The sequence below is a fragment of the Lemur catta genome, chromosome 16 (assembly GCF_020740605.2).
Source record: "Lemur catta isolate mLemCat1 chromosome 16, mLemCat1.pri, whole genome shotgun sequence".
NCBI classification, from domain to species: domain Eukaryota; kingdom Metazoa; phylum Chordata; class Mammalia; order Primates; family Lemuridae; genus Lemur; species Lemur catta.
This window is the reverse complement of record NC_059143.1, coordinates 45,435,668-45,679,460: the sequence shown is the minus strand read 5'-3', so window position 1 is coordinate 45,679,460 and position 243,793 is coordinate 45,435,668. Positions and strand designations below refer to the sequence as shown.

General features: G+C 38.6%; 1 protein-coding gene across 1 annotated transcript; it reads right to left on the bottom strand.

The window, feature by feature from the left end:
• Positions 1–993: 993 nt before the first annotated feature.
• Positions 994–182,424, bottom strand: PHLPP1 (PH domain and leucine rich repeat protein phosphatase 1). Its single transcript, XM_045527369.1, has 17 exons — positions 180,597–182,424; positions 96,741–96,937; positions 90,548–90,673; positions 73,595–73,761; positions 56,048–56,194; positions 54,857–55,087; positions 49,090–49,292; positions 47,205–47,265; positions 44,737–44,832; positions 40,308–40,463; positions 25,942–26,142; positions 23,049–23,211; positions 17,202–17,332; positions 14,316–14,420; positions 8,434–8,628; positions 5,629–5,857; positions 994–3,145 (listed from the first exon to the last, which is right to left on the bottom strand). Exons 1-17 carry the CDS (start codon positions 182,182–182,184, stop codon positions 1,976–1,978), a joined length of 5,166 nt encoding a protein of 1,721 aa, XP_045383325.1. The 5' UTR covers positions 182,185–182,424; the 3' UTR covers positions 994–1,975.
• Between the last annotated feature and the right edge of the window lie 61,369 nt (positions 182,425–243,793).

Here is a 243,793-nt window from a genome sequence, read left to right as displayed (position 1 = left end):
AAAGCCCAGAGCCGTCCAGCCTGCTCTGACCCATGTGGAGTGGGGCAGACAGAGGAAGGCGAGGGGGGCTGGTGAGTGCAGCCGGGGCAGGGGGTCCCAAAACAGTTTGGGTTCCAGTAAAAGAGCACTCTGCTTGCACTTGGGAAGTTCAACTCCCTTGGTCACTGGGTGCCTCACTGGGCTGAGATGAGCAGATTCGTCTTCCTTAGTGATCTCCAAAGAGCACCATGTGCAAGTAGCCCCAGAGGGAAATGAAGTATGGTCATTACCACAGCAAAGCCAGTCCACTGGCTGCCCTGTGAGGGGCTGAGAGCCCACCACCAATTCTACAAGGTAAGAACTATGAACTGCCAGTCACTGAACTAGCCAGGTACCACGCAAGGGCAGGACTGAAAAAGGAGTACAGGTCTACATAGAAAGTTGGTCCAAGTGAGATGAAAACCAATGGTATCATCCACACGCACAGGGAGGGAGTGAGGTGCGGGCGGGAGGACCAGTCTGGAGATGGTTGGGTCAGTTAGGAAAACTGGCTATCTTACGTGCACCCCGCTGTGCCCACATGATTTCCGCTAGTGTTGCAGAGTGAGCCAACCAGCTCTTTATTTTTTCACTGTTCAAATAAAAGGAATATTAACCTGTTTATGTAATCCATGGGCCCCTGGGAAAATTGAAAATGAACTTGGCTTTGTGGGAGTAGTTTTCCAGGGATCTCCTCTATGCAACCTCTATCTATTCCCCTTTTAACATCTACCCTACATCATCATCATAATCACAAAGGCTGTGAGATCAGCTATTTATACTGCTAGCCATAAAGTTAATTTCACTACCTCATTCAGTGTAGGTTAACTTGTTGGGTGTTTTTCCCTTCTAAAAAAAATAGCCAAGTCAGAAGTACCTGATAACCCCAACATTCCATCCATTCAGTCCGAGCCCAAGCTAGTGTGATTGCTGCAAGACACATCTGGCTGCTGAGACAAAAGCAGATGGGTCCAATACTTGTAAATTTTGTATTTATTATAACAAAAATTATGACATGTCCATTTGTGCATTCTGCTTTAATATAACTCTGGGTATGTAAATGGTCTAATGGAACTCTATACAATCATGCTGATTGTGGCAGCAGTAAGGAACACAATTAAAAAGTGTCTGCAGAGTCAGGAGGCTGGGGACAGGAGGGGAGGAAAACAGCTCCAGGGCCCTGTGTGTGCAGGTTCTTGTCTCCCGGCCTACGATCCGCCTCCCTTGGACAGAACTGCCCCAGCTGGCCAGCCTCTTCATTCAATGAAGGAAGGTAGGTTGTGAGGTGGGGGGTGGGGGCAGGGGGCTCCTCAAAGGAGAGGAAGAGAAAAGTCAGTTATTTAGGCTGTGTCCTTGTGCCAAGACTACAAAACATTTTAAGCATCACTATACAACACTGAGCTATTTACAATAGAAATTTCTCAATCAACTGTTCTCTCAGAGAAAATTAGTGAATCCCAGTGACTTAAGTCACCTGACAGAGTAAAGCAACTCCTAGGAGTTAGTCTCCATATTCTACAAATGTCTATCATTTTCAAGACAAAAAAAAGGCCTCCCCCCCCCAAGAAATACAGAATTACAATATTAATAAATCATTTAGCAATGGCAACCTGCCCTGCCTTCCAAACAAAAAGCCATTTTAAAAAATATTACATTATCATTAACTGTTTCTCTGTAATATATTAAACCTTTTCTTCTTTGTCTTTACATATCTGATATGTTAGGGGAAGAAGTTAACAAATTTAAATCATATTGGTAAAGCATCACTAGAAGAAAAGCAGTATTTAAAAAAATAAACAACAGAAAGAGAACGTACAGATTAGCTGCAAAGACAGGTTGGGGACAGTGTCTGGGATAAGGACGTGGAGTAAAACCCCTGGTTTAATGTGAGCCTGGGAGACTCTCACAACTCAAGTCTTTCTCGGTTAGTTTATTTTGTAAATAGGCCCGGACCGGGTCATAGTGGTGTGTCGTAATAGTCTGGCAGCTGCTCCGCCTGGTAGTGCCGCTGGGGCTGCTGCAGCTGGGGCTGGGGCTGTGGCGGCTGCTGCTGCTGCTGCTGCTCCTGGTGATGCTTCATGATTTCTTTGACTTCCTCTTCCAGCTCCGGGGGGATGATGAACTGATCATCAGGATCTGGCTGGGCTGGGGCAGCAAAATAGCCTCCCGGCTTTCGGAGAGGTGCATCTGTAGCCACCTCTATCACGTTGTGGCTCCTTTCCTGGGGTGCGACAGAGCCATTAGCCCTCCGGCGCCCGATGGTCCCCACGGCAGAAAAGTCTGCCTTCCTGGGCAGGCCCAGCTCATCCTCGTTGGCGCTGATGACGATGCCCTCATCGCTGGCCTCGGCGGGCACCTGAAGCAGGTGCTGCTGTTTCTCCTTCTCCTTGGCCCGGCCACAGTGGATGTCCACTTCCACCTCCACCCGGCTGCCGTTGATGAAGACGCCCTCAATGGGTTCTTCATCGTCACTGTCAAGGCCATTGTCGGAGAAGGCGCTGGAGAACGTGGCGCTGGACAGCTGGCGCTGGAAGGAGTTGGACAGACAGACGGGGTGGAGCATGCAGCGCTGCTCGCTGGGGCAGGCGGGGCTGCTCTCATTCAGGGCCCCCGGCGGGGGCTCGTCGGAGGCTGTGGACCCTACCTCGCTGCTCATCTCGGAAGTGGAGAGCTCGCTGCTGATCTCCGAAGCCATGCCGCTGCTGGAGGACGGCACGCCCAGCCCGTCCGAGGGCCGGTCCTTGATCACCATGTTGACCGAGGGCGGGAAGATGCCGGGGCTGGGTGGCGGCACGCTCCCGCCGGCGCCGAGCTCGCAGCAGCAGAAGCTGTCCTCAGTGACACTGAGCTGCACCACCACAGCGCTGATGCTGTCGTGGCAGCCGTAGCTCTGGGCCAGGGTGCACAGCTTCTTGGCAGCAGCCAGGGCATCGGGCACGTTGCGCACGGCCTCCACAGCCTCCTCGATGGACAGGCTGTCCCACAGCCCCTTACTGCCCAGGATGAAGAACTCGTCCTGCGGGGTCAGGAGCACGGACTGCACGTGGGGGCGAGGCACCACACTGGGGTGGAGGAAGGTGTAGCCCAGGATGCGCGTGGACTCAGTCACACCGTTCACCTTGCCGTCCTGGAAGAAGAAGGGTTTCCAGACAGTTAACACAGAGCATCTGGAGCAACTGTGAAGCTTTCCTCTGGGCCACCCAACTGGGGACCACAGGGAAGTGCTGTGTGGCCCCCCCGGGGAAGACATGAGCAGTCACTGTGTACCCTTCATGAGAAGCCCCAGGGCTAGTGGGCCTGCATAGGTAAGCAGCAGTTGGGACAAAAGGAAAAGATTTGGCTATTTGCTTTGGTGGCACCATGTTCACACTAGGTAGCAAGTTCTGTCACTTCTCTAAAGCAAGCCATTTAGAGCATGGTTGAGTAGCTCCTCCTGTAAACCCAGGAAGAGCCTTTCTGAAATAAGCCAGTCCTGAGCAAAGACACACCAGGCAGGTATGTTTCAAGATAACGCCCCCAAATCTTATGTTCCTCTCCGACAGTACACAGATGAGTGGCAGTTGTGTCTGAAGGTCCAGAAGGGACCTGAAGGGGACAGACACTGAAAGTACTCAAATGGTGGAGAAAATCCTGGTGTGACTAGCTGGGTAAGAATGTCCATGTGTGGAGAGGCAGATGCTACAGGAGAAGTGCCAATTCTTATTCTTACAATTTCCTTGAACTTCATTTCCTGGTGGCAAATGCAGAAGGCAAAGTCGACTGGCTTTAATTCAGCTGGGCTCGAGCCATTTAAATCAGCAGCCAAAGTTCCAGACCATTTGCCAGTGACGAGACCTGAGTTTTTATTTTTTCCTCTGTGTTCCTGCTCGGTTCTTTCTTCGTCAAGCCTGGGGTTCTCAGGTCCATCGCGTGCCTTTGTGTGTACCTGGCTTAACACTTCCTTCCAGAGAAGGCTCCACTAGGACAAATGCAACTTTCTGTGTGTCTAGGATGAGCAAGCACTTCTTCCAGAGAATACCTACTTCCTTTCTAATCCTTCCACCTTCCTTTCTTTGGGATTTTGTAAGGTGCTTGCTTGTTCTAGGGGGGGCCTATCCCAACTCCTCACATAACCTTGCCTTGCCACTCACAAGCAGGCCACTCTCCCAGAAGTAAAATTGTTAAGATGGGGTTTCCAGCACAATTTTAACCTCCCTTGACTGTAGGAGTGCAATCTGTCCCCCAGGAGCGAACTTTGGCAAAAACTACTCTTGCTGTGCTGCTCTCTCCTTAGATGTCTGTCCGTTAGAACCAATGGTTCTGTGTATTTGTATGTGTGTTTCCAGAGTGTGCCTCAAGAAACAAAACAAAACCTCATTGTTGAGTATTCAGCGATGCAGACAAAAGTGAAGAGGAGAGACACAGAAAACAAGAGAAGTCTGACGTACAAACTGTGATTCACTTACATAGCAGAAATCACTAAGCTTCCAATCATGTTGGCATAACTCTGGGCATTTAATTCAATACATTCTGCACAATATGAGACTGCCTGCTCCCTGACATAGTGTCCACTGTAACCCCCTCCGCTCCTAGATACGCAGAGAGCTAAAGTTTACACACAGACTCATTTCCACAGAATCCCATGGTGTATCTTGAGCCTTTCTGTATCTTTCTTTCTTATGACTCTTACCAAAGCCATCCAGAATCAGTCTTTTTCTCTACTGAACTAGAAACTTTCACCAGAGTCTACCGTGAACTACACATGGCTCTGTGGGTTTTATCAATACTACAAGACTGGAAACTTCTTGAAGGCAGGTGTGCATCTGTGGGGATCACTGATGAATCCCACATCATTTTTTCAGGACACTGCAGGAGATGGATTAGTGAATGGAGGAGAACTCGTGGAAGCCATTATGGAAGTTTTGCTGGTGATGGATCTTGTCACAATGTAGACTCACTGCAGGGTTTCTCAACAGCAGCACTACTGACATTTTGGGCCAGTAAGTCTTTTGTGGGAACTGTCCTGTGCATTGTAGGATGTTCAGCAGCTTCCCTGGCCTCTACCCACTACGTGCCAGTAGCACTCTCCACCCCAGCTGTGATAACCAAAAATGTCTCCATACGTTGCCAAATGGCCCATGGGGGCAACCACTGCCCCCACGTTACCCAAATGGAATATGTGGTGTGAACATTTATACAGACACTTCTAGTTTACAGTTGCACCAGCCTTCTAAGATAAGGCAGATACACTGCCATTCCCACTTCACAGGTGAGAAAACTGAGGCTTGGAGAGGTTTTAAAGGTCACAGCCTGTAAGTGGCGGAGCTAAGGCACGGACACCAGCAGTGTGAGCCTGGGGCGGAGCCCTCAGCCACTACACCCGCGCCTGCGCGCCTGTGCGGCATCCGGCCCGGCGCCCACCACCGGCAGCTGAGCCTGCTCTCCTGCTCTACACAGCGCAGTGTCCGCAGACAGCCCATGCCACGGGTGCGCTTTGTGACATTATGGATTTGGAATTCTCATTTTAAACCAACTTCAAAACTATTCCTTGAAGGCACACGCTCCCTAGCTGGTTTCTGCCGCGCCCTGGTCCTCCCCTCCCCCCACCCTGAGGAAGACCCCTTTCCTTACCTCAGTGATGATGGCCTTGTGCTGTTTAATTCTCTTCAGCTCTTCTTCACAGCTCATGACGTAAGACCTGGACAGAAGCAGCGGCTTTCCATTTCGACAGAGAACTGTTTGGCACTTGCCCACATTAGCAGAGGTCAAGGTGAAGGATCCTCCCAGGTCCACAGGGTCATGCTTGATATGACAGAGGACAGCAGCACCTCCAAGTTTCTGCCCAGCAGTTCCAAGTTTCCTGGAACCAGAAGAAAGGGGGTGAAAACTCGAATACAACCCGTCACACGATGGTTTGTCAACTCCACGGGAAGACTGCAGCACGGGACAGGGCCGGGGACAGGCAGAACCTGGGGCTCGGCCCGGCCTCTTTCATCAGAGCACACCCTGCTAGCTTCCCAGAGGAAAGGAGCCCCCGGAATCGGACATCACAAACACCCACACTGAGCGGCAGCTGCTCACAACCAGGAGACAGTGTCACTTTACCATTAAAAGCCACAGGAGCCCCTCGCCTGCTGTGTCCAGCCTGCTACCCCTTGTCACCCACTCCAGCCCTATCAGCACACTCCAAAGGCAACATGTAAATGACCACTGCTTTCTCCATCCCCCTCTCAGCTCCCTCGGCTCCCAGGACAGGAACACTGAAGGGACACAAGAGCAGGCATGAACACACTGCCCCCGCTGACAGACACACTCAGGATAACCTGACCACCCTCTCCCCTTTTAGAAGAACGTTTGCTGGTATGAGCCTTTAAGTATTGGACTGTTCCTGTTCTTGCCCCTCTACAATGAAGACTTTCAGCACCAGAACTATCTATTCCAGAAAATTCACACAAAGAACATTCTAGTAATCGAACACCAAAGGCTTGTGATTTACCCTTTCATTCATGACATTAATCCATAGACTTACTGAATACATGAAGCACCTGCAAGATGTGAAAATCAAAAGGAGCAAAGAGCTCCCATGACAAGCCCCACAAAATGGTGATACCTCCCAGGCCCTGGCTGTGCCTGAGTGATACGTTAAGAAAAACAGCCTCCCTGGCTTTACAAGCTGAGCCTCAGGTACTGTCAGCTCCGGTCAGGTGTCCAAGGTAAGCAAGTGGCCAGAGCAGCCGTGGAGACCAGGCTGCCTGCGTGGACACATTAGAAGGTCACTCACAGAGAGCACACGGGTCCGCTAAGGACCGTGAGCTCATCGCACAGCATCCACCCTACTGACACACAGGGAAGCGGAGAGGCTTACCGAAGCCCCTGGAGATGGGCCTACAGTCTGGGTCTCTGAACTCCAGCTTCCAGTGTTCAGGACCAGATTTGGCTCTAGGCCCTTTTGAGGTAGCTCTATGTTCTTCCTTTCATAGGCACAATGATTTGTAAAAAGTACAGCTAATAACCAGAGTTTGGGGTTCTCAGTTTTTAATTTTTATCCAGTGCTTGAGGGTCCATAAAAAATAGACCTCTTAGAGGTTGCGAAGGGTATATGTGTGTGTGGTGTGGTGTGTGTGCACGTATCTGCATCTCGGTGTGTGACACATGTTTGCTTTATTCTAGGACAAGAAGGTGATAAAAACAGAAAGCTGATGTGCTCGGTAGTTAGAACATCCTCTGGAGTCTTACTGCCCAAGGTCAAATCCTGGCTGCATCACCTACTGGCTCTTAGGGCACTTTGCTTCACCTCTCTGCACCTCAGTTCCTCATCAGTAAAATAAGAATAGGCATTACCTAACTGGTAAACATTTATGACATGTAAGGTATGTAGAACAATGACTGGTACATATTAAGGGCTCATTCGATATTAGCTACTATCATTGTTCAATTGCTAATCGTACGTGCTCACTGAGAATCTGAAAGACAGAGGGAGTCTAGCAGCGAGGACCCACACTGGGCCTGCCCCCACTGAGCTCTCTGAGAGGAGCCATCCATGACTAGGTGCTGCTCTGAACAGCATTCCTCAGCAGACACTATTCCACCCTGATACAAAGCTACTCCCTTTGGCAGATTATCCAGGGAGGGAGAGAAGAACATCGCTGCTCCCATGACTTTTGGAGCACTAGTACACTTGTCACTTCCGGGGCCCACATGAGCGAGAGTCTGTAGTACAATATTTATAAATAGGCATTTCTTTTACAACCTATAAAGCCATTAAGGTGTCACGAATGAACAGTTCTTTGAATGAGGGAATCCTTCTAATATTCAGCTCTAACAGTTACTACAAACAACATTCCACAATTTTCACAATGACCTCTAAGGCTCTGTTGCAAGTGGAAGCTCCAGGCAATGGCCCAGGACTCTGTCAGGAACACTGCTGTGAACACTTAATAAGGGGGGAAGATGTCACATAAATAATGATTTAACTCCTGGCCTAAAATCTGACCACCTCAATTTCACACAGGTTTGCACTATCTCAAACCAGTGACAGTATTTCAGAAGGGTCAACAAATAGAAATAGTACATTTCAAGAAGCAGTCCACCTACTGGAAGGTCTAAAAAGCCTCGGGGGCTCACGTGATTTAGGAAGAAGGAGGGTATTGCAAACAATCTGGTGAAAATCTGGAATCAGTACACACCTGTGCGGTCCAGTTCTCGGAGAAACTAAATCCCTGTCATTGACTCAGGCTTCTCCAAAGTCTTCTGAACACCAGTATGTCTCGACTGAGGCCCAGCCCAGCCCCAGGGCTTAGGTAACACCAAACTCGCCTGAACGCACCGTGATACCCACATTCAAAACCAGGCATGGACATCGCCGGCACCTACTTTTCTAACCAGAGTGCAAACACCCAAAGAACAAGAAAACACAGCAGGGGCTCTGAGCTTTACCTTTGCATAACAATGAACGTATTCACCATGTATTCCTCTTCATTTTTTGTTTTTTGCAGCTCTTCAGCCAGAATGTCACTCATGGTGCACTGGAGGAGGTAGGGCACCTCCACGTTGCGGTCCCCATCGAACACGCCGTACAGGGCTTCCCGGTTGTCACAGAAGTTATTCACCGACAGGGCTGCAACACACAACCTGCAAGGCAAGAACGTTTCTGTGCTGAGTCTGCTTGGCTTGCCTGCTCCCCCCAGCCCGACTCTGTTCTGCCTGTTCCAGTGCTGTCTCTTTCTTCATGGCTGCAGACAGACTGAGAATAGGTAAACTGAGCCAGCTAATTTGTACCAGCCAATCTCTAAGAGCAGAGAATGAGGCATACGCTGTGCTTTGCACATGCTTTCCTCCACCCTTCTCTTCTAATGAGTTTATTTTTAAATGGCAGTGAAGGAGGGGAATAAAAGACATGGGAAAGAACAGATTTCCATACAAAATTATGAATCCATACCTACATATTAATTCAATAAAGAGTTATTAAGGAGAACCTCCACATCCGGCCAAAACAGACTGACAACTATAACATTGGGAAAAATACATGACACATATATGAGAAGTATGTAAAAATATATGGAAAGCCTCAAACAACTTTTTTAAAAGGCAGAAAAAAAAAACAACAGAAAAAAAAACAAAAACAAAAACCAAGCGTTCAGACACTGGACAGTAAGAAGCACAGGCTGACGGTCCCTGGGAGAGCCTGATGCCTGCCCCGCTTACTCCTGAGGAACAGCTCCAGGCTGCGGCACTGGCAGGAAGAACCGAGGCAGAGGCCTGGTCTGTCTGCCTGCGGGAGGAGATGCAGCAGGGAGCTCACAGGCAGAGCACTGGCGCGGGAGAGCTGTGCCGGCAAGTGCTGGAGTTGCAGAGACTCTCCCTGCCCCAGCTCCAAAGAATCAAACTATTTCCACATAACTTAACTGTGTCCCAGAAACTATCCAAAAATGAAACAAAGAGAGAAAAAAAGACTGGAAAAAAAGCTAACCCTAACTCCAAGCAGCCGGATATACAGGGAATCGGACTCTTTAAAGAGGAGAGAGGGATGGAAAACACTTGTTCAACTAACTGCTAGAGAAACATGAAAAAAAACCTAACTGAGGCACATCAAAATCAAATTGCCAAAAACCAGGAGCAAAGGTAGGAGGGCGGGGGCACAAGGACATGAATGACAGCAGACCAATGTTGGCTGCTTAATTGCAAGCATCCTCATCATTTCATCCAATTGGTTGCAGTAGACATCCGCTGTAATGGACTGACCAGGTTTCATGAAGCTTAGTGGGTGATATCAGCACTGGATCACCAAACAGACACCGTTAGCTTTTTTTGATGAATATTTGGTTTTGGACTGTGTTTCAGCACTTCATCTTTATCTAACCATTGTGCCAAATGCTTGTGATTATCAAAAGGAATCCATTTTCATCACACATAACAATATGGTGTAGAAATGGTTCACCTTTATGTTGTGATAGTAAGGAAAGGCAAGCTTCGAGACCATTTCTCTTCTGATGCTTGTTTAATTCATGTGGAACCCATCTATCTAGCTTCTTTACCCTGCCGACTTGTTTCAAATGGTCCAGTATTATTGGAATAGTAATGTCAAATCTTGCTGCTAATTCATGTGTACATTGAGATGGATTCGCTTCCACTACAGCTTTCAGCTCATCATTATCGACCTTGGTCTTGGGTTGGCCACATGACTCATTTTCAGTATTAAAATCACCTGAATGGAACTTCTCAAAACATCAATGTACTGTGTGTTCATTAGCCACATCCTTCCCAAACACTTCGTTGCTATTTTGAGCTGTCTGCGCTGCATTATTTCCATGACAGAACTCATATTAAAAAATAACATGAATTTTTGACTTATCCACGGTTTCACAAAAATTGCTCTAAAAAATGTGAAAGATAATCACAAGCCAAAATTTGCATTTTAAAGACTGAGCATGTACCTTTCACAATAAAAATAAAACCAAAAGTGTTAAAGTGAAATGTCACAGATATCAACTGTCAAACCTAGTACTTAAGGGAATCAGACATTTCATACTTAATAACCTAGTACACACATGGAAAGACGATGCTCAGCATCATTAGTCATTAGGGAAATGTAAATTAAAACTGCAATAAGATGTTGCTATTAAAATAGCCAAAACAACAACAAACTGACAATAACAAGTGCTGGTAAGGATGTGGGGTTACTGGAACTCTTATACATTGCTGCTGGGAATGCAAAATAGTACGGACACTTTGGAAAAGTTTAACAGTTTCTTATAAAAGTAAACACACACTTACCATATGACCCAGCAATGCCACCCCTAGGCATTTACCAAGAAATGAAAACATACATTTATACAAAAACCTGTACGTAACTGTCTGCACTCTGTAGCATTTTTATTCTTAATAGCTAAAAACTTGAAACAATCTAAATATCCTTCAAATGATGAGTGCATAAAATAAACCATAATACATCCATGCAATGGAATCCTATTCAGCAATAAAGATCAATAAAAAGTAACAACTACTGATACATGCAACAATACAAAGGAATCTCAAATGCATTATGCTAAGCCAAAGAAGTCAGACTGCAAAGGTTATATACTGTATAATTCCATTTGTATGACATTCTGGAAAAGGCAAATTTAATGGGATAAAAAATAGATCAGGAACTGCCAGGAACTGGGGGTGGGGAGAATTGACAAGAAAAGGGCATGAGTGAATTCTGGGGGATGAGGGAACTGCTTTATAACTTGATTGTGTGGTGGTTACACGATGATACTCTTTCATCAAAACTTGCAGATCTACCTACCTATCTATCCATCCATCCATCCCTCCCTCCCTCCCCACCCACTTTCCTGCCATATGAGGATACTTCCCTACCTCCAAAACTGTAAGAAATAAATGTCTGCTGTCCTAACATATTAATAGCCATGAGAACTATATTTAACTCACTCTAGTTTTGACCCTGGGGCTGCGTGAAGCATATACAAAATCTTACTTATTGATGTTCTTATTGTTACGATTAATATTGACAATTCAATTCTAAAAACGTGGATTAAAGGAATAGAAGTCAATACGCTTTGCTTTTCTATTTACGTTTGCCTCTAAATTACACTCGAAGTTTTTATTCTATTTTTGTAATAAAACACTGTGGCCCCAAGGAAAAGTTTCCAATTTGTTTGTGTGGCAGTCAATGTGTTAAAAAACAAAACAAAACAGAACAACCTGTAGAATGATACACTAAAAAGGGTAAATTTTACTGAATACAGATAACTTCTTACTGCATATAAATTAATAAAAAGAAAAAAACTATTAAGCATCTGCTATGTATCATGGCTAGATACCAGAGATATAAACTTGAAAATATAATCCCTGCCCTTAAGGAGTTCAGGGATAAATAATAATAGCAATAACCATTATCATTAATAATAATAGTAGCTAGCACTTAAATAGGGTTTATGGCACACATTGTTCTACCTATGTCATATGAGGACAGGTAGTATTTTTTTTCTCATTTTACAGAGGAGGAAAGAAATTAAGCTAAATAGACTTTGGGAAACTGCCCCTGGCACATAGCAGTAAGTATAGAGCCCAGAATCAAAGCCAGGCAGTCTAGCTCTTATCTCAGTACTTTGAAATTCTTGCCTCCATTTATTAAGAAAAACAAGTCCTCCAGAATTATAGGGCAACGTGTAGCAAAGTTAAATTTTATAATCATCTTATAATTGTCTTTCTTCTGTATTCCCTTGCTAGTCAGAATGAGGGAGTGTGAAGGAGAGAAAAACAGTAATATGTGTGTGATTTAAAAAAAAAAAAAAGTATAGTAGTGATCACGTTTAGGGTTTCTTTCTGCTGAAGTTTCCTGTTTGTTTGTTTTTTTTAGTCTAAGGAAGAGCACAGACTATCAAATTGCAGCTCCCTCCTTGGGTTTCCCCAAAGGATCTGAAATGACCTGACAGGGAGGCAACATTGCACCCCAGGGAAAAGGACGGAGGGAGAGACGAGAATAGACATCTATTGAGATTCGGAGGCAGGGACAACTGCAGTTCTCCCCTTCCTTCAAGATGGCAAGCAGCACGCTCTCTGTTTAAATGACCACTTTTTCTACAATGCAAACAACAAGAGCAAATACCAAAAAATAAACACTTGTGAAACTTTTACTGGCAAAATCAAAGGGTATAAAAGCAGAGGGAAATAGAAAGTGAGGGCCAGGGGTGGCCTGGGAAGACCGGGGTGCTGTTCATCGTCTATTTGTGGATCCAGGTGGTGGTCTGCAGGGGTGTTCACCTTAGGACAGTTCACAGAAGTTGTACACTGATTTATGCACTTTTCTGTACCCATGTTATACTTTAATAATATAACAAGAGTTTTTTAGAAAGTAATTGTAGAAGAGGAAATTATACAAAAAAAAAAAAACCCAGATTTAATTGGCTACTTACTTTATTTAATCTATATGAGTAGATAATAAATTCTAATATCTAGAGATACTTAAAAACCAATCTTGGATTTCACATCAGTGTTCTGGAATTAGAAAGCAGTTTCACATACTGGTGTTTGTAAACAAGACACAAGGTCCTTTGACCCAAAAAGTGATTATCTCCAGAAAGAACTCTGAGTGCTCTGCAGGAGATGTTAACTCCCCCTGCCCCAATATAATGACATACAGTGCAAAGCATACAGAAGTAGAGACCAGGCAGAATTGAGGCAGGCCCCCTCTGGTTATTCTGCCTTTGCTGAGCAAATAGAACAGAGGTGTTGAAATACGGGCTACCCTTTCTCTAGCTAGCACAAGGCCAAATCACACTTTAGGGGAAGAGGAAAAGATCCATGTGTCAGATCCAGAACTTGATCTAATGCTGTGTTTTGTCCCAAAGAAAAGCAGTCAGCATGGCAGAAACAATGCCACCTTTATTTTCCATGAAGGGTTTCAGCAAGTTAGTAGTTCTCAGTCCTAGAAATGTATTAGAGTTACCTGGGGAGATTTTAAAACATTCTGATTCAATGGGTCTAGGCTGGGGGATTTTTTTTTTCAAAAATTTCCTTACCTGACTAATTCTGATGTGCACCCAGGGTTGAATACTAATGTTAGCTATTATTAGATCTTCCTCCACTTTCTGTTCTTCCCCTACCTCAATACTGTGTTCTTATACCTTAGCTAATTAAATTATGACTTCTAATTTACAGGATTCTTTACCTTTCTAGTACTAATTATGAGCACCTCTTCACACAATGCAAGCAAGCCTGAAATGCTTGATTACATTTCTCAGGAAAATCAACATTTGTATCTAAGAGAAGGACGCCTGGTGAAAACAGGGAAGAAAAAGAAATTAAAATGGATAAGTCCCGGTGGCAAGACAAGCAGATGACATTAAAAGGAATGGACATCAAACTCCTACCAAGCTAATTTAGATTGTAAAATTAGCTCCACAGTCAATAACATGAGTGATCTTGAATACAGACAAAGCTACTTCTCCTTTAATACTATCCCTGTTTTGCTTGGTAAACAGGCTTCAGAGAAAGAGAAAGGGGCTTTTCAAAGGAGCAGGGATGCATTTCAATACTTAGGCCTTCTCCAAACACTGGAGTCTTACATAGATATAATGTGTCAGTTACACTGTATCCTAGCAACGTCTCTCACAAAGGGAGTTTATATGATGCCAAACAGGGCCTTAGCTGAATGTTCAAACATAAGTCATAAGGGATCCTCATTTTGAGGAAACATACTCAAAGAAATTTTACATGAGAAAAATGTGTGCTATAGCACTGGGTTTCTTTCTATCCCATTAAAGAAGTGAGGCAGGCAGGAGGCAGTTCTTGCTCCAAAGTTTCATCCGACTTACTTGTTTTTCACCCCTGAAGCTTCAGTGTAACCATGACTCCATACAGCCGGAGCTCCGGATGTGTCTCCTGCCGAAGGCTGATCAATCTTGAAACAGCGGATATTACTAACAAGAGAAACAGGGAGGGAACAGGAATCATTAAAACTAAACATGTGCAAATTGCTACCTTTACCTGAGAAATGAAAAACACCTGCTAAACATGCTGTACTTATCATTTCTTACTGTGTTTAATGTGAGTGAAATATTTATCAGCAACAAGAACCAGCTACTCATTGTAATGAAAACCAAGGGGCATATACACAGAGCATGAAAATTAGTTTTTATGAGCACCTAGTAGAGGCTTTCACACACTCCACACTAGATGGCTGCTCTCTTCCGGGAATGAAAACGACAGCTCTCAGCCTTGGCATGAGAAAACAAAATTTAAGTATTGCATTGGGTGTATTCTTACACCATTAACATCCAGACTTGAAAAGGGCAAAGCCTAAGCCACAATTATATCGTGTTTAGGTGATGTGAGAAAATTCTACAATATTCATCTCCAAATCCAATTTCTGCCCAAATAACCCCTTCAAATAGTTAACTAATATTATCAAGGACTTGCCATTCTCTGGAACTCTCCATTCTTTCCCCATGTGGATAGCCACTCATGCTGAGACTAATATCATAAAATAAAATGTACATGTAAAATTACAAAGTTAATGAGGGGTATTTTAATAAATCACGAGCTAGCTACATGTATTTAAACTGGGAGATTTAAGTTCTTATCTCACCTCAGCTCTCATATGCCATAACTGGTCCAACAGGACCCAAAACAGAAATATTAAACGGATAAACTCTCAAATGGGGTTTCCTAAAAATCAGCCTACCAGAAACCATTTAATGCCCCCAAAACAGGAATTCATAACAGATGTGAAGGAGTCTGTTAAAAAGCTGGCTACCACACGGTGAAATAAATTCTGCTTACTTGTAAATTGCTAATAAGTCCCCCCCATTATTTAAACAATAAAAAATATATATATGTATCATCTCTTGACAACTCAACACCTAAATACTTTTGTCTCGACCACAAGAACTTAAGAAATACTATTAATATATATACTTCCTAGAAACCAGTTAAAACTCAAAGAAGTAAATCAGTATCTAACTAGTATTCAATTTGATTCTAGAAATAACTTGTAGCAATTTCTCTGAAATTTAAAAATATTTGGTTAAAGAAGTATTTCTATTCTCAATTACTAGCAAACATTCACTTTCCTTCATATCCTAAAAAAGCTGAAAAACATATAAATCATAGATAGTGTCAATAAAAAATCCCCAAATCAAGTTAATACCTCATTTTACAGTAAGGCCATAGCTATAAATCCTCCCTTTAACGTTTTCAATCCTATCTATAAAAGAGAGGCATTAAAAACAAAACAAAACAGCCCTCCAGTATTTGCTCTCCATATGATCTGGTGCTCAATTTTATTCATCTGAAATGGTAAACACTGCAATGGGCTTCTTAAGTTATACCTTAAGGTTCTTAATACATCTTTGCTACCTTTCTGAATCCTAGGGAAAAGTGAGGGCTCATTTCTAAAGACACTTATAATATTTACAGAACACAGAATCTTAAAAGAAATAATTCCATTTGCTAGCCTGATTATTAAAGGAAAAAATAATCCTTACTCTCCCCTCTTCCCCAATAATCCTTTCTCGTGAAGCAGCAATTTCTCTTCTCTGCCTAGCTGAATACGGTGTGGCTGTGCAGCTCTCTGAAGTGCTCTGAACGGTCACTCTTGTTCATCTCTAACTGAGTCTGAGAGAGTCCGGGAGCTGGCACTCAATCCCACATGTACTTACCCCGACTCCTGCAGATCAAATAAGCTAACCCTCTAAAAGTGCAAATAATAGATAGGAAACTCTTCCAAGTTATTAAAAACCCACAACTTTCTAGATGCTAAACAGAAGGTAACATTTTTATATGAATGTTATGATTTCATTGTCTGACACTAATTCTTTTTAAATCCGAGAGCACAATGCACATGAGCTCAGTTTAGATTGCTGCCGATCTGTCACAAAACATTCTGAAAATTTAGAAAAGTTTAAAGGAAAGAAAGAGCACCCATAATCCTAGTATCCAGAGAATAACACCACTTTAACATTTTGTTACACATCCTTTCAGGCATTTTCTAGGTGTATGCATGTACACGCATGCACATATACCCAATGCACACTAATTTAGTTTGCAAAAAATGTCATTGTACTACACAGATTCCTTTGTAAATTTTCTTTTCACATAATATTATATTGCAGAGCTCTTTCAAGTTAGTAATATAGTTCTGCACCATCATTTTTAATGGATACATAATATTTAATTGTGGAGCATAATTTATTTAATTCTACTAATAGACATTTAGAGTTCTGTGATGAACATTCTTATAAAGACATTTTTTCTACTGAGGTAACCTTTAATGTTTTACATAGCAAACTTCAACCTGTAATTCTTTATCAATACCAAGAAAATGGTATCAATGAACTATTCCCAAAACACAAAGAGAACATTAGCAGGATCTAACTACTCCACATTGCTAACTCTGTTTAAATAATCTGTATTTGGATTTCAGTACCAAACTGTTAATTCTTCTTACATCATCCATCTCTTTCAAAATCCTTTCTTAACATTTGTATCAAGTGTCACAACCATGTTGTCAGTAACTACTAGAATCAAGTTTGCATCTTGGCTGTTCCCTGCTCTCCGTGTGTCTTCTATATCCTGTATGTGCGCAGATGCAGACAGTAAGTCAACAATGCTCCATATTTTCTGTTTCTTTTTTTTACTAAGTTATAAATCCCACTGTCAGTGAACAATGACGGGGCTACAAAGCTTTACAAAATACTTACTTCAGTAGTTCCAGGGTTTTGTGATCGAGAACGAGGCGAGGGTTTCCAGTGAGGTCTAGTTCTTGCAGTTTGGGAGGCAGGTTTTCTGGTAAAGTGACTTCACTTAGCTCATTACAGCTCAGGTCCACACACTGAAAGAACAAGAGCAAACAAGAAAGAGATGGTCTAGGGAAGTTCCTCAGGTAGTTCTGTACTCCTACACTTTCCAGGCAAATCAGTCTGACCATTCACTGTAATATACTGGTCAAATGCAGAAAAAACAAAAAAGATTGCTGCTTTGCCATAAACCTTTAAAACAGATTTCACTAAATGCAGTAAAATTTTTTAATTTCGTGAATAATAGAGAAAATCCATGTTCTTTATCCTCCCGACTTTTCCCATTAAGTTTATCTCTATATTTAACATGAAGCAGTTTAACTGAAAAATCCTAAGGATGGGAGTTTTTCTTATTGCTCACAAAATCTCTGTGGCTGTTGTGGCTGTAATGCTGAGCTATAGCTCAAACATTAAAATGAACAGGGAGGGACTTTCTTAAAATGAAAAACAAACAAAAAAAGCACATGCAAAATGAGGAAAAGGCAGGGAACACACACCCAAAATGAGAAGATACTTCAAAAGGAGCTAAATAAGTTGGTAAAAGATAGCTAGCAGGTGGGCCTGCCTACTATAGGCAAGGAAAAAAAAAAAAAGAAAAAAAAAAGGCTGAGGCAGGCGTGGATCCTGCCCTCAAGGCATCAACACCTGGACTCTCCAACAGGGCCTGCCTAATTTAGCTTGAGAAACAACCACAGAACCCGTCGTCATGTTGATTACAACAAAAATTATAAGTTAATTCTAAATGGGAGTAATACATCCTCTCTCACAAAATTGATTAAGGCTTAAATGAGGCCACTCTAAAAAGAGGTTGCTGCCCTTGTGGCTGGGGAGCAGGGAACTGGGTAGAGAAAGCTCAGTAGGCACAAGAGAAAACGGGGGACTGGCCAGTGCTGTGGACTTCACGATCAGACAGAATGGGGGGGAAGCTTTCAATTATATGGCTTGAGTTAGCACCTTATTATAATAATTTTTTTAAATGCTTAAAAAGCCTATTAAAAGGGGAATTTTACTCAAGAATGTCAGGATCTTAAAAGTGGACAAAATCTTCCTTTTAGTTGGAAAAATTCTTAAAGAATTTATTAGATTGGGTAAAATGAAAATCTGTACTTTTAATTGGAGAAATATATTTTCAACAGACTTCAAACAATACAATGCTTCCACATAAAATGTTTCGTACCATTGCTTCCAAATAGTAGAAATGATATACAATTACATTGCCATTTTAAATAATTACAGTTTATTATGACAGCATCATAACCACACTGCCCAAAAAATGTTGGGCAAACATAAAGGCTCAGAAAACTTACCCTTAAGTCTACCACCCTAATACAACCAGTGTTATTTAGCATTCTGAGGTTTTTTTTCCCTGTTACCTTATTTTTGCTATGAAAAAAAAAAAAACTTTAAAAAAGTAGACTTAGATTGGAGAGGGGACTTGGTCTCCTAGATTGCTGGGTGCCTGAGCACATTTCCCTTTACTCTCAGGGATCTGAACAGCACAATAGTGACCACCTCACAGCCCACTGCTTTTGAGGACTCACAGTCATAATGCTCCCTTCTCTAGGTGCATCTCTAGAGAGAGAGCTTTTAACATGCACAAGCCCACAGAGGACCAGTCATTTATCTGTACATATTACATAACCTGCTCCATAAGATGTATGCAATATTTTGTCAGAAAGGGCATGGCTTTGAATTTAGAAAGATCTGTTGAAACTAGAGTTCAAAAATAAACACAATAACAAAGCTAGTCTGAGTTAACTCGTTACACCAATTTTGAAAGACAGACAATATGCAGTCCTAGCTTTCTGTGAGTCTATTCCTCATGAGGCAGGGAGCAAAGGGGCTTCAATGGTACTTCCAAGTATATACTGCTTGCTTCCTCCTTCCTTAGCCCTTGTATGGAGCCCTGTCCCAAACAGGAATTGACACCAGACTTCTGAGTGTTAGAAAATTTCCTAACTATTGCTCAACCCGATTCCAGGACCAGGATGATGACCGCTCGTGGTTACTGGTTTGGGGAATATGCATTATGCCTAGCTGACCTTTTAAGTCTACTAGGTCAACTGTGCCACCCAACTGACACCTAACTTGGTTCCCACCCTGGGTCTTCATTGCCATTATCCTACTTGACAAAGAACTAATCCACTTTCTTTCATCCATTCTGACCCAGCCATTTCCCCATTGTATCTTTATGGTTGCTGATTCTCTCTCTTTCATCTCACTTTAGAGACAAGAACGACAAACAGGACTTGCGAGGATCCAGCCATGCCAAGTTTGGCTGCATGGTCACTCTGGGGTTGTGTTTTCCTCGCTAGCTGACTGAGAACTGATCTGTGTCCAGGAGGAGGTCTGCCCATTTTTGAAACTTCCTGTAGCCATTGTCCTCAAGAGTATGGCATATTAAAAATAATTCATACATACTCCATTTCCCAGTTAAAGTAACAAAGATTCTAGGTATGAGCTCACCCAACTTTTATCTAGTTTATTACATAGCACAAACATGAAAATAATCTTCTGAAGAGAATTAAAACATTTTAAAAGATGCTGTTCTTAGAATCAAGAAGCCATAGGAACATGAAAATTTGCCAAAGAAGTTGCTGATATGGTGTTTAAATCCCAAATTACAAATTTCATTTACCATATGTATCATGCATTTATTTCATCTGCTTAAAATACACTTCAAAAAAGGTTAGAGTAAGTCCCTAATTAGGAATTACTCAACCAAAAGCTTGGGTTTTGTTGTACAACTACTACATCACCAGTGTGACTGCTATGTAGTTCAGGAGAAGCACAACCAAGTGCCACATCCACAGCCACCTCTGCTTCTGGGGTTCATCAGCCATGAGAGGTCTAAGCATGGACGTAGGCCCAGGTCCAGCCAAACCAAGTTTTAGGTGTACATGAATAATGGCTTAATTTTTTCAGTGTTTTACAAACACATTTTAGCACACATAGTTTAGTATGTAGACTTATTTACCCTTTCAAATAATAATTGCTTTTAAAGCTCTGGTAACAAAGCTGTAAATAAGCACTTTCCTTTAGCGTCTGAAAAGATCAGACTGCTTGGAGAGAGCTACCTACTTACACACACCATGATCTTATATTTTTAAAATATTTTCTGCTAAGTTTTTATAATTACAATGATCTTAATACCTTTGTGAGATACTCTACAACTAACACCTATTGCACTTTATTTTCAAGAAGCAATATGAATGTAATCTAGGGTTATTAACTCAATAAAATTTTAATATAGGTTACATTATTTTATCCTAGGAATGAAATTCTTTCTTTTACATTAAAAACATGCTTTAGGGCTCAATTTGCAGTGAAGACTTTCACAGGTATATTTATCATTTAAGATACAGTAACCATTTTTATCACGAACTTTCTTTTAGACAGTTCAATGTGCATAAATACTTGCCCTGCAACTTAAAATATTCTCACAAGAAAGTACATTAAAATATCAAGTCAAAGTTCTAACATAATATACCTACTATTTTTTCAATAACACCATCTGTCCATGGCTGGAAGATTTTTATTTGTATACATAAATATTACTTGACATTGCTCAACACCCCCCACAAAAATAAAAAAAAAAATCCCAACAACAAAACCTCTATTGGTAATGGAAGAGCTGCATCTCAAAGACTGGACATTGTTAACATAAGGAAAATGCTAAGGTGTAATAGCTGGGGAGAAATCAATCAAAGAAAAAGAATGGAAACCATTTAAAAAGCAATTCCAGAGTAAAATTTAAAAGGAGTTTTAAAGCACGGTACAGAGGGAAGACAACAGGGGAAGAAATTCAACAGAAATAGAAGACACTGATTCTGGACTCCAGAAATCCAAGCAAGAGTCTAGGAGAGGATTAGCTTTCATATAGCAAGATTCACAGTTTGCAAAGTCTAGTCAAAACCTAAAAGCATTTAAGTGTCTATTCGTATTTTAAACCAGAAAGTAAAAAAAGAAAAACAAAAAACTAAAATGAACTAATCTACACTTCAGAGTTATATAACATTAAAAGACAGGTATAGGCACTAAGACCAGCAAAGAGGAGGTTAATCTTGAGACTCTTACTTTGTTTTGTGCTAGTGTATCACCTTGCACCTCACACTGAGACCAGTTTAACAACCCTCTGTAAAAGATAACACAGCACAGCCCCTATGTCAAACGGGCAGCTTAGGAACTCCTGGAAGGCTCAGCTGGCATCTTTCCTGTGCTAGAGGCAAAGAACCATTTGCTTGAGTAGTAAATTTCCTGGATTTTGCTGAGCTTCAGCCAAAACAGTTACTCCATATAATCAACAACACAGCTGAACCCTATGGAGGACTTGTATTAATATCAGCTAACATTTAGGGAGCGCTTCTTATGCACCACTCCTATTTCAAATGCTTTATATATATTATTTCATTTCATCTTCACAATCCTGTAAGGGAAGTATCATTCTTTTCCTCACTTTACATATGAGGAAACAGAGCAGTGAAGTAGTAATTTTCAGCTGGGATCCAACTCTGAGCTCTGCCCCCCTTCAGAGTCCTGGCACTCCCCACTGTGAAAGGTACTACACAGGAAGTGAAAGGAAAATATTTCTGGAAATTTATAAACATTCTAAAATGCCACTGTGATGTATGAGATAATAGTGCTCTTAAAGCCCAAAGTAAAACATTTCATGGCTTAAAGCACACACACGTGCACACACTTAGAAAATGGCTTGTACACACCTTAATCACATAAACGTGTAAAAACTGTTGAGATAAAAAAACTATGCATGCTATTTAAAGTGTTTTCAAATGTCTATATAATTTCTTAATCTTATACACAAGGTTTATATTAGAAAGTGCCTGAAAAGTGAAGAATGGCTAAGGGCTACTTGTTCCTTGTTAGATTAGAATATGCTCCGAGTCTGAAACCGCCGAATTATTTTTTATTAAGCATAAAATTATGATAATTAGAAATGCTAAGAAACAAATGAAAAACTACATTATATATAAAGAACTTCTCACTTTTGCATCCCCTATAACTCCAAAAAGGAGATAAAGCAGGAATACAAAGTTGTTAGATGGCTTTCATTCTAGTGAACTGGTTTCATCCCATGAGTCTACATCGAGTCAGGAGTCAGGAATTGCAGACTGTCTCTGCCACCTATTTGCTGTCTTAATTTACACAAATCTCTTCACTTTTCAGCTCCTTAGTGTTCTGACCTATCAAATGAGAATAATATCTGTTCTGCCAATGTCATTCAATTGAAATCAATGTATGGCGACAGCAATGATGCCAGTCTATACAGAGAGGCATTACTGATTGGCTGCTGTGGGGGATATGCTATTTGATGAGTTGAGTTAGGAAGGGCAGGGTGTGCAGTGCCACTTTTCACTTTTTCAAACTGCTACTGCGCCAGAATCATCCTTTGAGCCTTATAACCACCTTGGAAATAAGTAGGACAAGTATTAATAGACAGAGAAAGAAGTATGGGACAGTTGTGTGGCTAGTCTCATGTCACACAGCTTGTTAGAGCCCAGGAATATAATTTTCCCAACACCCAGTCCAGTGTTTTGTTGTTGTTTTTTTTTTTTTTAAACTCTGCTGGCTCAGTGGTAGAGCCCATTGGTTAGGAAGGATAGAGCAAGGACTACTGAGGTCTCCACTCTGAATAAATCCAACAAAGGTGCACACATCTTGAACTGATGAATTGTGGGAATCAACTCTCTTCGCTGACTTGAAGCTTAGAGTTTACGGAATCAAGCCACCAACCTTGATTTCTGGAAGCTGCATAACTTCAGGAAAGACTTCGATGCAATTTGAGTGAGCAATCACTGTGTGCATGCGCCTGCAATTCATGATAGTCGTTGGGATGGCTTTCAGTTTATTCCCACTTACATCAATTTCTTCAAGTTCCTCCAGTTTTGCCATTTTACTAAAAAAGAGAAAATCCATGGGGGAAGGAGTTATAAAATAATTATAAGGCAATTTAAAAAAATAATGTATAATGAGAATCAAAAGATGAATTTACTATGCCTTTAAAGATTCACTTGTAATAGACTTTCACAATCCAGATAATTTTTCACTATTGTTTTGGAGTATGCAAAGTATTTTAAGACCTCCTTTCCTACCACAGAACAAAAACTTAACTTTAACTCTTCAAATTGGCAACAAGAAGGAAAATGGATGCCCCTTTCCTCCTAAAAAATCTACGTATAAATTAAGTTACCCCGGTAACAATCACTTTGCTATGTAGCTTAGTCTTAACATTAATGAAAATCCTACTTAAATGGATCAAAAGCCAGCATTAATCCAATATACCTGCCTTAAAAAAGCTTAGTTTGAGAGTATGATTTCTTTGTAGTGGCACTGAAATATCAAGGGGACATAGAGAACATGGCTATAGCTCAAATTAAGATACATTTTTCCTTCAAAGCCTCTCCCCAAATTCCTCAGGCACCAATGACGAACACCGGCTGGTGACGGGAGCAGGTGCAGCTGAAAGGCCGTCTGGATCACCTCTTGGCTTCTGGCAGATCCCGTATTCAAACCAGGTCCCAGTGAAATTTCTCTCAACTCTTGTTAAACGTCTTCAAAGAAGATCTCTCCAACCTTGCCTAAATAACGTCTTCTAATGCAGTTTAATACTTCTGAATGTCTTTTACTGTTCAATCTTAGTCTACAATCTTAATAAGTACACAAACCAACTAAAGAAAAATTTTAGAATCAGAGTTTCTTGCATTTTCTATAAATCTGGAGGAAAAAACAACTCCTCCACCTCTGCAATCCTCTAACCCTCTCCCTACCACTGGTGATGCTGGACTCCAAGAAGTACAGGATTCCCAGATAGCGTAACTCAAACTTGTAATTCAAATCATTTAGTTTACAGTTATTGGTATCCTTTCAGCTTGTTATGGTTTCATTTGTTACAATACACGTTTAAACAACTTAACAAGAAACTCTTCATAATTTTTCTTTGTCATCTTTCAAATATAAGGGTTATCTTATTTGCTTATCTTAAAAATAAATATGTGCCTAAGATACAACAAGAACTAAGTTTTGATCTCACAAAACCAGATCTTTTAATATCATCCAATGTGGTATCAGGATATAGTACAAACAACATTACATACACAGACTGTGAAGTAATCCATCTATGATTGCCTGAATTTGTAAGAATATTATTTAAATATGTTATCATCATATTTTGAAAAGAAATATGGAGAAACTAATGGGTAATACTGCAGGAAAAATGAAGCACAGAAAACAGGCCCAAGAAAGAAAAAGTTAAGGAAGCTTCCATTTCTCAACATAGAAAGAAAGTAGCAAAAGACTTGAAGACAAAATGACTTGATCACTGGGGCACATTCTTTAATTCAGCAACCATTTGTTGAGCGCTGACTGTAGGCCAGGCCTTGTGTGAGACACGAGGCTGAAGGAGACAAGAAAGCCACAGATCCAGCTCTGAGGTGCTGAGGTCTTGTAGCGGAGCTACTGAGCCTCATCACAGCCCCCAGGGAGAGAGGATTATTGCTAGGTGGATTTTTACAAGGTACATAAAAAACTTCTCTGCACTTAGGGTGGGTGATTACACCCGGCATGAGGGACATCCTCAGAATTAGAGTTGAGGACCATTTCTCCTGCAGGGCTTATCCATTCGCCATCTGAGAGAGGATGGTGAGCACTTTCAGATGCTTTACTGTTATGTGATTACCATGTTTTTTTTCCCCCAAAATATCATATTCCCATTCCATAATAAAGTATGTGGAGGTAAACATAAAATAGTTTAGTCATTAATATCAAATGGGGGGAAATTTTTTTTAATATTTTATTATGCCAAAAACAGAGTAATAGTTTAAGTCAACACAATTTGGGCCACCTTCCTGTTAGCAAGGGCTTACACAGACTGGTGGCCCTGCTGGCAGCACAGGGAGGCTGTGTGAGGATTTTGATTTGGTCCCAACACTGAGTTCGAGTTACGAGCAGAATACCAGAGGGGTTAGTGCTTGCTTCTTTGATGTGTGGGTGTCGGTTCCAAGTCCTAACTTGTTAGATGGATAAATGCCAGTGAAGTGGAAGTGGAGTAAATCCTCATGGCAGACTCTGTAAATTCACTTAAGGCCTAGATGTAATGCCACCACTACCCCAAAATTAGAGATTAAAATGGAAACAGATTAAAAATGGAATCTTCCAAGAGCCATAATGCGCAGCATCACAGTTTCTATGGTTGTACAGGCCACCACTGCTTTGTACAACATGAACACAGATGCAAAAGTTAGTAGATAACAAAACACCTTCAGGTTCTCGGTTTACATTTTAATTCCTACCATATTAGGTTAACTTTAAAAAAAAATTAATTGGGTTAAAAAGAAGCAAAAAAAAATTTACCTGTTAAACAACACACCCTTAAAATCTTAAGAACATGCTTATGAGTGAATCTTTGGATACATTCATATTGAGAATGTATCCTCTAACCCTTATTTCTCTTTTGGGAAATACCAATCATACCTTGCATAAAAGACAACTGTGAAGGAACAGGGAACAAGCAAACAAGCTTTACATTACCTGGAAAATAAACATTTCAGCTTTTGCCTTTCCCCTTTCTATCTATGCATACGTTTTTTAGAAATGCAATTAAGAACATCACTTTATGACCCTCCTTTACCTTGCTGGAAAACTTTGAAGTCGGTTATAGGCCATGTGAAGAATCTTCAGATGGGGGTGTCCTGTTAACAAGGGCACACATTTATCCGTGAGGCTGTTATTTGTCAAATACAACTCTTGTAAGATACTGCTTGTCTCTTCACAAAGTGTGGCTGGAGGAAGCGTTTCCAGTTTGTTTGCAGATGCATTCAGGAATCTCAGGCTACAATGACAAAATGCAACAAAACGCTGTTGATAAGCCAGAGCTCTGTTCAGAACCCTCAACAAACCTAAAGGGTTTCTGATCAATGCCAGGCATATTAGAAGCTGGCTTTGGAAACATGAATGAAAAGACAAGCCCTGGCTTCCAGGAGTTCAATTTCGTAGGCATATGGATCTCTGACCCACTATCTATGATGAATACAATGGCTATCTACATGCATCCAATACAAATAGATAAAAATCAATTTTTATGGAAGCACAGAGGTAAGAAGAGATTATTTTTATAGCTGGTGGGCAGTGAAAAAAAAAGTGGTACAGTAAAGTTAATATTCTGACTTAAGGAAGAGAAAAACAATTCCTTATTTTTTAATAAGAGGGTTCTTATAGTAACAATACAATTAAATCATATAGTGACTATAGTCTATATGATTCTATATGGTTCTTTTCACTATGATATCCAAGTCACATTTTATAGGCATACATTCACAACTGCAGGAGATAATTTACCCTGTATTAAAATATCAAGACACAATAAAGCAATGAGAACAAAGAACTACAACTACATGTGTCAACAAGATGAACTTCACAAATATAATTCTGAGCAGATGAAGCTGGACACAAGAGGATACACCGCATGATTCCATAACTATAAAGCTCAAAGTCAGGCAGAACTAATCTACGGTAATAGAATGGTGTAACTCTTACGTGGGGAGGGCGACAGTAAGTATCCAAGAGATGGTGGGCAACATTTCTAACATTGTAATGTTCTGTTTCTCTGGGTGCTGGTTGCACAAATGTGTTCACTTTGAGAAAATTCACCAAGTGTTGCACTTATGATTTGGCCACTTTTCTGTATTTATATTATACTTCAATAAAATTTACATTAAAACAAATAAGCCAGTTAACATATATGCTGTCACAGTTTCCAGAAGATAGAATGAACAATGGATAAAACACAAAGAACAGTTTCACACCTAACTAAACCCGTCAAAAACTATATAATCCTCCACAGTTATGGGGAAACGCAGATAAGGCACAATGCAAAGCTAGGGAACTGCAACAAAATCCTTGCTGTGATCAGGTTCCAAATCACTCTGAAGGAACGGGAAGGGCAGAGCTGGGATGGACTGTGTCATGACTCGGGTCAGAGAGGGCCCTCTCCAATGCTGGTGGCTGTCCACCTGTGCAGCTGCAGCAACTAGGAACAGAGTGCTCAGTGCACAGGACTCACGAGTTAGCAGGGTCAAATCTGCCTTATCTTTCCACCCAGATATACTCTGTTAACAAGCCTCTCTGTTCTCTCATTTCAAAATCACCTTGGTTTGAAATTTTCAGGATTCAATTCAGGACTATTCTGCCATAGGTTAGAAATAAAAATAAAATCATCCTTAAAAAGGGAGAATATGGAATACCAGGTACAGTGATGTTTCATCTTGGATTTTAAAAAAGGCTTTATATTAGGAGTCTTTACCAGGACTCCTAATATATTCCAAGCTCTCGATCTACTAATTTAGCACTACTCAATCTTGCACAACCCACACAACTTACACACACGTGCACACACACCAACTCCATTACTTATCTCAGGAAAAGCAGCTTCCCCAAAATAGAAAATTTTCCATTAAAGAAACACGTATTCCGTTGACATTTAAAAAAAAAAGGAAGTTAGAGAAGGGCTGTACAGACCATAAATAGTCATGGGAAATAATAGTCGTGTGTGCTACAGAGAAGAAAATAAGGTCACTCATGCAGTTTCTGAAATGGTTTTGAACTAGGAAGGAAACCAGTTTCAGCACCATAGGTATTTTCACAAGTCTGTTTCTTCAGGTCCCATTTATTCCTTCTAACTTAAATTTCCTGTTAAGAATTTCATCACTGTAGAATTAGAATATATTAAAATGAAAGAAATACATTTTATTGCCCTAAAATATCATGGACTAGGGTTGGCTGGGAAACCATCTAACAATCTCATTAAAATAGAATTCTCTAGGAAGTACGTAGTTACGGACACATGAAAAGAAAAGAGAATGAATTCATGACTGTTTGCATATTTTTAGGCCAGAAAAAAGAGAGAATGCTGTTTTAAAAATATATACAAATGAATGCTCATCTAGAAAGCTGCCAAGGGACTTAAAAACCCCTCACAGCATCTGAATAAAGGGAACAAAGTGATTTCCAAAAAAACTTATCCTCTCATCTTTTTGAAAGTTGCCTGTACTTAAGGAAGTATATATACCCTTTATGCAAAATTAAGGGGAAAAAAAGTCCTACATCGTCCCCCTCCAAGGAATTGAAACTAAGTTAGCTGGAACTACATGGGCTAGTTCCAAAAGACATCATTTGAACTGCATGAAGTCTGACTGAATCACCTTGTTGGTTAACAAAGAGCAAACAATTGTACTAAAAAGATTTTTATCACAATGGTCTCAGGAAAATTAAATTTAATATCCACCCTCTTAAAACACTCTCCACAACTTCATAATGTTTCACAGCAGGAGACAAATTAAACTGATTTAATGATCTAGGCGTCATCTTTCCACCAGAATGAATGACCACTTTAGTTTTACAAAGTTTCTCCAGTATGGATAACAGTTTTACTCAATAAATAAACTTTAGAACCACACTCCCTCCTTTTAACCCCGTAAAAAAGCAAAATTCCTAAAGTACTGAGTTTGGTCTCAACTCAATATGATGCAATTAACTATCCTCAAGCTTCTCCCTTACAAAATTTTGTAACTGTATGCAAAGAGATGGTTTAATGTGCCAAGAGATGTTTCATCCATATAACCTTTCTCCCTATGCAACTCTCTTCTAATTACAGAACAGGCAGTAACATGGTATCACTGCTGTCTTTTCATTTATAAGGTGCTTGTAGATTCTCCAGATCTTCCCTATTTTCTATCTCATTGAATTCTCCCATCATCCTAAATATACCCCCCCTCACATTTCACAAAAGACAGAAACTAAAGCTGAGAAAGTCAAATTGCTTGGAAATGGTTCAACAGTAACTAGTGGCAGAGCCAGAAATAAAACCCAGTTCTCAACAATCTGAAGAGTCCACAATTCTCAAAAATACCTCTCCAAAATTCAAACATTAAAATAACAATAACAAAAACCTTTTCCTGGGGACATTTTCATAGGTCCCTTTTCTCCAAAAAGGCAAGAGGTCAAGCAGGGCACCTGCTAGGTCACAAGAAGATCATGTGTACACAGCACTTCAAACTCAATTCTTCAACCACGTTAGTAAACAGCATAGTACTTAGAAACTTTTTTTGGCATAAAGTGCAAAAGTCACAAAGAAAAGACACACAGATATGGCTCCTGCCCTAAAGCATTTGGAAAGTCGCCCACAACAGCAGTGAGACAAATCCATTTCCTGCTTCTTGAGCAATTGCTCTGTTCCTCTGCCTTGGCACATTCTGTCCATCTGGCTCATCTATCGGTTTTTTTTGGTGGTGGTGGTGGTGTTTTGTTTGCTTTTTAGTAATTTCTAGCACACCCTTACATTTTACAGCCGAATTCTGTCCTTGAAACACAGCACAGGATTTTGTACCATGACAGATTTACCTATTTACAAATAGGCACACCAGGCATTCGGCATTTAAATGATTTTTCTGGAGATCAGTATTAGGACTTGTATTCCATTAAAAATCCAAATGGTTAAAACTGCCTAAGCCAAGCAAAACTCTCCTACTTTTAGACAATCCCCTGGGTTCTGTCTCCAAAATGTCCTAGAAATGTCAGACAAAATGCTTTGAATTTCTTATTGCTTGTCTTCACAACACAACACTTTTGACAATTTCATCTACCTTCACAACGCTGATTAGCTCTTAAAGGAGAGACTTTCAAACTTTTTATGATGGGAACCAAGAGTACAAAGTACATTTTATGTGACCAGACAGTACACATGCAACATATACACGTGTAACTGAAACAAAAGTTTCATGACACTTTGGGAGATTGAGGCAGGGGGATCATTTGAGGTCAGGAGGTCAAGACCAGCCTGGGCAAGATAGTGAGACCCTGTCTCTACAAAAACATTTAAAAGTTAGCCAACCATGGTGGTGCGCACCTGTAGGCCTAGCTACTCATGAGGCTGAGGCAGGAGGATCACTTGAGCCCAGGAGTTTCAGGTTACAGTGATCTATGACTGTACCACTGCACTGCAGCCTGGGTGAAAGAGTGAGACCCTCTTTAGAAAAAAAAAAAAGAAAAAAGATTCATGAAACAATACTCAATCTTACTCTGTGATATACACTGGTATTTTCTATCCTATTTAATTTTTTTAAGTGCTGGTTGCAACCTACTACATTGATGTTACATGTCACTAATCAGTCTGAAAAAAGGACCACAATTATTTGTCTAGCAATGCCATCTAACAGTGGAGATTGCAAATGAAGAAAAAGTGCACACAATCTAACACAATCGCCATTATTTTTGAAGGTCTGAGAATCTGTCTGGCTTGGACAATAAAGACTATATGCCTACAGAAAAAATGGCAAAAATTATACAGATTTAAGAATTGTTGAACAGGAACTCAAAAATCAATTTTAAAGATCAGTTAAAATCAACACTGATACAATACTATAAATTAATCTACAGACTTTATCCTAATTGTACCAATTATCCCCCTAACATCCTTTGTCTGGTCTACGATCCAATTCAGGGTCTCACATTGCATGTCTTAGTCTCCTCCAATCAGTCTTATTATCTTAAATGACCTTAACACTTTTGAAGAGTACTATTTACTTATTCTGTAAAATGTCCCTCAATTTAGGTTTGTTTCATGTTTTATCATCATTAGAATAAGGTCATGCATTTTCAGAAAAAATATCACAGAAGTTGTGCCCTTCCTGGTGCATCATATCAGGAGGTACACAATACCAATGTCTTATTATTGGCAATATTAATTTTGATCATTTGGTTAAGGTGGTGCCTTCCAAGTATATTCACTGTAAATTTTTTCTTTTGTAATTAATAAACTTGTAGGTAGATCACTGGAGACTACAAAAATCTCCTGTTTCTCATCACACTTTTTGCCCATTAATTTAGGATTCTTGCTTGTAACAGTCATTTCTGTGGTATTTGGCAAATGGTGATTTTTCTATTTCCATGATTTCTTCTACTTTCAGTTTATTAATTGGAATTATTCTGTAAGACCTGTCCCTGTTTATTAAATTACTTATTTTATATCAATATGGTCTTACAGATATTTACTTTATTCTACTGGATATAATTCATTACTATCATTGTGTATTTGTTGCTCAGATTGTCTCAGATGTGGCTTTTGGGAGCTCCTCCAAGTTGGCTCATGTATCCTTTGACATGTTCCCATCATTTTTTGAGGCCTTCTTTACTTTTGGGCTCATTTATGTTAACCCTATTCTAGCCCTAAAATCAGTTCTGTTTCCAAGGGTACCTGATTCCTGTCCTGTCCTTAGAAACTGAGGTCTAGGTGTTCGATATACTCACAGGAGCTGCGTGTCACTGCTTCTAGGCTTTGTCAGCAGAAGAACCAAAGCACACATGTTCTGGTATCTGGTAAGGTTTGTCTCTCCTCTGTAGTTTTACTTTTTCAGTGTTTTCCTGGCTATTCTTGTATATTTCTTTTTTTCCATATGAACTATAGCATCAATTTGTCTAACTTCATTACAAAAGCTTTTTTGTATTTATATGAAAATTATATTAAACTTACAAAGTAACTTACAGAAACTTGGTATCTTAATAATATTAAGTCGTTCTATCCAAGAACAGGGGATATCTTTCCATTTGTTCAAATTTGCTTTTGTGAATTTCGAAAGAGTTTTAACATTTTATTCATATAGCTTTTGCACATTTCTTAAGTTTATTCCTCAGTATTTAATCTCCTTGATGCTATTTTAAATGGGATTTTCGCTACTAATATATCTTTTAATGGCTATGTTTGTGTACATGAAGACTTTCATTTTACATATTAATTTTATATTCTGCTACCTTACTAAAATGTTTTATTGTCTGAGTTCATTCATAAGTGATTCTCTAGGGTTTTCAAGTATACTATCATGTTAATGCAAATAGAGATAGGTTATCTTTTCTTTACCAATTCTCACGCCTCTAATTGATTTTTTCTTGTCTAATTGCATAGCTAATACATCTAGTATAGAATTGAATCACAGTAGAAATAGTGGGCATCCTTGTACTGTTACTACTGATCTTAGTAGACAGAAATGCAACTGGGGTTTCCTCTTTAAGAAAGTGGCTTTAGGATTAAGTGTACGTATGTATAATGTTAAGGAAGTATTCCTCAATACTTGGGGACTATGTTTTTTATTAGCAGCTTTATTGAGATATAATTCATAATTCACATATGAATATGCTACATTTTTTCCATCCATTCATTAGCTGATGGATATTGGGTTGTTTCCATTTTGGGCATAAGTTCAAGCATATGTATTGATATATCTGAGGTTTGGTCTCAACTCTATCATATATTTCATATTCATATGTATTTGCTATGTATCTCTCTATATAGGATATATATTATTTCTTCAACACATTTACTTTTTTGTATTTAGGTAATTTTGTATTTTTGTCCTAGTGGTTACCTTTCTACTTATGCCTTATTGAATGACCTTAGTCCCTTGGCTTTTTATTTAATCATTTACTATCCAGCTTATCAATTTTTCATAGTGTTCTTTAAGTCACATCTATTGCCTATACATCAATCAATAACCTCCTTCTACTTTACCTTCTCCTTTTCCCCTTTTCCTATTTTTAAGCAGCATTATTTATAGTTTGCCACCACTTAAAACTTTTGTATATTAATTTTCCACCCTCTTCTTTACCTTTGTTTTAGTCTCAGAGCTACATCTATATATACCCCGAGGCTCACTGTCATTCCTTTTAGAAATTTACTAGTTACTTCTTGGTTGGATAACATTCATCCTCTGATGTATCATTGTCCATAGAGTCTACTGTGTGTAGATAAATGTTCTTTTTGAGAAGACAGATGACAGTCTAAATATTTGCCTTTTACAATTATCTGATCTTCTTCCTGGTAGCCATGAAGATTTGTATCTTCAAAATCTAATGAATACATCTCAAAAGTGAACATTCTGGGTTAATTTTTTTCTAGGTACTCAATTGTAGTCTCTTTCAGATGTATGTTAAGATCTTTTGTTTGTCGCTGGAAAAATTTCTTGGATTACAGTTCTAAATATTAGTTCTGTTCCATGGTTTTGTCTTTGTTCTTCAGGGACTCATATATAAGTGTTATTCCTTTTTGGTCTGTCCATTGCCACTACTTTAACCTTTTAAATTTTTCTTTATCTCATTTTCATTCTTTTCATTTTCCTGCCTTTAATGCCCCTTGTTAACTTTTTATTTGACTCTATTCTCCCCTGGGCACCCTGTAATACACTCCTCATTTCTGAGATCACTGCCATTCTCTTCCACTTCAGAATTATCTAGGAAGCTTTTATTAGTGCAGATTCTCAACTTCAACCCTCAGATATTCTTGCTAAGTAGGTCAGAGTGAGGCCCCAAAATCTACATAAAAAAATTCTGATGACTGAGAATCATCGCAGTGCAAAAACCCCTGTCCTAATGCATTGTAGTAGTTTTTGGTTATACCCACACCCCTCTCCCGCTGGCGAGGTAGACTCGTCCATCTCATCTGTTTTAGGAGCATCAGAGAAGCGGTGCAAGGATTACAAATGCAGCTTCTCAGAGTGTTGGCAGGACTCTTGATAATCCATTAATGGCTTCTCCTCAGGCTCAGAGCACTGTTCACAGACAAGAGTGCTTTGAAACTTCTGGTTAAACTCCTCTAGTTTGTTCTGGTTAACAACAAATTGAGTTTGCCACCAGAACTCTACCCCTGTCAAGATCACATAATCGGCCACTTTCCAGTGGCCCACGCCTCCCTTCTCCAGGACTGAGGTAAATCCTGGGGGGCCTGAGGGGTTGGCAGGGAGAAAAGGATGGAAACTCTCCTCCTCTTCATAGTGTTCTAAAGTCCATTGACTGATTCTCCAGTTTTGAAAACCTTGTCAGTTAATTTTGATTTAATAACCCCGGCTAAGAAACACCTACCTTAAAATATTTGAGAAACACAACACTTAAAAAGCAGAGAGGGAATGTGTGTGATATCCAGAAATATCACTAGACTCACATTCAATTTTTGTATTAAAATTCTTTCATAGAAATCTATTTATTACAGCAGTAGCACCTGAGGTCAACTTTAGCTTCCAGTGCATTTGGCAGACCCTCTGCACTGAACTCACTGGGGGAGCACTGTTAAACATGCACATTCCCAGGCCATCCCTCTAAAGTCTAAGTGACAAGAACTGAGGTAAGAGCTGGAATCTGCATGTTTGAGAACAACTCTAGGGGATTCTGAAGACACACTTTGAGAAAAACTATCTGGAGTCCACTATGACTCTCAAATCATCAAAACATCACCAGACAGCTCTCTTCGCTAAAAAAAAAAAAAAAAAAAAAGTGTAGGCAACTTAGCTCTTCAAAATGCCAGAAATATCTGTCTTTGCCAAAAGGTACCAGTTGTCATGGTCAATCGATCACGCTCTTCTAAATTTTCTGTTCCCATTTAGTCTCTTTGATATTTACAAGTATTCTGTCTGAGTCATTAAAACTTATGGTTTGTAATGTGACTAATGCTCTGGGGATATTTAATAAAAACAATCGAACAGTTACCATGAACTTCATTTGCACACATACTCCCCCCATTTCTGCCCCTGAAAATACCATGTACTGGTCCAACTAGGGAAAAAACAGACCTAGATGCCCACACACAACAGGGATCTATAACTTTCCCTTAAAGGGTCTGTTTTGGCTTTGCTAATTAGACTGACTTCCCCAGGAGAAGCTGTCTGGCCATCAAATGTGCATGCAGATGCTAGGTGGACAGGGAGTCAGTCATCGCCAAGATTTCAGGAAGGAACAGAAGGATGGCAGTACCTCTGGCAATGTCTCATCCACTCTCGTGACCCATGGGGAATCTACCTCCTCTCCTGCCCATCTGTTGATGACAACCAATTATCTGAAACTCTTCTGGGGTTTCCATCAAGAAAATCCTCAACTCAAAGCTAAAAGAGGTAAGATGAGAAATTCAGGCCAGTAAGATCCAGGTGAGAATAGGTGCCAGGTTACCCAACAGAACCAAACCCTGTCCTGATTGTAAGATACAAAATCACAGTCAACTTTTGGGCGATAATATGGTCCATCATATTTCATGTATGTCTATAATTTGTGAGCTGCCAGTGAAAAGCAAGTCAAAATAAACAAAACTCAAAAGATGAATATAGGTAAGGTAGTTGGTGCTGCCATAATTACTTGAACATAAGATTTATAACTACCTGTATAATTAAGGCATACAGAAGGAGAAGATTCTAAAGGGATACTCAGTATATGTTTTTAGTTGACTGGTAAGAAAAAAAAGATGAATCTGGAGAGTAAACTCAAACTGCAATTGCTGATTCAAATCATAAGAATTTTAATAAAATTGATCTCAAGTTTTCAGAGGAAGATGAAGATATTACTAAAAATCATCTAATTTAAAGTGGATTCCCCTCTCTCTTATTTGGTTACCAACTATCTTCCTGCTACCAGGTATAGCAGATTAAAATACACTAGTCTAAAGCTGTAAAACTTAACAGACAATGTCATGTACTTACAACTATGAGACTGGGTTAAGCAGGCAAGATTCACAGCAAAGGAAAACTCCCAAGAAAGAGAGTCAAAATTTGGTCTTCTGCTCTGTGTCCAATGATGCATGTTTTTCTGGTAGTCCTCTTTACACATTCAAGCACAAGTTCTACTTAAAGCATGAACTAATTCATTTTAAGTTATAAATGCTTGTATTTGGGTCTTTCCTCAGTTATAAAACCAAATGTAGAACTGGTAACAATTTATTATCACAAAAATATGAAAAAAGGAACTTACATATTTTTAAGATTTATATCATGGAACTGAATGGAAAAAGAATTGAAGCAAAGTGTCATTAATGCCTGCAGCTATTTGCCAAACACACAGCTTTGTATTGTACAACAAAGTGTTGTTCTTAATTACCATGAGCCTAAATTATGCCAGACCAACCCTATCATTTTCCATCTCTTCTACCTCCTTAAACCTACCTTTTTACTGCAGTTTATTGTGTAGTTATTTTAAATTCTCCATTAGATTGTAAGCTCCTTGAGGGTAATTCCTACATTTGGTCATTTTTCAATGCCCTACACCATGCAGCACAGTGACATACAACTTACTAGGCCAGTAAGATGTTTGCTGTACTGAACCATGTAAACTAAAACAAATCACAACTGAAACCACCTGTAAGAGGCCTGTCACGAAGATTCTTTCCTAAAAAACCTTCCTTAATATTTTAAACTGCACGTTTTCTGGGTTGGTATGCTTTAACAACCATCAGTACTAGTTTGTTCCTCTTTCCCAAACTTAACAAATACATAGTATCTGTAAATTTTCCTGAATGTAAATTATGCCTCAATAAAAAATACATAATAATTTTTTTTTAACTAGGCAAGTAAAACTTCCATTATTTAGGCTGTACAAACAGGATAAGTAGAAGTATTAACCCATTAAGAAGCACAGTTTGGTGGAAATTATTAGAAAGCATTTTTTAACCCTCTAACAAGTAAAATAATACAAAAATGTGCTTTAAAAAAAACTAACCAATATTACCCCCACCATAATCCTATCTGCCTGAGATAACCAACTCTCTTAACTTTTCTTTCTGACTCTACTAGATCAGTTGCTGTACCATGCTGGTGATATAGCTATTACATTGGTTGGAAAATAAAGACACTGGAATATAACTTCTTCAAAAAGTTTCTAATTTTCTGCCTTTTTTTGGTCATGTGCATTTCTCTCATAAAAGAAAACCAGGATACTTGCTCCTTCTAATTCATCCAACCCCTTACTCCAGAACTCCCCTGTGTCTGAAATGCATTTAGCATGCCCTGCCCTCCTCTCAAGGCCTACAGAGACTGGTTAATTTCCCCTACAACATTTTCCAAAATGCAGTTGGCTAGAAAAGTCAGTCTATTTGGACTATGGTGATTTCTGCCTAAATGCCTTTAGCTGACACGGCCAGCTTAGCTTATGTTGTTCATTACAGCAATGTCCTCTTTCAGTGGCTCAGTTCACACCCTAATTTGTTCATGTTGCATTACTAGAAACATTCTAGTTCACACAATCCTTCCTTTTTAAATTAACAAAATGTACAAAATAAGCAAAATGAGAAAACTGAGTTTAGAATGATCTGCCTGGGGTCACAAAGTCAACAGTGAAAGCAGTGGTCCCTCCATCCTGGGAGTCATCAGAGTCCCCGGAAGCAACCTGAAGTTACAGCTGCCCTTGCTCAAATCCTTGACCAAACCCATCTTCACGTGAAAATACAGTCACCTCTCCTAAACAAGGAGCTCCTCCAGGGATCTGTTTTCACATCTTCCCTGGCATCAAGGATACTCAATGACTGCTTAGCGACTGCCTCCAGACTGTGAACACTAGAACCGTCCTTTAAAACCAAGCCCTCACAGATGAATAAAGAATGATTATTATCAAGTGGAAATTCCAGCACTATTCACCTACTAGTTGTGACTTATCAGAGTTGGCAAGATCCTGAAATAGTTTTATCTCACTCAAAGACTCCTGAAACCTGAATCAATCTATTTATTTGGTTCCATAGATTTAGTGTAGAACTCTAGGGGAATAAGTGGATTCTCATTACAAAATTGCACCCAAATTTTGCCTACTTAGCTTTATAAAAGCAATGCAAGATTATAACATAATCCTCTACAGGGGAAGAAATCAAATTCTATAGTATTCACAACAAAAACCACATGTCTAAAGTTACCCATGTGCTGCACACTGTACTTTGATATGAATGTAAAAACAAGAAAAATTCTTTACATGATCTTGAGACATTTCACTTTTTGTCAGGAGAATGACATGGCACTGCTCAATTATAGTATGGCAATCCCATTTTCTCACAATTCCACTATTTCTTTATAATTTCTCTAGTAGGAAGTCATTATAATTTACCTAAGTGCACTGAAGATAATTTTTTTTTAAATGAGGAAAACAAAACACATGGAAAAGGGAGTTAGAAATGTTCTATATCTTGATATGGATGGTGGTTGCAGGTGTATCTATGTATCAATCTATGTATGTACAAATTCATTGAGCAGTACGCTTAAGAGTTGTACACTTTACTGAATATAAGTTACATCCTGGAATAAGATTTTTTAAAAAAGGAAAAGGAGAAGAAGAAAAAAAATATGAAGCCAGGAGTGAAGGTAGTATTTAAAATTCCTTAAATTTTCTATGGTTTATTGAACAAATATTTGTTGAGTACTTTCCTTTATTCCACACACAGTATAAAATGTTGAGGATAAAACTATGATTAAGGCTCGGCATGGTGGCTCATGCCTGTAATCCCAGCACTTTGGGAGGCCGAGGTAGGAGGAGCCAGGAGTTCATGACGAGCCTGGGCAACACAGTGAGACCATGTCTCTACAAAAAATAAAAAAATTAGCCAGGCATGGTGGCTCATGCCTGTAGTCCTAGCTACTACGGAAGCTGAGGCAGGAAGACTGTTTGAGCCCAGGAGTTCAAGGCTGCCATGAGCTATGATGATGCCACTGCACTCTTGCCCAGGCAACAGAGCAAGATACTATCTCTCAAAAAAAAAAAAAAAAAAAAAAGAAAACTATAATTTTTTTTTTTTTTTTTTGAGACAGAGTCTTGGTCTGTTGCCCCAGGTAGACAGAAATCAGAAACTTTTCCTTGGGGCCACAGTGTTTTATTATGAAAATAAAATAAAAAGTTTGTAATTTGCAGGTAAATATAAATAGAAAAATGAACTTTATTGACTTCTATTCATTTAATACATGTTTTTAGAATTAAATTGTCAATATTAATTGTAACAATAAGAACATCAAAAAGTAAGATTTTATATATGCTTCAGGCAGCCCCAGGGTCAAACTAGAGTTAAATACAACTCTCATGGCAGTTAATGTGTTAAAACACAGTCACTGGCTTCACAGAGTTAATAACAATGGAGAGAGACAAGAAATAATAACACAGTGTGTGATGAGTACTGTGACAGGAGCAAGCACAGGGCTGTGGGGACACATGGTGGGGAATGTAATTCAGCTTCAGAAAGCCAGAGTTCTCAGACTGCTTTTTTACCCACATAACATCACACCTGGTGAAACACATCTAACTTTTGTTTTTTTAAGGTAAAAAGATCCCTCATCATGTCCTTCCCTTCTCTGTACTTGCAGAAGCAAAATTAAATTTAACTTTTTGGTCTTCATCATGAGACACACTAAACGTCAGATCCCTCATACTGTCTCTAAAGCAATGGTCACTCGCTAAAAATAAACATGAACAGAAGCTGAGATGGTTTGTGCCAACTGTCTAGGAAACATGTTAATATGAGGCACAGGGCTCTGGTGCACACAAGAGGCCCCACAGTAAGTGAACCGCCACTGTTACTTCAATCTCTCTTTAAAGAAAGTTCTGCATGTGGCAACTCATAGAAAACAGAACCTCACTTAGTGTTTAAATTTACCTCTCCCCCATTCAAAACAGAATTCTTCAAATGCTTAGTGTATGATATAAATTATTTAGAAAAATTTTGTTTGTTCAAAAGAAAATAAATTAAATATGAAGGGAAAACTGGTAAAGATAAGGAGGACTGATAAAAAAAAAAAGAACTAAGCAAACTCTAGGAAAATCTATCCCTATCACCAAAAGTCTCAATTGTGAAAGCAGAAACAGAGAATTGTAAGATAATTATGCTAAGCATGCAGCAGCGTGCACAAGTTTTTACCAGGTAGCAATACAGGAGTATATCTCTCATCCTTGTTTTACACTGACATCCCCATAACACATTTCTACACACAACATAACCTACTTCTCTCCAGAGAGAAGCAAAATTAATAAAGAGTCTATAGGATGTCCCTGACTCCATCCCCTCCAAAATGGTTAGAGAAGTGGCTGGTAAAACTATTTCCTTCATAAATCTATGACAGACATATAATCAGAAAGTTTACACAAACAGTCTCAGATCACAGAAGACAAAAATGCAAATGAGGGAGTATTTACAGACTCAGATGAATAAACCAGACAAACAAACTGCTTTACCTGTCAGCCTTCATCAGCAGGTTAGGCGGAAGCTCAAGGAGCTGGTTGTGTTGCACGTCCAAGACCTCCACTGAGGTTCTTTCTAGCCTTTCAGGTAGCCTTGCCAACCGGTTGTGTCCTGCCAGTAGTTTCCGGAGACTGCTATTACAAAATAAGCTGTACCAAAAAGAAAAGACAGAAGGCAACTTACTTAGAGCTAATTTGGGGTAAAGTTTGAAAAATGAGTAAGAGTAGGAGAATACTTAAAATTAACTCTCCAAAAATCATAAATTCATTCAGAGCAACTGCAAATTCATTTTAAGATAAGTTCAAACCTGCAGCTACTTATGTTTCAATACTTCCTATACTTTACGAAAAAGAGGGGAAGGAAAAACTATGAAAAGGAATATTGAACAAAGAAGCTCTACATAGCAAAAAAAGGTTTCATAAAAGTAGCCACTGAAGAGATAGGTTTAATCTCGTTCGATTCACAAGGCAAGCTTTAAAAGGTTCTGTGTTTCTTCAAGGTAGGGTTTGTGTCTTGTATTGCACTAGAATGCTGAGTGTTTACCCACAACAGATTCTGGATAAACATAGCTGAGCAATCTTTACTCAGAGGATCCACATTAAATAAAGGATTCTTCTATTCAACTAAACTTTTACAAATGTCAACTGAGAAAATGTTGTGTTTTCCTTCAGCTGCATTTCACAATCAAAACTGTTTCTCCCTTGCCTCACTTCCCTGGCTGGTATTTTTGTTTTCTCTTTAGTTTAATGCTAGACCAAGGTAGAGATTCTCTCCTAAAGAAAGTAGAATGCACTTAATCCACTACCTTCTTATGAGTCTGATATAGCCATTTGGAAGCTTGGCTGTGTTTCTTCTAAGGGTTATCAGAACTTTCACAAACGATGAATACTTGTTAATCTAATGTAAATTTGCATTATGACCACCTCAGATGTCTTCAAGAGTTGTAGAGAATAAGACAGACCCTAGGTTTAAACAGACATTGGGAGCAGTGGGAAAGCAAGGTTATAATTGCATCATGATCACTTTAGATTAAGAATTCATGGCTGGGCACAGTGGCTCACGCCTGTAGCCCTAGCACTTTGGGAGGCCAAGGGGAGGATCCCTTAAGGCCAGGAGTTTGAGACCAGCCTGAGCAAGAGTAAGATCCTGCCTCTAGAAAAAATTAGCCTGGTGCAGTGGTATGTGGCTGAGGGCAGGATTATTGCTTAAGCCCAGGAGCTTGAGGTTGTGATGAGCTATAATGATGCCATTGCACTCTAGCTGCGGTGACAGAGCAAGACTCTTTCTCAAAATAAATAAATAAATAAATAAAGAATTCCTGTTATACTGTCATCATTTCCTGCTTTCCACCATTCTGACCTCATTTACTGATGCTCACAATTATGTTTTAGTTAACTAATTTAATTTTTAACTAACAAAAAATTTACATATATTTCTGGTGTACACCATGATGTTTTGACATATGTATGTACTGCAGAATGGCTAAATCAAGCCAATTAATATATGTATTCTCTCACATACCTACCTTTTTAATGGTGAGAACATTTAAAATCTACTCTCTTAGCAATTTTCCAGAATTCAACACATTGTTATTAACTATAATCACAATGTTGTAGACCTCTTGAATTATTCTTCCTCTCTAACTGAAACTTTGTATCCTTTGACTCATAATCGTTAAAAATCACCATACCTTATGGCATAAATTTACTTTAAATATCAGATCTAGATTCATTGCTCACAAAGACGCTAGCAACCTGTCTCAACCCTGTGACACCACAGACCACAATTAAGGGTATCTGACTTTGTAGGCTTAGGTATCAGCGTGACAAGACAGATGATCCAGGCCAGTCAGATTATCCTCACATTCACAGTTATCACAGGCAGTCTCTGAAACGGTCACTCCAAACCAGTAATTCAGTATTTGGTTCATTTTATATATACACACACACACATATGTATAATGTATCATATATATTATTTACCCTTTAATACATGAAAAGTAAAAGACAGTTGACAAATTCTTTTTCTTGACTTTTATAAATTAAAAAGTAGATTTGATCAACTACACGATGAGTATTAAATGCTAATTATTGGATTTAAATTCTTTTGAATATTGTCTAAGCATGAAAATACTTTCTTTCTCTTTTAATACATTTCCACTTCTAAATAATAATTTGTTTTGCCAAACTCCTCATAAACCTTACTTAGGTAAACACAGTCTGAATATTAAATCAATTCTAATGAATCACTGTCTTGCCTGAATGTTATTAATACATTAACAATAGGGCTCATACAAAATTTGCAACTGAATAGCACCATAAACAAGAAAACAATACACATTCTTTTTGTCCCATGAGTTAAAATACACACACACACACACACACACACACACACACACACACACACACACAAACGCACACACGCGCACACACACGGTTTAAATTCTTTGACAATAGAGCATTTGGGATTTGTTTTGAATAAGCATTTGTCTAGATCCCCAAAAAGCCTGTAATGATATAAAGCAAACCTAAGAGTAACGAATTTGGGGAAAAACTGGATAAAATATCATATCTTGTATTTACTGCTTGTTTACATATATACATAAATATATTAAAAATGTCTTTGTTTTAGCCTACAGCAAGAGAGGACGTAGGCACCAATGTGATTGATATCTGTTGGGTTGAAGGGCTGGACAGGGAAAGAGAAGAGAGAAAATAGGAGGAAAGATATGGTAAGAAATTTTTTCAACAAATTATTTTTTCCCTACCAGTAGTACCTGTTTTCATCTTTGCTGTTCCTCTTTTAACAGGCTCAGGCACAGACACAGACATATACACTCTTGACCCTCAGCACTGGGCCGCCTAAATGCTCAGTCAACATAATACTCGAGGGCAGAGAGCATTTTCAAACGAATCAAATTTACAGGGATAATGTACGGCTGAGGAACAAAGCAAAATTAGCTGAGCTTTTCAGGGACTGAAAATATAACTCAGATTTCTTTTATGAGAGCTATATTCTAACACAGTGTTATCCAACAGAAATCTAATGCAAGCCACATATGTAGTTTTAAATTTTCTGAAGAGCTACACATTAAAAAAGTAAAAAGAAACAAGTAAATTAATGCTTAGGGTGTATTTTACTAGGCCCCAAATATATGCAAAATATTAACATGTAATTAATATACACTATTATTATTTTGCATCCAGTGTATACTTTACACTTGTAGCACTTCTCAATTAAGACTAGTCACATTTCAGGTGCTCACTAGTCACGTGGCTAACGGGTAGGAACTACCAAATTGGACAGCCCAACTCCAACATATGTACTAGGTTTATCAATCACGTATATTTCACCATCCTTGTTCTTTACAAGAAAACAGAGGAATATTGATCACATACCTTTAAAGACTGTGTGCCTAAAGTAAAAGTTTACTCCATGACGGTGACATACTTTTACAATATTTTCATTGCTATTTTTGACCATACACAGTTTAAAACAACTAACTTCCTCTGTTTGGTGATTGGCTGAGAACAGTGGCAATTAACTAGACCTGATTTGTGGTAACCATTGGTCACAAGTGGCTACTTAAATTTAATTACAATTAAATCAATAATTCAGTTCCTCAGTAACACTAGCCACATTTCAAGTGCTTAACAGCCACATGTGCCTCATGGATACTCTATTGGGCAGCACAGATATCACAGAAAGTTCTATAGGATAGCACTGACTAGACTACTCTTTTGGTTATTAATTGCATGGCTAGTCACTAATAGTTCAATAATATCTGGACCACAATTAGTCAACTTGAAAATATTTCTCTGTATTTATGGGCACTAGTTGTCATCACATGGCTGTCTTGCAAATCTTGCCACTAAAGTGAAAATTATGAAATAGAAATAACATATTTAAAAGAGAGAAGGAAAGAGAAGTTCTTGAACTTTTTACTACAAATTTCACACCAAGAAAAAGATAATCTAGTTTGCTCTTTCTAGGTTTAATGACCTAATAATCTTTTTTTCTGCTCAAAGTTATATTCTAAGGAAAACAAAAGTTATTTCTTGGTAAGGCAAACATATTAAGTCAACACATATAAGTGGAAGATTCTGAAAGAATTAAGGTCCCAGAGGCAGGCTAACTGTATTGTTTGCTGAATCTCTGAACACTTCTCTTAGCTTCTTTAAAAATTTCTACCAAGCATCACTTTCTGCGTGGCTTTGAAAAGTTGGACTGAGAGTCAAAACCTGACTCTACTCACTGCATGAAGTATGTAACTTGAAGACATTGCGTGGGGTAAAAATGCCAAATAAGGTTTTAAAACAAACTCTTAAGGGTTTATAATAACAAGTTAAACACTGAATCAGCAATTTTTTTTCTTATGGCTCATCTGTTTTGAGATTCTTTCATTGGATCTGTAATACTTACCGGGCAGGAAGTTCGCATATTTCATTATGGCCAATATCCAAAACTTCTAACTTTCGGCTCTCACATACCCACTCAGGCACATTTTCTAAGCGGTTCCTAAATACAAGAACATAAAATTGATTTTCTGATTGAATTTGGCCTCAAATGTAGTTCTAAACTCAAAATGATTAACAAAAAAATAAATAAAACTTTAAATGAAATACCAAAGTACCGTGGGTATGAAGCAAAATCCTATGTGCATTCACTTTACTCTAGAATCAAGATGAATTGTGATAGGGAGAAGTAGTAAAGAAAAAGTAAGAAAGGACATGGTTACATCATCTGTATCATTTCAAGTCTAAAAATAAGTCTAGGGCAGGCACAGTGGCTCACACCTATAATCCTAGCACTTTGACAGGCTGAGGCAGGAGGATCGTTTGAGGCCAGGAGTTTAAGACCAGACTGAACAACATAGTGAGACCCTGTCTCTACAAAAAAATTTTTTTTAATTAGCCAGGTATGGTGGCATATGCCTACAGTTCTCAGCTACTCAGGAAGTTGAAGTAGGAGGATCACTTAAGGCCAGGAGTTTGATCATGCCACGTAATCATGCCATGGTGCTCCAGCCTGGGCAACAGACCGAGACCCTGTCTCAAAAAAAATAAATAAATAAATAAAAATATTAAAAAAGGTCAAGTTCCCAAACTTACTTTCCTATAAAGTCTATAGATCCATGTCAAGTTTAGGGAGAGGATGTCATATTGCTAATAAAAACACATACACTTCCGTTAAGTCAATGAGTCAAATGGCGTAAGAGTTTTATTTTCAAATGTACATTTTAACCCTTAACATTAAAATACTTCCTAGCTGCAGTTGGCATCATGAAAACATAGCCATGGATAAATGGGAAGAGTGAGAGGCGGTTTTAAAATAGTAGCAGTGAAAACATGCACTGACGGTTAAGATTCAGATTTAATTACTTCAAAACATTTACTTGGGCATTAGACAGTAATAATAATTACTAGAAACAAGTGAACTAAACTAATGTTGACTTTATTAAATGAACTGACAATTACTTAAACACATCTACTCTATTTGGATGTGTCCCTAGTCAGACATGGTTAGCCTTTTACCTTCTTTTTTAAATATATTAAGTGACCAGGCACAAGGAATCTAAAATGGTATGTATATTATGACTATAATTCTTTATAGACAGATGAAAATTCTATGAAAATATGATGCTTGGGACAAGTGCTATAAGATATTAAAGAAAAAAGGAAAATAGTTGTAATGTGTATACTTGAAATATGTCTGTTCAAGACACTTATACGCACGCATGGATGCAAACCCCATTCCTATACTGTTTTTATTTAAAAGGTATAAATAACAACATCCAGGGCTAATAGGAAAAAACAGTAAACTAATCAAGCAAAGTGTGACTTCAAGTTCATTAAACTGTCTGATATATGTAGATAGTAGAAAATGCATGAAGCACTACTCAAAGAATTTTATAATTATAAACTTATAATAAAATTTTAATTGTAAGAATTCTCCTAATAGCTGACACATTCTTACATAATTATATTATTAAAAAAGCCAAGTCTGTGTACTTTCATAACAAAAGGTAAATTTTTGTATATGATAAATCACATAGCTGTTGTGATTACAAAGTATGGTGACTGTTAACAAATTATCAGAATTTATACACTGACACAAGGTAATAGTTGTCACCTGGAGTGGGCCACAGACTCCCATGTACTGAGAAAATTTTATGTATTTCTTTTGGAATTCTCTTAAGTTTCAATTTTAAAATTCAACATTAAAATTTTTAAAGTTTAATTTATATAAATATATGCTGTATTTATATATGTATAGTCACATTTTTGTGCCCTCAGGAAAAAGTCTATCATAGTATTTGTATGAACTGGAATAAGTATGATACACCTCAGAAGCAAATTTGCATAAAGGGTAAGATGGTCAGCCTATTCAAAAAGGAGCTAAGAAAACTGAACAGGTTGTACAGAATTCCTATTTTGTAGTTGTTATTTTCTAAGAATTTTTACCAAGAGGATATAGGTACAAAATAATAAATGGGAGGAGGAATTAAAAGAAATACAGCACTTAAAAAAATAAAATTAATATCATTTCAGGGAAAGACACAAAGACATGGTTAATATAATTAAAGAGATTGAGGAACTATTGGACCTTCAAGTCATATAACCCTCAACTCACTAATCCTTCAAGCCCAAACTTGGTGTTCAAATTGGTACACACACTGACACCTTGATGCTCTGGTGTAAACTACAGAATACAAAATGCATTTTAAGTGAAAGATACTTACGTACATTTTTAGAGGATAAGTAAAAACCATTAAATTTAATTATTATTTAACTTCAAAATATAAAAAAGTGATTATACATAAGCTCAGAGAGACTTATCTAAATAATTTTCAAGTAGACTCTAGAGTGCTCTAAGACTTGACTTCTTACCTTGAAACATCCATGTAGGACAAATAATTTGGAACTGGGTAAACATCAAGTTGAACAAGTTCTAGGAGGGAAAAAAACCCACAAAAACATCACTATCCCAATGATACAAAGACTCTTTTTGTATGTCAAATATCATTACTGTGCTTTATTCTCCATTGTTTATTTAGTTTAAGAAGTACAATACATCCATTTGTTCAACTTTGAAACCACAGGAAAGTAAAAAACTTCCAATTTAATCACAAGATCTTATTCAGAGATTCAAATAAATCACTCATTCTACCTTCCTACCTCTTTCCTATCCATTTCCTGTGGTTCTTCTCTTATGTTATGCATGCTAACTTATATCCAGAAGATTAACTGAATAAATGCTCTAACACTCAGGGTTTCTTCCATAAAACCAAATGCATCGTCTTTTATCTTCATCACTCTACTGAAGCAGCACTCTGGAGGGTCACAAATGGCTCCTACTCAAATCTGAAACTCCTTCTCAAAACTTTTGGATATATGACACCATTGCCCAGCTAGGGCTTTGTTTCTTGGACAGAGTAGATTCTAAATGTCCCTCTCCTTCTCTAAACACTTAGCAAGTAATTCACATTTTTAGTTCCTATCTAGTTGTCCACTCTGGCCCCAGTTAACCGTGAGGGTTTATAAGTTGACTTTTGGTACCAGGTCTCTCTGCCCTTTCAGTTGCCTTACTTCCCTGGTTTCAGGTATCATGTCTGAGCAGATGAGTCTTAAATCAACATCTATAACCCTGATTATAAGTTCCCATTCGCTCACATGAAGCCCATCACAATAACTTAGGTTAGTAGAGTGGTGGATTAACTCACTTTTCTACCATTAATGCATTCTGTGCAACACTTTTAAATCAGCAGTCTTACAGCATCATTACCATCATGTCTCCTCCACTTAACAATCTCTACTGGTTCTCTATAGCTTACTGTACTAAGTTCAATGCTTCACTTCACCATCAGACCCCAAGATACGCATCCCACAATTACTTCTATGAGTTCAGAATTTCCTGTCTTCTCCCAAATGCTGAACAAGCCACATTCAGATCATTTTCTCCCATTTTGTTCCCACTGGCTATCCAAATCCTATAACCCTTTGGTGCTCAGCGAAACTGATTACATTAGAATCTATGCTTATTTGAGGTTTGGCTTGTTTTTCTAATCAGGTGACAGTAAACACATTAAAAAAATCCCTTATCTTTCAGAACTCATGAGCTACACTATGCATACTATGCATATGCTTTAGACAAGTGCTTGATAAACATTTGTTCAACATGTAGTAGTAACTACTTGTTCTCATTCAGTTTGCTGATCGTAGGGGATTAAAATCTTCACCTTAGCAAACATATGCCCATATGATCTTTTCTTTTTTGAAACTACCATGATTTTCAAATTCTAAGAGATCTTACTGAATGATTAAGACTCCTGCTTTACGATGTGGATATATAATTCAGGTTTATTCTCAGGTGAGGTCTTTGTGAGTGGAACATGAAACTGGAGATAAAGAATGAGTCCAAAATGGGATTTCCTTCCATTCTCCAGTATTAAGTCAAGGTTCAAGACTTATTATCTTACTGTAACAAGGTAGCCCACTTTCCCCACTTCCCTTTAAGCAAACGAACCAAAGCAAAAGTGGGAATAACTTAACTAAGTATCACAATATGAGAAATAAATTAGGAACAATAAAATTTTCCTTTTGATTCCTTTAAATACCAAATCGGCATTTTTCTTTTATAACTTTTATCTTAGCAAAACTTGACACTTACTTTGCTAACTAAATGGGGAAAGAAAAGCCAGGGAGGCAGACATGATGCTGCTGGGTGAATTCCTGGAATCAAAAGAGAAGCTTCGATGTGGTCTATGTTACATACCATTAGAAGAGGCATAGAGTGCTTTTAGGAAATAGCCACAGATGTTCAATGTCACCAGTTGATTCCTTTCACAGTGTAAAACTTCAATGTTGTTGAAAATCATAGCATCTAGATCACCAAGTTTATTGTCTCTCAGGTCAAGCTGAGTGACATGCTGCAGAAAGTCCACTTCATCTGCTATTAGCTTCCTAATTACGTTCAATCTTGAGGGGAAGAAACACAAATAGAGGCTACAGTTAAGTCCAATGCTGTAAGTAAATGGCCATGCCCTAATACGGTGAGCTAACAAGAAGGAATTCGATTTTCTCTGTATTGTATTTCCCCATGATTTCTTGAATCTCAGCATCTGGCCTCGCTTAACTAACCAGATTCTCTGGTTATTTTTAGCTACAATTCACAATATATTCTGAAACACAAGTTAGACCATGAAGGCTGGGAAAGGAGCAAGCCCCACTGACTTTACCTTAATTCATTTCAAGAGAGAAAAAATCCACGTAAATATTTATTTCCAAAGAATTAAGCTGTAAAACTACTTACAGCATACTGAAAAGAACATAAGAAACAAAACTCAGAATAACCCATTAAGCACATCACAGCTAAAATGAATATTTAAGGAAGGAAAGAGGATGAGTGAGCAGGTAGATGGGCAGCATGAAGGAGGACAGAACTAAAGGGTGAGAAGGAAAAATAATGAATGGGAGTCGCATAATGAACAATGAACGACAGCAGCATAATGCACAGAGCCCCAGAGAACGGGAATCCGAGTACTGGGATTCCCAGCTGCTCAGGCCTGGAATGACTACCAAAGTGATCTCCACATATAAAACACTACTTCAAAGAGTAAAGTACAGAAAAAACTGACAACGTGGCATCTAGGATTCACCAAGAAATCACAGACTGGAGGACAAAAATGGGAATCAATAGCTCCAAACCCCTGCCATGGGACCTGGTTAGCTCACGGGCTCAAGCTGCTGTGGATGATCTAGCACAAGATAACTAAGCAGCAACGGGGCCTAGGAACCAATATAACAGAGATACGTTTAGCTTCCAAGAAGAGAAAAACAGCTGAAAATCTCAGATTTCCAGTTTGCTAGGCCATGCCTAATTCCTTTAAAAACAAACAACAACAAAACTCCTCCACTTTTCATTACAAAGCCAACAAAGTGCCGAGATCATGCACTTGGTTAGAAGAGAATTAATACCAGGATGGAGTATAGGAAAAACCCAAATTTCTCTGTAGTGAATTTCTGACCTTTAAAAAAAGAAAATAAAACTATGGTAAATGAATTATTAAGAGCAATATTATAAAGCCACTGAAACACAAGGATAAGTGGCAGCAAAGAGCCAGGCCTTGTCACATGCAAGCACAGCATATGGCCTCTTCAAATGTCCCTAAGACGATGTGTTTTTGGCTCCTTCTCTTTTTTTATTCCAGGTTGTAGGATTAAAAAACTGGCCCCAACCCAGCAATTTGTCTATTCCCAAATGCTCACTAGATTACTAGAATGTGTACACAGAATAAAAAAGAAAAAACAAATCTCATCTTGAATACAATAGACTGCAGGAATTTAAAAAATGTCCCATCTTCTTCCCAATCTACACTTTAAATAAACTTCATGAGGCATCATCTTCATTTGAAATAACCACACACACACACATAATTTCATTATATTAATATTAAAATAATGAAAGTGTTGGTTTAATGAAGAGACAAAAGAAAATCTATAATGAAAGAAAAATTAACATTTGCCTTAAATTGCCAACCCTTACCATAATTCATATATCAAGCTTTTAGCCTCACACAGTAATTTACCTACTTAAGATGAACTGTATTATTATTATTGTTATTTATAAAATTGATAAAATTATATGCATTTACAGTATACCACATGATGTTCTGAAGTACATATATATTGTGGAATGATTAAATCTAGCTAATTAATATGTGCATTATCTTACAGAATTATCATTTTTGTGGCAAGAACACTTTACCTCCACTCTCTTAGCGTTTTCAAGAATACGATCTATTGTTAACTATACTCACCACATTGTACTAGGATGAACTTTTTAAGAAGCAAAATGTGGTTAAAATTCCCTTCCAATAATCCCCTCAGGTAACAGCTATTTTGTTCACTTTATAAACATTCACTGAGTAGCTCAGATGTGTGAGGAAGCACCATGTCCCAGCCCCAGCTGGCAGCCCAACCTTTGCATATAAGATTGTGAGCAAGTCACCTAACACCTGAGTCTAATTCTAATCTGTGAAATGAGGACAACACCTTCCTCGTCCTGCGAAGCAGTTGGGAAGATCAAATGAGAAATATGTGATGGTACTTTGTAAACTGTGAAGGGTTATGGTGATGATGGTGATGACGACAACCTGCGGCCTTTGGCAGTAAGAGATGAATAAAACAAGGTGTTTGGCAACAGATTTCATCATTTAGTGAGGAGAGTCAGACATGTTTTAAACAATATAAGGACTGCAAGTATATGATAAGTGTCATAAATGATGTATAAAATACAGTGAATGGTCAAAAAAGATCCTAAGAAAAAGGAAGCATCTCATCTGAATCCCAAGAGTACTGGGCATCTAACAGTTAGTTGTAAATGGGAGAAGAAAAGCAGCCCAGGAGGAAGTGACAGAATGGCCTCTGCACTGAAGAGCAGAGCACAAGGTGACCTCATGCCTGCACGCACGGGTTCCTCAGGAGCACAGGGGATATGAGAGCAGAGAGAATGAGGCTAGGAAGATGGGGCAGTCAATATTTATCAAGGACTATGCCTACTACCTGCCAACACTGGGGCTCAAGGATAAATAAGAGCAGTGCCTAAACTATCTCTGGTGAAGGACCTGTTTTCTAAGCTTGTCGTTCATCACAGGCTGATGTACAGCCCCACGGCACACAACCAGTACCCAGCTCACATCCTCACACCACATGCAACTCACTGTGCAAGTCTGACGACACCTGAACTAGTGAATTCCCTGTACAATGAGATGAGTCTACTCATAAATCACTTGGATGTTGTGGCAATGTCAAATCAGTATACGTTTCTAAAATATTAGTCTCAAGTTCTATACACATTGTCATCGTGGAAAAGTAGCAAATAGTTGGTTTGCCAGCATGGGCTGGAGGACCGCACTTGGGCAGCTCTGAGATAGAGCCTCATCCTCAAGGGACTCAAAGGCTAGTGGGCTGAAGCCAAACATGAGTGTTGAATACCTCGAACTAGAGAATGGGAGGCTCTGAGGAAGGCTGTGCTTGCTTGAGAGGCTGTACGATGGAGGCAACAGTCACAGTGAGAAGAAAAAGGAAGGGACGTGAGTGAAACGAGTGTAAAAGAAGAACAGATAGACTCTGATGGTAGACTAGAAACAGAGCCAAAAGGTGTGTTTGAGAAACCAATGAGGTGGTGCTGCTTACAGGAATCCAGGGGAAAGAACTGGTTGAGTAAAGAAAGACAGTGAACTCTGTCACATGTACTTGGCCAAATGTGTCAATAAGGCAAACTAAGGAGAAATTATCCAGCTGGCAGCTGAAGTGAAACTGGTCCCAAGAAGAGAAGGGTTAGGGAAAGATCAAAGGATGTTTAACATCGAGACGAAAAGTGCAAGATGAAGCCCGAGAATACATGCAGCTACCAAGGGGGAAGACATGGATGGAAAGAGAAGTGACCAAGCGGAGAGATGAGGGTAACAGCCACATTTTGGGCTGAGAGGAGGAAGAGGGGGAGGAGGAGGAAGAGGAATTATGAGTGATGCCATAAAAGAAATAATATCAGCCTCAAAGAACTTATATAAATAAGGAAAAGAATAAGATTAAAAGAAAAATGATCACTTAATCTGATGCAACATTTCTATTTAAAGGAATAAAACACTCAATAAAATTAGCCTTTTGCTTAGAGAAACTAAGTGAAACTCCCCTTAAATCCCTCCACTAGCTTCAATTTAAGCTATTAAGGCAGAATCAGAGCAAAATCTGATCTGGTTCTCCTTCCTCGCCTCAGGAAGGAAGAAGTTATCTACTCACAGTCATTCAACAGTTACAGTGTCCAGTGTCTCTTCTGATATTTAAATATCTTGTAGGTGATGTGATTAAAGAGACTCAAGCTAGAACTAGAAATCTGAAGAACTTACAAAGCTCTTACTAAGAATTGTTACTTTTGGACATATTAGATTGATCTTATTTGGAAGCCAATTCAGATCAAGAAAAATATCTTCTTACAGAAGATATTTTAACTCAGAAATCATCTCATGCTTGTTACCTAAGGTCAATGCAACCCATTGTCCTTGGCTCTAACAAAGTTGTACCACTGGATGGCTGAATAAAAAGGGCCTAAATTCTCAACTATAAGGGTTTGCTAAATCTTAGTGACTCATAGGCAAATAAGGTTAATAATTTGGAAAAAAAATTAATATGACAAAATGTTTAGTTCCCTATCTTGTCACATCCAAAAAGTTCTCAAAGTTAGATAAATTATAACCATTTGTACCTCCAAATTAAGAATTCTAGAACTGCAAATTGCTAACATTTTCCCAAGTGGGACAGGCCTGATTCCTTTAGTCTGAGGAATGGTGAAGCCAAACAATTCTTTGAGGGACTGAACTGTACAGGCTTCTAGGCCAAACCATATGAATGGAGAACAGGAAGCAAAAGATGATGCTACTTTATGCTGATGAAACTGAGCAAGCCTGCGTAAGGGTGTGGGGTTATCAGAAGAGGAAAGTGGATGCAACACAAGGAAAGAACCACCTTTTGACAAAGAGAAAGTAGTAAAGATGCCAGGAATGACAGCTGAGCAGGTTCCACAAACAAAGAAGAGTCCTCAACCAGGTAAGAATAACAAAATATATCACTTGCTGGGAGTGCTAGGGAATTTAATTCTCTCAACAACTCTGTGAATTAAGTTCTATTATTAACCACAATTGATAGATGCAAACACAGAGACATGGAAACATTAAATATATTGCCCAAAATTTAACTTGGCTAGTATGTGGTCATCAATCCCTGCCAATTGGGGGAATTATTAATAGTTTGGCTGAAAAAGTATCATACAGGGCAAGTCAGTATTAAGGCCAGCCCTATATGTTGCTTTGCAGGAACTCAAGCCCATGAAAAGCTCTTGTTTTTCCTTAAAACAGAGAAACTTAGAACAGCTTCCTCCTGTGCACTGGTTCTCTATGTATTAGAAACTCAAGCTGGACCTTACTTGCGAAGGGCAGACTCCTGATCACGTAGCAAGGACTGTGCTACTGGTTTCCAGTTAAGGTTTAGTGTGATCAGGATTTGGAATGCAGGTTCCTTGTTTTTGCAAGGGTCAGAGAGGAGGTTTTCTAGCCAAACTTTGGTTTTACGGGAGATCATAAGTTTCATATTTTTGCAAAGAATGGTAAACTAAGGCAGAATTACTGGATAAAGAGAGGAAATTAAGTAAAATAAATTTAACTTAATAGATACATTATCTTAAGAAAGCTAAGAAAGAAAAAAAAATTAAGGGGAGATGATAACTGAAGTCAGATGCCTCAGGTAAGCCACAGAAAAGGACTAAGAGAAAAATATCCACTTTGCTCTCTATGATATGATTTTCATCTACCATAAATAGCTCTCTCCCTCAATGGCCATATCTATTATCATATAAAACTGGGTTCAAATTTGCAAAACAAAGTAGGACCCTAGGACACCAAAATCTCATCAAAAGTGATATAACACCAACCCCCCGAAATATAAACCAACCACTCAAATGAGATATATTTCTCAAAAATGGTTACCTTAGATCCACATGTTTAATGTGAGGCATTTTTCTTAAAGCCTGTAGCCTAAGGGTCTCCATACAGTTTCCAGACATACAAAGTTTATCCACAGCAGTCAATTTCTCCAATACCTCTGGAATGTTAGTAAATTCATTGAAAGAAAGACCAAGATAACTAAGCTGGTGCATGTTCTCCAACTCAGCAGGAAGGGACTGGAGAAAGTTTCCATCCAACAAAAATGTCTGTAAGCTATTAAAGAAAACATAAGAATCACAAAGAATGTATAAATTTCACATCTTTATTATTAACATACAAGTTCCATAAGTATAGATCATATTACTAGAAAATGTACTACTCTTTGCAAAATGCGTAAGGGCAGAGCCCGAGGCAATAATGGACCAGAGAGAAATTATCAGAGATAGGCATCTTAATCATTTATTGAAAATGAGAGGTATGACAAATTTTCCCAACTTGGATAGGCACAAATGGGAACAACGTGAACTAACTGTGGTGTGAATCAGCCCAAATACCCACCTTTCCTTGTTATTTCTTAAAATTAATTTCTAAGTCTTAGAATTCAACATAACTCAGAAAATGAGAAAGTAACAACCTCCCACATGTTTAGACATAGTCATCCATAGGAATCTTCAGTTCTAAACAAGAATATTTTAATTTTTTACAAAATTCTAAAGAATATAAACCTAAGGCCGGGTGGGGTGACTCGTGCCTGTAATCCTAGCACTCTGGGAGGCCGAGGCGGGTGGATTGTTTGAGCTCAAGAGTTCGAGACCAGCCTGAGCAAGAGCGAGACCCCGTCTCTACTAAAGAAATTAGCTGGACAACTAAAAATACATAGAAAAAAATTAGCCAGGCATGGGGGCGCATGCCTGTAAATCCCAGCTACTTGGGAGGCTGAGGCAGAAGGATTGCTTGAGCCCAGGAATTTGAGGTTGCTGTGAGCTAGGCTGATGCCACAGCGTTCTAGCTTGGGCAACAGAGTGAGACTCTGTCTTAAAAAAAAAAAAAAAAAAAAAGAATATAAACCTAATAAATGAACTCTCCACACAGTGCCTAATTGCCTAATTTCTTGATTTGGGGCCAAGCCTTACATGACCAACAGAACAGGTTAACTAATCTCATGTGCTAGGACCCCGATGCAGTTTCCCTGGGCTTTCTGGACACGCCCCCCATGGGGTGTAAAGTACGCACTTGTGCATAGCTCCAACAGCAGCTGGGACTGCTCGCAGGGCATTGCAGGACACATTCAGCTCCGCCAGGGTTGGAATACTGCAGACTGCTAATGGGAAGTCCCCTAAATGATTATTGGAAAGGTTAAGACTCTTCAACTTGGTGAACCTATTACAATAAAACAAAAGGAAAAAAGACAAATGTCACAGATGCAAATATCATATAATTTTAGCATAGCCTTATAATCTAGCCTGACTCCCAAAATCAACTGTGGAGGACATGGAGCCCTCAGAGGTTAAGGACGACAGAGCAGAGCCAGAATGCACATCTTCTGACCCTTAAGGCCAGTGTTTTTTACCTAAAATGTAAACACTGTATTTAAAAACAAACTCGTGACTCTTAAATAAGGTTGAATATTTGAAGAAGTGAGTTCTGTTGGAGTAAGTTTTCTAGCTGTATCTCAGCTTAATTAACACACATGTACATGGTCCCAGTGACGGAGGGCTGGAGCTAGCCCTTCTGGATTCTGTGTTGTTACAGACAAGTCAAAAACCCAAAACCGAAATAATAAAAGCTTGACAATTTATCAAAATGACACTCTAAGGGAATCAGGACTTTGTTCCGAATTTAAAAACCAATTATCATTCTCAATCTCAATACAACACTTGATACTGCTGGCCATGCACCCCTCCTTGAAAAGCTTTTCTCATTTCAGTTTAACAGCATTTTCCTCACGTGGTTTCTTCCCAGCTCTCTTAAACCCTCTTCTCCTGTATTACCTTCTTTTTTCTCTTCTTCATCTCCTCTTCCTCACTCCTAATTGAAGTACTCCTCACAGATACGTTGCCAGTTTCAGTCTCTCTCTACATTGTCTTCCTTGGAAATCTTTTCACTGAGATGTGAACAACTCTCAATCCCATCACACGCCAGCTCCTCTCCGGATCTGCCCTACAACATTTCTAGCCCAAAATTGAATTTACCATCTTTATTCCAAACCAGAACTTCCTCCTGTTCTATTTTTGTTGATGGCTCTTTCATTTCATTTTCTCAGTTGCCCAAGCAACTAAGGCATGAAAGAAGCTAGCTTTGCTTTTTTTTTTTTACTTTTTATTTCTCTGTGCACCCTTACATTGGATCCACTGCTGACCTCTACACCATTTCTAGGTAAGAATCAGATCAGTGGCTGCATTATGCTAATTATTTTAAAAACTGTCCAGGTCTAATACTAGGCAGTATGTACTCGCCTAGAACAGATGCACACATCCTAAAAACAAATCCAATTCACCCCAATCCAATGCAACATGATAGTTTTAAAGAAATTATCATGTGACCTACTTGTCAGATTCCATAACAAAAAAAGTTAAGCTTTATTCTAAATAGATAAATAATAAAAATTTATTCTAAACAGAGAGCTGACAATGTACCTATTTGATAGGTTGAATACCTGTTTTCTTGGATGGCTGCTTAGGGTCCACAATTTTTGAGAGGGTAAATGAGTCCTGAAATAGGATTGCCTGATAAAACACAGGACATCCAGTTAAATTTGAGTTTCAAATAAACAATAAATATTTTTTATATGAGTATGTCCCAAATATTGCATGGGACATACTTATACTAAAAAATTAATTATTTATATGAAATTCAAATTGAACTGGTGCTCATTTTTACCTCTACTAAATCTGTCAACTCTGAGATAAAATGTTTGTTCTAGTCGTCACAGATAAAACTGCTGTTCCAGTCCAAACAAAAGCAGCATCCTACTTTTCTAGATACTTTTACTCATTTGATAGAACTGGCCACAGTTTTTAACTTTACATGCAATTAAATTGAATTTTAAAAGAAAGTTCCTCTAGGAGGGAAAATGATCCAGTAGACATTATCCAACACAATACAGTACACAGACTTTTCAGAAAGTGGGGAAATGGACAGATTTCAGAGCCCGTAATTACTCAAGATGGGAAACAGAAGTATCGGCTTTTGGGAAAGTATAAGTCAGTAACAGAGGGTGGGGGAGGTATAATTCATCTATGCAAACAAATTTACTAGGACCATGTCATTCCTGAGGACAAAGGAAAGCAGAAGCAAGTTGAATGAGTAAAACGCAGTTGACAAACTTGAATGGAAGAGGGGGAAAAAAACCTCTTAACTATTTCCCGTTTGTTTTATGTATATACAAACATTTGGTATTTTAAAGTGTCCACCAGTTCTAAATATAAAGGGAAAGAGGTTATTTTCTACATCAACTCAATGATAAAACACTACCAGAGAGACATAAAGAGACCTGCCCTAAGTCCTGGGGCCAAGTGCCCCCACAGAACACGGGGTCGGCACACTGTTCCTGGGGCAGCAAGGCCTGGTAGGAAACCACTAGCCCCAGGTGCCTACTGAGCACCTGAAACTGGACTAGTCCAGATCCTCTCTAAATATAAAATACAGACTAGATTTCACAGACTTAATACAAAAAAAGAATATAAACTATCTCATACATTTTTTAGAACTAGTAATAATTTTGATATACTAGATTAAATAAAATACACTATTAAAATTAATTCTGTGGCTTGCATTATACTGCTACTGGAGAAGCACTCTCTCCCCCTCCTATGAGTAATCAGGACCCTGGAATTCCCTACCCAAGTGACCACAATACTGTTTTGCAGAGCTTATACGGGCCCCTTCCCTGGGTTCCTCCTCCCACTGACGTGCACCCACAGGCCCTAGAGTGGGCAGAGACTGGACCTGTGGGCTGCAGTGTCCATACCCTTGCAAGGTGAGGGATGGAGCTGGAGATGGGAAGAGAAGAGCCGGGACTGCTGGCCTAGCTCTGCCCTCGCTGCCATATTCAGTGCGGAATCCCAAGGTGTCTGAGGATTCTAAATTTGAATCTATGCTTCCAGGACATTATATGGTATGTGGGTCTCCATTTATACTCTTACCCTAGACCTGTAAATTTTAAGAGCTGTTGTGATTTACAAGTATCCTCAATGTCTCTCTCCTTCTCACCACATTCTTCACTCCCCTCACATTCCTCCCCATGCAGCCAATCCCCCCAAACTCCTCCCAGAGAAGAACATAGTGTTCAGCAGAGACTTGTTTACCAAATAAAGCATGGACTGCTTCTGAGAACCTGAGTTCTGGATCAGAACAAATCAATCAATATTAAAATTCATCTGTGTTGGTAACTCTAAGCCTTAGTGTTCTTAGAGTTCCACTTTTTCTTTACAGATGTGGAAAACAGTCACATTATAGGCATCTGCAGATGAAAAAAACCCTTTCAGAGAAAAGACAAAGGGAAGGCCCACAAAGAATTCACCTCCCTTTGGTACTTAAAATAGGTGAAACAGATACCTGCAGACAATGTTTAAGTTATGAGAGATATGAGAGAAAAATGGTGAGTGGATGGATGACCTTTCCACACTTTGCCTTCATTTTAAAAGAAGGAAGAGGAGAGAGCAAGGTGACAGGACACTATTACAGAAGAAAAGACTAGAAATGTGTCTCTATGACAAAACATAAGACTTTTAGCTCTGCCATGGTAATAGGTAAGCCAGATAAATTATGAAATGTGCACAGGCCCAGATTATAAAACAAAATGGGCTATTTTGGGGGAAAATACATTTGGTAAAATAGTTTAAATTATTTTAAAATAATATTTCAGTTCACTGAGGCTACAGATACTTCCTCATAGCTGCCCAAAAGAGGTAAGCAGAAGAGCATCAGAGCATCACAGAATTTAAGATTAGCAAAACATATTTTAATGATGACTGTTCTAACTGTAGTGGTCAGATTAGTGATAACAAGGCAATTGTTATTCTAATTAATGCTTCAGAAGCTAAAAGGACAAGAAACCTACTTTTTTTTAAGCATTTCTTGTTATACATGCATATTCACACATAGTATCAAGACTAAAGAAAATTAGTTAAAGTAGATGCTGTGGTATGAATGTTTGCCTCCCCAAAATTTCTCTCCCCACTTAATACCTAAGATGATAGTATTAAGAGGTGGGGCCCTGAGCAGGTGAGATTATGTTGAGGAATGAGATTAGTGCCCTTATAAAAGAGGTTGCAGGGAACTGCCTTGCCCCTTCTGCCACCTGAGGGCGCAGGGGGAAAGCAGCATCTTTGAAGCAGAGGTTGAGCCCTCACTTGATATCAAAACTGCTGGTGCTCTGAACTTGGAATTCCCAGCCTTTAGGACTGTAAGCAATAAATTTCTACAGTGTACACATTACCCAGTTTAAGGTATATATAACATGCAACATGTTATATATGTAACATGACACATGTTACAGTTTTGCATTTAGCAAATGGCAATGACATTGTGGGAGTTTAGACTCAGATCTGACTTACTCCAAAGCTCCAAGGCATACTTTTGTTTTTTAATACCAAGCGTCACAGAAAAGCACAATCAGCTAAATATACTTGATAACCTACAGAGACAAAAAACTATAATTGTAATGTGTTTGCAAACAAACCTTGAAGTCTCTTTCAAACTAGGCATCCTAAGTTCCATATAACAGAATACATGACTGTTTGCCCAGGGTGGGGTCTTGAGGTGGTAGAAAGTCAAAAGCAGGGACAGGGAAAAGATGGTAGAATGGAGCAGATAATATCACCACTCTACCAAAGTAATGGTATTTCTTTAATTTGTATCTCCTACTGTATTTACACCATAAAACAAAAGTATAGTAACAATGACACTGGATCTAGACAAAATGTGCCAAACTATCTAGGGGTGTGATCTATTAACATCTTTACCTTTTCCTTCCTTTCTCCAACTTCACAGTCACAACTAATTAACAGCAAACTGGGAATAGCTCACACCTTAAAACTGCTATTGAGGGAACAGAGCCATCATTCGTTTTGTCCCTGTATTTGTCTAGCTTCCCTTTCAATCTAGACAACACGTATTACTGTCTACACTTAGCTGTAAATGGATTTTTTCCTCAGTTACTAAATTTTGAGGCATAGTCTTCCAATCTTTCAAGAATAATTTGCTTATTACCGCCTTAAATAAATTACACAACTCTATAAAAGAGATAAGTGCTTAGTTTCTTAATCAGAAAAGTTAAAATGCACCAAATTCATGAGTTCAACTTCCCTACATTTATGAGGTATATGTAAAAGTTTTAAAATAGGTCAACCACAGTTCAACAGCTTCTTTCATTCTGGCTTCCAAAAAACTATTTGTGAGTGAGTGCTCCTTAGAAAATGAAGTGGGGCCATTTTTATCCAAGGGTAGAGAATTAAAAAAAGCTAATGTTCTACAATATCAAAGTTGAAAGAAACAAACAAATATACACAAATGCAGCCAATCCTTATATACTTCCTCCTGGGATTGTTCTGTCATGATAAGACATGCTTAATCCTTTTTTCTTTCTTAGTATTTCTTCACTCAGTCTATCCACACTCAAAAATTTATGTACGAAGTTTTTATTTTGCACTTGAGTTACAGGAATAGCTATATATACTTGTAGGTATTTAGGAAATAAAAACAAATATATAGCATGATGACTATTTGGAGATATGATATTAATTCATTTTAGATACATCTAAATCCGTAGTAACTTCCTTCCAGGAACTTAGGATATACATGACACACTTGGAAAGCTTGATTATAAAATAACAGTATGATGGAACTAGTTCTATTTTTAAATGTATTCCAAATGTACTTAAAATGAGTTTCACAGATGACCCTACTTGTTTTTCCTCAATGAATCTAACAGAGAAAAATCAATATTTTCTTAAAAAATTAATACTCACCACAGTGGGTCAATTAAAAGGGATTCCCTAGATGAATGGATTTCTATTTCACAGTAACAGCCCATGTTTATTTTGTTTTTTTCCTTGTGGAGGAACATGCTAACACACTTTAGAAATTATTGGGCTTCAGTATTAAGTAATAAAGGAGGTGCTCAAAGGCTGGAATTGTAAGCCTAGCTTTGGGCTTAGACCCCTGCGCTTTGCATTAATTATGAAAAGCAGGATCCCTGATGACTTAGAATGACTCTACCTCAGTGGGGAGTTACCAGGCTGTCAGTGCTCTAATAAGATTCACTGTATTTGTTTCTAAGAGAATAGACTGATTTTGTTTGATTACCAAAACAATAATGCTTATTTTAACAAAATGAGTCAAACTACAGCAGCATATAAGGAAAAAGTAAACAGTCTCTCCTACTTCCTTTCGAATCCCATCCTTCTGAGATAGCCAGTGTCAACGGTTTGGCATATGTCCTTTCAAAGCTTTCCTCCTTGTAAAACATATACTTGCATAAATAGGATAGCCCCCTCCTTATTTTTTTGAATGGGATTATACCACCCATTTTTTTCTACAACTTGTTTTTCTTGTCTAATACAAACAAATCATCTTTCTGAATCAGTACATAAAAATCTAACTCAATCTTTTTCAAAGCTGCATAATACACAGGGTACAGTTGTAACAAAATTTATTCCATTCCTCCACTGATTGCCTTTAGGAGTACCTCCAGTTTTTCTGCTGTTAAAATTCTGCAAGAAACATCCCAGTCATGTATCCACTTGTGCATCAATGATTTTATTTTGCAGCATGTATACCTAATGCCTCATCCCTAATTCTGAAATCCAAAAGACTCTGGAAATTGACACATTTTTCATTGACTTACGTGGTAGCAAAAGCTGACCTGAACTGATGTGAATATGCATTTGTGCTCTCTAGAAACATGAATGTGTTTGCTAATGGCTGCTGTCCTAAACTCTGTTAGAGGTGTTATATAATATACAGTATATGCACCATGTTATCTTTATATAATCTGAAAACCTCTGAAATCTGAAACACAAATGGCCTTAAGACTTTTGGATAAAGGACTGACTCTCTACTTCTAAAAGTATAACTAATGGGCCCAAGAGTATATACAATTTAAATTTTAATATGTACTGCAAAACTACAAAAAAGGTCACAGAAATTCATACTCCCAATCAGCCATGTGAGAGAGGATCTCTTTCCTCATGCTACTTTTTCACTAGCATTTAATGTCAAGATCCTTTCGTTTTTTGCTAATCGAATGGGCAAAAATGATGCCACGTTATTTCAGTTTTTATTTTTCAGTGAAGTTGAGCTCCTCTTTGTGAAGAAAGGAGTGGTATTTGCAAATCTTCTTTGAGATACACATTCACATCCTCTGCCCATTTTTCTATTGGGCTATTCATCTTCCATTTATCAGTTTGTAGGTAACTATGTTAATATAATTTATTAAATAAATCATCCTTTCTGATATCCATTCAATTTAAATAAATTTCATATACTAGGGGAAGGGAGAACAAAAAGAGAAAGCTTAGTGCTGTTCTAATCAAATAGACAATGAGAAAAGGTTAGATAAAAACTAGTTACATTTACTTTTTGTTTCTCTTTTCTTCAAGAGATTTTATAAAACCAAGTACATGCTGCTGTTCTTCCTAAGAGCACACCTTGTGGTTTTCAGCAGGTAAAGTGCTCCAATAAGACCATTAGCTTGACAGAGTAATTTTTCTAGCTTTATAAGGAACAATCTTGAAAAAGATATCAAAGTACTTTATAAAATGTGTACTGAATACACTTGCTCTTAAACAATAGTTAAGAAATGAATGAGAGACAGATCACCAGTCAGCAATTTCCTTGATTTATCTCCCACACACTCCTCAAATTCTGATTCCCTTAGTGTGGTGCTTTAATAGCTTAGGAACTCAGTCCTACGGCTATGTTGTAATATTTTTGCCCCTATCTAGGTATGATACAGGACAACCTGCATGTGCTATAACAGTTATGTAAGGAAGCAAAATAATTTGCAAAAGACATAAAAGGCTGTCTTTCCTGGGTGCAGAAGAAAAGAAAGTGTACCTTTTGCCCCCTGTTCCTCCTGGACTTGTCTGTGGTTGCACTGGCATGAGAAACATTTGACTGGTTGTGCCTGCTTCAGAACTGCTGGGAACACCTTCCCTGTAGAAGGCATGACTCAACTCCCTTTGGCTCTCACACTGCTGTCCACACCCCTAAACTCTGCTGGCCTGTAACTGAACTTTCATCTCTTCTCAGTTTCTTGCTGCAGTGCTTTGCCTGTCCATCCCTATGTGACTTTTGAAATGAATGCACATGAACTTATACATGCCCTTCTGTTCCAAGGGCCAAGCAGTCCACCCAGTGGGCACCTGCCATTGTCTTCTGGGAGGCTCAGCGGTGCATGAGTGCTAATGTGGCACGCGACCAGCTTCTTAAGACTTGAGCCAAAATAAACAGAAACCATCCTATCTGAATCCTAATCACCATAAATGACTCTCAGGATAAGCAAAAGAAGCATATCACTTTTTCAAATGACTAGAAAACAAAAATAAACACATGTGTATTTTACTTGATAAAAATTAAAATTTACAGTCACAGAAGGATTTCATCATAACGTTCTAAAGAACTGCTTCATGGCTGCTGGGCTCATGCCTATAATGAGGCGAAAGTGGGAGGATCACTTGAGGCCAGGAGTTCGAGACTGGCCTGGGCAACACAGCAAGACCCTGTCTCTACAAAAAAATTAGCTGGGTATGGTGGCACATGCCTATAGCTACTAGGGAGACTGAGGCAGGAGAATGGCTTCAGCCCAGGAGTTTGAGGCTGCAGTGAGCTATGATCACACCTCTGCATTCTAGCCTAGGTGATAAAGGGGCAAGATCCTTGTCTCAAAAAAAAAAAAAAAAAAAAAAAAAGAAAGAATTGCCGCAGATGCTAAAAATCAGAAAATCAAAGCTAAAACTCACAGACATAATTTTTTCAAAGTAATAATCAAAGAAATAGAGAGTGTTGGCAGTAAATACAATGGACATATTGCTACAATGGCAAATTAAAGCACTCCCTGAAGAGAGAAATTCTTATTTTAATCCCTATTTTAAAATAATTCAAACAAGAGGCACTTACTTGTTACCTACTATGTGCCAGGTGCTAGGCTAGGTTAACTCTATGGATGCAGCAGTGAACGAGACAGAGCCCCTGCCGACAGGATGGGGGAGGTGGATGTGCAGGGGCAGCCTCTGTGAATCCAGTAAGTACATTACATGGAAAACTACTCAAAATCATAAGACAGTGATTATGTGAAAATGCCAGTCACTAGATCTACAATAACCCCACAGCAACTAAATTCATTAAAACAATGAGTCATAAGCATAAATTTGTCATTTTCTGATTCTTTTATAAATTAGCAATATAAGAATCAAAAGACAAGCAGTATGTTACACTTAAACATCTTTCAAGACAGTTTCTTTACTCAATTTATTCATGACTGCATTTTTTCACTTTCTCACCAACAGATCTGCCCACGGTGAGCCAATTTAATCACCGATACTATTCAAGAGATGCTTAATATGAACCAACACACTAGTAGGACAAATTTTAAAAAAGTAAAAAGAACATTTCTATAAAAGGCAGAAAATGTATCACTATTTCTGTTCCTATTCTCAAAGCAAAGGTGAGAAGATCCACAAGTATATATACTTGGATAAAATTCCTCAATTTGAGTCATACAAAGATATATAAAAATAAAAACCAGACCAGATCTATATCAAGGATACTAGATTACTAAAGGAATGAGAAAGTGAGAATAAACAAGAGCCAGAGAGAATTGTGTCATGAAAACGTGCTTAGACACGAGTAGTTTAAACTCCACATCACGAATAGGCCAAGGATATATGTCGGATAGCTAAATAGAAAAAAAAAAAACCAACACCCAGAAGTTTACTAGGTATAATAAAACTCAGATGCTAGGATTGAACCATTCGTTCACTAAACATTTACTGAGTTCTTACTATGTGCAAAGGTGTTTGAAGCATGCAAATGTGAAGTGGACATAGTTTTCACCCTCCAGGAACTTGAAATAATTTGAGAACAAAGCTGCTATAATATAAAGCAGAAGATGAAAAATTACTGGAAAAAAAATATCATGAGTGCTCACAGAAGAGAAAACTCACTTTTACCTAAGGGACATGAACAAGAGTTCAATAGGCAAACGGGTACTGGAGGAGATAGCATTTAAAAAGAATAGTGTGGTATGACTGTTTCCCAAACTTTAGCAAGCATTGTTAAAAATATAGATTCCTGGGCCCTATCACCAGAGGTTCTGATTTGGGTCTGTGATGAAAAATAAGTATCTGTGCTTCTAGTTGTCTTCGTCCATTTTGTGTTGGCGTAACAGAATACCACAGACTGGGTAATTTATAAGGAAAAAATTTATTTCTCACACTTCTGAAGGCTGGGAAGTCCAATATCGAGGTGCCAGCATCTGGTAAGGGCCTTCCTGCTGTGTCATCCCATGGGGGATCTGGTAAGGGCCTTCCTGCTGTGTCATCCCATGGGGGAAGAACAGAGAGTTAATCCATTGCTGAGGGCAGAGCCCTCATGGCCCAGTCACCTCGTACAAGTTCCACCTCTCAGTACTGCTACCTTGGGGATTAAGTGAACTTTGGTGGACACATTCAAACCACAGCACCAATAAACACCCCAGGTGATTGTCATGCAGGCATTTCATGAATCATTTTGAGAAACACCTATTTGGAGGGCAAAAACTATAGGGTGTCCTTGGGAAACATTAAGTAGGCCAAATTATTAAGGAGAAAGAACTCCTATGGTTGTAAAGGATGCCTAACGCCTAATCACAGAGCACCTCGAGATGAAAACACTGGTACTGAAGTAGTGAAATAATCCATTCTAGAATGCTTGGATTGGTATATCACATAAATCAGATAATATCTCCCCTTCCTTTGTTGCACTTCCCCTGTATACACACACACACACAGTATGGGATGAAAGTATGGATTCTAACAAAAAATTTAAAACTGGAGGAAAGAAAAACTATTTGGAAAGTCAGACTTTCCCTAAGACTTTCTTGTTAATTATAAGTCTAAAAGACATCATCAGGGAGGGGTGGGTGTGTCCTGGATTCACAGAGGTCACTGTCAAATATCCTGCCAGCTCTAGTGTCATCATCTAACCCACCCTGGAGAAATGACAACAGGCATGTGACTCCTCCCATTCAAAGCTCCATGACTTTGGAGAATAGTGAGTGACATCAAAATTTATAGTTTCAAGAAAAACAGAAACTCACGGGGCTTTAGTGTTCAAAACTGACATGTGTGTTGTCAGTATGAGCTACAGAGTTAGATGTGTTTGTTTGAATATGAGGTACAGGAGAGAGGGAGGAAGAGGAGCAACACTAGTCTCCATCAGCGTTCTCACACTGGCAACCACAGAATTATTTCAGAAATCATCAGTAAAGATGTTAATCACATTCCCAAGTTACAACGGTACTTCACTACCACCAACCACAAAATAATCATCTGTTGGCCCCCTTACTCTAGACTTATTACTCCCCTCTCTAAGAGTTGTACAGAGTGAAAAGTTGATTATCATTCAGAATAGGAAATATCTACAAATACAATGTCTAGCATTAAACCCTTGCTGTTAAGATGGAACTCAGAGAATAAAACAAAGTACTCAACTAAACCACAGAAGAATGCAATTGGGCAGAATACAATGGCAGAATCAGAATCAAGCTAAGGCTTTTGAACCTACCGTTTTGTATTTAAGTGGGGAAAAAAGTTAAAGAACATCTTAAATGATCCCAAGAAGTCAATAGGGCGAACTGTAATTTAATGCAGCCTGGCTGATAAATAAATCTTTTGTTTCTGAGCTCCCTCTTCAGAATGTGCTATATGAGGGAAGAAGAAAACAGACCATTATTGCCAGAAATGAGGCTGGCAGCATTTGCCAAGGAGAGGACCAAAGGCTACACAATCTCAGAGCCCCAAGCACCATGGAAAGGCCCTCCTTTGATCAAAGGCTCCAGGAAGGAAAGTGGGAATCTTGTCAAATGGAAGGCTTCCCAAGAGGATCAAAATTCCATCTGAAAAGCAAAGCTGTGTAAGAAAGGAACTTCCAGTGTTAGGAACAGTTAACTGAAAAAAGGACATTCCATACATTCCATGAAATTCCTTGAACACTTGGCAAGCCTCACCAAACCTCAGTAGTGGAAACTGCTTCCCAAGGTTATCTCTATGCCTAAGCTGCACTTGTGCTAAGTGTTTTTTCTTTACATTGGGCTTTATCCTTTCTTTAGCAATTAGCAGCTGGTTTGCTTATAACATTTTTTATATAACAGAGCATCTTCAAAGAAGCTGAAATTGTTTTAAGTACTGCTGTCTAATCTGGCAAATGAGCTACAAAAATATTTCAGCATGCCACTCCTTATTCCATTATGCTAATGAATTATCACTATTTCCATTAAAAGGAGTTTTCAGGAATTACTAACAAAAACTAAAATATCTCTTTCAATAAAAACCTGGAAATGTGGGCTTTTGCTAAGGATGAGTAATTAACAGTAACAACTTTGTACCTCTGGAATGCCAAGATCCCCAAAAGAATAGAATAGGAAATAAGGTCATTTGTTTTCCACTCCATGGGGATTAAAAATGTAGAAATTTGAGCTTTTAAAGAAGAAAGGTACTTGATAAATGCCATGCATAATTATGAGTTTCTCACTGCTCATTTCTCCATAACTTTCATTCTCTTACACCCACATCTTTGCACACCCAACTCAACTTTATTCCATCTTTCCCATTGTTCTCCTATTCCAGAAAGCCAGCCCCTCTTCCATTCGTTTTGGCTAAAACAAATTTCATATCTAATCAGAGCTCTAATCACTTTTTTCCTCTAAGCCTTTAATTCGCTCCCCGCTCATTTCAGGTGACAATATACTCATCTATACCACAGCCTCTAAAACACAATCATACACTACTAGGTTCCTTGACATTGACCTCTAGGTACCATATAAGGTAATGTGATTGATCAGAAATCATTCTGAATGACTGCTGTCTCCTTACAGTAGTTACCTTGAATGCTAAATACATGAAACGGCTCCACTGCTGAAAGCATTTGAATGCTCTCTTCTGGTAGTTTTATGATCACATCCTTTTGATTATCCTTGGTGGTGGGAATCAAAAATTCAACAAATATTTATTAAGGACTTTATAACTAGATGGTGATTTTAGAAGTCTTCAGATGTTTGTTAAAAGGTATAATTGATAAGTGCAATAAGTATAAAGAAAGCTAACAATGCAGAAGAGGAAAAGGTCACATGGAATTGAGAAATAACCATAAGCTTCAAGAAACGAAAGTCAGTATCAGTACACTCTGAAGGGAGGGGTAGGATTCTAGGGGTGCCCATTCTTGCAAGGTCAGTGGCAAGAAGATGTGAGGTGTGTTTAGAGAATGGTGAACAGAACCATAGATTTTTTTTTTTTTTAGAAAGTCCAATTTCATACTGTCCATTTTAAAATTAATGTCTCCTTTTCCAACTTCAAATTCTTACAAATCTTTTTCTATGTAAGGTTTTCTGAATCATCTCACTATGAACATTGCCTTCTCATCAGACCTTCAACCAAAGAGAAATACAATGATAAAATTACTGGTCTCACTTCCTTCTGAAAGTTGCTATAAATACTTTTTGCAAAGAAGTGGGGTATACTTACACATAACTGCATGAATAAAGACAATTCCCACCATTACTCATGCGTTCATACAGTTAGGAAGTATGTTTTTAATGGTTCACCTAGCAACAGTAATGACCTCTAAGGAAGACCTGATTCCTGCCCTCTAGGGATTCAAAGCCAAGGAGAGCAAATAAGATAAATACAGAAAACAGTGAAGTAAAGAAGGTGATAGACTGAAGTCACTGAGGCAAAAATTAAATGTGACATCAAGTATCTAAAAGTCAAAGCAGTGCTGCTATTCCTATGCACTATAATATCATTACAAAAACAGGCATTAAATCTTGTGAATCTATTGCATAAAATCTTGGGAAACTGTGAGAAGATAATAGAAACAACATAATAAAATTCAGTATTCATAGGAGAATGTTAAAAAACAGTAAGAAAAGCTGATGGTACACTTCAGTATCACATGTGGTAAAAATCACATTAAAATTCTACAGATATACACCGGGTCCTCAAATAATGTCATTTCATTCAACACCATTTTCTTATAACATTGATGAGAAAAAAACATCTACCCTCGATGGGGCCCCTGTGTTTGTGGAGCTTGCACATTCCCCCCATGTCTATGTGGGTTTTTTTCAGGGTACTACAGTTTCCTCCCACATCTCAATACTACGCACCTTAGGTTCAGTGGCGTGTCTACACGGTCCCAGTCGAGAGAGAGAGAGAGAGAGAGAGAGAGAGAGAGAGGAGAGAGAGAGAGAGAGAGAGAGAGGAGAGAGAGAGAGAGAGAGAGAGAGAGAGAGGGAGAGAGAGAGAGAGAGAGAGAGAGAGAGGGGGAGGGAGAGAGAGAGAGAGAGAGAGAGAGGGAGAGAGGGAGAGAGGGAGAGAGAGAGGTGGGTGGGTGTGGGTGTGTGTGGGTGTGTGTGTGTGTGTGTGTGTGTGTGTGTGTGTGTGTATGTGTGTGTGTGTGTGTGTGTGTGTCCTGCAAGGGAATGACGTCCTGTCCAGGGTGGGTTCCCACCTTGTGCCCAGAACTGCTGGGAGAGGCTCTGTGACCCAAGACTCTGAACTAGAAGAATTGGGTAAATAATTATCTTGTTTTTATTAATCTTTCTTAAATGTATGAATAGCTTACATTTATTTCAACACTTAATACTAAGTGTTTTGGGTTTTATTTAATAGTTTGGTAATTTTTTTGTGGCCATAAATATGACATACGAACTTAACTCTTATTTATAACATCAATTAGCCTATGGTAAAACTGGTTTCATATTCACTGTCTTGCTTAAAGTTGCAGTTTCCAAGAACCTATTGACGACGACGATGTTAAATGAAGAGTTACTGTACATGACTTATTGCGTCATCGAAAATACCAAATTCTACTGAAATTAAAGTTAGTGCTCTCCCTCTAAAAGTAATTCTATTCCTAGAACCAGCTAGCTATGCTAGCTTTGTTTCTCTGTACCAAATTACCTACAAATAGCAAGATAGAAAGCAGATTCACTTTCCTTATTAATGGATGGAAGTGATCACCACCAACCATTAAAAAACAACTGAAACACTAGAACAAATTTCTATTTATGAAGTAGTTACCTTATAATTTGTCTAATTCCCACACATAGAATTAAGCAATTTAAGTGTATTTTCATCATCATCAATTTGTAAAGTACTCACTAAAAAATACAGGCTTCTCTCTTAAAGTGGTAGGTAGAAATGATTAGTAAAGTAAAATAGCCTAAGATAAAGATGTTTAAGTTTCAACGTAAGTGACAAACTTTTCAAGTGCCATGAACAAAGCTACCAAAACCACGTACACATGCGCAATTTATTACTATCTGATTTTGCTTCTGAGTCCATTCTCTATACTGCTCTTTCTAAACATGCCACAATATCACCATAAAAGAATTATCTGATCTATTATGCCTTATGAACGATGACAGAATATGCCACCCCAAATTATGCCACTTTGGCATAAGAATTACTTTGGCCAAAAAGCACTTAAAAAACAGCAGGTATAAGAAGAGTGCTCTGACCTCCCGCTTTCTTCCTGAAATCAAGACAGAGAACTCCTAAGTGAAAGATGCCCTCCCTATACCAGGAGGAAAGTAACATTCTTACTAGCAGAGACGGGAAATCAAGGCTGAGAATTCCATACAAATAGATCTTGTAAAAATAATTCTCATCTTCATTTGGTCTCCCCATATACTAGTTACTTTTCCATGATTTCCTCTCTTTATTCAACCCAATACATGAACACTTAGGTTTTGCCATCACTTTAGGTCTTTTATTCCTATGGGGAATTATCAATACACAGGGCACATAAAAACCTAAATTTAAGAAGCCCACTGTGGTTTACTTTCATAGTACCCATCAGCTACAGGGAACAATGAGTTGCTTGAGTACAACATTCTTATTGGAGTTTCTACTGTCTATGTAACTAATTCACTGTAGCACCAAACTGTCCCAGTGGTCATTATATTCTTCTGTGTTCTTCTCTGCCAGGCAACTGCAGTAGAAATATTCTTTTAAAAAGTCTGTAATGCCAGTTTTACTTAAGAATGTCCTTGATGATACAGGTAAGTTATTTTTATTATATCTCAACCCCTGAGTGCGTGTCTTTTTAATTTTCTGGGTGATAAAATAAGAAGTAAACATAAAGCACTTCTGGTGCATACTAAAGTATGATGGTTATCTCAAGGAAAACACTTGTATGATGATTTCAATTGTTAGCCAAACCAATCACTATTTACATGGAATACCATTTTTACTTGCAAGAACAACTGATGGCAGCCATTTTCTTAAAAATGAAGTGAGAAGGTTGCTTCAGAAAAAAACTGATGGTGTTTGTTGCCAATGATAACCTTTAAGCTTTTGATAGAAATTTAAAATTTTGGAAAATCTGTTTCCACAGTGAGCTTGAAACTTCCTAATACGTAAAGACTTGTCTAATAAGACCAGTGGTGATATTAACATACGGGAATTCTTGAAATTGTACAATGAATGTGTTAACATTTGGAATATCTGTATTACACAATGAACCAGTACTTTCCAAATGACCAACACTTCATGCAGTAAAATGCGGCATGGGTATTCAATGGATCTTAATGTTAAAGAATTAAAAAGGTTTTAGATATCATATTAGAACTAACATTTAAGAAATGACCACTTGTCAAGTTTTGGTACAGTATCAAAGAAGAATATTCACAATTATCTGAAAAGGCAATTAAAATACTCTTCCATTTCCAATTACATCCACAAGCTTTATAATAAGGAATTATTGGATTATTCTTTCTGGATGTTAAAAACCATAAACACAGAATCACAATGGTTAATTACCATAGCTTAATCTCTGATCATACCAGTCATTTAAAAACAAATGAACTGGCCATTATTTATTTAAACATAGTCTTTTACAAGTTATAGTCTTATATATTTGCAATAAATATATAAATATCAGAGGATTAATTTACTACAGAATCAAAATTGATTACTGCTCCAAAAGGAAAGGAAATGAATATGGCAAACTCTTACATCTGTTCTGGAGACATGCAAGTCAAGTTCCTTCTCTCTGGTTATAAAGGAGCAAATTCTATTTATTTAACATGTGACTCTTCAAACATACACACTAATCACGCACATGACATGGTGTTAATGAATTTAAAACTTGGCTCTTCAATTTCTAAGGAAATGTCTTTTCATGGAAAAAACAGATCTTCTGCAAATTTCAAAAGAAATAATTTAATCTGAACAAACCTCTGAAATTCAGAAGTAACACACTCAGTGTTATTAACTTTTTGCAGATGCATTTTTAGATAGGTTAAGGAATAAAAGTGGTTGAAAGAGGACTGTTCTTATACAAATCTATCCAGTTAATAAGTATCATAAAGCATTAATTTGAAAGGCAGAAACTTTGAAAAAAATTCAAAATGAGAATTGATAATGTCCTAATAAGCAAAGTTCTATTACTCTGCTCTCTAAAAGAGAAAGTTTACACACCATTGCTTTTCCAGTCAGCACATTCAGGAGATAACAACCAGAAGCTGCTTCTGCCCCCCAGCCTCCCTAAGGAGCCACCTTTCTGCAGGCTCACCTTTGCAGATCATTGAGCCCCCTGGCAGCTGGAAGGTTAGGGTTTTGCCTTAGGAAGTTTTGTTTTAAATTGAGATGAGTGAGGTCTTGGCTGTAGAAGAGGTTGGCAGGCAGATGTTCCAGGCTACAACACGAGAGGTCCACTGAGCTAATGCGCTGCGATGCAACCTAGAGTGGGGATAAAAGTACAATTTAATTTTAATACCATCCACTTATCCTATAATTACTTCCTATGAATAGAAATTAGATAACCACATTTGGGAACAGACACACTATGCAAGTAGCACTATTAGTCCAAACATAACCAATAGAGTATTTACAGTCATGCACCACATAACAACACTGCAGTCAATGACAGACCGCTCATGCAGTGGTGGTCCCATAAATTAAAATGAAGCTGAAAAATTTCTATAGCCTAGGGATTTGGTAGCCATCATAATGCTGTAGTGCTATGTATTACCCTTTCTATGTTTAGATATGTTTAGGTACACAAATACTTACTACTGTATTACAATTGCCTACAGCATTCAGTACAATAACTGTTGTATAGGTTTATAGCCTAGGAGCAACAGGCTATACTGTATGGCCTCGGTGTGTGGTAGGCTATACAATCTAGGTTTGTGTAAGTGCACTCTATGATGTTAACACAACAAGGAAATCACCTAATGACACATATCTCAGACTATATCCCCATCATTAAGTGATGAGTAATTGTACTTAGTACAGAACTGAGCCAAGTACTATAAAAGCAGAAAACAGTGCCCCTGCCTGGAGGGTGCTTACAGTAACCTAGCATAGGAGACTAGTTTGAAATAATATAGATTATCCCATCAGGTTTAGTGATATCAGTAATTTCCTCTGATGCAGGAGTTTTATTCCTGAAAATATAAAGAATAATTCTATCTCACGGTAAGAGAATTCAGAGCTAAATAATACAAGACTTTAGGGTAAATAGAGGGTTGGGAGATGGACACAAAGATGTAAACTGAATGTATGAAAGCCCTTGTATACACTTATTTAAAATAGCACAAACAAAAAAAAAGCAGTTTATCAGTGGTCTTGTACACATCTTCAATAATAATGGTATCGTATAATCAGGTTCCATTACCTACCTCCTATAAACTTCTCAGGTTGCCTCTCCCACAAACTTACAGTGAGATGCTTATAGATTCATTGTGCTTTGCTTCATGTAAGTATTCTATGTAAAACTTTGCGATTGGAAAGAAATGACTGTGCACACATGAAATATAAAGGGACACTGGGGTGAAAAGGGCTGGGCAGGGCTCATTCCAAAAGATCTTACAGAGGAAGCCTTGAGTTTGCATTTCTGCAGTTTTATCTTTCCTTGAATTTTTACCACTAAATAAGGAAAAGAAAATTCCAAACAGGGCCAAACCACTCATATAAACCAAGAGATGTGAAAAGAGACAGAATTTTAATGGGCCTAAAAAACAGGTGCAAAAGCACCACAGCCACACAGAACTCCTATGGAGTTGACAGGAACCTGTTTATAGAAAGTTAGGTTGAAAGTTCTGTTAGTCAGTGGAATCACTCATTCAAAACTATGTGTTGAACATCTATCTAACGGTGTGTGCCAGACCTTATATTACCCAAGGTACAACCGTAAAACAGGACAGATGCACACTGTGTCCTGAATGAGTACACATCAAGAGGAGATGGCAATTAATACATGATAGTTGTTACAATAATAGAAAGTGAGAGAGCACAGAACACTATCCCAAGGGATCCGGAAAGGCTTCCCAGAGGATGTAACATCCAAGCCCAAACTTGAAGCATGAGTAGAAATCTGAGTTTTGTGTCTGCCCCAAATCTTTTCTCTAGTTTTCCCTGGTACAGTCCTTCAAACACATGTGATCCTAAGGGGAGCTGCAAACGAAGTACCCTGATGTTCCATGTATAGGGTAGGCATGTACTCCCACATGAGCAATCCTAGTGCTCCATTTACTGAAGCCACAGATCCAACAGGTGCCAGCAGGGGACCCAAGCTAGGATAATCAGAGGACTTCTCTAGGATAACATATTCTGAAGCCAGGAGAGAGAGAGAGAACCAGCTGCTTAGTGCTGCAGTTAAAATGATGAACTAGATCAGGTATCAACCCAACCTGATAAAAAAGTAAATTGCAGTATGTTACACACAGTGTAATACCATTTAGGAAAAACATTTTTTTTTTTTTTTTGAGACAGAGTCTCACTTTGTTGCCCGGGCTAGAGTGAGTGCCGTGGCATCAGCCTAGCTCACAGCAACCTCAGACTCCTGGGCTTAAGTGATCCTACTGCCTCAGCCTCCCGAGTAGCTGGGACTACAGGCATGAGCCACCATGCCCGGCTAATTTTTTTGTATATATATTTTTAGTTGGCCAGATAATTTCTTTCTATTTTTAGTAGAGACGGGGTCTCACTCTTGCTCAGGCTGGTCTCGAACTCCTGACCTCGAGCGATCCACCCGCCTCTGCCTCCCAGAGCTAGGATTACAGGCGTGAGCCACCGCGCCCGGCCAGGAAAAACATTTTTAACACGAACATACACAACTCCGTATTATGTATAAATAGTTATATGTGCAATAAGGCTATAAAACCACAGATTGGTTCTATACTAAATTAATGACAGTGACTGTTTCTAGATAGGAAGGGAGGGAAATGGAAATAGGAAAGGGAAGATAGGGGATTTTATCCGTAATGTTTATTTCCTTATAAGAGGAACAACAGAAGATAGGAAGCAACTGTATCAGTATGTTAACAACTTGGGAGGCTGGTACATGGAAATTATCTTATCTTTTATATTCTTCTGCATGCATGTGCGGGTGTGTGTGTATGTGTTTTTAATTTGAAAAAAATAATGCGATCACAACAAAAATTTCAGTAAAGATAGGAAAAAAAGATGAAAGCAGTCTTCTGGTTTTCCTCCCAATTCAGTGTTTTACTGAGTGGTGCACCAGGGATAATTCTTCCTCCTGTAATCAAAGGATCCCCTTAATCCTTTGTAGTGGGTGAATGGTAGCCCCCAGAAATACACATCATGTCCCAATCCCCAGAATCTATGAATATTATCTTAAATGGCAAAAGGGTGAACATTATCTAATATGATGAAAGATGTGATTAAGTTAAGGCTGACAAGGAAATGCTTACCCTGGATGATCCAGGTGGGCCCTAAATACAACTGCATGGATCCTTATTAGAGACAGGCAGATGGTGTTGTAAGACAGAAGAGGAAGAAGAGATGTGACCATGGAGACAGAGACTGGAGTGATGTGGCCATAAGTCAAAGAACACCCGTAGCTACCAGAAGCCAGGAAAGGCAAGGAGTGAATTCTGTCCTCAAAACTTACCTGCTGGAAGAATGGCCACTAGATTGCTTTACAACTCTTCCCTCTCACCAGTTTGGCTCTGCACTTAATGTATTCGTTCATGTGGAGACAGACCACTTTAAAGAAGGCAAATTCTATTTCAACTGAAACATCACACTAAACACTCCCTTTGGACAACTAAGAGAAAATGATTAAATGTCAAGCTGTATTTGCTTCCTTTCCCCATTCTGGACCACAAGCTGTTTCTGCTGGAAACAAGGGGGAGGAAACCACAGTAACAAGGCTACAACAAGCGAGAGCAGTCTTACGGAGCTGCGGCAGAACCAGGAACATCTAGAGTGACAACATAAATTCAACATGTCATGATGGCCATGGGGCAGTGAGCTGCCAAAGTGACCACAAAAGCTACCACTGGCTGTATGTCTGCCCAGTCCCCTGCCCTGGCCATAGAATGGGAGATTTAAGTGCTTCCAGCCAGGCCCACCTGGGTACACCAGGACTCCACCACAGAGAGGAAAGCACTCTAGTTAGTTAGAAGGGTTTGCTTGAATCCCAAATGAAAAACCTTCCAATTGGGTGACCCAAAGAAACTCTGACCCACCTACACAGCAGCTGGTAAGATCCTTCTTAAAATGAAAAAGACCTACATAAATAATAAATATTAATCAGAAAACTACTGATACATATCTCAGAGCAAGCAGCCTTTATTGTTCTTTTTTTTTTTCCAAGTAGTAGTAGCCACAATAATAATAGCTAACGTTTAGGTAGTATTTCCTTTGTGACAGGCACTGTTCCAAGAACTTAAGACATAATACTTAATCTTCACAACAACTTCGTGTAGCAAGGACTTACTCCCATTTCAGAGATGAAGGTGAAACTGAGTCACAGAGTATGCCCAAGGTCACATGGTTAAAGCAGCAGGATCAGGGTTTGAACAAAAGCCTGTACGTACGTGTAACTCAATGCCAGCAGGCCAGGACTTGGAAGGGAAGTTTAGATCTGACCAGCATGGAGGCACCTCTAACCTCAATAATAAATAACAACATACTAGAGCAAAGACAATTAGATGTAGTCTCTAGGATAAGCTTAAGCCTTAGAAATGAAGACAAGGTGGTGACAGACAGTGAGTCCTCCTCGAGAGAAACAGAAGAGACCATCTGTTGACCAAATACAGATTTCAGAGAAGAGGGAAGCCCTATTGGGCATCATTCCCTGACATCATGGGTTCTGCCCGCTCCAATCTCACACAGCCTGTCCAACTGGGCAATAGCAATGCCACCTGGTGAGCATCTAATCAAATTTTTAAAGGTTCCAGGAAAAGTGTAAGAGGTTATAGACATTTGGAAAGAAAGTGAAAGAAACAAGCACATACAGAATTGCCTCAAATCTTTGTTATAAAAAAGGACTTCTAAAGGATCTCATAATTAGACTATCAATTCCTTTTGGCAAAAGCTACTACACTTGTATTGTACTCACAAATTTCAAGACAGTAAAAGACACAAAGCTGAGGCCCAAGCAACTTGACAGATAGAAGGAAGAAAGGGCGTAGGCTTGACAGTCCGCAGGGTGTGTGTGAATGGTTGAATGGTTCCACTTACAAGTTTTGTGGCTTTGGGTAAGCATTTCACCTACCTGTCCTTCAGTTTCCTCATCTCTAAGGCAGAATAAATAATATCTTCCCTGATCAATTTGATAAGTTGCTACAGTAAATACTTTTCTCATTTTAAAAAATCAGGAGAGGCTCTGAAGACCAAGTAAACCATTGCTCTTGTCAACCTGAGCAGTTACACAAATAAAGTGCAATCAAAGACAAACCATCAATAAACTACAAGTGAATGAATTCAAGTTTTAGATCAGTTGAAGGTTACTGGCTTAGGAAATCAGTTCTAGTCTGTATTAACAACAAGAAAATGTTTAAAGCTGATCATTTAGAGTTAGTAAATTAAATGTGACTTTTCCCGCAGGAACCTACATACTCTGGGAGATGTATGAAAATGAACATGAATCCCAACTACCTGCCCAGATTGTTTTCTTTTCCAAATGACTTGTAAACAAATACGGGGGGAGAAGTTCATTTGGCTCTCAAACTATTTCCCCCAAAGAACACTGTGGGGTAAAAATAAAAATAATAACATGAACAACAAAATTTTCAGATTACTTAAATGGGAATCCACAAATTTTCTAACATGTTCCTCAGCTTGAGACTTTCCTGAGTCGTTTCTTTGCCTATCCTTAGGACCCTTATGTCAAAAAATGTCTCTACTCTTATGTCAAAAAATGTCTCTACTCTAAGTCTAACTGGGTTGCATTTCCAAAGCAATGTATCTGTCTTATCTTCAACCTATCCCCACCAAGCCGTCAAAATTATTAAATATCATCTTCCTTGGCAATAGGACTGTATTCTGCATCACTCACATTACTCTTTATGGTTCACTTAGTGGATGATCATCTTTTATAGACAAGGGAAAGTTTGTAGTAATGTTCATTTAATTTTTCTGTCCCCTCTATACTTTAGTAAAGTTGTATTTATCCTTATTATGTGCATAGCATGCTCGAAATTAAGCAAAATGACTCTGAAAGATTTGGTCAAAGCAGCTGAAATAGCACAAATAATTCTGCTTGTGTAAAGTAAAAGATTGCTGTGAACTGGCATTATGAGTCATTAATTGCTCCGGCCTAGCCTTTAGTGGCTTGGGAAATTACGCCCCTGGCTACAGGGATAGTCTCTGGGGAGTTCACCAGACTTTTGTAAATAATTCTTAACCTCGATTGACCTAGTTTTAATTCTCATCCCTCCCAAAAATGCTTTGGGAAGGCATGAGGGTGGGAGAGTATAGATTTAGAATACAGTTTATTCATCTTTATCAGTTAAGCATTCTAACTTCACTTGTTTCAATTTCATCCTTATCAATACAATTTTACAATGTTTTATATCAAACAAAAGATTTCAATTTTAATAAAAATTTTAATCCCTATTGTTCCAAAACACACAATTATTTCTTTTAAAAACTTCTATAAAAATGCCTTTAGCTTGACCCCAGAGCTTTTCACAATGACATCTCATGTCTTGATTCTGTACTAATTATCATTCTATAAACTCTGTTTAACAACAGATACAGAAAATCTTCCTATAAAATTAATTATAATATATGCCTTAATAATGTCCTAATAGGAGCATATCAAGCTACCAATTTTGGACTTAGTAAATTCTACCTAGAATTTCAGTATCTTACTATTTCTTTTCCTTAAAAAGGTTAAACGATATGGAACAAATATAAGAAATAAAATATGTAAATTACATACCATTTTAAATTATTAGAGGTAATGAAGTGGCAAATCAATGAAGATAACAGGAAAATCCAGAGAGGCTGTCATTAATAGGTAAAAATGAGAGATGGGATTCTATGAGAGTAAGAGTGGTTAGGGGTGCAGGAGGGTACCTATGATTTTAAGATGATAGGCTATAAGGTACCTGTGAAAATACAGTTAACAAACCCCAAAATAAAAGAGTATGGAAAGAGCTACAGGCTAGAGAAGAAACAATACACTTTACTCATTGTTCAAGCACCAAGCGATAACAATATAGAAAAACCAATGTAGAGAAATCTAGACTAACAGATCCTCCTAGGCATCCCTCACTCTTTGCCAGGGAGGAGGGGCACAGGGATAGAGATGAGGAGTCGCCATGCTTACGGCCATCATGTTAACCCGAGTGAATCGTTCTACATACATTCTTTATTGGCCTCTTATGAACCAGGCACTGTACTTGGGACTGGAGAGATACAGTCTTTGTCTTCACAAGCTTAGCCTCTTGAGGACAGAGACACCTAAACAATTATAATGCAACAATGTACATGCAACGGTGCCAAGAGGGCAAGCACAGAGCCAAGAGCATGATCCTTAGAGCTGCACGTCAACAGTAACAGATCCCAGCACAGTCCCCTCCCTTGACAAAATGAGCTCTGGATTCACAGGCACTTCTGCTGTATTTGTCCAGTGAGCTCAGTGTGTAGCCAAAGGTGAAAATGTGGACCTGGCATCTCATTGTCCATGAGTCAGAAGCAACTGTAAAGGGACAGAGGAGATGGCACCAACAGCTTTCCAAAATCACAAACCACCAGTGGTGTCACTCTAACAGTTATCTTCTCTCCACACACATAAACCCCATTGTGTTTCTCAGTAACAATAAGAAAATAGAGCTCAGCTTGGGTGGAGATCAAATCTGAACTCAAGAGTTCCTTTTTCATTTCCTTATTGGCAAAATATGTGTAAACAATCTCTTTAGAATGTTTTTACCTGCGAATGTTTCAGAAAATCATGGCCACATTCTCCCAAATATGGTATCTCCTTAACAAAGGAGAAGCAAACCACAAAAATCTTACATTCTAGCTCTCTAGTAAAAGAAATTATATAAATACATATTCGATCGGTTATACTACTAAAAATAAGCTACTTATTTTGTATTTAAATTTTTAAACATCAGTGTTTAAGTTCTAATTCTAACATATAAGGTCCAGTATGTTTATTATAGACTTTGCAGATTTTTTTTCCAATTATTCCATAATTCTCTGCTTTATAAAATTATAAATGAGACCAGTGGGTAGAAGAATTTAACCCTTCTGAATAGGTGGAGAAAATTCAATACTCTGGGTTTAAAAATACTGGGGACTCCCAGGATAAGTAAGTATTACTATATAATGGGAACACTAAACTTTTAAGAATATATATATTTAAATTGGTCTAACCCTGAGATTAAAAAGATTTAACTTCAAAATAGAACATGACCAGATACAGAGATCTGATTAATTATATATGCTAAGTTCTTGACATATCAATATTTGACCAGTTTGCAAAGAATCAGACAACAGTAGTCCCCTCAATATTGAAAACAATTTAGTTTGCCTTGGATGACTCAGAAGGCATCTCAGATTCCTTAAATACTTCATAATTATCATTTAAGAAGATCTGTGATCAATGTAAAGTGGCTGTGCTCAAGTGTCCTTTAGTAACTGCTTGATAAACCACCTTTTATCATACAACTAGAGCTGCCTGGATTCTGCTGACAACTCTGTACATAAAACACTTTATTCTGACAGTGTCAGTAAATCTTACTTGTTATTTGAATCTTAGTTTGGTTTTAGACCCTTCTGATCACTGTAAAACATTTAAAGTACAATTAAATAAAAGGAGCAAGGCAGTAGAACCTATTGCATAAAGCAGTAATTGAATACTTTATACTTCAATTCCCTCAGCTGCAAACTGAAGATGATAATATCCAAGAGATTATCTGTTGTTATGAGCACCTACCTCACAGGGCTACTGTCAATATAAAGAAAGTATCTATAACCATGCTCGCCAAATAACAAAAACTTACAAAAATCTTAGTTACTATTATTGTCACTACACCATCAATTTGGTATGGTAAACAATTTTGTTATTAATAAAATATAACTATCAACAAGTTGGGGGAGGAAAAAAAGCAAAACAAAAGTGTTTTTATTTTCGAGTTGACCTCACAAATACATAACATACTTACTTTGGACATAATGTCTAAAGTAACAAAAATAATGGTCACATTCTCTGTGATGGTCAGATGATATCTGCAAGTATGTGCGCAAATCAGAGAGCACCCAGAAAGGAAGCTGCTAGATAAAGGATCTGAGAACCAAGTGACAGAGGGAATTGTTGGAATTACCAGAGATGGTTCTCCTGAAAATAGACTGCTAAAGAGGGAGTGGGGCCAAGGAAGGACACAGATCAGGGTAAGGCAACAATATTTAGAAGTTATGAAACAGGAGAGGAAGTAGAATCATCTTGTGTTGTACCAGAGAGCAAATCTAGGATCAATGCGTCAAAGCTACAGGAATAAAGACTTCGTCTTATCAGACACTACAGATGTCTGAAACACTCTTGACATTGGAGGGAGGGGGAAGTCTGGGAATATACGAGGGCCTTTTCAAATCTTAAATTCTATTCTAAGTCTCTGAACTGAGAGCCATTTAATGACAACTACAATTCAAGGTTAAACTAAAGAACACTTTCAAACAAAATGCCAAATAACACAATTATTTCAGAAAACGACAACAATTAATATTATCTTCTTGGCAACTACCTTACAAGGGCCCTTCAGAATTTTAAAATAACATGTTGCAACTTTTAAATGTAGCTGTAAGTTCCTCCCAGAACCCAGAATGTATTTTGTTAAAGATAACAACACACAGACAAAATGCACATGTATTTGGAAATAGTAATAATACTAGTACAGACCCCAACCAAGCTTCCTTCATGATTTCTAGAAAAATGTTTCCAGAGTTCCAGCGGGAACATGAGGAATACATTTCCACTTGCTGGGCACCTGACAATCCACATGGAGCCCAGAATAGGGCCTGCCACAAAGAAAGGTCAGAGTAAGAAAGAGTCCTCTCCTCCCTCCCTTTTCCTGCTGGGCAGGGGGAACAACAGCTCTGCTAATGCCAACACAGCCGGAGAAAGCAAGTGGAAGGGATGAGAAAACAGGAAGAAGGGAGATGGAGGTGCACAGGATGAGTTTAAAATGATAATAGTCTAAATATACAAATACGCACTGCTTCACAAAAGCATGCTTCTTTCATTATGAGATGCTAAGCAATCTAGGCAGCTTTGTTATTAGTATAAAACATGATTATAAAACTTTGGAAAAAATAAAATTAAATAGTTTTAAACTGAAATAGCTTTAGAACCAAAGTAAAAACTTCTTCTCCAGGAAAATATTAACTAATATTAACATTGTCACTACAGAATTGATACCAGGTCACACTTTATAAGCTAAAATTCATGTCATTCAGACCCTCAGTTCCACTTCAGATTCTATCATAGGTTAGATCAAAGGGCCCTTGATATTTTATCTAAAAAATGGGCATAAAATGTGAAGTGTTTCAAGAAAAGCCCTGGACTTCTCAGCAGAACAGTATTGAGAGCAAAGATTCTTACCATTATAACCCCAATGCAACCAACTACAGCACAATCCTTAAAGGACAAGGGACAGATCATGCTGACAAAAAGCAGCAGACTCCCTAAACTATGCTGCAAGAAGCAAAACATGCATAAAAGATAACCAAGTCATATTAAAGTGTTCTTTGCAACTACAGCTAATGACATGAATCTGTAATGTTGGAAACCTCAATCCTATTACACCAGAATGATTTGACTCAAGTGGTTGGTTAAGTATTCTTTGACTAAAATCTGAACAGTAAAACACTATTTCTAAGCAAATGAAACCAAAAGTTCAACTGTGATTCACCATATGTCTCACTCTTACTTAAAGGGTGATGCTTACCCATCATTTCATGGGATCTTTCAGCATAGCACGTGGCCCCAACGTCCCTACACTGTGCACACATTAAGGGTGAACCCAATACATCACAGCAACCAAAAGTTCACTGTGGTGACTTTTTTCCAAGTCAATGGCCTAGAATTAAAATACTCTGGTTAATACTGAGAGCTACACAGGAGAGATAAGGACCATGATGGTCACCGTCACCTGCAACTTTCATTACATCAGCCACTGATCAGCAGAGAAAGAGACACAGAGAAATAAATGGCCCTTGTGAGGCCTGAATTAATAACACTGGGCTCACTGTCACCATGTTATAACCAACTGAACTGGCCAGGTTTGAGGTCCTGGGGAGAGATTATGCTGTGCCTTTTTCATTTCTCCTACAGAACCGAATTAGGACAATTCTCTCAAAACTGTGTATTATTAAATACAGTATTCCTACCTACAGGTCTCCAATCTCTTTCAATTCAGTCATTTTACTAATTCAAATTCAAAATACTAAACTTTGAAATGTGCCAAGTAGTAAATTGTGTTCATCGTCATTTAGTTAATCAATGCTTGCACACATTCAATCTGTCTGATAAAAAGTTTAAAAAGCGACTCACAATACGCCCTTTTCTACAACTGCTGTATATTCTCTTGGTATTGCAGGCTACATCATTATTTCAGGAATAAGACATCTGAGTCAACTCTAAGTTTTGTAATTTGAACAGAAGATTTGTAAAAATTACCATAAGTGCCTGATTGTCCATTCTTTAAAAAAACCACCCATAGATAACAGTATTGTGATTATATTTGTAAGAATTCTCATCTTCTAGAGTAACACACACACAAATAGTTGTGAGTGAAATAACAGATGTCTGGGATTTGCTTTATAATAATCCATAAGAGACAGAGAGTGTACAGATAAAACACCACTTGGCATGAGCTGGCAATTGTGGAAGCGGGTCATAGGTATGCGGGTGTTACTATCATCTCTACTTCTGAATATCTGACATTTTCCATAATAAAGAGTTAAAAACACATAAGCATACAATACTAAGTCAGTGATCTGAATCCACTTTTAATCTTCCATGAAATAAAGAAACAGACTTTAACGCGGGATAACATAGTGTCACAAAGCTACTAAAACTTCTAAATTAAAGCTAAGGCTGAGGCTATAGATTCACATGAAAGACTAACTTTGAAAAGAATTCATAGGATCAAACAACATGTCTAAAATTAATGCGCTCTAAAAAGTGGGCCACAAAGATGGACAGACAGGTCAGCGTTCTATGAAGTTACTCGTGTATTTGAAAGGAGCTCTTCTGCAATTCCTGTTCTTCCCTCAGCTACCACCCACTGCCTTTGTACATCACTGCCTGACCAACCACTTTGAAACCATGCTGGACACATGTACCTATATTGAGCAAACAAAGCCCTTTTTTTACATTGCATACAATAGGATGTTTACTGGATTTTTAAAGCATGTCATGCATTAATATTTTAGGGATTAATTTACAACCAATTTTGTAATCCTCCCAAAGGAGCTCTTCCACAATATCTACCACTAACGCACGCCCAAAATAAAAACTCTAAATGGACTGTGTTGGGTATTATTTTGGCAAGAAATATTAAGTGCTAAGATTAAGCTTAAAAGTATATAAGAGCCTATCTTGGTGGAAATACATTTGATTAATCAACTGTTATAAGTTTTCCCCAAATGAAATGAAACAAATTAGAACAAAGATTAACACTTCACTTGTATCTAAAATCTAGAAAAAGGAACTGAAAATACAGAACCTTCCTTTTAAATTACTTACCTCATTTTAATTTAAAAATAACTGGAATTCTTTTTGGTCCTCCTACCCTGACTAGGGTGGGGATGGTGAGTGAAAATCAGAAACTCAGATACTCCTTTCTGTTGTTGGTTTGTTTTTCTTTCAGATCTTTATCAAATGGATCTTCATTTTAACATCAGGATGTAAAGACAATTTACTCTCCGTATGTTTTGTTTCTCAATATGAAAGAAAAAGAAACCAAATGTTTCCATAGTAACCCTGAGTGTGAATTAAATTGTCTAACTTCCTAATACTTACTTAGGAGGAAGCCCAGATGACAACTGAAGGGGAAGCTGGAAGCAGAAAGGGCTTTTAACAGTCAGCCTTATCCACACCAAACTCCCTCCCTATAAGCCCATATTCCCAAATGGACTGAGATTCTCACCCTCTTTTCAGCAGCCCCAACCTACCCTACCCATACGCTGGATTACAGGAAAAAATACGATCACAGTGTCACAAAGCTACTAAAACTTATCCGCAACATAAGAAATTTAAACAAAGTTGTGGTCATATTTTACATGCTATTCAAATCCAAATAGGGAGTTCCTTCACTCATTTCTTATATAATATCTCACCTCTTTAATCAGCCCCTTAAAACTCATTTGCCCTTTAATTCACTAACTATAACAACTTCTAAACATTTTTGAAACACATATTTAGTTTTTAAGATTAAAGAAGGGAAAGACACCATATCTAAAATCTGAATTTACTAAAATGTTTTGCCTTCTGTTCCCCCCCCCCTAACTTTTAGGAGGAAATCTTCATTCTCTCCAATGTCTGCTGTCCTTAATCACTTTCCCCCGACAAGGATGCTATAGTTGTTAAGAGCAGCAAAAGGTAATTTGTTCAGACAAAATAAGACAGGAGTGTCCTTATCTGCTGAAAATAAACGTACAAATAGATAATACTTCCAAAAATTGACCAATCGATAATAGCAGGAATAAATCATAAAATTTGTATTTAGTTAAAATTTAGTCATTCACATACACATGGACATACATCTACTTACTATGTGTCAGTATAAGTCCATTACATGTATATCTCATATAAGCCCTAAAAGGTAAGTGCTGTTATTATTATTCCTTTTATCAGATGAAAAAGCTTGAAATTGAGAAACTTGGATATAGCCACACAGCCTGTAAACAGTGGAATTCCTATCTGCCTTACTTTGAAACTCAAATGCTACCCCCACACTCTGTATCTTCTCCAAACAATCAAAGTCTTTCTGAAGGGAAAGGAGGTTAAAGTTCTTGTTCTAATTAGTTCTAGCTGATACTAATAACCTAAGGTAATTATATTAAAGTCCCTCCTCCCTCCTGGAAACACTCACCCACTCTTGTTTTAAGTATAAAATGTATTTTGTGTAAGTATATGTGCGTGAATTATCCTCTATGTATAACTGCACTACATTTCAGCAGTTAACGTATCAAACGCTTTCTAATGGTGACACAATAATCAGCGGACAGGGAAACTAGCACCAACACTCCTTTCTCTCATCCTGCCACCATCACGTTCTCCTGTGTCACAATTCTCCCCTCACCTTCTACTGTCTCCTGTTGCAGAGGTCTGATGGCTTGGATAATCAGAGTGAGAGCCTCATCATAGATATACTACACTACCAGACCATAGAGATGGCATGTGAAGCCAACCAGGAAGAGAAGAGTACTAACCAAGCTAACCTGACCTTTACAAATCAACAGAAACAAGTTAGAAGTCAGTATTTTCCACACCCTACTTAAGAGATATTTCATAATCTACCTCTTGAGCTTTGCCTCCCTGCCCTCTCTTGCAATAGAAGCTCTCTGAAGTCAAGAACTGTATTTTGCCAAAGTTTTAAAGGTGTAAAATAAAAAGTCTAATTTGTGCTATGGTTTGACTGAAGCTATAATCTACCTAGTAATTCAAAGGTAGGACCTAGAAGCCATTCTTTATTTCTGCCTTTTTCTCATGCCCCATGCATATGATTTATCAGTAATCCTGTCATTCAATCTCCAAAACACATCCCCAAACACAGCTTTCCCTGCAAAGCCACCTTCACCTCCTGCCCAGACTAACCACAAGAGCCTCCTGAGGGTCAGGCCTCCCTACTTGTCTTTTATAATCTATTCGTTACACAACAGCCATGAACAGATTATGTAACTTTCTCCAAGCAAACTCTTTAATGGCTTCCCATCATATTAATAACAAAATCCAAACTCTTTACCCTATTCTATAAGCCCCTGCCTATTCTAACTTCACATGCTAGACCACTCCCTTGTTGCTGTCTCGGGGCCTTCATTTTCTTTACCCTCTGCCTGGAAAGCTCCTCCCACCAGACTGTCAAATAATTATACTACTTTCATTGAAGTTCCAGTTTACTCCTCAAAAACAGCTGTCCCTCCCCCATCATTCTCTGTCACACATCACCTTGTGTTACACTACTCTGATACCTGCTACCTTCTTTCTTGTCTGCTTACTTATCATCTGTCTCCCCATTGTAAGCCCTACCAAGACAGGGGGATTGGAATTGTTCTTTGCTGTATTTCCAGTGCTTCAAACACCGTTAAACTCAATGCTTATTAATCTTTTCGTTATTACTGTTTCAATCAAAACAATATGCCATGGTAAACTTGATAATTTATGTTTACTCCTATTTACATCTTTAGCCGTGTTTGAAAATTTATACCTTTGACTTGTTTCAAGAAGAACGTAAAGCAGCTGACATTTGGTCTAAAATGCATCACACTGCATTTGGTCTAAAAGATCAAAACATCTCCATATGGGACATTCTATAAAATACCCCACTGGTATTCCTCAAAACTGTCGAGGTCATGAAAAACACAGAAAAACTGAAAACCTGTCACAGACCAGAGAAGGAAAAGGAGACATGACAACAAATGCAATGTGGTACCTTGGATTACATCCTGGAACAGAAAAAAGACTATAAAAAAACTAGTGAAATCCAAATAAAGTCTGGAGGCAGAGTAATGTACCAATATTGGTTTCTTAGATTTGACAAATGTGGTGATATGTTTGGGAAACTGCATGAGGGGTCTATAGGAACTCTCTGTACTATCTTTGCAACTTGTCTGTAAATATAAACGTATGCCAAAATAAAGAAAAGTTAATAATTAAATAAAAAGTTTATTTAAAAAATCAACATCTCTATATAGAGAGAAATTTGCTGCACTTTGATCACAGTTTGGCATTTTATTTTGAATAAAGCAGCGTGAAGGCAATTGGCTGATTGCTTTGAACCCTTACAACCACTTAAATATAAATACATATAAAAGTACAATTTAAAAGAATGCACAGCCACTTAAATATAAAGGCCCAATATTATTTAATACTTGTCTCCTCACATTTGCAATCACAGGAGTAATTTTAAAACAGCTAGACAGATGTAATTATCCCCTCTAATATCACATTAATTCTACATGCAAGTTGGAAGGAAAAGTGCCATCTTTCGCATTTTCTCCCAAAAGGGTGCTGCACTATACATTATAGGACTTCCATTTACCTGTCAGGTTAAAATCTTCTAAGTCCTATCAACTGAAACGCTGTTGCTTTCTCTCTAGAAAGAAAAGAAACTAGTGCTCTTAAGTAGTAGCACGTTATCAGAGAATGGGTTTTTACCTGATAATTCAAATGTGGCCAGTATTTCAAAACAACTTTCTACACATTATTCTCTAATTTTCTGTTAACTGTTTTACAAAGCTATTCCCTTACTCATTCACTTGACAAATAATTGCAACACACAGCAATATGAATCACACTGAACTTGAACAACAAGTTGGATTATAAATTAAAAAATACGAAAACAAATTCCGTTGTAATGTTCCCACACCCTAGAGGTTTCATCATTTCAAAAACACACCCAAAACCAACACACTAAGTACTACAATCTACCCCATCATTTTACACATAATTCTATAAATGAGATGCAAAAATATCAGCATTTATTTATTTATCAAGTTATTGTTTTCCATTCCACACATATACAAAGGTACTACATATTATTTCATGAGACATGGTGATCTTACTTAATCAGGGGAATAAAATGGTCAAAATAAAACAAAAAAAAGTAATCATTCAAAAGGTAAAATAAAGGTGAAAGAGATATGGCACAAGATTAGACTGTTTATATGAAAAAACAGTCAAAGGAAGAAGGGAAATTTGTAACAATTCTCTGGGTATTTTGTGGTTTGTAGTTGTCCTACCTTGGGCCAGTCCCTTAAATATTCTCAACCTCATGTTTTTTATCTACAACATTAAGACAGTAATGCCATTCTACTGAATGAATAAGTATAAACAAAACCTGGCAAATTGAAAACAATTTTTACAAAGCTACTTTTCAGACAAAATTAGCTTTTAAAAAACTAAAAGTTGCTAACCCCTGGCAGTATGGGGGGGGGTGGATTGTGTGTATAACTATATTCTGGACCTGGGTAAAGCAGAAAGCAACTTTTGAGCCAGCTCGAAGCTGAACAGATTCCTGGGTAAGTGCTTGCTTACCTTGGAGACTTGTCGCAGCCACCTTAAGTACTCTGTGAAAGTATCAAAGCAAATGTAGTAAGTCTGGCTTTGGGGTCCAGAGGAGCTAAATGCTAAACAATGCTGGTGTTTTTTCACTTCTTCTACCTATAAAAATAAACAGAGAGAAGCAAAAACAAGTAAGACAGCAGAAGCATTGATGTATTTCACTAACTATGCCTTGGATCAGTCAGCCTGCACAGATTTGCATCTTTCCCTACATATGTTCCTCTTATCACTTAAAACAACTAAGTTCCTGTGTCTGACCAACCAATCTGAATTACAAGGAAACCAAAAAAGGGGAATTTTATCTTTATTAGATTTCCCCACAAGACTGAAATTCTCTTCTTCCTGTTTAAAACTGTTCCAGACTCCCTTTCTCTTTCTCTAACCTCACAATAGGGTGTTGGGGTTCTTACTTCCTCTTAGGATTTTTACTTAAGATTTTACTTAGAATTTTTAGTTAGGGGACTTTTGTATTACTCTGAATCACAGCCTTTTTAAAAAAGAGGTCTTCAACCAGGTTAAATAAGTTTTTAAAAATTAATTGTGAAACTGAAATTAACCTGAAATAAAACATTACTACCAGAACTTTCAAGTCCTAATAATGCAGTATTAGAGTCAAATCAAATTTCCACTCCCAGTAAATTCTTCACAAGGGGAGAAAAATTTAAACAATAAAGTAACATGATATTACACAAACTCCTATGTTTCACTTACAAAAATGACCATAAGCCAAGTCACAAAGAAAGTATTAAAAAATTTCAAAAAGGTCAGTATCACACAGACTGTGTTCTTGGACCAAAATGGAATTAATTTATAAGTCAATAATCAAAAATAAAAAAATCAATTTAAAATCCATGTGTGTTTAGAAAATAACACACTTATAAATGACATACTTTTAAATTATACACTTCTAAACAACTCACAAGAGAAAGGAAAAATCATAACCAAAATTTTAAAATTCTTAGAACTAAACAATTATAAAAAATACTATACATCAAAATTTGTGTAATGCAATAAAAGGAGATAGATAAGGAGAAATTTATACTCTTAAATACTCATATTGGAAAAGAAGGTAGAAAATTAATTTGATCAACATGTATCTTAAGAATCTGGGGGCGGGGGGATCAAAACCCAAACCTGAATAAACCCAAAGTAGAATGAAGGCAATGATAAAAAGCAGAAATTGGTGAAATGAAAACCAAACATTTAACAGAAATTGGTGAAATGAAATCTTCTGGCAAGTTCTATGAAAAAAAAGAGAGAAGATGTTTACAAATAATATTAACAATGAAAAGGGGAACACAGCTACAGATTCACCAGAAATTAAAAAGAAAATATTATAAATAATTTTGTGGCAAATTCTTAGAAAAAATATATTTTTCCAACACTACTAAATCAAGATAAAACAGAAGGGCTAAATAAGCCCTATAACCATTTAAGAATATATTTTTTTAATTTCTCAAAAAAAAATCAGGCTCATACAGTTTCACAGGTAAGTTTTACCAAAGTTGTAAGAAACTCATGCAAACTCATTCAGCAAACAAAAATGAAGGAAAATACCCCAACCCATTCTATGAGACCAGTATAACTAGAACCATACCAGAATAGTAACAGAAAGGAAAATTACAGGCAACCTCAGTCATGGAGACTTATCTTGAACAAAACGTTTCCTCAGAATCCAGTGATACAGAAAAAATGTATCAAGAACAAGGTGAATTTACCTCAGGTAAGGAAAAATGGTTTAACATTATTAGACCTATAAAATCATTAACCACATTAACAGATTAAAGAAGTAAACCATATATGATCATCCCTCCAATTGCAGAAAAAGCAGTTAGTAACATTCACCACTCATTCACCATTTAGGATCAAAACTTTTAGCAACTCAAAACATGAATAATTCACTTAAGCTAACCAAGGGTGTTTAATAAATGTCTAAAACAAACTTCAGTGTAAATGATATCACTCTCTTTTAGATCACATTGATAAGACTCAAATATCTACTTTTTCTTTTGAACACTGTAATTGTCCTGGCCATTATAATAAGGTAAAGAAAAGGAAGAAAGAAAATTGTCACTATGAGTATGATATGATTAGCTACACAGTAAACTCAAAATAATCTGTAGGCACCATGCTAGAATAAAACAGAAAATTTAGCAAGGTGGTTGGATATCAGATCAAAACTCAAAAATCAACTGTATTTCTATATACCAAACAAAAAACATAATTTTTTTAAAATGTCATTTAAACTAATCTATATTCACAGAGATCAGGCTGAAGGTTTCCTAGGGATGGTGAGGAGTGAGTGGGACGGGATGGGAGAGAAGGAACACAAAAGAGCACAGGGACACTCTGGGGAGTGAGGCATATACTCTCTATCTTGATTGTGGCAATGGTTTAGGGAGGGTGTACAGCTAGCAAATTAGATTTATAGGGGTATGCAGTTATTAAACTGTTATCAAAATGTGGTTTATCGTTATCAATTATACTTCAATAAAGTGTCAGTGGCCATGTAGAGAAATAAGAACACTTGAACACCGATGTGGATGTAAAATGGTACAACAACTTTGTAAAACAACTTGATATAGTCTTGTAAAAGTAAATGAATATATGCTCCAGAGCCCAGTAACTGCACTCCTAAGTATGTATCCCAGAGCAGTATTTATCAAAGAGGTCATTACAGGAATTCTGAATAGTTCTTCATTGTGCATTGCGTAGGACCATCTAATACTTTGTATATTTTACTCTCTATGCCCCTGTCCTTAAATGCCAAGAGTGTCCCAGTGCAGCAAAGACAGTGGTATTCACCAAGCACTTTATCTACTTGTCTACATTTCTTAGACCCTTTGCAATTAAGACACAGTCATGTGACTGGCTCTGGCTAATGAGCAGTGGGCAGAAGTGGCATGTGTCACCTCTGCATCTAAACATAGACTAGCCAGTAAATTATCCTCCAGTTACCTATTCTCCTGTCAAAGCAACAAAGGAAGGCTACATGTCCCAAATATAAGTACAAAAGAGCAGAGTCTCCATCGGGCTGGGTCCCTGCACAACTGCGTGAAAATAAAAATTCCTGCCCCCCAACCCTACTGACCCACAGTGGACATATAATATGAGTGAGGAATACCTGTTATAAGTCACTGAGATGGGGGTTGAGGGGTTCCATGGCATAATTTAAGCCTATATTAACTGATAGGTTGACTGTTCAATCATTTGACCATCAAAAGACTCCTACATATTACCAACTATCCCTTGGACACAGTAACTCTAGTTGCAAACTACTGCCCTAGAAAAAGTACTTACAGGAGGCCTATCAACATAAGACTATGTCAGCAGCACTGTTTATAACAACAAAAAACTGGAAGTAACCCAAATGTCCATCAGCAGGAAAATTACTTAGGACATTACGGAATTTTACAGAGTGAAACATTATAGAGAAATAAAGCCCATATAAGCAACATGGAATCTTATTATAAAATATTACATTGAGTGAAAAAACTGAATTACAGAATATGCAGTACAATAACATTTTTATACAGATCAAGCAAAATATAGTTACATGATAAAATTTATGTAAAAAAAAGAAAACAAATACACATTCTAGGACAGTGGATGCCTCTGGGATCAGGGGAGGCAATGGGACAAATATAAAGAGAACACAAGTAGAAGAAACATTGGGATTGATACTGCTATAGTTCCTAAATTGGGGAGTAGGTTAACAATTATTCAATTTATTATGCTTCATAATTTAACAGACATTAAGTATTTATTAAAGTTTGTTATCTAAAAATCTATGTCAAATCCTAAAGGACAAATTAAACATGACATAAAAACTATACGATGAATAAAAATATATTAAATATTTTTTCAATAAAGTAAAATATTAAGAGAGCTTTATTTAACAGCAAAATATTTATTATTTGAAAATGTAAACTAATGACCATGCTAAACTGGTGTACCAATTAGATACCACAGCAATTATAGCTAGGCTTTGACCAGTTTATCTCACATCTTATTTCTAGTTCTTCCACATATAAATTAAAAATAAAAAATACAATCCCTTCCATTTACTCTCAGTTTTTCGCTTAACAACAGAACAGGATGAAAAAAAGTAATAGATAAACATTAATGAAAGCTCAGATTGCAAAAGGTGAATTATTTTTCCCTAACTTGGTCGACAGGTTTTAAAGACTCAATTTTTCAATGTACTCAATTACTTTTAAAGGCATAGTGAAGAACAGGTTTTACAAGGTTTGCTTGTGAAAAGAGGAAGCTATTAACTTTCAATTCACTCAATGGTAGAAGTCCATCCAATAATAGGCCTGGGAAACAGGACAAGTCTCCTGTTCTGAATGAAAATGCTAATTATAACTGAATCCGCTGACCTTATCTGAACATTCCCCATGCTTTCCTGCCTCTGCCTCTCTGAGCATAATAATCTTTCTGACCATCTCCTTCATATGTCAAAAGATTTTTCATCCTTCAAGTTCTATCATAATTGCTACTTCCTTTACTACAAAATTTCCCCTTACCCCACACAAAATATAAACTCTCCTTCCACTAACCTCCCATGGTACTTTTCTGCACCTCTCTTATGGCAAATATTGTTGTGTACATCCTTCATGTCCTTACAAAAAATTATAAGCTATTCAAGGGCAGGGATGAGGACTTACCCATCTTAGTATTTCTGCAGTGCCAAGCACAGAACCTTACTCACTGAGGACATTGAATAGTTATATGACATTTACCTATGCAAACACCCAGCATCACAGAAAAGAAAGAGATAGACTATCGACTTAACAAACCACGAAACATTAAATATGGACTTCTATGATGACCTATGGTGATAATACTGATGACTAATTTTTCAGTAATCCATCCAAAGGACAAAATCTTAAGTACTAAGTATCAGTCACTAACTCTTCAATGTTCATACAAAAGTTAAGGAGCAATGGTTTCAAAATGGATGACTAAAATAGATTTAAATTTGTACCTTGCAGCCTGACCAAAATCTATTCTTGAAAATGATCAAGCCTTCTTAGAACTAGAATATAAAAATAGTAGAGAGGAAAAAAACTGACCTGGAATATTTATTTGCAAGGAAAAAACTGTGAAGAATGTACATGCTACACAGCAGGTGAACAACAAAACTATTTAATACTACACACATCAGTCTCACCTTCTTCATTTATAACCCCTGGAACAGATCAGATATTTGTAATTAAAAAAAGTTTACTTTAACAAAAGTTGGTTTCCTATTTTTCCTCTCTTTAGATTCTCCCTCTCCTGCCTCCTTTCCTGTGCTTATTCAAAGGGGAAAAAAATGGTAAAGAAAATATTTGTTTAACATGCCCTCAATTTCCAACAACCCATTTTCTCATCCAAATCTTCCTTCCCAATTATTAACATCACTTAAAAATCAAGAAATACTGACACGTAATTATGGTGATACTACCCCTACCAATGCTTAGGAGTTTATAAATAAATCTGACAAAGAAAAGAATATAACATTTCCCCAAGCAATCTGGTTCTTTCTATTTTATAAATGATAGGAATAAAATAGTTAACATGTGCAAAGAAAAGCAGTCAGTAGTATCAGAAATAGGCCAGTTGTATCACGTTTTCTCCAAAATGAAAAACATTTAAGATTCACACTTTATGACTAGTCATAGTAATAAACTAAAAATGCTAACCCCACTCATCACTAAACACATAAAGGTATGGAAAGTGTGACCAAAGACTTAAGCACTAGAGAATCCAACCCTTGGTAAACATGTGTGAATGTTCCTGAGGTCACCAACTTAAGGATCAGTATACTCTATTACAAAATATATGTTCAAGATATCAAAAGATATCTACTCATAAATAATGAATTTATCATCTACACTCTAAAATATAACAATGAAATTCTATTTGATCTATTTTCAGTCCAGTAGGTAAAGTTCATATATTAATGAAGCAACCATCACCCAGGCCTCACGTGAGCCAATGTCATGGTTATTTTCCACAACTCCACCAACCAACAATGCCCACTGGGGGAGCACAAGAGGAACTGAATAAAACCTCAGATGAGTCAAAAATCATCTACCTCTTATAGCAGAAATGGCTCAAAGAAAGGTCCTTACTGATGCTGGGAAACCTGTCAGTATTTTGATTGTTTTAAACTTACTTTTCCACCAATTAGTGGAAGAACATGCATCTTTCCGGTCAAACTGTCTTTCACAGATGATACTATCAGGCAGGTCCCACAAAGGATGACTTGGCGTCTTGTCCATCGGTTCACTGGCAACTGCATTTTGCCCTTACGGACATTATACATTCCTGAGAGCTGAATCCGTTCAGAGCTACCGGTACTGTGAGGTTTCCCTAAAATAAACACAAACAAAGATGTTATTCTCCAAAAATGAGCTTTTTCCCCTACTCATCTACGTACCAAACACATTAAGTCAACAAGAGAATAATTATAGACAAACAATCTAATTTATAATTAAGAGATCTGACAGCTGTGGTAATGGAATTATCCCACGTGTACTTGTTAATACTGGATGAAGAAGGACCTTTTCCTTAAAACCCTAAGAAAAGACCATTTTAACTCCTCTGTTTTAACCCATTATATTTTCTTATCTTTCACGATTTAATTTTAAATTTGGAAAGAGATGCCTTCAAGATTTTTATGGATAGCAGAGTTAATTTAAGTATACTAAGAAGAAAATATTAGACTGAGGTAGGAAAATAACACCCAATATCTTGCATTTAAAATTAATTGGTGGCGAGGCACGGTGGTTCATGCCTTAATCCTAGCACTCTGGGAAGCCAAGGCAGGAGGATTGCTTGAGCTCAGGAGTTCAAAGACCAGCCTGAGCAAGAGTGATACCCCGTCTTACTAAAAATAGAAACTCACCTATAGTCCCAGCTACTCAGGAGGCTGAGGCAGGATCACTTGAGCCCAGGAGTTGGAGGTTGCAGTGAGCTATGATGATCCCACTGCACTCGACCCTGAGTGACAGAGCAAGGCTCTGTCTCCAAAAAAAAACAAGAGTGATACCCCGTCTTACTAAAAATAGAAACTCGCCTATAGTCCCAGCTACTCAGGAGGCTGAGACAGGATCACTTGAGCCCAGGAGTTTGAGGTTGCAGTGAGCTATGATGATCCCACTGCACTCGACCCTGAGTGACAGAGCAAGGCTCTGTCTCCAAAAAAAAACAAAAAAACAAAACAAAAAAACTAATTGGTATAATAAATTAACTGCTGATCTTTTCCTTCTACAGATATTCAATATTCAATCAATGCATATTTACTATAAAGGAGACATAAAAAATTAAAGATTTTTCTAATAGGAAAATACCATTACTTCCTATTAGAAATAATAGGAATAGTATATATCCTATTTTAATATCCATAACCATAGGATAAATCCTCAAAGATAAATCTAACAGCAATCCATGAAGGATGGGTACTGTGACGCTTGTGATTCAAGGAGAGAAGCACGGAGACAGACACGTAGACAGATCTGACAAAGATCTAAAGAGCCTTCATTTCCCAAATGGAAATGAATTTGGTAGAATTACATTCAGGCAAGTCCTATTAATTTAATGGGAGAACTATAGCGATTAACATGACATGTGATGGGGTTGTATAAACAACCAGAAAAGTATCTCCCCAGTTCTAGATACTGAATATATCATAACAAAGAATACTGAAGCCCATGCTCAGAATAAATTAATGGGAGATATATGTACTACAGTACAGATACAGAAGTGATATATTTATTTAGAAATTTGACTAGCTGCCAAGAGCTAGCAGAAGAAATAGGTTCAAGAAAAATTATATTCTTATTAATATTAAAAATCAACATAAATACCAAGTAGTTTTGATAGATGTTTAGTACCTATTAGAGAGGGACCAGGAAGAGCAACAGCACCAAAAAGAGATCTCAAGAAGATCCAGAGTGTCTGAACTCTCCCAATACACACTTTGGGTAGAGATCATAAGAAATAACAAAATCAGCAGGTTTGAATTTTACTTCCTTTTTCCTAATATATCAAAATGTTTTACAAATTAAATTCTTCACACTACATCATTTTGCTGGTGCTAAGCCAGAATAAAGTATAACAGTGATTCAGCTATTTCAGCCAGGTGGCCAGCAAACAAGTGTTAAAACTCTCAGTGGAAAGTACTGAGTTGTTTGTTTACCAGATGTTAATTTTCCCACAAATGAGTAGGAAGCCCAGGAGACTATTCAAAACAGACATGACTTGCCAAGAGCTACCAATGACAGATCAGACAAGAGTCATTTACATGTCCCATTCTACACAAGTGCATTTATACCTAGAGAGGAAGATGTCTAAGTTTCCAGTCTAAGAGCTCCTTTCTAAATGACAGACTCTTCCTGAAGGAGACAAGACTCAAGAAAAAGGAAAGGTAAGTAATCAACTAAAAACAATGGACAACAGGCAACTGCGTTTCAAAAATCCAATTTCCTTGACTATAATAAATTAACATTCTCTAACAAGGTATCTGATCTGATCTACATACACACACACACACACACACACACACACACGTACTGATAGATGCAAAAAAAGAGATGTTTTATTCATCCACATAAGAGAGTGGGTTCAAGGACACTTGTTAACCCATCATATTTATGCAGATCTATGAATAACTAGAGAAAAGACAACTGGGTAAATAAGGAACAGCCCTTCCATTCTCCAATTCCATATACATTCTAGAGCAAACCACCAGACAGACTGGACTAAGACCGGAAGGAATCTTTAAGAGTATGGACACATCAACAGAGACTGGCTTTTTATGCCCTAGTCAGAAAAATTCCCAAGAGTTCTGAATAGTCCTGGAGCCCAATGGTAAGATCAGTCTGTCCTTGGAAAGCCCTAAACATCCCAGTCTAAATCAAATCCCTCTGGTCTTGCTCTGAGTGAATTTCAATACTTTTATTTTCTACCCGCTCCCTGGGTGTTCCAGATCAGACACACCCTCAAGGCTGTGTACCAACTGGGCTCTGGGGAATATGGAGATAAATGAGGTAATATATACCTGGGCAATCACCCAGGAGCACCCTCCTTTGTATCAATTTTCTTATTCTATGACATAAGAAATTATTTTTGTTTTCCCTGCCAATTCTCAATACTTTCAATTCAGAGGAATTCCAATTGCCCTATGCTCTAATAAACACTGACAACACCAGAGTAACCAATGTCTCCCAGTTTAAAGCTGGGTCAGTTGTCCTAACTTTTGCTTTAGAAATGTTACGCTCACTCCCTGCAGGTTTAAGGCATTTTTACATGATCCAGGACGAAAAACACACAGCAAAAGCAAACATTTCAAGCTGAGACAGAAACACGACCACAACAGAATGATTTAAAAACATACTCATATACTTTCTCTTTTACTTACTCACTGGACACATAGTGGATAAGGTGAACTATATTAGTCTATTTACAAAACAGACACTTGTAGAAAATTATAGCATGATGCTAATCACGCTAGGACCTCTGGGTCCTAATTACTTACTCAAGACTCCTCTCCCACACCAAATTGACAGTTCTTACTTATTTCACGCAGTAAAACTGTTGTTTAAAAAAGGGCAGAAAGAATATGAAATGTCTACTACAAGCCACTATGTTAGATACTGGGGATATCAAGAATATGTTCTCTGCACCAAATTGCTTGAAGCAGAATTTCTCAAAATGTCTAAGAACCACATTTATCAGAATCATTTGGACTCTGTCCACGACAACAACCCTACAGACTTGGAACCTTGGTAGCTGAGGCCTGAGACCCGCATTTTGGCAACCACCATCTCGTGTATGTTTTGTGGCCATAAATCTAAAAACAAAATAATCAACTCATTCCCCAAAGTCAGCTTATTTCCTAACAAATGTATTAATATTCCTCACATTCATGAATTCAGGATTTCAATTTTTGTCCTTCCCTAAGTCAGCTACTTTAATGATTTTGTGTCATGTAAAGACACCTGAAAAATATGATGAAAGCTATGGACCTCTAGAAGACAAAAACATATAAACATGCACAGACATCAAATTTGGCAGATAATGGCAGTAGATTCATTTAACCATCCCCAATAGAATAAAAAGATGGTGAAATCACTCAATGGTAAGGGCCTATTCCCATTTGCACAAATCACATTCCAAAAACGGGAAAGTAATGGTTTAAAATTAATTTCTCCTATAGCTGAATTTACTCTTATCATATTTCCTTTCTCGCTGGCTTATTTCTGTCTCTTTGACCTCCCCCCACCCCTCTCTCTCTTTCTGGCTAGTCAAGTGAAGCAGTGGGAGTGGAGAAGGAACAAAGAATCTTTGACTTTTCTTATCTCTTCCTTGACATATTCTACCTATCTTAGGAGGCCCAACCTACCTAACAAATTATCTAGATAGATAATATGTATACAGATATTTATTTTTTCCAACAAAAAATGCTCATGGAGTATCATAGTGACAAGTCTATTACAATCCCTATCATTGAAAATGTCTGTTTTTTAATGTATTTACAATTTTAAATGAGAATGCCAAAGCTAATACCTTAACCAAAAAATAAAACATTATTTGAGAAAGTACATCATCATATTGGTTCATTTAACTACTGTTTTAAAAAATGAGTCCGTTATAAGTAAAACTAAGAAAACTAAAGCAACATACTGGCTTTTTTTGGTTGTTATTTTATGTCATGAAAGGATGAAACATTTATTTTCAGAGTAAAAGCCAAAAAGTCAATTTTTTTGTGAACTGAAGTACTTTTTGAGTACCATGAATGGTTTCTGCAAAATGCTTGCCATGACAGAAATGTTTGACTTTTTTAAATCGACTAATTCTATCATTTGCATCATTTCTGTGTCTGTTTAGTTTCATTGAGTTTTCTCCCCATATTTTGCACATTTGGAGGACAGTCATTATGAATTTTACCTTGTTGAGTGCTGCATATATTTGTATTTCTAGAAATATTGCAGAGCTTTGTTCTAGGACACAGTTAAGTTGTTTGGAAACAGTTTGGTTCTTATAAGGCTTGGTTCTAAGATTTGTTATACAGGACCAGAGCAGTCTTAAGTCTAGAGCTGATAACAACAGCTAGCAACACCCTGCTGAGTACTCTACCGGATGCCCTGTAAATTATAAGGTTTTCTCCTCTGGCTCCTAGGAACATGAAGTATCCCTGGTCCTGTATGACTTCAAGGTTTGTTCCCTCTACTCCTTTTTGGTGTTTCCCTAGCCCTGCACAGTTTCCTCACACACATGCATGGATCAGGACTCGGTTTAGGCTCAGTGGTAACCCCTTGCACGTGTCCAGAACTCTATCTCTGACAGCAGCTCTTTCTTCTCCAGCACGCTGGCCTATAAACTCAAGCAGCCTAGACTCAACAGACTCCCAGCTCTGTCTCCTGAACTCACGGTGAGTACCAGGTTCTATCTGGGTTCTTTCTCCTGTACTGAGGCCTAGAACCCTCTTCCATCAGCATATTGGTGCATGTACAGGGCTTATCTAATTTGTTCCCCTCTCTTAAGGACTGGATTTGCTGTGGGCTTTTGTGCCCTGTGCTGACAGATGCCCAGTGTCTGAAAGCTGTTGTTTCATATATTTCCTCCCATTTTTAGTTGTTGCGGGTGAAAGAATAAATGCAGTTCCTATTACTGCATCTTGGCTGGAACAAAGTGTTATATTTTTAATTTAACTTTAATACCTGCTATTTATTTTTCTAATTTCTAAGAGTATAGTTAACAAAATTAAAGATTTTCTTCAAAATGCTGATTATAAATATACTACTGTAATCAGGAATTCAGAGAAGCCTGTGGGACCAGCAGACTGGAACAGCTATCTGTCCTCGTCCAAAAAATGGTTCTAAACATCAGTATTAACATAGTTCTTCTGCTCTTCTTTCCCATTACCGACAGTGATGAGTATACAAACAACTTCTAATTTGCTGCTTTACTTCATATTCAACCCTACAATGATAGGCCTAAAGTTACCCTTCTAGCCTTATTCAAAGTAAAAACTTGTGGTAGCTCTTTCTGCACTCAGGGGCCTTTCTTGATTTTCCTATTTGCAGGTATTAATCTAAGTAGTGGGGTCTACTGACCAATTCGCTTATGGTTAAATTGGGTGTCATTATACTACCTACCTTTCAAAAACGAATGTAAATAGAACAATAATGAATAGTTCATTAATCTCTCTACACCACCACAAATATTAGGACTCTGACCTGAACAGACATACCTAATACTGGATAGAGCTATTTTGGTAGAAAAATCCTGACTGAGAATTCTAAAGTAGACTTTGAATTGCTTCAGCCACAGTGGTTTTCAAAGTGTAGTCCCAGGAGTGGTATCAGAATCACTTGGACTCTTATTGGAAGTGCAATTCTCAGGCTCTCCCCCAAAACTGCTGAATCAGCATCTCTGGGGGTGCAGCCCAGCAATCTGTTTTCATAAAGCCTATATAAATACCAGTCAGAAATAGAGAAATCACCTTGATGCTTTAAAAACACCTCCATCTCCTAAAAGAAGAGTCTAGGTTTCTCTCTTTTTTCTCTTTCTTTTTTAGAATAAAAATATACCATTCTACAGAGAAAGAAATTATCCTCAAAAATATGTTTTTATATAGGAAGATTTTTAGCATCTGTAAAGTTCCATTAATTCAATGAGACACTAACTGGTCACATTGCTGATTTCACCAATTAAAATTTTTGTGAACTTGTTAAATTTTTTTCTTAGATTACATTTTTACAAGTTGAAAAAGGGTTATAAAAATTAAGGCTTTTGATACTTATTTCCAAATTGCCATTCAGAAAGGTTGTCATAATGTACATGCACATCAGCAGTGTAATCCATGTAATGTTATTTACAGCGATAAAACATTAAAAATTCTCCTAAACATCTCACAGAAGGGAACCGATTAAAGTAGGATACATCCAAGCCGGGCGCGGTGGCTCACGCCTGTAATCCTAGCACTCTGGGAGGCTGAGGCCTGAGCGAGACCCCGTCTCTACTAAAAATAGAAAGAAATTATCTGGCCAACTAAAATATATATATAGAAAAAATTTGCCGGGCATGGTGGCACATGCCTGTAGTCCCAGCTACTGGGGAGGCTGAGACAGTAGGATTGCTTAAGCCCAGGAGTTTGAGGTTGCTGTGAGCTACGCTGACGCCACGGCACTCACTCTAGCCCAGGCAACACAGCGAGACTCAGTCTCAAAAAAAAAAAAAAAGTAGGATACATCCATAAATAGAAACCTAAGGCGTCACTTGAAGTGATACTGCAGATAGACAATTACTGACCTGAAAAGATGGTTATAATAGAGTATTAACACGAAAATGTCTGTTTTAGACTACAGGTATGATGTAATTCCAGCATTATAAATATATGTATGCATTCAAATTTATATGTATGCATTCAAATATCATGAAAATATAGCACATATTTAAAGTTTAAAAACAGAAGTCTAAAATATTTGTGAACATATTGTCCAAAAATTCTTTGAAATCCTTCCCTTCAAAAGGTAGAGCCTAATTTCTATTCCCTTTGTATATGGACCACACTCAGTGACATGCTTCCAACAAAGACAATGTGATAGAAGCCACAGCTGCAGCTTCTGACTTCTGAAACTAGGTCATAAAAGGCATATAGCTTCCTCCTTGTTCTCTCTCTAGGATCACTCCCGCTGGGGAAGCCAGCTGCCATGTCATGAGGATACTCACACAACCCTATGAAAAGGGCAACACGGGTGAGGAACCAAAACTTCGTGCCAAAAGCCAGCAAGGAACTAAGTCCTCTTACCAACAGCCATGACAGCAAGCCACACTGGAAACTGATACTCCAGCCACTGTCAAGCCTAGAAAACTCCAGCCCCTAGGACCCTGACTGCAAACTTCAGGATAGACCCTGAGCCAGAACTACCCAGCTAAGCCACTTCTGAGGTCTTAAGAGAGAAATGTTTGGTGTTTGAACACAGTAAGCTTTGGGGCAATAACTCATGCAACTTTACTATGTTGGTTTCACTTAGTTCTACGTACTGTGTTTATTTAGTTCTATTTACTAAAACTTTAATAACCTATACTTCCCTTAAAGGACTTTGTATAAACTAATGAGGGTCTACTATAAGCGAAAATGGTCGAAAACAAGAATAAGAAAGGCATATTTAAGCAATCACAACAACTTCCAAAAGTTATAGAGTGAAAGTGCTCATGATAATACAGCACCAAAAACTAGGAAAAGTTTGATCACTAAAGTTACTGGAAGAACTTACCATGTCCCTGGAGCTGAAAATTGTCAGGAATGAGTGAGAACACTCAAGTCTCACCTCACCCTCTTTACCTTTAGAGCTTAGACTGATAAAACTCTAAAGCATGTTTCTTATTGCATATAAATCCTTAAATCCTTCTTGACTACCACCAGTGACAGAAACAATGAATTAAACTACTTGCCTACAGTCATTTCAAGAGCCAGCAGAAGGACTGAAATGACTCCATAAGAGGTCTAGAGACCTGAGCACTGAACTGCATCTGGGAATTTTGTCTGGAAGCTGAAAGGCTAAAGAAGCTCAGCAAGGAGTGCTGGCAGGAGATTTGAAACAGATTTAAGAATAGCTGCTTTTTAGCTAATGGAAATGACAACCAGCTGCTAAATAGATTTGGGAGAATTAATGTATGCATCAGATCAAAATATATAAAGTCAACTGCCCAGTAAATCTTACTGGTTACTGACAAGTATTCAATTTGATTAGGTTTGTTTATATCTCCCAAATTACTGTAGACCCTTATCCTGGGCAAATGCCATGCCCTGAGCCTTTCTTTAATCTTTAAATTCTTTAATGTTCCTAGAGCTTATAATTTCATTTATAATACTGATTAAATAGCACCTGAAAAATGTGAACTGCCCCTTTATACACTTAAAGATTCTGTAAACACAGGGCTAAAGTAATTAAAAAGCGGAAAAAAACACCAAACTCTCACATAATCCATAGTAACATTAGCCTTGAGCTATTAAAATATGCAAAATCAAAGTTATAAAGATGATTACTGACTGTACATTCATGTAATGTATAGCAGAAGATAATAAAATGCTGAAAGGAAATGCTGAATGAAGATAAGTTAGAATAGAAGGCCTCAAACTTTAGCATGTACCAAAACCACCTGGAAGGCTTCCTAAAACACAGATTGCAGGGCCCCACAACCAGAAGTTTCTCATTCAACAGTTCTGGGTGGGGGTCTAGATTGTGCTGATGCTGAAGATCTGGAGACCACAATTTGAGACCCAATGGGTCTAACACTGTAGTACCAGTATACTTTCTGAACTGGTGGGTCATCGGCATTTGGTTGATCAACTTGGACCAAAGCAGCAAGTGAACCAGGCTGGGGAGAAAATGAGAGGCCAATGCAGGGCAGAAGTGACTGCCTTTCCCACTCCCCTCTTCCCTCCCTTCCTTCCCCATCTCCTGTCTTCACAAGGAGCTAGATTCAGTTCTCAGACATCTTTAAAGTTCCCTCCATCTCAAGATTCCATTGACAGATCAAAATTACTCTTTAGTTGTCCTCAATACCCGATGCTCCTGTCTCTTCCTTGGGCTGTGTGTTTAGAGAAGGTGAGAAGGCATCTTGCTCAACTGTGTGCTTCATTATAATTCTGTGTACATACAGACCATAAACCTTCCCCCCTTTAACAAGCAGCTTCAGCTCAGTTCCAGGAATTAGGGGCAGCCTCCTACTATTTAACTTCATATCTGGCAAAGAAAACACATTTGAAATTTTTCAAATCAACCTTCACTTGTCAGTTGAATATCTTCACTATCTGTTACTTCCCTGAAATGGTGGTCTCACATTTCCTTTGTATAACTTCATACAATACCTTCAGAGTCTTTTCAGCATTCTTTTAAGCTTTCTTTCTTATTTGATGAGCAACATTTTCATTGGCTGGAACAATCACTGAAATACTTTCACTAACTTTTTATTGCTGTCATTGTCATTTAAATGAGTGGTAGACTTTGTTCAGGTCCATGGGTTTGTTAAGCTTCCGCCACATTCAACCTTCTTAAGTTGCCTACAACTTACCTATCATGAGGTTTTAGAGGCCTCGGGGATGACTAAATCTTAAATCTAAGACTGCCCAAGGTCCAGTATACCCCTATTTACTCTTAACTGTTCGAACAGAATGAACAACATATTCAGCTACCTCCTTTAGGTAGAAACTGTGACTGTGTCAGAGGTGATGCACACTGCTGTGGGTGTGGAAATCAGGATGATGAAGCTAGACAGCTCCACAGCTCCAGCTGAGTCAAGTCTTCACGGTGACATGCTTTTATTAGAAGTGTTGTAGCGTTCCATCCAAGCAAACACACACTTCTAAGTAAATACAAAAACAAAAATTCTAAAGCCAGGCATGAATGATTTTTGGATAATCCACACCACCATTGCTCTCTCCAAAGACAGTGAAAAAACTGACTACATTTCAACTTCCTTTCCTGCGAAGGTCAGACATCAGCCAAGATGACTCCAGAAGATCACAAAGAACAACATCTACACAATCACATAAGTTGCAATAAGATTCAAAATTCTTTTCCACAGTGCTTCTCTCTGGAATGTTGGGTTATAGAGTTTACTTTCCACCTTATAATACATACTAATATTGTTTAAATTTGACTTTTATAAACAAATACAAAAATTTCAAGAGCAAAGCAATTCCTTAAAACCTTTATCTTCCACTCCTCTTTACTGCATTAGGTAATATTCAGTAACTACTCTTTTCCCTACAAAGCTGATTACAATAAAGATGTTGAGTCTAGATTCAAAAGTTCCAAAACTGACCTTAAGAAGCTATCTCAGACTTCACCTCAGAAATGTCTAAAACTTACACAGTCCAAATAAATGACTATTTCTCAACTTACTAGGAATCTTTTTTAAAAAACTACAAAACTTTCCATAATTGGCCCATTCCTATGATGTACCTATAGGAAATTTCAGAAGTTTTATTTTAAAACTTCTTAGAACCACACACAAAATCTAGAGTTCCTGCTTAAATTTTTCCAATTATTATCATAAATACAGCCCCATCAAAAGTTTAAAAGGAAATTTTAAAAAAACATAATCCCACTTTCTTTATTGTATTGTTAACATTTTGAATTTTTGTCAATGTTTAAAATTTACATACTTGTAATCATAACAGGAGAAGAAAATGAACCACATTCACACAACTTATTAGAGTATACTGTTATAATTGTTCTATTTTATTCTTAGTAATTATTGTTAATCTCTTACTATGTCTAATTTATAAATTAAACTTTATCATAATTGAGTAAGTATAGGAAAAATTTAGTATTAATATATACAGAGTTCGGTATTATCCATGGTTTCCAGACATCCACTGAGGGCCTTAGAATGTATCCCCCTGAAGATAAGGGAGGAATACTCTATTAAGTTTACAATAAAATTTACTTAATCACCCAGTATCACATAAGATCAAGCAATTCTTGTCATCATAGCTCCAAATGAATTGCTAGGCACAATATGGCATCTTGACTTTTAAATGTTAAAAGCAAATGCCCTAGAAGACAAAAGTATTATGCCCCTAGGCACTGTATCTGGACACTAAAACTACTAAAGACACACGAAACATACAGTGAGTTTTGCTGAGTGTAAGGCAATTGGTTGGCTAAAGTCCAATAATTAGTATATTAAACTGTGCCAGAGTTAACACTTCAGTTCTAAGTTAAACCTTATTGTTTACTTAACTATCTTCAAGAGAAGCTCTTAACACCTGGAAAGGACTTAAAACCCATGAAGATCAACTCTGCAGACTATCATAGTCTTACATATTCAACAATTTTATATATTTTTGTTACTAGTAACACCAAATAGAATTAGATCCACTAATTAAATAAACCACTGGAAGGTGAACTAAAATGTCAACACTAAAATGTACAAAAGACCTGCATATTAGTTGTAAAACACGGAACAGAACATAATTATTTAGGATACACATTCATTTAACCAATATCCAGGGTAAAGAATATGTAAAAAATAAAATAAAATAGTGTAACATTCAATTAGTTGTAAGACATGCTCAGAAATGCCAATAAAATTTTTAATCACTTAAATGTATTCAAGGTTATCACTATAAATCTATCATTCTCACTTCCTTGGATTAGCAGCTCTTTATACATATAAATAGAAAAGTCACTGGCAATCTTCCCCTCTCCCTCATAATCTTCAGCAAATCATCTCAGCTCTATCCCCCAAATATATCCTGAATCTAACAGCCATCATCTCTCGCCCACAGAGCAACAACCTCCCAATTATTAATAGTTCCCTTGCTTCCACTCTCAGTCACTGTGTCAGCCATCCACACCCCCTGTCGTGGGTTGAACTATGGTATGCTCAAGTCCTAATCCTGAGTATCTGTGAACGTGGCTTTATAAGGAAATAGGGTCTCTGTAGATGTAATCCAGTTAAGATGAGGTCATATTGGACTAGGATGGGCCCTAATACAATGACTGGTGTCCTTGGAAGAGAGAAATTTGGACATAAACACACAGAGGGGAAAAAGGATAGGTGACAATGGAGGTCGAGGTTAGAGTGATGCAGCTGCAAGGAACACTAAGGGAACTGCCGACAACAACCAGAAGCTAAGAAAGACAGGGAAGGATCCTCCCCTAGAACCTTCAGAGGGAGATCTTCTAGGAAAATAAATTTCTGTTGTTTTAAGTCACCCAGTTTGTTGCAATTTGTTATAGCAGCCCTCAAAGATGATTGGGAAACAGCCTGCAGAATCATGAGCCAAAAAATCTCTTTTCTTTATAAGTTATTCAGCCTCAGGTTTCTTTACAGCAATGCAAGACAGACTAAGATGGTATTAAAAAGTATGATTCATATAATGTTCAAAGATTAATTAAACTTCCTATCTTCTGTTAGCTTCAGGAGCAAGAATCATGCCCATTCACCTTTGTGTTCTCAGAGGACCTAGACCAATGACAAATACACAGTAGGTGTTCAATAAAAGTCTACTTAACGTGAAGATTAAAAAATAAACTACTTCTAAAGATGAGAAAAATTCAATGTATGTATATTTTCTAACGATAAACTAGATATAAAAGAAACTGCCTCAATTACCTAAGATATAAAGGTATAAAAGCTGAATAAGATAGTTCAGCTAATAAACTATTTAGAAAGAAGTGTATATTTTCATCCAATCAAGCCTATTACATAACTTTTCCCTCAAATATATAAAACATGCAATTTAAAACTTTTATATTTTTAGGAGCAAAGAAAAACTATTATACTAGTTATGCATACAAAATTATATATTACAGTGATCAAAGATAAGCATAAAACTTTCTAAGACTCTACGATAAAACCCATCCATTTCTGATGCTAAATCCAAAAAAAAAAAAAAAAATACTTTCATTTTCCATATTTACCACTGTTAACTGTGACAAAACTCCTTTAGGGCAGCATTATTAAGTTTTTAATCATGTGACTAGTTTTTTTCCACCCCAAGTTTAGGAGAATGAATGCTGCTCATTCATTCAGCTCTTGTTTATCAGTCACCACTTATCTGCATCTTCGGTTTGGCTTGAGCCATTCAGCTTACAGGTTAAGCTGGAGGAAATCTCTCCAATCCCATTGTGAGCACAAAATGTAGCTTACCTCTGAAAGTGAATGCAGGCTGGAGCCATCCTAGTGTGTCATCTTACACAACTGCACGCTGTCTTCACCACATTTGACTCACCCGCCCCCTCCTCCCACACAGCAGAAGTAGAATTCTGGGACATGCCACTGAATCATCTATTTCTAAATGCTCACCTCAGAATAATTCACATATACAGTTATGTTTCAGTCAACAATGGACCACATATACAAAAGTGGTCCCATAAAATTATAATACCCTATTTTTACTGAACATTTTCTATGTTTATATAAACAAATACTTCTCATTGTGTTACAACTGCCTACAGTATTCAGGACAGCAATATACTATACAGGTTTGTAGCCTACAAGCAATGGCTACACTATGGAGCCTACAGGGTAGAGGATACACTATCTAGGTTTGTGTAAGTACACTCCATGATGTTTACACAAGGACACAATCACCTACCAACTCGTTTCTCAAAACATTAAGCAACACTGTCTGTAAAAATGTCTTAGTCCTATGTTAGTTTATGAGCTATGTGAGTATCACAACGGTATTCTTATTTATACTTCTTCCCCAGAAATCATAAGTGCTAGAGCAAATGCTCACTACATACAATTGAGTAGTCCCTTAATTTTACATCCTTGAGTTTTAGAATAAATACAATTAATGGAAAATAAAACTTGCTGAACAAACCAAGACTGATTACAATTAAGAACTCTCCTTCACTATCACTATCTCTTATATTTTGCCAATAACTATGTAACAAAGAAAATGTGTGAGTTTCCTTTTCATACAACAAAGAAGAAAATTATCTTACAGTCGCATACTGCCAGAATCCTTAAAGATTAACTTGGAAAAACTGCAATTAATATATTTATCTTACACTAAACCAGAAGATTTCATTGTGAAAGATAGTAAGGGCAACTTTATTCATAAAAAAGATACTAAACTAAAAGCTGACTACTTTTATGTAAATAACATACTGATTTAAACTAAATCCTGATGAATTGAGCCTTCACCTCAAGGTTCTTATTTCTTGGAGTTTCCTCAGATAGTTGTGACTCTCTTTATCTTATCTCCTATAGACAAAACTTGAGCTCATATAATCCCAAACAAATTTTTAGGGAAAACAAAACTGTATTTAAGAGCTCTAGAGCTGAAGAATATAATCTCATACTAAGATCTGAGGACAAAGTTCTGTTTAGATAAATAGAAAATTATGGATTTCAGAACAGATGTTAAGCTAATCCTCAAAGATCTAATTTCAACATGACAAACAACACTTACTTTGATAGTCCAGCTATGGAAAGCAGTGTACACGCAGTACACCACAAAATCCTTACCTTTTTTATTTTCCTATATAATGTTTGCCTTGAAAGTACAGTACCATCTATCTTTCAGAAGAAAAGGGTTTTCTCTAAATCTTAGGACCAATAAAACAGCAAAGTAAGTATCAACTAACCAAATAATAAGCTGCCCTGAAAGTATAATGCTTGTTCATCCGTTCCACTGCTATAACCATTTTAATGCTTTATGCCTGTGAAGAAAAATAGAGAAAGGAGGAGAAAATAAAAAGTATAAATAATAAATGCTAGAAGGAAGTAACACAGAAGGTTTCCTGGAGGAGAAAATAAAAAGTATAAATAATAAATACTAGAAAGAAATAACACATAAGGTTTCCTTTCCTTCTAATAAATCCTTTTTGGAATCACTATAGGAAATCAATCTAAAAGGAAGAAGTAAAAAGGAGTCAAATAATAAAAATTACTAGTTTTCCTGATAGACTTACACATTTTATCTACCAATTTTCTGTTCTTTTATGTATGCATAAATATGCTCAATGGGCATATTGGGTGTGTTTATGCATACATACATACATGTAGAGGATTTTCTTGTATTCAACATAAAGATATGACTTCTCAGAGCAAAGACACTATAAAAAATTCTTAAAGTGTTTTGTTTCGATTTCTCTACAGTAGATGAAGAGAAGTCCATGCAAAAGCAGAAAAACCAGTTTGTTTACAATTTAGAGTACTGTTACAGAAATAAAACCACCACTACTTCTATTAAAAGAGAACATTTTAAGTGACTTAAAATTATTAATATTTGCAGAAGAGACTTAATTAGATAAAACATTTTGAAATCTTTTATGTTGTATGATTTGACACTTAAAAAAAGCAATGCTGGGAATCCACATGGATGGGGGAAAAAAGAATCTTGACCTCTACCTCACATCATACCTAGACATTAACATAGGAGAATATCTTCATGACCTTAACATAGGTGAAGATTTCTTAAATAGGACACAAAAAAGAACAATCATAAGAAAAAGACACATTAGAACACATTAATACTACGAATGTCTGCCATCAAAAGATATCATAAGAGAGTAGAAAAAAAAGCAAGGCAAAAATAAAAAAAGGTATCTGCAACACACGTAACTAGCAAAGGGCTAGAATCTAGAATAAATAAAACAAACCCCTAATAATTATTTTTTTAAAAAGGACCCAAATAAAAAACAAACAAAAAAACTAGACACACACCCCCATACACACCACTTATATCTACAGAGCCAACAGAAAGTGCTTAATCTTAGTTATGGGAAGATGCAAATTAAAATCACAATGAGCTCAAACTATACACCAACCAGAATAGTTGAACTTCAAAGACCAAAAATACCAAGTGTTGGCAAGGATATGGAGCAACAAGAACTCTCATACATAGCTGGTTGAAATATAATATAAAGTGGTACAACCTCTTTAGAACTGTTTGCAGGATCTACTAAAGTTAAAACATGAATACCACAGTACTTATCCATTCCATTCCTAGAGATTTACCCAGCAAAAAATACATGTAAAGTGCACTAAAAGATGCACAAGAATGTTCATGGCAACACTATTTGTAATTAGGAAGGAAGGAAAAACAAAATCCAGAAACAACACAGCTGGCCATAAACAGCAGTATAATCTGTAGTATAATTAGACAATGTAATAACACACAGCAATGAACTTCTACAGGAAAAAATATGGATGACTCTCACATACAACCTTAAGAAAAAAAAGTTAACACAAAAGAATACATATGATACAGTTCTATTTATATAAAGCTCAAAACAGGTAGAACTAATCTACAGTGTTAGAAATCAGGATAGTGGTTATTTTGGAGGAGGGTGGAAGTAGTAACCAGGAGGGTTTGAGCTCAGTAGTAGCTGCTTGGTGAATGAATGTTATATTCTAATGAAAGACTTGATTTAAAAAAAAAAAAAAAAAAAGTGCTCTGGGAGGCCGAGGCAGGTGGATCGCTTGAGGTCAGGAGTTTAAGACCAGCCTGAGCAAGAGCGAGACCCTGTCTCTACTAAAAACAGAAAGAAATTATCTGGACAACTAAAAATATATATAGAAAAAATTAGCCAGGCATGGTGGCACACGCCTGTAGTCCCAGCTACTCGGGAGGCTGAGGCAGTAGGATCACTTAAGCCCAGGAGTTTGAGGTTGCTGTGAGCTAGGCTGACGCCACGGCACTCACTCTAGCCCAGGTAACAGAGCGAGTCTCTGTCTCAAAAAAAAAAAAAAAAAAAAAAAAGTGACCTGATTTAGAAAACTAATGATAAGTGCACAAATTTTTAAATTAACATTTCTAGTATGCAAAGTATTAAGACCAATATGAATTTCTCTCTGTGTGTATATCTTCTACCAGCAGTGACAAGAGATCCCTACTCCTAAGGATTGATTGAGATAGTGTTTACAAAAACTCACTGCTAAGTCACGCAAAGAATGCAGGTAGCTAGAGAAACCAGTTCAGTACTCAATTCTTTCAAGGCACTCCAGAAAATAAGACCCAACCTCAACAAGTTATTATTAGGATCATAAACAGAAACTCTCTAAAAATCAAAAAAAAGTAATTGAAACCAAGGTAAATATCAAAATTAAGAGGGTCTTTTACAAAAGAGACCCTTCTTTTTATAGGCTCCCCTGAGGAAAATATCCCATTCTTCATCCACTTTCACTTCACCTTGCCCATGACAATAATTTCAACTGTATATAATGGAAGATGTTACAGCTGAGTTTGTATGCATTACACACAACTAATCTAGAAGCAAAAAAAAAAAAAAGTTAAGACCACCCCTATACACTGGTACCTAAAATTAACAACTATAGAGCCAGTTTTAAAACATAACTAAAGCCTGAACTTGCTAAAACTCATCAAACCATAAAATCTATACAGTTGACCCAAATAAACTATTACATTTTATGCAACACAAATTCTAAAGCCTTAATTTACTTGGATATCCCTTGTTGTCTCCACCCTTCCCCACTCTACTCTGTGCCCCCAGAAGCTGGCCAGCGCGCAAGGGACTTCCTATGTGCTCTGGCTTCCCAGTGGATTCAGTTCCCCTGATGCCTTCCTGTAAGATGGCCTCCAGAAGGCTATGTCCCTGCTCTGAAGTTCTCTGAAGGTGCCATCAACTCTAAATAAAGGCTCTATCTCCTGCCAGGTCCTGTAAACCTCGCCTTCCACTCATCCACTTGGGGTTTGGAATGGTAACAGCTCCACGTTGCTACCCTCAGGCACTGAACACGATTCTAAACCTTGCAGTTCCCCTACACCATGCCCACATCCTCCTCAAATTCTCCTAATTTAAGTGTGCTATTTCCTGATGGGACCCTGACTGTTATACTTGTCAATAAAAGGAAAAATGTTTTAAGGAATGTTTAAGAGCCATGTTCTGTTCATAAGCAGACAGACACAAACAAAAATAAAACCCACCTCAGCTATATTTTCAATATAAATACAGGTGAGGTAAAGTCAAAGAATTATGGTTCCTCTGTCGATGCAGAAGACACATTGCATGAAATAAATGGTTTAGGATGGATGAATGGGGAGACAGATCTGGGAGGGGGGAAATGTATAGCAGGACAATTGGGGACTGATAGACCCTGAGACTATCATTCTATCTATCCCACACTTTGCCATTAATTAGCTGTGCACCTGAACACACCCTTCGAGCTCAGTTTCCTAATGTAAGGCATAGATTCTCCTAGATGAACTCTGAGGTCCTGTCTAGCTTGAAAATTTTCTAAATGGCTCCTGGGATGAAAGGATAGAGGTTCTGAACAGTGAACACCACGGCATCTCCGTGGCCTTTATAACCATCTCTAGAGGTTTCCCAGCCAGCAGACTGTAAGTCCTCAAAGTCTCCCTAAAAATAGTAGTTGCTTGTTAGCAAATGAAAGCTCAATGATATAAACCAAATGACATACAGTACATGAAATAAAATATTATTTTTAGTATCTCTTCATTGCCCATTTCATATAATAGACTATTTACCACTCCTCTGGTTCTTTCCTTTCTCCTTATGGGGGATCATACAAGATCACTGCTGCTTCTCTTTCTTTCCTTAAAAACTCCCTCACCATCTGCAAACTCCATTCAGCAGAGAGTATTTCAAGGCCAAAGGAAGGATGAGAAATTCCAATAAGTCAATTCTGCTACTTAATAATTTGACTAAAACACTTGGGCTTTGGAAGGGAATTGACCTTAAATCTAATTGCTTAACTAACATTTGTCAATTTTATGAGCTCAATTTCTTAAATATCCACATGCCTTTAACAGGTATCAAGTAGACACACAAAGAGATCCAGGAACATCTGTTTTCTGACCGCTGGATCTCACTGGGGACCTTTCTGGCTCTTATCAGGGCTGACTTGATCAGTGAATCAATTATACACAGTGACCACCCAGATAGTTCAGCCACAGAGATCAAAAAAGAATGTGAAGCAAACTCTAAGGAACAAATGAGTAATAAAAAACAAGTAAAGATTCCTTGTTGCATATGATTTTTGCTACAGTTGTCAAAGCAAGCCTATAAACTTTCATAATGTAAACGCTGAAACAACATCCCTCTAAAATGTTTCTGAAGACTTTTAAAACGGCCTTTCCTTTCTTAGTTACTAGTTTAATATGATCTACTTTAACAAAAGTAGGACGAGTCCTATGGAAACTTCTGTCAGTCAAACAACTATAAATGATCTCAGAGTTAAAATTTTGCTTCATAAAATATATCACTTTTAGACTAAGGAATACCAAGAAGTACTAGATGATGTATTTTGCTCATTTCCAAAGAAAAAATTAAGAAAGATGCAAGATAAGAGAAAAACGATGAGTGAAGTTATGTAGACCTGGATTCAAAGCCTTGGTAAGCTGATTCCTTTTTGAAATAATTTGAAAAATATAATTTCAATTTCTGAGGCATGTGGTGAAGTGGTAGTCCTGGGTCCAAGAGCATCAGGACCTCCAAACTACTGAGAAGCAGCTCTGGGGCTGAGGCCCAGCCACCTGTGTTTTACTAAGTCCTCCAGGTAAGTGTGATGCATGCTCAAGTTTGAGAAGCATTATTGTAAAGAAGGAATGAAGTCATGCTTGCAAAATCTCTTAACTCAGAAAAGGACATCAAGTTCTTTTCAACAATATTTAAGATTCTAATTCTTTCCTTTTCAAGACATGTACTGATAGTTACTATGTAACAGGAGACATTTAAACGTAAGTGGCCCTACATGCCTTCCCATTGGTCAGGCTAAGGCCTCACAATGAATTAGTGGTCAGGATAAACCAGAACCTTAAATCATGGTCAGTCTAATGGTCTTCTTGGTTTTATGAATTGCATTCCACTGAGCCATAATCAAGCTCCATCCCAGGTAATGCTTATCTTCAGATTCCTCATAATTTCACCCCACCAAGAGACTGAAAATTGCTATCATTTAATGTAGGGAAGGCTGAGATACTTAAAGGCATATAAATGTCTTATAAGCAGGGACTCAAATTAATCAAAGTCTATCTACAACAAGCTGAACAGCAGTAATAAAATAAGAGGAGATGACAAGCTTTACAGCTAATTAGCTATTTGGATTATTTCATTTCCTTCAGGTCTCTGCTCAAATCACTAGCAGGCCTGCCTTGGCCACCCATCTACAACTCTGCAATCTGCCTCTCCCCATTCCCTGGCACCTTCTTAGCCTGCACCTGTACAGTGCTTTTCCATAGCACCTAACACATAATATATAATTTACTTATGTATTATGCTTATTATTTATCTTCCCTCCCACACACAGAATGTAAGCTTTATGGGGACACACAGCTTTGTTTTATTCATAGATATATCCTGAGTACTTACAACAGTGCCTGGGGCAGATAAGTCATTCAGTACCTGACACATAATGGCTTCAGTAAAAAGTTGAGAAATGAATGGCTGGGTAATATTTAAGATCTGTTTTATTGTGATAAAGAGTGTTTTAGTTACTGAAGAATAATCTCGTCTTACCCAACAGGTTGGGAAGTATGAATTTTATGTATCAGCTTTCTTTACCTTAAATATCTGAGGATTTAACTGAAATGAGAGTCACAAACCAACGTTAACTATTGTTCAATAAGATCAGATATTTATATCTCATTCAATCAACATTCATAGATCACCTGCTTATATACAGAATTCTAAGAAATGTCAATTTGGGCTTGGACTGCAAAAGAAACAGAAAATAGAATTTCTCTTCCCAAGCAATTAATCCAGATGACAATATGCAATCCACAAACAAAACACTAATCAACAGTTTTCTGAAACAACTGCAAATTCATAACAAGTTCATTTCTATATTCCAGCAGATGGCTGACCAAAACAGTACTTTGTTGATGTTTTTAACACATTTTCCACAATGAATAATCATGCTCAAAGGCCTTCTCTTGTCTTTGCTTATGGATAGGATTCCTGGCACATTCTACGTAAAAGGAACCTACCTGATTGTGCTCCAGGAAAAGAGCCGAATTTTTTCTATTCTGATAACCTTCAACTCTTCCCTATTTCAAATGTTCAAATACTTCCATCTGTAAAGTTTGGCCAAGTTCACAAACTATCTGGCAAAACAACAAAATACAAAAAGATCTGGGACCTTGGCAGGGAAAGGGATGAAAGGTTAAAGCTATGTTTGAACGATTCCTTCCTCTCCTCTACTAGGTTCAAAGTCTTTCTTTTAGCTATTAATTCATTATGGAAGCACTATAGTGCAGTGGTTCAAAAACACAGATTCTGAAGCCAGACAGCTTGGATTTGAATCCTAACTCTGCCACTTCCTCTACTGACCTCTCTGTCTTAGTTTCTTCCCTGTAAAATAGTAAAAACAACAATATCTTCTCCTCATTAGTTTGTTGTGAGTTCAAAACAAGCTAATGCATCTGCAAAGCACAATGATACTTTATATTTACCATTATTAGCAGAACCTCTGAATATTACCTCTAAGCTTTACAAACTTGGAATTTACTTTTAACAATGTACTTCAACAAAATCCATTATCACTAACAAATTTCAGATTTGTCAAGAAATTAATCACAAGCTATAACCTCCTTTATAAACTGTAGACTCATGTAGGAAACTAAAAAGAAAAACGGTCAGTGTATGGAAAGCTCAATAACCTTTGAAAGGTAGGCATCACAAGTGTCAATGTCACACAACAAGAAATTAGGAAGCCATTAATGTACCTTCAGTAGAAGGATGACACAGTGAGACTGTATCTCCAGAATATCACTTTAACAGCTGTGTATACGACAGTTTATACAAGTGACTAGAAGCAGGAAACTGGCAAGAAACTTGGACAGCAGGTAATCCTGCAATAATCCAGGCAATAGGTCAATAAGAGTTTAGCTTAGAGGGTGAAATTGAAAAAGAAGGGGTAGGACAGACATGGTGGATCATGTCTGTAATTCCAGCACTTTGGAAGGTCGAGGATTACTTAAGGCCAGGAGTTCAAGACCAGTTGGGCAACATAGCGAGACCCCCATCTCTACAAAAACTAATAAATTAAAAAAAAAAAAGAGGAAGAGATAGGCAGGTCATACTAAAAGTCTGAGAGTGATGAGGAACAACAGGACACAAGAGGTGGAAAGGGACTTCTGTGCTTTCTGCAGGATGGGACAGAATACGAGCTCACATTTCTAATGCAGGTGTCTGTGGGGCTCAATTGAAAAGATTCCTGTTAGAGTAGAGATCAGCAAACTACCACCTAGGGGCCAAGTCTACCCATGGCTTGTTTCTGAATAGCCAGTGAGTTAAGAATGGTTTCTACATTTTTAAAGTAAAAATTTTTAAAGAGTTGCAAAAAACAAAACTAATAAGAATATACAACAGAGACCTATGTGGCCAGCAGAGCATAAAATATTTACTATCAACACTTTACAGAAAAAGTTTGCTGACTCTTGTTTTAGAGCAATATCAGTGATTTCAAAATAAGCTGGAATTGATTGACAGTAAAGAAGTTGAGAGCTGCAGTGTAAAGTCCATGACCCAAACTACTTTGTTTCCTTAAGAGCAGAGTTTTCTTCCCTATCCCCATCTACTTAATTCTGAATGTGGTTATGTTAGTAAAAGTATTGACATTCATTAAAAACTAATCCTCCCCAGCACTGCAAACACCAGGCCTACTGAGTCTACTTTAAGCATTTAAATAACAAGGTCCAATTCCTATGTATCCTTCATCATCTTCTGTCAACAATAAATCTACAGATACAATCTGAGTGATTTGTGTAAAAGACATGTTCTTTAAATTGTTAACTGTAGATTAAAGCAGTATTAATTAAACTCTCCACAAAAAATATACTCATGGAATGAAAAGTCATTCTTTCCCATCTCCAAAATCACAGACTAATAAATACATTGATTTATAAAATGTTCTAGGAAAAGACTTTGTTTGTTTTTTTCCAGGAGAAGCTCAGAAAAAAACAAGCAAAAAAGCACTTCAAATATATCAGTGTGTGTAGGTATGTATACGTGTATGTATACATGTATGTATAGCAAAACTTACCTCGCAGAAAAACAAGTTATTATAGTGGATAACAACAACACAGGAGACCCAGAAGTATCAGGAAACCAAACTTGTTCAACTTAGGTTTGATGTAGGATTGAACATAAAAGAAAATAAGGCCCAGCTGGGTGGCTCAGCCTGTAATTCTAGCACTCTGAGGGGGGAGGGGGGGGCGGGGATGGGATTGTTTAAGCTCAGTAGTTTGAGACCAACCTGAGCAAGAGCAAGACTGTCTCTACAAAACATAGAAAAATTAGCCGAGCACAGTGGCATGCGCCTGTAGTTCCAGCTACTCGGGAGCCTCAGGCAGGAGGACAGCTTGAGCCCAGGAGTTTGAGGTTGCTGTGAGCTATTAATATGATGACACCACTGCACTTTACCTGGGGCAACAGAGCAAGACTCTGTCTCAAAAAAAAAAAAAAAAAGAAGAAGAAGAAGAAGAAGAAGAAGGAAGAAATTAAGAACCAAATGGCAGGCCAATGGACCCCAGTTTGAGAAACATTCAACTAGTCCAAACCATAGCGAGTAGAGCAGGGAATTACCAACATGGTATGAGAGTCGATTATAGACCTTAGAGTCAAACAGACCTGTGTGTGAGTCCTGGCTCCACCTCTCCCTGTATGAACTTGGGCAAGTTACTAACCAAGCCTCAGTTTATTCACCTGTAAAAATAGATAAAACTACCATCTAAACCTGAGCTCCCCAATCCCCAGTACTGGTCCATGCCCTGTTAGGAACCAGCCACACATCACCGGCTGAACTCTGGCCTCCCCGAGTCCTGCCCTACTCCCGTGGAAAACTGTCTTACCGTCTTCCATGAAACTTAGGAACCACAGCCTCAAGCCAGCAAAACTTCAACTGTATTTATAGCCCTCCCCAGCTGGCATTACCACCTGAGCTCCATCTCCCTCCCTCAGCTCTGCCCCCACAGCACCCCCACCCCTACTCCACGGTAAAATTGTCTTCCATGAAGCTGGTGGCCCCTGATGCCAAAGAGGTTGGGGACCACTGATCTAAATTAGGTATCTGTAGTATCTGGCATAGTGCCTGACATATAGCAAGAGCTTGGTAACTGTTAATTAATATTACAGTGCATATAAAGCTCTATGTTCAACAAATACAAGGTATGTTTGTCTGAGACAGAATCTCGCTCTGTTGCAGTAGGTAGTGCAGTGGAGTCATCATAGCTCACTGCAACCTCAAACTCCTGGGTTCAAACAAACCTCCTGCCTCGGCCTCCCAAGCAGCTGGGACTACAGGTGTGTGTAGTCATTTTTCTATTTTTAGTACAAGAATGTACTGATTTTTCTATTTTTAGTATAAGGCCCACTCATTTTTCTATTTTTAGTACAGATGGGGTCTTACTGTTGCTCAAGCTGGTCTCAAAACCCTGAGTTCAAATGATCCTCCCACCCCAGCCTCCCAGAGTGCCAAGATTATAGGCGCGAGCTACCTGGCCTGGCCTGGCCCGGCACAGGGTATGTTTGTTATTATGGAAGAGCTGAAGAGCAGGCTATAGGAGACTGGACAAAGGAACAGTGTTAAGAATGACCAATGCTAAATAATCAAGCAGATCAAGTTTCTTCACCAGGTAAGTCTGGCAGTTAGAATGAGATGGTTTAAACAGCCAGGCACGCTGACATGAAGGTCAATCAACAGCAGGTGGTAAAGACCCAGCTCTGAAGACACATTCACTAAGGTTAGAAAGAATCAGAACTGTTACTAAATTTTTCAGAACTGATTTTCTATCCAAATATCTAGATGACTTGCAGGTCATGACAAGCATCCCCTTACAATTTACATTCACTCAGATAAGCCTTATACAGATTTTCTAATGGAACTATGCTATCATCACTATTCCACAACATAAATTGTATTCTTAATTGTCAGGGAATTTCTGTGTGTGCCACCTATAAAGCAACAAATAAAGGGGAAAATCCACTTCTCTTTCAAAAGAGAAGTGAGAAAAGGGGGAAATGAATTAATTTAAAAATTCTTTATTGGAGTTGTTCAATTTTTTTAACAAATTCAAACTCAGAGCTTGATAGTAGAAGGAAAGAAAATTTTTAAACATGTTTATCAATGGGTACTCCTTTGTTTAGGGAAGTAAATATATTAAGAAGTCATCAGAATACATTGATTAGAAGGCAAGAGGTAGGTAAAACGGAAGTGAGAAAAGAGCAAAAGTGGTAATTTAGTACAAGAAAAAGTAGCAGAATCAGAATGTTTTCCCCAGAAAAAAGTGATGCCATCCAAAAAATATAAAAAATCATTTACACTAAAAGGACCTCAGCAATAAAATCAACTGTTTCACATCAGTGTCCACAGAGCACAAGCAACATAGCAAATTACAGTTTTACTCTGGCACTAAAAATTAATTGTTAGAGATTCAATAAGTCATGCCTGAAAAAATACTTTTCTAAACTGCCTTTAGGTTCCAGCATTTTGAAAGATGGGAAACCCTCCAACTCTAGAAGTAAGGCTTAGTCAGTATTATACATTCCCCTGGACTTTATTTTTCTATCTCTATAGCAGTCACTGGAAATGATAGTTTGCAGCATGAAAAGAGGGGTTTGATTTAATCATTATGATTAGAAAAACATGTGTTTAAACTTATAACAAAAGCTGCTTGGTTATAGGATTCCAAATATATCCAGACTGAAAAAAAAATGTTATCTTTATAATTTCTTTACTCCGAAAGAGAGAAAATGTCTCACTCCAGGAAAAAGTAGTGTGCTCCTCAATTAGCAGGGTAATAATTAGAATTATAAAACAGAAAAATAGGTACTAATTCAAGTTACCTAAGGTTGCCTTCCCTCAAGCCTACCTATTAACCACATGGATTCTTCTTGACCCTTCAATGACAGTATCTGCAATTATTAATTGGCCACTTCAATAAAGAGCACTATTTTCTATGAAGACAAAAGTCTTCTGTCACTTCAGAAGTTCCCTATTGTTCTGTTATAAATACAGCCACAAGAAAAGTTTCAATGTATGAAGCTGTACTATCTTGCTTTTCTAACAGCATTTCATAATGCTCAGCTGATAAATTTATAATATTTGCCTAAAGATTATGGAATAACATAAAGAACATTTAATGATGTAGCAAAAGAGCTGTCATATTGCTGGGGGGAACTGCATTTCCCTTTGTAGTTGGAATAAAGTCAGGACCAAAGCATCCATACCTATATAGAAGCAAAAGAGCCAGGCAAAACCGTGACAGAAACATGGCAGGAAACTTTTCATTTGGGGTTAATGGCAACTCTCAATACTTTTATAGTTTTTAAATTATATTCAAATAAGCATTACGGAGTAGAATGGAGATTTGACACAACATTTCAAGAAAAAACATGTGGGTTCATTCACAGTGATATCACAGGCCAGCATGCCTGCTTCTGCTTCCACTCCCACCCTCCAAGAACATGAGCGAGTCTCATTACTGACTTTTTATTTGTAAGTATTATAAAAACTATGTATCTGAACAAAGTTTGTTTTCAGGCAAATCCAACCATCCCACAAAATTAAAAAAAAAAAAAACCCTACAAACCAACCAATAATTACTAAAGCAATTACCAGGGCAACAATGAAAGCATGCCTGTCTCTGCTTGTCTTGGGAACTGCTGAAAAGAGCCTCTTTTCGGGCTCCAGGCCCTTAAGTACAAGCTCCTCAACTCCACACCTTGAAAACAAAGCCAGTCTTCCTCCCTGCAAAATCAGCTGCTGTCCCACTTCTGCAGTAGTAAACAATATTCTCCCAGGCTCAGAGCTGCAAAACCTGGGGTCACCTTTAACTCCCTCTCTCTTTGCCATCTATACCAAGTTAGTCACAGCATCTCTTGCATCCACCCATCCCATCCTCTCTTCCCAGGCTCAGCTTCTTGACCTTAACTCCCCACTCAACTACAGTAACAGCCACCTAACTGCTTCTGTCCCCAGTTTCTCCCAGCATACATGCAACCACCAGGAATTACTGTGGGTGCCTTCTTTTGTCCCACTTAAAGTCTGTGAGTTTTTCTGGAACATTTTAAGTCCCTGTGGATGTTAACAATAATATTTTGGCTTTCCTAAACTTGGGAATCATGTGGTGTTCTAGATTACCAAGCTTTATAGATGCCCAAGAATTTATTCTTTTGGCAATAAATTTTATTTCAATACTTTTGAATATACCATAACTTGTCCTGCCCTGTCAAAAATCAAATAAATAGCAAATACCTTTTCTTGATGGCCTTGAGTCATGATCATTACAGGGATATGTAGAAGTATAAATTCTATTCACAAAAACATCCACAGACACTACTCAGGTTGCAGGCTGGCGGGCTGCCACACTTTGTGAGTGCTACTTCTGATATATCCCACATGTTTACACTTAAACTCTGTATCGTCCATTCAGGCTGCATAGAGGCCTTTTCTGCTAGCCTCCTGGCCTAAGGGTATGCTTGCAATTGATAATAGTGAATGACAACCAAACATCAAACAGGTGAGGTGTACCTATATTTAACCTTATAAGTCTTGGCTTTCCAAATTCTTTAAAAATTCATGGAAGGCACTGACTTCCTTTTATGCAATTTCCTGTTACTCCTAGCCACTGTTTTCATCATCATATAGCTCATGAAATCACTAGCCTCACACAGAATTGATTTTTTAAAATCAGCTAAAAAATAAATATACTTACATACATAGGACTTGAGCTCTTTAAAGAAAAAGCCAAAGAGAATTTAAGTTGTTGCTATGAAGTGCATTGAAGATTTATATGTTTAGTTTTCTTTTATTTATGTGTGTGTATATATGCATATATATGTGTATATAAAATTGACCTCAAGTGCAGCCTTGATCTATTTGCCTTCATCAGTCAGAAATTCCCCAGCCACAGAACTAAAAAGCTGCATTCCAAACAGGCTTCAGGGATTTGTAGCATAATGAAATGTAAGCCAGACAGAGCAGGAACTTGGAGATAAAAAGTGCGGTACCTGGAGACTAGACATGGTGCGGAAGGTTTTGTGGTGTGTAAGAAGATGCTGGTGAGGAGTGGAGGGAGTCAGGCCCACCCCTGCTGCCTGGCTTCCTACTGCACCTACACCATCCGGCAGAGAATAAGATTAGCATTTCACCTCTGCAAAAAAGCTTTTTAAAATACAGCCTAGAAAATTTTGGTAAAAATTCAGGTATTTTACCCAAATTTGCGATGTATTTGTCTGATTCTTCAAAAACAAATGCATTGTTTTACTTTCACTCAGAAACAGCTGAGACTATCATTTGATGGCTATAGCTACACACACACAGCCATCTGAGATTTTTCAAGCAATAATTCAGGACAAAAATGCAACCTACTCACATGAAAATGTTCTCTGCTATTGTTTGTTTCTGTAGAAACAACAACAAAGTCTTACATATGTTCACTAATGCTTAAGGAAAGAAATTACACAGCGCAGTTCAGATTCTGAAGTATTTTCAGTTCATCTTGCTCTTCCCCCACATCCTCACATGTGTTCATCTGACTGGCATCAGTGTGGCTCTCCCTGCCTGGTTTACTGCCTTGACACAAAGCCTTGATGTGGCTTTGTTTAATTTAGTTTTATGGGCTTCCCTGCCACAACATTAACATCCCCAGTGATGGGAAATAAACCAAGCCACCTCAATAGCTGGTTAAAGCTGTTTTTTCTTTTTCTTTTTTCTTTTTTTTTTTAACTCTCCCCTTATTTGCCAACACCAAGATGCAAGGGCCTGGTAGAACTGGTTCCCTTGGCACAAAAGAGAAACAGACATAAGAATACAAATAGGTAAAAGAATATAAGGTATAAGACATTTATGTATATAATTAAACATACTAAGAGGACAAAACAATATGTAAAATTTCAGATACTCAAAAAAAAAAAATCACTTTTTAATGCACTGTGATTTTCTGAAGCTTGGGCCAAAAAGACAGCAGGGAAACGGTGGGAAGCAATGGCCAAGATATCCTGGAAGTTCCTACTTGCCTATATTCCACGTACAGATAATCGGGGTTAACCGCATTTCAAAATTTGGGAGCAATCTGTTATGCCAAAAAGAAAAAAGGAAAAAGAAAAAAAAGCCATCCTTGAGTAAACCACCTTTTCTTTGGAATTCAGAATACTCTGTTTTTGGTTTATCTATCCAGCATCAAAAACAGAAGCTGTGCCTTTTCAAGAGCTTGTTATGGTTATTTAAAACTCAAGACTACTGAGTTTTAAATATTTTTATATTTTTTAAAATGTTTTTTATATTTTTAAAAACATAAAATGTAATAAGTTTTAATTACAATTTATGGTGACACACCTCACTAGACTGAATGAGAACAGCCCTTGGTTTTGGAAAAAAAACAAAAACCAACTCTCACTACCCATCTATTTTTGAAGGCACACTAGAATCACATAAAATAAATAGATACAAAAGGAAAAAGCTTTCACTTTTTGCCAGAAGACACAATCCCAACAAAAAGGGGGAAGAGAGGGACTGATTTCATGACAGCCTTGTCTCTGTTACTTACGGAAGGATCACACAGGCTCTGCAAGTCCTGGCTGTCTCTGACAACAGTCGTCCCTCCCTATTCCCACCATCCCAGCTCCTGCCTTACCACTTTGGCTTCCTGCACTCCCTGTATCCAGCTCATACAGAAAAATACAAGTGTGCCAAACTACACAACACGTTGGCAGTATAAGCGCTCCACCTCCCAGAGATACAGCCTAGGGGTCCTCTGTTAACAACCAATTCAAAGGAAGGAATTTAAAGAAAACTAACATAAAAGGCCTCTCTGCTGCTCAGCCTCAGGAGACCACAGCTTCAAACAGAAAATGCTATTGGTATAACTTCTTTATTAACATATTATTGGGGAAAAAATCAAATAACATAAAGTAGACATGAAATGTTTATGACAGGAGAATACTGAATGAATACTATGCTGTTTACATCTGATAAAACTAGCAATATTCTCCCAAAGGCAGGAGACTCAATAAAGACTGAACAGAGCAAATGCTCTCTTAACTAGGTTCCACTTAACCAACTCACCAGATTAACCACACATCTCTATTCCTTCAGCAAAATATACCAGTGAAATCCACAGCACTGTGGGCCCCCCACTATATGCACAGCGTATTTCTAATCCCCTACACCTCACTGCAACAGGGGGTCAAACCAAACCTGTAATGCTACTTGTACTTTCTGTAATTATATTAATTTTTGTGTGGACCAGTGAAATATGAAGGCAAAAGTAAAGTTATTTCTATGAAAATTAAATTGAATGCATTGGAGAAACTCAATATAAGTGAATCAATTAATAAAATTTTAAAACAAGTTTGGGAAGAAATTATAAATGCGGAGGGCTGTTAAAAATCTATGCCCTGATTCTGAGGCAAGAACTAAAATAACAATTCCATTCCTGATTGTGTTGGCTTCAGAATATTACTCCAGAAATTGTCACTCTCTGTTCCCCTCAGTTCCTTTCTTCAAAATGATGCTTTACAAGTATCCTCCTTGCCTCCATACAAAGTCAAGGATAAGTATACAAAATTACCTTAAATATTTTTTGCTGTGCTTTAACCAGCTTTTGCAATTTACTGACCAAATATTAGTTCTGATCATGTTAGGTAAGAGGTTTTACACTAAATAAACTTAGCATAAACCATTTCAAGGCACAAAGACAAATATCATTACATGTTTGACACAATCAGCAGCTTTCAGAAGAGGCTGTTCAGTAGGGAAAAGTCAGACTAGACTATAAATGGAAGGGCCACCAGGGCCCTCTTTCAAAACTAATTCTACCAAGTGTAGGTACTATAAGGGCAGGAGCTCAGAAGAGCCTTTAAGTGTGGATACAAAAAAGTCAACGACTTTTTATTTATCTGCTTTGTAAATAGCATTCTTAAATTACAGGTGGCTTTTTCTCTTTAATATTGATCAAGAAGAATTGGGTATCTAAATGAAAAGTTGGTTGCTAAAAGAGAACATCACAGTAAACCTCACGCAAACAGTAACTCTGAAAATAAGGCATGGAGAGATTAATAACTTACCCAAGGTCACAGAGCTATCAAATAATACAGCCAAGACAGTCAGATTCCATGGACTCAACTCTCAACCAAAAGTAACAGCGATAGTAAGAGCCATGATAAAGAAAAGAAATGGAGGTGGTGATGATGATAATAAATAATAAACCTGATAGTTCAATTCAGAAAGTTCAAGAAATGAAAAGCATTAGATTCATCAGCCCACTTGAGAGAGCTTGGAGAAACAGAATAAAAATAATGTTTATCTTTTTAAATATCAGTCACTCCTTAAGGCAGCAAGGAACATTTTAAAAACTCACTTTCACCTGTGAGCGTTAGCCACAGATGCCTATATTAAGCAATGGAATGCCTCTCAGAGTGCAGAAGGGACTAGAAACTGGTGGAGCGTGCTGGAGGTCATTGCTGTCTGGTTTACCATCAAACAAGAAATTAATGATGGCCTGAGCTAAGGCAGGGACAAAAAGTCAAAGAGGGTGATAAAAGATATATTCAGGAAGCAGTCATCTCCCTGTAAGTATTTAACTATTATTATTACCTATAAATTACTATAGTTACTGATTAAGCAGTCAAGCATTGAGGGTCAAGCATTGAGCTACAGACTGAAAATACTGAAATCCAATTCAGTTCAAGGTCTAATTTATCTGCCTAGTCCTCCCTGCATGGCCCACTCTTCTATACCAAACGGTGGCATGGATTGCTCATCTCTTAACTAGAACTGCCATGTAGTATATTCCCTTCTCAATTAGGTCCCATATCCAGCATGACAAGTAATGATCTAGGGGAAAAAAAAAACACAAGACAAAATCTTGGCAAAACAGCATAGGCATCTGATGGAGAAGGCCTTTGGCATCTGGAATAATCAGTTTTAAGTTAGGCTCTTCTAGCCTAGAAAGAAGCTTTATTTTTTTTTCACCATTTTTTTTTCCACACATAATTTAAAATTTTTTTTTCCACACATAATTTAAGTCTATATGCCATTTGCCTCTCCCCAAAGGGATGTTACTAATCTATAAACAGTATTAGAATTTGCAATCTAGGTAGATCTCTCCCAACACCATCTCTAATAGCTACAGCACAAAGCTGGAAACCAGCATTATTTTCTCTATTTCAATCCCAAGGTACTGCTTTGAGATTCTGTTTCTACTCTAACAAAGTGACTAATTCTCCTCTGGTACGCAGTACTCTCTCTTTTCCTAGATGATGTTAAATATAATTTGTAAATTATAAGTAATTAAATGTTGAAAACATTATCATTTAAAGCAACAGAGGAACACAGTAGGAATCTTAACATTGCTTCAGATGTTACACAAATTCTCCCTGTCTAATGATGATTATAAAGAGTCTTAAATGGCTCTTTATCTACTGACTGTGACATCACCATTGGCAGTCACTACACTATAATTGTTTTTTGGGGAGAAGCACTGCATATCTCTGAGCTGCTATCACATGCATTCTCTATTCCCTCCCTATCACCCAAACACTGTATTTAGTGAACAATATAAACAATACATCAATTAGACTCCTTTAAAATTGAGAGTCAAACAGAAAAACATACCAATTATCTGGTTTTCTATGTTTTATAACAACATAATTTTGGAACTATGATTTATTTGCCTTACGTTATAAATAATGAGTTTTTCAAATCACTCTTCCCCTCCTCTAGCATTCATTATATTAATCTTTTTTCCACAAACATCTATATATTTTCTGACTTCATGACTTATTTTGCCCTGAACAGACCATGCTTCAATTTCTCAACTATGACAACTATGTAAAAAAAGAAACCACAATTACAAAATTCTAAAAAGGATCCCTATAATCTTCTGTTATTAATAATTTAAGTGTCAGTGAAAGTAGATTCCTGCTCTATTCAAATTCACTCTCAAAAAGTCCAAGTAGGACTGAATGAAAGGACATGAAAGTATAGATCCAACTGAAGCAGGCTGTATACCATTTTGCAAACCAAATGAGGTTTTACTGGTGTGATTCTCCTATTCTTCAGCACACAGATAAATTTGTGGCTTCATAAGTTTCTGAATTTATACCACTCACTTAAATGCAAGTTGGCCTGCACTGAAACTAAGCCCTTAAATTTCTCTTCCTCTTAAAGATGACTTGTGGATAAGGCCCTAAAACCTGTCATGAGTTATCATAGTATACCAACTTCTATTACCCTCATTCTAAGGCCTAAAATAAGAATTCTAACCCTGCTTTCCTTCCTAGAGCTACCTTTCATGGTAAGAACATTATACTAGAAACTTTTCATCCCTCTGCGCCTCTCTTCCAGATGATGCTTTGACGATGATGATGTTTTTCACCTGTTTCTCTTCCTTGACATTTTGGGTCACATAATTCTTTCTTGAGGGGCTATCCTGTGCATTGTAGGATGACAACAGATGCCAGGAGCAACCCCACTAGTTGTGACAACCAAAAATGTCTCTAGATGTTGCCAAATGTCTCCTGGGAGGCAAAATCTCCCCAGAGGAGAATCACTGCTTTACAGATATCCCACTGTCTGTCTGCCTCTATATGAAGTCTAAGATGAGAAAAGTGTGTAATCAGAGAATGAGAATAACTTCAAAATTGTTCCCATTGTCTTGAATCTTAAAGATGAACAACCTTGAAGCCCACAAGCCCGGATCTGGAGTTATGAGTCCTCCCAGCTCTAGCCCAGCTGCTCAGACAACAGGCCCCTCCAAGCTTTCTTCTCATTCTTTCTTCTCATTCTCAGTCCCTTAAATGAGAGATCACACCAAAACTGTGAGAAGTATGAGTTTTCTAAAAGATAATTATAATACAGTATTTCTTTTTATTTCCATTATGAGGACTATTGTGCCTATAGTTTTTCATTTCACCTTGTAAGAAAGATGATTGAATTAGTTCAGATACAAGTTATTAGGCTATCTTCCAAACATAAACTGGTAGATGCTCTGAGAGAGAAAAAAAAGTGCATCAAGAAGAAAGGGCAAAAGAAAAGCGTTTCTTCAAGGCTTCAAGTGTCCCTTTGATAATGGTGCTATTCATGGATCAGAAAAGACACTCATTTCATGAGTACCACACAATAGCTTCTTGTTGCAATAACCATTACAATATAGCATTTATTTAAAGGCTTGTGGGGAGCAGAATCAAAACCCAATAATTGTAGGTGACTCACCTTTAAAAAAAAAGTCTGAAACCAAATGCTCTTAACTCATCAAGTTTTAGCATAAGTACCACTAATGGGTACCAGTTCCATCTTCTGGCAAGAATAATGTTTTATTGGTCCCTAACCTATTTAGAGATTCTCATAAACTCTCATCAGAGCCATTTCCTTATGAGAGCTGGAATCACCCCAAACTATGGCTAAGTGTTAAAAACATTATAAAAGTAAATAAATTCATTTTACTCCAGCAAAACAGATGTCAAAAAACAGACCACTGGAAGTCAAAAACCAAACAACACTTTTCTCTGAAAACATCTGATCTTAATCCGTCAAAAGTTACACTACATTGCTCTTTGCTATGTCATCTTTAACAACACTAAACATCATTACTTTGTGTTTCTTCTACCCTCAAAGAATTTTTAGGGAAGTTCCATCTTACTCAGGGATAGATATTAAAGTCAGTGAAGAATAGGATAAAATCACACATTATTAAAATTATCCCTGTAAATTCCTTCATTTGTAAATTCACATATACAACATTTATAGTTAATACAAAAGATGGAGTGTACATAGCTGAATTCATGTAAATTAAATTTGTATATGTCTGCACTGTACTAAGATACTTTTAAGCAAGAATATGGAAATGGTAGGGAGATCTCCTTTATTTATTATTTAATCCTTCATAGTAAGTCACATATTTTTAGGCAATAATATTGTGTGCCAACCCTGAATTATTCTACCAGATTTAAATATCCAGATTCAATCAAGTAAAACTATTACATTTTGTTCCTTACATAATTCCATATATAACTGTTAGTCTATATCTGTGCCTCTGTTCTCTCTCCATGAGTTTCACTTGGTCCAGTACCAGAGGCTTGCCACATGCTCACAAATGCAAGCAAAAATCATGATTAGGGGATAACTGCTCGGTCAGACTTGATAAGCCTTCCCTGAAACCCTCCAGTTGAATCAGATGAGCGTCAGTAAAGTGAAAAGGAAATAGGAAGCAAATTGTTTAAATATGTAGCAAAGACAAACTCCTTTGGTGTCTGTAAAGCATTAAATCATTAAGTATGGCTGAAAATATATCATTACAATAGGACTTAGGACAATGGAGAATCATGACCCTAACCAAAAAAAGAATGTGAAACAACGACTAGTCACTGAACCTCCAACACTGCCACCAAGTGTAATCTGTGATGGAAGCAACAGGCACTTTCTCACAAAACATTTGTTAGTTGCTAAAACAGTTTCTTAGGGGATCTCCATCCCAATCAACAGAATTCACAGTTTGAAAATTTCCCAGTGTATTCCATGCTAACTAAAATCTGGTGAATACAGGTCCTTTTTAAGAAAACACAATAAATCAAAGGTCTCTCCATGGGGCTATGCTTCTAATGAACATTCAGTATTAAAAATAGAGCTTAAAATGCAGAAGAAAATTAATAAATCTAATAAAATTAAAATCATCCATATTTTGGAAGACATATTTAAAGATAAAAATGGTTAATTTTGTGACCACAAGAAAAATCGCCCCATCCCAGGTGGGTAGAGCTATATAACTCTAACCCACTGGTTTTCATGTGGAGCTAGAAAGAGGAGCACAAAATCACACCAGCACACAGTGAAGGTCAGAGTCAGAGAAACAGGCTCCAACAGGTCACCAGGGCAGGAAGGGCCTGATATGGAACCAGGAGCCAAAGCTAAGTGCCCAGGGATGCAGAGCCGGGTTAGACAGGAACAAGACACGGCATTTCCAAACAAGTAAGGTGAAGTGGGATCTGTGCAAACACAGGAGACGTCTGTCTACCATGGCTAGGCCCCAGGAAGCAGTTTAGGTGAGCAGCACACATTAAGGAAGACATAAATAGTACTCTGAAATTAACATGGTCCAAAACTACACTGAAGTTATAACCACTCAGACTGACATATAAACTTTTCTATAACCACCAATTATTCAGTACCTGTGAAGTATTTTATATACCTTATCTAATTTACTCATTGCAAAAATCTTATGAGGCAAATATTACCAACTTCATTTTAAAAATAAGAAAACAAAGATTTAGAAAAGTTACATAGTTTTCCCAAACTCAAATAGCCAATAAATGGTAGAACTAACCTTTGAGCCAAGGCCTTTTTGATTCCAAAGCCAGTGTTCTCAAGAATAAACTGCTTATCACCTCTAAATGTATGCTCTTCCCATTTAAACACACAATTGAAAAAGTTAAAGTTACTGGCAGCATTCTGTTAAGAGTTCCACTGGCATATAAAAGTGTGTTATGTATCACACCAGGAAGCTGGAAAGGATTTGAGGTTATCACATAATATGAGGGAACCTAATGATCACAAGGTAAACAGAGGAATGGGCTTAGATGTTATTGAGATGCATCGGTATACAATATGGAGGAACCTAGACTCCCGTGCATAGAAATGCTGCCAGCACATGCAAATAAAGAACTTGACAAAGTATAGCTGAGGTCCTTCAGGTGTGGCTGTCAGACCAGCAGCATTGATATAAACTAGGAACCTGTTAGAAATGTAAATTCTCAGGCCTCACTCTGGACCTTTTGAATCAGAAACTGAGGGTGGGGACCAGCAACAGGTGGGTGTTTTAACAAATCCTACAGGGATTCTGATGACTACACTAGAGTCTGAGGACCACTAACCTACAGAATATAGAATGCAACATACAGTATTCTACAATGTTTCTTAAAACTGATACATATCTAGTAATAATGAACAATGATATGAACTTTAAGTAAAACTGATCTGCGGAAGTAGTACACATAAAGGCCAAGTCAATTATAAAACTCATAAATTATTTCCAAAGAAGGAAATGGTTGGGATCCTTGAAACAGTGATAAGGCCAACATTAGTATCCTAAAGACAAACCTTCATTATCCACTTAACTGATACTATCAATTTTAAAATCAATACTTTCAATAAATCAGGTATAATATTTCTTACTGTGGCCTCTACCAAAAACAAAAACAAAACAAAGGGAAATAAATGAGAACACTTCTGAATCCTTCAGATGTTTTAATGTTCAGCTAACTGAAACGAATTTGACTTTTCATCCTTGAAAAGGTTAGTATCTGGATAACTATCATATATACCACATATTCATACTACCCATAAAAATTCCTCAAAGTGCAAAAATGACTGGTGCATGCCCAGAATTATATAATTATACACTGTAAAAAGAATACAGACATTTGAGATCATTTCATTCAACCCTATTATTTTATAAATTAGGGAACTGAGGGCAAAAATACTCATACAGAGAGTTGGCTACTGGCAGAACTAAAACTAAAGGCTGGGCTTTCTGACCTCTAGCCTGGACTGCTCTCAACCCACAATCCTGCCTCAGCCATGATTTAACTTAATAAAACAGAACACATGACGTGGTGATGCTTCAGCAAGTTCCAAAAAGCCTCTGGAATTAATAGAAACTTAAAAAAAAAAAAAAGACTATTATTCAGCTGTCTTAAAGAATTGATAGAGAAACCATGACCTGACAAACTGAATACGAGACAGTACCCTGTATCTGCATACCAGCTCCAGCCACAAGAGACAGTATCCATTTCTACCATAATTGAATTCTGTACTATGTAATGAAATGATGAATCAATTATTGAGTAATTTAAACAGACAATTGTATAAATTAGTACCTGTTTAGTCACAGTTGTTTTTGACTCATCATTTTATTTCAAGGAGGATAATTACGAAGATGACATTTATCCCTCTGAACACTTACAAAGCACCCACTACGTGTCTCCATGCACAGAGGATGCCACAGCAGGTGAACCAAACAGCAAGGCAAAGACTTTCCTGAGGATCACTGACCAATGAGAGGGAGGGTGACGAGTACTATGGAGACAATAAAAATAGTGTAATGGAATAGGTGACTAGAGAGGTGGGGAGACTGGTGAAGACCTTTCTGAGGAGGTGACATTTGATCTGAGACCTGAAAAAGACATTTGAAGGTCTGGAGGAAGAGGATTACACAGACCGAGGTGACCGAAAGTACAAAGGAGGGAGGGACTTGGGTGCTCAAAGGCAGAGCAGCTGAAGCAAGGCTACTGAAGGAGGAGGGGCAGGAGATAAGGCTGAGAGGCCCAGGAGCAGGTAGGCCACGGAGGGTGTTTGGATTTCATTCTAAGTGCAATGGGAAACCCCTGGAAGGCTTAAATAGGAGCACAACAGGATCTAATTACATACAAATACAACAAAATCATTACAGACTCTAAACAACCTTTGAGTTTATTATTGCAGCCAGCATCATTCCCTGAATTAAAAATGTGCAAGCCCACAGCTAAACTCCTGGGACCACAGGAGTCAAAAGGTTTAACTGAAAATATTTCCAAAGCATAGTACAAGCAAACACACTAAAGAATGGCTCAAAATCTACACCGTATCATCAAGCTATAAACATTAAATCAAGAAACTAACACCCAGTTACTCCATAGGCTAAACTATTCTATCTCCTGGATACTTAGCCCATGTACTATCTAGAACAGCAGTAATAAAAGTTTTATAAGGTGACTTTTGGAACTCTGAAACCCCCCAAAGAACAAACTTAATTTGAACACATGCTTCTATATTTCTAAAAATATGTAATCTTACTGCTTAGAAATCTATGTCTCAAGGCAAAACAACAGCAAGGTCCTGATGGAATAGCCATGGTATACAATATGTCAGAGAAAGTTCAGAATAATGAATCAACAACACTCTTACCATTCTCCTCAACACATCTTCCACTGCTAGTTTAACAAAAGCTACTTCCTATTAAAGGCTATATTTAGTCTTCCAGGTTAGTCTCTTTAAATTAGGCACTCTAAGTATAAAATTACATGATTTAAATATATATATATATATATAGCATCCAAAAATTATTGGCTTCCTAGTCTGCTCTTCCAGTCATTTCCAACACTGTTTTTTTAATTGCTAAAGGTTCTCCAATTATTCCCTCAAAAAAACAGATACTAAAGCCTGTTCCTATGTCACCTTGGTCTGCTGGATGCTAGGAAGACTATCAAAGACTAAAAAGAGTTCAGGCTAATAAAGGAAATAATGAAAATAGAATGTAGTACATACAGTAAAAGAAGTTATGCCTAAATCCTCCAAATTTGGGATTATTCCTTTACATAGAAAACTGGCTGATTCATGCTCTTTTTTATGTCCTATAATATGGAAATCACATCAAATAACATCACCTAGACTTAGACAACTCTTGGGAAATGGATAGTTACTGAGAACTTTTCAGCAGGGTAGTGACATAAACAGATTTGAGTTGTAGAATAATAACTTGTGCATATGGAAATAGACTGGAGAAGGAAGATACCACATGCTGGACACCAATGAGAAGGATATTTTAATATGAAAGCCAAAGACAATGAACGCTTGAACAAAAATGAGAGTCTAAAAAGAGTCCTTACTTTGAGGAGTTGGGGAGTCCTTTCTCAAAAAGGTATCAACACATGATATCCAATTCTGGGGAGTGAGGGAAAAGGTAAAGTCAAAAATGGATCACAGACTTAAACGTAGAAGCTAAAACTACAGGGCTTCTAGAAGAAAACTCAGGAGAAAAATCTTTGTGACTATGGGATAGGCAAGAGAATACCAAATTAGCATAAAAATTTTAACTTTTGCTCTTCAAAAGGCACAATTAAGAAAATATATAAGAAACCATAGAATAGGATAAAATATCTCACACACACACACACACACCCTTAACAAGGACCTATATACAGCTTTTATAAAGAACTCTTAACTCAATAACCCAATAGGCAAAATAGGCAAAAGGTCCAAACACACATATCACAGATGAAGATAACTGAAGGGCAAATAAACACATGGAAAGATGCTCAAACTTATCATAAAGGAAATGCAAATTTAAAACACAGTAAGATACCCCAAAACACCCATTGGAATGACTAAAACTTAATATTTACACCAAATACTGCAGAAAATGTAGAGCAACTGGAACTTTCATTCATTGCTAATGAGAATACAAAATGGTACAAACCCTTTGGAAAACTGTTTGGAAGTTTCTTATAAAGTTAAACACTATCTACCATTGTGCTGCTAAGTACTCAAGAGAAAATAAAAACATATGTTCACAGAAAGTCTTGTACACCCATGTTCATAGTCTATTCATATTTGCCAAAAACTGGAAACAGCCCAAGTGTCCATCAATAGGAGAACGACTAACCAGTATCATACAATAAAATGTATGTATGTATATATACAATAGAAAGGAATGAACTGCTGAATACAACATGGATAAACCTCAAAATCATTATGCTGAATAAAAGTGACCAGAAACAAAAAGAACACATAGTCTATGTGATGGTTCAATTTTTTATGTGAACTTAGCTAAGTTATGGTACTCAACTGTTTGGTACCCAAACACTAGTCTACATGTTGCTTTGAAAATATTTTATAGATATGATTAACAACTACAATCAGCTGACTTTAAGTAGACTTCCCTGGATAATGTGGGTGGGCATCACCCAATCAGTTGAAAATCATAAGAACAAAAACTGAGGTTTCCTGGGGGAAAAGGATTCTGCCTCAAGACTCTAACATAGAAATCCTGCCTACATTTCTAGCCTGCCTTACAGATTTTGTACTCAAGACTACAATATCAACTCCTGTCTGAGTTAGACTCAAGACCGCATCACAGACTCCTGCATGAGTAAAGCCTGTCAGCTTGCAATTTGGGGCTTGCAAGTTCCCACAAGTGGGCCAATTCCTTAAAATAAATTTATTTATATATTTACATATATTTTTTAAAAATATGTATCTCTTTATAGATACATAAACACAGATAGGATATCATATTGGTTCTCTTTTACTGGAGAACCCTAATACAACATACATTTATATGAAATTTACACAAATTATACAACTTATATAAAGTTATATAACAGAAAGTATAAACTAATCTCTAGTGACTAAATGCAGATAACGATCTTCATTCCCTGGGGCCAAGAGTAGAGAAAGGATAAACTGACTGCAAAGTAGCATGGAAAAACTTCTGGGGATGACAGAAATATTTCGTATCCTGACTATAGTGGTTGTTTCGCAGGTATATATATGTCAAAACTGATCTAATTATATACATAGTTTAAATAGGTACAGTTTACTGTACATAAATTATACCTCAATAAGTAATACCTACACTGGGCAACTGGGTGAATGACAGTGCTATTAGCTAAGATCAAAAATACAGGAATACATGCTGAAGTGGATTTAGCTTTAATCACATTAAACCACGGTTCTGTTGGGACACCCTATGGTAATGCCAAGAAAGCCAATGAGTGTGAGTCTAGGCCTCAAAAGACAAATCTGAGCTGAATGCAGCTTTGGGAGCTGTCCGCACAAAAAGTGATAAGAATGGCTAGGGATAGATTCAATAAGAACAAGATGGCAAGTGAAGGAAAAAAAATGCCTCATAGTGTGTCTCATAGACTCTACTATTGGGTTTTTTATGACCTGAGAGAGTACAGTTTCAATACAGCAGGAAGGGTGAAAGTTGCACTGAAATTGGCTTTACAAAGGAAAGGAATTTTTTTTTGAAAGTGACTATAGTGATTATGGGTTATTTTTTGAAGAAGCAACCTATAAAAGGAAGAGAAAAAGAGGTTGATAAACAGAAATGAAAATCAAGAAGGGTTTTGTTTTTTGGATTTTTTTGAGGAGGTATTTTGTTTGCTTGCATTTAGTTTTGCTATTCATTTGTCTCACATCTTACTTAGTTTTTTGTTTGTACACACAAAAAAACTAGAACACTTATAGCCTGAGAGAATTAGCCCACGATGTCGGTGGGTTGATGTGACAAGACAGAGGGTACAGTTTTTAAATGAAAGATCAAGAACACGGATGGAATTGTTACCTTAAATAATCATCTCAACGGGTACTACAAATTCTCAAGAAAACTTTCAAATTTACTGTGATTTTAAGCATATGTATAATGCGTCTTTTAAAAGAAGAGGAGGGAACCATTATGATATTAGCTCAGTCAAGGGCAAAGGAAGAGAAGAGTTACTGAGTGACCTCTATGTCAAAGCCTTTCACATTTATCAAAGCATTTAAACATCACAACTTTGCAATCCATTTGTAGATGAAGAATGAGAGGCTCAGAGAGGTCAAGTGACTTTCCCAAGGCCAAAACCCAGCAGAGTAAGACTCAAAATGAAGTTGGTCTGACTCCAATCTCCTTGCATGTCCCCAAGCCATGCTTTGTGCCTAACAACGTTTAAGTATCATAGGAGAGCAAGAATAGCTAAATTCGGCTTCAGTGAACTATATGTGGGAGAAGGAGAAAAAATTGCCTGATACCATATCTTGTACATGGCCTTGAATCTAGCCAAGCTAATCAGATTCTGGACAATAGGCAAAATGAGCCAATAAATCAACACATCACAAGAAGGTTGCTGTAGACTGAATATTTGTGTCCCCCACCCAAAAAAAAAATTATAACATGCTGAAATACTAACCCCCAATGTGAAGGTATTAGGAAGTAAGGCCTTTGGGAGGTGATTAGGTCACCACGGCAAAGCCCTCATGTATGGATTAATGCCCTCAATAAAGAAGCCCCAGAGAGCTTGCCTTTTCTGCAATGTGGGCACACAATGACAAGAGGCCATCTATGAACAAGGAAGCAGGCCTCAACAGACACAGAATCTGCTAGCACCTTGATCTTGGACTTCCCAGCCTCCAGAATTGTGAGAAATCAATTATGTTGTTTAGAAGACCACTCATTCTATGGTATTCTGTTATAGCCTGAACAAACTAAGACAAAGGCAAACTAAGGGCAAACAAATTCACAGCAACAGGAGCAATGGCTTTTCAAATTTCATTTCTTTGAGCTTTCTCAACCTTTAGAGTAGAAATACTCTAAATTTTGGCTAACAACAGATAGAATCCAACTCCTCTCTTCCCCAAAAGTATTTTCAGTAATCCTTCCCAAAAATCTGGCATGTTGTAGTGGCAAAAAGTATGAATAAAAAAACCACACAAATATACTAACAACAAGGGAATTTTACATGTAACACTAATACCTGTGTCTGAAATTTACTTCTTTATCTGAGGGGGACAATTAAGGTAAACTAAGTCAAGGCCAAAGGGAAGCTCCAAAATATCATTCAATGATGTACAAAGCAACATTACAGGTTTTGAAGGGCTTTGACAATGTCCTACCTTCTACCTAAGAGCGAGACTTGGACTACTTAACACAAATGTTCCATTATATTTCTTAAAATTTTTCAGCAGCTAAAAGCTATGAACTATATTGAAAAGAAAAAAATAAAGTGAGGTGGATGAGCATCTTACAGTAGACCCAATTCAGCAATACCACAGGAATTAAAGCTTAAATAAGAGTACTCTCAAAACTCAGAAGCCTTAAGTTCCCAAATAATCAAACCAAAGCCTTTACTGCTCATGTTGTTTTCTATACCCATCCCTTCCCTTTTGCTTCCAAAAACATCACATATTGCCTATGAGGCTCTCAGCATACCATAAGAGTCCATTGTACTCAATTTTAGGTCTTTTAGCTTCTTTTTTGAGTAGTTCTAACGAATTGTAAGGATTGTATTTCATGACTTTTATTTTTTCTTTAAGTCTTCCAAAGCACAAAGAGAAAATCTAATTATTTCTAAAAACAGAATAAAATTCACTGTATCTTCCCATTGCCACACGGGTCCACAGGACCATTTTATAAAAATCTAAGGTACATTATGAGGCCTTAGTGATCTTACTTTCTTGTATCTTAAAACACTTCGCTATTTCATCACCCTAAGAATTAGTTCATTATTACTCATCATTTATTCCCAAGTATGCTTTAAAGAAAAAAAAAACCACTAAAATAAGAAAACGGAAAAACGGTAGAAGCAACTATAGGAGGATGACATAATAATGAAATGAATTGTTACTATTGTATCATCCTTCAATTTTCCTATTGCATTGCCCATGATCTTCCAAAATAGTTTTAGACTAAAGGCACTGAATTCATAGTCTGCTTTTAGCTTTCACTGAACACAGCTGAGAATTCAGAATTTTTCATTTTCCACCTATAACAGCAACGAGAAGAAAAGTGACAAAGGAAGACATGTTAGTCCTGTTTTCAGCATATGTCAACTTTCCAATTGCATGATGTATTAACAGCAGCTAATACAGGTATTCTGGTGATGCTACTGTGCTTAGTTACCCTGAACACACTATTTCTTTACTGTATTAATGCTATGTCAGATTTTTTACTGTAAGTACTTATGTAGAAGAAAATGACTACTTATTAGTAGCACAAAAATTCAGAGTCAGGAATGATGGTGATGCCGAACCACCACAGATTGTCCACATGGGTGGCTGTGATAGTGACACCTCTGCTTTCTGATGGTTCAATGTATACAAACTTTGTTTCATACACAAAATTACTAAATATATTGCATAAAATTACCTTCAGGCTATGTGTATAAGGTATATATGAAATATAAATTTCATGTTTAGACTTGGGTCCTATCCCCAAGATATCTCATTATGTATATGCAAATATTCCAAAACCCAAAAAATCCAAAATTCAAACACTTCTGGTCCTAAGCATTTCAGAAAAAGGATACTCAACCTGTATAAGCAAAATCCAGATTATACATCTTCAAATGAAGATACCCGACATGGATTTCCTCAAATTCAAGAAATGATGTATCACCAATATATTTCCAAATACAAAAAGTATGGTGTTCTCATCCAAAAGTCATTTAACAGGAAGGACTACATCATGCAATATTCTGCAACAAGGACTTGGACCAAACCATACCATTTTGCTAAAAGGTCTAGTGCTAAAACTTGATATGATTAGTGGGTGGCAAGCTGACATATGCTGAAAACAGGACTAAATGAAAATCACACAATGAAATGAAAAATACTCATTAGATTGACCATGCTAATTGGTTTTTACAAGCCTAGGAATAAAAATGTTTTGCAATTACAAAGCAAAGATGATGGCCCCCTTCTTTTCAATAGAACTATGAGTTGTCCAAAATTTCAAAAAATTCAAGCATGGCATTTGATGATGCAAGCACAAGAAGAACAAGAAGTAATAATAAACTAGAACCTACAAGAGATATATGTGAAATATGGAATCAGTATTAACAAGATGGATATGTTTTACATTCATGTATAATAGCTAATGAGCAGTTAGCTGCATTCATGGAATGCTGTTTATTTTGGTTATATACTAGAATAAGAATTTGGGTAGACTATGTTTAAATTCTTGTTAAACTAGTCTTATAAAGCTGTTTTTCCTATTCCTTTATTGTTCTGTAAATTATTTGTAAAGTGAAAAATGCAAGAAAATTAAAAAGGAGCCATTGGACCCAGATAGTAAATGGTAATGGACTATTCTTCCGGTATATAGAAGATAAAGCAGCTTTGCAACATTTCTGTGAATGTTTTAAAAGATACATTTTGGAAATACAAAATACCATCCTTTGAATCCTAGCATGATTAAACAAGAGTTTGTTTAAAATTGTTGTTTACCTTCCCTTCCCACAGCAATCACATCTAATTATTCTACTCATTTCAAAATCAGAAATCATTTTTTCAATTGATCAATACTTTTCACCTCTAAAATAATAGGCATAAAAACTCTGTAAAACATCCTAGCAGAAACCAGGGATTATATTAAATCCTCTTTAAGACCATTCCTACCTCCAGACTTCTGATTCCACAATACTGAAGGGTTTAGTCAAGATTTACATCCAACATTCCACTAAAATTCAAATGTATTTCTGATCTACAACTCCTAATCACACTTGACTTTCTGTTTCTTTCAATTAACAAGCTCTGAAACTTTGTATATAGAATGCTAAGTGAATGAGCAGTTCTTAATAGTTTCTAGACATTATTCTTGTAAGGATTCTGTCATTATTAGCAATCATTTTATAGATAATATATTAAATGTTCAAAAGTTTATCTCCAATTCAACCTTGATGATCAAAGAGGATAGCAGTCATCACTAACAGACTGTCATCCCCACCAGCATCACCCAGAGAATACAGCATATAAACCATTTTCTTATTATCTATAAAATAACCCAATTATAATTCTGATATTTAAAGGCTTACTAAGGTATAAATTGTTTGCTTTTACCCTAATGGAACCCACATTCTGGGATTTTAAATCCTTGTATTTGCTTTTTATAGTTTTTTTTTTTCATCTCTTTTCTCATTGTTAGATAATTATAAAATTTCTCATCCCCACCCACATACTTGTTTGATACTGTCACTGCAAATGCATATAGCTGCCTCTTTACCATTTACATATTTCTAATATAACCATATAACCAAGCTTAGCAGAATTATATTTAAAGATAATGAAATTGAAATCTGATCTTAGTTAAGGTTTAGGGATTTCAACTTGAGATATTCAGAGAATTTTCTGACCTATTTTCTCATTTTTGCCTATATTCCAGGTAGGTATGGTTGTTACAGAACCTTTGTGTTGTTTCTGTTGTTTACAGAGCAACGTAATTATTAAACTACTATTCCAGAGAGTTATAAAATATTCTCTCCATCATCAGCCAATGATATCATTGTTGAATTGTTTTCAATATAAGTTCAAGCTGTACTTCCTGCCTCACAGGTCATGTCTGGTTCCGTTTTTGGTTCCTCTCTATTGTATTCAATCCCTTTGGTTCTCAAGGTGCCTACTCATTGATCTGGGGCTTGAGGAATGGGAGACAATGTTGGTTTTTAATTTGTTTTTGTTTTTCTTTAATTATAGCAGCTGAACTTTTTCATTCAAGCTGTGGCTTCTCAAACTTTTGACTTTAGATTTCTCTGGATAGTTTCTAAGACACAAATTAAACTGAGTGTCAATGAAAACAAACTTACAAAACAGGCCTTCTTGGCAACACACCTTTTCCAGATATAGAGGTGCTAATGGATTCTCATCCCTCTCCTAGGAGCCCTAAGATGACTTGAGTCTCCTACTAACTCTCTTTTCTACTGTCTGTGTAGTTAACCAAGTGCTAGCCAAATACTGAATCTTAGCCTCTTTCATTCCAAACCACGTTGTGGATAAAGAGGGCCAGAATGAAATGGGCAACTCCCTGAACTGGTTAGTTTTCTGCTATTACATTCTATTAAACCAGACAGGAAAAAACAAGAGTATAATTTCTCTAACACAAAAGCAGTACACTCCATCACCTCCTCCAAACACACACCACCACAGCTGTTACCATTTACCTATTTAGAAATGAAATTAAACATAAATATTTTCAGAGACAGATCAGTCCCTGCATTCTAAAGCTTTGTAGCAGCAGTAATTCTCATGAGTCATTACCTAGGATTTCATGCCTATGCCACAGGTGAGTCATGCTCCAAACTAGTAAATCATTTCACATAAAGCTCTCAAAAACTGAATTGGGTTTTGCCATATATGGGCTGTATCTTTTCATGCATGGAGAAAAGGATCAAATCCAACAGGAAACTGCAAATGATTTTCTTTCTAGTTTTTGCAGTAATGGGTATATTCTCCCAAATTCTAGGACTTTCTCAAGTGGTTGTAGGAACTGTGGTTTTGGCTCCCTTCATCCAATGCAAGCACATTTCCCACTGTTCATTAACTGAGAGAAGACCAAATAACACCGTGGTACTTTTGCAAAGCTGAGGGAATCTCTGTTTTAGTGGTCTCCTTTGAAATTTATTCTAACTTTCTCCACTCATTAATTTTCTTGATCTGATATTCTTTTATTTCCATATTCTGTGATATCCTAATACTACGTATGATGTAAGGCCTGATACCCACCTTATGTTCAAAGTGAGATATTTTTCATTTGCTATATGCACTCACTGCCACCCCCTCCACAGCTTCCTGTATCCAAGGATCTGGCAGGGAGTGGCTGGCAGGAGCTAGAATTTAATCTGTGGATGGCAGTTAATTATAAAAGCAACAGGTCCCAGCTTGTTTCTACTTTCCACCTCCAATAACATGTATAAATCTATACATCTGTAGATGGTTTATTTTTCAAAACTTTTCATTCTATATTCTTCACCCTCACATAACAACTATGAGTTAGTGACTGGTGACTTGATTTTAGAGATGAAGGCTTTGGTGTTAAAGAAAAAGAGATTCAATACCTAACACCCCTATTCTTCCAGACCAGAATCAAAACCAGCGGAAGACAGACAGGAAACCCAGGCAAACAGAGACTTTTTTAAAAATCAGCTTTATTACTAATAAGGCCTAGGTTGGAAAAGGTAGCTTAGGTCAGTTAGTCGAGTGGTCTTCCAGGGGTGGAGAACCTCCATCCTTGGGGTGGTCACGTGTGTGTGGCTTTATGGATCCTTGAGTGTGGCCTTTTGACTGAATACAAATTTTACAGAACAAATCCTTTTAATAAAGGCGGGTGGTGGCAGTCTCAAGTAGAGTTCAACGACAGAGGCCCTCCTTGGGGGCTGCCCCTATAAAACTCACAGCACATGTGCACAGGGCAGAATGCAGGCTCTGCAGGAAAGGATGAGCTGAACTAGAAAGGCCAATTCCTTTTTCCAAACTCTAGGGAGATAAGTCACTTCTCCTCCCTGAGAAAGAGTAAATTGAGGGTTCCTAGAAAGGCCAAGAATATTGCCTCAGTGAATGCCCATCCCATAAAAGCAAGCAAACATGAAACCAGAAGGAGTTCTCCCCCAACACACAGCACCAAAGCTGCCCCCAAACCCAGCCTGACATTCCCAAATCCCCGCACATAATTCTCTCGACTGAAACACTTTCCCTCTCCCCATATCTAAACCTTATTCATCTCACATTATTAATATCATCTTCAATTCTCCTTCTTTTATAGGAATCTTAAGTCACTTACCCATTTTAGGAACATTTGTTTATTAAAAACTAAGCAATATCCTCTGTACAGCCACTTAAGCAGGCACATGTAAACCTTCACAGACTGTAATAAACTGAGAGGCAACCAACAATGGAGGGCTCTTAACTCATTTCATACTCTTTCCCTGGGTACTTCAAGGTATATGACCAAATGACTTACAGATTCAATGAAGGTACCAATGCCAATGCTCACATCAAATGTTAGTGAAGCTTAATTTAAGCATAAATACAAGCTTTAATGTTTTCTTCACACATCCAAATGTATTTATTTGCATACTTCCTATGATGCAAGCACCCCTCACTGGAGACCACCACTTCATGCAATGGGGAGTGACATCAGGGCTGAACTTTAAGAGAACTCTGGAAGTAATGAGAAAAGGGGAAAAGTGAATGATCAGAGATTTAAAATGGGTAGTAACAAAAAATATGACAAGGCCATGCATGCAATGGTGCAGGTGCAATCAATAAATTTGGAAAAGGGTTATATTTGGGGGTGGTCTGAAGAAAAGAAGTGAAGGAGGAGACAGAATTTTGATGACTTCAAAGTAACAATCTGGAGTGACTCAGAAAATATAATAGCATTAACCAAAAAGGAAAACGCATAAGACAGCAATTTGAGAGGACATTTAGATGGAGAGAACCTTGAGACATATTTATATTTAAAGGACAAGTGGAATAGAAACTAATGAACAAGCTGAAAATGGTCAATGACACTGGAAAAGAACAAGGACAGTAAAGTGTCATTGTGGCCAAGGGAAGGAAAAGGCATTTTAAAAGGATGAGATGATCATTTGTGTAAAATACTGTCGATAATTAAATGAGACAAGGGACAAAGACATTAGTGGATATGGCAAATAACTAATAATAACAAAAGCTAGCATCTACTGAGTGCTTTCCATGCACCAGGCACACCATTCCAAGGGTTTTACAACTCATTTAATCTCCCCAGAGCCCTATGAGGTAAGTATTATTACTATCCCTATATTCTGGTGATCCTCAAGAATATCAACAATAAAGAATATATAGTAAGGAAGAGGCAGAACCCAAACTGGATGAGGTTAAGAACGATAAGTGAGAAAATTATCTGCCAACAAACAAACAAAAGGAAAGAAATCAGAACAGTAGCTGGAGGTAAAAATGATTTTGGTTTTGCTTTGTTTTTTATTTTTAAGATGGAGGCTAATTGAGCATTTAAAATGATTATAAACTGAAGTGACAGAATCAAGGTTTATCCAATAGTAAAAACAACTCGGGCACCACTGGGAAAAGTCACAGCTGGGGGGAGAGGGACACATCAAAGGGTCCAAGAAGCAGACAGGGAAGGACACACAGTAGCCAACAGCACAGTGCCACGGATTGGTGGACTCTGAAAGTGAGAAACTAAAAAGGAGGGACTGAGAAAGAGTAAGATCCAAGAGGGGATCAGATAGAAATGGCCATTGGGTAGCAGTCTCAGGCTTCCTTCCACCCCAACACAGGGGTGACAGCAGTTCAAAACAGACTGCAAGAGGTTGAGAGAGGCAATCACATGATTTGCTGCAAGGGAGATGTGAAAACCTGACAAAAGGACAAAACCCAGGGCCCACTCGCCCTATAGGAAAAGCACTCAGTGATCTTCCCCTTCTTTTTGGTAGCACCCTGCCTCCTCATGAATTCCACATGAGGTCAGAGATCACAGTAACAGGCCATTACACTATCATTTCAGAAGCATGCAGGGTTATGGAGAGAAAAGAACACTCAGAGAGCAGTGGAGAAGACAAGTTACTGCAACCGCTTTAGCGAAACACGCTGGCTACTTCCCTCACACATGGCCTGGAGGCAGAATTCCTTGCTAGAGAACAAAAAATGAATAACTGAGTCACATGCGAAAATTGCTGGATGAAAATTTTAATTGGCTAGGTGGATCCCTGGGTTGGTAGATTTTGTGGATTAAACTGCAAAGGGGTGTTAAAAAGTAACAACCGTGTTTTGATATCTTATTTTACAATTTATATTTCCTGGGTAAAAACACTAAGAATTCTTCCCCATAGGCACCTCTATCATAACCATTAAGATAAAATTTTAAAAAGGGTCAGTATTTTAAAATGAATTTTAGACATGCAATATAGATATTTCCTTTGAGCAGTGTATTAATATATACTACTTGGATTAATCATAAAAAACCAAGGTCATAAAATTAAAGAACTGTTCTAATTTTTAAAATTTAAATTCAAAGTATAAACCTACATGAAAATCCTGTACTACCAAGAGAACAGGAATGATTTTTAAAAAAACATTTTTTTTAAGGTTTTTATAAAAGAGTTACAGAAATATCTAAACTGAGTGGAAAAGACATGGGTCATAGCCCAGGGTCAACCGATAATTATTTATGGGACCCTAAACAATCAATTCCCTCTTTAAGACTCAGTCTCTTCAACTGTATATGAGTGAGCTGAACTAGATTAAAAGTACATCAAACCACAGCTTTACAAATGCAGATAATCTATTTAGCTGAGCAGTGAGAAATATTCATAGCACTTATAATTTATCAATTAAAAAATCAATATTGTTATAATAATAAATCCTGTCAGTTATCACATACTAAGTAAAAGGTATTAATTAAATCTTCATTAGGTTTTAGATCTGATTATAAATGAGAACAGTGTCTAGGAAATTTTTGTTAGTGTTTTCTAAATCTTTTTTTTTAAACTGCTTATAGAGATGTATTACATTTAGTACCTCTACTTCAAATTTATAGAATGCCTGTATTTTTTCTTTATTGATACCCTCATTTTCAATAAACCATATTCTTTTAGCACCTTGCTTAGAAAACTGTACTATTTGACAATCACCATTCTTCCAAGAATATTGAGAGGGGTGTTGTGTTGCTTTAACTTAAGACTTCTCCATCCCCAGAGAATATGCACATGTGCAGCCCCCTCCTCATTAAAAACACCAGTGAGACACCCATTCCAGGGGGTACCACTGTGCAAATTTCATCAAGTTGTGCTAAGCAGGCCACTAATAACAACATGCAAAAAACCCACCTATGTGTAAATCTTGTTTTATAATCACCCTCAAACTCTGGGTTTCCAACAAAATTAAATCATGTTATCTAGCTTACAATGTGGAAGTGGAAGAAAAAAAATAAAGGCAGGCAATAGAAAAAGCCTCACACTGAGGCCACAGGCACTCCACAAGGGGGGATTTCACTGGTTGCACACAGGAGGAACCTGAAGCTTAAGAAGGTGACGTAAAATGTGTAAATGGTGAGACTTGTATTCAAAACTAATTCTATTTGGCTGCCAAAACCATACATTTCTTTCATCAGTTCACAAGCAGCCATGGTAAGCACAGAATCAACAGCAATAAAGGTAGACAATCTAATGCCATGAAAATAGGGAAACACCTGTAACAAGAATACTATCGGAGCACTGACTGCAAACTGAAAATGCCACAGGAGCCAGGCAAGTAATATAAAATGGAGTGAATTCATTGGGATTGGGAACAGGAGACCATGTGTATCATCCTCAGAGGCAGCTGTTGCTTCACTCCACGCAGGAATGTGGGCCTGGTGTTGCCAGATTTTCTGCTTCTTTTCAAGAGACACTGGATTTAATCTCATTATTTTTATGTATTGACAACTAATTTTAAAAAATTAAACACTCCATTAATCAAACAATATAAATTTGTTGACCACTAGTATCCAGCCCCTGGAACTGCCAGCTTTTAACCTGCAGTATTCTGGAGGCACTATTCTATCAATTCTAACAGAAGCAGAAATAAAAAGGCAAGTGTGGAACCTAAGGCGCAAACAAGCACAGGTCTGAGAACAGCTGGAAGATTACAAAACTAGATGAATCATCATATCTGCTTAATCTAAGCTGAAATTAGTTACTAGTTATATGTTTCATTCCCAGTTTTTTAGTTTTCAATTTCCCAAAGTTAAAGAAAGAAGAGCAAGCAAGAGAGAAGAAAGGAGGGAGGGGCAATATAGTAATAATTTTAATGTCCAGGCAAAACCTACTCTTAACTGAGACAACCACCAGTTACAGAAACTACAGTGTCACCAATTCTGGAACAAGATTAATTTGGGTAGGTAGAATTAGTCATTTTTGATTAGGCCTTGATTTTAGTCAACAATGCATAGCCAAAGGAAAGTAAGGCTATCAATGTGGTTTCATTTCAAGCAGTATCTTGAAGTTAAGACAAATATTTCATGTTTAAGAGATTTTTGACAAGTATTACTTAAGCCAAAGATAAAATGAGAAAATAACCAGTATAGCTACCTCTTCCCATCTCTCCATGCAGTCTCAATGTTTGCATTTTCAAAGAAACATGTTTGTGAACAAACTCAAAACATTTCAACTGCAAACACAACAGAATCTCTGACAGTGAAAAGTGACATAAGATTGAAAAGAGTTTTTATCTTATAGGTAAGTGGTGATTTTTAAGCTTTCAAGGAAAACATTTTTCCAAACTTTATTTGAGGCCTCAAGACAATTTTTTTCCCTATGTTTTTTCTGCAGAAATCTTCTCGATAAATGGCATGGCCACTTCATATGCGCCATACCATTACAGGTACTCAAACCCTTGTTATGGATCCTACCACATCTGTTAAATCACTTTCTGTCATTATATTTATGTGATTTTTTGTTGTTGTTAAAGTGCTTGTAAGTTATCTTAAGGATTGTTCTCTCCACCCTCTATATTTCCCACAAAGTAGACTCACAAATTCAACAAATAAACATTTCCAAATAAATCTTGGTTTTGACTCACAAACATCACAGTTCTACAAACATTACACAGGAATCAGACACAAAATTTTCCATTTTTCTTAGTTTAGAAAGACAGATTCAACAAGAGCCTCCATTCTCCCCTAGCAGAAATCACCATATGAAAAGAAACTAATTTGCATTTGGTTCATTATCCTTAAAAGGCAGGAATTTTCAAAGAGGGAGAAGAAAGATTTTATTTTTTTTAAACTCTTGAAGAAATAGATTGCTCCACTGGCATAGGTTTTCCACATACAAAATGCCAAGTGTGGTCATTAACTGAAATTTTCTTTTCTGAAATGGATTTACTGGGGAAAGTTATGAATTTAACAAGATGCCTAATCTCTGCCTCAGAGCAATTCACTAAGCAGTACCTACAAAGTTAAGATGTCAGAGGCTCTTTCCCTCAGCAAAAAGAAGCTAATTTTTTTCTTCTCTCAGTAATTATGGGCTCTCTGACTACCCCAAAAGGCACAAAGGAATAAAAGCTTTGGTTTTGTTTTATCTTAAAAAAAAAAAAAAAAATTCTAATGGTCACCAACCTAAAAGAATAAAAACGTAGAAGAAATGTATAGTGCAGGCCTTCTCACTTTTTCTAAACATGTTATGAACTACATGAAAAAAACAAAGAAAGAAAAAAGAACAAGCAAAAAGAAAAAGAAAAGCTACAGGAGTGGCGTAAGGAGAGAATACCCTCATAATAGCATGGGCTGAGTACAAAAGGAGGCCCATTTACTACTGAAGAATCTTGATCAAGTTACTTAGCCTTCAGGTTTCCTTATCTTTGAAATGTCAGTTTACTGGCTCTGAATGAGGTGTTTCATTTTGCTTTAAAAAAAAGAAAAAAAAGCTGGCAGGGCATGGAGGCTCTGGCCTATAATCTCAGCACTTTGGGACACCCACTGGAGGCCAGGAGTTCAAAACCAGAATGGCAATGTAGTGAGACCTCTGTTTCTATAAAAAATATAAAAATGAGCAGGCATGGTGGGGTGCACCTGTAGTCCCAGCTACTTGGGAGGCTGAGGTGGGAGGATGGCTTGAGCCCAGGAGTTTCCAGCTTCAGTGCACTATGATTGCGCCACAGCACTCCAGCCTGGGCAACAGAGCAAGACCCTGTCTCTAAAAAAATAAAATAAATTTGTTAAAACCTGTGTTATTAATTACTGGATACCAATGATATGATTTCTTTGGTAAATGTAGCCCAAAAGGTTTTTTTAGGAAAGGAGTTACAACTACAATCAAGTAACTTTACCAAAGCGCAACAAATTTTCTTAGAATAGGGAAAAAGATTTCTACTTTCCAATAACAATAATGAACTTTTACATTTGTAATTTTTAAAGCACTTGGAGAAAAAGACATTTTATATATGCAGAAATTGCTCCTGGAGTCAAACACAAGCTGTCTCCACCAAACTATAATCTATGTGGTTTTATTTAAAAGTGTCTCTAACCTAGAACTTTCCACAGATGAAAACTAATTAATTGAACACATTTACTTCAAACCCCAAACACACAAATGAAAAAGGCCTTGCTCATAAAAACAAATAAATACCTTAAGGGCCTAGAGCCACATGGGCAAGATGAAAAGGCTTCTGCAAGAAGTACTCACAGGCTGATCTCCTCACGCAGGTCTATAAGCAGGTGAAAGAGCACAAGGCAACTAGGTATTCCTCTGCCAGGTGAGGACCACGGGTGTCCTGCTAAACAATTTAGATAAGAAAAACAAATGTAAAGCTATAAAGAGGGACAGTATACCTCTACTAGCACATTGCCAGCTTCAGGGTTTAGCACCCTTTCCAGGCACCTCCGATGTTAGAAAAAGAGTAAAGTTCACCCATTTGAGAACAGAAAAAAAGCAAATTTTGCAGAAGATGGGCCCATATCATACAAATAGGTAGAGGTATTTCCAGTCCGGCCTGTACTAGAGAGATAAGAGAGAAATTAGAGTACACCTTTTTCAAAACCTCAAAGAAACACCAAGCTTTATTTGAAACACAACAGGACAAATCGGTACAACATTACTAATACATCTCTAATAGCAAGAGATGAAATAAAAACTAATTAAATTCACACGAGTTTTATCTCACTCAGACAAGATGTGAACAGCTTCAGAGGTACTAGATGCAACGGCCCATTTCTGGTTTGCTTCATGTAAGTTTCTGTTCGTTTCAGTAGGAGTTCTATAAACTAATGGCAACATGTATTGAAGCCTTGTTTTTCCTATAATGTATAACCTGGCACCTACTGCAGTATAGAAAATGATCATTTTCTATAACTGCTACGCTATTTGAAAAACAAGTTTTAAAGTTAAGTCCACTCAAGAGCCCCTTTTATATGCACTATCTTATACCCAAGAGAAATTAGCATCTCTCATCACCTCTCTGGACAAAAGCCTCAAACATCTGCACACACATGGTAAGAGTATGGCAGACACTGCTGGTAGCTCATTCTACATTCCCATTCTTGATTGAACACCACTTATACTGAAGTATCTAACCTCTCCTACATACAGCCATGTGCTTCAGGGAGAAGTCAACCCTGGCCCTAGCTCCAACAAAGAGATTCTCATCTCTGAACCAATCATGGTAACTTGTTTAGCATGAATATATTATAATTCTTCCCAATGAAACATGAGAAATCTAAGTGAGGGCTTCTGGGAAAGATTTTCTAAGAAAAAGTATGTTTTTTCTACATCTCCCTTCTCTTCTCTAGACTATCCTTTCTGAAGTGCCATCTGGAACTGCTAATGCAGCTTAGGACCAAGAAGGAGGCCTGCCTGAGAGCAGAGCTCCAGGTCAAGGAAGGCAGAGCTGAGAGATAGAAAGAAGTCAAGTCCTTAGGGCATCATTGAGTTCCTCATCATACCATACACTGTATGGATCCCATGACCGTATGGATTCTCAATGTTGTAAAGCAATAAATCCCCTTATTATTTAAGCTTGCTTGATTCAGGCTGTCCATCGCTTGTAGCCAACGGCACACTAAAGGACTCACACAACAGGCATAAGGCAGGATTACCCTTCCTGGCTCCCTGGGTGATGGGTGGAGCCATGCCACTTCTGCCAAGTGAGTCAAAACCCTCTCGAACTCTCTTTTCCCTTTGGTAACCAGCAACACTCCAGATAAGGTGTACTCCACCAGCCTGACTCCCCGATTGATAATGATGTGCAAAGCTCCCCTCTCCCTCCATGATGATTATATACAACATGAACAGAAAATAAACCTTTATTATTTTAAGCTACTAAAATCATTTGGGAGTTATTAGCCAGTGTAGCATGACCTAGTGCATCATAGTACATTTTATTTTAAAAATATATAAAAACAAATGAAAGAAACATTAAACTTGGTTCCCAGTTGGTACAAATTGGAAGAAAAAACACACACACACACAAAATATTCTCACAAATCATGTTTCTTTTTGCCCTACTCAGACATAAAGAAATGCCGAGAAGAAGAGTTTGCTAAGGGAAAGTAAAAAAAGGGAATTGTCCCTGAAGAGAGAATAATACCTGCTAAGAAACCCCTAGTAGTAACTGCCCAGTACACTCAAAAGTAGTTACAACGTATCTTACCAGCACAAAATAAAGCAATTTTCTATCTTTCTTACTCTGTCTGGGCTGCTATAACAAAAACACCATAAACTAGGTAGTTTATAAACCACAGAAATTTCTTTCTCACAGTTCTGAACACTGGGAAGTCCAAGATCAAGGCGGTAGCTGGTGAGCGGCCACTTCCCAGTTCATATCTGGCACCTTCTCACTGTGTCCTCATATGGCGGAAGGGGCATGAGGTCTCTCTCTGGCCTCTTATAAAGGCACTAATCCCATTCCAGATTTGGATGGGATGGGTGGAGCCCTCATGACCTAATCACCTCCCAAAAGCCTCACCTTAACACTATCACCTTGTGAGTTAGGATTTCAACATATGAATTTGGGTGGGGACACAAACATTCAGATCACAGCACTATCTAAACTTTTCCCTCTTCATTCCCCATGGAAGTCATTAGAGAGAAAGGAGTTATTCATGGAGAAGACTGGTATTGGTAAGAGCCTAAAGAAAGGAAAAGAATGAACCCATGGACTGACAAAGCATCCAGAGGACAACAAAGAAAGGGGCATAAAATGTCTAAACTTGTATAACCTATAAAAATATATTTTTTTTTAGCTTGTGAAACACTTTTTTTTTTATTCTTATTTCAGCATATTGTCGGGGTACAAAGGTTTAGGTTACGTATATTGCCCTTGCTCCCCCGCCCCTCCCCCCAGTCAGAGCTTCAAACATGTCCACCCCCTTGACAGTGTGCATTGCACTCATTATGTATCCTACAAAAATATTAGCTCATTTGACTACATCAGTTACTACAAAATAATGCTGTTATCTAGCTGGTTAACTCAAAGACAAAAAAAATCTGTCAATTGTTAATTTCAAGAAGCTTATTGTGGTCCCAGAGACACATATTAGGGATCCTAGAAAAACTGTAGTTTTTTTTTTTTTTTAAGAGACAAGGTCTCACTATGCTGCCCAGGCCTTGAACTCCTGGGCTCAAGCAATCCTCCCGCCTCAGCCTCCCGAGGAGTTTACCCAACTGACTATATCAATTTGCACAATGCAAAAATTACTACCTCAACCCATATTTTTTCTCTCTTAATTTACATGTGAAAATTGGTACATTATATATGTCATTGTTACCTCACAGCAAATTACAGAGGGAAATGATAACTTCCACTACCTTTTGATACAATAGCTGGGCAGCCCTCCTCCTTCTGATATTTCAGTTAGGGGCAGGGAGGCCTACTTTGACACTACTGATCCAAAGTAAACTAAGCTTTCTCAAACACCTTTTAGTCCATTCCATCATACTCTCCAAAGCATCATACCTCTCTCTCAGCATAACTGCAAAATGCAATCTACTTGTCCCTCTTACCAGAAAGCCTCTATGACAGACAAACATATTTTATTACACTAAAACTGGAAAAAAAACAGTTCAGAAAAGTATGAAGGCAGCAGCCTCCATACCTCTAGGATAATGGCTAAATGTGCAGACAGGACCCCTGCACACATTCCTGTGCACACACAGACACACACTATTGCTATCCCAACATTTACACCCAACAAAAACCGCCTAGTCCTTTCTCTGAGCACAGTCTGCCAGAGTGACAAGACAGGTGATGGGAATGCCCGTTGCACAAGGATGAAAGGAATTCCACAGCAGAACAGGAACAGCTGAGCAAGTAACTCATGCACAACTGAGAAGCCAAAAGCTAAGACAGTACAATGGGCAAACTCTCTCCACTCTGGAGAAGACAAGATGGTAAAGCAGTTCAGAAGAACAGCTGTGTTCAAGACAAGAGGGGTAGGAACTGCAGGCTGAACAGCCAGTTACATGACTGTTGCAAAATACTTTTACCACAAGCCCTCAGTGGGAATCAGGAGTAGGTGACAGCTCAAAGAAATAATCAACCCAACTCCAAAAGGGCTGACTTCAAGGAAAAGCAATAGCCTCAATCCCACAGGATCAAAAATTATTATAGTTTCTTTTTTCTTTTTTTTTTTTGGACCATGATAAGAAATCTTACAAAAACAATCCATTTCTCCAATCAAACTTGTAGGTAAAAAATCCCCAACTTTTAAAATTCATAACCTTGAGGAAACTGCACTTTTAGTAGTCTAATTTGATAGAAGGCACATCAACAGTAGTCGCATCATGTCATACTCCGGTAAGAAGGATGAAGTTCATCCTAGAGTCAGTAACATGGGTGGGGCATGATCCTGTTTCAATGGTAATAGTATTAACTAATGAGTTTCTAAGTCCCACTACTTAGCAGGGCACCTGAATGCAGCTACACACAACTCCTGACACTGAACTGATGAACTGAAATTATTACTAGCAATGAATAAAGGATTCAGACATCTGCCAGGGAACAAGATCAGATGCCAACAATGCATGTAAAGTGCTTATGGGACATTGTTTGGGTTCAATAAATAACAGTTATTATAATTACTATTATTAGAATGAGCCCTCAGTTGTTTTCCTCTAATCAAACTCTCTGTATATGCCATATTATAAAAGTCTTCTCATATGATTTATATAGACTCAGCTGATTATTAGAAAAGAACCCTTTAAAATGATAACACATTTAGAATACTATGAACATAAATACCTTAAACAACTACATTTTAACATAATACATAAATTTGTATGCATCTGTCAATTTTTTGTATAGCCAAGCATAAACTCATGGTTCTTGCATAAACCACACAATTCATTCTCTAAAACACTCAGTTTCTGTTTCTTAAAAGCGGGAAGCATTCATTTGTTCAACAAATGCTGAGTGCCCACTACAAGCAAGCACTGTTCTAGGAATTAGTAAAGACTGGCTTTTACTCAGACAGAAACCATCAGAGGGTTTTGAGAAGAGTGATATGATCTGATTTTAATTTTATCAGGATCATTTTGCTTAGAAAGGTGGAAGCAAGGAGACAGAAAAGTTAAGAGGCTATAATAAAAACCACAGGTGAGAGATGATGCAGCCAGGTAATTCTTTGTTATAGGGGGCTGTCCTGTACATGGTAGGGTGTTTAGCAGCATCCTTGGCCTCTGCCCACTAAAATGCCATTAGCCACCACCCCCCCCATCAGTTGTGACAACCAATATGTCTCCAGATACTGCAATGTCCCCTGGGGGACAAAACAGCTGCTGGTTAAGAACCACTATTCTAGACAATATTCCTGAAAACAACAAAATATTTCTATTTTACATCTGAAATTGAAAACTTTAATTCACTGTGATGAAAATTACAGCTTCAGTGAAATGAAATAAAGAAAAATCCTGGCATTAATATTTTTTAAAAGTTCCATTCAAAATGGTAGAAATCATTTTATTTTTCACTAATATTTACTGAGTGCCTGTTGTACAGGTGCTCAATAATTTGAACTAAATTACAAATATCTTAAAAAGCAATTGTCCCAGGAAAAATCTTTTAACAAGACTACTTCAGATTAAAGAGGAAAAAAATTTTAATTGTTCCTGTTTTATGTCTTAATTTCACTAAATTTAAAGCAAAGGGTAGGTGAAAATGAGCATATGAACAAAATCAGCACTCCTATGTACGGGGAGCCTCCTTCTCCACTCTAGGCACTAGGGATACACAAGTGGATAACATGGGCAGAGCTTCTTGGCCCCATTGTACTTCGATCCCCATCATCAGACTGGAAAGCCAACCCTGTTGGCAGTATGGCACCCCCTTTAGATTAGTACCCTGAGAACCACACTTTATGAGGATGCGATCTAAAACTTAAGCACTGTCATTTGTACAAGTACATACCCTAGAAGAAAAACATCACATCATGAATAGCTATAAAGCATACAGATAACAGCTAAGATTGTTTCCCACTAATGGCATTTATTAGCAAATAGGACTAATGATAAAGAAAAGATAATGCAGAACAGAACAAGGTGGAAATTAATTTAAATATTAGGGTTTTACCTCAGAAATTATTTTTCCAAGGCAGAGAAACAAAAATGCTTGGAAATCTCATCTGAAAATATGATGCTTCTCTTTCATAAACTATATTTCAAATTTAACGAGAAACATTTTTGTTAGCTTCCCATATTAGAAAGACGTGAGAACTTTACCTAATTACCTGCTTAAACATAATAAAATGTAGGAGCACATTATTATTCCCACCTCACTAAAAAACAAAATGACAAAATTCTGCACTATTTCTCTCATTGCAAACTACTGAATCTTCAGTTCTTCATCTTTATTCCATTCAATTACTTGGCTTCCTATGCATCTAGTCAAGGGCTCCACATGTCAGAATTCTTCTTGTCATATCCTTAAATATCTATTTTTCTGTGTTTATAACTTTAAAAAATTTATTTCACAGTAGAAAACATGGTGCAATGACACACAACCACATTCTTCACTTTCATTTAGTTTTTATCCAGTTATTTACTCCTATTTTCTACTAGAGATTTTACAGAGATTTGAGGGGTTGTTTAATTTTGATTTGTTTTTTAACCACATGGCCAGGTTCAGTAATGATCTACTGAGACAATAAGAGATCACATACTTGAAATGATCCCATGTACCCAAAAGTTTTGAAAAAGACATTAAATCTGTAACAAAAGTAGACTCTAACCTTAACCCCTGATAACTTGTTCATTCAGTTTTCAAGATTTCAACCCACAAGATCAAACTTCCCTTGGATTACAGAACACTATTAACCAAGATAATCTGGCAATTCAAAACTGGTGCACTAACACTCTGAGGAATCCATCTACACTCATCATTCCTTCATCTACAGGCCTCTCAAAATAAAAGAAAACTCAAATCATTCTGGTTTCCCTGCTGATGTGCACATCTACTGAAAAAACTGTAAACATAAGCAACAATTAGCATCTATTGGCAGGAGGTCACATATTCTAAACCAGACCTAAAATACTACTTATTTTTAAAGACTCTGCAGAAAGAGTGGGGAGAGGAGAGAAAAGCATGCCTTGGCCTCTTTATCTTCCTCTGTTTAGACTGTAAGACGTTCACTCAAACCCCTGCTTCTCTGTGTCAACTCCCAACTTCACTGCTAATACAACCATAAGAGCTATTCTTTACCCCCCACCAAAAAAAAAAAAAGTCCTTTAAAATACATTCCGTTGAAGGAAATAAATCCTTTGGAGAACATTACCATCTATTCTTCCAATGCCTCCTACCCTCATCTGACCTGAAATGCTCTTTCTGGGTGGTTTAGTACTATTTGTAAATAGATGCCAGAAGTAGACACATTTTCTGTTATTTACCAGGAGTTATCAACCCATTAAGTCACTTGAGAATCTCCTTGATGGCTATCATCCTGAGTTTGCTGTTTGTTTGGGGTTTTGTTTTGTTTTTAAGGGGCAGAGCAGGAAATGGAGGGGGAAAAGATCCACAGTCCTTTGCCTCACCCATCTTTCCCCTCCCCCTCCATCCACCCCAAATGACTGTGAGAACTTCCTGCAGTGAGAACACCATGAATAGGGCTGGCATCCAGACAGGAAAGATAGTGCAGGACTAGGAATGCTCTGAATAAAGCTTCTATGCAGCCACGAAATTAAAGGGATTCAGGAGCCACACAAAGGGCCTGGCTATTTAATGGATTCAGTCTTTTATTTTACGGTATAATTAGGCAGCATACAAATGAAAGCCTTTTCCAAGGAGCTGGACTGGACTAACAAGGCCAACCGACTTTCCCCTACATGCTCGCCATTTTCTCCTTGAGTTGATATTGCTCTTACTCTTAGACAAACATTTCAGGAGGAAGTTCAAGTTCAAATTCTCTCTTACCTAGGTCAAATTCTGAGGTACCTTCAAATTTTACTCCTTTAAGTTCCCCTGCACATTATTTATTCTAGAGATAGTTTAGACAGGAAAGACTATTTCCTTCCCCATACATACATTCTATGTGCATAACTTATTTTTTTTTTAAATAATAATAATAATAAATATTTCCAGGCCAATTCTGCCTACTAAGCTTATGAATAAGTGGTGGAGAAACCTATCACACATCTCAGATGTGCGGCTGTTCTAAGAATCAATCCAAGATTCACTCTGGATCACTGACATCTGAGCTGCAGTACTGAAAAATCAAATGTAGCTAACACTGTATATAGTTTTTTAATTCATCTCTCACTTTGGGCACCTAAAGAATCTGATGTACCTGAGAAATAGCATTTAAAGTGAACAGACACACAAACAAATTAACCTCCAAAAGTTTCTCTCTTTTTCGAAAATTTTCTCTATTTTACTTAAACCTTTCATTTTCTCTTTCTCTGCATCGTTCTGCCCAGGACTTATCGAAAACTTTACAATGTTTAACTGATGGCAATTAATTTTTAAATATTTCCAACTGTGTCTACCAAACAAAACAAGCCAGTGAGCCATGTGTGGTTGGCCCAGTTGTAGACCTCAGCTTTAAGTACAGCAAAAGAAGATCCAACTCAACTCTTCTTTATCAAGATAATAAAAGTTGGGTAAAACTCAAAAAAAACAAACAAACAAACCCACAAACATATATACCCAAACTTTCAATGTAAACTGAAAATGTAAGACAACTGGAAACTTGAACACTGACTAGATATTTGTTGAAAAATAGGAATTAGTGTTAATTTTTAAGAAAATAAGTGTCATCTTTTTTATTAAAAGCACTTCTGTTTGAAGATAGTTTAGAAATATCTATGGATGAAACGATATGAGGTCTAGAATTTGCTTCAAAATAATCTAGGCAGAAGGGAATTCAAAATAAAGCAAGACTGGCCATAAGTTGCTAATATTTAATGCTGGCTGACGACTGCATGACAGTTATTATTTTGCCTACTTTTGTGATTGTTTTTAAATTTTCCGCACACAAAAAAATCCTAAAATAAGGCCAGGCAAGGTAGCTCATGCCTGTAATCCTAGCACTCTGGGAGGCTGAGGCAGGTAGATCGTTTGAGCTCAGGAGTTCGAGACCAGCCTGAACAAGAGCGAGACCCCGTCTCTACTAAAAATATAAAGAAATTATATGGACAGCTAAAGATATATATCGAAAACATTAGCCAGGCATGGTGGCGCATGCCTGTAGTCCCAGCTACTCGGGAGGCTGAGGGAGGAGGATCGCTTGAGCCCAGGAGTTTGAGGTTGCTATGAGCTAAGCTGATGCCACGGCACTCTAGCCAGGGCAACAGAGTAAGACTCTGTCTCAAAAAAAAAAATCCTAAAATAAAAGGCTATTTTTTAGGTCTTTCCTGTTCACTATCACTTGATCTGCTCAAAAGTAGGAAAATGATTCAAAGGATTAAGAAGACCAAGAGAGGAAAAAAGAACAGAGAATAATAGCTTCAATAATAACTCTAAAGAAACTAATTAACCTGCCCCTTAATTTAAAAATAATTGACTGTGCACAAATGACCCTGGGACCTCTCTTGTTTATAGATAAAAAGAGGAAAAAAAATTCTAAGCAGGTATAATCTCATTTAATGTCTCCCCAACAGGAGATAAAAATCAGAATGCTGTATTCCAACTTCATTAAAATGGAAGTTGGTTGCTAAAGTGCCAAGAGAACACACTGAATTCGTGTTTTTTTAATTTCCTCAATCAAACATGCTTGATGTTCAGCACAGTTTATTATTGCTGGGGGTGAGTTAGGGGAAAGTGGAGTACACAACAGGGGATGTTTATATACACTCATTCAATGAGAGATACTAATTTTTCTTTTCTAAGAAAGGGAAAATGAGTATGCTGGGATGCGGCAGAAAGAGGGTAAAACAGAGCTTCCTGTAAAAACTGCTGTGAAACCAGGAAAAAAGGGTAGGCCTTTATTTTCAGATCATGGCCCCTTGTATGTTGGGAGTATCTTGGGGTCTCAGAGAATATAGAGCTAATCACTGTAGCTGTATGGGGAAGTTGGTGGGGGGGCTAGGGGAAGCTAGAAAGATGAAGAAAGCCCTGCACATAGGAAGGATAGAAAAGCAGCTGTTCTTAAAGTGCCCAAAATGTTGGGCTTAGAAATATAGAAGAGACAAAGTTACTTTCATCCTCCCTTTATCCTTCCTACTGATAAGATAAAAACAAGTTAGTTATAAAATGATAGCCATGGCACCTGCCCTTGAAAAAGACAAATCTAAACAACATTTGATAACTGAATGGAAGGGTTTCCCATTATTCTTAAAATCAACTCCAAAACACTAACTGTGGCCTTCTAAGGCCTTTGTAGCCAGGGATTACGGAGAATGCATATCTACCTATTTGGCATTTAATTTGAGGGAGTTGGGGGGACCATGATAACCAAAGCACTCTGCACGCACAAGTTAGCCTCAGACCACACACACCCATGATACAGCCTTTGCTGTTTCCTCATACTCGCAATCACTACACTATACTCTGGTCCTTCCCTGAGTCCTTCAACTTGCTGTGCTCCCTATCTCAGGACCTTCGCACACACTGTTCCCCCACATGAAACACTCTTTGATGTATCCCTAAGCCACCATTCAACCCTCAGGTCTAAGCTTATTCATTGCATACTTATTTTTCCCTAGTGGCACACATCAAAATTACAATTAAGTGATTATTTATACAAGTACTTAGTAAGTTTCCTCCTTATTGTGAAATCACAAGGGCAGGGACCACATCTATCTTATTAAGGACTGGCACATAACAGGAACAAAGTTCAAGAAATATCTGTAAGAAAGAAAAGATGGAGAACTGTCACAGTATGGTCTTACTCTACTGTTTTTATGATAATCTGTGGCCTTGTACAATTTGGCTTAAGCTTCAGAAAGGCGGAGGCTGTGGCTGACTCACCTTTTCCCCCAACCTTCAAAGCACCTTATACCTTGGGAAGCAAGGCACTCCACAACTGTTTGAATTGACTAAGCACATGAGAAGTAAAAAAAGACAGTATTCCACATAAAAAAAAAGTTTCTGTTATCACCAGTCGGTGACTTTTGAACACAAACAAAACTTTGTGCCAACTGACAGCCCAATAAATACGAAGTTCCTAAGCAAGTAAAAGAACAACAACAAAACTCCACAGCCATTCAACCAGGCCCTATACGAAATCAAGGTGAACAGTCCATTATTTTTTTCCACTGTTATGGTGTTTGTCAATTAATCATGTTTGATATGAAGAGTTAGCAATTATGGTTCTTTCTCGAGTTTCTTTCCTAGTCCTCAAAACATCTATATTAAAAATTTACAAAAACCAACTTTGCAACTGGAATAAGACTTCAGTAAATATTTGAGCAATTATATTCTTAAAAATAAACAAAACAAAGCTAGTTTTTCATTTGTTTCAATAACCACAATTTGAAATTTCAGCATCTAGCCCAGTACCGAGCACAAAACAGAAATTCAATGCTTACTACAACTAACAAGAAGAAAAATGATAGGTTTAACATGGTTTCTCTTAACAGTGTTTATTATTTACAATAACTGTCCTTATACCATCTGGTTTATATCTATCTAAATTGAAAATTTACCATGTCTTTGTGCTCACTTTATAAATAGATTTAATCCATAAGTCACTTTGATAATATATGAATGGAAAATGCATTCTTCAGAATCAACTCTCATCTCTGCAAGTATAATCAATAGGTCATGTGAAAAAAAATCAAAACTGTCTCAGAAGTTATATATATATGTGATTTTATAAACAGAAAGGAAATGGAATATAATGGAAGGCACAATCTAGCCTAGTCATTTACTACTTGTAACTTCCCTGAAGGCTTTTGACCAACCTGTTTCCCCTACCTACTCTTACACACACACACACAAAAAACACACCCCCTTAGAAAACAGGGGCAGGGAACCACAAATCAAAGCCCAGTGAAAGCACTGACAAACCTGTAAAACCAAGTATGGCAGTCAGTTCCTCCACCTCTAGTTTGTCCCCGCCCGGCTTCCAGTGCCCTAAGCTGCTTTAGAATGGCCCAAGAAAGGATCATCCTTCAGAAAATTTAACATAGGTTGAAATCACAGTCACAAATTCCCAACAGATGGTATACACTATTATTAGTTGGTGAATTAGCTCAAGAAAAAGCATATTATAATAAATATTGAGACGCAGCTTTTCCTTATCTTCTAATTCATGAAGAAAATTGAGGCCCATTGAGACCCAGAGACTTCCGGAACTCTTACAAGAATCTTTACCTCCACCCATCCTTCCTAAAAGCTTCAAGGAAATAGGTAGCCCTCTTCATACCCAGGGTTAACTCCCTCATGGGTGTTCATAATTCCACCCCCTCTAATTTCCTCCAGGACTTCCCTTTGTTTATTTTTCCCTCTCCACTCATCCATCATCCTTGCCCTCTCCTTCCCTCTCTTTTTCCTTTCAGGACAGAAATACTGCTCAATATTGTTCAAGTTTCTTCCTTCAGGGCCACTTCCCTTCTTCCACTGAGGTATAACTTACATCTAGTAAAGCACACAAACCGTAAGGGTACTGATCGGTAAATTTTCATGTACGTATTATATTATATACCCATATAACTAACATCCAGATCAAAATGAAGAATAATATCAAGACCAAATGGCTCCTCACACCCTTCCCATCAACATCCCTCTAAAAGGTAATTACTATTATGCTCTATTACCAAAAATTAGCTCTGCCAGTTAACTGACCTTCATATAAATATACTTATAGAGCATGTCTCTTTTGTGTCTGAATTCTTTTACTCGACACAATCTACTACCACGTTCTAAACAGAGGGATTCCTCAGAGTTGCTTCCTAAGGCCTTTCCTCATTCTGTCTATTCTATCTAGCAATTTCATTCAATTCAAAGGCTTGAACTACTACCTAAATACAGATGATCCCAGAGCTCTTCATATATACCTAGATGTCCTTCAGGTACCTCAAACTTAACACATCCAAATTCTAACTCATCTCTCTCCCTCACCCTAAAGCCAATTCCTGCTCCTATATTCTGTCTGCTGGTTAATGGGATGACAGTCACGCTCAAACTAGAAACCTCCAAGTCATCCTATCATACAAAACCCTATTGGTCTTGTTCACACTATGTCCCTAGTTCCTGACATATAGTAGTCCCCTGTCTATCCGTGGTTGCACTTTCCATGGCTTCAGTTACCCCTAGTCAACCACAGTCCAAAAATAGGTGAGTATAATACAATAAAATACTCTGAGAGAGACCACATTGACATAACTTTCATTACAGTACTGTTAAAATTGTTCTGTTTTATTATTAGTTATTGATGTTAATCTCCTAATGTGTATACTACATAAATTAAGCTTTATCATAGATATGTATGTATAGGAAACAACATAATAGAATCATTCTTTGATATCCAAATGGAATTGGTTCCACGACCACCCTGCACCACCATCCACCTATATCCCTTGCAGATACCAAAATCCACAGATGCTCAAGTCTCTTACATATTTGTATATAACCTACATACATGCTCCCAATACTTTAAGTAATTTCTAGATTATTTATAACACCTAATCCAATATAAATACCATGTAAATAGTTGTTATACTTTGTGGGGTTTTTATTTGTATTATTTTTTATTGTTATATTGTTATTTTTAAGTTTTTTTTTCCCGAAATATTTATGATCTACAGTTGGTTGAATCCACAGATGCAGAACCCATGGTTACAGAAAGCCGACTGTGTATCTATGGTTCTATGTATATATATATAGGGATAGGTACTATCCTTGGTTTCAGGCAACCACTAGGATCTAGAAACATATCCCCCAGGAATAAGTGGGAACTACTGTACTCAAATTAGTTCAGGAATGAATAAAAAGTCCTGAACCTCTCCTTCTCCCCGCACGTATAATTATTCATTAAGACCCAACAATTCTACATTCTAAACAATTCTTCCATGTCCACAGTTCTTCACCTGAACTGATCTCATGTAGACCTTCCTCACTGAGGTCCTACGTGACCTGCCAGGAATGCCCTATCCCATCCACTCCTACTCCTGATCTACTCTTTCTAATCTTCAAAATCTTCTCCTACCTACTCCCAGCTGCAGCAGAGGTGGTTATTTCCCTATCTGGTACAACCACATTGTACATACCTCAAAAGTAGCTCACTCTGTACTGCAATTCTTTCCTTCTCCCCTACTAGGCAGAACTCCTTGAAGCAAAGGCAGTATACCATTCTTTCATTGTATCTCCAGCTCCTAAGAGTGCTTTAGCACACAGAAGTCAAAAAATGTTTATTCAAGGCCCCACTAAGGCAGCCTCCAAGTCTTGTCTAGCAGCTCCCTCTCCAATCTGTCCTCCAGCTGGCTGCCAGTTAACACCCGAGAACACAAATCTAATCTAATCACATCACTCTCCACTGTATTGTTCATCCAGTAAAGTCCTTAGCATATGTGGACCCAACCTCCCTCTTAGTCTCATCTCCTACCACTTTTAATCTCACCACCTAACACTTCACCACTCCAAGCTACTCACCATTCCCCACACATGTGGAGCCCTTTCATTCATGCTTTAATACATGACATGCCCTTTTCAAACAATGCTAGTCCCATTCACACAGAGAATCATTCCCAGGAAGCATCTCCAGAGCATTCCACTTCCAGGCAGAGTTGGTTTCTCAGCCTTCTGGGTTCCCCTGGCACTGTATAAATGCCTCCATTAAGGCATTTCAAGTTGTATTATAATTGTTTATGTAACTCCTCCCACAAATACTAGATAGAAAAGCCTCACCATTCAAAAAGAGATACATCCTAGGAGCTTCATAAATTTAATACATTCTTTTCAGAACTCTTCGCTTGTTCCATAGCCATAGTCAGTACTAGCATGTATTCTGTGTATGAGGAAAGAACGACTCTCACATGAAAACCAAGTAAATAATGTTTTTATCACCTTCCTGAGAGTTACCACACATATGGTAACCAGTAGGAAGCAACAAAGCTCCACTGAGATTTGGAAGCTGGGTGGTGAGCCAGGTCCATTTACCAGCTAAGTGAATGGCTGCAGTCAGCTTAACATGTATTACCATTTCAAACCCATGCCTCAGCAAAATCAGTCCTCCAATTATTTAATAAACATTACATTGTAAATACCAAGAGAAGACACACCTTCATTCATTACATCACCAACTCCTAACTGTATTTACAATGTAATGTAACTGTAATAGTGGGCTTAAAATATTCAGTAAACCATACTATAAACAGATGTGTTGTCATCCAGCCTTTGTTGTTCCATTTATAGAACACATGCAGTGTAGATTTAGCATAATTCTCAAGGGTCCTAGATTTTCAGAATGGTAAATGAATACTAGCTTCAACTTAAAGTTACCAGCTGCATTAGCCCCTAACAAGAGAGTTAGCCTGTCATTTGAAATTTTGAAGCCAGGCACTGACCTCATTCTAGCTATTAAAGTCCTGGATGGCATCTTCTTGCAATAATAGAAGGCTGCTTCATCTACATGGAAAATCTGCTGTTTAGTGTAGCCACCTTCATCAATGATCTTGGCTGGATTTTCAGGATAACTTGCTATAGCTTCTACATCAGCACTTGCATTTTCATGTTACGTAAATGGCTTCTTTCCTTCAACCTCATGAACCAGCCTCTGCTAGCTTCAAACTTTTCTTCTGCAGCTTCCTCACTTCTCTCAGCCTTCACAGAATTAAAGAGAGTTAGGACCAAAGCTCTGGATTAGGCTTTGGTTTAAGAGAATGTTGTGGCTGATTTGATCTTCTATCTAGACTACTAAAACTTTCTCCATATCTGCAATAAGGCTGTTTCGCTTTCTTATCATTTATGTATTCACTGGAATAGCAACTTTTAACTTCCTTCAAGAATTTTTCTTTTGCATTCACAACTTGGCTAACTGTTTGGCACAGGAGGCCTAACTTTTGGCCTATCTCAGCTTTCAACACACCTTCCTCACTAAGCTAAATCATTTCTAGCTATTGACTTAAAATGGGACATGTACAACTCTTCCTTTCACTTGAACACTTAGAGGCTATTATAGGGTTACTAATTGGCCTAATTTCAATATTGTGTCTTGGGGAATAGGAAGGCCCAAGAAGAGGGAGAAAGAAGAGGAAATGGCCAGCTGGTGGAGCAGTGAGAACACAAACTTTTATCGAAGTCTGCCATCTTATATGGGCATGGTTTGTGGTGCCCCAAAACAATTACAGTAGTAATATCAAAGATCACTGATCACAGATCACCATAACAGATATAATAATAATAATGAAAAAAGCCCAGCACGGTAGCTTACGCCTATAATCCTAGCACTCTGGGAAGTCAAGGTGGAAGGATCGCTTGAGGTCAGGAGTGCAAGACCAGCCTGAGCAAGAGTGAGACCCCCTCGCTACTAAAAATAGAAAAAATTAGCTGGGTGTGGTGGCACGTGCCTGTAATCCCAGGTACTCAGGAGGCTAAGGCAAGAGGATCACTTGACCCAGGAATTCAAGGTTGCTATGACCTAGGTTGACACCATGGCACTCTAGCCCGGGCAACACAGTGAGACTCTATCTCAAAAAATAATAATAATAATAATAGTGAAAAGGTTTGAAATATTGCAAAAATCACCAAAACATGACACAGAGACACAAAGTGAGCACACGCTATTGGAAAATGGCACCAATAAGCTTGCTCAATGCAGGGTTGCCACAAACCTTCAATTTGGAAGAAACACAGTATCTATGAAGCACAATAAAATAAGGTATGCCTGTATATTCATCCATGTAACTGAGCATCAGTGCCCAACAACAGTATATCCCATCTTCTTTAATGAGCCCTAATTAGCTCTAATTAACATCTGTGGCAATTTACTATGGCTAAAAATAATAAAACCACATTACATTTGTATAACATCTCACAGTTTACAAAGCACTTCCATATATATCATCAGATCTGAACCTCACAATATTCTCTGACACAGAATTTTTTTTATCATCTTTTCTCTTTCTCTCTAATAAATGAGGCTGAAGGAGGTTAAGAGGTTTATTATAGGTCTCACATCAAGTAAAGAAGCCACAAACATGGGTCTCCAGTTCCTCAACCAGTGCTCTTTCTACCCAAAGAAAAAGTGGCAACATATATAACTAGTACTGTTGTCTTAAATCCCTTCATTCATTATCTCATTTGATTCTCTCAACAACCTGGTACAGCAGGTAGGAAAGGATGAAGTACAACTCTAGGGTCAGTGGCATAGCTAGAAATCAAGTCCAGGTCCTAACTAGTTCAAAGTCTGTGCTTCTAAAATACTGATGTGCCCAAACTGGCCACAGAAGCTTATTAAGAATAAGTTTTCCATATTCAGCAAATCAAGGGGACACTTACCCTGGTGTCAGATGCCTGAACTTGAATTCTGCCTCTGGCTTGCTCACTCTCACTATACAAATCCAGACAAGTTAGCAACTGCTCTGTAACTCAGTTTCTCTATCTGTAACACTGGGGTGGTAACACTATCTACCTCATAAAGTTGTCATAAAGATCAAATTAATATTTGTAAAGTACTTGAAACAGTGCTTAGCATATAGTAAGGGGGGTATAAATGTTTGCTAAGTCACTAAATACAACACAATTTCTTGAACATTATACAGCAGGATATAATTATGCTGAGGCAATTTAATTCTTTCACACTTATTTACTTAAATCTTTTGAAAATGACATCTGGTTTGTCACTGTGGAAGAAAAAAATGCTACTTGCAAATAACTAAATAAGTTTAGTGACCACAGTTTTATTTCATTTAGTATTTTAAGGCAATCGGTCTGGAAATTTTCTCCTTAAGTGTTGGTGTATTAAATCTAGAGACTACTCCAGCAAAGGTAATTTGGAACTTCAGCAATACAACTAAAAGCCTGCAGAAGAGAAACCCAGTTCTCCACCAATAATCTTATAATGCCACAAAATCCAACAGTAGTCCAATTTGTCTTGTGGTCACATATAATAACTTAAGAGTTGGTCACTAGACCATGAAAGCCTGCTTACCAAAGGTGGTAGATGTTCTAAGTTGACTTTTCTATTTGACATCTGTTACTTTCCCCCTCCCCCATCCCTACTATAACTACTTCATCTTTTATGGGAGTTCATTTATTTAATAGCACTAAAGCACCATGGATACCACTTGAACACTTGTCTCTGCATCACGATGTTCTGCTATCTCAAATCAGAGTTATTTCAGATTATATTCCTGTAATCAAGAATTGTCATCAGGCCGGGTGCGGTGGCTCATGCCTGTAATCCTAGCACTCTGGGAGGCCGAGGCGGGTGGATCACTCGAGGTCAGGAGTTCGAGACCAGCCTGAGCAAGAGCGATACCCCATCTCTACTAAAAAAATAGAAAGAAATTATCTGGCCAACTAAAATATCTATAGAAAAAATTAGCCAGGCATGGTGGCACATGCCTGTAGTCCCAGCTACTCGGGAGGTTGAGGCAGTGGGATCACTTAAGCCCAGGAGTTTGAGGTTGCTGTGAGCTAGGCTGACGCCACGGCACTCACTCTAGCCAGGGCAACAAAGTGACACTGTCTCAAAAAAAAAATAAAAGAATTGTTATCAGTTCATTACTACACATGAAACCTCTTTGTCAGGTCAACCAAAGAAAACAAATCCCCTTTCTGGTCAGTTTTTTTAAAAAAAGGAATAAACTCTGGAGAATAGTGGCATGTTAAACCAGTAAAGAAAAAAAAGTTATCCAATAAAAAATGTGGGGACAACCTGTTATCTTTCCTCCTTCCTACCTTACTTAAACAACAGATTAAAATTTTAAGTATAGAAAATAAAACTATAAAACACTATAATTAAATATGAAAGATTTTTTTTAAATCTAGGGGTAAGGGAGGCCTCCTAAGCATGACACAGACTCTAAAAACCTACAGGGAAAGAATAACGTAAAAGTGAAAAACAGATAAAGAATATATTAGTGACTTAGAAAGCAAAATTAGTTTCCCGAAATATATCTCCCAAAGAAATCTATAAATCAGTAGGAGAAAAGCAAACATCTAACAATAACAACAATAAAAAAAGTGAGCAAGGGACAGGAACAGGTTATTCATAATAAATTACCAATTAAGTGAAAAAAAAGGTTAAAAAATTAAGAACTGCAAATTTTTTTAATTGGGATTTTTCCCCCAATTATCTCCTCCCATTAATAAATACAACTACCCCTTCCATTACATTCTACCTCAACACTCGGTGAAGAACATATATATGTGCACGTATCATTGTGTGTGTGTGTGTATGTGCGTGTGTGTGTGTGTGTAAGGAAGAGAATAAGTCTAAAAATTACAGCAGTGTTTATGCAGGAGAGTTCCTTGTTACTTAAAACTGAATGTCAGCTGCACCCCAGCCATACCACCTCTCTAAGAGACCATCAAGAGAAATTTCTCCTCTGCTTCAGCACCTGGAGTACATATTCAATATGCCAGATCCAAAGTATTTTTACCCTTTTGTACTTAAGCACTTTAAAAAGTTCTTTTCCTCATATTAAAAATGAACAGTAATCTTTGGAGAATTAATTGACTCGGTAGGTTAACTTTCTTAGAAAGGAAGCTAAAACTTTTGTTTAAGGTAAATGATTAAATCTCTCACACCCCTAAAAATATCTGGGAGTATTTGTTTCCAGAGTTCACAAACTGTCTTTTTGCTACCAGCAGCAGGATACTTTTCTTTTCTTTTTTTTTTAAGAGAGAGAAACAAAAAGAGAGAGAAGGTATTCAAGGCACTGGCAGATTTCATAATAAAGACTTCCAAAATCAGCACACAACAAAAGCCCAAAGATTATTGAACAGAGTTGTTTCAATTTTTTGTGTCACACAAAGGAAGACTTGTGTATATATACCTAAAGAACAAGCTAAGTGCAATTAATTTTGAGATGACTTTTTTTAAAAAAATGAAATAAAGAATATAATGAATACTGAATCTTTTTATTACATATATGTTTGGATGGAAATTTTTAAATCTGTTCCTAAATTTCTCTCTCAAATATTTTTGTAAAATTCGATGATTCCTTTTTCCAACATTTCTATGCAACAATTTAAACTTCAAAATACTGGATGAACCAACATTGATTTTCTAGCATTGTACCTCTTCTCAGTCAACTGTCAAAAGTTCTATCATGAATCCCCCAAAGGGTAACATCACTGATGAAATCTAATTTCCCTCTGTGCAATTAAAATATCCAGCTGTTCCATCAGAAGCTCCTCCCTTATAATCTGTCAAAGTGATATCAAAGTGATATGCAATCTCTAAAAAGCACTGATTAGAATGAAAAGAATCTCGAAAGACCTTGAATTGGGAAACCACCACCTGTGTGAAGTACACCATTTTTTTAAAGTTTCATTCTGAATAATAAATATAAGGAACATCCAAAGACAGTAAGTATACAAGTTCACAGTGTGTGAAAAAAGAACACTGGACAGATCATCAAAATCCTAGGTGCTGTTCCTATTAATTCTGAAACTGACTTGATCTAGCACCAAACACTTAACCTCTATGGATTTACTTTCCTCATCTATAAAAGTACAGACATTGGGCTAAATTATCTCTATAGGATTCTAAATTCTATCACCTAATCAAAATAACAGTGCAAAAGTTTAATTTTCATTAAGTGCTTTTTCACCTACTGACTCAAGGTACCAGTAGACAGGCACACAGCTTACCAAGAATTAAAGCTAACTAGGCAATAAATTTTGCACATTTGGATCCCTCTAATACAGTTATTACAGTAAACTTTATAAACTGGATTATGAAGATATTTTGGTAAGTCAATTTTAAAAAAGAATTTTACTTTAACTTTAAAAAGTTGTAGTTCTTTAAATCCATCTCTAGCATGCTGAATTCTACTTTGGGGAGTAGCAATGGCAAGGAGAGGGTAATCAAACATTATCTGCTCTTCATTAGTCCTAATCTGCACCAAAAAGGAGGTCTGCTTTGTTGGCAACCTCAGGCTGTCTTACATATTTTAGGTCCAGGCCCGTAAGAAAAGGCAGGGGATTTCACAATTTTAAATCCATAGACAGGTCTTACAGAACTTAAAACAACTATAACTTTCAAAGCCCTTCAAAAAAACAGGGTTTCTAATGAAGCCCCAGAATGTTGAGAGCTGGAAGAGATCTCAGACTTATCCTACTCCAACCCCACTGTTTTACAGATGAGGAAATCAAAGCCCAGGATAAGTTAAGATGGATGCCCAAAGCCATACCAAGTTTCCCAACTCCCAGACTAGTTTCTTTAAAATACAATGCATTGGTCTGGCGCAGGTCAGGAGTTCGAGACCAGCCTGAGCAAGAGTGAGACCCTGTCTCTACTAAAAATAGAAAGAAATTATCTGGACAGCTAAAAATATATAGAAAAAATTAGCCAGGCATATTGGCACATGCCAGTAGTCCCAGCTACTCGGGAGGCTGAGGCAGTAGGATTGCTCAAGCCCAGGAGTTTAAGGTTGCTGTGAGCTAGGCTGATGCCACGGCACTCTAGTAAATAAAATGCATTTTCTCTCAATCAAAGTATAAGATAAAAAGATACAAATTCTTTCCCAAAGTTCTGTTTTCGAAAGGAAAAGAGTTACTTTCACCAGTACCCCCTCCCACCCCACTGCACCCCCATTCCCACATATCAGCCAAACTCATGCTGTATTTAAAAACATGCCTGGTATTTGGGGAAAAAAAGCCCAAACCTTCTAACATATTATTAACTGAGGCAGGTATATGAAAAGATTCATTCTCCAACTGCTCTTCATCAGATATATGAGTCAGAAGAAATAGCAACAAATAAAATCTCTTCCTGCTTGGAAAGAATGAGGAAAACAAAAAAACCACACAACCAATTCAAATTATCTCAAACTTCAAATTTCTAATTAGATTTTTCACTCATTATTGAAATGGTCCAAAACCAAATATTATTCAATCTTCAACTGAATGCTTTCACAAACTAGAAATGAGACTAATTTACTTTCAGCTAAGCTTCAATTTAGAAAGTATATGCCAAAAATTCTGGATATTTTTTGTTTTTTTGCTTAAGTATTAATATCCACAAACGCATACAATATGTACAAACTACAAATAAAGTATTTTATCCAGTTTCCAATAGAATTTCTAGGTTATAAACTCAGGGATCACTAGATTCATACCTTAACAAATCACTTTATTCTATCATTAAATACATTTACAATTTATAAAAACAATCTCAAATGTAAAAATACAACAGGAAAAAAATTATTTCAGCATGAATGTGGCATTATAGGATAGTCATGCTTTGATTCATTTAACAATGCTGTCCCCAACCCCTGGGCGGACCAGGCCACACAGCTCTGCTGCCCCCTACCCATCCACCCCCAGTCCATGGAAAAATCATCTTCCATGAAACCAGACCCAATGCGAAAAAGGTTGGGGACTACTGAATATTGAGAGGTATACCAAGGCCAACTCATGGTAACAAAACCATTTCAACTCTAAAATCAAAGTGTAATAACACTTCATTAATCCAATAACTATTACTACATGCTTGATAAAAAGTACAATATCACACAACCTGAAAGAGCTGCTATTCCACAGTTAAACAAATACAATGATGTTCTTTAATCAAGCATCATTAAAATCTATTCTTTCCAGATCCTTGGGTTTCAATTTATCAAAATTTTCTAAAGCCTAGAGTTGAGTTTCACACAAAAAACATAGTCACTCACACAGTCTTAGGTTATAAATACCTAATACACCTAAAGAGAATCCACATGGTCAATTTTTTTTGTTACAATTATATTATCTTTAGAAAACCAAAAGTTAGTATAAAAAACGGTTTGCCCTAGAAGCACAGTGACATTAGGCCAGATTCAAAACCCCTCATTACCAGTGTTCCACCAGATGCATGTGATTAAAGGGGTGGAATTGGTTTTAGAAGGTGGGATTTTAAAGGAAAAAAAGGCTTCATTTTCCCCAGACTGTTTTAGACATTTTGATAACATCTCTTTCTCTTTTTCAAAATGTCAGGCATCTTTAAAAGAATAGTTTTCTATTGAGTGGCTTCAGGATCTCTTGACTTTCTAGTTACAATTAAACCCTTCTCCTGTCCAGACAGACTGAACTATGTTAAACCCTGGCACATAACAAAATCATTAAATCTAAGATGCCTCATTTGACAGATGTCTCATTAAATTCATCTCAAAGTTAAGGTAAGAGATGCCTTTTAAAAGAAAAGAAAAAAACCTGTTAACTCTAAGAAAACTTTGAGAACTGCTCTCTCAAAATCCACATAGAGTTCACTCACGTGCAACAGAAGATATTAATAGTATCTGGCACATCTAAAATCTCCTGCCATGGGAGAAATGCCTCCATATATATATGTGCTTAACACATCCCTGGGGACCCAAGCAGGATGGAAGGCTGAAGAATCAGGGCACATATCACCAGCTGTTTAACAAAATTCCACAAATTCAATTCAACAAATGTAAAACTGAAATGCCAAGTATACTAAGGCTTGGATCATATACAATGTCAGTGAGTGTTATATTACCAATAAACCAAAAGCTAAATTCAGGATTCTAAAAAGAGAATGAGAAGCAATAAAAACATCTTACACATTAAAAAATAATTATCATCTTTGCATAACCAATTGTTTAAGGTAGCTGAATTGACAATCTTATACCAACAAAAAGATTTAACCTTCAACCTGAAACTTTACACAACTCATTTACACCCATCTCCTCTCCCTACAATTAGTTCAATGAATACAAAAGACACATCAATGCAGGAATAACTATGACATTCAAGAACTCACTTTCTAGCTCTATATAACATATGAATTATAAGAACTGTACTAGAGCATATTAACACCAATAAAGTATCATTGAAAGACAAATAATTCCATTTTACAATAAAATGTTTAGGCAAATAAGATCTTTAACGGCATGTTCAGTTCCTTTAAGCCATGTTTTAAAGGAACCGAACTGTCACATACACCCCCCACACACACTCTGAAAAATTATCCACTTTTCAGGTGAAGTGTTAATTCTCTATTTCCCAATGAAAATTTATAGTCTAACAAATGAGGCATCTTGAATAAGTGAATAAAGAATCATCATGTAAACTTTAATTCATATCAACTTAAATGCAAGTACGACCATTTGCAACCAGAATATTTAGAACACTTTAGTATTCTTTCCGAGTTGCCTACTTATTTGCCAGCCTTGGCTCTTTATGTTTTTAAGGGCAGCATGATAAAAATAGAGCCATCCACATTTCACAAGGAATACCACTTTGAACTAGAGGAAAGTATCACCTCATTACCACCAAAAATAGCATATTTTCTGAATGCTTTTTGGTAGTGAAAAATTCAAGTGTAAATGAAATTCAGCATCGATTCATGGAAAGTGATATGAATTGCAAAATAGAATACCAAGCTCTGCCAAGAACTGAAAAACCACAAGCAATAGTCAACCCTCACTGTGCATCAGTTTCTCCATCTGAAAAGAGGATTGACACCGACTCCTCCCTAATAATGTTTTTGAAAGAACAAGTGAAATACTTTATGTGAAAAGCCTTTTTAAGATTTTTTTAAGATAATAAGATCCCAGATATTATAAATGTTATCAAACCATAGTTGTAAAGAAAAATACAGCATGTACTTTATATCAAAAATAAAAAATAGAAAATAGAAAAACAACAAAAATAAATTTAAACCCTTTGTCCTTAAAATTAAGAAGACTGTTCAAGCACACACTGGTGTCACATGTTCAAACCACATTACTCAATACTGCTGTAATTATAGTACTAAGAACCTGCCCGTCAATATTATAGCTTAATGGTGAACCACCCCTTCTTGGTTTCCATGTAGAAAACCACATAAAGTTTGATCATTCCCAGAAGAGAAAAAAGAGAAGAAATATGAGAGGGGTAGGGAGATTGTTCCCTACAATCCTAAGGAGTCACGCACAAAAATACCTTGTGCAAGATTCACTAGGTACAGTGGGTGTGCTCTGCATTGTCAACACCCTTTCTCATTACTGCGATTGGAACTGAAATAGCAAGACTAGTCAGATCTAATGGGTAGCAGAAAAGAGTCAAAAAAAATATTTAAAGATATAGTTTAATACTGCCCTTGATCAATGACACAGACTCCCCAGGGAGTCCAAAACAAAAGTTCATTCATGTTTAGAAGTCCATAATTTATGTCAGGCAATCTAAGTTCTTTAATTTTTTGAACCTAAAATTACTCTCTTTCAGGTAAAATTTAAGATGTCTGATTTTAAAAGTAAATTAAAGACAAGAAACTTCAGATAAAGCCACTTAAATTTTCTCATATTTTCACTCAGAATGGTTGCTTGATAGATGCAATAACAATTTTCAAACTAAGTTTTCATTAACAACTCCATAATTAGATAGTACCTTTTATCCAACGCCTTCTACTTCATTAAAGACTTTCATTTTACTCTACCCAAATAAATATTTAAATATTCAAAGCAACCACAAATGGCTTTCAAAGCCTTTAAAGAGCAACCTGAGTCAGGTTATATATATACTAAAATTTAATTGAAAGGTGACCCTTAAGAGAATGAAAGTTCTCTGTTGGATAAGAGCTTCTCAAAAAAAGTAGGTGACTAAACTAGATAGACAACAAATAAGCTAAATTTAAATAAAGAAAAATATTCAAAAGGATTTAAAAGCAACTTCTTAGCTATCCTTAACTCCAACTACACATAAATATTAATAAAACACGCAGCAATAAGTTACACATAAAATTATAAAAGCAAATGGGGTACAAAATTTTCCAACACCCTCTTAAAGGGTGTCATGTAAAACAAACAGTAATTATCCTCTTCCTAAGGAAAAGAATTAATATCAAAACGTAACACTCTCCTGTTGAGGTGTCCTATTTTCCACTGGAGCACACGGGTAATTTCTAGGAATGTCCTCCAGCCTGGTGCAAATCTTCACCATATGTGAAGTCCTGACAATGTTCCCATAATTGAGACTACCTTCTATCAAGGCCTTTTGTTCGTCAATAAACTTCCTTGCAAAAGTCCAAGTGGACTCACCATATGCTAACTTTTGTTCTATAGCAAATGAATATCAGCACAGGAATGTCTGGTAGGCTAACTTAGGCTTTAAAAATAAGCTCAACTTTGTTTAAAAACCAAAATAAGCAATTAGATATTTTTGTAACAACCAGGCATCTTCCTTCTAGGACACTTGTACACTAGATTCACATTCAAGAATACAGTGGATACTATTCTTGTGTGTGTGTGTGTGATCCCCACTTTATTAGTTATTTTTACGAGCATATCCTCAGAGACATACATATATTTATGCTGTACATACAGAAATAAACCAGTAAGTTCAGGATGAGGTAACATTTACTGCTTTTCGTAAAGAACAAGACAAAAAGATTTAAATGATCATGCCAGAAATTTAAAATTTAACCAGAAAAAGGACTTGTCATTTTTATTTTGAGATGAGTTAAATAAACAAAAATGCTTAACATCCACTTAGAATATTTTAGACACTCTTGAAGAGACAATCAAAGAGAATCAAAGATTGAAATTTCTTGACTGTGACACCAAAACCTTTCTCATGCGCATTTATCATGATCAACATATCCAATCATGAGCAAAACAAGGGATGCAGAGCTCTTTCCACACAAAATATGTTCAAATACTGTTTATTTAATATATCCTTTATTTCACACATATTTCCTTCCACGTAGTTATTTTAGTAATAAGGGCATCTGTGGTTCTCATGTCAACAAAATAAATATTCTCGTTCCAAGTGTGATTACCATTTAATGCTTTTGTAAAATAACAGTATTTTACAAATTACATGAGCTATATGAGAAAAGAATATAGTTGTTGCTCCTACATAATAAAATCACCAATTTTCTGGGCCATAGGCTTTAAAAGTCATGTCATCTAGTTGAGATATCATCTTCAGATACTGCAAATGCTATTGTATTATGATTTGGTTTTCTTTATAACGCAAAGATTCATCAGAAATCCACTTAAGAATTTCAAAAACACTTCAATTAATCTCCACCAGGAATGCTATCTGTCCTGCATATTTCATCGTGGGGTAATGATTTCTTCATGCAAACTAACTAAAACTACTACTAGGAGACAATTTGAACCAAAAAACATATTTAATTTGAAAGAATAGCTATAGATTAATGAAGATACAAGTATGCTTATTTTTCCACCATCACCTACAACATAAAACCTAAAGTTGACAAAGATTTATCACTTCTGATTTAATCTTGCTATGCTAACTTTATTTTAAATAAAATTCCTTACCACTGAGAATATAATTCTTCAAACCAGAGGAGGAAAAGGATGCAAACTACTTATTAAGCTCAAATACAACAACCAGAACCTACAGCTACCTAATTTAGTACCAGCCAAGTCTTCAGCCAAAGGAGAAACCTTATGTTAGTCACCCCTAGTCAAGAATTTGATAAAGTTTTGAAAGAAGATGGGGAAGGACTTTAGGTCACATCCGAAGAAACAGCAACCATTTAAATTCTTATTATGAACCCCTACTGCAGGTCCGATTGCAATAGTCAGTTCTGACTACTAAGGCTGGAAGAAAGAAATGAGAGAAAGTAACAGATAAAATCATTTTTGACGCAAGACTCAAACTTGCAGAGGAGACTGAAATAAAGCAAAAAAGCGCTGGGGAAAGACATTACTTTAAAAAGGATCATATTTGTCAGGTTTCTAACGAGGACTACGTAGGTAAATATGCATGGCAGAACTGAACAAACAAGGGCACCAGTTGAGAAGGAACGGGCTCCTGGTGGCATATACTTAACAGCCAGAATGGTAGGTAGACTGGACAGTCAAATGTAAGCAAGGGTGTTCTAGAGCATTTTGGTTGGTCATTTTCCTCTGTAGGTATTATGTTCACGTGATAGTTTACCTGAAATCCCAAACTGCCTGAAACCCAACAAGCCCCTGAGGAGAGAGGCCTGAAGGAAGCACCTTTATTGTTAAATGTGCTATTGCCTCTTTCAGGAGTATGTGCTTCCTGCACTTCCTGGTGATCGGCCACCTCCTCCACATTGCTTTCCAACCTCTGAGCCCTCAAGATTGACTAAAACTCGCAGATTTAAAGATTGCTCAGTTTAGTACTACAGGGGTTCTATGTAAAATCTAGAAAGAAGTATCAGACAAAGACTCACCAGGACCCGCATTTACTCTTGGGTAGGGCAAACAGACGAGCAATTTGAATCATTCCTCGGTCCCTGGAAGTCGTTTGCACCCACCTGTCAACGTGCAGGTGATTTCCTTACCTGCATAAAAGCGGATGAGGCAGCCAATCTCCGAGTCCATGCCTTCCTCCTGCACCCTCCACAGCTCTCCAAATCCCAGTTGGAAGAGGTAGTCATTTTGGATCTGCAATGGCTTCTCGTCCGCCTCCAGGCGCCGGGTGGTCTCTCCGTGGAGCTGCACGTACAGGGTGGGTGGTGGGGGCGGCGGAGGCGCTTTCTCCGCGGCCGCCCCGCTCCTCCCGGGGGTCGACTGGGGGCCGCCTGGGGTCGCGGCTGCTGCCACCTTCTCCGCCCAAGGCTCATCCCGGGCGACCCCGCCCGGGCCGTCGACGCCCCTCGGGGCTTTCTGCTGCGGCCAAGGCGGGGAGGCCGGGGCGGGGCGGCCGGGGCGGCGGGGCTGGCCTGGGGCCCCCGTCGGGGCCGGGGCCGGGTCAGTGTCGAGCTCCTCCGATGACGACGACGAGCCGCCGCCGCTGCTGTAGGGGTCCAGGCGGTCGGACACGCTCTCGGCGCTGGGGCTCAGGCTGAAGCTCTCGGTGTCGGAGGCCGGGCCGGCGACCGCGCCATCCAGAGGCCGCGGGGTGCCAGGAGGAGAAGCAGGGCCCCTCGCGAACGGTTCGCCGGGGCTGGAGTCCGAGGGCGCGGGGCTGGCGCGGGAGGTGCAGCGCGCCCACCCGCCCCGGCCGCCGCCGGGCAGAGGCAGGTCGGCGGGAGGCGCGCGCGGAGGGGCCCCGACGGCACCCGGCGCGCTCCTCGCGGGCAGCGGCTCCAAGTCCCGAGGCTCAGGCGGCGTAAGCCGGGGGCCGGCATCGGGGGGCAGCTCAGCGCCCGACCCGGCGGCGGCGGGTCGGGAATCCTGGCCCGGCACCTTCACCACGCCGCCGCCCCTGTGGCCCTGCTGCAGCAGGCGGGCGGCCACCTCGCCCGCGGTGGTGTCCAGAGTGCAGAGCACCGGGCGCAGGTAGGTCGAAGCCATGTGGCGGTCGAAGACATGCACACAGCCCCGCTGGAGCTGGTGCCTCACCCAGTCCCTGTCCGACGGCTGCAGCTGCATTATTTGCCGGTGCTTCAGAAGCAGCGTCTTCCTGTCCAGGCTCCGGGTGCACAGCGACGCCGAGGCCGAGCAGGAGGCGGGGAGGCCGGCGGCTCCGGGGGAGTGCGAGGCAGCAGCGGCCGAGGACGACGACGAGGCGGACGACGACGAGGCGGCGGCGGCCGCGGACAGATTCCTCTTCAGCCGCCCTCTCCTCAGCAGGAGGGAGTTAGCGCCGCTGCCGACCCCGGACACCGGGGCAACCCCGCCGGCGGTGGGCTGGGGCGCCCCGCGCCGCCTCCTGCGCCCGGTGCCCGCCGCTCTGCCCGGCAGCGGCCCCGGCGGCGCCTCGCCGGGGGCCTCTTCCCGCGCCCCGCCGCCGCCGCCGTTCCCGCCGCGCGGGGCCGCCGCGGTCAGCGCGGGCTCCGGGCTCCGGCCGCCCCCGGCCGCCGCCGCCAGAGCTGCCGCGGCCGCTGCCACTGCCGCCGCCGCTGCCGCCGCTGCCGGAGCTGAAGCTCGGTCCTCCCTGCTGGTCTCGGGGAGTCGCTGCCCCGTGGCCGCGGCGGCGGGCTCCATTGCAGTGGGGCTTCGCGTTTCCCCCCCCAGCTCCGGAGGCAGCGGGCGGAGAGGGAGGAGGTGAGGGAAGGTGGGAGACAGCGGCGGCGGTGGCGCGCGGAGAGGGAGAAGCCAATGGCGTTCGGCGCGGCCGTTCCAGGGGATTATGTGGCAATTCGGAGCATTCCGTCGGTGTCTCGGTGTTCCATCCCGCGCGCCCGCCTCGCCGCCACCGCCCCCCCCACACGCCCTCCCTGCCCGGGTCGCAGGCTCCCCAGCGCGAGCCCCGCCCGCTCCCCCACCTCACCCCGGCGAACCAGCCGCGGAGCTGGGCTCATTGAATATTAATCAAGAGCCGGGAGCGGGAAGGCGGGAGGCGGGCAGGGCGGGAGCTCCGCGTGGGCCTCATGAATATGCATCGTTAGCATGACCGCATTCCAGGGCGGAGTGGGGCGAGCAGAAGGGCGGCGGGGGCGGGGCTTCAGGGTAAACAAACGTGACGCGTGCGTACGAGGGCGGGGCGGGGGCAGTTTCCCGGGAGGTTCCCGAGCGGGCCTCGGAGGGGGCGGGAGCGAGCAGAGGGGCGCGCGATGCACCTTGGGGGTTGTGGTTCTGGTCCGAGGCCGGGGTGCCCATGGGAAACAAAGTGAACTACAAGTCCCAGCGGCCCTTAGGTTCCGCCCCTCCTCTGTGTCTGCAGCTGGGCATGGCCAGGGAGTATTGTGCCCTCTGCTGTTGAACTATGTGCCTCGGAATGCTCTTACTCATTAACTTGTACCTTACCCACCCGCTCCCGCTCGCTAGATGACTTATTTTCCCTGCTAATTGAAAGTGATGGCTTTCAGGGACTGTAAACAGTACGAAGGTCCCGGGTCCTTGGTCCTCACCTCTGTCCATTGTATGAGCTACAAATACCCAAAACACACAGGATCACTCGCCGTCAGAGTGGGCCAACCTCGCTTTTTCCCACTTTTTTAAGTCAGGGGAAGAGAGGCAGTTTCTGGAAATTGTAACTGAGGCAATCGTTGAGTGTGCTTGGTGGAAGTCGCACAGTCCTGAGCCCATCCTCTCCCTCTCCTGTATCAAAAAGGGAAATGACAAAGGACAAGGGTCTCATTGTTTCCCATTGATCTTCAAGTTTGAAGTAGCTTAATGACATGGAAAGCAGTAGAAAGTAGAAGAAGAATGTTGAAATGGGACATCGTGGGATATGAGATGGGCTTTTTCCTTGTTCTCTCTTAATAACGTCGTTTCTGGTTTTTTCTTTCAACATCTAGAAAAAAATTATTTTCTACTGCTACAATGTTTAGTTGTGGTCTGAAAAGTTGCCCTTTTTTTTTTTGTCAGTTGAATCAATATTGTAGGCTGGGCTAGGGCAGTTTACTATTTAAAAGAATTTAGTAAGCCTTTTTAATTGAATTACTATTCCCTGATTGCTTTATAAATCTGGATTTTCACATGTGAGACTTTTAAACAGTTTTAAACTACATACTACTATCCAGGGCCTACGTTAACCCCAGTAGTTAACTAAACTTGGAGATGAAGACAGAGAGGGAGAGAAAGATATTAATATCGACTGGAACTTACAGCAAGGAAAGTTGTACGTAGGTTCTCCACACAATTTCATTGAACAGGAATGGAGGAAGGTACCTGGACAAAAAATATATATATATTTCTCAATGACTCTTGAAATTCCTGTTGATTTTCTATATTTTCTTTTAAAGTTTTACCCTTTGGCTTCATGAAACTAATTTTTATTCCATGGAAATTTTATCAGCAGCAACATTTTTAAAATTAAGGAGATTGCAAGTTCTCCCAAGAGAAAACATATTCAAGTCTATTAATTTCACAAATAATTATAAACCTATATTATATACCAGTTACCGTGTTGCAGCAATTGAGTAAGTCATTCACTATTCCTGCCTTCACAGAAATTATAGATTAGAAAGAACGACGCTCAACAAAGTGAGGTGGATGTACAGATGGGAAAATACAAGGTGCCATGGAAATAGACATAAAACAAGAGGAACTAGCCTAGTCTTGGAATTCCAAGAATTAGGTCCTAACTTTGAAGGAAATTTTTTGGAGTGAATGAAAATGTTCCTGTTGAAGGATTAGTCTGTGAAAGAAAGAAAAAAGCAAAGAGGTAATTATATTGAAGATAAATTTCAACTACACTAATCTATATGTTGCCTTCAGTAGCCCCTAACACAAACTATTTGTTCTAGAGATTGAAAGAATAGTATTTTAATTTAGGCATCTTTTAGTAAGATGAAAAAACAAAGCACATGTTAAATTTCAGTACTAAAATATAGAATTTTTATACCTCGTCATGTTCCTTAGTTGACTTTCTACAGACCTTTTCGATTTTCGCTATATTAAGAAATGTATATTAACTCTCATATGTCTGCTTTCTAGAGTTATGTTCCTTTAGCTAAAGTACCAAGCCCTAAGAAATTTTCTTCTAATCATAAATTCTGGACTGGGCGAGGAGTCTCACACCTGTAATACTAGCACATTGTGAGGCCAAGAAGGGATGATGCCTTGAGGCTAGGAGTTCAGGACTGGCCTGAGCAAGAAGGAGACTTGTCTCTACAAAAAATAAAAATAAAAAAATTAGCCCGGCATGGTGGTGTGGGCCTGTTGTCCCAGCTACTTGAGAAGCTGAGGCAGTAGGATAACTTGAGCCCAGGAGTTTGAAGTTGCAGTGAGCTATGATCACACCAATGCACTCTAGCCTGGGAGACAGAGCGAGACCTTGTCTCAAAAAATAAAATAAAAAATAAAAAATTCTGTCACCATTGCTCCTTGTCCAAGAAATTACAGTACTGTACTTAATCTATGTCTGGCTCCTGTCACTTAGCTTTACACAATCACTGCGCTCTGCCTTTTTATCTTCTAGGAATTTTGTTTACCCTTTGAAGGTATTTATAACCAAAACATCTTTTCCAAGGGGAAAAAATGTTGAACAAAAGTCATTGCTCAGAGAATTTAGTATCCAAAGTATTGGGGAGGAGGGTCTGGGGAGCCATCATACACTCCTGGCAGATAGGGACTTACTACCAGGGATACCTGATACCAAGTTGGGGGTGTGGGGGCAGGAAATAATGTTAAAGTATCTCAGCATAAAGAAAAAGGAAATACATTCCCACCTCAAAAAAACAATGTGGGGAGGTGCAGATATAGAATACAATTTTACAGGAATTCATGCATAGAGTCTGTAATCTGAAAGATGGCATATTCCATTGTATGCAGAATAATAAAAATCAGAGTTGAGGTGAGAGCAGAACGGCCAGGGTCCACAATGCAATCTTTCCTTTGTTCTACCCCAAACCTTCAGTGAAGTTACTAAACTTGGGGTGAGAGAAGAAAGAGAAAGAAAATGGGAGTTCCTGAAAAATAGACAGTCCGCCTAACACGAGATCAACTGGAGCCTTGTAATTGAAATAAAAATTGATAAAGGGCAATGAAACTTGTGCTTAGAGATTGCTAGTATTGTGAAACATCATCCAGACCATCTGTGCCAGCCCACACTATACAATTTCTCTGAATAAGGAAAGGATTTCAATAAAAGACAAATGTATTCCAGATACCCATGAAATAGCAGCTTCTCCTACTTAAAAGTAGAGTGGAGAATATGCCAGTATCCTAAAACCATATAAGTCATGAATGCCTCCCCTTTAAAGTGTTCCAAATATATAATCTAATACCGCCTTTCTGACTATCCACACTTTTCAAAGAATCCGATCTTAAAATGCTTAAAAGATAATCCTGAAAAGAAACATCAGATGTAAAAGTTGTAAATCCCGATGCCAACTTGTTAAAATATTTTCACAGCTAAGTTTAGAAAAAGAGAACAATTTTCAATTTATGGCCACAGTTTACTTTCTGCTGTGTGATTTATAACTGATTTGTCGTGTTCTGCATCTAGGTTAATCCTGTCTGCATCCTTAGATCTAAGATAAAAGAAATCATCTTTGGAGGTTTTTTTCTAATATAAGCAGTTGGAATTTTCATGGAAGCATGAATTGATAGCAGGGATGGTTTCAGTCTGAGTTGTCAAGGGCTCAGCTGTGTCCAGAAATAAACTCAGAAAGATGCAATATACAATGTAATACATTTAGTTAGTACATTACAAACAAGGGATCTAATTATAGTTTCACATTTTTATATCCCTTGAGCTACTAGTGGTTTACCATGCCTAAATTGCTCACTGTTTACTCATTCTTTTTTACTGTGAGGGACCCATTTAGCAAATTACTGCTCTAGTGCACTAAATGGGCCCCAGGTGGCCAAACTGAATTAATATGTTCCCTGTTCACTAGCAGGATGAGACGTTATGGTCTCTCTAAAATATCACCCCTCCCTCATAAAACTTACAATTTGAATTCTATCAAGAGCTTAGACTGCTACTATCATTTTAGGTAGTCCATTTTATTGATATGGTTTGATAGCTTTTCAGATTTTAGTGCACCCTTTTAAATCCCATAATTCTTTATCTTTTTCTTATTTCTCACATCCTGCCTCACTGAAATAAACAGATATTCTGTGCATCACAACAATGAAGTTTTAGAACAGAAATAGAGGCCATGTAGACCCACCCCCTTCCCCTAACCATGTAAATTACCTGGGACATTCATTCAACAAGTATTTATTAAACTTTCATGTGTAGGCATCACTCATCCAAGTAAATAGTATAGACAAAAATATCTGCCCTAATGAAGCCATTTTTTTAAAAGAAAATCTTCTGTTAAAATCAACCTACTCTTTTCTTTTGTATAGATAGTTCTTGCTTTAACCAAGTGGGATATATGAAAATCTAGATGTATGAATTATATATTAGAGTATAAACCTTTCTTCTTAGGGTATCATTTATTCTTTCCCTTCCAAATGAATTCATCATAAAATTGTTTTAAATACTTCTATAATATTAATACATTTTAAAATATATTAATTTTAAAAGTTAATTTGTACCCAAGCTTTTTAGAAACACATTTTGGATTTTAACCTGTCCCAAGCACCTAATATCTCTTTCCCTCAAGATTTGTATCTATCCAAAATCCATCCTACATCATCCCAAAGCATTTCTTCTGATTCTTCCATGGCAAAAAATAGAAAAGTATCCTCCAGGTATTCATTCCCCCGTACTTATAGTCATTAACCCTGAAGAAGTAGCATGGGTATTTTTTCTTTTTTTCTTTCTTTTTTTTTTTTTTTTTTGCCCCACAGTAGAGAGATTATAGGAGACACCATCAGTTACTAGGAATCTCATCCTTTCCCACTCTACCACCTGCCACACCCAGTGGTCTACATTCCCAGTACCTTAGCTTCCTAGGGCTGCCATAACAAAGTAGCATGAACTGAGTCGCTCAAAACAGCAGAAATGTATCTCTTCACAGTTCTGGAGGTTAGAAGCCCAAAATCAAGGTGGTAGCAGGGCCATTCTCTCTCTGAAGTCTCTAGGGTAGGATCCTTCCTTGCCTTTTCCAGCTTCTTGTGGTTGCCAGCATTCCCTGGCTTGTAGCTGCATTACTCCACCCTCTGCCTTCCACTATCAGTCGTCACGTGGCCTTCTCCCTATGTCTCTGTCCACATTTCCCTCTTCTTATAAGAACACCAGTCACTGGATCAGGCCACCATCATGACCTCATCTTAACTTAATTACATCTGCAAAGACCCTATTTCCTGAGGTTCTGAGTAGATGTGAATTTGGGGGGAATACTTTAACCCAGTATACTGAGTGTTTTGTACCTCTCTTCAGGGGTGACAATCTGAAATTTATCAGACTTGTAGACTTCAGGGCTTAGTAAAGTCTCCCAAACACACACACACACACACACACACACACACACATAACCAAACTAGTTTTATTAACTTTTTACTAATTCATTTAAATATTTATTGACTCTTTGTTATCTGCCAGGCACTATAAAAGGAACTAAATATAAACTGAACAAAACAGTTGCAATTCTTGTCTTCAAAAACATTTTTAAACTATAAATACCATTAAAATACTTTATTTATTTATTAATAAATAGGGTCTTTATTTATTTATTAAAAGATAGGGTCTTGCTATGTTGTCCAGGCTGGTCTTGAACTCCTAGCCTCAAGGGATCCTCCTGCTTCAGCCTCCCAAAATGCTGGGATTACAGGTGGAAGCTACCATCCTCGGCCAAAAGTACTATTTTAAAGAGGACATTTTTAACACACACAAAAAGTGGGAAAGACAAATCTCAGCATAAAAGGTGATCCCTTCAATGGAATAAAGTTAATTTTATGAAAAACTCCTTAACTTGTCCTTTTTTTTTTCTTTCATGTCACCACAGATCAAAAAAATGCCATCCCAAACCAGTACCCAATTTCAGACTGGCATTTGAGCATCACACCACTAGAGCTTCAAAGGAGTGGCTGTCTCTAGTACCCTACTGTTCTATAGCCAGGAGTAGAAGGTCATGGGCCAGGCATGGTGGCTCACACCTATAATCCTAGCACTCTGGGAGGCCAAGACAGGAGGATTGTTTGAGCTCAGGAGTTCAAGACCAGCCTAAGCAAGAGCAAGACCCCATCTCTACAAAAAATAGAAAAATTAGCTGGGCACTGTAGCGTGCACCTGTACTCCCAGCTACTTGGGAGGCTGAGGCAGGAGGATCACTGAGCCCAGAAGTTTGAGGTTGCAGTGAGCTAGGATGACACCACTGTACTCTACCTGGGGTGAGAGAGGAAGACTCTGTCTCAAACAAACAAACAAACAAACAAACAAAAGTCCAGAGCTGTGACTTTCAAGAATTTGACAATTTCTAACCATCTGCTGCCATACGTTTCAAAATATTACAAAATACAGCCACTGCCCCAGTGCTATATAATATCTGTGATCTTATCATATCTCTGTTGTAAAAATGAGATGCCAGGGAGATGAAGAAGGGCTCCTGCTCATATGGGTGCATTAATAAGTCACAGTGGTGCCGGCTGTGGCAGAATTCACATTCTCATCTCCACATTCTCAGTCTCCTGCACACGCCATATTTGAAAGGTAGCTCCATGTGATATTTGGGGGAAGCTCTGTAATATTCAAGGATGGAAGTCAGAAGTCCTGGTTCTATACGTACAAGCTAAGAGTGACCTTGGGAAGATATTTGACGTTAAAGAGCTTTCATTTACCGATTTATATAATGAAGGGGTTGAACTAGGTAGTGATTCTAAAATCAGGAATCTAAAAGAAATTCCTGATTCTGACTAAAAGCGAAATTTTCTAACTTGGAATACTGACAAATGTTTTTGTCACAAAGTAGAGACCTTCACATTTAGATGCTATTAATTTAAAATAAAAAGACTTTTAAGACTGTTTCTTGACATTTAAAAGAATTTGTAATACTTTTATAATAACAGCAGGTTTATTCTGAGATATAAGAAAACTTCTGGGTTTTCAATCCTTTGAAATATGAATTTGTGATAAATAGGAACCAATTCATGACAACAAGATCCATAGCTTCAGATCCCCGAGCTCCAGGGTCCTTATCAGTTTTCCCTTTTAATGGCCATGGACAGGTATAAATCTCATTAGCATAAAGTAAGTTCATCTCACAGAAGCTAAAACGTCAGCTCCAGTGAGTACACGGCCCCAGGAGACACAAACAAGGACTTTGGTAGCAGCAGCAGTTCATGATGCCCAAACTTGGGATCTGCCCAAATGCCCATCAGCAGTAGCACGGAGAAAGAAATGGTAGCTTAGTCCTACCTTGGAATACTAATATGGCAACAAAAATGAAGTGTTAAGCAATATGAATGAATCTTAAAAGCGTGTTAGGTGAAAGAAGCCAGACACAACAGAATACTTACCGTATGATTCTATTTATGCCAAGTTCAAGAACGAACGAAACTCATCTACGTTTTTTAGGGATGCAACTTAGGTGGGAAAGCTGAAATGACAGGAAAAGGAAGTAAATGACACAAACCAACCAGGGAGAAGTGAGGGGGTTGTGACTGGGAGAGAGCTTGGGGCTTCATTCAGGGACCCTGACAGAGTTCTGCTTTCTTAGCTCACTGGTTACCTGGATCGCTGTTTTATAAAAACGTGTTCAGCTGAACATTCTCGTTTTCTACACTTTCCAGTCTGCGCTATATTTCGTAACCAAGGTATTTTTAAAAATCAAATGTATGGTTTACTTACAACCTGAATTTCTAGCTCTGTCCATTCTTAAGAGTTTAAAGTTATATTTCCCACAACTCATTTAATTCATTTAGAATTTTACTGATAATTTAAAACAATCGATAAGTTATAAGCTAACATCATTTAAGAGAGAACTTCAAAATTAATTGTAAGAGTGATAAGTTCATTATAGAAAGTTTGGACAATATTACAAGGTATAAAGATTTGGGGATGAACAAAAAAATCCCGTGACACAGTTATTTTCACATATGTCCTCCCAGATTTTTTTCTGTGCATTTTAATGTAATAGAGATCATAGTGTAGCTATAATTTATTATCCTGCTTTTCTTACTTAAAATTATGCCATAAGCAGTTTTCCATGTTGTTAAAAGCTCACCATAAGCATAATTTTAAATTTCTAGATAATAATGCATTATTTGGAAGAAGCATAATTTAGGTAAGAGCTCCAAAAGGGGGTGAATTGGTGATCAGGGAGGAAACTATATTGGCTTTCCATATTTTTATACTATGTTTATGCTGTTCTACTTGTGGAAGGAAGGATAAGATTGTAGCCAATTTTGCCACCCTCATCTTTCCTTATCTCCCCATCTTTCAAACCACAACGTAGCCATGTTTAAATCAGAGTGTCTGAAGCTCTTTTCAGATGAGTGTATGAGGAAGTCAAAATGAGGAAACAGTTACCAAGTGCCTATAACAGGCCAGGGTAGGGTGGCCAGATTTAGCAAATAAAAATACAGGACGCTCAGTTTTTACAATATTTGGACATACTGTAAGAAAAAAATTTTTATTTACCTGAAATTGAATTTATTTAGGTGTCCTGTATTTCATCTGCCAAGCCTATTTCAGGAGCATGGCCAGAGCCGTCAGGTATATATTCTGATATAATCCCTTCGACCCCTATGAAAGTTACATATGATTCCCATTTTATTTAGTCAACTTTTTAAAATTTTTTTTTTTGAGATGGGGTCTTGCTCTGTCACCCAGGCTGGAGTGCAATGGCACAATCATGGTTTCATAGCCTGAAACTCCTGGGCTCAAGTGATCCTCTTGCCTCAGCCTTGTGAGTAGCTGGGACTAAAGGTGCGTGCCACCAAGCCCGGCTAATTTTTTTAAATTTCTTTATAGAGGTGGAGTCTTTCTATGTTGCCCAGGCTGGTCTCAAACTCCTGGCCTCCCAAAGTGCTGGGATTACAGGTGTGAGCCACTGCAACTGACCTGATTCTCATTTTAAAGAAGCGTGCAGAAAGGTTCAATGACTTTCCTAGAGTCACACAGCTAGAAAGGGGCAAAGGGTAGAAACCCAAACTTTCTGACACCAAGATTAGGGCTCCAAATTTGGTGACCTACACCATAGTGATTGGTTAATATGGAGCCAACTGTCCCTCAGTGAAAGGGATGCTTTGGTTTTTTGTTTGTTTGTTTGTTTGTTTTGTTTTGTTTTTTTGAGACACAGTCTCACTCTATCACCTTGGATAGAGTGCAGTGGCATCATTGTATCATTGTAGCTCACTGCAGCCTCCAACTCCTGGGCTCAAGTGATCCTCCAGTCTCAGCCTCCTGAGTAGCTGGGACTACAGGTATGTGCCACCAGGCCCTGCTAATTTTTCTATTTTTGGTAGAGATGAGGTCTCACTCTTGCTCAGGCTGGTCTTGAACTCCTGAGCTCAAATGATCCTCCTGCCTCGGCCTCCCAGAGCGCTAGGGTTACAGGTGTGAGCCACTGCGCCCAGTCTAGAGAGGGGTGTTTTTGGTTTTCATTTGTTACGGTTTCTTTTTAAAAATTGTTCGTCACTCCTTTGCACTGTTATGTTAAAAATGAGTAGGAGGGGGAGAATGCTAGAGCACTGGAGCCTGGTGACAAGGCCAAGCCACTGAACATGACTCAAAAACCACGCCCAGAAAAAGGGGCTTTTCCCTGCCACAGAGAGGCAAGAGGCAGCTCTGACACACCCCGTCGCCCCAAGCTTTGGAGACTCACCCACCATCACACTTTCTGATGACATCATATGAGACAGTTTTATTTCATTTGGTCCTAGAAATTCCAGGAAAGATTCTGGTGTGTTTTTTTGGGGGGGGTGCTTTTTAAAATGTATTTTGGTTTAAAATAAATAAATAATGCAAAGAGTGAAATTTCCAGGACTGATTCATCTGGAGTGTGGGAGGAAACATGATCAAAGCTGTGTAAGTGATCTTCATCTCCTCCTGTCCAGGCATGACCCCAGCCCCACTGCGTGGCACAGGCCAGGTTGCCGGGATGACCAGAAGTGGCTCTCTGGCATCCCTTCACTGATCCCTTTGCACCTTACTACTTCCCTTTCCCACACAAGCAGATTCTTCCTAGACAAGCCATCTGGCAAATCCCTCAGAGTCACTACCTCTTGGTCAGGGAGGTGAAACTTCCCTTAGCCCCAAACTGACGAGGTGACAGAAGTACCAGTACTGAGGGGAGTGTGTGCAGGAGATGAAATGGAGCTGGAACAGGAACAATGGCAAAGTCCCCAAGCCTCAGCTATCCTCCTGAGATTCCCCTGGGTGTGGCTCTTTGGGTAAGCCCAGGTGAGGTCTGTGGTGGGACTCTGGAGAAGCATGCAGACCCTGCAGTGCCACCACTGGGGCCCCAGCCCTCACTCCAGGCAAACGTGTGCTCAGTGGTATCTAGCTCTGAACCAAAGAGGGACTGAGTCTCTGCACTGAGAGACTCACACCCCGTGTCTGGCCGCAACTACTGCTGCACATCCCTCCTTAAGTCCCCATAGCATCAGACTTGCTTTCTGTCACCCCCTAGAGCAGTTCAGGGTCCTGGCACGCTTGCCAAGATGTCTCTCCTGCAAAGCCCAACCAACCTGTAAGCACACAAGGTGGCATGACCAGGGAGCAGGGAGTGACTCCAGCGTGACTGTATTAATTACATCTTCACTATGTCTCAGAGGGCAGCATAATAAGCAAGATGGCTTTAGCATTCCCCTCTGCTTCACTAAACGAAAATAGCCTTCTTCCTGCCTTTAGTCCTTGACCCCCCTTTTCTTGGAGCATTTACTTTAGAAAATTTGTCATTTTAAATTCTTCTTCCACCTCTCTGAGATGTATGTAAATCTTTTTAAATGCCTCTTGCAAGTTTTACAACCCAGCAACGTCTTTCTCAAGGACCTGGGAGCTACTTCTTTGAAATGTAATCATCAAAGGAATTAACACCCCTATCTACCGGTTCCCGCGGGAGGGTAGGAGCCTAACTTCCGTGGGTGTCTTATTCCACGTTGCAAAACTACCTCATCTCATAAAGATGGGAGAAGTTTATTTTTCCTCCCAGTACTTTTCCACGTGCTCACCCCAACTCTTAAAAACCTTACTGCCCCCTGCTTCAGTGGGGTTGAGTTCAGACTTAGTTTTGGTCTCTCTCTTCTATTTCAATAGCCTTGAATACATTCTTCCTTCCTTGCCTGTTTAACTTTTTCTGGTGCAATTTTTGCTTTGGAAGGGAAATTCTAATTTATGATTTTCCCTCACCTTTTAAGCAAGTTATAATTTTTGCACATTGGCAACATGCTTGTAAGTTAGAATTGCCCTAGAAAAAAATTAGACACAGGTTCATTCAAAACTGGGAAAGCAAAAGCTTAAGGAGATATGATTGACATAAAAGCCTCATTCCCAAAAAGATCTCCACAGCTTGACTTAAAAAGGCCACAGTCAGATAAAGAGATGTGAGAAGCAAGATCTCTGGGAGAGCCAGAGAGCTCATCATTCTAGGGTGACAATTAAAATATTATGGGGCACCACACCACAAAATTAATTTGAGATGGATCTTATATCTAAAGGTGAAAGATAAAATAACTTCTGAAAGTGACCTTGGGGTGGGCAAAGGTCTTAAGACAAAAAAGCTCTCTAACATAAAAGAAAAAATGGTGAATTGGGCTTTTTTAATATGAAGAATGCCTTCCCAACAAAAGACATCATTAAGAGAGTGAAAATGGGAGACAAATGATTTATATTCAGAACATACAAGCAACTCCTACAAAATCAACAAGAAAAAGACAATCCTTTCAAAATAGGCCAAATAAAAACTTAAACAGGCATTCCTCAAAAGAAGATATCAAAAAGCCAACTAGCATGTGAAAAGGTGCTCACTATCATGAGTTAACGAGGAAAATATAAATTAAAATGACATAAGATGCCCCTGTACATCTTAAAAAAACTAAACTTTAAAGAGTGACAATACCAAGTGACAGCAAGATGATAGTATAACTAGAACTCTCATGTATTCTGCTCTGGAAAATGGGTTGACAATGTCTAATACTGATAGACATATGCCTACCAGATAACCCAGAAATTCCACTTCCAGGTATGATACTCAAAAGAAATGAGTAATATGCCCACCAAAAGATATGTACAAATATATGAATATGTAAGCAGCTTCACTCATAAGTAGCCAAAAATGGTAAACAACCCAAAGGCCCATCAACAGGAGAATGAGGAAATAAACTGTAGCATACGGTTATACTTGTTCAAAGAACTAGTTATAAGTTAGGGTAGAAATTAATTAAACAAAAAAATAGTTAAGGTGGAATATAGGTACTTTTTCAGATGTTTGAGGTCTCCCAAACTTTACCTGCCATTTTCTGTTTCTCAGGAAGCTACTGGAGAATTTGCTCCAGTGAAATGAAGGAATATGCCAAGAAACAGGAAGTTAGGGGACCCAGGAAACACAGACCCTAACTCGAGAGGGGAAGATAATCTCCAAATTGATGGTCAAGAGAGAACCCAAAATGGGAGCTGTACCCCAGGCCCGGAGGGCAACCTGTCTGCCGTAGAGAGCAGTTCAGAAGGTTCCTGGCAGATGCTTCCATGGATGAAATTCATAAAATGCCTGGTGGGTTCCAACAGAGAAGATATTTGCTCATCTAGTTTAGAGTTTGGGGCTTAATTAGCAATAACTATAGCCAAAAACTCAAGATAATTATTAACTTCAGGGAAAACAAAATTTTAGGAGAAAGGAAAAGTGGTCCTGGAATTACTACATTACTCAGGGGTATAGCGTTAAATCGTCAAAATAATTGTTAAAAATGAACCTAACCAAACTCATGATTCAATGATTCGGGGAGGATGGGTGGACAGAGTGCACACATATGCTGGTGGGAAAATGGATAATACCTAACATGGAAACAAGCAAAAAGGAGCAATGTAGACAGGTTATCTTGTGCTATGGAGGAAACCCCAAAATAGCTAAAAATGTTGAAAGCTTTTGCCTTTAGGAGAAGGAAATAGCGGAGCAGAGAACTGCCAATGTATGACGTAAAACTATTTGACTCATTAAATAATGTGGATGTGTCATGGTAAAAAAAATTACATTTTAAAAATCAGAAGGATCATATTTTTGTTGGAAGGAGGGGAAAGGGGAAGCAAGTTGGCTTTAAAATCAAATCTCATTTGCAGCGGAAACAAGATATTCAGGTGATGGGAAATAGGAAACCAGAGCTTGGGAGGCAAGACAGGGTTTGCAGTAGAGATTTTGTAATTATTTACATTGAAAGAGAATTCGCTCCCTAGGAAAGATAGTGTTGAGAAACAAGAGAAGAGGGCTTGAAGGCAAACACTGTATAAGTGCCATTTGGAGTGTCAGGAGAGAGGGAGATCCATGAAGAGGACAGCCAAGAAACCCAAGGAAACGGGCGTTTCATGAAGGGGTAGGAAGTAATGATCGAGGTCAAGTGCTCAGGGGGTCAAAAACGCCCAGATCATTAGAATAAACAATGAAAATTTTCTAAACAGGGTATTCTAATCCAAGGATTAAGTTCATATCCTTTAACAAGCCTTAAATTTACAAAAAAAAAAAAAGGTTTTGAGTTTTGGGAAGATCTTGTATTTTTCCAGGACACCACACAATGAATATGACCCTGTTTTCAGTAAATACACAGTTGTCTTTCATGGTGCGATAGCACAAACCCTGCATTAATAAGAAAGTGAAGCTTAGGGCATATTGTCATTACCATTCCCATACAAAACTCTGTCCCTGTTTTTTGCCCACACAAGGGATGGCATTGTCTGTCAGAGATGAGCATTTGAACTAAAGTTCACGGCTTGGCTGGGATTTTCCTTCTGGCTGCACTTCCCCAGCCATCAGCTGCCTGTCACAGGCCACGGCATCACTAACACCCCAAACAACATGGAAGTGCAAGAAAACAAACAACACGAAGCTGCTTCCCCTTCCTGGCACGTCAAACGCTACATTCAAAATACCAAATGTTATGTTAAATCTCAACTTGAGATGAAAGCAAACTGGGTGAAACATTCATTATTTCATTTTGCTGAGTCGAGTTCAGGGTTTGGCTTCAGGACTGAAAGTATAATTGGTAGCAAATGTTCCCTAATCGCTCTACAAACTGTTTTCTCATTTTCTCTTTCTAGCATGCATTGTGCTATACACTTCTACACCCTCCAAACACATGCAAGACCAACAGAAAAGTCTGGTTTTGTATTTTTCAAAAGCCCATCATAACACTTTAAGACTGAATTTTCCCATTTGCCTGTGGAAGTTATTGCTGTCTTCCAGACATTTCCATCTCAGACATATCAGAGGTGCACATAGAAGAATGGTATCAATTTGGAATTCAAAAAGTTTACGCAAGTCCATTAACAACACCCCAAAGAGCCTGGTTGGTAGACATTTTTTGTGCCAGTATATTTACCAGTTTCTCCCTAAACTGTTAACCAAATTAATAGTCCCCAGGGGGCAGAACTGTATGTCCTGAGTCCCCTAGGTCAGAGTTTCTGGAGCACAGCATGAGGCCCCACAGCACCACTGTTACATGGCTACTTTCCCAAACACATTATAGGAACTTCTGTAATGCAGGGAATACATGAAACGTCATCCTAAAATTCATATTTTGAAGACAAATGAGAGGGTGATGAAATTGACACAGATTAATTAGAAATTTGCAAATATTTGTGATGCTTGATAAATAGTCCTAGGGACAGACTAAGGAAACATCTGTGGGGAAGGTATTCAGACGCAACATGATCTTACACTTCTTTCATTCATTAAAATGCTTTTCCAACAAAGAGGACTACAGTAAGATGTTTTAAATGATACATGAACATTCAGAGTCCATTGACTTAGGCCAATAACAGGGCCACTGTAGAAACAGAAGACAGAAGAGGCTTTTCTAGAATCTAGCCATGTTCCTCCCCAGTGTCCGCTGTGGGTCTGCAGAGACTAAGAGGGGTGAGGACAGAGTGTAGAAGTGGCTCAGCTCCAATCCAACGGCTAGCTGTACCTGTGCCTGCAGGTGGCTTAGCAGAAGTTCTCCTTAGTAAAGGGCCCTTGATGGAGTTTATCTCATACAAGCCCAGAAATGCAGTCCCTTAAGCAATGGAAAATGTCAGATCCCAGATGAGTAGAAAAGAACTTCTCTGTTGGAGAAGTCAGTCAAACCAAACGCAGAGAGAAATGTCTTAATGTGCTAAGAGCTGGGATAATGATGAGCAAAGAAGAAGAGAGCTAACATTTTCCACATGCCTGCTGTTCACTGGGTACTCTCAAGTGCTTACCAAATAGTGCACCTCACTTCAGCCTCACAAAATTCCTGGGAGGGAGGCTGACTCCAAAATCCCCACCTTGGTCTCCACGGCAATAGGGATCCGTTTCCCAGGCACCTCTCTGGCTCACTCCCACATCCTCAGCGCTTGCTGGCTCTTCTGCCGCAGCCATGCTGCTCTCTTGACCATCCTATGAGGCCACCAAACAGGCTCACCTCTGGATCTCTGTGCTGCTGTGCTGTCCCCAACCTAGGTACCCTTCTGCTGGATTAGCGACCTGGTTCCCTTTCTCCCTCCATTGAGGCCTCCTTGCAGATGACACCTCCCTATTTAAATGGTGCTGCCCCCATGCTGTATCTATCTCCTCACTCCGCTTTATTCTCCTTCATAGCAATTGTACTGGGTTAAATAGTGTCCCCCCAAAATTCATGTTCACCAGAACCTCACAGAGTGACCTTATTTGGAAGTAGGATCTTAACAGATGTAATTAGTTAAAATGAGGTTATACCTGAAGGGGGGGCGTCTTAAATCCGATATGACTGGTGTCCTTATAAGAAAAGGAGAGGATACCTGGGGATACACACCCAGGGAGATGCCGTGTGACCACAGACACAGAGACTGGAGCGATGCAGCTGCAAGCCAAGGAATGCCACGGATCGCCGGCAACCACCAGAAGCCAGAAAGAGGCTAGAAGGCGACTTCTCTGGAGCCTGCAGAGGAAGTTTGGCCCCTGCTGACACATTGACTTTGGGCTTCTAGCTTCCAGAACTTCTCTCTTTGAGAAAATACATTTCTGCTTTTTAAGCCACCCCAGCTTGTGGTACTTTGTCACAGCAACCCAAGGAAACAGATACAGCATCTGTCACCACCTGACATATATGGTTTTTTTTTTTTGGTTGGTTTGTCTCTCTCTTTCCCCACTGCGACATACAGTCTTTAAGATAGGGCCTTTGTTGTTGTTCACTGCTGTGTTTCTGGTGCCCAGAGCATTAGGCCATTGTGGCTTTGGAAATGGAAAGGAGCCACAAGCCTAGGAATGGGGGCAGCCCTCTGGAAGCTGGAAGAGGCAAGGAAAGGATACTACGCTAGAGCCTCCAAAAAAGAACACAGCCCTGCCAACACCTGACCTCCCAAAGTAGGATGCTAAATTTGTATTTTAAGCCATGAAATTAGTGGCAATTTATTGTGGCAACAAGAGGAGATTAATACACATTGTTACCTATGATGTGTTCTTTGTTCTCTTTCTCACTCCTGGTTGATCTCCCCATAACCCATGGAAGGGTCAATTATGTGCTCATGGATAACCCCCTCCATCCCGCAATCTAGAGACCTAATGTTGCAAATAGGGTGTTAGTGATTAGCAGCAAAGAAAAATGTTATAAATGCTAATGCCTTTGCCTCAGTTTAAGAGCTGAGTGCCAACAAATTTCTAATAATAGAATGCAGTGTTCTCTAAACTCTTGAAAATAAAATAATTTGTAAAAAGTAACCCCAAACCATGAATAAAGATCATGGGATGGAACATTTTCTTTCTTCCTGACATAGAAACCACTTAATGATATCCTTACACGGGTATCTACTAAGAGAAGAGGGGAGAGGGATATAAAAGGGAAAAATTCAGCATGCTTCTCAAAAGAAACTTACAAAATATTAAATAATGGTAGTTTGGTTTACTGTAATATGTTTGAAGATATTTTTTAATGAGCCCCTCTAATCCTCCCACTTAGTTATTGAGGTGTGGTGAGAGGAGTCCTTGTTTATTGAAGAGAAAGTTGGGAGCTTGGATGAGGAAAGAGCAACTTCTTCTGCAGGAAAATTTATTTTTTCATTATTTTATAATTTGTATTCTATTCAATTATTTATTTTAATTTTTATTTGCAGGAAAATTTAATGAGCAGGGGCCTGGGGATCTTATCCAAGGCTCCTGATTGCAGGTCTAATGCTCTTTACTTCATGTGTCACTGCTGATTACAAAGGACAAACAAGCATGCAAGGACATTGCCCCCAAACTGGGAAGACAGCTGGTTGGTCGGTTCTGCTCTTCCTGCTCACCCTCCCACCCCACCCCCCAACCCACCAGACCTTGAGAAAGGGAATTATCTCCTCTAAACCCCTCAGCTCCTGCATTTGAAAAGTGGTCGTTATAACACCTACCTTAGAGAAACTGTTAGGAGTCAATTAAATACATGTGCAAAACACTTAGCCTGAGGGCAAATCCTAAAAAAAATAATAACTGCTACTATCATTGTTCAATCACTATTTGATCTAGTGCCTGGAAGTCTACCGTTAGAGAGGATTCATCTGGTTATTGACTTGATCTTTGGAAACCAAAATACCCTAGCAGGGGTTACACACCAAGTCATGATCAGGAATTCACATCTGAGTGTGAATTCTTTTTTCAGACCGCAGTGAGGCAGTGAGAAGAAAAGGAGCACGAAGGAACCGAGGCAGCAGAGCAGAAGCGAGTGCAAGAGCTAAAACATGTTTTGCTTCAGCAGCACATTCACGTGTGACCTTGCCACTTATTAGCCAGGTGATTCTGGGCCATTTATGGACACGTCCCAAGACAGTTTCCCCATCTGTGAAATGGGAATGCTGTATTTTAAATGGTTATTGAACCAGGCGCGTGGCTCACACCTGTAACCCCAGCACTTGGGGAGACTGAGTCTGAGAGGATCAGAGGGACCAGGGGATCGCTGGAGCCCAGGAGTTCGAGATTGCCGAGAGCCGTGATCGTGCCACTGTGATCGCGTCACTCCAGCCTGGGTGACAGAGTAAGACTCTGACTCTAAAAAATAACAATAATGTTAAAAATAATGAAATAAAAAATGGTTATTGAGTGAATCAAATGAGGTAACGTGAACATGCTTTGTAAACTACAAAGAACTATATGAAAGCTTTGAATAACATTACTTCGGAGTTTAGAAGAATTTTTACAACTGATATACCACTATATTCTAAGTGCTAAATTATTCACTACTATTATATAAAGCATTTATAATTTATTATTATACATTATTATAGTAAAATTATAATTTTTTGTTATACACGTGAATCAGATTGAACTCATTTTTCTCTTTGGTGGTATTACTCTGAAAATTGGACTTTCAGAGTATTGCAATTAAACACTGAATTCATTTGTAACTCAATTGAATTCTACTGAAAAAAGAAAAGAATTACATTACAGGAAAAAAAGTTAAAGCTTAGGAGTTGGAGAATAAGAAAAGCATAGATAGATGTGCATCTAATTACTCCTATGACTGAACTGTCACACTGCCCCCTCCTCATTTCTCTATGCTGGGATAAGGACTAGAAACCAGTAATCAAATACACTTAGAGCAGAAAGTATTAGAAAAAAAAGCTTGGGAAAGAATTTACTTTAAAACAATCTTTCTAGGTTGTTTCACCAAGTAATGTGAGCTACCAATATGTTTTATTTTATAGAAAAGTGGATGGTTAAATCCCCAACATGCACACTTATGTATTCAGATACATCAATTTATTCAGAGGAACATTTAATTTTAGCATGAATTCAAAGAGCATGAAAGCTTCTTAAAAAGAAATTACGAGGACATACCTTAATTAGATGTCCTGACCAACTATCTTCCATTTTTTTCCATGTTCCCTGAAATAAAGTCAAAAGCACAGTTACAAACTGGAAGTTACCAGCATCTTTGCTTTTTGGGGGCTGCAAATGAGAATTGTGTGACAGCTCACCATTAAGCAAATTAATAATGCCCTAGTAAATGTAACGGGGCACAATGAGGCCGGATCAATTTTTATGCAGCCTGCTTTGGAAATCGACTTGCTTGTGAACAGCAGGAAACCTTGTCATTAATGAATGCTTTTCTTTACTTTCTTTCCTGTGGCTACAACTAATTTGAATAACAATGCCATTTGGAAATCACTAAATTAAAGACATACATATTTGAGGAAATAATAATCCCCTTCCCCCTACCCCACTCCCAAGTCAACCAAAAAATCTCTATTAACACACTACAGCAGCTTCGTGCAAAGACCTGAAAGCCTTTTGATTTTCTGCTTGGCTGACTGACCAGACGTGATGAGGATCTGGACAAGCAAGACAGTTACCCAAATGTGATGCTTGTGCGTTTTCTCAGGCCACAGAGGGCTGAGTGACTACAGAATATAACTTCAGCAGAGAAGCTCAAGTGCAAAGAGCTCATTTTGTACGAGAGCCTACAGCAACCAGGACCACACAGCCAGACAGGAAGGATAAGAAAGAATTCATGACTGATATATTTTGGGTCTCTAAAGTATTCTAAGAAAGGACTGGTAAGTCTTCCTTGTTTACTTTAGAAACCAACTGCTTGATTATAGGAATCTCTTCTATGATGATATTTTATTGCACTTAGGAAAAAATTACCTTATCCTCACTTTGCATGATGCTATTAATAGAACAAGGAGAGAATTAAGAGAGATCGATAAACAATAACATAAGCATCATTTCCAACTGCCTATACTGTTAAAAGGAAAAGCAAATAGTGTAAGATAGCTCCCCTTTTAACTACGGCCCAGAAAGTACTCCAAAAATCGTACAAATATGTGAATATGCCACCCCATTCACTTCCCCATCACATCTTTTATTTTAACGATTTAATGTTTGTGTGGTCCCTTTCCCTGAAACAGTTTGCATGGAAGAATGTTCCCCAGTTTCCTTGTATAAAGTGGGTAGGATAGACTAGAGAGACACAAAGTCTCTGATCTCGAACATGGCCAAGTAATTAAAAATTCTGCAGCCCTCGAGGAAACTGGCTCATTGGTAGAGGTGAATAAGCTATTCTTAGCACATGAGGACAAATATCAGATTTGGAAGGATCGCTTATTAAGTGACAGTGCTGTCCAGGCGTGGGGAGAAAAATCCACTATTTTTATCTTTTGGAAGGTCATCTCCAACGTTGTGCATATATTTTGGTTTGTGGTGTGTTGATGTTTTAAAAAATGTTTACCCATGTTTTCAAAGATGTTATACATACACATGACACCAAATTTAAAAGATACAAAAGGATTTAGAGGGAAAAGTCGCCATCCCCTTCCCACTCTCCAGCAAAACTACTGTTATAAATTTCTTGTGTTACCTTCCAGAAAAATTTCTATGCACATACCAGCAAATATATACTATCCCAAACCTTATTTGTTTTTCTTTTCACTTATCTCTTTATCTTGGATATGGTTCCATGCCTGTACATGCGAATGGGCTTTGGTATATTTAACATGCTGTCGAAGAAGATCCTATAAATGTAAAATGCTTGACTTTCACCTTAAGGACGCTGAGAACTTTTTTTTTAAACAAGTTTGTTGAGATATAATCTATAAAACATAAAATTCACCCATTTTGTGTACAGTTTTGACTTTTGCTGAATTTACTGACTTGTGCAACTATCACAATTCAGTTTTTAATATTTCCATCATCCCAGTAAGATTCCTCATGGCTGTTTACAGTTAACCCCCATTCCTACTCCCAGGCCCAGGAACCACTAACCTGCTTTCTGTCTCTGTAGGTTTGCCTTCCCCAGACATATCACAAATGGAATCATACAGTCTGTGGTCTTTGTAACGGGCTTCCTACACTTAGCATAACATATTTACAATTCATCCATGTCACAGTTTTGTCAGTAGTTTATTCCTTTTGATGGCTGAGCAATATTCCACTGTGTGGATATACCACATATTGTTTATCTAGTCACAGGTAACAGACATTTGAGTTGTGTCCAGGTTGAATAATGCTGCTGTGAACAATGCTGCTATGAACACGAGTGTGTGAGTTCTTGCGTGGACATGTTTTCATTTCTCCTGGGTGGAAACCGAGGAGTGCAATGGTCAGATCATATGGCAGGTGTAGGTTTACCTTTTCAAGGAACTGCCAAACTGTTTTCCAAAGTGACTGCACCATTTTGCATTCTCTTTGGCAACGAATAAGAATTTATTGGGGTCTTCAAGTTGGCTACTAGAAGTGGGCTTTGCCTTAAGTTGGTACCGGGTCCCATTACAGTTTGAATTGTGTTTCCCAGAAAAGATTCCAAGTCCTAACTCACAATACCTGTGAACATAACCTTATTTGGAAATAGGGTCTTTGCAGGCGATCCAGTTAAGATGAGGTCATCACAGTGTGCTCTAATCCAATATGACTGTGTCCTTATAAAAATCCAACCCTGCCTTGATCTTGGACTCCTGGCCTCCAGAACTATGAGACAATAAATTTCTGTTGTTTAAGCTACCCAGTTGGTGGTGCTTGGTTATGGCAACACTAGCAAACTGATACAGATCCTCAATTCTATGGCTATTAGTCACAGGGTATTTAAACAAATCCATTTCTTATCAGAACAGTGAATAACCAGTATCTTTTAAGGAATGACTAGGAAAAACTAACAGTGAAACTGTCCTTTAGAGACCATCTCCTTTTACCCAGTAACTACAGAGCTGTCTGACTTATAGCCAGCCTTATTTTATGAATTGTCTCTTTCTAGACCCTGAAAATGCTGGGGTCTAAAGTGTAATTACACTACAGGGGCCTCTGGTGTAGAGCAAGTTATGCAAAGATATGCTTTCACTAGCCTACTTATCAAGGAAGAAAGTAGAAATTTAAGTCATTTAAGGTTTTAGGATACTTTTCTTTAGTTCCACCATGGAAACCAAACCCTCAATTATCACTTGTTTTTCCTTTTACTGTCCATTTGTATAGGTAATAATATGAAGGAAAACTCCTTTTTTTTTCTTTATTAGTGTAAGTTTATGGGGTACATATGAAATTTTGTTCCACATTTATAACGTGTACTGATCAAGTCAGGGTATTTAGGGTGTCCATCACCCAAGTACAATACATTTTTGATAAGTATAGTCTCCCTACTCTGCTATCAAACATTGAATTTATTTAAAGGAAAATTCTTATTTTTCTTATAGCTGGTCTGGGAATACAGCAGTGCTGGGTGTGTATTCTGTTTGCCTCTACACATCTGCTGACCCATGGGATTGTTCCACCTGGCCCCTTCTTGGCTGCCTCTGGCCTGGTTCATTAATGGAAGCACTGGCAGGGGACCAGAGAACAGGGCGAGCGGGGGTCAGGGTCCTTGTTCCCCCTCCCTCAGACTACCACAGGTTGGCTGTGCCCACGAAAGCCTGCCCTCTCTTTGGGTTCTGGTAACTCCACTCTGCCTTTGTCTCATCAGAACTTGGGGTAAGTATTAATAATAGCTGTTTATTGCTGGGTAACAAATTACCCCAAACTTAGTGGCTTAAAACAACACACATTTATTATCTCACAGTTCCTGTGGGTCAATAGTCTGGGGCACGTCTTGGCTGAGTCCTCTGCTCAGGGTCTCACAAAGCTGTGACTGGGGTGCGAGCCACACTGTGTTCCTTTCGGGAGCTTGGGGCTCTCTCCTGAGCTCACATGGTTATTGGCAGAATTTGACTTCTTGCAGTCATGAGACTGGGTCCCTGCTCTCTTGCTGGCTGTCAGCCAAGGACCACTCTCAGCTTAGAAGTCACCCATGGTTTCCTGCTACAAGAGCATCTCATAAGGTGACAGCTCACTTCTCCGAGGCCAGCGGGAGCATCTCTCACTCCAGTCTGCTATGAGAGCGTCTTCCATAATGCAACGTCCGCAGGAGAGACAGCCCATCACCCCCGCCTCATTCTGTTGGCTAGCAACAAATCACAAGTTCCGTCTGTATTTAAGGACAGGAGATGATACAAGGGTGTGACTCTTTGCAGGTCGTCTTAGAATTCTGACTCCCATAGAGTAGTCAGTCAGTCCACTGTTCCTAGCCCTCAAATTGTTTTCCCTAAACCCTGCCTATGCCTTTAAATGGCCCCTCAATTAAATTCTCCTCAAATTACCCATTGGAGTGGTCCATCTGTTCCTGCCAGGACCTTACTGATAAAATCCCTCTGTGAGCGACCTGCCTTGATAATGTGCTTTCCTGAGTCTTCTTTGAGCCCAGGCCAGCTGGTGGCTGGACGTGAGAGAGCGCAGACTGAGTGAGCTGTTCAGCATCGCACAGGAAAAGGTGGCCACGGTTTGCACTCCCTGCCGCAGGCAGGGAGAGTGAATGAAGAGGGAGCAAGTCTCTGCAGCCAGGGGCCAAGGAGAGAGACCCGGGAACAGATGATGCATGCGGAATCTTTGGAGTGAAATGCTGGGTGGCACGCAACGTAAACCCTCTCACAGTCTATAAAATTTACACTGTGCACTCCTGCCTCAGGTTGGCATCTTCTCCCGCGGGAACAAACGGAAGAACAGAGTCCTGCTTTGAAGTCGGTTTGGAGCATGAACAAAGAACGTCTGTACACAGCCATATCTGGGGTCTCTGTGGCACCTGGCTCCCCTGAAATAACACTTGGAAGCCACATGGCTTCTTTTCAACACTTAGAACGCTCAGCTTTTTATTGTCTTTTTCCTTTTAAAAAATTAACTTTCCATTTGAAAAATTATTTCATGTTAGAATATTTACTTTCATATATTTTAGAAAATTTGCTTGTTAAAAAGTACATATGTTCCCAGGCCACTGGCCACAATGCATAGAGACCCTGTCTGAAGCTTGAAAATCTGCCCTATTACTCAGCGTTGCACATTTGTGATTATTTCATTAACTGTAATGCACAATCAACCTGTGATCTATCTGCAATGGATCCAAGGCCAGAAAAACAAAACTACTAAACTAAAAGCAAAAAACAAAAAAAGCAGCCCAAATAAGGTGATAGTTTAAATCTTGCAATGTTACATTTATTTGTGTATTTGAGAGACATGAAAGCCTTGCCTTAAATTGCATTCAATTGCATCCTGAAGATAGTCATGTTAAGGCATCACGGCCGTTCTTGGAAACAGCATGGAACAGTGGTTCCCAAAAATGTGGTCCCCAGACCAGCATCGCCACATCACCTGGGGCACTTGTGAAAAATCCAAATGCTTGGACCCCAAACTAGACCTGCTGAATCAGAAACTCTGGGGGTAGGACCCCACAATGGTTTAACAAGTCCTCCGGGTGATTCTAATATACTCTTATAGGTTGCTAATCACTGGTTAGAAACAGAGGTATTAGTATTTAGTGACTTTCACCTGTGTGTTTCAGGGTAGGGCTCTTTAAAAAAGAGAAAGGCCAGCCGACATGGCTCACGCCTGTAATCCTAGCACTCTGGGAGCCTGAGGCGGGAGGCTCACTTGAGGTCAGGAGTTCAGGAGTTTGAGACCAGACTGAGCAAGAGTGAGACCCCCCCCCATCTCTACTAAAAATAGAAAAATTAGCCAGGTGTGGTGGCATACACCTGTAATCCTAGCTACTCAGGAGGCTGAGGCAGGAGAATTGCTTAAGCCCAGGAGTTTGAGGTTGCTGTGAGCTAGGCGAATGGCATGGCACTCTAGCCCAGGTGACAGAGCAAGACTCTGTCTCAAAAAAGAAAAAAAAAATACATAAATAAAAAAAAGAGAAAGAAAAAAATATCAGTACCTTGAAAATAAGGTTCATTGCTCCTGGCCACCTGGGATCCCAGGCAGGAACAAGCCCGTTGCAGGAGCTGCCTGTAGGTTACTGGGTAACACCACCTCTTCTCTACACCAAACCTCTCTACTCCTTTCCTTTGAGCTTATTTTAGTATTTGGATTGAGCAGTTTTAGTCCAGCAGGTCCAGATATTGGAAGGCTTATTGTCCAGGGACAGTTTAAGATTTTTGAAAGTATTTTTCAAACTCATCTTTTAAAATGACCATTTGGTTTTTTTCTTTTTAATGATTCTACTTTAGAAACTAGAGGTTGAGACAGATGACCTCTCATAATCCCTCCCAATTTAGAATTCCATAAAGTTCAAATGCTACTCTAAAACATGCTTTAAATACCATGACTTTAAAAAGAATCAAATTAACCAGCAGTGTAATGTTTTCTATTTGAAACATTTCTCATAATCGTTTCCAGTTATTGCTTCTAACTTCTGTTTTGCCAGTTCTTCCCACAGGAAGGGGAAAAAAATTCATACATCATTTGTTCTGTTAACTTTAACTGAGGATTAACAATGTGTCAGGAATGGAGCTAGGTGATGAGTATAAAAGGAGCTTCCAACCCAGTAAAAAAGAATGATGTGGAGACAGATCACTGTGGAACAGTGTCAGCATGTAACCACTGGAACAGGCCTAATGTGTCCCAGGAGCACAGAGCAATGACCTTGAAGATGGAGCCAGGGTGGGCTTCAAGGATGATGTGAGTAGGCATTATGGAGTGGGAGAGGGAGGGAAGGCACAGAGGCAAGAAAAGGCTCGGCAAATGTGAGGGGATGGCTGCAGTCCAAAATTTCTACAACATAAAGTCAGATGCAGGGGATGTCAACAGATGAGGTAGGGACCTGGTCAATGAAGGAGCTGTAGGTGGGCAGCGACCAAAGAACTGAAAGCAGGAAGGATATGATTACATTTGCATTTAAGGATTATCTCTCTGGCAGCTGAGGAAGGAATTAGGGGCTGATAGCACTGAGCAAGAAACACTACTGAGGATGCTGACAGGTGGTCCAAGAGAGAATGATGTAGGCTTGGACTGGGACATTGGTAATGAGGATAGAGAAAATTGGACCAACCTGAGAAATGCCCAAGAGGCTAAATGGGCAGCACTGAGTGATTACTTGGATGTTGATGATGAAGGACAGGAAGGAGTTTAGAATGAAACCCAATTTCTAACCTAGTGACAGGTGGTGCTACCACCTGTGATTGAGAATATAGGAGGAAGACAGAGTTTAGATTCTGTTTTGGTACATGTGTGATGTTTATTTCTCTCTCCATCTAGTCGGGAATCCTCTTCTTAGGGAGGAAAGTAAAAGTTCTAGAGAAACAGGTTTGGGAGTTATCAGTGTATAGATGATGTTGAAACAATGAGTGAGTGTGGACGAGATCACCTGGGAAGACTGTAACAAAGACCATGGGTGGAGGATTAAGCCGTGGGGAACCCTGGAGTTTAAAGAATTAAGGAGCGAGTGGAGGGAGGCAGGCCCATAAAAGACAGAATCAAAAGAATCATAAATGTCAGGAAACATAAACCAGGAAATATCATGGAAGTCAAAAGGAGCAACTGTTTCAGGAAGGAAGGGTAAGTTCACAACGAACAATGCCTAGGTAAGATGCAAGATGATGACTAAAAAACACTCACTGCACAGAACAAGCAGAATGTCATCAGAGGTCTTTAAAGAGCAGAATTTTAATAGAAACCAGCTAACAGGAATTTGTAAGGCAAAAAAAAGTTGGAGAAAGAGAATGTCAAAAATTTTTGGAGAAGAAAGAAATTGGACAGAGATGATTTTCTTTTTAGATGAGTGAGACTAGAATCATTTGTCATGTAAGGGAAGAAACTAGTGAGGGGGAATAATGAAAAAAAAAATAGAGAAATGAAGGGTGAGGAAAATCTGGTAGAAGTGTGAGTGATGTCACAGAAATGGTGAAAGCATGTAAAGACCTACACTACGCAGAGCTGCCCAGGGAAAGGGTGCAGGACCAGGTAAGCAGCAGACAGACTTAAAAGACTGAAAAGAAGGACACTGAGGAGGAAGAGTCTTGGGAGGGGCGGCAGAGAGAATAAATGCTCTGAGCAGCTACCTGTATGCTGGGGAATCTGGAGTACAACACAGGTACCCAAAGCCAGATACATGCTCAGAAAAGACCTGAATAAACCACACACTTGCATCTCTGGCTGATCTTTGGGCTCCACGCAAACAGGAGGTAAAGGCTAAGGGAGAGTAGAAGAAGTACTTCAGCCGATCTACAAAGACCAATAGAGTTCTTTTCTTTCTTCTTTTTGGCTCCAGGCAATTAAGGAAACTGTCAGGTCACTGGCTGACCATTATCACTGAGATAATGGAACAGAGACTTCAGTAACCACACAAAACAAGGAACATGGTCTCTGCAAAAACAGTTTGGGAAATGTCACTAAACAAACAGATGACTGCAGTCCTTGACAATCAATGACAGCAAACCGTATGGAGAGCAGAGAATTTGACTTCCAGAGTTATCACAGTATAGTATTCAAAATGTCCGGTTTTTAACAAAAAATTATAGGGATACAAAGGAATAGGAAATTATGGCCCATTCACATGAATGAACAAGTAAGTTGACAGAAAACATCCCAGAGGAGCCCAGATATTAGAATTACTAGAGAAAGAGTTTAAGTATATAAATATATTAAATAATATAATTTTAAATATCAACCATTTTAAATTTGCTCAAAGAACTAAAGGAAACCAAGGATAAAGAACTAAAGGAAACTGATGTATGAACAAGTAAAGGATATTAATAAATAAATAGAAATCATGAAATAAACCAAATTTAAAAACTGGAGCTGAAATGTATGAGAGCTGAAATAAAAAATTTACTGAGAGGTTCAACAGCAGATATGAATAGGCAGAAGAATCAGTGAACTTGAAGATGGGAAAATTGAAGTTATCCAGGCTGATAAACATAAAGAAAACAGAATTTTAAAAAATGAACAGAGCTTAAGAAATCTGTGGGATACCACCGAGCATCCCAACATATGAGAAAGGGGTGGAAAGATATTTCAATGGTCAAAAAGATCTCAATTTGATGAGACATGGATCTACTCATCTAAGAAACTTAATAAACTCCAAGTAAGATAATCTCAAACATATCCAAACCATGATAATCAATCACATTTCTAATCAAACTGTCAAAATCCAATGGTGCACACCTATAGTCCTAGCTACTTGGGAGGAGGCTGAGGTAGGAGGATTGCTTGAGCCCAGGAGTTCAAGGCTATGATCATGCCACTGTATTCCAGCCTGGGCAACAAAGTGGAACCATGTCTCAAAAAAAAAAAAAAAAAAAAGGGAAAAATTAAAACACTCCCAGGTAAATAGAAGCAAGCTGAGGGAGTTTGTTGCCACTTGACCTGCCCTGCAAGAAATGCTAAAGGACGTCCTTCAGGCAGAAATGAAAGGACACTAGACAGTAAGTTGAAGTCATATGAAGAAATAAACAATTCTGGTAACTACATGGGTAAATATAAAAGCCAGTATTATTGTATTCTGGTTTGTACCTCCTCTTTTTGTTTCCCCATATGATTTAAATTACACTACATCAAACAATAGTTATAAATCTATTTTAATAGGCACACAATGTATAAAGATGTAATTTATGACAATAACAACATAAGGAAGGGTGCAAAATTGTAAAGAAACAGAAATTGTATGTGTTACAGAAGCTAAGTTGGGATCAATTCAAATGAACTACATTGTTATAAATTTAGGATACTAAATGTAATCCTTATGGTAACCACTTTAAAGTAACTTTAATAATTATGCAAAAGGAAAAGATCAAAATGATACACTAAAAAAAAAAATCAATAAGACACAGAAAAAGGTAGATCAAAGGAATTAAGAACAAAAAAGATATAACATAGAAAAAAGTAGCAAAGTGATAGAAGTATTGTTTCAGTAACATAATATATAACATAATAATTATGCATATAAAATATATTAAAGAATATATTTATAATATTAATATAACTATAAATGTATATGGATTAGACTCACTAACTAAAATACAGAGACTGGCAGACTGGCAGTGAAACTATTCTGTTTGATACTGTAATGGTGGATACATGTCATTATATAGTTTTTAAAACTCATAGGATGTACAACATAAAGACTGAACTTTAATGTACTACAATAATGTAAGATGCTAATAACAAGAGAAACTGTGTGCAGGGGAAACAGTGGGTATATGGAAACTCTCTGTACTTTCTACTCAGTATTTCTGTAAGCCTAAAACTGCTTGTAAAAATAAAGTCTATTAATTAAAAAATATAACTAATGCTCTCCATAAAAGGCTCATTTTATATCTAATAAGTTGAAAGATATTCTATGCAAATGATAACCAAAGAAGAGCTGGGGTAGCTATAGTAATATGAGGCAAAAGAGATGTTAAGACAAGAATTATTATAAGAAATAAATAAGGTCATTATATAGTAATAAAATGGTTAATTCATCAAGAATCTATAACAACTATACCTATAGATCCACCTAACAATAGAGCTCCAAAATATATGCTATAAACATGGACAGAAGTGAAGGAGAAAACAGGTCTACAACAATAGTTGAAGACTTCAACACCCCACTTTCAATAATGAATAGAACATCTAGATAGAAGAGCCATAAGGAAACAAAGGACTTGAATAACACTATAAACCAATTAAACCTAATAGACATATATAGAACACCCCACCAAATATAGCATAATGCACATTCTTCACAAGTGCAGATGGAACATTCTCCAGAATAGATCATATGTTAGGCCCTCAAAATGGTCTCAATACATTTTTAAAAGATTGAAATAATACAATACGATAAAATACTACAAGTATCTTCTCTGATCACAACAGAACAAATATATGGAAATTTAACAACATGCTTTGAAACAATGAAAGGGTCAAAGAAGAAATTACAAGGGAAATTAGACTACTTTAAAATAAATGGGAAAAAAACACAACATACTGATAGTTATGGGATGCAGCAAAGGCAGCATTCAGAGGGAAATTTATAGCTGCAAATGCCTCCAAGCAAGGAGAAGATGATTCAAATTGCAAGTGCTTTTTTGTGGTTTATTTTAAGCTTAAAATAAGAAAACTTCCTTGAGTAGGTTTTGCTTATTCAAAAACTTAAAGTTTTTAAAGGTACTACAGTCTCCCAGCACTGCAGCTTCCGGGCCTAGAAGGCTCTGCTGAGCCTCAGGCCTTGGCAGCTTGGCTTCTGGTCAAGTCATCAAGAAGCTTCTAGAATTTAAGATGGCAGCTCTCTTATCAGTGCCTCTCTGATAATAAACAGAGGGGATACTTTGTGGCCAGGAGGCAGCTTGGGTTGGTTGCAAGACCTGTTTCATTTGTCTCAGGAAAAAATACGAAATAAAATAAAATGATTTCTGAACACTGACAACAAAGAAAACAGCCCTCTGGACAGAAAATTTTACTCTTCCACAATTGCAGAAAATTCATAGACACAAAAAACCCCAACAGGCCAGGCACAGTGGCTCATGCCTATAATCCCAGCACTTTGGGAGGCTGAGATAGGAAGATTGCTTGAGGCCAAGCATTTGAGACCAGGCTGGGCAGCATATCGAGATCCCATCTCTACAAAAAATTAAAAAATTAGCCAGGTGTGGTGGCATGCAACTGTAGCCCCAGCTACTTGGGAGGCTAAGGCAGGAGGATTGCTGGAGCCCAGGAGTTCAAGTCTGCAGTAAGCTATGATTGTCATTGCACTCCAGCCTGGGTGGCAGAGTGAGACCCCCATCTCTAAAAACAAACAAACAAACAAACAACAAGCAAAAACACTTTTGTTCACCTCATATTTTTAGAATGAGCAAAAGAGATAGATGAGAAACTAAATGATTAATATTATCTTAATTATTATAATTAATCAATGAAAACATGATTATGCCCAGCTCTTATCCTGGATCAAGCTTATAAGTGCTTTGTCCCCAAAAGATCCCTGTTTTGGAAGCATGTAAAACTCAGAAGTTGTCATTAAAAATGATTGATTCCATTAGATCTGAATGTGAGATTCTTCCAAGGTCACCCTGGGACAAAAAGAGCCTCTAACAATACAAGGCCTACAGGCTAACAGTAAAATAAGGGCCCAATGACTAGAGAGACAGGAGCAGAATTCCTTGGGGAAATCATCTGGCTGTGATGTTCCCTCGGCACATGGCTCTCAGCTGGCCCCAGGCCTGCCATTCAACTGTCTCTATCCTTGCTAGGCATAGGAACCAAGGTGCTCATGTCCCTTAGATCTGGAGTGTCAGTTGTTCCAGAAAATCTCTTTGATTAAATGGCAAATTTTATTCCCTTGCATTTAAGTGGCCTGGGTTTGTGCAGAGCTATACATATAAATTATGCCCGGCCAGCCCCCATGTCACACCACTCAGCTGATCTCTTGCCTTTGCTGAGCCCTTGCAGAGACCCTCTCGCCCCAGGTTTCATGCCCCCAGTGGGAGGTGCTATGGCCACCACCTGTCCTCACCCCAGGCCCTGGAGGGCTACAGTTAAACTGTGGTGCCAGTAAGGAACATTCTAGCATTTGTGAGCTAGCTTATATACCTACTGATCATGACTCCCATTATTCTGTGGGAAAATACCTTCTGAGGTTTTGTTTGTGTTTTTTTTAGATAGGGTCTCACCCTGTTGCTGGGGCTAGAGTGCAGTGATGTCATCATAGCTCACTGCAACCTTAAACTCCTGGACTCAAGCGATTTTCTTGCCTCAGCTTCCTGACTAGCTGGGACTACAGGTGTTTGCCACCACGCCTGGCTAATTTTTGTATTTTTTGTAGAGACGGGGTCTCACAATGTTGCTCAGGCTGGTCTCAAACTCCTGACCTCAAGTGGCCTTCCTGCCTTGGCCTCCCAAAGTGCTGGGATTACAGGTGTGAGCCACGGTGCCCAGCCCCTTCTGAGTTTTAAACCAACAATTTACAACCTGCACTTGAATATTTATATTGCCTTTATAATGCCTCTTCTTGGAATTCCATGGAAAGGAATGTCCATAATCATCAAAATGAACCAGTGAAGGGCTGAGCTTAGGGCTGCAAAATACTATAAATCTTCAAAACAAAGCACATCAGTGTCATCACTAGGTAAAATAGTAAGGTAAACTGCAGATCATGGAGAAGTCAAATGGCCTCAGCCTTCTCAACTGTAAAATCGGAGCATAAGATCCAATGTGATCATGGAAAAATGTTCCTGAAATTGTAGGGTGATACATAAATTCAAGTATCGTTATCCATAGTGCATTTGTAAGAGCAAAGACTCTAGACAGGGTCTTCCTTGGTTCAAATCCTGGCTTTGAACCATTCTATTCTATTTGCACTGCTAACCATTCATTCTGTTTGCACTATTCTAGCTGTGAACCTGTGCAAGTTACTCAACTGCTCTGTGCCACAGACATCATCCCTCAGTATCCGTGGGGGCTTGGTTCCAGGACGCCTCCGCATATACCAAAATTCATGGATGCTCAAGTCTCTGATATAAAATGGCATAGTATTTGCATATAACCGATGCACATCCTCCTGTATACTTTAAATCATCTCTAGATTACTTATGATTTATTATTTATTACATTTAATACAATGTATTACATTTAATACAATGTAAATGCTGTGTAGATATTTGTTATACTGTATTGTTTAGGGAATAATGACAAGGAAAAAAAGTCTGTACCTGTTCAGTACAGACGCAATTTTTTCCCAAATATCTTCCATCTGAGGTTTGGTGAAGCCTTTGTATCTCTGGAACCCAGGGATGTGGAGGCAGGGTGGAGGGCTGACTGACAGTTGTATTATCCTGCTGGGGATGATAATAGTTAACTGAAGGACATGCCGGCTGGGAGGACTGAAATGTTAAAATATGTAAAGTGCTTAGGCACACGAGTGCTAAGTGAGTACCAGCCCCAGCAGCTGGGCAGCAGCATCTGTGACAAGTGACCTGGCCTAATGGACAGTTAATGGCCTGGACAGAGCAAGGCTGGAATCTGACAGTTCTGCCTGCAGGGGTGTTTTTTATTGTTGTAATTATATGCAGCTGCTTTCTTGGTCACTCAAGAGGAAACTTGGGAGCTATTTTAGATACGTGTTTATTTTGGCTTAGGCATCTCCAGATAAAACTGTGAAGTAGATTAATGGTTTTCTTTATAACTTGCTATTCTTTTTTTTTTTTTTTTTTAAGTCCACATGCTGCAGTGGCCTAGCCCCAGGATTCTCACTCAGGCTGCATTCTCAGGACTCACCCAGACTTGCCTTCTCACCTGGGGCTGTCAACTTGCAGTTAACTCTGCAGATTGAACACATCCCTTTATCTCTAGTCCTCTTCGCACCTGCTGAGAGAGCCATAAAGGAATAAAGTAGGAAGAAGTGTATGGCAGAGGAGATGCAAAAGATGTCAACAAAAGATATAAGTGTTTGGACCAAAGGCATCTAGTTTAGCTTCAGCTATTTTCACTCTGCTGAGTGTCTACACCTGGAGAAGCCAACAAAATGTAGATTGAATGTATCCTGGATCCTTAGCAGGCTCAGAAACTGGAAGCACCTGACATCTCTAAACCCAGGGGGATCAGGATGGGGCTGAAGACAAAAGGATTCACCCAAAGGCTGTGTAAGAAAGAGCTGGACCCCAGATCCTCCCCCTCGCTCCACATGGCCGGGGGCTGTTGCTCCTCTACCATCTAGCAGATGACAGATTTGCTATCTGAAGGGGGTGAACCAGAGATGTTCTGATCCAGGAGACATGAGGCATAGCAGAGGGCAAGAACACAAAGCCTAGGCTGAGCATGGTGGCTCACGCCTATAATCCTAGCAGTCTGGGAGGCTGAGATGGAAGGATCACTTGAGCTCAGGAGTTCGAGACCAGCCTGAGCAAAAGTGAGATTCCCCATCTCTACCAAAAAGAAAAAGAAAAAAACCCACAAAGCCTTACTGAAATGAATAAGGCTCCCAGAAGTCATATATGACTGACCACTGTCTCACCCCACCACTTGAGGTGGTACACTGTCTTACTGCTTTTTCTGTGCAGGGTGACTGCATTGCAGAGCTCTAGGGAACCATTATTTCATAGACTAAAATGTGAGTAATGCTCTCTGGAGCAGCTGGGGGAACTAGTTAGCTCAAGAGAAAAAGCCAGTACTCCCCATCGTCTTATGGTGAGGCCCTCCAGTTGACAACCCCGGACACATACACTGAACTGATCAACAATTTGGTGAACAGACAGTCAAGGATCACCAGACGCTTGAGGAAAGCCTCTAATACGAAGGCCAGAGATCAAAAAAAAAGAGAAAAAAGAACTTGGAAAAAAACAGATGGTGCAGGAAGAAGACAATATCAGAAAGAGAAGATAATGTATCCACGACACAAGCAGAACATCTTATGAAAAGGAACAAAATTCACAGAATATGAAAGAATGTTTAGAAATTAAGAATAGGATGCAGTATTACCCATACAGTGGAATATTATTCACCTATAAAAAGAATGAAGTACTGATTTATGCTACAACACGGGTGACCCTTCAAAACATGATGCTCAGTGAAAGAAGCCAGACAAAAAGGGACCCATATTTTATGATTCTGTTTATATGAAATGTCCAGAATAGGCAACTCTGCAGAGACACAAAGAAGCTGGTTGTTTAATGGCTGGGAGGATAGGGAGACTGCAGGGTGATAGCTAAAGGGTATGGGACTTATTTTTTTTTTAGGGTGATGAAAAATGTTCTAAAATTGAGTGTGGTGATAGGGGCACAACTTTGTGAATATACTAAAAACAACTGAATTTTACACTTTACGTGGGTGATTTGAATGGGATGTGAATTATATCTCAATAAAACCATTCAAAAAAGTAAAAAATAGGATAGCAGAAATGAAAAATTTCAACAGAGGATTAGAAGACAAAGAGGAGACAATTAGAATAAAAAGACAAAAGATAAACACCAAAATAAAATTAGAAGATTAATTCAGAAGGTTTACCCTCTGACTAATAGGAGCCCCAGAATGAGAGAACAGAGAAAATTAAGAGGAAATATTATCAAATAAATTGTGTTAGAACTTGAGTTTGACTGTATAGAACCCTAAACCCAAATAATAGTGGTTTAAACAAATTACTGGTTTCATTTTTATGATATAATGGGTAGTTAGCAGATACAAGGTCTCTATGTTGTCAACAGAGACTCGGGTTCCTTCTATTAATATCTCTGGGCTTTGACATCTTTAGTTTTGTTCTCATCCTCATACAAAATGGTTTCCACACACCCTCTTCCCGACTTGGGCATTGTCACTATGTTTCAAGCAGCAAAAAGAGGGGGAAAATATTCATGCCAAGTATAACTTCACCTTACATCTCACTGGACAGAACTGTGTCACATGACTTCATCTACCAACAAAGGTGACTGGGAAGCTTTAGTTAGACACATTGCCACCCTGCATCGATACTCTCTTAGTAGGAAAGAAGGAAAGATGGATTTGGTAGGCAATTAGCGATCTCAACTGCAGAAATAAACAGTTTCCCAAGAACTAGGAGACTGATTTCCCAGATTTAAAGAGCCCACTTAACACCTAGGACAAAGAATAAAAAAAGACCCACAACAAGCCATAACATTGTAAAATTTAAGAATACTGGACTTTTTAAAAGAAATCCTCAAAGCTGTCAGAGAGAACAAACAAGTCACATACAAGGATCTAGAATCCGTATACATTAGTCTCAATAGCAACACTGGAAGTTCTCAGAATTGGAACAATATGGTAAATCCTCACTTAATGCCGTCAATAAGTTATTGGAAACTGTGACTTCTAAGCTAAACAATGTATATAACGAAAACAATTTTACCATCAGCTAATTGATACAAACTAGAGTTCGGTTCCTACAACATATTTCTGGTCACAAAAACATCACCAAACTTCTAAAGACCCCAAACACTTCTAATATTAAACATGGAAATAAATGTGAGCTACACATGCATTTAAGAAAGACTAATTAAAACAAGTGAGATAATTATTTACCCAATTTTTGGTGAATCAGTGAGTAACAACGGTCATAGTTGTGATGGGCTGAATCAAGGAATAAATGTTTGCAAAGTGAAAATTCCAAGGAGCCCCTCCTGCCACCACACAATCAAAAACGGCCATGCATATGGCAGGCTCGCTGAGCGCTTTCATATGGCATCATTTATTGCTGTGCATTTGTATGATTATCGTAGATTTTACAATTGTATTCATTCATTCATTTTCCAACCTGCTTATTCAGGTTCAGGGTCCCAGGTGGCCAGAGCAGGGGACCAAGCAGGAACCTGCCCTGGACAGGACACTGTCCCGTTGCAGAGCACACTCGCTCATCTTGGTATCATGTAGGCACGCCGATGAACCTAACACATACAGCTCTGAGATGTGGGAGGAAACCAGAGGACCCAGAGAAAGCCCACACAGACGTAAGTACGTGCAAGCTCCACAGACAGTGGCCTCAGACGGAATCGGTTTTTTTTCCTCATTAGCATTGTAATGAAATGGCGTAGAGCCAAGTGAAGTTATTGAAGACTTGCTATACCTTCAGAATCTGATGGAAGTTTGTTTTATCCTAGAGTTCTACATTAAGTACCAAATTAGTATGTCTTACGAAGGTTGTTGATGAATGTGTAGCACGGTCAAGATGTTTGTTGACATTTACCATCCACTAGTGGAGCTGTCATTCGATCACTGACCACATGAAAACCAGAAGGCACAGACCTGTGGAAGAAATAGCGAGATCTCTTTAAAAAGTTTGTAATGACTAGGTACGGTAGCTCATGCTGGTAATCCCAGCACTCTGGGAGGCTGCAGTAGGAGGATCACTTGAGGCCAGGAGTTCACAGACCAGCCTGGAAAACATAGTGAGACCCTCCCATCTCCACCAAAAAAAAAAAAAAAAAAAAATTCTGGGTGTGCCTGTAGTCCCAGCTACTTGGGAGGCTGAGGCAGGAGGGTCACTTAACCTCAGGAGTTTGAGGCTGTAGTGAGCTGTGATCGAATCACTGCTCTGCAGCCTGGGCAACAGAGAAAACCCTTGTCTCAAAAATAAATAAATAAGTTAGTATTTATTTCGAGAAGTTACTTTAAGTAGTTATTCCCAAAGACAATAATTTGACATATGCAACTGTCATTTACATCTCACTCTGTGAAATTTGACTTTTTGTTTATATCAAATAACTGTTCTCCTAAAGTAATTTTTCTTTTTTATTTCAAGTTTTCTTACAGATACAAAAAGCAGGAAGATGGCTGTTTATGTTGGCTCCATTAGCAGCAACAGAACTTTGCAAATGGCTAATGATGGTGGTTTGATAATGTCATCAGATGTTTCAAAAAGAAAAGCAGTTCAGTCCAATAATGGGTTTTTTTTCATACCATTCATGGAATCAGTGTAAGAGGTTCATTCTGTCAAAGGTGAAATGTCTGACATTATTGCTAATTCTATTATAAATTCAGTTTAAAAAGTCTCCATTCAAAATAAAATGATTTGGTTTTGCAGGGATACTATAAATGCAATTTTTGGATGAGCACTGCACTGTGGAAAAAATAACACACTCTTCATACTGTGTTAAGAAACCAAATGGTCTTGGCAATGATTTCTTGGATATGACACCAAAAGTACAGGCAACAAAAGCAAAAATAGACAAGTGAGATTACATCAAACAAAAAAGCTTCTGCACAGCAAAGAAAACAATCAACAGAGTAAAAAGGCAACCTACAGAATGGGAGAAAATTTTTGCAAACTATGTACCTGATGAGGGTTAATATCCAAAATATATAAGGATCTCCTGCAACTCAATAGCAAAAATAATAAATAACCCAATTCAAAAATGTGCAAAGAACTTGCATAGACATTTCTCCAAAGAAGACATGCAAATGGCCAATAGGTATATAAAAAAATGCTCAACATCACTAATCATCAGGGAAATGCAAATCAAAGCCATGAGATCTCATCTCACACCTATTAGGATGGCCATTATACATAAAAAGAAAAATAAAAATAGAAAATAATTGTTGGTGAGGATGTGGAGAAACTGGAACCCTTGTGCACTCTTCCTGGGAATGTAAAATGTGTACTTGCTAAGGAAACAGTATGGAGTTTCCTCAAAATATTAAAAACAGAACTACCATAGGATCCAGTAACTTCTGGGTATTTATCTGAAAGAATTAAGATATTGAAGAGCTATTTGCACTCTCAAGTTCATTCCAGCATCATTCACAATAGCTGAATTAGAAACAACTTAAACATCCATTGACGGATGAATGGATAAAGAAAATGTAACACATATATATAATGGAATATTATTCAGCCTTAAAAAGAAGGAAACTGTGTCATATGCTACAACATGGATGAACCTTGGGGACATTATGCTAGATGAAATAAGCCAGTCACAGAAGGAAAAATACTATATAATTCCATTTCCATGAGGGAGGTATTTAAAGTTGTCAAACTCACAGAAGCAGAAAGTAGAATAGTGGTTGCCAGGGGCTAGAGGAGGGGACAGGGAGTTGCTATTCAGTGGGTATAGAGTTTTAGTCATGCAAGGTGAAAAAGGTCTAGAGATCTTCTGTACAACTGCACTGTACGCTTAAAAATTTGTTAAGAGGCCAGATTTCATGTTATGTATTTTTTTACCATAATTTTTAAAAAGCCAAATGGAGTTGAAATATATTTGGAATTGTTCATGGCATACACGTAATTTGTAATTGCAGGCATTCAAGCTGTGATTGCCTTCAGTTTAAACAGAAGTGGTAGTTGACATAATTTACAAATATATACACAAAGAACTATGATATTATTAATATATATGCACACAAAAAATTTTTGTGATAAAAAATCCATGCTGATGGATAAAAAGTACTTCTGCCTGGAACTTGCTCATTACGTCCTGACCCACATCCGCACCCACACCCCACGCCCTCTTTCACACTGCGATGGATAAACTAAACCGTCCTTGCTCACGTCAAAGGGCCTTCATGTCCCCTTCACCGGTGCTGTTAATCTCATCCATCTTCTTCCTCAAAGACTTCACTCCTGCAATTTTCTTCTCTCGTGCATCATCAATTCCTCCCTTTTGGATTAGTGCCACCAACATAAAATACATTCTAGTACCTTCTGTTGCTTAAAAAAAGTTCTTCCTTTGATCCTAAATTCTTCTCCAACTATCAATCCTATTTTTCTTCCTTTCTCAGTAAATCTTCTCCCAAAGCTCTGCCTCCACCTACTCATCTTTGTCCGTCTCCCGGACCTATTCTAGGGAGGATTCTGACCTCGCTGTCCCTTCCACTAAAACTGCTCTTTTCAAGGTTATAATGGCCTCCTTGTTGTAACACAGTGTCACATTTCTGTATTTTATTTGGCTTTTTAGCACAATCCACTACTCCCACCTCCTCTTGAGCTTTTCTGCTTGGCTTTTAAGATGTCTCGGTTCCATTTTATCCTACCCTCAGCTTCATTTGCTGGCTCACCTGTGTGGTTTGACCTCTAAGTGTAGGAAGTGTCCCTGCTTGGTCCTGGTCCCTTTGCTCTTTATCTACGGTTGCTCCCCTGGGTAACATTCCTCAGTTCCATAAGTACCACATATATGCTAACAGTTTATATCTCCTGTCCTGAAATCTCCGAACTCCAGATTAATATATTCAGACATGTATTTGATACCCAAACCTAAATATTTAATAGATATCATCAATTCAACCTGTCCAAAAAAGAATTCCATTTCCTCTGGTCAGAATCTAGTCCACCCCGCCTCTGTCCATCTCAGTAAAAAGCACCATCACCCACGTGCTCTGGTGCTCAACTCCCTCCGCGGCTTGTCCCAGATTTGCCCATTTCTCCCCATACCCATGAGTACCCCCATCCCAGCCATTGTCATCTCCTGCCTGGACCTCACGGCCCTGCCTAACTTGCCACCCTGCTTCCCGTGCTTGCCTCTTCTACAAATCCTCCTCTTCACAGAAGCTAGGATAGCATTTGAAAACACAAATGCAATCTTGCGGCTCTTCTGTGCTTAAAAATTCTCCAGTGAGAGTAAATTTCGCTCTCTGCTAAGGTTTCGTGACTGCGCTCCTGTCTTCTCCTGTCCCTGCAGCTTGCTATGCTTGTCCACGCTGACTTTTGGTCAGTTCCTAGAGCATATTAAAAACCTTCTCACCTTAGGGACTTGGTACTCAATGCTCCTTTCATCTGATGTGTTCTTCCCTCAGATCTACACGTAGCTGGTCCCCAGCTCCTCAGAGACACATTCCCTAACCGGCCTATCCAATGCTACACTATACCATGTAACTCTGTTTTTCTTTTGTTTTTTTTTTAATTTTTTAAGATACAGAGTCTCACTCTGTTGCCCAGGTTGGAGTGCAGTGGTGTGATCATAGCTCACTGTAACCTCAAACTCCTGGGCTCAAGTGATGCTCCTGCCTCAGCCTCCCAAGTAGCTGTGACTACAGGCTTGGGCCACCATACACAGCTAATTTTTTAACTTTTTGTAGAGACAGGGTGTCACTGTGTTGCCCAGGCTGACCTTGAATTCCTGGCCTCCCGAAATGCTGGGATTACAGGCTTGAGCCCCCGCCCAGCCTGTTTTTCTTATTTGCACATATCACCATGGGAAAGCGTTGGTACTTTATGTTAGTTTACTTGCTTATTGTCTGTGTTCCTCACTAAAATGTAAGTGCCACAACGAAGTAGGGTTGCCAGATTCAGCAAATAAAAATACAGAACACCCAGTTAGATAGATAAAGAATAATTTTTAGCATGTCTCATGAAATATTTTGGACATGCTTATAGTAAAAAATTATTTTCATTGCTTATCTGAGACTCAAATTTAACCGGGCATCCTGTATTTTTGAATTCTAATTTAAAGAGACAGAAAACAACACTGGAGTGAGTATTCTAGTCCACCAGGAAACGAAAATTGAGTTGACTCTCACCTTGTAAAACAAGATCACCTTCTGCATCGTGGCTGGCCTTTAGCTGTGTGCAGCTGAACCAATGCTTTAAAAAAGAACACCCCCTTGGCTGAGTACGAAGTCTCTCGACACACAGGAATGTGTATTTTAGGACCAGATACACACCTTCAGGGAAAACTCACAACAATCTGGGTATCTCAGGGCAGAAAACAGAAAGCCTTGTGACAGTATCTCAGAAGCTGAGCCAAACAGAAGTCCCATGAGGTCCCATTTATGTTTTCCAAGTTAATTAAATTTATTTAATCAGTTGTTTCAGAGCTAGTTTTCCCTCCAGGACTGGTAGCCCGTGACAACAGACAGAGGACAAAGAAACAGGTCTACCAGGTGGCAACATGATTGTGCCTCGATATAATTTATAAATATTTAGGGACTCATGGGATCCCTTCATTTACATAAGATGCGACTCCTCATCCCCCTTCCTGAGCAGCTCTGCCCATTTACCTTGGAGATACCTTTGTCCATCTTCTCATTTTCCCTTGATCCCATGTGGCCAGACTGGTATCTTGTAATAAATTTTTTGTGTTTGTATACTTTTTTTTCATTTTATTTTACGAGTTAAGAGACTGAATCAAGAGGTTAATTATGCTTCCGAGAGGAAATAACCACGAGTGACTGCTTCTTAGACGATTTTAGCCACAATTCTATTTTCCCAGGTTCCCAGGTTTCCAACCTTCAAACTGTCTTCCCTTCCCCACTTCCATTCTCCTGTCAATCCTACTGCTCACTGTGCACCTTCCTGTCTATTCTTTCTCTTCTGCCCCAGCTGCCCTCGTCCAGGTTCCTGCAACTTTCCTTGTGTTCCCGCTTCCTCTCTTTGCCAGCCACGGTCAGTGCATTGCTTCATTCACTTCTTCCCTTGCTGAGTACTCACTATGTGTCAGGTTGTGCCGAGCACCATGGGAAACAAGATAACGTCTCTCCCTTCTTTTGAAAGCAGCTATCTGATCTATCTCTTCCCTATGAACCTGCCAGGACTAGGATATGGTCAGAATTCCCCTACAGAGCTTGGATCTTGCCTGTACTTTCTCCTCCTCATGGGACATTCTTTGCATCACAGTACAATAGTCCTGTGATTAACTCCAAGGTACCATAAAGGTCGTTAGCATATAATGTGTCTGGAAAGAAAAAACCATGATGGCATATCTTTATTAAAGCACTTCATACTAAGTCCTCCCTGCAATTAACAATGTCCTCTACCTCTTCTAGCTTTGGAGCATCCAGTGTGACAAATGGCATTTAAACAGCATTATAGTCAATCATGTCACAAAATTGACTCGAGCCAAACAATTCTGGGACTGACAATCTGTTTCTTCTTATTTGGACTCTCCTCATAGTATTTCCAATGTTGCATTTTTTTAAATTTTCACTTATTCAAAAACCTCTATAAAAATAACAGGAAAAGGTCTTGTGAAAGAAACCCCCACCACCACCTCCATTCTATCATCTGAGTATACCTGTTCTGGTTTTCTCTATTCCCTTCCAGGGTCTGTTCTTCAGACATTAGCATTTTTTTTTACGTATTCTTAATCATAGGGCATGTATAATTTTATATTTTGCTGTTTCCACTTAATATAATATCAACATACTCCTATGTTGTTTTATAATTACAACTTTCAATTGCAGCATAAAATTCCAGTGCATATATATGCTACAATTTATGCAGCTATTGTACTAATATTGAATAATTTGTGTCCCTTTCATCACACCCATTGCTCCTTATAGATTCCACTGCAATAAACATCTTTAAGCTTAATAAAAACATTTCTGAGGATCAATTGCCAGGAGTGAGTGAGATTGTGTGAAAGGGGATAAACACGATATAATGGTTATTGATACCTCAGCTAAATTACTGTCCTAAGGGACACAACCAGTGTAAGAAGTAAATTTGTACAACATATTCTAAGGATGCTCTGTAACAAAGGAAACGGTCCATGTGCACTCTGACAGGACTTTCTGAGGGCCACACCCCATAAATGACCCAAGGAGTGTTACATTCATATCCATTTAAGATCTGCCAAAATATAGGCACAATTTATGAAAAACTATGGTGATGTGTCATCTGTTCCTAGGCAGCTTTCAAAATATTGTGTGGTTATTTTTGCCTTGCAAATTGATTTTTCCGGATATGTCTATCCACTGTACTGGACCCAACTCTAAAACACTGTGAAGGGAGCCACATGAAAGAAGGGAGGCAATGAATGTCGAAAGTCCACAGAAATTCAAAGCCAGGGATTTTCCAAGCTTCGGCAAGAAATCGGGGAGGCTCAGTATGTGACCAAATGTTATTAATAATCTTTGTGCTGTGATTGTTCCAACTCTTAAGTACTTTTTTAAAATCACATTTGGCTCAAAAAGCAAATGGGTATTTGACTGATGAGCCATCTCAGGTTTTTGAATCTCTCTGGTGAGGGAAGGGAGCAATACTGTGGCACCCTCCCAGGACCCTCCCCAGTTGTACATTCCTCACCCTGTTCTCCACCCCAGACCAGGTCTTTTGGAAGAGCAGCTTGTGTGCTTTTCCATCTTCTTTGTGACAAACATTCAGCTCTTTATCCCTCTCGCTATTTCATGGATATGTGTGAGGGTGAAATCAATAATACTATACATGAAGACTTTTAAAATCTAAAAAAAGCACTAGAGTTCAAAGTATAAATATTTATTAACATTTCCAAAACAATATGAAAAAGAGAGATAGTATTGCTAAGAAACTGGAAAAAATTGCTGATATAGAGGTCAATGTAAGAATATAGTTGAACATGATTTTGGAAGACTGGTCATAAATATATCAAGTTAGTATCAAAAGTGTTGAATTTTAACAGGTCTAAATAAATAGGCATTTTTTTGTTTCCTGAGAAAATATTCAAAATTTTAGTTAAAAATGGTGAATATTTTCTTTCTGAAACATTTTTTCCTTAAGATAAATATGTAGATAAGACTATATGAAATTTCAACTGAGTATGTTAATACACCGTTGAGAAAGACATCAAGGCTGTAACTGAGAATCCGTTAATAGGTAATATTGTGATACTTATCTAAGAAAGTTGTTGAATGCTTATAACATTCAGCCTGTTGTGGTAAACACTTTGGAGGATTGAATAAGAAAATAAAACCTTGTCATTTCCATTTATAAAAATAACTTTTTCTCATAAGGAAAGATTTGACGTTTAGGTAATATAGTGTTTAAATTGCTTTTTGTTCTATTGGGGGTTGAGAGAGGCCTTATAATGTCTAAAACCTGGGATTGAATCAGCTAATGAATCAATGGTCATTATTGTTTTAAATCCCCACTTGCCAATTCTGAGATATTAGAATAGGGATGCAGGGAACATTACAAATTATCATTTGATTATTTAATGTGATTTCTGGGGCACCAGGAAAGCTCCTTTGGGCAACAAACTCTCTCTCTCACTTGTTTTCTATTCCCTAAAAGTTCCAATTTGGATGCACAATTCCTTTGCTTTAGACCCTGCCTCTTTCAAAATGGTAGAGGTAACTAGTTGAGCTGATAGTTGGTGACAGTCACTTAAACTTGGTGTGACTTGGTTTCAGATTTTGTCTTGAGAGAGATTTTGTTTGGGAAAGAGCTTAAGACTCAAAATATGGAACGGAGACTCCAATGATGGGGTAGGGGGAGAAAAAGAACTCCAGAGAAAACTCTGGCTCACGCCACAATTTGGTGTAGGATCGACATTGTGGAAAACGCCAACCATAAATCTTGAAAAACAGGTAAATCTGAAATCTTTTTGTAAAAATGTGGAGCAACATGACATTCTATGGGATGACTATATAAGTAGGGAATAAAGGGACTGAATCTCCAGGAGAAACATCTAGGCCACTCTTTAGGGACCGCTGCACTCAGATGGAACTTGAATCATCTAGAATAAATCAGCGGTGGGGAAAGAAGCAGCAGAGAGAGCCCCTGAGAATGTTGGCAGCCCAGCTAGGAAAAGCAGCACAGATGGTCCCACTGACAGTGGTTTGATTTAGGCTTTTTCAGCTTTACAATGGGTTTGTCAGGATATTAAATGCACTTGCAATTTAAACGATATTTCTGACTTATGACAGACACAGGACACAGCCCCATCACAAATCCAGGAGTGCCAGTATTAAATGAGACCGCCTGGTGGGAACCCAAACCCCATAGCACGATGAGCACTGGATTCTACCAGAGCCGGCTACTTCTCATGCGTGAAAGAGACTAGAAAGTCTATATCGCCCAGTGACTTTCATCCTCCAAACTTGCTTTTCTGTAAAACAGTTTGGGACTGAACTCTCAGACCCTTGATCATCTTGTTTCCCTCAGACATGGGGACTCAGGTGGAACGTGCCCAGCCAGGTCACGGGAGGTTCCATTGAGTAGGAAGCAGCTCCCCGGCTTTCTCTAAGGGAACATCTGTTCCAAACCCTTAATCTGCACAGCCCTCAGTTATAGCGGCCTAAGAAACTGTTCTTAGGACTTAAATCTTGTAAAACAGCCAAAACTCCCTTAAATTCTTCCTTGAAAGGGCCCCTATTATGTGAGGAAGTGCCAACTCCACCCCGGGGCTGCTTCCTGCTTGGCAATTTAGAAAGAAAGCAGAACAGTGAACTTTCCTAGCCATTATTTACCTCTGAAAGGTAATCAAAGGGAATGCCTTTCCTTTCATTATCCTATTGTTGAATTTTATGCAGGACTGCTTCTGAATACAGATGTTGTCGAGGAAGCCAAGAACCTAATGTAAACAAGAATTTCCAAATAGTGCTTGTTCAAATGGTCTTATTTCCATGGCCAGCGCTGCCAAGTCACTGTAGGACAGTCAGCCGCCATATCATTGCATTCACTTACACACAGTTGAACCTCTTCTGCCTGCCGGACACCCAGACAGGCATGGGGACAGGGTGCTAGCTTTAAACGTCATATAAATGGAATCATACAGTGTATATTCCTTTGCATCTGGCTTTTTTGCTCAAGTTCACATTTGAGCCCATCCATCATGGTGTTGTGTGAAGCTATAGTTGTTCATTTTAATTGCTGTATGGCTTTGCATTACAGAAATATACCACCATTTATATATCCATTCTGCTCATAATGGATATTTGGGCTGTTTCCATTGTACTAGTGTACTAGTTTCCATTGTTTCTATAACAAAATAGCGTGCATTAATTATCTTACAGCTCTGGAGGTTAGAAGTCTAAAATGGGTCTGCAGGGCTGTTTTTCATTTTGAGGCTTTAGAAGAGAATCCATTTCCTTGACTTTTACAGCTTCTAGAAGCCACACATATTCCCTGGCTCCTGGTCCTTTTCTGTTTTCAAAGCCAGTAACATAGAATCTTTTCTTCTACCTGAACTCTGATTCTGCCCTCACTTCTGACTTTGACCCTCCTGTGTCCCTCTTATAACATCCTTGTGATTACATTGGGTCCACTTGCATTATCTAGAATAATCTCCCCATATCAACATCCCTAACTTCATTACATTTGCAAAGTCCCTTTTGGCATGTAAGTTAACATGTTCCATTTCCATGTATTTTGGCACACACATTCTGCATTTATCTGGGGTATATACCTAAGAATGGAATTGCTATGTTACAGGGTATGCATATGTTCAGCTTTAGTAGATTCTGCAAAATGGTTTTCCAAAGTGGTACTAAGTTACATTCTTGCCACAAGCACATGAGAGTTCCAGTTGATCAGCATCCTCTCCAGGACTTAGTATTGGTATTTAACCATTGTGACTATATAGAGATATCTCATTATGGTTTTAATTTGCACATCTTTGATGAATATTGACGTTGAGTAGCTTTTCATATATGTGTTGGCCATTTGGATGTCTTCTATTGCGAAATATCTGGGTTTATATTTTTAGTTTTTTGCCCATGTTTCTATTGGGTTATATTTTCCTTATTGATTTGTAGAAGTTCTTTATATATTTTAGATCAAAGCCCTTTGTCATTTATATATGCTATAAATAACTTCTCCCACCTTGTAGTTTGTCATTTTACTCTTTTAATGGTGCACAGAAGTCCTGATTTTAATAGAGTCCAATGTATACAAGGAAATGTCAGGAACAATTTTAAAATATTTTGAACTAAATGAGAAGAAAAACAACATATCAAAATTTATGGAGGGAGGCCAAGATGGTGCTTGGAGGAGAATTTATAGCATATATTAGAAAAAAAGAAAGATCTGAAATTTTTAATCTAGGCTTTCATCTTAGAAACTTAGAAAAAGATGAGTAAATAAATCCCAAAGCAAGCAGCAGAATAAAAAATTATAAAGAAAATCAATGAAATTGGAAACAGAAATCAATAAAACCAAAAGTTGGTTCTTTCAAAAATAGCAATAAAATTGAAAATCTTGACATTAGGGTTTTACTAGCTTCATAAAACATGTAGAGAAGTGTTTCCTCTTTATTCTTTGAAAGAGTTTTTTTAAATGTCAGTAGAATGTATCAGTGGAGCCATCTGAAGTTTTGTTTTGTCATAGCATTTTATAATTAGTGGATTTAATTTCTTTATTATATATGGAGAACCAAATATTATATATTTGGGTTTAATTCTTTTGTCAGTTTTTGCAAGTCATTTTTTAAAAAAGAACTTGTCCACTTCATTAAAACTTTCAAAGTTTTCCATGATATTCTCTTATTATTTTTTAAATGTAGGTTTGATAGTGATGTCCTTCTTTTTAATTTCTTGTATTATTTGTGTCTTCTCTATGTTAATTTATCTTGACCTTTATCAATCTTCAAAGTACCAACTTTTGGTATTGCTGATTTTATCAACTACAGCTTTGTTTTCTATTTTACTAATTTCTGCTTTTTTCTTTATTTCGTTTTTTTAAAGAGTTAGATTTGCTTTTCTGATTCTTAGACCATTAGTTTTCAGCCTTTTTTTCTTTTCTATTATGTGCTTTTTAAAGCTATAAATTTCCTTCTAAGCTTGACTTTAGCTGCATCCCACAAGTTATGAAATGTAGAAATTTAATTATAGCTTAATTCATAATATTTTCTAATTTCAATTGTTATTTATTCTTTGACCTATTGGTATTATTAAGTATATTGGTTAATTTCCAGACAGATGGGAATTTTCTCCTTTTTTTTTTAATTTTTAGCTTGATTTCAATACAGTCTGAAAAAATATTCTAACCTTGGTATTGCAAATTCTCAGTACCTTGGTAGCTCTCTGGTGTTCTAAAAAAGATGTTTTTATATTTAGTCCAGCTTTCTAATTGTTTTCAGAAACAAGTCTGATACAGAGTAACCTATTCAGCTATTGCCAGAAGCATAACTACCGCCAGTGATAATTTAATTAATTGTGACACCATCTCAACCCATTGATCACCCGTATCCCATTTTCCATTTGCAACAGAAAAAGTCATCATTGCATTCACGGTCAGAGAGTTAAGTAACTCGACTTCAAAATTTCATCTTATTTTCTCCAAAGCCTAATTTCTATCACCAAGATGCCATTTATTTCCTTAATTACTGCTTTCAAGATCCTCCCTGGCAGACTCCACATTTTCTATCTAAAGTTATTTCTCCCGTATCTTAACTTGGTTTCCCCACATACCTCTCCTCACTTCTCTTTGAATGTCTAGCCTTTGATTATTTTTATCTAATGTGTAACGAAGTAAATACACAAGTATTAAAGAAAAAAGAGGTCATCTGTGTGCCCCTAAGATTGTCTGGATCACCAGCAGTGGCACGTGTCACATTTGTGGAAACTCTGAGCTGGTGTGAGAAACTATGTCTGATGGGGAATACGTCATAAAACCGGTATAACTTTTGAGATCTCCATTTTGATATTCCCATTCCAGTTTCAAAATCTCAAAAACAGCACACAATTCTAGAAATATTTGTTTCACGTAGGTATAATTTTACAAGTAAATGTATGCTCTACAAATAGATCGCCTCCAAAGCTGACACTGGCAGGCCTCTAAGGCGGTCAGGGCTCTTAACTGGAGATGTAAACAACTGTAGGATTGATACCCGCGGGTTCCACAGTGCTACTCATATTTGAATGCATCCGGGGAGAGGGCAGTATGCAGAAACTACAGGGCAAAGTAAAAGCAAAAAACTCTCTTTTGATGGGAATGGAGTTGGTAAAATGTTTTTAGTGTGACAGACTGATTATTTCTTTCTGAGACTTATTTGAAGAGCAATGCCAGCTGTCCCAGATAGACTAACATCTCTAACTGTCAAGCTCTCAAGAAAAGATGAAGCCACTGAGCCCTTGTGTCACCCCTTCCAAGCTCAGCCCCTCTGCTGCAGCCTGTGGCTATTTTCCCTCCTTTCCTTAGCGGCGATGGACACTAGCTGCTCACTAGCTCTGTAAAGTAACCACCCAGGTACTGGGTGTCACAGTGATTAACCCACTCCTCAACCTTCTCTCCACAACATTCCCCTTCCCTTTAGCATTTCCCCTCACGGGCCCTAAGTGCAACCCTAACCCTTATCTCAGAATCTCCTAAGATTAGGGGTGAGGATTTGCCTCCGCGCTAATCATCCTAAAAGAAGAACAGAATACATTGCCTAGTTTAGCAGCGGAACAAAGCAAGAAACCCTGTCACCCCGGAACTGTGCACGCTGCTGAAATCAGGGCCACTCTGCCATGTCTTCAGCAGTATTTTATTACAGTGAAGAAAACACAGTTCCTGCTGGACTAGACAGCTGCCGAGGTGTGGCCAACACAATGATGTCATGCCCAGGGGAGGAAAACGAACATCCCAGTGCGTGAAACCAACTCCCTGGGCAGATGAAGCCAGCAGAGCGCGAGCCCGGCCAGCAAAGCCAGTTGTAAACAAACAGAGGTAAATATGTTTGTTGGCCTTTTTTTCAATGAGATTCCACGTCCTGGGAAAGCCAAGAAGTAGCAGATATGTCTTTGGAGCCCACTAAACATCTACAGTGGCGTCTGAAACACCACAAGCAAGGAATGCACATGCCGACTGGTAACGGGAGGGATGTCCTCAGCCTCCTTCCCTTCTGTGAATTTGAAGCTGCCTGATCAGAGCAGAGCTGTGGTGATTTACCCAAGTTCTGCCCTTGGTTTCCCATTTCCATTAGGGTCTTTGAGGGATCCCAACAAATATCACTCCCTTCCCTGCCTCATTTGTCGCTTTCATTACACTGACATTGAAGATGTAGCATCTATCCATGAGCAAATGAACCTCCTGACATGAAAGCCACATCCCAACAGCCCCGCCCCACCCAGTCCTGCCCTCTGACACAGGGCAGCTCCCCAAGAGGACAACAGAGGGGCTGAGCCAACCCCACCAGTTTGTTCTATATTTCCTACTAGCCAAATCACTCCGTCTTCTCTGGGCAGAGGTAGAGACAGGGCAGGATGTTATATAGAGCCCCTTCCTCGTCAAGGAACCATCTGATGGGAGGAGTAAGTCACCCCCAAATCCAACCTGAGGCCACACCTCCCCAGGGACGGTAGCTTCCAGTCCCTCACGATTGCACACCAAATGCCCTTGGCAGAACACATCTTTCCAGGGATGATAAAGTGTATATGTGTGTGCGCATGTGTATGAGCAGGCAGATACGTGTAGATGTATGCGAGGGTGCACGAATGTACATATATGTGCATACATGAGTTTGCATGTGGGCATGTGTGTGCACAAATGTGTATACAACTTTGCCTGTGGTGCAGGTGTATGTGCATGTGCATATGTGTGCATTGTGAGTTTGCACATGAGCTTGTAAGTGTGCAATTGTGCATGAATGTGTGCATGTGGGTACACACGTGTGTCTATAGTATAGGTAAGTGTGCGTGTATGTATCAAGCTTTGGAACCAGGCTGGGCTCCTTGCTTGGGCAGATTAATTTCAACAAACATTCCTTGAGTATCTACAATGCCCAATGACTGTGGTGACCATAAAGAGGAATATTACATTTCTCTGGACCGAAAAGGCTTGGAAGCTCGTGAGAACGATGGACACATGAGCAACCCTGTGCAAGACAAGACCAAAGATGCTAAATGCTGTAATAACTCAAGAAAGAGGAGAATTGTTCTGCTTTGTGGGATGGCAGGAACGTTTGAGGTCAGCTTGAGAGGAGACAGGAGGTGACAGGAGGGCAGTCCAGGCACAGGAATAACATGAGGTAGAAATACAGGGCGTGTTTAAGCAATGGGGCATTTGTCGTGTCCAGCACAGAAATGAACATGAATTACATCAGATCAGATATGACATCTGGCCATTCTTCACCACATTCACAGGGTACGTGGTGATGAATGATGGGAGATGGCCAATTTGTGGAGAACTCTGACTATTGTGCTTACAAACGTGAACTTCCTTCCTCCAGGCAAAGGGAAGCCATTGTTAGAGTGGAGATGGGGAAGGCAAGGGTGGGGCTGGAAAGTTCAGGGTGAAGAGGTTATTGCTGGTCTAGGTGAGAGATAATGAGGGGTCAAAGGGTGACACATTTTACAGATACACTTAATGATTTTCTTTCTTCCTTTTTTCTTGAGACAGGGAGTGCAGTGGCACAATCATAGCTCACTGTAGCCTCTAACTCAAGGGCTCAAGAGATCCTCCTGCCTCAGGGAAGGACTGTGAGTAGCTGGGACTACAGGTATGAGCCATCACACCTGGCTAATTTTTTAATTTTTTGTAGAGACAGGGTCTCGATACATTCCCTAGGCTGGTTTTGAACCCCTGGCTTCAAGTGCTTCTGTCTCATCCTCCCAAAGTGCTGGGATCACAGGTGTGAGCCACTGTGCCCAGCCACTAATGACTTGATGTCTCTAGTTTTGTTTTGTTTTTTTTTGAAACAGGGTTTTGCTCTGTCACCCAGGCTAGAGTGCAGTGGTGTCATCATACCTCTCTGCAACCTCAAACTCCTTGAGCTCAAGGCAATCCTCCTGCTTCAGCCTCCCAAATAGCTGGGACTAAAGGCATGTGCCACCATGCCTGACTGATTTTTCTATTTTTTATAGAGATGGGGTCTTGATCTTGCTTAGGTTGGTCCATAGTTTAAACTCAAGAAAAGTCTCAGTTTGAGTCCTCAGTGGGAGCCCCGAAGAACCAGTTTCCTAGAACAAAAGAGAGATGGCTCTTGCTCTAGTATTTTCTGCTCAGACCACAGCAAGCCACATTCTGGACAATACAATGGGCGTGTCCAGTGGTGGATGACCTGACAGAGTGAGGAAGGGACTTGAAACCACATCTGTCATGTCAAGGCACATTTGTGGGTCCAAGGAAGAGTCAAGTTCCAGGGGAGGACAGGCTGCAGGGTGGCTCCAGCCCACAGATTGCGCTCTGCTAAGACAGCTAGGATGTAGGGGAAGCCTTAGCAAGCCACATCTGCCTGGAAGGTCTCGGGCTGCAGAATTCAGAACCAATGGCTAAATATATGAAGTACAAACACAACAGCAACTAAAGTGGATTCCAAGAATGAAAAATGGTTAGCCAGAAATATGTTAGGACCCAGGCTGCTAAAAGCTAACGAGAACTGAAAGGGCTAGAAAAATTAAACATCACATGGTGCAAAGACATATAGACTAGCGGCTGTCCTTGGCTCTAAGGGGTGTGGTGCAACCTCAGAGTTGCAGGAACTGGGGTTCCTTATCCTGGAGAAAAGGTGGTGGCTGTTACTAAATCATAAGCTCCTGGAAGGCGGAGAAGACAGATATGATGTCTTGATCGGTAGATAATAAACAGATGTTGGTTGATTCATTACTTAAGTAAGTAAGCCTTTCAAGAGGATAGCCTCCTAATTATGACCTTATATATTTGCAATGGCTTTGGTTTTCTGGTTTCTCTCTTTTCTTTTACCCCCTGGCAGCTGTTACTGCCTCAGCAAACTAAAGCTGCTGCTGTTTCAGCGTCATGGCTAAGAAGGCATCAGAGCGTCTTTATGGCGGGCTGAGCTCACTCATCCAGATTAATTCCTTAGATGTTCTGCATAATTTCTGGTAAAGTCACCTTTCGGTCCAAACAAAAAGCAGATAACTCACTTTATCTGTGAGCCTTTTATCTTGTTGACAACCCAAAATTCCCATCTATTCCAATTTTCATGGCAGTTTAAGAAATTGCTAGAAGAAGAAATGTGGACATTGGAAAGATATATTAAGTCTGCACTTTGCTCCTTGCTGTCACATGAGTGCCTCGGTGCCCTGGCAATTTCTGATTCGGTGCCCCGGGGATTACAGAAACATCATGATTGCTGTGCTCGCTAAGCTTCTCATTGGCTTTAAGGAGGTGGCCAATTTCCGATTTTATTTATAGGAACTCCAAGAATGATCTCCAAAGGCCAAGAGTCCAAGAAGATATTTAGAATCTTAGAATTTGAGAGGATGTTTGGGACCATATAAACCCCTCCAGTGTCAGATGAGTAAACTGAGACTCTGAGAAGTGTGGCTTGCTTAAGGTCCTTCAACTAAGTGGAATTTTGGGGCTTTGAACTGAGCAATCCAGGCTTTACCTACCATATCGTGTCTCCTCGTTGACAGACATACTTGCAGTGGATCCAGATATTAAAAATTAATGCAAAAAGGGGGGGATTAAAAATGTAATAAAAAGCAATCAAAAAAAAGCAAAATTAAGGAAAAAAAGTCTTAAACAAAAATATAATGAATGTAATATTTGCTCCTTAGCAATTTCATTCTGCCAAACACATTTATGCATCCCAAAGACAAAGCACTCTCAAACTGTCTAAACATGTGTTTCTCAAAAGGTTCATTGTATTTTTTTCTACGCAGAAATGACAAGCAGTTATAATCTTTTTCTGAGCAAGTGATGATAACCTGAGCACCCAACATGAAAATCCGGGTATATAAGTTTAGCCCTTCGTCTGCTTCAATTTTTATCCCCCAGAACAAAGGAAAATTATAGACATTGTGCTGACAATAGAAATGTAAGCTTTTCTTTTTTTCCTCTGGTTTTTCGTTGCTAGGGTATAAGACCACGTGTGTCATAAAACTCTCTCCCATCTGGCTGGTTTTTGTAACTTCTCTGGGACCCAGTTTTTACAGCTGAGCAATTAATTCTCCAACACTTGGGAGCTGCTGAAATAAAGGAGATTTCAGAGAGAGGAGTTCACGACCTTATGCCTTTGTGTGTTTTACTGAGAACTGACCTCCTGCATTACTGGGAAAGAAAACTCTATTGAAATCTCTTGGGTGAATACTTCAACGGGCTGATTTCATTTTAAAACTAATCATTTGGTGCATTTTAGAAGGCATGATAAATGATGTCATCTCAAATATTAACATAACCCTGGATAACATGCTCTTCACTCAGAATTTGATTACAACATGTCAACAATTCCATTAGGCCACACCAACAACATTTGAAGTCTAGTAAAATGCAGGGGATAAAAAGCAACATTGTTTGATAGTATGGAATAAGTACCTGCAAAACCTGTGGTCCCCAACCCCCAGGCTGCAAACCGGTACCTGTCCGTGGCCTGTTAGGAACCTGGCCACACAGCAGGAGGTGAGCGAGCGAAGCTTCATCTGGATTTACAGCCGCTCCCCATCGCTCGCCTTCCCCCCAGCCCCTGGTTCATGGAAAAATTATCTTCTATGAAACCAGGCCCTGGTACTGGAATGGTTGGGGAATACTGCCCAAAACTATAAAGTATCTATGAATTAACCTAACAAAAAAAAAAATCACAAAGTTAGGGGAAAAAATTAAAATTCTTATAGAGAATATAAAGACCAAAAAAGTAAATAGGCAGATATATATTATGTTTGCGAAGGACAACTTAGCACAGAATAGATGTTAATTCTCCCTAAATTAACCTCTAAGTCAATGCAATTTTAATCAAAAGCTCTCAAGATATTTAAATTGAAAAAATTCTGAAATTTATAAAGAGTAAAAGTCCACAGATAGTCAAGTGAATTCTGAGAAAGAAAAGCGAAGAAGGACTAGCTCTATCAGACAGTAACCCACACAACAACACATAAACATAGGCGGGACAGCAGACTGAGGGACAGAACAGGAAGTTTATAAACACAGTCACGTCTACATGGATACTTTGTACATGGTGGAGGTGGTATCACAGATAGAGGGGAAAAGACAGATTATTTTAATAGAAATGTGGTTTGCTCTGTGGAAAAATAGATTTAAATTAAAAGGTAAAAATTTAAATTTATTTTAATACATGATAATGTATAATTACATTAATATATAACACTTTTTTTTCTGAGACAGGGTCTTACTCTGTCGCCTAGGCTAGATACAGTGGTATCATCATAGCTCATTGCAACCTCAAACTCCTGGGCTCAAGTGATCCTCCTGCCTCAGCCTCGCAAGTAGCTGGGACTATAGGCCTGTGCCACCACGCCCGGCTAATTTTTCTGTTTTTTGTAGAGACAAAGTCTCACACTTGCTCAGGCTGGTCTTGAACTCCTGGCCTCAAGCGATCCTCCTGCCTTGGCTTCTCAAAGTGCTAGGATTACAGGCATGAGCCACCATGTCCCGCCCATAAATATTACTTACATAATTATAAATTAAAGACTAAAAGACTTAATTTATTTCGATAAATTAAAAATCACAACAATATAAAGAAAGAAATGCCAAATAGTTTTAAGACCACAAAACCACTAAATGTAAACATTGAAGAAATAGCTTCAGGAGCTTAGAGTGGCACGGTAGATTGGGAAAAATAATGACTGCAACTGCAGCTTCTCCCATTAGGAAATAGGGTCTTTTCGTTGACTCCTTGAGTTTGGGTGTGGCCATATGGCTTGCTTTGGCCCACTGGGCATGTGCAAATGTGAAGAAGCAGATCTTTGCAGAGCCCATGTACACTGGGCTTGGCCTCTTCTGCTGCTGGAAACCCTGCCACACCATATGCACCCTGGGCTAGCCCCCTAGAGGATGAGAGGCTGTGTGGAGTGAAAGGCCCAGCCAACCTAGCAAAAGCCCTGCCACATGAGTGAGGCCCCCCCCCAGGCCACCCAGCCCCAGCCAATCAGGCTCAGTACTCCAACAACCCACAGCAGTAAGTCTTTGTTGCGTTAAGCTTTGGAGTGTTTTGTTACACAGCAAAAGCTAACTAATGCTTTGGAATGTTTTGTTACACAACAAAAGCTAACTAATTCAAGTAGGGGTACAAAAAGTACAAATACCAAAGGGAAAATGGATAGATTTAACAGTATCAAAAGTAAACACCTTAGATAAAGGTAGCAGACAGGAGATGGGCTGGAGGAAGATGTTTTGCAAACTAGGACAAAGGACTAAAATCTAAAATATCTAAGGAACTTTTGCAAATCAGTAAAAAAAAATGTAAAAATATGCAAAAATACAAGAAATACACAGAAATAAAGCTGGAATGGCTCATAAATATATGAGGAGACTTGAACTCATTAGAAATCAGAGAAATGCTAATGACGTTAAAAATGAGATATTACCTTCCAACTATGAGACTGGCAAGAAATAAAAAGTTGTATAACAACAAGTGCGGACAAGGATGTGGGGAAATGGAACTCCTCCTTGCACTACAGATGGGCAGGAGTCGCCTTCTGCTGTTATTGTTGGAGGTCAGCTGGGCAGCACTTGGTGAAAACATGTATATGTGCATTCTTGTGTGACCCAGGAATACTGCTCCTGGGTGATACCCCCGAGAATCTTTCGGACAGATGCACAAAGAGACTCATGTCAGTATGTTTGCAGCAGCATTATCTGCCAGTGTAAACAGCTGGAAACAATCTAACTGTCCTTTAGTCAGTGGATAAGTAAAATGTGGTATGTACATAGGATGGAAAAAAGAGACAGCAGCCAGAGCGACAAATAAGACTTGCTTGTATCAACATGGCTACATCTCAAAAACATGTTGAATGAAAAAAAATAAGCAGAATGAGATATATAGCACAATACCCGCAGTTAAACTGAAGTCTACTTTACATATATGAAGGTATGGAAGGCGAGTTGGAAGAGCACACATTAAAACACGGGTACTCAGCTGGGCACGGTGGCTCATGCCTGTAAAACTAGCACTCTGGGAGGCCGAGGCACGAGGATCGCTTCAGCCCAGGAGTTTGAGGTTGCTGTGAGCTAGACTGACGACACGGCACTCTAGGCTGGGGGGCAGAGTAATAAAATAAAAAAATAAAACATGGGTACTCACGGGAAGAGAATAAGATTGGAGATGGGTAATTAAGGGACAGTAACAAAATGAAACCAAATCAGAAAATTAGTTTTATATGTGTATCTACTGTTTCTGACTGCATGAGCTTTACAGATAAAGCTGTGATTTGGAAAACCAAGTAGAAAAAATATAAACAAAAAGAAAGAGGCTTATGTAAGTAGAATACAAAATATAGAGTGATCTCCCATCTTTGACAACATTCTGTTGGTGCCTCTGACATTATATTAACCTGTAAATGGGCGCCCAGTGAGAAACAGAACAAGACAAAAGGCAATTCTCTCTCCTTAAGGGAAGAATCCACGTGGGGAAAAACCCCAGGTTTGTTGCTTAACTCACGTACCAAAAGGCATCTCATCAAACCCTTCCCTGGTTTCTACGCCGCATTCTGCTCTATGGCTTTGCCGCTTTGTGTAATAACAACCACTTCTTTCAACACAAAATCAATATCTAGGCAGGGCCTCATACTTTATACCACTCTGGAGCATAATTTCTTTTATCTAGTTTCCAAAGGTGAAACCAAAACTATTTTATATTCTTACCTGAAAAAAAGCCATTCATGCAAGAATCAAGGTGATCTAAGGATTTTTCCTGGGGTCCTCAGTTTTATTACTTTGGTTACAACTGGTTAAGTTTTTCATAGTCATTTGAGTCTGTGGACACACAGAGTAACCCACGATGAGGTTCTAGGTGTGGTGGGCTGGGTGGAGGTGTGCTAAGGACAGGGGACAGAGAATCCAAGCAAGTCCTGTGCGGAGCCAAAGAGCTGACTGATACGCCCAAGAGTTTGTGCTGTCAGAGTTGGTGACGAGAGGACAATTTAACAGCGTCGTGGAAAGCGATGCTCAGATTAGTGGAGGTTGTTCTCCATTTCCAACAAATGAAACTATTTATATGAAGGGGGAAAAATCCCTAAAACAACAAGAACCCACCGCTAACCCCAAAGCTTATCAATTTTAACCACAACGATTCACCACACGGCTCAGCTGATTTCCTGGAATGTGAGACAATTCCATGAAGGAAATAAGCTGATTTTAAAAGTTAGAAATAACTCAACCAGGATTTTCTTTTTATTTTAGTTTGCTTTGCTTTTTATTTTAGTTACTCCACAAGGTCCAATCGCCACCTACATGGGCGAAGTTGGATGCCAGGTCAAACATTAACGAAGACCTGGGGAAATCGGAGGGCAACGAATGGGAAGAGACATGTGTCCCTCAGTTTGTTGCAGTGGGCCCATAGGGAATTTTTGTCCCTGTTTTAAATTTCTGATATTGTTGTCATTAAATAGACCAATAAATAACATGGTCTAAATTTACGCCTTCCTTATGGAAAAACAAACAAACATGCTAATCTTTCCTCTCCATCATGCTTTGGGGAAGACTGACCCGTTCCCTAGGAGATTATAAACAAGCCACTTTCTTCCTGGTCATTGTAAGGTTTAAGTACAGGCAAAAGAGGACAAGAAAAATAATCAGAGGCATAATAGGTGGGTAGACGGAAACAGAATCCTAGGGTTGGAAGGCATCTTGGAAATGTGTTTTGTTGGTCCCCGAAGCCCTTGGGCCACACCCAAACTCCTAAAGCCCTTGGGAATTCACTGTGCTGAAGACCTCCCAGGACAATGCCTAATCTGTCTTGGAAGCTCATTCTAGTGTCTAAGAATACTTACTGTCAGGAAATTCAGCTTTGTGAGTAAATTCGGGCTCCATCACACCCATTTCCTCTGGCTCTGATCTTGGGAGGAGAAGGACGGCAGCTGGACACACTCGAGCACAGCCAGCGAACACCCGTGAAGGTTGTTACTGAAATAGCCCCTTCTCATCCCCGCCCAGCTCTGTCTGCTCTGGGTTAAACGATCCCAGACCCTTTAATCTCTCCCCATTGGTCTCATTCTCTGAACTTAGACCTACCTGTGACTAATCTTTGACCTATAGTTCAGTAGACAATTAATTCTGGCTCTAGGACATCCAACTGTCCCAGCTTGCCAGGATGCAGGGCAGACTTTCAGTGCTCAAACCAGGAAAGTTCCGGCAAACCAGCACAAGTTGGCCTAGTTGACTCTCTCTAAGGAAAAAAAATGCTACCACTGGAGGAATGATCCTCCAGTGCTCACAGGGAACCCCCCAATTAATGCCGAATCACTAATGTGCAGACAGGCTCAATCTTGAAAGCTGCTACGGTTTGAATGTCCCCTCCAAAGCTCAGGTTGAAATTTAAGTATTGCTGTAACAGCACTAAGAGGTGGGGCCTTTAAAGAGGCAATTAGATCATGAGGGCTGTGCCCTTGCAAATGCGTTCATGCCGTTATCGAGGGAGTGCTTAGTTATCTTGAGAGTGGGTTCCTGATTAGAAGGATGAGTTCAGCCCAATTTTCTCTATCTCACGTGCTCACTTGCCCTTCTGCCAGGTTAGGACACAGCAAGAAGGCCCTCGCCAGATGCCAGCGCCGTGCTCTTGGACTTGCCAGCCTCCATAGCTGTGAGAAATAAACTTCTTTTTCTTGATAAGCTACCCAGTATCTGGCATTCTGTCTCAGCAACAGAAAACAGACTGAGACAAGGGCCGTGTTTGTTGTTATGTCTCAGCACAGGCCTCTGTTGGGCGAAGACAAACAGTGTCCGCTCCAGTGCATGCAGCATGTGTGTGTCCTCTACTCCTGCCACCTGCGTAAGCAGGCACAACTGGGGACATAGCGCCTGCAAAAAAAAGAATCAGGTGCAAAACTTGGGGCAGATACAAAGTGTGGGAGGGGGAGGAGAAACAGGGCATGAAAAGAGGAAAAACCCACAAGCCTAACAGGCTGGAGCAAAAGCAAGAGGGAGAATGAGATTAGAAACATGCTCAAAGAGAGGGAGAAATTGGCGAAGGAACAGTGAGAAGGAAGAACATGAGAAATGTGAAGAAAAGCCTGTGGCGGTAAGAGAAATAGAAGCTACACCTGCCAAGCTCACACCCCTGGAGCATCAGGCAGAATCACGTGAGGCTGCCCTGCTCGCCCCTCTTTGTACCCCCCACACCCTTTAGAACGGCTCCTGAACTCTTGGAGTTTGTGGACCAGGAAAAAAAAATAAATAAATAAAGGACTAACTCAAAGTTGCAAAGAACATGAAACTTAAAGTATCTTCTGTGATCATTTTTTCCAAAAGCAAAGGACATCATACATCCTCAGAGGAAAGGGCATTGCTTCCTAAGAAAGAAACTCCTGTAGGCAACCAAACGTCCCTGTGCACTCAGAACATTGCCCTTATTTCTCCCATTTTGCCGAGGAATGCTGACAACTTTGTCACAGATTGGTGTCGGGTCTCACCAGAGCACGCGGGAGGCACTACATCAGTGAGCGGGGGAGTCCAGCCACGCATTTCTGTAGAAAGATGGTAAAAGGCCATGTGCCTCCCCTGTTCTCATTCTCTTGTGCAATCGCCTCAGTAACCAAGTTCTAGTTGTTGTCTTCCTATTTCAAAGAAGGAAACTGAGGCCCAGAGATGTTAAGAAACTTGCCCATGGTCAAGTGGTAGAGGAAGGTTTTAATCCAAGTCCCTTGACTTCGGGGCCACCATACTGCACGTCATAAACCTGCTCCTTCGCTGGAGTCTTCTGGATTTTCTGGACGGCTTAGAAAGTCTTCATAAGCTCTATGTCTGTGCTGGTTAAGACTCCAACTGAAAAAATACAAGCGTCTGCCTAGGATTATCTTTTCTGAGGCAGAAATACTTAAGAGATTTAAGCCCAGAGACTGCTGTGTCTCTCCTGGCCTGGTCCCAGCTGGGCGGGCTTCTGGGTCCGACGCCTCTGTCCTGGCTGTCAGCAGCTGGCTTCATGCCCCAGGTGGGGGCCTGTCCTTACAAGCGGCCATTCATGTCTGTGTGTTTCAGAGGCTGCCTTCCTGGCTCCTCTTTTACTTTAAGATTTTCCCTTTTCAGCAACTTTTGCCTTGAATCTAACTCCAACTCTACCTCAACATCAGAACCACAGAAAGCTATCATAGGTAGAAGTTTCTTTCCTTTATTTTTCTTTATTGGCGACTTGGTCCCCATAGGACGAATGCTTGGACAAAAGCTGATGCCTCTTATGTCCTTCACGGAGGGTTAAGTGACGGGTAAACAAGAAACTGGGCTTTCCTCCTTCAAACCAAGGTCTCTGTAGTGTATTAATATTTTATCAGTTCACCACTTGCTAATTCTGTTTTATTAGCAGCCTATTAATGAGGGAAGCTCCCATTATGGCTCTTTTATAAGCTTGAGGGACACAGAGTCTATATTAATCTAATACACTGTGACGTAAATGTGAACGTCAGAATCATGGCTAGAAGGCACTTTAAAATGATCCCCGGGCATCATTCCAGACAGATGAGAA

Excerpts from the sequence above, each read along its gene's own strand:
- PHLPP1 (XM_045527369.1), bottom strand. The coding sequence starts at position 182,184 with ATGGAGCCCGCCGCCGCGGCCACGGGGCAGCGACTCCCCGAGACCAGC. Across the intron at positions 40,464-44,736 it reads ATATGCGAACTTCCTGCCCG|CTTATTTTGTAATAGCAGTC; the intron begins GTAAGTATTACA and ends TTTTTGGTACAG. Across the intron at positions 5,858-8,433 it reads ACGTTCATTGTTATGCAAAG|GAAACTTGGAACTGCTGGGC; the intron begins GTAAAGCTCAGA and ends TTCTGGTTCCAG.